At 38.1% G+C, this 288,358-nt stretch overlaps 2 protein-coding genes and 1 long non-coding RNA gene across 12 annotated transcripts; 2 read left to right on the top strand and 1 right to left on the bottom strand.

Moving 5' to 3' along the window:
- The first annotated feature begins 36,555 nt into the window (after positions 1–36,555).
- On the top strand, positions 36,556–44,765 carry LOC142041520 (uncharacterized). The gene is made up of 3 exons (XR_012653490.1): positions 36,556–36,603; positions 37,731–37,783; positions 44,496–44,765. It is a non-coding gene; the product is annotated as an uncharacterized LOC142041520 (long non-coding RNA).
- Positions 44,766–66,946: 22,181 nt separating this feature from the next.
- SGCG (sarcoglycan gamma) lies at positions 66,947–220,269 on the top strand. Of its 4 annotated transcripts, none has more exons than XM_075050731.1 (9): positions 66,947–67,145; positions 113,314–113,401; positions 146,447–146,641; positions 165,091–165,192; positions 170,732–170,819; positions 185,535–185,654; positions 194,767–194,839; positions 217,253–217,376; positions 218,933–220,269. In XM_075050731.1, exons 2-9 carry the CDS (start codon positions 113,378–113,380, stop codon positions 219,104–219,106), a joined length of 900 nt encoding a protein of 299 aa, XP_074906832.1. In that variant the 5' UTR covers positions 66,947–67,145; positions 113,314–113,377; the 3' UTR covers positions 219,107–220,269. The 4 variants fall into 4 exon arrangements, with proteins under 4 accessions (XP_074906832.1, XP_074906831.1, XP_074906833.1 ...); XM_075050730.1 differs by having other exon boundaries at positions 146,444–146,641; XM_075050732.1 differs by lacking the exons at positions 66,947–67,145; positions 113,314–113,401 and adding an exon at positions 115,091–115,304 and having other exon boundaries at positions 146,444–146,641.
- Positions 220,270–225,293: 5,024 nt separating this feature from the next.
- SACS (sacsin molecular chaperone) lies at positions 225,294–288,054 on the bottom strand. Of its 7 annotated transcripts, XM_075050724.1 has the most exons (12): positions 284,780–284,804; positions 282,477–282,594; positions 268,729–269,285; positions 258,706–258,856; positions 256,290–256,377; positions 253,092–253,177; positions 249,305–249,416; positions 247,867–248,013; positions 245,101–246,583; positions 242,456–242,547; positions 239,470–239,496; positions 225,294–238,065 (listed from the first exon to the last, which is right to left on the bottom strand). In XM_075050724.1, the coding sequence occupies exons 3-12, from the start codon at positions 268,749–268,751 to the stop codon at positions 226,505–226,507; spliced, it is 13,770 nt and encodes a 4,589-aa protein (XP_074906825.1). In that variant the 5' UTR covers positions 268,752–269,285; positions 282,477–282,594; positions 284,780–284,804; the 3' UTR covers positions 225,294–226,504. The 7 variants fall into 7 exon arrangements, with proteins under 7 accessions (XP_074906825.1, XP_074906827.1, XP_074906824.1 ...); XM_075050726.1 differs by lacking the exons at positions 282,477–282,594; positions 284,780–284,804 and adding an exon at positions 287,747–288,054; XM_075050723.1 differs by lacking the exons at positions 282,477–282,594; positions 284,780–284,804 and adding an exon at positions 286,124–286,824.
- Positions 288,055–288,358: the final 304 nt, after the last annotated feature.

The following is a 288,358-nucleotide window of genomic DNA, read 5'->3' as shown; positions in this document are numbered from 1 at the left end:
TCTCTTTTTTTTTCTTGGCCCAAAGAATGGGTTTGGAAATATCAGTCAATTCCATTTGGCTGCTTGAGATATAGAAGTGAAAAAAAAAAAAAGTCTCTTTCATGTTTTAAGAACTTTTTTTCAGATGCTACATTTATACTTTGGTAATGGAAAGCTAGCATCTGCATAAGAACATACACAACTCTGTTTCGCCATGGACTTAATCTTCTTACATTTGCTCAGAATTCGTTATTTAAAAGGAAGAAAAAAAGTGCAAATGCCAAAATTCTAAAAGCTTTTGTCTTCATATGTAACAACAGTCTGAATATAAAATTTGTTAAAGGAATCTTATGGGAAACAGGTATTCTGTGTTCTTTAAGCTGTAGGAGAAGTAGCTATTGCCTTCTGGTATTGATATTGCCTAACACAGGTGTTTCGCACCAGGAGGTGCTGGTCCCTTATGATACAAGTAAGAAAGGCGCTCAGACCCCATAAGGTATCATTCACAGTGCTATTTATTAGAGCTAGCGCTATAAGAAGAGAACAACATAGATAATCTTACATCCCTTTGGGTGCCGGGGACCCCAGGTGGTGTAGCATCAAAGAGGACCCCAACCCATGCGCAGCACACCGTGCAGACCCTGTCCGTAGCAGAGATTCTCCCCCCTCTGTCATTCAAGCTATTGTAGGATTTTCTTACAAGTAAACAACTCTATTTATAATTTCTACAGCAAACGATGTTCACGTGAGAACTTCTTGCCGCACTTTCCGATAAAGGCAAGGCCATGCAGGTGGTATAATCGCCGGTAACAGGTGGGAGCTGCCTGCAGGATGCTCTGCCCTGGTAAGCTGGTTGAGTTTATCCCGCAGCCAAGGGATTTGTGCAGCCCAGCACAAGCCTGAAAGCCACACTGTGTGTGCAGCACGGCACAGCACAGACCCGAGTGTTAACTGCTGTGTGGACCACCAACTGCTCCATGTGCAAAGGGCTTCTGCTGGTCAGGGTCACTACAACAGGGCAATATAAAGTCTCATTTTGTCACTTACCTGCAGTTTTCTTGGGTGTTTCTGTATTTCAAAGGACATAGAAATGACAGAGCAAATTCACCCTCTTTTAAGATAATAGGTAACATAGTTGGGCTGAATCCTGCTAAGGAGATATCTCCTGCCAACAGGACCTAGACAACCAGCTTATATTGAGGCTCCAGTGTCTAGACAGCAAGAGATAGGCATGATGACTGTCATGTCACATGTCAAACACTTGAATCAAAATTAGGGTAGAGCTGTAGGAAGTTTGATTTAATACCGGCATGGTAGTGCTGCAATAACAGCGTTTGCTCTTCCCGAAACGTTACAGGTTTTGAGTGACTGTCAAACACTACCAATTGCATACTAACTGTGACTTCATACATCCTTACAGCTTGTTTAAACTTGGGCAGAATGAGTCTCTGTATGTTAAAACAGAGAAAATAAAGGCTAAAAAGAAAGAACCAGAGTGTCCTCTGGGATGAGAGCAGAAAAAAGAGAGAGAGGACAAAGTGCCCAGCTCTTGCTGGGTGGGTAACTCCAGAACCTGGAGGTAGTTCAACCGTAACACAGATAACACCATAGGTGGGAAATGTACCTCTTCTAGACTGCAAAAGAAATAGTTCACACATCCAGGCACACTGTCTGGAAGGTTATAGTTCAGCAGTCTGCAGCCATTAAGAGCTGATTTAGATCTTTTCTTTCTTCTTTTTTTTTTTAAACTTGAAGAGGCTGCAGGAGGGGCAGGGGCTGGCACACAGTGAGGAATCAGTATACAAAGTTTACAATCAAGCCATATTCAGGCATACTCCATATGTACATACAAAAAACCCCTTTCCCGATAAGGCCTAATCCTATCAAACATCCAAAGAACCACTAAACTTTCCAGGCTTTTTGATAAATCGAATGTATCTCTTTCTTCTAAAGGAGCAGCTTCTAATTACCACTATTAAAGGGAAGAAAACACTGGAAACACTGAAATATCTTACTTAAATTACTTTACCATTTTTCAAGGGGTGTGAAGAGAGTCTCTTTCAGCAGACATTTATTGCTTTAGAAAAAAATAAGAAGAAACATCCGTCCAATGCATATTTCTGAAAGCAAATATCTGTTTAAGAAAAAGAAGTGATAATTGATCTTATTAATAGGGACATTTTTTCATTATTAGTAACAATAAAGTACACTCCCAATTAAAAGGAAACTTTTACACTAGGTGTTTTCTTTAATTATTGCAATACCCTGGGAAAGAAAATTATGTCTAGAAGGACTTCAGTTGTATATCATTTCATTATAAAAAGAAAGGAAATAAAAATATAAGATAATGAAGTATTTAACCTTTTTATTTTCACAGTTTGATCAATAGTTTGTACTAGAGGAATAAGACTGTGTAATTTATTCACACTATACATTTATTCCAGACTAACTTTCAAATTTGTTAATAAAGTGGTAAAGATTCTGCTACTTTAGCATGGCTGGATCACATCCCAGTAGAAGTGGGATCACATCCCAGTAGAAGTGAGATCACATGTTTAAGAAACTAAATCTTCTCCAGGACTGAGATTCACTTGGAAATATTAGAGGACATTGCTTTCAAATAAATCAGAAGGACAGCATAAAGAAAGATCTTCTAAAGGATGTCGTAAAACAGCCTTTGACAGTCAGCTGATAAACAGACCTGAAGAAATGTTAAAACTAGGACAAAAGATAAAAATGTCTAAGTGGTTCACAAGAATGCCAATGCAAAATAATATATTGAGAAGTCGTTAATACTAGAGGGAAACAGCATATGATGACAGAAACCATTAGAAAAACCCTTAGGCATAAAAAACATTTTCTGAAAAAGGAAATTAAATTTGTAACTTCTTGGTGCTAAAGCTTAAAATGACTCGGGAACTATCTCTTATTTTACATACAAAACCAACTGTCAAGGGTTATTTACAGTCTCTAATGCAGTATATGCTACTTTTGCAGCTTTTTATGAAGAAAAACTCTATACATAAGCCCTCTAAGAAATGGGAAGAAAATTCTAGAAATAGCAAGCTTGCTAAAGCAATGTGAAACTTTGTCCTGGTTTTGGCTGGGATAGAGTTAATTTCCTTTCTAGTAGCTGGTAGAGTGTTATGTTTTCAATTTAGTATGAGAAGAATGTTGATAACACACTGATGTTTTCAGTTGTCGCTAAGCAGTGTTTAGACTAAGTCAAGGATTTTTCAGCTTCTCATGCCCAGCCAGCAAGAAGGGTGGAGGGGTACAAGAAGTTGGGAGGGGACACAGCCAGGACAGCTGACCCAAACTGGCCAAAGGAATATTCCATGACATGTGACATCATGCCCAGTATATAAACTGGGGGGAGTGGGGCTGACGGGACAGATTGCTGCTCGGGAACTAAATGGGAATTGGTCAGCAAGTGGTGAGCAATTGCATTGTGCATCGCTTGTTTTGTATATTCCATTTCTTTTATTATTATTATTATTATTATTATTCCTTTCTGTCCTATTAAACTGTCTTTGTCTCAATCCATAAGTTTTAACTTTTTTTCTATTCTCTCCCCCATCCCACTGGGTTAGGGGGGAGTGAGCAAGTGGCTGTGTGGTGCTTAGTTGCTGGCTGGGGTTAAACCACAACAAACTTATAAAGGAGTAACAAAAAAGAAGCTCTACTGAGTAAGACTAAAAATTCCTCTAGCCCAGTTTCTTGTCTCTGGCAATGACTAATGGTGAGTGCCTAGGAAAGAGCAAAAAAGAGGACAAGCAAATAGTGATACCTCCTGTCTCTGTTCTTTCCACATCCAAAAATTACGGATTGGAGATTTCCTGAGCCAGAGGTTCAGCATTTTTTTATTGTTGTTTTTATTTAATAATCCTGTGTAACGTTTACTTCTGTGCATTTGTCCTATCTTTTTTTTACTCGGTGTAAACCTCTGCAAGTTGTGTTCCACTCTCTCTTGCACAGAGGAGTTTCACAGTTTTACCGTTGCTGTGTGAACAACCACTTCTTCTATCTATCTTGAAATATTCACCTTCTGATTTCATTTCACTTTTCTTCAGAAAGACAGCACATATTTTTTCTCTACTTATGTCACCTTTGCCACTTATGATTTTATAGAACTGTATTGTATTCTGCCTTGACCCACCTTTTTCCAAGCTGCAGAGTCCTCGTCTGTGTTGTTTTCTCTATAGAAGCTTCTCCATAACTCTGATCATCCTTGTTTCCTCCTCTATGCTTTCATTACCAATAATTATCACCCTACCACTTGCTGTTTTCACTGTTGCTAACCAAGAAAACCTTGAGACAGTATCCAGTACAAAGCCTGGCAGATTTCTAGAAACCCATTTGTTTTCCAAGTGCATTTTAAGGTATTCTGAGTAAAACTTGGTCCTTAAATGGTTTTAATGTTGTTATACTGGGGAAAAAAATGAACAATTTATTGACAGCGCCTACTGTTTCAGGCTCCTCAAACTACTGGGAAAAGCCTGAAAGATATCTTGAAAGGTTATTTAATTAGTCTCTTTGTCCAAAGACAAGGCAACCTATGCTGGGATAGGAGACTTTAGTATGAACAACCTTATATACAGCCATGTCACCTGGCCATGCTATTGTTGGATTGCAAAAGAAAGGGCTTATGCAAAACAATTGGTTAGGCTGGAATTTCTCTAACCTGATTTAAATCACATTCTCAGATTATAGGAACCATGATTGAAACAGATTCATTGAGGATAAGCAAAGATGAGATCATGTTGAAAGATTATTAGAAACTTGCAGACTGATAGAGCAAAAACCAATCATTTTTTATTCAATGAACAAAGAGGCAATAATAAAAAGGAATATTTTATCAAGGACATTTTTTGCACTTACAGTCCCTCCATAATCATTCCAGATAAAGCAGAGGACACCATTGGGCTGCTTGAAATAAGAGAAGACTGACACTGACTGAATAGACAAGGGGAATTAAATATTATCTGACATTATCAAATCAACCATTTCAAAGCAACAGGGAATTGAAGGTGCTTTAATCCACCTCTTAAATTTCCAAGAAAATAAAGGTTATGTAAAACTTGTAATATGAATTTTGTTTTTTAAAAATGGATTCTTCGAATGTATCAACACATTACTAGACAAGGCTATCTTTTCAATGCCAACAAGAAGTAGAGATATCAGTTACTATTGCAAGTGTTTTACCACAAGCTATAATCCCAGTATTTAAAAATGAGAGCAGGCCTTTGAATAGCATGGGTTTGCAAGCAGTTCCAAGAGGAATATTGGGAGCAAAACAATTAATTCAACAGTGCTACAGAAGAGTCATTTTGCTGTTATTAGATGTCCATTGCTATTCCCTGGCCTTGTCTGAGTTTCTGAGGTCCATCTGACTAGTCAAATTCCTCTTGGCATGGCCAAAATAAGAGAAAGAGAAACATCACCTTGTCTTGCTGTGCTGAGAGACAGATGCAGGACACCCTGGCAGGCGTTCCCCTTCTGTCTCACCCTGTGAGACCAGGCATCTACTCAGAAGCTAACATTTTTGTTTGTGTTGTGGTTACAAGGTGTCTTACACGTTGGACTCTCAAGACAGCAAACAAGCTGCACAGAAATGAGTCTTAATTTCATCTTAATTGTGCCACTAATGTGCCTCTACCCAGCCGCTTGCTGAGTCTGTGAGTATCCTGGCCACAACACGCTCTCCTGGAGCCACCGCAGCCTGACGGCACTTGCTAGGGCTGTAGGGAAACTCTGCCTTTTCATTTCACTTCTACTTCTTTTTAGTGTTCCACCATCACCCAGGTTGGGGCTGGGATTCGCCGGTGCCAGGTCTGTACCTGGCTGCTCTTGGTGGGCTGCCCCATACCAAGGTCCCTGTTTCACCCTGCCCACTTGCTCCTTTTGCCAGTCTCTTTTGTGTAACACCACAGCAACCAGTTCAGCAGGAACAGAAACCGTGTGCCACGGTCACAGAAATAATACAAGTGTTTCTCAGTTCATTATTGAAATATTTGGGGGCAGAATAATATGGCCTATTCATGTAATGGAATCACTGTTGTTCTTGAGGTTGGGGTCAATGATTTGCTGGTGCAGGTAAGTGCAACATCAATGTAAACAGATGTACCCACCCCACCTATGTCAGCAAAGAATTTTGCTGACAGTCTTGAGAGAGAAAGCTGGATCCAGCAAATAACTGGTAAGGAATTAAAAGAAAAGGCTTTCTAATACCAGAACAACAAAGAAATTAGTATAGAGGAGTTACATCATTATACTGTACCCTCTGTGTGGCCTGATCCTCTACTGTGTTGAGGGTTCTTAATTACCATTCACTTCAATAGGAATCTTGTAGGACATTCACAACTCTCACAGAATTAGGATTGTGCTATAGTGACTAGTATGCAAATCAGTAATATGCAAGTACATTAAATAGAAATTAAACTGTAAGGGGTTTAATCTCTGTTTTGGAAACGCAATGTGTGGGAACAACTATTAATAGTGCTATAATTCTTACCAGATACATACATGTATGCAAATAACTTTTTTTTTGGCTTGCCTTGAGCAAATATAAGATGAAAAATCTCTATTGACCATTTAATTTTCCCAAAAGAGAGCTGGAGGAACAAGTCTGAAATACAATCCTCTCATCATCAAGTTTCCAAAGTATTTCAATAGGATTATACGCAGGACAATGGGTAATGGTTCTCTTGTAACAGAGCGGTGCCAGTATTCTCCACTTGCATTGTGAGGCTGTAATGTCCAGCTGTTTCAGCCAAGGTTATTGTAACATTTCCAGACAAAAAGAAAACCTGATGAATAATACATTGGAATTAAGCTAGATTTCACAAAGATTTTGTATGGTTCATGTGATGCAGAACACGAAGTGTTCACATAATTAAAATCTATTGCACTTGTGAGCTTTAGTATGCCTGACATTTCAAGGTCCATGGATGAAGAAGAACCTCCTTGCTGGTTTTCACTTTATTGAGCGTTCAGTTTATTGTGCTTTATTCCCTGGTATAGCCATGTTGGTAAAGACTCACAATGGGCTTATAAAATCAAATCCTGAAATGATGGAGATAATATTCACTCAGATTTCAGTGAGATCAGGCTGAAATTGTTACAGCAAATTCAGTCCTGATCCAGCAGAACATCTAAGCATGTTCTTATCCTTAAGGTTTAGGAGCATGGGTGGAGTGATTTTTTTTTTGGTCTTATAAGTGCCCTGGACTTTGGACTCTGAGAAAATCCTGGAGAAGGACTTACCACCAGGTGAAACTGTCTTTCTACTCTTTCTTAGCCACCTGGTCTACTGATGTAAGTAGCAGTGCTGTACTAAGACAAGACCACATCACCTAATCGGGCTTTCATTTTTAACTACAGTCACTCTCAGTTTTACATCTTTCTGCTGCACAAAAGCTGACAATTTTGGCTGGTCATTAATCTTAGTGCAAATGTGAACTTTGTATTATTACAGCTGTGGATATAGAAATATACACATCACCTGGAGCCTGAAATTTTCTAGACCTTCATCTGCTAGCTAGCAAGACTGTTACTGAGATTTACTGTGAAATTACATGGTAATACCAACCTATTCTGCTGAGAAAGGGAAATGCTGGAACAGCTTTTTCTTCAAGTATTCTTAGCTGTGTTAATGGTTCACCATAAATATATTCAGTATTTGATTTTTACTGTATGTTGCCTCTGTATTTACAGTATAAATCAAATCTTTGAGGAATGGTGTTTATATTACCTGTGTAGCCATATGTACAAGGAGAATAATCTTGACTTAAAGCTCCTGCAGCATTCTGACAGGCAAAAGGCAACTCTTGTCTTTGTAGGATCACAGGACAATCCAGGCTGGACCAGGCAGGTTTGAAAAATGCCCCGAAGGCATGGCATGGACTGCACAACTTCTCTGGGCAACCTGTGCCAGGATGTGACTGTCCTCATGGGGAAAAAGTTTTCCCCTATGTCCGTTCTGAACCTCTCCCATGCCAAAGAAGAAAAATAGGTATATAGGCAAAAAGGAATGACTGGACTATCCCATGGGTGCATACCAACCTGCCTTGCTGCCCCCATTCAGGGAGCCTCCCTCAACCCCACAAAATTTAAACAATGCTGTTGTTAGATGCACTCTAGATAATGTAATTTCTCCTCCATGCCTCTTTTGGTGCTCAACCTAAGCCAGTACTTGCTCTGCAAACCTGTCCATGGCAGCAAAATCCGCTCTGGAAGTATTGCAGGGATCTGCCACTGTGATGATAAGTTTGCAGTGCACATAAGCCCCACTGAAAAGAGGTACCAATGGAAACCTGTTACACATTGTAACTTGGAATAGCAATGCCAGTTAATTGTAAAAAGCAGCAAATAGCAGAGTTACAAGGTCCTTTACAAGGTAATGGCCATTTTTTCTGTTGTTTTTTTGAAGTCACTAACAACCAAATACTCCTCACCTCTAGTTGTTGAAAGAATAATAGTAAAGCCTTAGATCAAGGGAATAGGTGGAGCAGCACCTGTACTTCTCTGCTTCTTACTCTCTGTCCTTTGGCTTTCACAGCCAATGTACCAGTATCACCTCTGTTGTTTTTCCAGCATTGCGGGCACGACTCCAACCCAGGTCTGCCTATGGCCCCTGGCATCAGAGCCTAGAATGGTATTTGATCTAGTTTTGTACATGAGCCACTACACTGTACACTCACAGACCTTCGTACCACCTCCCACCAGGCAGTCACGGCATTTCTGAACACCCTCAGAAGTGCAGAAGTGCTCATCTGTGACACTAGAAAAAAATTCACAGAACCGATCTTCATATAGAGAAAAAAATATACCTACTGGCCTGGCAAAATTGCTATGCTGGAATAAGAGATAAAAGGAAGGTATGGAAAATAAAGATAAAATTAATTATTTTAAAAACTCACTAATACTTTCCAATCTAATTTTGTATACTAAGCTTTTTCCTAAACTTCTGTTCTTCTAGAATAAAGAACAGAAAATACTTGAGAGGTAAATTATTGCCCATGGCCCCTTCTAAGTCATGAAAGTATCTGGGAGATTTCTAGCAAGCAAAAGGCAAATGCAAGACAAAAGCAGTTTAATTTACTGCCCCAAACATAGCACCTGTGCCCTCCAAAGTGACATGAAAAAACAGAGATGTTCTCAGAGGAATCAGTTCCATCCACCTGGGAAAGATTTTTCAATGATCAGAAGAGATGGAGAAATAGAAATCAAGAGAGAAAATATGCAGGAGGACTCTGCTGTAAATTATTTTAAAAAACCCCAAACCTCTAGGAATTGGCTTAGCTTTATCTAAAATAAATGTGGAGGCTGTAAATACATTGACTGGAAAAATACCCTGAATAAATCTACTGTTCCGCTCATGCTGGCTTGCTGAGAGTGACAAATCACTTGACATAACCCTTACTCAATTTAATACAGCTTGAAAAACCTAATAAAGTCTTTTAAGCAAGGAAGATGGTATGAAACCTTTGCTGCAATTAGAGGGGAGGATATCCCTGTTATGCTAAGAGATGAGCTGAACAAGTTTAATTCCAGTTTATGATTAAGAAAAAGATGTGGATGGGTTGCTGCATTCAGAGACTTAAAGTCTACTGTATATTAAAATGGCATATTTATGAGCAACAGGATGTGATGCTCTCATTCACTTGCAAAGTGAATGACATACACAAGCTAGCAGCAGTCCCAAATCTCAGGGGAATCACACACTACTTCAGCTTCCAGTTTACTGAAAAGAAATTATTTAATTTGTAACAAGTGCTGCAAAATTTAAATAAGTGAAGAATAAAAACATAGTAATAATAACCTAGGAAAAAATATGCCTTTGCCAATATCCTCAGTTATAATAGAACTTAATGGGGCTTTTAAAATAAAACTATACTAAATACTTACTACCATAAATTTCCTTGAAAAACTAAAAAATAAAAAGGAGTAAAGTCCATAGTTAACAACTTAAAATAAATGGGCCAGATACTGGCTTCTAATCCAGCTCTTTACACAACCCTATCAGGGTACCAGGCTGTATCAGGAGTCCTTTCAACAGCATCGTGTTGATGTATGCAGCATTGTGTTCCCACAGGATTCACTTAATCTGCTCTAGGGGGTTTCCTTAAACATGCCCTTTCCTTAAACACCCACCTCCTTTCCCAGGCTGTACATCCTGTGCTCTTCCTCTTGTGAGAAGCAGCAGAGAGTTTAATTCAATGTTTCTTCGCTCGCTAATGCCTGGTGAGAACAGCATTGACAATACAATCAGGATTTTCCCCACTTTCCACTAATATCAGTAATTCTACAAGTTACACTCTGAATGAAGGTCAGAAGTGACAAAGTTCCCATCCTACAGCCCACCCCAGCAAAGGCTGGATTGCCTGGTGTGGTGACACTTACTGATGTTCAACTCCTTAGTGGCTGCGTTACAGGTATGTTCCTGTCCTCTGACAAGTACGGTCCATATGTTTGGTAGTTATAATATGGTTTCAGCTCACATACCAGTATTGAAATGCCTGTTTATAATCCATGTCATCAACGTAATAGAATTTACAATGTAAATGGCACATACAGACATCAAGAGCTTCCTAACAAAAATGCTTTATTTTCGCTGTGATTACTTGGGAGGACACCAGCAGATACGGGAAATGGAATGTAGTATAACTCCCCAAACAGCTGTGAACTTCTGAAATCTTTTACTTTCTCTTTGAAAGTAAATTTCTTTGGAAAACATGTCAAGGCCACTGCTTTTTAAAACTCATTTTGCACTTCTGTATCCTTGAAACAATTTTAAAATGTTTACTTGATTAAAAACTGACCACTCAACCTTGTCAAATGCTTTTCCTGCATGTAAAGACAAAGGAATGCATTGAGCTAGTAAATTATAATAATCCCATAATCCTAAGAGCATGTTTACAGGATTTTCATATTACTAATTGCCAAGGGAGTCAGCATTTAATTACTTTCTACGATCTCCACACAATATTTCTCTTTTGTCTTAGCTTTTTAGAATACACATTTATTCTTTTTCTCAAATTACCTGGAAGACCATAAATAACAGAAGAATTGTGTTTGTCCAGTGTGATGAAAGATTCCATTTATCTGTCATCTCTGAAATTTAAATACAGTTTTAATTTATTTTTCATGTTGAGATTCCATGTGAGTTTGTTCTTTGACAATCATGTTATTTATTTTGTATTTATTTTGTTTTCTTTCAAAGTTATTCAAGATTAATAAACACATCTCTTACAGCCTTGGCAGCTTTCCAGATCATCTTATTAATTTTCATTCTTACAGTCCATAATAGCAGAAAGTTCACCCTTTCTTTCCTCCTCCTTGGACCCTTGCCCAAATTCATATTGAAGCCAAACTCACATTAAAGCTGAGAAAGAGTTGCTGGAATAAGATTTTAAAGATTAGATCAAAACTCTTCAAGGCATAAATAAACTGCACCAATATTGTTTCTCTGTCTATGCATGTATTTCATAAGTAGTGCTATAAAATATCTTTTCATTTCAAATACGCAAAAGGTGAAAAAAAGTTAAAATGACTGAAAAGGAAAATGAAGTCACAACACTACGTAGAAAAGTGTTTCCTGCATCATTTCGGAACATCGAATTCTGAAAAGCTGGAATTTAAAAGGAAGAAAAGCAGTTTCGCTGATGAAAAAGGGTAGCATTTTATTTTCCAAATTAACACTCTTGACAATTAATGAAAACAAAAAAAGAAAACACCAAACCACCTTTCAGTGCAGAATCATACCAAGGAAACAAATCTATTTTCAAGTATTTCAAAGTTTGCTTCTTTGGATCCAATTCCTTACAATCCTGTGCTCTGTGTAAAGATTTTTGTGATATTACCAAGTGCTTACCAGATCTTTGGAAAACATTTGTTATGAAGTACACAGCCTACAATTAGATGCAAAGTATAACCAAAACTGCTCATGCTACAAATAGTATTTGTTGAATATTTTCAGGTTAAAAAAAAAAGGAAAAATAGATACTTTAAAAATCTTAACTATTTTGTTTTGTATAATGTTTTTAGTTTTGAAATCAACCTGGCTTAGAAATTGTTTTTAAAGACAAGAATTTTAGGTCAAAGAGTTTTACTTTAATTCAGTTCATAAACTCAAAATATTTTTTTGTTTTGTTTTGTTTTGTTTGGTCATATAGCTGCAAATTCTGTTCTTCACACAGCTCAGCTATCTACCTGTTGCCTAAAGCACTAGGGAATGCTTCAAATAAACCCAGCAGTGTCTCCAATTCAGAATACCTTTGGTTTGATCTGTAATGCATGGGGCACATATTTGATTAAAAACCTGCACAGCAGCAGTTAGTCATATTTAGTCACCAGGTTATAAATATAATTCTCTCCAGAATGCATTCAAAAATTGTTTAAGTTAAATTAAGGAGAAAAATAAAACTTTCATTCCAGAAGCTAACCCTCAATTCATTTCAATAATCCTTAGTATATTCAGGATTTTGGCATAAATGTTCATTATAGCCAATATTCTAATTGTGGGCTGTATATGTATAAACAACAGTTAACCCAAAACTATTAATAGACCTTCTAATTAAAATGTATCATGAATTGATCTTTTAAGTATCTTTTCCCAATGACATTGGACAAAATTGGCAATTAAAATAGTATCCCTTCTTGCTATGGAGTTATTTGGGAAAAACATTTGCACAACTGCCTCTTCACTGAATGCTGCAATGAACAATTCTCAGACAAAACTGTATTAAAATTCCTTTCCTTTTGCATTTTTCTCCCCTTTTTTAGGAACTACCTTCTTAGCATTTTGAGTTTCAGCTGGCCAATTCTTCACTACCTTGCACTTTCTATCATCTTTACCTTGAAGCAAAGCAGAAACGTTGAGTATCACAGTAGAACCTATTGCACTGACGTGACGCTCTGTCTCCAGACAGCAGGGATCTGGGCCATCTCTATGAGCTAATAATTCTTGAATGTGACATATTTTCATAAAGAGAGGGTGAGTGCTTGAAGGCTACCTCTCTTGTGCATCTCTGCAGGGACGAGATGCTGCTGGGGTAGCCCCTGTGTTCACTGTATCTCTCTTCACTGCAAGGATGGAAGAGTGAGAGATGATGCCATCATCTTCCAGTATTTCCTTAGAAGTCTGATTTATTGATCAGTAATGATTTTCTGCTTCACAGGAACACAGACCTGACAGCAATAACAGCTGCTGTTGTGCCAGATCACAAGAGATTTACAGAGTTCCTTATTTCCAAGGAGTATTGCTGCACTGTGGAGGTCACGGTCCTGACAAAGAACCACCATACAATGTTATACGACTTTCATTGCTGTAAAACTTCGAATCTAAACAAATAAATGTGTCCAATGCAATATTGTTCTCTTTTATGTCCTGGGCAAGTCTGCGGTTTCCATGGTTACCAAAGGGCAACCTACTAGAGAAACCATCCACATTTTCTTTCAATAGATTTTTTTTTAGGACTATCCTTTTGAAAAGTTAGTACAGAGAATCACTCTGTTGTAACACATATCCATGCCTCTTCATTTTGCTGTTTAATTAGCTATTTATGCAGAAAGCAATTAACCAATTTTAAACAAATAACACAGTGCAACTTTGAATATTCCTCATTCAAAACCAGCATCTCTAGTAATATGTGTAGTCTTTATTCACATGCTTTACTTTAGTGTGTAATTTCTTCTAGAATTGTAAAAAAAACCCCATCACTATGATATATTTCATAGTCTTTCAAAATTACTTTAAACCAATCAAAACTATACATTTAGAAACACTTCTGTCCACCATGATCGATCTTTAGATTTTATTTCCATTGCTTATGGCCAGTAAATGTAATTGTCTGCATTATTTATACCCCTGAAAGTCCAAAGTAGGCAGCATTCTTCCTGAACAATGAGAAAAACCCAGAACTTTAAGCTGAAGTCCTTAAATGAAATGCAACTCCTTCCTCCCAGTTCTGATTTGCAAGTTCATACCTAGGTCTTCTGCAATGATACTTGGTCTTCTAAGTGCCTAGGTCACTTTAAATAACATGACCATAACAACTGTCTGAGGCTGGGCTAAAGATTTCACCTTTTGTCTATTTTGCTCTTTCTGTTACAGGAAAACTGAGATGAATAAATAGTGTCATTTATTTCTGTGGAAAGGTCCCAGTCAAGAAAATGTACTTAAGGTTAGCTACACAAACTACCCACCTGGATTCAGTGGAAACTAATTATGTTTTAATCTTAGTTAATTCAATGGACACTTGTCAAAGGTATTTTTCACAGTGATTTCCTAAGATGGCATTTAATCACATTCAAGAGGTTGCCCCAAAACAGCATTGGCTGTTACCCAGCCCAGTTCTTCTAAACTAGGTTAGAATCATAGAATGGCCCAGGTTGGAAGGGACCTCAAAAGACCATCTGGTCCAACCTTTTGTGGGAAAGGGAGCCTAGATGAAATTATCCAGCACCCTGTCCAAATGTATCTTGAAAACTTCCAGTGATAGGGACTCTACCACATGCCTGGGGAGGTATTTCCAATAAACAATTATTCTCAATGTAGAACATATTGTTCTTAAATCGAGATGAAACCTCCCCCGGTACAACTTGTGCCATTTGCCTCTTGTCTTCTCCATGTGGCTCTTCGTGAAGAGACAGCCTCCATCTTCTGTGTAGCCAACTGAGTCTTCTCTTCTCCAGGGAGAAAAGACCTCATAGGGCAGGTTCTTCAGCCCCTTGATCATCTTTGTGGCCCTTCTTTGGACCCTCTCCAGTCTGTCCACTTCTTTCTTGAATTTTGGGGACCAGAACTGGACACAGTGCTCCAGGTGCAGCCTGGCAAGCACCGAGTAGGGTGGGATGATCATGTCTCTATCTCTGCTAGTCAAGCACCTGCAGATGCAGCCCAGGATCTGACTTGCCTTTGTTGCTGCACTGGTGCACTGCTGACTCACGCCGAGCTTTTTGTTAGAACAAGGTTAGAAAGAGTAATGAGAAAAATAATCTGAATAGCCACTCTAACAGTGGGTGCAATTTTCCGAAGCAGACCTTTTCACTGCTTTTCTGAGGTTTCCTTTCAGCAGCCACATGTCCTGGGCAGATGGGGCTGGCATTTTCTATTCTCGCTCAACATACCAGGGAGGATTGTAAAATTTGTAACCTTGTAGTCTTCCCTCTCCAGTGTACAGAAGACAGGGAGGCTGGAGTACAGAGTTCTCCTCTTACTACAGAGGAAGAAGAATAAAGAGATCCAGACAGCTCATTTGCAGTGTGTCTTTCTATCCTAAAACAGATTAAATTATTACATGAAGTTTTGTAATTATATTTTGACCTACATAAAAGGAACTTTCCTTTCTGTATGCATTCCTCTCTTTCAACAGAACACAGCTGTGTCTCCTGTCTTTTATTCCCAAGACAACCAGATTTTCCAAGTACTCTTTCTTCTGATAAATATCAAGAGATTCTTATGGAACCAGTGCAGTAGAATTAGGGACTGAAACCTAATTTTAGGCATCATTAAGAATTGACTTTGAAATGGTTTGGAATTGTCATTGAACTGTATTAAGGTGTGGTGGGTTGTCCTTGGCTGGACACCTGGTGCCCACCAAGCTGCTCTATCAATCCCCTCCTCAGCAGGTCAAGGGGGGGAGAAAAAAAGATGGAAAAATACTCGTGGGTCAAGATAAAGGCAGTTTAATAAAGCAAAAGCAAAGACCGCGTGCGAAAGCAAAGGAAAGCAAAAGATTTATTCTCTACTTCCCATCAGCAGGTGATGTCCAGCCACTTCTCGAGAAGCAGGGCTTCAGTACGTGTAGCGGTTACTCTGGAAGACAAATGTCGTAATAATGAATTCCGCCAGCCTCCTTTCTCTTAGCTTTTATTGCTGAGCAGACGTCATATGGTATGGAATATCCCTTTGGTCAGTTTGGGTCAGCTGTCTTGGCTATGTCCCCTTCCAAGATCTTGCCCATCCCCCAGCCTACCGGTGAGGGGGGGGATCTCGGAGAGACAGCCTTGACGCTGTGTGAGCACTGCTCAACAGTAGTCAAAACACTAGCGTGTTACCAACACCTTTACAGCTACCAATACAAAGCACAGCACTATGAAGGCTATGGCAAAAAATAACTCCATCTCAGCCAGACTCAATACATAAGGTCCAAAATAGTTGACTATAAAACATGACATTGACTTTAATGGTACATACTTAAGTACTCTTGAGTATAAGGATTGGACTTCGGGCTCACTATCCCATGTGCATTTAACTATCATGTTGAATCAGAATCTTACTATAACAATACCAACAATAATAGTAACAGTGACGATGCAGGATGATCATTTTACAAACACTAGGTATTGACATTAAATGTGGACATCAAAGATTATCAACAGCATTCAAAAATGTCATTTCAAAATGGTTTCATATGGTCCATTTGCATCTTTGCCTCTCCTCTCTTCAGGTGGTTTGGAAATCTCAAACTGTAGTTTTTAGTCACATCTACAGTTTATTAGATCCAGTTTGGGCTTTCCAACATGTATTTTCCATTTCATATTTATTACTTTGTCCTCGGATGTCCATTTGAAAAAACCTTCACCTTCCTTAGAGAGCTCAGAGTGCTTCCCAGCGCTCAGAGTTGTTGAGGGTTTACCAGGGTAGAAAACCTCAGATCCTGCCTCAACCCCAGCTTAGTTTTTATAAATCAGTGCAGGAGCTGTGCCCCCCATCAGATGAAATCTGGTTTCACCAAGTTAAGCAGTCTGTAGCGAGGCCTCCCATACCTCTGGGCAGACCCGTTAAATCTCACACAGTCTTTGACGCCTTCCTTACACTCTCCCACCAGAGGTGCTGGGTCCTACCCTCTTTCCAGTTCGGCAACACCATGTGCCACATCCAGCTATCCAGCTTGGTGAAACTACTAGCTGTGTCAGGCACGTGGAACTGGAAAAGGAATTAATATTGTGCAAGAACCAAAAGGTGTATTTTCCAGCTACAGCCTTCTGTAGCCCTCATAAACCTTTGTGCACAGATACAGATCTTAACAACGATCGTGCGTCGCTTTACTCTGCTGAGCCGTGACCTAACACAGCACTGCAGACCCTTTTTCAGTAATCACCTGGCCAGAACAAGCACAGGGAGGTATTTCAGCAGCTCCTGTTGGAGCAGTCCTTCTTCACAGTTGTTTCTGAACTCCTTTTCATTTTGTTTACTTCATTCATTTAAAGAGAGCCTCTGAAATAAAGGCAATATTTCAGAAACTGCTCTGACAGAGCTGTGTAGCGTGAGACCATCACCAGCTTAATGCAGACTTAATGCAGCCGCACAGGCAGTCTTCATCTATTTTCTTGCTGTATCGTGTTACAAATTAACATATCATTTGATGCCCACTATTTCCTCTGCTTTTCATGTTTCTCTCCTATTGACTATCACAGATGATTTTCAAGCAGATCTGTTAGCTTGCCTGTCTTTAATAGGAATTCTGAATTCTCATTAACTGAACATATCAATACTTCTGTATTCTCATGTCATTTTTCCTTTCTTCCCTAAAATTAAGAAAAGCTCTGAGTTTGGTATCATCTCACATTTAATTAATATGATTTCTATTCCATGAATAATCTTGCCTGGCATGTCTGCAGTTGATGCAAACTATATTCATACTGAGTAGACAGTATAGTTAATGCATTAAGTGACTGTGTACTATTTCTAATACTTACTAAACTGTTTGCTGCCTTTTATAAACCAACGAGTGTGTAGGTGTACAGAAGAATGTATTCAGTGTTCCTAAGTCTTTAATTTTGTCCAAAATAGATCTCCTTCTTTGTTCCTGAGAATTATTAGCTTTGGGTGTCTTACCTTCATTATAATTATCACTTTTAGCTAAACCAAGAGTGCTTTCACTCAAATGCTCTGATAGCTCCTTTTAAAATGTGACTCATATAGACAAATCAGGTACAGAAGTATGAAGTTTGATTTTAAAGAAATTAAACTATTCATTGAGAATTTGTTGGAGGTATCTTAATGTCACTGTTTACTTCAACAAAACATAGATATCAAAATTACAATAGGCAACTAATAATTCAGTTAAAAATAAAAACAACCAATATGCTCACAGATTTAAATGCCAAGATTTCTATTACCTCATTTTGAATATTCAGCTATGTGAAACTGCTCTGACTGTTTTTCAGCCACTTTGAAATATCACTATTGCATTCTTCCTGCCAGCAAAGTAGCTGAATAAACTGCCAGGTAACCTCTTCAACAAAAGGGTATTTCCAGCATGTCTGGCAATGTAACACATACTGCTTAATATTGTTATCAGGATGTTCACTTTTTTTTTTCTTTCTTCTGAAAACAGAGGAAACACAGTATGTATCCAGCACTGAGAGCTCCAGAATATTAATTGCTTTCTGATCACTAAAGAAGGCTAGTATACTTCATTTTTTCCTAGGTTTTTCCATCTGCAAATCAAGACTAATTTCAAGTGACAGTGAATGACTACTTACTAAAAGGACCTTGAATGGGTGTCTTCTGTTGGTGTCCAAGGCACCTCCAAAATTATATAAGGGTTCAGGGGCATTGTGTCACCTTTTTTGGACATGACCCCCCACACAACTTTTTGCAGTAGAGGACTCTTGTCTACATACTTTGTCTTTGAGCGGGGTCAGCTGCAAGGGGAATCCTTGGGATACAGGGTCCTCTGGAGAGGGGCTGGGGCCCCGTGGACACCATTCCCTACGTCAGTTCTCCTGTGAACTATGAGCCGGTTCGGCTCAGGGCTGCACAAGGGAAATGGCCACATGGATCCAAAACATCTACAAGGCTTGAAATTAATTGCACGTATCACTTTGCAAGCACAATTATTTGAGGACGTAAATGTTAGAATTTAGATGTGGTATAACTCCTGATCTGTGATCTACAGAACAAAAGGTAAATTGTGCCTTCATATTATACAGGGAAGCATCCATTTTTTACTTCAATTGACTGATACTAGAATTTTTTTGTGAAAGTATAATTAAAGGCCAAGCTATGGCTCCTCTGCTAAATTAGCTTATAACCTCATTTATTTTTAGCCTTATGTATTTAAATCTGTGTAAGGATTTCAGGGTAGAATATTTCTTCGCCAAGAGACACAGCACTACAAAGAGACACTATTTAGGATCCTCTCTTCAGCAAAGGAAAACAAACTTTTGAAGGTAACTATGCTCACAGCTTTCCATTAGCAACTTATTACAATTAAAGAGCCAAGAGCAGAAAGCATCTCCAAGATTTCCCAAAATGCCCCATAAAATCTGGGATGGAACAAATTCTGGGAACCCCACTTCAATTAAAAGGCTAGAGCAGGGGGCACAATTTCCAAGTATTTTAACTCCAGATTTTTTTGAGATACTTACCTGATGCCCTGCTGAATTACAAGAAGTGTTTTTTTTCTGCCAAGTTTAAAAGGAAACCTGAGGAAGAGGAGGCTGGGGGGGATCTTATCAATGTCTACTGATACCTGTTGGGAGGGAATTAAGATGAGAGCACCAGAATCTCCTCAGTAATGCCCAGTGACAGGACAAGAGCCAAGGGACACAAATTACAACACATTACATTCCATCTGAGTACAAGAAAACACTTTTTTTTTACTATGAGGGTGATTAAACACTGGAACAGGTTGCCCAGAGAGGTTGTGCAGTCTCCAACTGTGGAGATATTCAAAACCCACCAGGACACAGTCCTGGGCAACCTAGTCTAGCTGACTCTGCTTGAGCAGGGGGAATGGACTAGATGCTCTCAAGAGGTGCCTTCCAACCTCTACCACTTCATGATTGTCTGAAACCAGTCTTTGGAATAAGCATCTTCTTCCATGCAACTTCTCCTTATACTGTTCTCAACACTATGCTGGGTTTGAAGTAAACGCCAAAACCCTACAAGGAAAGAGTGAGGGATTTAAGTCATTTAGGGAATTGCTTTATCAGACTTTTAAATCTTTATTTTTGGTGGCTTATGATAACATTATTAAATCTAAAAGATTCTGTATTCTAGTGAACATTTTAATTAGCCCACTACCAATTTCAATATCTGCATCAGACTGTCAAATACGTCTGTGCTTTAATGCTGCTTTGATTCATGGCTTTTAATGATGAGTTTGTTTGATCTGCAAGCTTACATTTCATTATACTTACAATGAAACTGTGAATTATAATTTTTTAGGCTGGCTGATACCACTGTGTTACATGTAGCTGGATTCCACAACTCTTACTCATTTTATGAGTAAGAGCTCCTTATTCAATGAGAATTTTTTTGTTAACTCCTAGTCATTAACATATAGTGAATTTACCCTTTCTCTGAAGTAAGGAGGTTTTTTTAAAAATCTCTAACTTTACAAAATAGAAAATTTCTTTATCTTTAAGACTTAAAAGTAAAATTGCTCATATAACTGTCATTTCCCAGTTGTCCTATTTACTTGTCCAGCTGATGCTGATTGATGTGCTGTCCCAGGTCAGGCTGTTGTCTCTGTTGCAATGATTTCTCTCTCTCTTTTCTACTGGTAGCTGTAAAGTGCTTCCATAGTATAACTTATTATACTGCTAATACAATTACTAATGCGATTTTAATGTTCCAACATTTTGACTTATGTCTTCACATTGCATTACTTCTGCCACTCTTCACATGACTGAAATTTTTTCATCCTAAGATAACAGATGTTCATAGAGAAATAGATTTATTTATTTGATATGTAAGCATCATTTTTTGCCAGCGTAGCTGAAAGTAATAGGATAAGCATGTACCAGAGCTGGCCTTAGCCCGGCTGAAGTGTTATTCATCAGGTCCACATAAAATAACTATTTTGTAAAGACCAGTGATCTGAAGCTGCTTATAGCCTTGAAGCAGTCCCTCAAGCATAAGTTCTTGAGTTGTTGCTCCTTGGGGTCATATATTAGTGACGCTGATTTGATCTTTTTAACTCAGTCCCCAAATGTCATCTATCTGTACAAGAAACTGTTATTTATGGGTTCAGGAATACCTTTAAATGACTTTGATCTTTTCCTCTTGTTGTTGCTTTCAGAACTTGCCAGATTAGCTTAAAATGAATCTAGTAGCTATAATGTCACAAAAATACAGACACCTGGTTTATCTCCTGAAGAGCAATGTTTGGGTTCAGTGGCAGACAGCACTTGTTTTGAAGGGCTTTGCCCTGAGGCTGCTCTGTATTCTGAGTGCTCTGAGGATGTGTCTAAATGAAATCCATCTTTGACACCTGAACTTGGGTCTTGTGCTCCATTATGGCAGGAGTACTCCGCAGCTCTTAGATTTCCTTCTGTTTCTCCCTGACTCTGCAGCACATTATTCATGACACAGCCCTGCAACCCAGTGGGAGAATTCTATTTACCCACAGGAGGAGACTGGGCAGCATATCCCACTGCAGGGCACGCAGGAGGCTGAGTTCCCCAGCGGTGACGCTTTGCCTGCAAAGAGCACTCTGCCCTCATTAGTATGGAGGCTTTCAAGTGTTTCCAAATGCTTCCACGTTTTGAGAAATATTCTGACACTTGATGTTATTTTCCAGATTTGAATGCTACTTGCTGATACCGCATAAGAAAAAAACTGCTCAGTGCTTCTTTTAATAAATCAGGTAGATCAAATTCTCAATGTACTCATCTAATGGGAAATGTTAGTTAAGGGCTTGTTCAAAAGCTGGCTACTGTAGTCAGTTAAAAAACTGGTGATGAACTTGGTACAGTTTGTATTAAGTTCTGAATGAATTCTTTCCCAGGAATGCCTCCAAATAATCCTGCAGTTTGCCAGTAGTTGATTGACTGATAACATCAGCATCAATAATAATATCCCAATATCAGTTGCAGATTGTACTTTTCTATTATTTAGCAATATTTTGTATATATTCATATTTCGTATTTTTAAAAGATAATCAGGTGCAGCAGAAATTTATTGTGGAACAGGAAAGAGGAGTTGAACTGTTAACACTGGAGTATCACTCCCCCTCTCTGAATGGACTTTGCCTGTGATTAGAAGTAAAATTTAGATGCAGTTCTGTGGCACTTGCCCCCTGCATGCACAGAGCCTGCAATGACTTACCTAGAGATATGTCCAGGTAGACAGAGACTAAGACTCAACTGAACTCAACTCAATTTTCAAGGTAATGTGAATATCTGGAGGCAAATGAGTTGTGTTGACTTCAATGGACAGCCACACAGCTAAAGCACTGTACAGTACTTTGGAACCACAGAGTTTCAAATAGCTTTATCTTTCACTGCACAATCATATCATTTTTCATTATATTTCTGTGTATTCCTTTCATGAGAATTATTACATTATCAAGCAGAGCAGAAAAATGAGACATAGGAGTTACAGTTTCCTGCAAAAGAAGTACCAGATATAATAGTTTTCTCTTTATCACATTCACTTTCTTAGGCAGCCTGCCAGCTATTGTCTTTGAACGAACAAAGCTCTGGAAAGATTTCAGAATCTGAAAATGTCTTTTTCAAGCAAGTTGGTTCATTTAAACTCTTTTTGAACATCATCTACTGCATTAACAATAATGCACTTTCAGGCGTACTTATAAGCATCCCATTAGGCTGTACCTAATAACTAGGTGTTTGGTAAATGGTCTAATTGACCCCAGATTTATAAGGCTACTAGTCTTTTAACCATGATGCAAGAGCAGTACCATAGTTCTCCAGTGAAAAAAGTAACTTCAAACGGACTTTCTGCTTCTGGTTGGCAGCTTTTATCTGCTTGTTTTTGAGGGATTATTGCATCCATACACATGACAGGCTACTTTTCTTTTTCTCTACTGAAATATTTTTAGGGGGTGAGGTTCTCCTTAATAGCTCTCTGCATGGACTTATTCCTATTTATTAGCTATATTAATGAATAAATTACCTGTACTTCCTTGACAGGATCAGGTTTTAGTTTGTCTATTTATATGGGAGGAAACAAAGGCTCCAGTAACCACTATAAGAGATCCTGCTATAGCTTTAGGTCCCCCGTTGCAGCGAAGCACACAGCGCACTAGGCAGGCTGGCTTTTGAACTGGTTAGACTGCAGGTGACTAGCACAATATTCCCAGACAGCATCTAAAATTCTTGGCCTCCTCACTTTTGCATTTTCTCGGAGGCATCTGAATCTGCTCTTTGTCCACACAGAACAGTTCTGAATGCAGCAACAGGGCAGACGAGCTGAAACCACCCCAGACCTTCAGCAGCTGGAGCACCCGTGTGAATGACAAAGGCCCGTTGTGGACGCGTGGCCCTTCACACCAGGTGCGAAGATTTCCTGGTAAAGCAGCTTTGTTGATCCCTCTCTGATTTCGGAGCTAGAGGGATCTCTGCAGTTCCTCTACGGCAAGCCCAAGAGGGAGAGGCTTGTGGGAAAATAGAATCTGTTTCTATTTTTTCGTCTTCCTGAGAGGATCGGCTCTCAGATGATTAACTAGTTTTAGCTGAAACTGATAAAACTGCATACATTCGTGGCTGTTTAGGAACACTCCACTGTGGTGTCTGAAAGATCCCTTAGGTGATGGCTAGTCTGAAACCTGTGTAGGCTTTTCGGCACAGCTTGGATTACCATATTCTTTTTAATTTTGGTTGGTCTATAGCGGAATTTCGAAAGTGACAGTGTCATTTACAGAGTGTGTCTTGAATTGTGAAAACTTTTCTATTGCTAGAATTTTCCTTAAGAATATGCATAGCAAACTTCAAGAATGATTGAAAACAAAATGTCAACATAAGATCTAACATTAAATAATCTGTTTCAAAGAGACAATGTAGTATAGTTTTAAATTACAGCAATTGCTAGAGATCATTTGGAGTAACAAGAAAATATTTAGTTCTTGTTCTGGAGCAAGAGAGATGTTAGTCGTCACATACTATGTGACATAATAGTTACTTAAAATGATTTTTCTGAGGAAATATATCTTTGTGATTTGGATTTAAAACAGCAGGACACTCAGAAAAGAGATGCTTAAGATTAATAAGGATTTGCTTATCAGGCAGCTGTTCAAAACCATTCAGGCACAACCTGTCACTTTGTGAATGCTTTTTATATATGTATTGGGTTTGTGTGGCAAGGTTTTGGTAGCAGGGAGGCTACAGGGGTGGCTTCTGTGAGAAGCTGCTAGAAGTTTCCCCTATGTCCAGCAGAGCCAATGCCAGCCGGCTCCAAGATGGACCTGCTCCTGGCCGAGGCCAAGCCCATCAGCGATGGTGGTAGTGCCTCTGGGAGAACAGATTTAAGAAGGGGACAAACCTGCTTCAGAACAGCAGCTGAAGAGAGAGGAGTGAGAAGATGTGAGAGAAACAGCCCTGCAGACCCCCAGGTCAGTGCAGAAGGAGGGGAGGAGGTGCTCCAGGCGCCGGAGCAGAGATTCCCCTGCAGCCCGTGAGGAAGACCATGGTGAGGCAGGCTGTCCCCCTGCAGCCCAGGGAGGTCCATGGTGGAGCAGATCTCCACCTGCAGCCCTGGGAGGACCCCACGCTGGAGCAGGGCAATGCCCGAAGGAGGCTGTGACCCCGTGGGAAGCCCGTGCTGGAGCAGGCTCCTGGCAGGACCTGTGGCTCCGTGGAGAGAGGACCCCAGGCTGGAGCAGGTTTTCTGGCAGGACTTGTGACCCCGTGGGGGACCCACGCTGGAGCAGGCTGTGCCTGAAGGACTGCAGCCCAGGGAGGGGACCCATGCTGGAGCAGTTCGTGAAGAACTCAGCCTGTGGGAAGGACTCACAGTGGAGAATTTCATGGAAGACTGTCTCCCATGAGAAGGACCCCACACTGGAGCAGGGGAAGAGTGTGATGAGTCCCGCCCCTGAGGAGGAAGAAGTGTGTCATGGTTTAACCCCAGCCAGCAACTAAGCACCACACAGCCGCTCACTCACTACCCTCTCCCCCAGTGGGATGGGGGAGAAAATCGGGAAAAGAAGTAAAACTCGTGGGTTGAGATAAGAATGGTTTGATAGAACAGAAAAGAAGAAACTAATAATGATAATGATAACACTAATAAAATGACAACAGCAATAATAAAAGGATTGGAATGTACAAATGGTGTGCAGGGCAATTGCTCACCACCCGCCGACCAACACCCAGCCAGTCCCCGAGCGGCGATTCCCTGCCCCCCCTTCCCAGTTCCTAAACTAGATGGGATGTCCCATGGTATGGAATACACCGTTGGCCACTTTGGGTCAGCTGCCCTGGCTCTGTCCTGTGCCAACTTCTTGTGCCCCTCCAGCCTTCTCGCTGGCTGGGCATGAGAAGCTGAAAAATCCTTGACTTTAGTCTAAACACTACTTAGCAACAACTGAAAACATCAGTGTGTTATCAACATTCTTTGCATACTGAACTCAAAACACAGCACTGTACCAGCTACTGGGAAGACAGTTATCTCTATCCCAGCTGAAACCAGGACAGAGTGGCAGAGACAAGGTGTGATGAACTGACCCCAATCCCCATTCCCTGTCCCCCTGTGTTGCTCAGGGGGTAGAGGTAGAGAAAATCTGGAGTGAAGTTAAGCCCAGGAGCAAGGGAGGGTTGGGGGGAAGGAGTTTGAAGATTTGGTTTTATTTCTCATTATCCTACTCTGATGTGATTGGTAATAAATTAAATTAATTTTTCCCCAAGTCAAGTCTGCTTTTCCAGTGAAATGAATTGCTGAGTGATCTCTCCCTATCCTTACCTCAACCCACGAGCCTTTCATTATATTTTCTCTTCCCTGTCCAGTTGAGGAGGGGAGTGATAGAGCAGCTATGGTGCGCACATGGTGGCACCACACTAACGCTGTTGTTCCAACCCAAAGCCATAATGGCGATGAAGCCACAGGGCTTCAGAAGGAGTTGTTCTGGTGCTGCTGGGCAATTGCCAGATACCTGCATGGATCTAGGAATGTGGCCTCTTTGCACTAAAGAGGGTAGGTTTGGATAAGAGGATATGCCTGGTTACCCTATACCTACAGAAGAGTGACTCGCAGCCCTCTGCCAAAGCTGCATCTCTGCGTGGGTATAAATAGGGTTGGGCCATGGCCATGGCCTTGACTGACATCTGGAAGTTTGGGGAGGGTAAAGAAGAGCACAAAGGCAGGGACCCCCGCCTTTCTCCCAGGAGTGGGGCGAGATCCCTGACTCCAGGCTCGGTGCAGCAGCGGGTTGGTGCCCATCTCTGCCATGTGCTGTGAGATGCAGAGTGACCAAACAACCCTAGCCCAAGCAAACCCAGGCACTGGTAGCAGGAGGCAGAAGGACCTCTGCGAGGGGCAAGGGATGGGTCGTGTCAGACTCACTTCCCCGGGCATGGAGCATGCCAGTGCCACCACACAGGGTATGATGCTGACCGCTCAGGGGAGGGTGTATTAAAAGGAGTCAATGTTGTCATGGCAGAAGGACTACGGGATAGCCAAGACAACCACTCATGCTGTATCTTCACCAAGCAGACTGAGGTGTCAGGAGTACGGACACACACACAGAGCATGTCCCATGGCTTGGGAATGACGGGGCAGCACAGGGCAGCTTTCCCAGATGTCATGGTCACATAATGCCAAATAAAAAAAGATCTGCACATGAAGCTTCTTTTCTCTGCTTGTGCAGAAATACTACTTTTTAATAAAATAACCATCCTGTGTTCGGCTCCAAGACAAGATGGAAGCTGTCAAACTAATCCTCTTCTGTGTCACTCTTACTCTATGCCGATGGATAGAGGCTCAGTCACCCAAACTGTAGTGATTTGCTCCTGCCATAAGGGCAATACTTTAGCATCCATAGCACCTCCATGTGTATCGGTACTGGCAGAATAGTCATCTGTGCTTTCCATCCCAGAACGTGCAGGTTGTGTCTGAAGTATAGAGACAGGAAGTTTTTCCTTTATGTACACAGTCTTGGTGTTTAATTGCTTTGTCTTTACATAACCTTGAGACTATGTCAGATTCTCACTTTCTAATTTCTATAAAGTCATTGTATTTTAGGAAAAAGTCTATTTAGTGTTTATCCAGCTGTCAGAATTGTCATAGTGTATATAGTCAATGAGAAATACCAAGAGACCTCATTTTAAAAAGCATTTTAAATCTCCAGTTTACTGCTGGTGGTTATATATGAAACAGAAGTAAAAAGTATTGCCTGTATTAAAAGTGACAGGACATTTGCAGCTGGTTTCCTAGTAATAATCCAGAATGTAGAATCATGAAACAGTATCTCATTTTAAAAAAATGCCTCAAACTGGTTTGAAGGAACAGTCTTATAATTGTTAGTGCAAACCCTAAAAAGATGTAGTAGGTGGCTTTGATCTTTTCCGTTCTTGATTCTAAAATACAGTAATTTTTACTAATTTGTAATAAACAAATGTTGAAAATTTTTTGACAGAGCAGCAAGTGAAAATGTTACAAGCTGATATGTTGTAATTTTTGTATTAACTCAAAACAAATGTGTGAAATGGTAAATAAAGAACATGTGCAGTGAAATGATACAGATCACAAGTACATATGGAAAGCTTTTTCTGAAAAATTTTAGCCTTTTTATACTTGAAAATACAGAAGGTATAAATGAGTAGTTCTTCATTGTATACAAAATGAGCTAAAGATTCAGATTACATGACTGACACTCTTTACACCCTGGATAAAAATTTCAAAAATATCTAAATGACTTACATGAAAGTCACTGGTAATTAACCTTCTTCATTACTTGCATGCTTTTGAAAATACTTAAGGACTCAGGCTAGAATTTTTATGAGCTTGGAACTCACTCCTGGAGCTAGATTTTCAGAAGAGGTTAGCATTCACCTCCCACTGAAATGCTAGAATAAACAGTCGTATTTCAAGAGTTCAAGAGGATAGCAAGTCAAGCTCTGCAGAGCTTTCAAAGGTTATTTGAAATAGTAGCAAATATTTCTCAACCATTTTAATTAAAATAAAGCAAGGAAAAATAAATTTGTTGAGAAGGTCAAGATTAAAGATAATCTTGAAAGGTCCTCAAAACTAAATGAGCACTTACTTCACTTGTCAATACAGACAATGATGATGAATTTGAGGGCAAAAGCAGGACAGATAATGGAATGGAAATTATCTCAACTTAAGTGGAAGCAAAACCCCAAGACATTAGCGCATTTTGACCAAAGATAGCTATCTTCCAAAGCTTTGGAAAAGCTGCCATATCAACTTGCAGATTCTGCAGCAAGGTTTTTCTAACACTATATTGTCTACCTTGTTTAAAAAATGTCTACCATATTTAACAAAATGGAAAATGCAGGACATTGGTAGTTTCCTCTGATTTGTTTTGTGGCACTTAAAGAATGATGACTTTTTGTCTTTTACTGCAGGTCTTAACTTTGTTATAAGGAATCATTCTGTGGATGATCGGCACAGCCAGCATGGTGGCACACAGAGCAACTGTTCTGCAAGTCCTTCTGAAATAAACACCTCATACACTGTTGCCCAAAATTACAGGATAGTGCTACCCTGGCAGCCTGGTGTTTCACATCCATTGTCTGGAGAGCGATGTCCCAGATGTAGGGAGAGTACTAAAAGTAATACCCATACTTAAGAAGACAGACAAATGTGATCTGGGTCACTGCAGGACAAAAAACTGGAGGACATTAAGGACATTAAGGTTAAGAGGAGGCTGCAGTAGGTACATATTGAAAAGGAGTATGCAAAGAGATTTCTTGCAGACTTTGCTGTGGATTAGATCTCAGCCTTACCATTTTTAATGTTGCCATGAATGCAACTGGCACACCTTGTGCTGACAAATTTGCTGTTGACGTAAAACGAAGAGACAGAGCTGATACCAAGGGGGATCTTCACTGCTTATAGGAAGAGCTTGAAGACCCTAAGGACAAGGATCACAGGGAACGGACCATGTACCACATACTCAGATCTATATCAGTTACCTTTAACTCAGGCACCTCACTTCAGCTACTTAAGAAGTCTGTGCCCAGAAGCCATTAAAAAGAGACAGAAAGAGGCATCTTCAGAGGACAGTTCTGTTCTGAACCCTTGTTGGAAGTGCTTACATCTCTTCATGGCCTACCACAAGGAGCACACAGCCCTAATAAAAGTGGTTGGCTGGGATGAATCCAGGATTTGGAGACAGGTAAGAGGAACTTGTGCTGCAAGTTAGAAGGTAATGAATGGAAATGATCATGATGGGAGATAACAACAAGCTATCAGTATGAAACAACAAAATACAATATTAGGCAGTATTAGCAGTACAGGTAGTGAAGCATCAGTGATATTGTAGAAGGTGCTTGTGACATCTCCTCTTTGGTATGGCACATAACTCATCACCAGTGCTCAAGAAGAGTGACTTCTGACTCAGAAAAAGTGCAGAACAGCACCACTGGGATCAGACAGAGTGTGACAGGCTTTGCTTGTTTGGCCTGGCAAAATGCAGGCTAAGAAAATATATGGCTGCTTATAAATATATGCTGGGTTAAATGCTAAGAGCAAATAAAACTGTTTATGTTAAAGAATAATGCTTGCAGAAGAACAGCTGGGGGTGATAAACCAGACATGAATATCTTTTAACACTGAAGCAACGGAAACAAATCTACCCACAGACCTGTCTGGAGCAACCTTCCAGAAAGAGTAATGGGAACAAAACATTTTCACATGTTTAGAATTGAATTAAATAAGTTTATGAAGGGATTTGTGTGTCCTGTTTGCCTGCAAGGGCAGAGAACTGGCTGCAATGACTAAGGAGATCTTATCTTCAGTGCTAAGCTCTTCTGAATATCTGTCAGTGAACACAGGAATGAGAGTTGCAGATTGCTGAAATATCTAGAAAATCTATTCCAGCTGGGTTGCTGAGCTGATTCAAAAAAAGAAGTCTGTAATTTAAAAATAAAAGTCTGTGTGTATTTGGATATTGAAAAAAGATCAGGCAAAAATGACAGTAAAAAGTATAAAACCTCCTGTGTATGAAGCTCATGATTTCTGGCTGGATTTGCCATTCTGAGGGCTGCCTCTGATTCATACTTGGGAACACAAACAGCTTATCATGCCGTTGCAGTAATCTCACTATCAGATGGCCAGCCTGTGATCTGCTTTTGCAGAAGTGCATACCAGGAGGAAACTTCACATCCTTCGGCCTCTGGGAAATGAATCGTATAACCTGGGGACTATGAACAATCTCCATTGTTACAGACAGCCCCTCTCTACTTCCCATATCTTTTGCCCCAAAACAAAGCCATGTGTTCTTCAAGGCATATGGCTATCACGTGAAGAAAAAAGAATTCCTTTGAATTGTTCGATAAAAAAATATTTTCCACATTCAGAGTCAAGATTGCTGTGGTGGTCTCTCTCTGATGGCATTTTTTTGTTATTTTCTTTTGTTCAAAAGCCAGGACAAGGTAGGGAATATGGATGTTAAGGGAGTTGGAAAGCTGGGGATACATTGTGGAGAATAAGTCTATGTTAGAAGTAGAGAACGAGCTGGTAAATGAGAGATGTGGTCAAAAAATTCAGGACACACAAAAAAATAGGGAAAATGTAATGGCTAGCTAGTTAGGAATCTACAGAAGACACCATCATTAAAGTCATGAACCACAGCCTTAATCACACAGATACCTGTGTGCTTTAATCCTTTTTGCAGTCTTCTGCCTTTTGAACTCTTCAGGGCAGGACTGTGTCCTTCTAGTGCCGCAGACAGATTTTTTTCGATCAGAGTAATTGGATGTTTACAAAATGGGAAAAAAGAGTAGAAAACTTCTTACTTGCCAAATAAATAGCATGGACAACAGTTTTTTGTTATGACTTCATGACTGGTGGAATCTTTCATTACTGTTAAGGGAAACACCTTAATTACATGCTGCTTCTAACATAATGTGTACTATGAATCTGACAACAAATTTTATTTCAAACATTAATTTCATCTAGTAACCAGTTAATATCAGAGAATGGAGAGTTTTTGTTGCATGACTGTACATTCTAAAAAAAGGCAAAAAACTCGCTTGAAATTAATTTGAAATAAAAGGAAAGAAATGTCTGTTATTCATAAATTTGATAACTTTATAGCTAATGTTTCAGCACTGCAGACTTTGTATCTATATTCTGACGCTACTTCATATTAACAGTCAAAACGAAAATTCACATACTTATCCGGCCTTAGGAGAAAACTTTGTGCTATGCATGTTGATGTGTTTCTGTATGAAATCCTGCCTAGGTCCTGTAACTGAAGTGCTACGCTAATCTCCGTTTTTCAGCAGAGATAATAACATGCTAATAGAAACTTCTGACAAGTGACTTGTATTATTTAGCAATTAGCAACTGCCACTGTAATAGAATTGAAACATCAACAAGGATAAAATGTGAAAAATTATTTTCTTCTCCCTGGAACAGTCATTCTATTGGAGTGCTGTGCACCTGAGAAGCAAAACCTTTGCAGAGTTGATTTAATGAAGATATTTTGAAACATACAAATACATTCATTTTATCTTTCCTCATCAGTAGCTTCAGGCAGTCCAGGAACATCAGTAAATTTCTCCAAATTCTGTGTAATTTAAGAAAGATTATAGAGGAGACCATAAATATAAATTTGCAGCATAGGAAGCACTATTTAGCGGAAAATGCAGCTGAAGAATTACCCTCTTCCAAAGACTGTCTTTGTCTTGCTCAGCATGTAAATTCAGTGGCTTTCTCCCTTTTCCATGTATGCTATCTTAAATTAACCAGTACAAATGAAATGAGGTATGAGCGCAGCACAAGAACACAGTTCAAATAACGCATCTCCCTCGCAAGTTCTGTCTGGATTCCCAAGTGCATTTTGTCTGTGCTGAAAGAAACATGACACATCACCAGGGACGTGAGAAGAAGGACAGAGACATCCTGGAGAAAGGTTCTGCTTCACCCAGACCCCACCGCTGCTGGAGAAGAGCGTTGCTGTCTCCCAGAAGCTGTGTGCTGCTGTGCGACCGCCTCGCTAAGAACCAGGGACAGACAGCAGGACTGCTACACCAGAGTGGACCAAGCCCAGAGGAAAATCTAGGTCAGCTCAACATAATGTGATAAATGTTTTTCATCTCTTCTTTCAAGATGTCCAGTTAAATATATACACATTTTCTCAAATAACAATACAAAATTTGGTTTCTATTGTTCAGCAGATGGATCAAAGCAAGTGGGATCTTTCTCCCTATCAGTACTTAAATAATGACAAATCAGTTAAACACCTCCCTTCAAAAAGATTTGGCCTTCCAATCAAGAACAGAAAAATTCCTGTTAAACCCTCAATGTGCTTTTATCCTGAACCACCTGATTTACACACGCTTTTGCAAACTCTGCCACTATTTATGTATCTTTGACCATACTTAAAATATTTCATTGTACAGACTGATATATTTACATCACACCTGTATGAGAAAAGCTCTAGCCATATAATATTCTCAAATGTGAAAACCTGTCTGGTTTGTTTTGAAAGATATTTCATTCTAAATTACCCTTATTACCTGGCATTAAATATTTCAAATCTAAAGCATAAATTCACTGAATAGTTCATTGTTGTTATAATACCAACAGGAATGATATGCTCTAACCTGTCTAAAATATCTATACAATATGCTTTGAATTTCAGGTTCAAATATATGTTATGGAAACTTGCAGACCTTTCAGGTAAGCTTCTGAAAACCTTGTCTTCTTTTTGTACACCTTCACAGGCATGCATGCTAAAAGCCTTAGTATAAAGAGCAACGACCTGACCATTCAAGTAATTTTACAGTTAAAGTATTCAAAAGCAAGTCGAACTGCCTAATCGGTAAATTGCTAAACCAAGACAAAAGAAATCCCATCCACAGGCTAAACTCCCTAGCTCTATCTGTCTAGGAGTTAGATATGTATGGTTGTTAGCTGAGCTCTGTCAAGGGCACCAAGGGCAGGAGGCAGGCACCGCTGCAGAACAAGTGGTACCGCTCACCCATCGCAGACGGCTGATTTGGGAAGGGATACACCTCCTCCAAAGGTTGCCTGCTTCTCTCTCCTGATTATTGATGGAGCCTGAGTGACTAGGATAGACTGCATGTCTATGTGTTAGGGAGGTAGGTGGAAAAAATCCTACCCCTACTGACCCAATGTCAGAGGCAGAATAGCCTTGCGCCAACCAACATGTTTTAAACTGACTGCAGCCTTTTTCAAGTCAAACGACGTCTTGCTTTCTCCTACTCTACCCACCATACTTGGAAGGAGCTCCATGTAAAAAGTCACAGAACAACCTCCTTATTCTCCTTTAAATCCTCCCTTGACTGTGATGTTTATACACTAAAAGTGCCTGGCATGATTTAGGCTGCCAGTGAGCTTAGACCTCTACTAAGGTCTAGGAAGTTGAGCAAGAGAGCCTCAATGTTGCTATACTATTCCTTTGTTTGTACCTATCTGTTGCCCTTCCTTTTATGCTGACATAGGAATTTGGGGGTGGCGGCAGAGATTATTTTTTTTTCAGTCTGTGTTTGTACAGGTCTTGGTGTATGCAGGTGTCTGTTTATGGTTACAGGTCCTAAGTGCTGTGGAAATAAAAATAATATATAGGATTAAAAAGAATACTTGATATCAAGTTATTTTTCATCAATAATGAGCAATTTCCATGCCAAATGGCCAGCTTCAAATGCTGAAAAGGGAGCTCTGCTGGGAGGAAGGTAGATACTCTGTTCTCCCATCACTACATTCTCTAAAATTATTATCTTCAGAGGCACATATTTTCTGATGTTTTCTGCATTGCTCTGGTTGGGAAAAACCACAGAGGTATTTGCTAGAATGAAACAGGGCTTGAGTCACAGGGTCTTAAAGGTGATGGAGCTCAGATAGATATATATAAAGATGCATAACCCTGAGAAGTGGCATTACATCAGGTTTGAGTAACCAGCTCCAGCAAGCCTCTCCAAATAAAGCTTGTAAAAAGGAAAGATGGTGACAAGACCTATGTACACTGAGACATTACTGCTGCTTATGGGAGTACTTATAAAGAAAAATTCCAAACAAATGGACACCAGAGAAAACAAATTAAGAGTCTTCTTTTATTACCTAAGCAGAGATATTAAAAAGGGACCTCTCTGTCCTAAGTCATGAGAAAGATTTTCCTGGTTACCAACTATTATTTAGTGCTGTCAGAGTTAGTTTCAATAATGGAGATAAATAATGTGAAATAAATTGACATAATATTAAAAACGGTGGATGACAAGTAGGCCAAAAACTATAGGACTACAGAGTTTTTAAAACAACTGCTTGCAATAGTTTGTAAAGAAATATAAAAGAGAAGCAAATTGAACAGGTTTATGATGTTGGCTTTTTTATTTTAGAAGTGGTAAAAACTGTTAAAATAATTATAACACATATTGTACACACTCCCTAATAATTTTAATATCAGTAATTGCTCCCTGTGCTTGAGAATGCATGAGGTTAACCAGTAAGGCAGGTACACTAAAAAATTTTCTTTAGTACTAAAGTATAAAAAGATAATTGGAAAGGTGACAAGAAAGCAAAGTATGTTATGCAGAATGGTATATTTTGAATTTAAATTGCTTAGAATTAATTATGCCATAGACTACTCACTCAAAAATAGAAAATATATTTGCTAATGAGTATGAAATTTTTTCTGGCTCATGGATATCCAAGTGGGAAATCTCAGTATTGTCTTGCATTAAAGTTGTATTACCCATCCATGTGTTTTTTATAGTAGTAAACTAGCAAATTTACAATGGGGTTGCATCTAGAGGATTTGTAGAAGAGACCAATGAGGAGACAAAACTATGATGCAGATAAAAGTTCTTAGAGAAAAAATGGAGAATCTGTTAATTAGAAAATGCCTCATCTATCCAGATGGACTTAGGTTGTTTTGATGATTTAAGTTGCTTCAAAGGAGACTGTTAACTCCCAGGTGACAAGTACAAAAGGGAAGGATTTTGAGGGATTTCTCTGTCACAGCAATAGCCATCACCTCAGAAAGGCTGAGATGCCCAAGTTTGTGGCGAGCAGACTGGAAGTTGATATAGGTGGGACAGAATGGGTGAAATTCACATTGCCTAACTTTGGATCACTACAACATACGCACTTATTTCTGAGCTGCTTGCTTTCAGATCATTTAAAGTAATGAGGAAGAACTAAAGACTTTTAGATCACCCCAGATCAGACAGGTCCATGTCTCTTCTCTGACAAAGAAGGACCACCATGACTAGCTCAACTGTAGCCATCTGCATTTTATTACATGAATCCCTCCTGCTCTGTGTCACTCTTACTTTGTTTTAAATCCATTTAAAACTCTGAGTCCTATTCTTTGGCAAGTAAACTTGTTTTTTTGAGAAATCAGCATAGTGCTCCATAGGTCCTGGTAGGAAACCTGTGCAGATGCTGATGTTAAGATTGTTAGGTCTGCAACCAAGAACATGTACACAGTCTTTGTCAGGGAACAGATGCATTTCTGGACTTCTGTGTCACCTAAAAGGGGTCTGCCTGGGGGCTAGAAAGGATCTGGAGAAGGCCACCTCCCTTTAGGAGAAAAGCTCTATTCATCCCTGCAGCAGGAAAAGGAAGCACAGATGTCTCCTGGTGTATAAGTTTCCTTGCTAGCAAAATTTCTGCCTTGCTCCTAGATCTCCAGTTATCAGAGCAGAGCCATTGGGATGAATTAACAGCATAGCTACTGGTAAAGACAGTGACTGTCTAGAGAACTTTTAAGCAGAGATGTGAAAACGAGCAACAAACTGTGACATGGAGTCAGAATTTATTTCCTAGGAAAATACGTACTTACCCAGCATAGACTTCAAGTCTGGTCCCCATGCAATGAGGAATATGTGGTATGCATAGGTTAAAAAAAGCCATTTGTCTCTATATCCCATTTTAATATTTCATTATTATATATACCTGTATTTTCTTTTTTATGATATGCATTAGTGTCTGATGACTAGCATGACACATCTTTTCCTTTTTAAAAATTTTTTATAGATTTCTGTTTGCATTTTCTTAGAGAAATACTAAACAGTCCAGTGAAATTAAACAGCTGATTTGTCACTGATCCAGTCTGCAGGAGTAGGCAGCAGCCTGCTCATAGCTCTTGAAAGCCAGAATGATTATTGAAGCAAATGCATGCAGACATAACTCCACAGACCTTTCCCCCACCCCCAGATTTGTCTATACTGTCCATGGAAAACTAAATAGCAGAAACAAAACACAAAGAAGCATCTTTTAGAAGGGGCATCTTGTTTAGCAGATAGACCACAATACATAAAATGTTATCCTCTGCCACAGAGGAAACAGCAAGTGGGGCAGAATTCCTCTGCTCCTGATGTAGTATAACTGGTGTTCACAGCTGCAGTGGCATTTCCATAGAATGTATGGAAAAATTAATATACTGCCTACGGCTACTCAGGTTTAACACCTGACTGCACTATTTCTCTACTATAAACACAGAATGGAAAACACATGCTGTAGCAGGTCATCATGTGGGCACACTCCCATGGTGTGTCTACATTTATAAACGTTTTAAACTGTAGAAAAATCCTAATTATCTGTTTCAAATTCCAGTCAATGTAACAGAAAGAGCACTGAGTCACAGGGCAGAGGACTCCCACACCAGGTCACTTCCCTGCACTCAAGGAAATTATACTGGCACCAGTTCTTCTTCTCAGTAAGCCCGGAAAGAAACCAAGCACAGAAGCAGTAGGAAAAAATCTCCCCTCGCAGAGGTAGGAATAACGCTGTGCTTGCTTGCCTCTTTTTTTTTTTTTAATCTTTTCCACATCAGCACGATAATATTGTTTGTTTCTTTGACAGAAAGTGATGAGCAATCCAGATTAAATATAACCAGCCCAACTTCCCAGCTGGTTCTTCTGGTTCAGTCAAGTTCTCTGGTTCATTTTAGCCCCTCTTTAGTTATCTTTGATAATTGCACTGATACTTTTTCCTTTCATTTTCTATTTAAAAAAAAAAAAAAATCTTTTTGCTTCAATTTTGGACCTCATTATGAGAACCCAGGAGATGTGGGACACTTTGTGACATGGGAATAAAATAAGATGTTTTAAATTCACTTCAACATCAGAGCCTTGGGAAACAGTATTAATGTCAAAAAAGTACGGTGTGGAATTTTAACTGGGAACAACTGATGACAATTCTGAGTCTTCTTTCCAGAGGAACAAGATTTATATAGAGGCATTGCTACCTTCAAATGAGTTCATTATAAGAAATTTCACTCACAGCAGAATGATTGTGACTGTAGCATAGATAACCTAGCTAACATTAATTTTTGCCATTTAAAAATATATGCAGTTTTTAATTTAATTTCTGATATCTGCAAGTTTCTCTCTAGTTACCGATTTGCCTACTTGTGATGCAAAATATTTTCAGCTGTTCTTAATCTCTACATGAAAGAAGGTGATAATTGAGGTTTTGTGGTGGTTGCTGTTGCCAGTTAACCTGCCTGATAAACTAATTTAGAGACCAACCCTGCAATTAATAATGCGTGAACAGACTGTTGCATCCTTACAGAGCTCCACAGATGTCTGCAGGACTTCTTGATGCTTTATCGTTCTAACAGCATGCTGTTAGATCAAGACCCTAAAAGATTAAACTAGAGCTCAACCCATGCTATTTTGATAATATGGACTATTTTTAAAAGTGTACTGAAAACCTGAAAAATGCTGAGATTGGGTCAGTTGCTGTATTTCATTTGTCATTTTGAAGGGATAGTGTAACAGTTTTGTGGGTTTTTTTTACTTTAAACTTTAGAAGGAAATAAGCATGATGTGAATAATGCCTTAAACATGAAAAAGGCTAAACTAGGAATATGGAATGCTGAATGTTTATATATTCACAGGAATCTTCTAAATATGGAGAAGCTACTACCAGAGTCTCACAGTTTTGCAAGAGGTAAGATTAACGATCTTTGAAAGTTATCAAAACTCCCTGGGTTTTGCAGTGGTGGAAAAAGTTACAGTATATTAAAAAAAGGAACAGATTTTATGGCTTTACTGCAGTTATTAGTCATTATGGGGTTTGAAGCCAGCAGCAAATTAATTTTTGTTAGCAAAACAGATTTAGCTTACTTTAACTTGTGTGTATGCTACAGATCTGAAGAACTTTCTTGATTCGTGTAAGGAATTTTTAGAAATTTGGTTTTTCTTTTGTTTAATTAAGGCAGTAAGTTTGGGCCCATGCCTGTTGCAAAAGTTAGGACAGAAAATGACAGATTTTTTTTTTTATTTTATTTTTTTTTTAGCAAAGGAAGACAAATTAAATTCCATGATTAAAGGTGCAGGGAGAAAAGGGAGATGAGGCTAGCACTTTGTATTGTATGTCTTTTATAATTAATTAGTCCTATTTTGTTTACAAATAGTTTTATATTTCTGGAAATGTTTTCTTTGTCCAGCTGGAAGTCTTCTGTTTATTACTAAACAACCTGCTAGCTTTTAAAAAAAAAAAAAAAATCCAACAACTTATTACATGAAACTGTCATCTGGTAAATGTAATTATAAATTCACATAATATCTGACTATATGTTATGATATTATGAGCTGGCAATACTCTGTGGAGACTATTTTTCCATATTTTGAACTCTAGAATACATTTCCAGTATCTGCAGTCTTACAGAAAGTAGAAATTTGCTGAAGTGGAGCAGAAATATCATTTTGACTTGCTTTGGGGTTTGTTCTTCATAGCTAACCAAAGCCTCAAATACTGGGTACTGACTCAGTTCCATATTCATGTGTTATCAAAGCTGAAGATAATTAACGAGCTTAGAAAGATCTGCTACGATGTTTGGGTGGTTCTCTGTGACTTGAATTTTGGGGATCAAGGCTGGTGATCCTTCTGGAAGGATGTGTTTCCAATGAGAAGTTACCAGTTTGAAGCAGGACTCAAGGTACAGCTGCAGAACTGCGTGATCCGGGTTGGGCAGTGAGTCAGATCAGTGATAAAAATTGTCTCGTTTGCCATTGAAAAATCCAAACTTTATTAACAATTGCAATATTCAGAGCTGTATACTATGTGCTTAGCTCACTAAATCAGACAGTTTAAAATACTTGAAAAGTCTCTACAAAAATACTATTTATTATTTATACATCCCTTAAGATTACACAAGTAGCTCTGCTTTCAGTATGTGGTACTATCAATACCAGAACGTTTCATATGAGTGACAAGTTTAGCCACGTTCTCCTTTGGTCTGCAATTGTACTGAATTAGCATTATTTTCACAACCGGCCATATGAAAGTCAGTAGTGACTCAGGTTACATATTTCATATGATATCAAGCAATCTAAGCCACTACTTTCTGCAAAAAGAATGATCACTTTCTCCTTGAGAACAAGGACATACAGTGTTTCATTTATCCTGTCTGTATCCATGCTCTGTTTCTTAAGGAATAACAATCACTATTTATTCTTCTAACCCCTATGTAAGCAGCATGATGACTAAAGTGTCGCTTCGACTCAACAAAACCAGTGAGGAAGAGAGGTGACAGGCCAGGTTCAGGGAAATGTGCTGTTCTCTTGTACATGAATTCATCTGATCCTTTAGCAGACAAAAATGCCACATCGCTTTGTGTGGACTTGAGGCAGTACAGCTGGTATCAATAGAGGTTTTACCACTAACAGCAAGCAGAACAGGAGACAAATATAAGTGAGAAAATGTGTTTCCTCTGCAGAAGCATAGCCAGAGACCTCCTGGAGATGTTGAAGTGCATGGTATTTCAATTGTGGGGGATTAATGTCTCATGCTAAACCTGCAGTAACTATATGTCCCATCTGAACAAGCTTCCCGGACTCCCTCCAGGTCACTAGGAAGGGACAGGCACTACACGGGGCAATCCTTTCATTTCACCCACGACAGCTGCCTAAAATAGGTGCAATGGCTTCCCACTGCAGCCCTTCTACTCCACAGAGAAAGGCTAAAGAACTATTTTAGGGTAGAATTGAATGTTTAAAGAACCGGCCTCAGAGCTCCACAGTCCTAAACACGGCTACATCTTGGAACATAGGTCTCCAGCAATGATTAATGTAAACCTCACGAATGAGATGATAAAGAATCAGTAAAAACTGCAGCAAGAATAATTTAGCTATTTGAAAGCTTTGAAACAGTTTCACTTCATCTTTGAAGTCTAAGGAAGCAAGACTGTATGAAGTCCTACTTTTTAATTTAATTTTCCTTTTGTTAAATGAGTCATCTTTTCATAAGCCTGTACCATCATTCTGTGACAAAAATAAAGCATCAGACAGCAAAGTATAAGGTCAAAGATGGGCTTTGAAATTTGCAATTTGATGGAAGAAGCAAACAGTTTTTAGTAATTACAGTTTTCAATTGGATTAGTAGTTTATTATTGAATACTTCATATTCCAGAAAAAAGTTACACGTGATAATTAGTTACTTCATTATATCTAGCCACAGTATGTTTCATAGAGGTCTTGGCAAATTTCTCAAGTACATTTGTAGCTTACAAGTCTAAATCCCACAGAAAGTTAACAGCTCTTATGCTACTAAATCACAGATACTTAGTTTGAATTCCTTGTGTTTATCCCAATTGAAATTGCAAAATCTAATTGGTTTTAGCTGACCACAGATTTCACACCTATTGATATATTCGGTGCTAGGATATATTGGTAGTTTACTGATGTGTAAAATACACATTCTAAATGCATGTCTTTTCTTTTTAAGGCCAGCTAACGCCTACACACCACATTAAAATCCTCAAAATAGGAGGATAGAGTTCATCCCTGCAGCATAATCATGCCTTCTCCTTTTTTTGTGTGTACTCACTCCCTTTCTTCTTGAGTGGTTCATCAGTACCTAACTTCTGTTACCAAATAGGTAGGCTTAGTCACAGAACAACGCACAAAGTGGAGTATTGTGCTTAAGAGACAAATTAGTTTTTCAAAAGGGCAGTCATGTTTTAAATAGCACCACCACCTCCTACTACTATTTTTTTTCTTTTGAATACATTCAGAAGAAAGTTATCAACAAAATTCCTTACACAAATCAGAAGGGAGTAGGGTTCAAATAATCCATGTATATGTGGGCAGCCTACCCCTACTCTGGAACTCTAAAAATTGCTTTAAAAATAGCTGCTTCTACCTGAAAGTCCTCTAGTTTGCTGAAAGCAAGTCCAGTTCTTGAGCCTGGATTGTTTGGAAATATCGTGCAACAGTTTACAGCCAGAGTATTGACAACCCACATACTGTAATGTGAATATGGAAAACAAGCTAGTACTTAAGTCCTGAAAAGGAGCATCTGCTGCAATTGGTTTATTCACAGAAAAGCCAGCCCCAGAAGCCATATCTAGGTAAAGATCTTACCATCTCCCACTCGCTTTGCCCAGTCTTTTGAATGCCCCAACTCCCAGTTTAGGCTCTGGCTAGACATGTCCCTGTGGGGCTGCTGCCACCAGTTTAGACTTACTGAACATTATCACTCTGCCCACAGCCACACTGAACTGCCTCTGTCTTACTGTTGTGCAGGAACAAATGTTAGTACAGCCACAGGCAAAACTTAATCACACTGAAAATAAACCTACCAAGAGTACTTAGGCTGGTTCCGTTGCCTAGAGGAGTGTAAGTTCAACCAAACTCAGCTTCCAAAGATATCCTAAAGATAATCTGTTATTTCTCCGCAGTCACATACATTAAGCAATCTACAGACATAGAGCATGGAAGCAAAAGGCTGATTCTGTCAGAAATGTGTTGGTAATTCAATAAATCAGACCATAAATGGGAATAAAAGTAATTGCATTGGAACTATGCTAGAGATTGCTTTGGTGTGGGATGAGCCTCTCATTAGCTAAAATCAACACTGTTAAGTTTCTAAATAGACCTGTCAGGCATGATTGCCTGGAATAACAGTGGCCTGGCCTCGGTTTCAGTTGGTCTCTCCCAGCTCCTAACTCGGCAACGTACTAACAAACAAGGACTTTTCCAGTTTGTCAGTCAGGTCCTCAGAGAATCCCTCCTGGCAACAACCTCCCCCGCTGTCGTTTTATAATGATACTGTAAAACACTGCTGCGTTGCTGCTTGGGACTACAGATCAGGCACTCAAACCATCTTCTCTGACACGCTCAAAGATAAAAGACTATTTTTACAACTGTTTTGTTACATGATAATATCACAATTATTTTTTCTCCGGTTTTAGTCACCTAGACCATTGTAACTAAAGCCTCTGAGCAACAGACCTATTACAATGAATCAGTTTCTTTTTGATGTGTAGATTGCATGCATATATATTCATAACTGTATATCTCTTAAGGTAAAAGTTGCACTTGAAGTTGGGCTCAAAATGGACCCAAAGCTCCACAATGAAGTTAATTTTCTCTTCAGAGAGTATTTTCAGATAAAGGCCTTTTTTTTCCCATTTGAAATTATACAGACTATAGTGAAGACATTACGTACGATTACAGTACCCTGCACCAAGAGAAATAAGTCTTCTGGAAAAAGGAAGAGCCATGACACAATCCTGATCATCCTGAACGCTGCAGGCAAAGCCTTTGAATAAAACTGGTGGTCAGATAATCAGGAAATGATTGAGTAAATTATTGAGAAGACATAAGGATTTACTGGAATATTTTAAAGTCAATTACAGATAAACAGATTTCCAACTGACAAGGAAATCCTGTAAAAATTTGGGGCCTGAAGAAACATGTAGACAAGTTCAGGAAGAAAGAAGCAGGACTTTTTCTTCATTCTGTTCCTTGTACAGACTTGGGAACTGTTCCACTGAGGAAAAGAGAATTGCTTACCAATAATTCTGAAGAGATCTGGATGATGGCCCTACCTGATCTTCTGGCAGCAGAACTATGGCTCTGGTAGGCATCATCAACAAAGTCAGAAATCTTCCCCAGACTCCCAGTACACCTCTGCTCCCATGAGACTCAAACTACAACAGCCTCTATTTTTATGTGTTTCTTTTCCATGGTCAAATTAGCACTTTTTACTCAAATATTAATTGTAATATTAAGATTATACAGAATAATTTCTGAAGAAAACAAGCATTTATTTTTAGTCACCAACTTTTCTGTTCTGGACTCTATCCATGTAAAATCTTCTTATAAATGGAAAAGCTGTGACTGTTTTCTTTGGAATGTTGGCCATTTAATGGCGGTGAAACTATTTTTAAACAAGATCCTCTATCTTAATCTTTTTATCTGTTAGAGTCATATTTAATCCTTTATTACAACTGATAATAAACTAAGCAGTTTGTAATTTCCTGCTACATATCCCTGGGACACTTAATAAATTGCTTGCATTGGACTTCTTCCAAAGTTCAGAAATACCTTTCTCCAAAATGGATGTTCTAGATGTCTTTAAAATGTTCATTTAACTCTTCGCTCTGTTTGCCTCTTCCCAGAACTGTATCTATTGTTCCCTCTCAAAATTGAGATAAAGTATAACCTAGATTCCAAAGAAAGTCTTGCAATTTTTCCAAGGATACAAAGAAAAGAATTCTCAGCAATAAGGTTAAATCTGAATTATCCAAGCAACTTCTGCGTTACAATAACTAAATAACCTATTTAACCCTACTTAGATGCATACTAATAAAATACTTACTTGCAAGTAGTTTTCCTGAAAAAAAATCCAGTAAATATTGTATATATGTGTGTATATACATATATCAGTTATCTAAAAAGACCACGAGTATTTGAAGGTTTTTTGCTGAACTTTCCTGAGTTTTAAATGGAAAGCTGAACACCTTGGAAGCACGTGTTTTGAAGTGTGAGGCACTCTCTTTACTTCCTGTTAAAAAGCATTCAGATATGAGGCAGTAGTTGAAGAAACACAGCAACATAACAGTATTCTGAATAGTCAATGTAGGAATGCAAAGCTGAAGTATACATTACTAAGTTAATTTATATTTTTCTAGACTATGCTGTTTAGAACCTGAATTCTTGCAATGTTTGAACTGTTTTTTTTACTTAAAGGGGGTCTTCCACTTCCAAACTGATCAGAAGGTTGAAAACCCAGCCATCACCGTGCTTTCTAGTGCTATGAGTTCAGACAAAAGAGTACTGCCTACTGGGCCATTAATATCATCCCTATTTGGGAATACAAGTTTTCCATGACAGATACATACATTCCTAGATCGTGTACCCAATCAAGTGTGATTCCACCTGTCAAAATCATAGTTCAAGGCCAAACAGCCACAGATAGCTCATAAACTACACGGAAAACATTGTTATAATTAAAAAAAAAAAATGTTTTTGCCAAGTTCATCTATTCTAGTGGTGATTATCTTTTAATTGTTGTTTTCTTTAGCCAGATGGCAATTAATGAAAAAAAATGTTGCTTTGATGTCTTGGAGACTAAAGCAAAGCAAAATCTAGGCAAAGAAGCTTTCCTATTTTTACTCTTTAATTAACTATACTATTTTAGAAGGCTTGACCCAAAATAAATTATTTCATTAAATACTAACATTTATTAGCTCACAATACCAGATACACTGTAGCCAAATTCATTAGAGGCCTTTATTCTGAATTTCAGATTTGAACAAATTATCTTTCACCTTCTCTTGAACTAAGGCAAAAGAAACAGTGTTATAGTTTATGGTTAAAGAAGAAGAGAAAAAAAAGCAAAATATGAAAATAACTTCCTTTCTCTTCTTTAGCCTGCACCACTGATCTCATCCAGAATTGTGTTTCTCTGCCCTCCTGGGAGGTACCTGCAAGGAGGATGGAAGACAAGTTAGAGTACGCACTCCAGCTCTGATGTGGGCAAAACTGACCATGGATATACCCAAGGAGTATTACATACATTCACAAAACGTCTGCTTTTTGTATTTGCTTCAGATTTATGACTCTTTAGCAGTAGTCAAGCCTCATCACTGGGTTGTAAATTACTTTATTACAATATTAATAAAGTCACTAGCATGTGGCAAATCCAGAGATTTGTTTTCATTGTATATTATAATCAAATGAGAACTGCTTCCATACAATTGAACAAAGCAGAAAAGAAAATTCTGAGACCTTGAACAACTATGTTAGGTGAGTTTTACAATGCGGGTAGCCAACAATTTAAAACTCTCTGACTATAGTAAGGCTTTAGGGATGGTTATTATTTCATTGTCTCAAATTGTAAAGATTTAACATCTTATTCTAGAACAAGATAATGGGGATGAAAGTATTATTGAAAGGCAAAAAACTATTTTTATCAATTACTTGTTCTCCTTTGAGGATGTAATCCTCATTAAGAAAGAAACTCATAAGTGGAAAATAAATCCTTCAAAACAATTTTCATAGCTACTCTCACTAGAATAATTTAGACTAAATACCTCATTATATTAATGCAAATTAGTTTTTATTATACAATGGATACTTTTAAATAAAACCTTGTAATTTAAATAAATTCAGGAACTATCATAACGCTTCAGGAATGTATTAGTACCCTACACACAGGAAAGGAAAGATGGGCTTCATATGTCATTGGAACTGAGCAGAAAGATATACATAAATGTAGTTTACATATTGAATGTAGGGTGCATGTAGGTATCTATGTGTAGCATAGGGAAATGGCTTGGAGGAGATCACTACAGACTTTTCAATATTTTCTTATGTTCATTATTTAATATGGATGTTTAATATTAATCACTACTATTATTTTTAGTTTCTATTTTTCCATTAAAATATTAAAGGTCTCGTATCACCTTAAACATATATACAGTCCTGTTCTGAAAAGTTCACAAAAGAAGAGGTCTTGTTTATCATATGTACTTTGCTCTATTTACCACAAAATGAAATGCATTTTAAATGTTGATTTTTGTACCAAGTAATTCTCATTTGTTTTCTGTTAAGGACTGATATCCATGAGAAGTAAAATAACCTTTTATGTCTTCTTTAAAAGCCTCAGATCTTTCCTTCTTGTACTGCACATGGGGATAATATGAATTATTATAAGATTAAAAGTCATTGCCAACAATAATGTTTAATTCTGACACAGAATCTATTCCCCTAGTTTATTACTATTTTTTTCAGTATTCTTGCTATATGATTTCATCACAAGTCTTCCAAGAATCAGCCAAACTACAATCTAAGTATACTATATTTTCTGTCTTCAAGAATAGACACTTTCTGTTACAGTTAACAGTTATCCAATACTTACAAATAATTACAGGCATAACTGAACTTTAGGACCCGTATAATACAGTTCTTTAAAAACCAACAAACAAAAAGAGGATTTTAAAAAAAAAAAAAAAGAGAGAGAGATAATTCCTCCTGAGAAGAGGAAACAAGGCAAATAACAGGATCACAGTCCTGGACTTCAGAAGAGCAGATTTTAGTCTGTTCACGGATTTGCTTGGGAGCATCCTATGGGAAACCATCCTGGAGAGATGAGGGGTCCTGGAGAGCTGATCGACTTCCAAGGATCACCTCCTTGATGCTCAAGAATGGTCCATCGCCATGCACAAGAAGTCACGCAATGGTGGCAGGAGATCTGTATGGGTGAAGAAGGAACTCCTGACTAAACTCAAACATCAGAAAGACACATACAAGAGGTGGAAGCAGGAACAGATGTCCAGGGATCTCTAGAGACACTGTCCAAGCATACAATGACAGGGTTAGGAAAGTCAAAGCCTATCTGGAGTTGAATCTGGGGAGGGACTTGAAGGGCAAGAAAGGCTTCCACAGGTATATTAGCAGTAAAAGGAAGAGTAGGGGAAATGTAATCCTGCTGTTGAATGGGACAGGTGACCTGATGACAAAGGGCTTGGAAAAGACCAAGGTACTTAGTCCCTTCTTCACTTTGGTGTTTACTGGTAAGATTTTTCTTCAGGAATCCCATGCCACTGAGATCAGAGGGAAAGTTTGAAGCAACAAAGACTTACCCTTGATAGAAGAGAATCAGGTTAGGGAGCATTTGAACAAACTGGACATACATATGGCCCATGGGACCTGAGGAGTAGCAATAGGACAAGGGGTAATGGTTTTAAACTAAAAAAGGGTAGATTCAGACTAGATATAAGGGAGAAATTTTTTAGAATGAAGGTGGTTAAACACTGGAACAGGTTGCCCAGAGAGGTGGTAGATGCCCCATCCCTGGGAACATTCAAGGTCAGGTTGGATGGGGCTCTGAGCAACCTGATCTAGTTGAAGATGTCCCTGCTCATTGCAGGGGGTTGGACTAGATGACCTTTAAAGGTCCCTTCCAACCCAAACCATTCTATGATTGCAAGGCCACTCATCATCTTTGAAAGGCCATGGTGCTTGGAGGAGGCTCCTGAGGACTGGAAGAAAGGAAATGTCACTCCTATCTTTGAGAAAGGCAAGAAGGGCAAGAAATACAGGCCAGCTAGCCCTACCTCAAATCCCTAGAAAAGTGATGGATCAAATACTCCTGGAAGCCATTTCCAAACATACGAATGGCAAGACGGTGACTGGGAATAGTCAGCATAGATTTACAAAGGGAAAACCATACCTAACCAATCTGACAGCATTCTATCATAAAATTATCATCTTGGTGGACAAGGGGAGAGCATTGGGTATTGTTTACCTTGACTTTAGCAAGTGTTTCAATGCTGTATCCTACAACATCCTCATGGACAAATTGATGAAGTACAGGATAGGTAACTAGACAATGAGGTGGACTGAAAAATGGCTAAACTGCCAGTCTGAAAGCCTTGTGATCAGCGACAGGAAGTCCAGCTGGAGGCCAGCCACTAGTGGTGTAACCCAGGGGCTGGTACTGAGTCAATATTGTTCAATAACTTCATTAATGAGCTGGACAATAGGACAGAGTGCACCCTCAGATACAAAATTGGGAGGAAAGGTTGATACACCAGATGGTTGTGCTGCTATTCAGAGGGACCTCAACAAGCAGAAGAAATGGGCCAGTGATGCATCCTTGCATCAAAGAAGACCAGGAGCATCCTGGCTGCCATCAGGGAGAATGCTGCCAGCAAGTTGAGGGAGGTGGTCCTTCCCCTCTGTTTAGCACTGGTGAGGCCACCTCTGGAGTGCTGTGTCCAATGCTGGGCTCTCCAGTACAAGAAAGGTATGGCCATACTGGAGTGAGCCCAGTGAACAGCCACAAAGATGACTGAAGTGATTTAAGGGATTGAAGCATCTGACATACAAGTGACTGAGAGGGGACGTTTAGCCTTGAGAAGAGGATGTTCATGGGGAATCTTGTCCATGTTTGTAAGGACTTGATGGGGCGTAGTAAACAAGACAGAGCCAGACTCTTCTCAGTGGTGTTCAGTGACAGGACAAGAGGCAATAGGCACAAATTAAATTCAAGAAATGCCACTCAAACTTATGAAGAAGCTTTTTTGTTATGAATGTGGTCAAGTTGCCCAGAATGGTTGTGGAGTCTCCATCCTTGGAAACACTCAAAACCTGACTGGAGATGGTCCTGAGCAACCTGCTCTAGCTGACCCCTGTTGTACTAGATGATCTCCAGAGGTCCCTTCCAAACTCAGCTGTTCTGTGACTCAGTGATATTTACAAACACCGGGCCTCCTTTCAAATGCAATCACAAGTTTGAAAGAAAGCTAAGCTATATAGTCTAACTGAGTATTTCATGGGCTAAAACAAAGGGGTTTTTTCTCCTTTGTGAGAAGGAGTAAAGTTCATCAGAAATAAACTTACAGACAAAAGTTCACACAAACAATTTGTTCTATTCTTCTCAGTCTTATTCCATCATTAAAAGGTAACAAGGCTGTCTTTTCAGATTTAAAAGGTGATGTTCTTTTTGAAAGCTATTCAAGAGCAACAGCTGGCAAAGAGAGTTTAGGGTTCACTGAGTTTCAGACATTATATATCACAGCTGTGAACCCTGAAAGACTATTGATCCAATAGCCCCTTCTAATTGTTAGTTGTGGCAAGAATATCCAAACTGACATGACACTAAAACTAATAGTTCCAGGCACCTGTAAAAGTCTCACAGATTTCCACTTTAACCGTAGACTCAAAAATTTTATCACAAGCATGGGAGAAAATAAAATCTGTCATAGAACTATTTAAAAAATGAAAGTGGTACTTGATTAACCAACAGATTATTGTTTGTGGGACTTGCAGGTATCTTTGAGAACCTAGGGAGTGCTCTTCTTCAATAACACTTCACATTCTAAAAGAACGTTTTACAATCACAGACAATGGGGAATATTTATGGATCAAAGAAAAATCAATTAGAAACTCAGACCTCAGTTCTCCAGATTTTCCCCCAAAGGTCTTCATGCTACAATGGTTACAGTGAGGATTAAAGATCAAGATTTCAAATTAATTTGTTATTTATTTTTTTGATGGATGATTGATGAAAAATACTAAAATCTGGAGAGTTAATATACTGAGTCAACATTGTAAAGTACCTAAATTAATCGGAATCTTAAGCCACAATTTTTTCAAAAGTGATTTAAGGCCAGATTTGCAAAGACATTTAGATAGAGACTGAGGTAGCCATAAGCAATTTATATGTGAAATAACAACATAACATTAAATTCTCATTGATCCTATTTTAGGTAATTATACAACTATTAATATATTCTCCTTAGACATTTAGGAATAAAGAGATTTGGATAGGATATCCAGACATGCAAGTGATTCAAGAGTCTTAACTCCAATGGCAGTCTCCAGGCCTTAGATTCTAAATGACTAAGTCACCTTGTGAAAATGGGACAGGCTTCAAAGTTACTTATGTGCTTTTGAAAAGGCCACCCTTTTTGAAGATGAGTTAACATTTACCCAGCCTGGTAACAGTAGCCTGAAGAACATTTGATTTCAAAATCAAAAGGACAGTGATCTCACCTTAAAAATCTGTTTAGATATAAAAATTAATACTTACATGTATGGCTCAGTCTGAACGCTAATTACACAATTTAAAAGCAATGTTAAAAAAACCAAAAACATTAAGGCTGCAAAATTAACCATGCAGAAATTAGAAAATGTTAGAATTAAGGTTTGCCTTTGTAACTTTAAATTTGTTTTCAGGTGCTTAGGCACCTTATTTAACTGTATGGTCATATATTACTTTTCTCTGAGGATCTACCTCAATCAGAGAATGACAGTGCCCACAAAATTAATCAAAGTTCTGTACTTAATGAGCCTATAATATGATTGCATGCAAATTTATATGCAAATGGCCAGTTGTGCATCTAAGTGGCTACTTGTATGTGTCATTATCTGACTTGCATGCATAATCACTGTAATTATGCACAGTTTTAAAATGTGAGACCATAGTGTTCGCAGCTGAAAAATACTACTTAATTCATGTATTAGTCATGCCTATTAATCAATCATTCACTTACAATGTGTTTACATTAATCAACTGCTCTTTGCATAACTTACATTTCCTCCTTTCTTACAAGATTCATCCTGTTCCTTTTACCTAATCATTGTGTCTGTCATTTGGGAGGCAGAGACCTCTGCCAGATAGCAAGCTCCCCATCTTATGGCTGCAATCTGTGATCTATACACTTTGTACTCAGTTACCCCGTATAAATCCAGAACAATTTTAAAAACTAGGACAGATCTGTGCATCAGAATTAGTTAATATCCCCCTTTCCAAGTAATAGGAGGTGCTATTACTCCCACTTACATTTAATGAAAATTGACAAAAACACCATATCAATTGTGAATTTGTTCTCCTAACTGGCCCCTCCACAGTGCAAAACAAGATTCAAAACAAGAGTTTTACAGTTCAGAGGCTGAAAAGTGTGAGAAAAGCATGAAGACATGTTACTCTTCATCAGGCAAGTATGTTGTATTCAATTTGTATGACCCGCTAATCTTATTTTATATTTTTCATTCACTATATACTAAATCCTCAATATAGGCTAATCTATTTTCTCAATTACTTGAAGTATAGATGTGATGACCAGATGACCTCTATATTCTCCTGGGAATAAGCCATTATTATTTTGTGATCCATATGTCAGTCTGTTCTGCTATATTACGCACCATTACCTATATAAATTCCAAATGATAAAGGACAAGATATCAGCAAAATGTACCATGCACATGTTTTTCATTAAGTCTAGGGAAGCAAATAAAGTCTGTTATGAGGAGACCTTTGCCATAAGATAATTATTACACATGCATTAATCACAGAAAAATTTAAATGGAATTAAGATGTCAGGACTGATTGGCATCATTACAACATCTCTGAAGGCACTGTGATACAGAAAAGTGTTCAATGTTTGATTAGGAAACTTGTGATAGGAGAGCTGCACATAAAAAGGGATCTCTGAGGCCATGAAGTTCAGTAATCAGTCAGATACTACTTTTCATAATAAAGTGCACCTTAAAATTAATCTAGTCTCATAACAACAGCCAGGTGGCAGCATTCTTCTGTGATGACCTTTGGTGAGACACATCAATGATACTATCCAACTGAAACTAACACTAAAAGAAAGACAATGTGGTCCGAGAAAACAGGATGCAACTGCACTGCACTGAGCATCAACGCTCCACAGCTCTCAAAGCTGGAGCCAACTCCCAAAAGAGACTGTACAGACAGGAGAGTTACTATGGGACCATTTGACTGTGAGTCTGCATGTTTACTGCATGCATTTAATTAGATTGTTACAATTAATGAGAGGGAACATCTGTCAGGATAATCCTCATGATATACCTTCTTCAGGAGAACTGTATCCAGCTGAAACAGAGTACTCTCCCCATTCTCTTCAGCCATTACGCAGAATGCCCAAATTTCCCAACAAACCATATGTGGAACATTTTACCTGCGCAAGAGCTCTCCTGTTCAATCATGGGAAGATAAAACTAGTGGGGTTGCAACATGTCACTAGAGCTAGTAATGCTGCAGCACTGTTTGTACCATTATATATATAATGCTAGTAATCCTACTGCCCCCAGACTGTCTTGGTGGGAATGGGTGTGATAGAACAGCACAAAATACTGTAATTTGGTTTACTTTTTTGTGATACCTAAGCAGTCCTTATAACATCAGTGCATCACTGTGAGCACCTCTGCAAGTAAACATACTGGAGTCATGTCATGGACATGTTATGGTAATGTGTGCAAACTTTATGCAGCATAAAAAGGCCTTGCTTTTTCAAATATTTTCAGCAGAAATAATTTCTAAAAGAATTTTGATACACTTAGGATTCATGTTTCCTTATTTTATCCCCATTTATTCATCTAGCCTTATTCAAGACCTCTATGTAGTCCAGGCCCTCTCTATAGTCAATGGAGAGAGATATTAACTGCACAAAGGAGCAACTAATTCTGCCAGTTTAAGAAAAATACACCATCTGGTTTAATTCCACAAGCACTTGTCATAGCAAATAGATGTCATAGCAAAATTTCAAACTAACAACACAGTAAAAAACTGTTAAAAATTACATTTCTGAATGATGGCTGTTTGCTACTCACTCTAAAATGACTGACGACATTACACACATTTACAGACTAGCTTGTATTCTGCTTTCACCCCTTTTATTGCTGCTGCATTCTACCCGAGTCATAAAGGAAATACAAATGTTATCTTTCTGCTCAATGCAAATTAATTTTGATTCCCATTACTCTATCTGCAACCTGATAAAAACACCCTTTTAACTTGTGAAAAGATCTATCAAAGCAGTAAGAAATAATAAATGTGTATTGAAATTTAAAGATAAACTGAAATACACACAACGAAACTTCCAGGACTGATTCATAAAAGAGTGACAGGGGGAATACATAGCTCCTAACATCTATTATGTGAGACTAAATCTATTTGCTCTTTTTTACAAATACACTCACAAATCCTGTTAATGCAGAGAAGCACTGTGAACATGTAGGTGTGCTGACAGGCAGGTAGACTGATTAAGAAGAGTTGTGTGTGTGTGACATTGGGCGACTACTGGTGAAAAGAGTCTGAGAAAGCAAGGCGTCTTTGCTTGTCCCAACACTAAAAACAAATGGTGTCTCCCTACCTATTCATTCTAGCTAGAATAATTTATACTTGGTTAAAGGTTTTAACAAGTTTTTGCTAAACATTTATTGAAAATAAGCCTTTCTGAGGCCTTCCTTCCTCTCCCAAAGATCAGAAATTTCCCAAGGAATTTTGAAAACAAAGTTCTAAAATATTACTGAATCGTGCTAACTAGTTGTCTAATATATCTTCAGAAAACAGCCTCCCCAAAAATTGTTGATAGATCTAGCTGTTTAATTTTTCATATTTTATAGATGTTTTTATCTTGTAAGCACCTTAAGTTACCACTTGTATATTTTACTTCTTTACCAAACCAGGCATCCTGGACAGAGCCTTCTTACAAGAAAGTCTACATGTTCTATTTGACTCCTAAAATATTGACCATCAAGCAAAATAAAAGGACCTTTTTCACTCTTTTATAACATCTAGGACAGTCATCCAAAACTACCCACATTCTTGAGACATTTGGTATGGGAATGATACAGAGAATACAGATCTTACAGACTATTATTAGGAAAATTCAGGAAACTTTCCCAACTTATTTGTTGAAAAAATGTTAGTATTTTTAATGTCAGGAGGATTTCTGCACATAATATAAAGCAACAATAGACAAACCTAGTGGTTTTGTGCAATTCAATTTATAAAAAACCAGGCATATAAACAAGACATTACTAATGTTTCCAATAGTTGAAAAAATGTAGATATAATCTATTGACTATATTACCATATTATTTTAAGAACTACTTATTAAAATACAGAAAGTAAATTCTAATTAAATCACTTGCATTTTATTAGGGGGTGATATTTTCATTCTAAAGATTTTATTTGAAGTTTTTTACTTGTCCACCAAACTAACCACCTTGTATTTGGATGAGTAATTTTTATTTATTTATGTCAGTGCATTTGGACTCTTTTTTCCCCCCACCATTATCATCTTCCCCCCCTTATATCAAACACTACTTGCTTACAACTTTGGAACTACCTCTAGCTTTATTGCTTAAGTTGACTACTAACTGACTCTGTCCAATGCTTTCTTCTGTGCTCTGTTCTCTATTTATTTTAAGTATGGGTTGATCTATGAATAACCATGTGGTACTGAAGATGTCATCAGCTGAACATTTTGCACCGGCCATTTTATTATTGCATGGGTGTTTCCCCATGCCAATAAAAGTTGTATTCATAAATCTGCAGACTGAGGCGTAGCAGCTTCCATTCCTTGCTGAAATGAAGAAATAAACCTGTGAGAGTTACCCACAGGCAATCAAGCTACAGTCAATCAACTAACGATCACTTTTCCTGTGAGCCTATTAAGTGCATCCCTGCATGAACGAGTATGAAATAATGTCACTTACTGTATCTGAGGCAGACGACAGTTGAAGCAAGGGGAAAAAGTGAAGGTAATCTCCCAGAAAAGTATTTTCAGCTTCACAGTCTGTGCTTTTAAAATAAACCAAGTGTGGTAGACAAACCTTGGCAAATTAAAATGCAAGGATCTCTACTGTTCCAGAAACCACACAATTATGATGAGAATTTTACTTGGAGGTCTTATGGTGTTTTATGTCAGCTGAAAGTTTTTATTTTAAATGAAGTATCACTGAAGTGCTTGATGGGCATGCATGAAAGGAAAGTTTTTCTTTCTGATTTAACTCTCTATGTCTAAAGTCTATAGCCCAGATCCTCATCAGCACCACATCCAATAAGAGGAAAGGATCCATGCCAGTTTACACCACATGATGATCTACCTCCCACTCCTCCTCCCAAAAAGATATTGGATATTTAGAACCACTTATTCCACTTGGTTCTCCAAATAAAAATATTATACAACAATTTCTATGCAATTGTGATTATTTTCATATCTCAATGTCTATATAAAAAAAAATTTTGTGGAGGCCACACGTGGAATATATTAGATTACTTCCCTTTACCTTATAAAAATACTATAAAATTGTCTATTACTGTAGTCCCTAAAAATTCAGTTTACTTCCCTTGAATAGTTTATATAATTAATTATATCCTAGAACCCTACATTCAGTTTCCTGAAATTAATTTGTTCTGTTGCCATGTTTTGATAAGATTATCACAATGTAATTTTTTATTGTATTTGCAGTTGTTTGTATCACTCTCGGCAGTATGCACTCTCACCTCACATGCATACCCTGATGACGGGTGCTTAAAAGCTCAATGCTCAATTAATAAGTTGTTGCTAGTTGTAAACCACATCCTCAGATTAGTTGCTTATTACTTGGGGAAGGAAGGGGTAGTCAAGAAGAAACGTCTGCTTGCATGACAAGCAAGAGACAAACTAAGTTAGGCAGCACAAACTACAAGTAGGGAAGCGAATCCAAGCTCAGCCTTTCAAAAAGAATTAGATGTCTCTAACTGGGCTGAAGGGAACTGGCTGGGAAACAACTTCAGATCACCTTCCATCTCATTTGAATCAGATGTTTGAACCTCACTCTCCCACTCAGGAAAACACTTCATCTATAGTTATATTATAGGTTAGGATCAAAAGCCATCAGTACCTTGACTAAAAATTTCAGAATTTTTATGCTTTCCTGGCATCTGAGATACAGAACTTCCCAAATGATGCCATGTTAATCACAGCCATGGAAACCAAAAAATTTTAGCTACCCTTGGGGAATGGAAAACAGGAAGGTTGGATCAAAAATGAAATCCCAATAATGGGCCGAATACAGGATCCCAACCTAGGCAATGAGCCCCACACAGACAATACTGGTTTTATTATTATTCCTATTATGCAATTATTCCTACGCAAATTATTACATTATATGTGAAATCATTACATTTTCATTAGTGCAGAAGCTGATACTCAATATTGCCAAACTCTAGGCAGTTCTGTGCATGCTGAAAGCAGGCTGTGTACAGACTTCAGCTAGAGCTTTCACTAGAAACTCAGATAGCCTGCACGATATGGGTGGTAAAGGAAAAAGGATTTTGTTAACACCAGTTTTCCCTGAGTGTTTAAAGAGAGCACTAAGGGCCTCATATATCTAGCTTTCAGCTTTGTGCTTTTTTTAATGGAAATGCAGATTCAGTAGTTGCTGCATTCTCTTGTTCAGAATGGGTGCTGGTTTTCTCAGATCTCTGGAGGTTGGGTATGGAGTGCTCTAAGTGAGCAACCTTAATGTCACTTTTGCCAACATTTTTGAAAATCCTCTATATCATGGCTATTATACATTACATATAAATATGTATTGCTTCAAGCAGGTGGCTAGTTTTCATTGCCTGTTGCTACATTTTTGTTTCTCATAACTGTAAAAATAATGGCTTTATTGCTTTGCAATTGTCTTGCTAATTCATGACACTGCCTAATTGTTATTGTATAACTGAAATAATTATGTAAAAACTTCAAAATTGCATGAAATTTCAATATTATAAAAATCGTATATAAAAGCAAACCCAGCTGTTAATTCAAAACTAAATGTAAATTTCAGATATTTGGCACCTGCATTGTTTTTACTCCCTGAGCATATGGATGAAACTTATTTTAATACACTCTGTTTCTCATACAAATTTTAGAAATCAGAAGGCAGCTATGATTAATAAAAACAATTTTGAGTGAAATTACAAAGCCTGCTGAATGCCTTTTTGGGCATGTAGGCAGTGGCAAATCAATTCCTAGTATGCTTCATGACAGCTGAAAGTAGCTGTGCAATACTTAAGCTGAAGCAGTTTAATTAAACCTTGGCATTTTAACAAAATAAAAGAAAATTAACTATCCTATTTCATTTCCCTATAGTGTAAACAGAGTGCATGACAGGCATCTGTGAGATATATAATTAATCCCACTAGTCAAAAAAAGATTTTCAAGGATAGTTATGAAGACTTCAGCTCATATATACAATAAAGTTTATATCCCAAAGATGCTCATTATATATCCCTCAAATTACTTAATGAGATGATTTATTGTTGTATACACTGTGAAAGAGAAATGTATGGTTATATACATACGTAGATGCATTATACATAGGTATTTGTCACTTCAAAGAAAGACGACTAAAAGGAAGATAGGAAAACAAGAAGCAACTGTACCTAACAAAACTGGAGAAAAAGACTGCAAAGCACATTTCATGTACTACAAAAACTGGGTGTAAGGAAGGAGTTGTACTTTTTATTGCATTTTTATAAAATATTTAATGAAATATTTATTCATTGGTTTGAAATAAGCATCGGTGAAGTATGGAAAAAGCATAGCATCTTTGCTAATAACATTGAATGATATCTAAGTATGTTATTGAACTGCAATTTATGTTTAAATTGATTTTAATAAGGCATGCAATTCATAATCAAGCCAATTTTCAATTAAGTGATAATTGAATGGTGACAGCAGGGTGACATACTACTGCACAGTGAAGTAGAAGCAGCAGAAAGGGGAAAAAGTTCCCACGATATATCCTGAAGTGACGAAAGAAAAAAGCATGTAACAAGTTTTCAGCTAGCCAGGAAAGTTTACTGCAATTTGAGATCCTGTGGGGTGTTTTAACTGGCCTCCAGCTGCTGCCCCAGGACAGTGGCCTCCCACAAATCCTATCTATCTATCTCACATATGTTAGATCCCATGGCTGCCTTGGATATGACAGAGCACACCACGCTTACTTAGTTGTGTAAGCAAATTAAGCAAGTCCCAGATCCCCACTGATAAAATGAAAGCTTAAACCTTGAGTTTACAGTTAGATACATATAGGCACTTGCATGAAGGTTTCTTAATCTCAAACTGAATCCCACCCTCAGAACAGAAGCAAAACAAAAAGTAACGGGTATAAGCATATGCCCACATACAAGTGTCTAATGACATTTGAGATGTCTCAGGTTGCCCAAGAAATCCATACGGGGCTGGAAAAATGACAAAGGCCGTAGAGGGAAGCTGCACACTGCTGGAGTGGCAGCTGAGTGCCAGGTAAGATACCCTTAGGGCATATCAAAGAGCACTGGCCCCTACAGATAGCCAACTGACATGACTCTTAAAAAAAACATTTGCATGGGTATTAGGTGCCTAAGATGAAATTGTGGCTAAAAAATCTTCTCTCTAGTGCACCTCATCTTATGCGGTTCCTGATTTGATGTAAAACTCTCCAGTCACCAACAGTTCTGCACCTACATGTACTCAGAACAACTTGGCTTCCACAGCTCAGTGCCAAGATCCCACCTGAGCCGAAGTGAAATAGATCCAACATCCCAAAGGACCCAACATGGAAGCTCTGCACAGAGCACTCCGACTGCTTCTATTAAAGACATAGAGGAAAAGCGGTGGCTCTGCTTCTCCCAGTATCTTACAGAAATAAATGGACAGTTGGCTCCCTCATCCCTTAGGAATATATCCAATAATGTGTTTATGCAAATAAAGTTGAATTGATCAGCAGATACCGGAAAGATGGAGCCAGACACTTGTTGGAGGCGCGCTGGGGTAGGAGAGGAAACAGACACAGATTGGAACACAGGAAATTCTGATTAGATATTAGGGAAAAAAAATTACCTTGAGGGCTACCCAATCTTGGAACAGGTTGCCCAGAGAGGTTGTCTACAGACTTGGAGGTGTTCATGACTCAGCTAGACACAGCCTGGAGCAACCTGACCTAATTAGACCTGCTTTGAGCAGGGAACAGACTAAGATGACCTCCAGAGCTCCTTTTTGATCTGAACTACTCTATGGTTCTATGAAGGCAATTTTAAGCATACGGCTTCAGATATACATATACTTAATGCCCACTAGAATGCATAGGATTTCAGCTAATCCTCACAGCTAGTGGAGACTCTAGCTCCCAGTACAAAATACAGGAACCTGCATGTCATGGTTTAAGCCCAGGCGGCAACAAAGCACCGTGAGGCCGCTCACTCATTCCTCCACTCCCGTGGGATGGGGAGGAGAAAATACAACGAAAGGCTTGTGGGTTGACACCAGGACAGGGAAAGATCACTCACCAATTATGGTCATGGGCAAAACAGACTCAACTTGGGGAAAAAAATAAAACTAAAATCAATTTAATTTGTTAACAATCAAATCAGAGTAGGATAATGAGAAGTAAAACCAAATCTTAAAACACCTTCCCCCCATCCATCCCTTCTTCCCAGGCTCAACTCTACTCCCAATTTTCTCTCCCTCCTCCCCCCCCAAGCAGTGCAGGGGGACAAGGAGTGGGGGTTGGGGTCAGTGCATCACACCTTGTCTCTGCCGCTCCTTCCTCCTCAGGGAGAGGATTCCTCACACTCTTCCCCTGCTCCAGCGTGGGGTCCCTCCCATAGGAGACAGTTCTCCATGAACTTCTCCAATGCGAGTCCTTCCCACGGGCTGCAGTTCTTCACAAACTGCTCCAGCGTGGGTCCCCTCCATGGGCTGCAGTCCTTCAGGAACAGCCTGCTCCAGCATGGGTCCCTCGCAGGGTCACAAGTCCTGCCAGAAAACCTGCTCCAGCGTGGGCTCCTCATTCCACAGGTCCTGCCAGGAGCCTGCTCCAGCATGGGCTTTCCCATGGAGTCACAGCCTCCTTTGGGTGCATCCTCCTGCTTTGGCGTGGGCTCCTCCCCGGGCTGCAGGTGGGCATCTGCTCCCCCGCTCACCTCCACGGGCTGCAGGGGACAGCCTGCCCTGGCACACCTCCTCCCCCTCCTTCTTCACTGACCTTGCTGTCTGCATAGGTGTTCCTCTCACTTTCCAATCCTCTCCCCTGCTGCAGGTTTCCCTTCTTAAATATCTTATCACAGAGGTGGTACCACCGTCGCTGATGGGCTCAGCCTTGGCCAGAGGTGGGTCTGACTTGGAGCCAGGGGACCTTCTAGCAACTTCTCACAGGAGCCACCCCTGTAGCCCCTCACCCACTACCAAAACCCTGCCACAAAAAGCCAACACAGTGCATTAGGTACCTAAGTTATACACAATGTACAATCAAAGATGGCATTCCCATAATGAAACCCAAAATAACACATTGGTTAAGCAGAGAGCTGAGAAACACTGCCCGCAGAAGACTATCTAACCTGTCTTTCCTTCACCAGTTTTAAAGAATGAAACCAATGTGCTCACAGACTCAGCAGTGGAAATGCAGATCCTAGAAATAACAAGTTAATCAGGAACTACATTTATGCCTTTCATAGTACTGAAGGTTGAAAAATTGAAGCAGAATTGGGAATAGTGGGGCTTTATAGGAGATTCTGAAACATTTTTCCCACTTCATGCCTATATAAGCAACTTTTACCTTTTTTATTACATTCATCCTAAGTGAATTCATATTTTGCAAGGAAATTTTATATTCTGCACTAGTTACACAGAAGCAAAGGCTATTTGGTTGTCCATCTCAATGTCATAACTGTTTTTTGTTTAAGAAAAAAATATTTATGTTTAATATTAAATAAAGGCTGAGATCTTTTTTTTTTTTAACAGAGAAAATATGTTAAAGAATTCTGTGATTTAATAGTGCCTTTCTTCATGACTATTTAATCTCAATTACTGTTACTGAAAATTCTTGTATTTTCCTGGAACTGGGCTTTAATTTTGCAGAGGTAGCTGCAATTCTAAAGTAGGTATTTTATTCTGGCGGCCATTTGCTACAACTCCCTTCTTTTTCAGTGGGAAAATATATCTATTTTTTTTCAGAACAGCAGAAAAACAAGAGCGAGGGCTCTCACAAGCTAGTATATTTTCTTACAAGTCATAAGTGATGTGTCACACAGGAATGTATCTTCAGAATCTTTCTGAACTTCTGTAAGAACATACAGTAGAAATTCTTCTATGAGCACATAAGGGAAAATTTGGAGTGTACTGCATCGCTTCCCTCTCATGGAAGAATACACCTCTAAATATCAGTGTAGCATCTGGATTAAAAGGTGAAAGTTGCTTTAATTAGGTACAAGCAATTCTAAAGATTATATGAGGATTTCATAACAGTCCAAATTTTTCTTGTTTTAGTCAGGATAGAAACAATGGCACAGGACAGATGGCACATCACTATGGCACATGTGAGACTGTAGCACAAGACCTGATGCACTTGTAATGAATCCTATACTGATTCTCGTGAACTATTCTAAATGGTTTTATCTTTAGAGACTACCAAGGAAGTTCTCTGTGCATTACTGTACAGAAAATAATGGTCCACTCTCTAAATATTTAACCCTGTATACAACTGAATGTATTAGTACAACAGCTGAAGTGAGTTGTATATATTCCTGAGAGCCTACAAATAGGGTAGAATTCATGACATGTTTGTGCTAGTACTACGATATATTAATTTGTCTCTGTATTGATTGTTGTAGAGAACAGTATTTGGTTTCTTTATTTTTATTTACTTTCCTTGTGCTCCTTACAGGGACATGTGTTATCTATATTCTTAAAAGTAGAAAGTGAAACAAAGATGCACATAACAATATAAATTAAACTTAAAATTTTATGACAGATATAACACATGATAGCAGAAGTAATTCCAGCACAACTACTGCACAGTAAAAGAATGATGCAAAATAACATTTCAATGTAGTAACATAGCTGAGGCACTAGATTTATTATTACCATTACTTTTACCCATTATGTCGTACATTTAAAAGACATACAGTGGACATACATTCATCTGGATAACACAAGAATTAGTGAGTTAACAAAACAAAATGATTCCTCTTCAGGACTAGATGAAATTCTTGCTAAAGTTTGAATAATGGCACAAAAGAAATTTCAAAAGTACTGATTACCACTATAAAGACCCCAAGGAATTCACATTTCCCTATATAGTGTCCTGGAAGGACATTATTAGGCTAACAGTAAGGACCTGAAAATAAAAGTGTTATGCTACATGCATGTCCATAGCAATTTAGATTGTACAGAGTACAATTTAGATAGGAAAAAAAAAAAACCAAACAAAAAAGCCCCCTTGTTAACAACATTGTAAACCCAGTTTTCAGAAGGACATTAAAGAGCTTGTTTACAACCACTGCTAGAATACCTATAACAGAGATTTATCTTCTTTGTACAACTACAGAAATAAAGATTCTAATAAGTTCAGGGTGTAAATCCATTTTTCAAAAAAAGACAAGTAAGTCTTAGTTGTTGTATTTAACCAGTTTAAATATAATACACTATTTAACAATTGTGAAACAATTACTTTTTCAAGCAATTGCTACCCTTCTACAATTGGTTTACAATAACACTTTCATGCTTCTGAACCACCTTTACCATGACACTACCAAAACACTTATCCAACTATATTGTATAACTCGTTTTGTTTAAGCAGATAGAATTAAAAAAAAACATAAAAAAACCCCAAAACCTTATGGTCAATGTGTGCCCTACTGTAACAGGATGTGTCATAATAAAAGGTTATTTCTAATGAATAATTCCTTATTTAGAACTGCAATATGGCATTTGAAATCCAATTAGTTTACCCCTTTCTCCACAAAGAGAGAGAGAAAAAAAAAAAGACAAAATAGCAACTGAGAAGAAAATAATACAACATAAACTGGTACAGAACTGGAAGGAATGAGAACTGTGTACACTCTGCCAACAGTGCATTCATATTGGTCAGATTCAAAAGGTATAAAAAGACAAGCAAAATATGTAGTCTGAATTAATTACAGTAAAATTCCATTGAAGCAGGAAATCTTTGAAAGTGTACATTCAAAAATAAGAGGGAAAAAAAAGTAAGAGGAATGAAGGAAAAAAGGGAGCAAGGAAGGCATGCAAAGTCTGAAGGGTAATTTGGAAGAACTGTCCTCGACAGAGGGAATGCAATTTGGAATGGTCCTCATCCATAGTGCCTGCCGTGAATGAACACCAAGGTAACTATCCTGTCTGGGCTTCCTCTTAGTTGGACTTAGTAGGTTTGCACTGAAAGGAGCCTAGGACCGAACCAGTACCTCCACACTGGGGCCCCTCAGTATAGAAGGTGCCAGAAAAAGCTGCAACCTCAGCTGTCTGCAAGTGACTCCTCAAATTATTGCCTAAGCTCCTGGAGAATTAATAGGGGTAGACAGGAATGTCCAAGAACATTCTGAGAATGCTCAAGTGATGCACTTAGCTTTTTGTGGGCTACATAAAGAGCTTAAACAACTTTGAGAGACAATCATGGATTCCAGATGCTGCATGAGGAATATAATGGGCAACAGAAAAACTGAAGAAGAGTATGTCTGAATTTTTACATGCCTCAGGAGTTCAGGGTTATAAGAAGTACAGTACTTCTAAAAGTTGCCCAAGGGCTTCACTCTCCTGGAGCTCATACCTAGGCTGGGTCCTTTTCACAGACACTGCATCTGAATGTGAAGAAACACCTTGTCATCCCATCCTCAGATTTCAAGAGGGGAGCTATTACTGATACATAACCATGGAGCTCAGAGAAAGGTCTGTCTTTCTTGAAGGGGATAATATGCTGTCAAGGGCGTGCTAGAAGGCAACTGCTTTATATTTTATATAGGTCCTCACAGAAGCAGCGGGTGATGATACATAGCCTCAGAAGTGTTGTTACATACTTTAGTCCTGAGGTAGAGCACCTTGAATTTTTTGACCTTGAACTTAACACAGTTTGGATAGTGTCCAGGGACATGGCCTCATAAAACCACCTAAGATTTCTTCTCAGAAGGAAGCTGATCATTCAGACATAGTCGCTCAAAACATTAAGAACTCAGCTTTTTTTTTTTTTTTTTTAGCGCTCAGACAACTGTATTGGATACGTAGCATGAGCCAGAAAGATTTCCCAGAAACAACATGGCTATTTCACAGTCCAGTATACATATTTTTGAAGGGTGGGGCTATATTGGCAGCTTAATGGCAGCGTGGCACATGACAGCACAGTGAAAAGTCATATAATAACCCAAAGGCTGCATCTTTGGAGAACGATGAATAAGCTGCTATGAGCCCGCTGAGTCGAGGTGGATCCATGCTGCCAGTATGAGCTATTCCCACCTCCAACCTTGAGCTTCTTTATTGTGAAAGTCATTTAGCTTCTGTTACAGCTAAGTAGGAATCCAAAACCAGACATAAGCAACATGGCCAATGAGAGCTGGATGGGGTATGGGAACAGGTGAGGAAGGAGGTGAACTCAACTGTTTCCATGATGCCACAAAACCTAACTGATCAACTTGTTAGCCAGTGCATTACAAAACCAAATGTCTTTAAATTCATACCTCACCCATTGCTTATTCCATTGTACAAGCAATCTGTCTTCAAAAACAAGTGAATACAGAGTCACTCAAAATAAATGAGTTTTCTTCAGGGATTTTACAGTTGCTATCAATAATATGATATTTAATTTTCTATGGAACAGATTCTTATGCACAAGTTATTACTACCTTTGAGCCTAGGTGATCAACATATCAAATTCTACTGCTGTCTCAGTGATTAAAACATATTGTGAGCATTTTACTTACACCAATAATTTTTAAAATAATACTTTGGATGTACAAATTCATGTATATTATGGTATGTTAGCAAGTACATACTTCAAGAAAATGACTGAACTTTCCACTGATTTTGATTTAATTTGCTACTGTATACAGGAAAATAATTTGCAGTACATTATCTCAAATTCAGACACATAGCAGTTCAAAGGAACAAAAGAGATTTGTTACACACAATACAAACTGGTAGCAAACAGCACCTCTGAGTGGGGCCTTTCACAAAAGATTTCACTATTAGCTACAGATCTTCATAATGACCACCAAAAAACCAGGAACAATGAAGCTCAGAAATAACTTGAAAATGCTGATCTCTCCTTCTTTCATATACACAGAATTTTCACCAGTCCTGAGCAGCAGCTCCACAGGTTAACTCCCAGGGACCTTCCAACTCCTATGACCAAACAGCTAAACATTTATTAACCATTATTTTCACCAATACTACAACAGCACCTGGAAGTCCAGACTGGCACACCATTTTTATGCATGAGATGGCTACTAAAGTATCATCCTCTAGATCTCTGGTAACAACATACAAAACATTTAAATTTATTTTTAGACATTGGTACAGTGGTAGGATTGATGAGCTACAAGAAGAAAAAGATTCTGCACAATAGAGGGCAGGAAGAATAACGAAGACAGAAAACCAAAGGGAAAGGTATGGATTACATAGTCCTACACTAAAGCAGGCTAGCTGTTCTTTTTTTTTTTTTTTTTTTTCTATTTTTTAATCCAATCCATACCCTGGCTAGTCTGTGCTTACAATACTTTGATTATTGTAAATCACTCATACAACACAAGTTTTGTACCAGACACGCTACAGTTCACTACAGTTGTCCCAGAATAGCTGAGATACAAGGGGTTGGAAGAGACTGCAATGAGACACTGACTAAGAAAAAGAAACACTTCAAAGTGTTGTAGGTCATGCCAAAAAGTTGCAGGAAGTCAACAGAGGAAGGGGTTATTCCACACATAAATTATAATCTCAATGAAGAGATGAATTTGATATTCAGCATTTCTTCCTCCCATTGCTGCAGTAAATACTTCGACGACACACTTCAGTGTAAACCCAGTAATTCCTGCTCCAGTTTCAGGTATCCCAATGTGTATTCCATCTCATATGTCAGTCATTTTCCACCTGAGGGACAGTAGCCATTCATGAACTGCCATCAGCAGTTCAGTTCAGCAGCATGAACTCCCCTTCCCATCAGCAAACATTAACAGCAATGAATCTACATGCCCATACATGCGTCAGATTGGGTCTGCTAAAAATTAAAACTCAATTCAGTTCTCCAAGGGCTAGGATGACATCAAGTCTCTAGGCAATACTGCTTTCACTGCTACTCCTGGATGTTTAGGATCTACTTTGCTATGCTAGTTGTAAAGGTGAGTTCAGTTTGGAGAGCTGAAATCCAACTCTCCACTACCCATGTGGGATGGGATGATTTGCTGGAAAATGGCAAGATACACTGCCAAATTCTTACAGAAAAAGTTTATGGACAGTGCAATTTCTATTCTGTATACAACCAATACTCCCACTCCTTTCAACCAAATACTCCCATGTGTTCTGCTCAGATTTGCTAGCTCTTTTAAGCTTTGACTTGTTCTTTTGATCTTCAAGTCCCTTCTTGTCCAACAGTTCCTGCAGTGCCTCCCTTACTTCCTACTTTTCCAATGCTTTCACTCATGCGTATTTCCCCTAATTAAAATCCCCTTTAAATCAAAATCCCTTCCTCAATGGCTCATTTTCTAACCTCCATGAGGTGGCCAAACTTCTCCCCCATACCCATCATCTTCAGTTTCACATGCATTTCCTCCCAAGCCCCGTAAAATTCTGGCTTCCCCAAACCCCTTCTCTTGTTATTCTCTTCACCTTCTAAACCCCTGCCTTGTCCATTTACAGAATATTTTCTCCTTTGTTGCCTGACCACTTTCTCCTACTCCTTTTCAGTTATTCCACTGGTATTCAGTCCTCTCTGCCTTCCTGAACACACTCGTTGTAAAATCTGTCAAAAAAAATTAATTTATCATTTACCTTCCCAACCTGTAAGTCATTCTTCTCCTCTGCCGTGGGCAATTTCCCTCCCTACCTCCCAGATCCCTTTTTCTTCTCCCGACCCCACATTCCCCCAACCTCCTCCACCACCCGCCCCCTGCTCCTTTCGCCCCCTCCTCAACTTCTGCCCTCCCCTGGCTCCTACCGCAGGGCCTTCCAGGAAACCCGCTCCCAAACTCGTCCCTCACGGACCGACCCCGAACGTCCCCTGCCCCGCCACCACCCCAAATTCACGCCCCGCCACAGCCCGACGCGGCGGCGGCGGCGGGTCCAGGCCCGCCGGGCCGTTGCCCCCCGCCCAGGCGCACTCTGGCCCCGCACCAAGCGGGACCGGGGCGCCCTCCAGAGGCGCCGGCTGCTCCCTGCCCTCCCAGGGACCCGCCGCCCGCCGAAGACGGGGAGACGGGGCTGCGATTAGCGATGGGGGCGGTGGCGCAGCGGCGGTGGGAGCGAGCCCCCTCTATCTCCCAGGGCCTGGCCCTGTCAGAACGGCGGCGCTGGGGCCGCGCCGGGCGCCTGTTGCCGCGGGGAAGGCGGGAGGTTGCGGCGGGACGCCCGCGCCCCCTCAGCCGCGCCGCCGTTCCCTCAGGGCGGCCGGCGGCGCGGCAGAGGCAGCTTCTCCCCGGCCGCTGCCTGCCCGCGGGGCGGTGTGAGGAGAAGGGAGGGAAGGAGGCGGACGGGAGGGAGGGCGCAGCCCGTTTCCCGCCCCCTGCTCGGGTTCTTCTCCTCCCTTCCCCGGTTCCTCCCTCCCCGCCGCGCCGGCCAGGCTGCCAGAGCTGCGCCCGCCCAGCGCCCGGGGCTGCCGCCCCGCCGGGTGGAGGGAAGGAGGGCGCTGCCTGCGGGGAGGAACCTGGATGAGGACTCGTGCCTCCGGGCGGGTTCGCCAGCCCCTCGGGCATGAAGGGGACGGCGGGGACTCTGCCCTGCCCCGCAGCCGAGCGGGGACATCAGGTAAGCGCCTTCGCCCCCGTCCCGTCCCGTCCCAAGTGCGAGTGTCATCTGAAAAGTTATCCTCCCGCCGCTCGCCTGAGGGGCGAAGGGCAAGAGGAGGCAGTCCTCGGTGTAGGGTTGCACTTCGGTTCGCTCGGCGAGACCCGAAAGTCGGCGGGATCCCTGAGGCTGTGCTTCTCCCGCCGGGGGTGAGGCGGGGAAGTGTGGCGTTTGGGCTGGTGGTCGTGCCGCTGGGACCCCCCCCCCCCCCCCGGCCCCTCGCCTCAGCGCCGGCGGCCGGCAGAAAGTTTCCAGCGCGGGTGAGGGGCAGAGAGAAGCGGGAGAGGATCGCCGCGGGGGGCGGAATGGGGTAGGGGTGTGTGGGGGGTGTGCTGCCTTTTTGGGGAGGTATAGGACGCTGTTGCCGGTGGGCAGTGGGTGCTGCAGCTTCCCTTCGCGTGGCAGGAGTTCACCGAACTTGTTTCACTCTTGCGTGCTGAGTTTCCATTTGTCACGGAGAGGTAGGATTAAGTATCCGTAGAGGTATAATGTCGGCGTCTTTAATGGCCACATTTTAGTCTTCTGTGAAATTGGCTTACCTACTTGTGTCAGTTTAGATATGTTTAGGAAAAGAAAACAAACAACAAAATCCTACCAGAAAGAAATGCATAGCAGCATACCTGAGGCTTCAGTGTGTTTGTTGTGTTGTATGACATAACTGTAAACTCACTGCTTTTCTTTTTGAGTCAGGCTTTGCTGGGGCTTTTTAACTGAACATTTGTGGATTAAGTATAAACTTCTAATAAGATATGTGGATTATCGTTAACACTATTGGAGATTAAATCCCACTTTAAATGCTTCACGATTATTTTCATCACCCTTTGCTCATAGCTTGTATAAAGGACAGTAAGTCAGATTCCTATTTTTTGCTTATTCTAAAATCATTTAAGAAATAAAAAGTGAACGGGGTGCACCATAGAGGTTCTAAGTACCTTTCCTACAAAGTGAAAACAACATTGAACCACCTTAAAGAAAAACAAAAAACCTCTACCTTCAAAAGCCTCCTTCTTACCAGCCAGAACAAAGAAGTGTACATTGCAAACTGCCTTGAGAGTGAGAAGATTTAAGTAATATCAAATAAGGCGAAGTCCCCCTTATAGGGAATGTTCTGCACTAACTCCCTTTGTCAAATCGGAGATAACCTACCTTGAGAATTACCAGTTGCAGTGCCGTTTTACTTCCAAATTTTCAAGTACCAAGGTAATCCCACAAAATTTGTTGCAAAAGCCAAAGGAAAAACTTAAGTGCAACAAGCTTAATGTCATTAGATCAGAAAAGTATGTATAGCTTTTTGTTTGGGTTTTTTTTTCCTGTTTGGTTGGCTTTGTTTGTTTGTTTGTTTGTTTTAAATATACTAGATTTGGAACCAGATTTAGGGGAGCATTCAAGTGCAGACTAGATTGAGCAACATACATTTGTCACTGCGGGTAGTGCCTATGAATGTTCATTGGACATTGATAAGGCACTGTACTTAAGGTGATTTTTCAGACCGGGACTTTTCTTAATAAACACAGTTATATTCCCTAAGAAGGTCTATCACTGTTAATGACCCAATGAAGCTTTGAGACTGCTTTATGTATGCTCAGTTTTTTATTAATGGACTTTTATATTGCACTAAGCTGAGAGAGGGCCGAGGAAAGAGAAGTATAGGCATGTATAAAACTTGAAATGCTTCCCACTTTTGTGTGTTTTGTTCTTTGGTTGTGGTTTGGTTTGTGGTTTGTTTTTTTTTTTCATTGTCAGCTTCAAGTTTAACATCTCACTGGGCTTTAATGCAAGTGGCAGATTTTATTAAACATATGAAACATTTTTCTATTATAAAATGTTCTGGAGTTCTTACTTCCTTAAAAAGATAGATATGACTAGGGAGTTAAAGTTTTTCTTGACAGCATGACAGTTAAAACTTGGTTTGCATAGGAGCAAGCATGTGTGGTTCATTTAAAGAAGGTGTCATTCTAAACTGTCGTTGACTAACTTTTCAACGTGTTTTTTGTGAAAGTGAATATATTGCTTGCAAGATGACTGCTAGGATGTAACTAAGAGGTAATGAATGTAGTGATGTAGGATCTATTTTAAGATTTTGAGTGCAGGTTTAGTATTTGGATGCCTATGGATTTAGTGCTCAGTTCTGCAAACAGGTATTTCAGTTAATTTTCTTCATATTGGCATCTCAGTTAAACTCACAAAAGTACTGTTGATGGAGCAGCGCTTCAGGTACACAGAGGTAGAGTATGGAATTTTGCCTTTTTATAACATACTGAAGCAAAATGTTTTGTTTGCTAATAAGCTTTCTGCTCTGATAACATGTCCAAATTTTATGTAGCTAAGCTGAGCTGGTGTTAGAAGTCAGGAGCTTAAATGTAACTGTGTGTCAAACAAATGTTCTTTTACAGCATGTGAAATCTTAAGCAATGAAAGTGGCCAGGTGGAGCAATGGAGGCATATAAAATGCCATTAAGGTACGGGAATGTGGGAAATTTGGAAAAGAAAAAAACAAGAGAAGTCATTTAGGAAATAGGGGTTTTTTTGACATGAACTTTTGCTGTAAAAACTAAGTTACCAGCTTTTGAAGATAATGCACACCTCGAAGATTTGGGGTAAAGATATACCTGGAGAAACAGTTGAGGTATTTGCTTTTACCTGAAAGCTATGGTTGCATATACAGCATTTTTCTTGTAGTTCTGTTTGCAAACCTTGTACTGCTATACTTTAAAGCCTTCTCTTGAAGACTTCTCTTGAACCATGACAGAAAATTTCTTACTTCATTGTTAAACGTGTCCGGTGTGGTTGGACTAGGTAAAATCATGGTGAAACTTGTTAACTGAGTGTAATGTTTCTGTAGAAGCAAGAGACTAATACAAAATGGAATGCTGACTAAAGAAAATTCCATCTTAGTTACAAGTTCAACACCCAGGTGCTGAGGAGTACATACTATAAATCTGTAGAAGGTGAGGGCTAGCTTTTGGGAAAGCATTCCTTCTGGTGGCCACAAACAAGTAGTATTCCTGCAGAATGAGCACAGTGAGCTTTCACTTTGCATGCCCATTCTGGCTGTTTTTGCCTGTCTTCTGTTACATCTCCACTCAGTCTCTTGTCAACTGAAAGACTCCTAATTATTTAATTTTACCTTTTATGTCGCCTTTTCTAGACCTCTGGTAGTTCATATTTTCTGCTGAATTCCTTTCAGTTCTTCCGTATTCCTTAGGTAGAGTACCTTCTATAAAAAAAAAAAAATAAAGCTGTAGCCATACCAACAAGTAAAGTGTAAAGATTAGTTTACACTTCAAGGCAGCGTGTTGTCTTTTATGCAAGAATATTCTATTGCTGATCACTTTTAGCTCTTGGTAACTCTAATCACCAAAATACCATTTTGAAGAATAGCTACATAATATTTGTCCTCATCCTGTATTTTCTCAGTTGATTATTCTTAGCTAGACTATTTACCTTCTTGAATTGCATCTTAATTTTCTCCTAGATCATGCCTTCAGTTTAGCATTATTGTTCTGAATTTTAGTCCTGTATACCAGGACTTCCAGCTCTGGCTTCTAGCTTTCCTTGAGCTAATGTCATGCTCAGATTTAACAAGTATACTCTCTCATTTCAGTTATTAATAAAGTGATAAGTATTATCTATCAGGACAGACTGGAGAAGCTCCTCTTAAAGTCTTCCAGTTTTTCAGTGTATTGGTAATAATGATTCTCTGAATATGGTATTGAAACCTGTATTTAAAATAAAACTAATGCAATGGGTTTCAGTCCACAGGTACTATATGAGTGTGTAAATATGGGTATTATTGTCTTTTATCAACTATTATAAAGCCCAAAGCAGGAATAGCATGTATGTCTGTTATGAAGGTTTTGTTATAAAACATCACAGCTTTCAAGGAAAGAAAGTGCTCTTGAGGCTTCTAGTTTAGAAATTCTTTTTAATACAATAGTTTTCACTGAGCAACCAAATACCTTTTTCTGAATGTCAGGTCAAAATACTCCTGGGCAGTGTACCTTGCAATCATAATCATGTATACTATTTGTAATTAAAATGCTGTCCACAAACCTCATGAAAATTACCAAGGTTAAATAAGTGCTAGTTTTACTTTTTAGTTTCTGACTTTAGCCAGCAAATAATGGGGAATAATATGTCAAATTATTGAGCTGTTCGATTAACTACTATGTTTTAGATAATTTCTAAAGGTCATGCAAGGTCAACATTTGTACACATTTATGAAAGCTTTAGAAGAAAAACACTGATTCTCTGTTAGGGGTGTATGTCCCTGAAAATCTTAGTAATCTGCAGTCTCTTAACAAATTGTCATTATGTTAAATTTGATGTTAAATTTACCTGCTTTCTGCTAATATGTGGAGGTTTAGATTTAACAGAGTGATACTGAACTTCTAATTATTTTTTTTCCACTTCGGTGGAGAGACTCACCATGGTGTTCCAAATTAATGTGTTTGTCAGTATTGCTGTTGATTTAAGTCACATAACAGGCATCAGCCTCTGAAATTGAAGAATTAGTTTTGGAAACTGCAACATATGTAAATCATACAAAAATATCCAAATAAATTGATTACTTGTGGTTGTGCATTAAGCATTCACTACTTATGAAGATGAACATTTAAGATAAACAATTCTGAAAACTTCATAATACCATGTCTGTATAAACCTGGTCAGACAGCTGCTGTTTGTTTTCTAAGAGTTGATCTACAGAACTTGGATTTTGTATAGTAAACACCATTGCTCTTTATTATCATAAAAAATTACTGGTAAAAACATATTTCTCTGTGTGGTAGCAAAGTAGGTAGATTTTAGAATAGGAGTTTTGAGGAAAAAGTTTCAAAATTCAAGAATTTGTACAATGTGTACAAAACAAAAACATGCATTAATTAAAAAAAGACAAAATAGCATATATATATATAAGTTTATGCTAGACCCAACAATTTATTTAATTTCAGAAACAAGGCAATTCTTTACATAACTATCTGTCAGTTGTCCCCAAATAAAGTCTTTTTCTTAGTGATGAATTCTAAACTAATTTGCAACATTACTTGTGAAAAATGTAATATGTGAAAAATCATACTGTAAAACAGTTTCCCTGGCTTGATTTCTTTAGACACAACACTTCTTCAGGCTATGAAGTTTTGCATGAAGACTTTTGCTAGGAGACTTGGAGATGCCTGTATTTTGTATATTTATTTTTCAAAGAGGTGCACATGCACATAAATAAAAAGTGCTTGGTGTTTTCCTGGTGTTGATTTCAAAACCTGCAAGTATTTGAATCAAACACCAGGAAAAGAGAATCAAAATGGAAGGATCTGGCTGATTAAATAATTTTTTTCTGGAATCTCCCACTCCACTCTCAAAAACAAACTCCCCAAAATAATTTAAAAAGAAGGTTGTAACCAGTCTTGAAAAGAGTATGGTGGCAGCCATTATGGGAGTCCAGAGATGGCCTGCCACCTTCTCCTTGCTATTTGAGCTGACACTGGATTCTGAAGCCTTCTATTCTTTAGAAAGAAGGTTGTTTTTAGAAAACCATTTACTGTGTCTTGGCACTGGCCAGAGCCGCCTTTTTGTCTGAAGTGCAAGGTCATATTACTACTTCTCTTGGGACATTTATCATTGGATAACCTGTGTTCTTCATGGACCTAGAATGAAGTCAGGAGGTCTTCTCAGGATCTTTTCAGGCATGTGATGAGTTCACTAAGCCTTGCAGACAATGGGATCTCCTTCTTCCCTTAGTTCAATGGCTGACTAATACAAGATCATCCCAGGAAGTTCTTCAATTGCTTTGGTCGGTGCAAGACAAGTCTAACTGAACAACCTTCGTGGTCTTGTCAGCGTGAAGAATGCTCTTCTGTTCCTATCAGTCTATAAAATTCTTTGAGGCAATTGTAGACACCCATATTGTGATTCCACCAGATTCATTGTAGCTGCGTGAAACCAGTGGGCTTTGGTGGGGGAAAAAACATTATGGTTGGGGAATTACTTATCTATGTATGTATGGTATATATGATAGTGTCTGGTATGTGTACTGTATGGTAGCATACATATTCCTGGTGCTTCATATTCTCCAACTAACATTTTATAGTAAATTCACTCAGATGGCAGCTGCTTGAGCATTGAGTGATTATTCCTTCAGACATCAGGGCTTCCCTTTTCTGGCAGGTTAACCAAACTCATGACAGTATGCTTCTTCACTTTTCCCAGTCAGTGAAAATATGGATGCTTACTGCATAGGTTGGACTTTGTCTGAATTAAGATCAATGGCGTTCAGAGAAGCAGTTGCTTCGTTGCAATGTTTTGAGTTTCAGGAAGTCCAAAATGCATCAACTTCAGGAATTGCTGATGAGAACTGACAACTCTTGATAGTACTGTGTACTATGTAAACCAAAAAGCAGGGGGAACTGGGTCTCCTTTGTCAAGAAAACATGATGTTTTGGATATGTTATATCACCAGAGAAATTAACTTTTTATCAGTTAGCTTACCTGGTTTCTCAAACTCTTACAGATGAATTCAACAGGATTTTGAGTTTGTTTGGGGGTTTGTTTGTTTGTTTGTTTGGGGTCTGTTGTTGTGTTTTGTGGGGTTTTTTTGTTTTATAATCATGTCTCCTTTGAAACTACCTTATTTTGGTTAGGGTTTTTTTCCTCACAGGATTTTATTTCCTCCTACTGTTTTTGCCAAAGTGGAAAAATGATATTTTGTCACATATGATCTTAAAGTTCTTTTCCAACCTAAATGATTCTATGATTCTATATATTGGGTACTCCATCCATAGAAGGAATTGGGGATCAGCCAGTCTGGAAATATTTAGAGCTAGATGTCTGCAGTCGGGCTGATTCTTTAAAAAGGAGATTCTAAAATTTTGAAGAAAAACTTTGATTGAAAAGGCTAGAAAAACATGAAACCAATTTTGTTGTTGAGCATACAACAGCTTTTCAAAGGAGCAGATGTTTATATGTTTGCAAGTGGAATGAACTAATGGAAATTATGGAAGTTTTCCTCCATCCCAAGAAGTGTTATAAAGAAAGACCATAGATCATTTGAATTTGTTGTTTTGAAAAAAGTATTAATATGTTCAAAATACACTTGAAGATTTTTCTAAAAGAAAAGATAGGTAGATTTCTTTAGCAGTTTGTCCTGGGCAAAAAATTATTTACTTACTTTGCACGTTTTCACAGTATTGCTTTAGGGAAAGGATAGCCTACAGTAAAGCCTTAGTTTAGAGAAAGAAAGGTGAGAAATAATATAATTTCTGTTCTTACCTGGAAGAATGGTGCAAGCTATATGGATCACTTCATAGTGATATCATAGATATCATTGCAATCGTAAAAATATATATATATATGGTTTTAGCACAGCACTTGATGCTTTGGCTTCAGCACCCAGTTCCCTAAACAGTTGAAGAGCTATGAAGAGCAATTCTGACATTCTGCAGGAGAGGAAGGATTCTTTTCTTTTCTGTCAAGACTGTTTTATGTTTTTAATAAATGATATGTTTTTAAGTGAAAAATACTTGTTGTAAGGGAGGCTCCACTTCTGACAGAGCAGAACTACGTCATACATATTTATGAATCATTTGTTGGTTTTATGAAGCTCACTTTCTGCTTTACATTGTCACCAGCATCAGCAGGAAGGATGATGAGCATCTTTGTTCCAGTTATTCTATAATAGACAGGAAAAAATGGATGTTTAAAATAAAAAAAGCAGGAGACACTCTGAAAACCTCTTGAATCCCAGCAGCTCCTACCTGGTCCTCTATTGACTGTGAAAATTCAGATCTCTTGGTGTTCTGGACTTTGTGCATTTTTTTCTGCGTTGGGGTTTGATCACTTTGGAGGATCAGTTCATTCTAACAAGGCAGTATTTGTAGACACAAATTCCGTACAGTAGCCCTTTGTCATGTTGTCATCTATTGCTTCCACTTTCTCTGTTTAAAGTTCTATTCTACGAAGGGTGTTTTTGATTCTTGCTGTTGTTTTCTTCCTCTTCTATCGCATACCTACAATGAGTGTATGCTTTTAAAGAGCTGCTTTAAAATTAAAAGAGTCTGCTTTCCAAGTTGCTTGTACCAAATCTGATTGAGGTCTCCTTTGCTAGCAATGAAAGGGCAGTTACGTATATTCCTAATCTATTTGTCAAAAGCTTCAGCATACCCACCTATTCATTGACATATATGACATGACATAAACAGTTCTGGAGTAGTGTCATAGGAGATAATTGTTTGGATTTTATCTCCTGACATGAATAAAGAACACATGCAAGAGAACTATCAATGAATTTTCTCAAAGTTTTTAAAATATTTATTACCAAAAACTCTCAAAGAGCCTGAGTTGTAGGAGGGAAGATTCTCTCAAAGGCAAATAGTTACTTAAAAACCTGGGAAGAGAGAGTGGGAATAAATGGTTATTTTTTACCCTAGATGAGACAGAATACCAGTGAGGTGTTGGGATAATAGATACTGGAACATGTGCTGTTCAATGAACTCATAAATTATTTGAAGAATAAAGCTGGTAGGAAGGAGAGCGCTTTAGCTGAATAATAGTGAATTAATCAAGGTAGTTGGTACTGAAACAGCAGCACTATTTCCTGGGCATGTAACTTCCATTCTCAGCTAAGTAACTTCTCAAAGGATCTTTGCTTTAGCCCTTGCCCTCAGTCATTTGTTTTTGAATACTGTTGGATCCTCAAAGAGGAGTAATGGAATTATTGACTATAACTTTCTGAAAATATGAGTTCACAACTCAGTGATGATCAGAAAAGTGAATGGAGTATTATGAATTAGTAGAATAGGAACCAAGGGCAATATAAAAAAAAATATGGAAAAAATTGATATGTTTCTATTAATTTTAAATACCATAGGCAGTTACTCTATCTCAAAGATACAAGGTTCTAAAAAATTCAGGGGAAGGCAGAAAACATGTCAAGGAGATGCTATAGCTTCTTCAACAGATAATCAAACAGGTTACAGCTCTTCAGCTTATAAAAGAGGTGCTAAAAGGTTATGTGACAGAAGTCAGTGACATTGAGTGGCATGAAAAAAGGTGAAGATGGGCTCATTATTCACCGTTTCTCATTGTGTGATAACGGTGAAATTATCAGTCAGCAATAAAATAAAACAAATTATTAAGTAATTAAGCTGTCAAACTCATTGACACAGGATGTTGTAGCAGGTATATATATATGTAAAGGACCTCAAAGCAGAGTACTCAGATTGATGGATTTTGAGTTCACTGGTAGCCATCAGGTGGAGGTGGTCCAGAGCCAGTTTCTGTGCTAGAAGGTCTCTTAGTCTCAAGTGCAGAAAGGTAGAAGAACATGCCAATGATAGAAGTGTCAGTCCTTGACGTGTTTCTTACATTATTTTCGTAAGCATCCTTTTTATCTGAAACAAGATAGTGACTTGATATACAAAATCTGGCCACCGTTATGTTCAGCTGTATGCTATGGATGCTGTCTTCAGCTGCAAATGGACAATGTCTCAAAGGACTGTGTTCAGATAGCCTTCTACCGGAGTCTAATTAAATTATCTTGTCAAATGTAGTGTTTTAATTCAAGAACATTCAATGCTTTCTTCTTGTTCGGTCTGTGTAGAGAAAGTTACAGCACAAAATTTAGATGGTCCTTTGAACGAAAACATCATTAATAGTCATGACATTAAGTTGTGGTACTAGCTGGTTTAAATACCACTAAAAAAGGCCAAAAAAAGCTGTGGTTTGGGGGATAAGTAGACTCCTTCATCATTGCTTTTTCAAGGGTGGAATTACCAGGACATTTCAGTCAAGTTTTGCAAAGAATTTACCCAAGATATCAATAAGAACTTTCCCTGTTCCAAAAGATTATTTCAGGTTAAGCGTTGTAGACGTGCTTCAGTTCTTCATGCAACTGAACATTGCTTTGAAATATATGACAATATTATAGTATTGCGCAGGTCTTTATTGGTTCTAATGCAAGGGCATACATTAAGAAATTGAAAATGCAACTAAAGATACTACATTTGAAGGCATATGGTTGATTTCATGTTAGTATTGAACATAGCATGTTTAGGATTATAGCAAACTTGAGACTGCTGAAATCTTGAATTCTAACTTCTCAAAAGAAAGGCAAGGTCAACTTTACTCAGACCAGCAGTGAAACTTCCCCCTTTCCCCTGCCCCCCAGCTAAACTAACAGGGCTTTGAGGAAAATATATACATTTATGGGAAAAGGTCTTTTTTCTCTTCTTTAATAATACCCTTTTGTTAGCATACACTGTCATCTTAACAGCAAATTTGACTGATGGCTGAGAGCAAAATAGCAGTCTCATCAGGCCTGCCTTTTTAGGGGAAGTCATTATACTTCTTCTGAAGTGTCTGCAGTAACCCATCAACATGGGTTATTGGGTTTTTAATACTGTATAATTATGATATATGTATGATTCTGCTCTTTGTCTAGCTTGCATCTGCCTAATCCCTACTCAGACACCCTTTTCATGAGAATAGAATAGACTGTATTTTTTGAAACGCTAGCCTTTGAGCAATAAAGGAAGTATATATAGATAAGGGAGTTTTCACTGTCATTGCTTTCTTATTCCCATAAGTGAAGATTAATCTTATATCTGAGACAAATGAAATATCTATACTAAAAGAAAACACCCCTCTTTGCCCTTAAGTATAGTGCTGTGTGTCTCTATTATCTTCTAGTTAAACCTAATGATGGCTAAACTGTTCTCAGTTTGGGGATTATCTTTTCTTGAGACACAGGGGGTATCTAACACTTTTTTTGGAATTGTTACTGTCATCAGTGAAGCTCAAGGGCAGCCTTGGCTGCAGTGACTGTGAAGTGGTGGAGTTCAAGACCCTTAGGGCAGTGAGAAGGGTGGGCAGCAAGCTGGCTATCCTGGACTTCAGGAGAGCAGACTTTGGCTCCTTCAGGGATCTCCTCGGGAGAGTACCATGGGATACAGCCCTGGAGGGAAGAGGGGCCCAAGAAAGCTGGTTAATATTCAAGGATCACCTCCTCCAAGCTCAGGAGTGATGCATCCCAACAAAGAGGAAGTCAGGCAAAAACACCAGGAGGCCTGCGTGGATGAACAAGGAGCTCCTGGACAAACTCAAACACAAAAAGGAAGCCTGCAGAGGGTGGAAGCAAGGACAGGTAGCCTGGGAGGAATACAGAGAAATTGTCTGAGCAGCCAGGGATCAGGTTAGGAAAGTTAAAGCCCTGAAAGAATTAAATCTGGCCAGGGATGTCAAGGGCAACAAGAAAAGCTTCTATAGGTAGGTCGGTGATAAAAGGAAGACTAGTGAAAATGTGGGCCCTCTCCAGAAGGAAATGGGAGACCTGGTTACCTGTGACATGGAGAAGGCTGAGGTACTCAACGACTTCTTTGCCTCAGTCTTCACTGCAAGTTCTCCAGCCACACTGCCCAAGATGCAGAAGGCAAAGGCAGGGACTGGGAGAATGAAGAAATGCCCACAGCAGGAGAAGGTCAGGTTCAAGACCATCTAAGGAACGTGAAGGTGCACAAGACCGTGGGACCTGATGAGATGCCTCTGCAGGTCCTGAGGGAACTGGCAGATGAAGTGGCTAAGCCACTACCCATCATTTTTGAATCGCTGTGGCAGTCCAGGGAAGTTATCACTGACTGGAAAAGGGAAGGCGTAACCCTCATTTTTAAAAAGGGAGAAAAAGAAGACCTGGAGGAACTACAGGACAATCAGTGTCACCTCTGTGCCTGGCAAGATCATGGAGCAGATCCTCCTGGACACTATCCCAGGGCACATGGAAAATAAGGAGGTGATTGGTGACAGCCAACATGGCTTCACTAAGGGCAAATTGTGCCTGACAAATTTTGCAGTTTTGGTTGATAAGGGAAAAGCAACAGACATCATCTAGCTGGACTTGTGCAAAGCATTTGACACCGTCTTCCACGACATCCCTGTCTCTAAATTGGACAGGCATGGACTTGACGCATGGACCACTCGGTAGATAAGGAATGGGCTGGATGGTCGCACTCAAAGAATTGAGATCAATGACTTGATGTCTGAGTGGAGAGCAGTGATGAGTGGCGTTCCTCAAGGGTCAGTACTGGGACCGGCACTGTTTAACATCTTTGTTGGCGACATGGTCGGTGTGGTAGAGTGCACCCTCAGCAAGTTTGCTGATGACACCAAGCTGTGTGATGTGGTTGACAGGCCTGAGGGAAGGGATGCCATCCAGATGGATCTTGACAGTCTTGAGAGGTGGGCCCTTGCGAACCTCATGAGGTTCAACAAGGCCAAGTGCACATGGGTCAGGGCAATCCCAAGCATAAATCCCAGGCACAGGCTGGGCGATGAGTGGATTGAGAGCAGCCCTGCGGAGAAGGACTTGGGGGTATTAGTGGATGAAAAACTGAATATGAGCCAGCAACATGTGCTTGCAGCCCAGAAAGCCAATTGCATTCTGGGCTGCATCAAAAGAAGTGTGGCTGGCAGGTCGAGGGAGGTGATTCTTCCCCTCTACTCTGCTCTGGTGAGACTGCACCTGGAGTACTGTGTTCAGCTCTGGGGCCGCCAACATAAGACAGACGTGGACCTGCTTGAGCAGGTCCAGAGGAGGTCCACAAAGGTGATCGGGGGCTGGAGCACCTCCCCTGTGAGGACAGGCTGAGAGAGTTGAGGTTGTTCATCCTGGAGAGGAGGAGGCTCCCGGGAGACCTTACAGCAGCCTTCCAGTACCTAAATGGGGCCTACAGGAAAGGTGGGGAGGGACTCTTTATTAGGGAGTGTAGTGACAGGGTGAGGGTTAACAGTTTTAGACTGAAAGAGAGTAGATTTAGATTAGGTATGAGGAAGCAATTCTTCCCTGTGAGGGTGGTGAGGCACCGGAACAGGTTGCCCAGAGAGGTGGTGGCTGCCCCATCCCTGGTAGTGTTCAAGTCCAGGTTGGATGGGGCTTTGAGCAACCTGGTCTGGTGGAAGGTGTCCCTGCCCATGGCGGGGTGGGGTTGGAACTGGATGATCTTTGAGGTCCCTTCCAACACAAACCATTCTGTGATTCTATGATTACACAATGTCTCTTACACAACACTTAATGAATTCTTTGGAATATTTGAAAATATGTGTAAATTAGGGCAGTTTTTGTCTGGATCTGTATTTAGGTTTGGTTTTGTTTTGTGGGGTTTTTTTTCTGGTATCTGAATGATAGGTTAACTTGTAGCCAGTTCAGTCAATAACCCAAAACCAGCATCTATTGTTATTGTTTGCTCAGCTGAGTCAAAAAATATGCTAATAAATAATCCATTCAGTCCCCCATTCTAACAACAAATGAAAAGTGTCCCTAAGCATGCCAGTAAATTCTTGTCTCAGGTTGCATATATAGTTGGCACCTGCACATATGTCTTTGAGCATGCCAGACTTTAATCTGTGATGAATGCAAAACTGATTGAAGACCTTATGTTGCCAGATAATAATTTTTGGACATGCATGCTGATTCATGTTTTCTTTTGTCCTATCATCAAGCTTGTGAGCAAGTGCAGAAAATTTTTCTCATTTTTTCCAGCCCATGTTTCCAGCAGACATTTGCTGTATCCACTCTTGGCTGGTAGGCTTACTTCAAGGTCCATGCCTATCCGGAAATCAGCTCCTGATGCAAATATCCAAGAGTTGAGGCCATCTGTGAAATCTGCTTCTCATCTATCCATCATTAGGGTTTATTGATTGTACTGTCATTTTCAGGTATAATCTGTGACTCAGGGTCAGTCTCTTTATCATGAGTACTGCAGCTTCCAGCTCACTGTGTAAACGATAAGCATGGACTCTAAGAGTCTTTTTGCACAGTGTGCAGAAAATCCTAATTAACAGCAGAAGTCACTAGACTAAAGTAATTTTTATGGCTGCATACAAAATCTTGTTTTCATTTAAATTGCAGCTCTATGAGGCTTTGGAATACCTAGTGGAGCTATAGGAATACAGCTTTGGATAAGTTCACTACAGGCTTACCTCACAGCTATGTTTATGATTCATTCTTTTTTCCTGGCAACTATGTTTTTATTCATGTGGCAAAAAGTTCTAAAAAGATAATACAGATTTAGTAGTTAGCACAAGACTACTCCTTGGAACCTGAATTTTTCTTGGCAGGTTGAGCTACTCCGTGGTTTTTCTGTCTCTTACTTATGAGTTGTGACAATCAAACTAATATTATTTACAGGGGCTAAGGAAGCTACAAATATTTTTGACATGTCTCCCATATGCTTATTTTTCATAAGGATAAAGATCTTACTTAAACTTCATATCAAATATCAAGGTATCTCTCAACCAGTACAACTGTCTGCAAAACAGGATCCTTCCTGTGAATTGTTAACTTACTCTAAAGGAATTTCAAATCCAATTTCAACCTATTGATACCTGCTAAAACTTTGGAAAGATTCAAAGATTATCACACACACTGTCTTTGGGCTTGATCTGCAATAGTGTTCTTTCTGATAAATAATCTTCCTGTCGGCTTTCTTCTTATTTTCTAGTGGAACAGCATAATTTTCAGTATGCGTGTTTGTTAAATGCTATGCTTGTGTTTGTAGCTGATAAAAACTTTAGGAAGAATTCCAAGGCTACTTTTAAAGTAGACAATTAGGGCACAATTCAGTTGACTGAAGATGGGCATCTGGGCCCTATGGTGTCCTGTCTGGCCAGTAGTAGTTGCTGTAGAAGGACAGGAGTCTCCCATATTTGGTAACTCCATGTAGATGCCTCAGATAGTCTAAGGCACCTAAAATACATTTTTTTTAGGCAACTGAGAACATCCTTCACTGACAGAGTACAGCTTTGCTGACAGGTAGACACATCCATGTAGATTTTCTAATATTTTTTTTTTTTCCCAATCTTGACGTGAATTGCACTCCAATTTCCCACAGCCGAAATCATACTTCTTGAAAATTTTTAACAGTAAAATATGCATGTGTACATTAATTTGATGACTAAGAAATTGTTGTTGCTATAAATAAGAGCCATGATTTTGGGGACTGCATTGTAAAAAGGTATTTATGTGTATAAACACAAATATATTCCATATATTGGCCTCTCTTCCCCTTTTTCCTACCTGTAATCTTGTAAGTTTGGAATCTGAGTTCATCAGGAATTTATTGATAAAGGAAATGGTTCAAAGTGTTTTTACTCTGTAAAGTCATCCAGGTTCTGGAAATGCATAAAATACCTATGCTGCCCCAGTTGACCCCACTGATTCAAAATTGCCAGGTTGTCTTTTTGTGGTATATAAAAATGTGAGTGCTAAAAATGGAAAATATGTATGTATGGCAATAAAAAAAAATGTACATAAGCAATAGGTAACCATTTCTGTCTTAATTCTCTTCCATTCTACAGTATTCTCCAAAGACAATGACTATATGAAAAAAATAAGTTAACTAAAACAATCAGTGAAAATATTTTTATTATTTTATCTGCAGTCATGTGAAAAAGGAAGAAAATGCATATCTGACAGTAAGTGGATTGAGTGAAGCTGATTGTAGTAACAAACTATCTCTGCAGTCAGCTGTAACAGACATCACATAGAAGTTGCCTGATCCTGATAATATTTGGAGAGACTGCCATGACTTTCTCTGAGTAACTCTGGAAAATGAATTAATTCTTCCTGTTCATCCTTTTGAATAGCTTATTAATGCAGACCTTATTCTAAAGGAGATGCTGCCGTGTCTTTTCCTCTTGTTAGTTTTAGACATAAACTCATTTAGCATTAAGTACATGAATTACGCTTTTTCGCAATCTAGGTCTTTAATGAGAAAAAAAATCATGAGATAAAATTGACATGCTCCAGGCTTTTGTCACAAGAAAACAATTGGAACCGCGTGAGAAATAGGGACAACTGGCGATATCTTCAGTAGTCACAGAAGATTAAGAAAACAGGGTGATTTGAATGGAAATAAAATATTATCTCTTTTTCTTGTAAAACAGTCTACACTATATCATTATTCTCTAGAATCAGTTGACAGGAACAAATGAGAATCTTAAACTGAAACTATGTGTTGATAATAGGCAGAACACAATGCTGGTATATAAAAATATCTGAAAGATACTCAAAGCAGTTTCATTTATCTACTCATAATGGGTATTAAAATCATAATAATTTTCTGATAACAGTTCTGGGAAATGGTATACTCTTACGGTAGGTGAAATAAGTCTCTTTTAACATGGAAGGAATGTCCTTATATCTCTGTTAAGTGGACAGTATGTCCCAAAAGAGTTAGGGATCATACAGTAGCCTATATATCACTGGAGATAATCATATAGGGAGTTAGGGATAGCTATCTGCATAGAGGTATGTGCAGATGTATGCAGGTGTTTGAGTTTCAGCAACTATTGTAGTAATTGCTGTGACCATGCTGAAAATATAAATCTGTTAGACACAGCAAGCACAATGCTATGGGAAAATGTGTGCACTTTACTTACTGTTACTGGCATAGTTTTAACGTGCTACACCAGGACACTATTAAACATGACATTATTCAAAGAGGACTCTTAAAACAGTTTATAAAATCACAAAGACTAATTAAATAACTAAAATAAAATTCTGTATTTCTGAACATATGTATTTACCAATATACTTTAAACTTTCATGTTACATAATCTCTATCTGTGCTGATAACTACTTTAAATTCAAGAACTGCCTTGTACTGAGAAATGCTTGGGTTACTATGACAAAGCTTAGGTTACTATGACTTAGAGATTCTAAAACTAAAGTTTGAGTTGGTAGTAGAGCAGCTGAAAATGGAAAAGTTTAAATTTCTTTTTTCTGCATTATGTTTAGGATTTCATTGTAAGTAATGTTTAAGAAAATCTATGAGGATCAAATGTTTACTTGAATGATGATCACTCCCTATGAAAATGACATTTGTGACACGTGTAAATGTTACAAAGTGCTCAAATGCTAATTCAACAGAAAACATTGAAGTGGAAGTAGTTGAAATGCTTTTGTGTCCAGGGAAAAGCAGAGTTCTGTTTCCTGTAGGTAGATACAGGTGAGCTCACCTCTACAAACTGAGCAAAAGAGTAGCTTCATTTTCACAGTAGTTGAGTCTTACAATATTCACTATTCAGTCAAGAACTGAAATTAAGCTATTTTGGTGATACTGCAGGTTAATACTTAGGTGGTAGTTCTGGTGGTCTGTGTTGAATTGTTATCTAAGCAAGACAATTTTTATAGCTTTCCAGTTTTTAAGTAGTGTTGAAATTTCAGTAATTGTCTCTACTCATTATAAAATCATGTAAATGAACAAGCTTCTGTTCCAAATCCCTTCAGTTCTCAAGGAAAGTGGAAACTTCTCTAAGCTTCCAATAATGGGTAGTAGCAAGTACTTTCCATCTACTATGAAATACTCGACATCTGACTCCTTTGTGATGGGATACTCCTGTTACTCTGTTCAGGGATAAGATTTTAATAGCTTTTGCTTATGTCATGCTAAAATGACTGTCATGGCCTTTATGACTTCTCTGTTATTTTTATGTCTTCTTTTCTGGGTAATTTTAAAACTTGATTAATAAAAACAGTAAATGTTGTTATGTTGTCTCCTCATGTGAGTTATCATTAGTCATCATCCGAACCTATGCAGCACAGCCCTGTATCACTTGAGGAAATGGAGATGCTGATGCCATTAGCAGGTTGTCCTCTCAACTAGGTACGTTATTACTAGGCCATTGAAATGTAATTTTCAATGGATTTTCTGGCATTCAGCTATTCTACAAAACACTGAAAGATTTGAGAATTTTGAGTTGAATGACAGATTGTCTATGGGAATGTACCTTTCTACCTGGCTGTTTCATCTTCCTTTTTTTGTATTTCTGCCTATTGCTCCGTGTATTGTCCTATTTCATTATCTGCAGTTGTTCCTCACCAGTGTGCTTTACTGCTGCAGTTTCCATCTTCTCTACCATTTCTCAGTCCCTTCCTTTGGTTTGCTTCTCTCATCCTATTTCTTGGTTTCTCTTTCACACGTTGTTCCCCTGTCCTTGTGTCTCTTACCTCTTATAAAGCAATCTTATAAATTCTCTTTAGTATAGATAACTTTCTTTATATTCATTGCCTAGGCATAAGCCAATTGAATTTTGAAAGCCCAGTGAAAAGCTGTCTGGCCTCATTTTGTAGTAAAATTCCTTAGTGAGCTCAAATAACTGGAAGGAGAAACTGCAGAGGAAGTTTTGCTTTGCCTAGAGGAAGATTTCTCATTAAGCAGTTTCAGGAGGTCATCACAGATTAGTTTTAAGTAAGATACAGCTAAAACATTTTGTTATGAGTTTTCTTGAGCTTTGACTTACCGAAGTGTCTATAGTGTAGTTAGTGTACTGTAGGAAATTAGTACATACTTTTTTATCACAGCTGTTTATAAGAAACCATGAAGTTTGTTTTAATGAGTTTGATAGCTGTAAATTTTATGTAAGTCTTCTCCATCATCATTATTGAATGATGGTTTGTACCACTAAGAGATCTTTGGACTTTTTCCATTACAGAAGTGTCTATTTACAGGCAAGAGAGCATTCTACTCACTAGTGTTTCTTCCCAGAATTAAACCAGTATAATTAAAGCTGTGATTCTGATGACTTACTCTTCTTGAATAGTTCACTTCTGTCTATAGAAGTAAATGCTTAAGTAAGACATGACACCATTTCATGCCATTAGGAGTGCCTTGTGTCTCTCAGAATATTGGCCCTATGTTTTAATAGCAAATCTAACATACATTTGATGTAAGTACAGAGAATACCTAGTGATACATTACTGAGAAGTTGTACTCTGGTTATGTGTCTAATTTTATAATAAAATCATAATGTTCTAACTTCTGTAAATAACAGACTAAATAGGGCCCAGCTTTCCAAGTGGATAAATCTCATAGCTTATTTAGTGACAGGAGACTCTTCCCATGCCATGTAGCCTTTCGTTCGCTGGCGGAAGGTATAGTGTTACTTGGAAGTGTCAGGCTATGTTGCAATCACTTAAATATCCAATTATCTTTTTTTAACTTTTCCTACCCTTTTTTTTTATGATCAGCCATGCTGAAAGTGTAATGAGAATTCACAGGCTTACTTCATCAGATAGATGGCAGAATGAACATTTCTATAACTGGAATAAAAGCTGTTGTGTTTTATCAGAAGTCCTTCCTATTATCTTGTTTACTTTTAGCCAGGTATGGCAGAATGGAATCCTGTAATATAGTAAACATTACCTCAGAAGAAGCTTCAAGGGACAACCCCCTTTTTGTTATGTGTTTGTATAAAAAAAAAAATTAATATATATATAAAAACACATACATACACTTTTTTGTATTTTGTTTACATATTTAATTCTCAGCTAGACTTGCTGATAGATTTTGGTATGTAATGCTTCCTGGCTACACAAATCACTTTTTCACATTTACGTCAAACTTGAATTGATAGTAACATTAAGGTCACAGTGGTTTTGTAGCTTAACCATGGAAGCACCTTATCAAAACTGCGTGGTGTCAAAGCAGCTTGACCTTGCATGTAATTACTAATCAAAAACAATCCTAGCAGGTGGTTCCAATATTTCAACTGAACAAAAATACCTTATCTTTGTTTTCTGTTGTAAGTAACAAACAAGGTCACAGTAACTGGCCAAGGGGACAGCATTTACCAAACTTCTCAGGCTTAAACTTTTCCTTTATATTGCCGCAAAGCTGAAGATAAGAAGTTAGTCATTTAAAAATTTTTTTTTTTCCCACTCCAGAAATATTAGGCTTATTCCATATTCACTGTAGACTTCCATGTGTGCTACTCCAAGTAGTTTGGAGTGAGCTGCTGCCATCAAAAACAATTGATCAACCCTACTCCTGAACTCTTCCCAAAAACCTCTGTGGGACAATGCAGGGAAAAGTTTGTGGATCATTGTGTGATGGCTGCGTAGTTCCGGCCACTATCTGTTTCTGAAGACTTACAGCCTCTCCTTTAGCATGAGATTGCATTTGCCACTGTGGCAGGAAGTGGGCTTGTTCCTTGGTTTTTGTCCCAAGGATCCTGAGAAAAGAAAGCACCAGAAGTGGATTGTCCTGCACTTGCTGATACAGTTACTTCATCCTATAGCCTGACACTGAAAGTTCTCTGGTAAAGAGGGTAGCTGAGAGAAGGCCAAGTATCAAGTGAGTTATACTCATGCACTGCTAATGAGCAAGCACCATTTACAAGAAATTTTAAAAGCAGGTATCTCACATATGTTGCATAGGTAAAAGGACAAATTCTGTTGTTGAGTTCACTGGAAGTCACGGTCTTATAACAAATCTTATATACTTGTAAAGAGCAGATGTTTAGAATATTGATAAAATATATCACACGTTTATTATGAGAAATATTTGATACAGGATACACACATAGGTAATAATGGACATAATAAACATTAGAAGATGTCAAGGACAGGTTAAATGCTATGGAATTTGTCCTTCTGAGAGGGGATTGAGTGCGCCCTCAGCAAGTTTGCCAACAACACCAAGCTGTGTGGTACAGTCAACACGCCTGAGGGAGGGGATGCCATCCAGGCGGAACCTTGACAGTCTTGAGAGGTGGGCCCTTGCGAACCTCATGAGGTTCAACAAGGCCAAGTGCAAGGTCTTGCACATGGGTCAGGGCAATCCCAAGCACAAATGCAGGCTGGGCGATGAGTGGATTGAGAGCAGCCCTGCGGAGAAGGACTTGGGGGTATTAGTGGATGAAAAACTGAATATGAGCCAGCAACATGTGCTTGCAGCCCAGAAAGCCAATTGCATTCTGGGCTGCATCAAAAGAAGTGTGGCCGGCAGGTCGAGGGAGGTGATTCTTCCCCTCTACTCTGCTCTGGTGAGACTGCACCTGGAGTACTGTGTTCAGCTCTGGGGCCGCCAACATAAGACAGACGTGGACCTGCTTGAGCAGGTCCAGAGGAGGTCCACAAAGGTGATCGGGGGCTGGAGCACCTCCCCTGTGAGGACAGGCTGAGAGAGTTGAGGTTGTTCATCCTGGAGAGGAGGAGGCTCCCGGGAGACCTTACAGCAGCCTTCCAGCACCTAAATGGGGCCTACAGGAAAGGTGGGGAGGGACTCTTTATTAGGGAGTGTAGTGACAGGGTGAGGGTTAACAGTTTTAGACTGAAAGAGAGTAGATTTAGATTAGGTATGAGGAAGCAATTCTTCCCTGTGAGGGTGGTGAGGCACCGGAACAGGTTGCCCAGAGAGGTGGTGGCTGCCCCATCCCTGGTAGTGTTCAAGTCCAGGTTGGATGGGGCTTTGAGCAACCTGGTCTGGTGGAAGGTGTCCCTGCCCATGGCAGGGTGGAGTTGGAACTGGATGATCTTTGAGGTCCCTTCCAATGCAAACCATTCTGTGATGATATGTGGTCTATGAACATGTGATCTTTGCAAATATATCACATGCCCAAGCTGTCATCCTGAAAAATTATGGGTCACAACCAAATGAATGTAAATTTCTTCATATTGATATGTTTTGGCAGACTGTCTTCAGGATTTTATGTTAAGAATTTAAGTTGTATGTATGGGCTATTTTTCTTAAAGTTCTTGAAAGCTTTAAGTGTGAATACCATAAAGAATTGCAATTTACCTGCTGCAAGCTAAGTAAAAACAAGCTAAATATAATCTATTTATTAGATTATAAGAAAGGAAATACTGTGTGTAATGTTGAACCTTTTGTATACAAACTTAGAAAATATACAAAACTAAATACAGTCTCATAATGAGGGCTTACCTTTTCACAACAACTAGCAAGGTATCCCTTTTCTCAAGGGTACTTCTTATTGGGAATATTTTGGGAGGCATTTGTCTCTGCTAAATATGACCTACTGTGCATAGTTCAAAAGGTCTTTAAAATAATTTGTGCCTTGGTGTATAATGCACATACGGTTAATGTAAAATAGACATATATAATACAGCAGCTATAAATTTTAGAAGTCCAAAATTCTTTCTCCAGAACAGAAGCAAAGGAGTTATTTTCCACTGGAGAGTACTGAATTTTATTTAATATAACTTGGAAAAAGGTATAGTTGATGAGCTATCCACCTTTTTTATCATAGGCTACAGAAAGGGACAGGGAAGTGGGAAACCAAATTCAGAAAGTTACTAGCTGTTGGAGCATACTACTTCATCTTTCAAGAGAATGCCCTAACAGCCAGACTGTAGATTAATATTGGATAGGTTCACTCTAAAGCCGATCTGTTCATGCTGGATCATTGTGCAGCAAAGAATGAAAGATTTAGATGTAACAGAGTAACAGGGAATATAACATTGTAGTATAATCAGAAAAGGACTTCAGAGAGAAATATGTCCACTGACTACACCTGTTCCTTGAGACGATCAGTGGGGACTGGCTCATGTCCGTTCTTCTCAAGCTTGAGACTCTTTGGAGAGATAAGTTGCATCCCTGCTTCATATAAGCAGGAGTGTACCATGGTGTAGCAGCTACTTCAGAACACTTTGGCCTTTAACAACATAGGCTTCTTTGTTCTTGAACTGCTTACCTAGTGAATATCTCGTGATGGCATGAGTGTGTTTATACAAGCCATTGGTTTGCAGTAATTGCCTAGACATGATGTTGCTGTAACTGTCACCGTTGGTGAAGGTGTGATCCCAGTGTTTATTTAGGGTTATTCTGTTTTATGGGATGCAGCAGCATGAGCTAGCATGAAATGTTGTAATTTGGCATCTGTGATCATGTTGTACTGCAGAGTTTGGAGGAAATGACTGTCTTGTCAAGGGTGATTCTCTTTGCCTGATTGCTTTCATCAAGTGTCAGCCCTCGCCACACAGATTGTAGGTTGAGAAAATTGAACTAGATTGTCCTATTGAGGTGAGATCAGGATTGGGTCTAGAATTTTTCTGTGTAGAAGCCTAGGATATCTGACACCTGCTTTTCCATTTTCTGGGCACCTGTCCCTATTGAATAGAAGAATGATACTTTTCTTTGGAGTGTGCCAACCCCCAGCTCATACCTGAGGAATGACTTCAGCCTGAGTCAAATATGAGTTTTTTCATAATCAATTGTGTATATATTTTCTACAAATCATCTGTATTGAAAACAACCAAGCTTACAGGTGATATGTTCAAGGGGAGTTCCTGTCTGTCTTGGGGTAATAGATGGTGTCTGTTTATATGGCTTTCTTTACATAATGTTTATAACTGGCAATTGCAGTGCATAGCTCTCTACAGAGATTTGTGGACTGCCAGGGAAGACTTGTGGATTCCCTGACTGGTTCTATCAGCTGAACGTACATTGTATATGTAGGACTTTTAATGACTTGGATACCTTCCAGCATAGACAGGATGGCATTCTTTGCCATTCCTAAGACGTTATCTTTATCAGTCTCAGAATGCTAGTCTGTGTTTTGATGGGTGCCAGTCATGCCCTGTTCCCTGCTAGAGGTGACAGCTATTCCTTGATAACTGAAACTAGTACAGGGACAACAGCTCTGTCTTGAACTGTTGCAGGTAGAAATTAATTATGCCTTTGCTCACCTTAACATAAAACAGGACTCAGGGAGGTGTGTGGGATGCCAGTATCTCCAGTCTTGTATTTATGATAAAATTTTGGAAGTACCACAGCTCCATCTTGCCCAGTAGTCTGTCTTTGACAGTGGCTCGTAACAAGTGAGGAACAGCTAGGAAAGAATATAAGGACAGAACACATCAAGCTTTTAGTGATATTCCCCAGGATATTCTCCTGCACTCTAGCAATACATATTTCAAGAAATATCAGAGATGGATGCCATGCCTTTGTATGTGAGTTTTAGATGGTTTTCTCTTCCAGGAATTTGTCCACCTTCTTTTTTCAATCTGGCTAAATTCTTAGTATATGTACTGTCTGCAAGCATCATTGCATTTGATGTGCCTACTCTTTGCTCTGAAATAATACCGTACTGTGGCATGTTTTCACTAGTTCCATATTCCAGGAAGTCCCTAGGAAAACACTGAAGGAAGTCAGGCCCAGTCCTTTTCTTCCTCCTTGCCCTGGGCCTGGAGTTTGGTCAAAGAATCCTCCTGTAGTCAGTAAATTTTTTACCATCCCCTGGAAGTTGAACTGTAATTCTGTCTAAAGTCATTTGCCAAGTATCCTCCTGTTAGGTAGACTAGCAGACAGAGATTGGATATTGCTGAGCCGTGGTCTGAAATGTCAGAGTCAGTGGAGGCAATGATATCAAACACTTCAGTCCTGAGTAGCTGGACTCTGTTTCCCAGGCTTGACGTCTTGAAGCACATACAGTGAAAGAACAAATCCTGCAGTTTTCTATGTGGTTATCTAGGCTGGAGTCATTCCATTGCAAATCACATATATAAATAAGATAACTTGGACATTGCTTTGACTAGGACTGCGTGCCAGCTGATGGTAAATGACCATCTATGATCCTGAGAGTGATGGCAGAAGTCAGTTTTAGGTGTTTTTTTTCCTGAAACTCTGCAGGCAAAGGAGGAAAAGAGAAGGAAAGAATTGGTTTGTGTCTGCTGCCTGGGAGGCACTGATCTAACAGCCATTTGTATTTTGGTAGTTTACCTTGAGTAAATCAAAAAGTTGTGCTGTTTTAGATGTCTTCTGGAAAACAAATTAGGCCCTTGAGATCAGCAGTAGAGTGCCATTCCTCTTTGCTTAACAGGAAAGTCCTTCACCCTGTCCTAAAATGCCAGTTGTGCCGATGGCGTGAACTTGTCAGTCCCTGGACTAGATCATGCCTGGAGAGGAGGCTGACTCTGGGAAAGTTACCGGAGCGTAGGAATGTGAGTAGATGTTTCGTGTCTGGCTTTCAGCCAGCTTACATGCCTTTTCCTCTTCGTCTTCATTCTTTTCACTTGAATACTCTCGTATTGTGAAGTTCTGGGCATTGCTGCCTTTTTATGTGTTTTCACATCTGTAGATATAAAATACTGTCTCATTTGCTTGACAATTCAGAATTAACAGCTGTAGTATAGTAGACAATTAGTGACATAAAGATAAGTAATGTATTCTTGCAATCCGAAGATCAGACAAATAATTACAATATTTAGAAAGATATATGAGTATTATTTTGTATTTCTACAGAGTTTAAACAGCTGGAGGAAGCCACATGATCACGCAACCTGTTGCTCATAGGGGGCTTAACTACGCCAGTATCTACTGGAAGAGCAGTGCTGCTAGCTGCAAGGCAGAGCATGTACAGGACAGAGGGGTTCTGTTGTGGTTTCTAAAAAGAAAACCATGTCTCCTTAAACAGTCCAGAGTGGCTATCACTATTCAGGAGTTACTGTTTTTTCCACCATTGTGGGTTAGCCCTGGTAAGCAGCTAAGCATCGCACAGCTGCTCACTCCCTCTCCCTAGTGGGATGAGGATCAGAAGGGTGAAAGTGGGAAAACTGGTGAGTTGAGATAAAGACAGTTTAATAGGCAAAGCAAAAGCTGTGTGTGCAAGCGAAGCAAAATAAGAAATTCATTCACTACTTCTCACTGGCAGGTGAATGCTTAGTCATTTCTAGAAGAGCAGGGCTTCATCATGTGTTATGGTTGCTTGGGATGACAAAAGCCCTCTCCTTTCCTGCTTTTTTCCCCAAGCTGTTATTCCTGAGCACAACATCGTACGGTATGGAATATCCCTTTGGTCAGTTGGAGTCAGCTGTCCTGGCCGTGTCCTCTCCCAGTTTTTGTGCACCCCCAGCCTGCTCACTGGTGAGGCAGTGTGAAAAACAGAAGGCCATGACACTGTTCAGCAATAGCTGAAACAGAGACCAAACCACTGGTTTGGTCTCAAATCCAAAGCATAGCACCATATGAATTGCTATGAAGAAAATTAACTCCATCCTGGGCAAAACCAGTGCATCCACTTATCATCAACCCACCTTGACCTTTGTGTATGAACATTTTATCAGTGTAGGTCTTTGGCTATTCTATGATGGTAGCTTAATCTCTTTCCACCTGTGAAGTTCTTCTATAGACTACCACAGTCTGTGACAAAAAGATAGGCTGTTGGCCTCCTTTCTGTGTTGCTTCATTTTCTCTCTGTTCTTTCTCCATCATTTTTTGAAGAAGATGTCAGTTTTTGCAAAACCTGAGCTTTATTTGCTGTGAATTACATGGCTTCTGGAATTGTGGTGAATGGCACATCTAGTTTGATGTTCTTCTGTAACCCCTTCGTCTACAACACCAAGCATTCAGGACCTCCCTCATGAGCTCTGGCAGCCTTTTAAAGCAGAAAATGAGTGAACAGAGTGATACTATAGATACAGTTGTGTAAGCAATTGCTTAAATTTTTCCAGCTATCAGGAATCCCATGTCGAACTGAAACTTGATTAAGAATACTTCAGGTTCTTACTTACTAATTCCACCACTCTGAGAATATGTCATCCTTATTGTTGTAGCTGAATGGGTGTATGTGTATAATCATGCATAAACATACATGTGTGTGTGTATTTGTAGATATATGTATGTACATGCATATATAAAATCAGGGAATTGCCGATTGCTGTAATGCAAGGGAGTGTTTAGAAGACTGACACATCAGCCCAATTTTAAATTTTAAAGCAAAACTTTGCCAAATTCATTCGTTAACAACACAGTTTGTGCTAATTGTTAGTACTACATCATTATCACTACATATATGAAAATATGAGTCTTTAATAATCATATTCCAGGTTAACTGTGAATACATAAAACCACAGGAATGGTGCCATACAATTAGCACTGATGACTATGGTCTTTCATTTCAGTCATTGAGATCAAGGTGATCAGATACGAGAGGCCTTTGATGAGAGAAGCCAGAACTGAAGCAGGCTTATTTTTAATTCTGTATTTCCTCTTCATGTTTTTATCCTCTCTGACTCTCTCCCCCCAAAAAAGACCAAAGGGGTGTCTTACCATCTCCTGATATTGCTTAACTTATTTTCTTCTGTCTTTCCAGTTGTCCTGCTTGTGTTTTTGACAGGATATTCTGCCTACTTGCAATCTTCTATCGTGTTAATATCTTGTGCTTATTTTGTTCTTTGGCAATTTGTTGTTACTTGAAGGCCTACTGCATCTACACATATCTTCATTTGTCCCTTTGATGGTCATGTTGCTCAAATATTTACATAAAAAATTTACGCATTGTATCTGACTGTCATCACAGAATTACAAAATACCTGCATACTGGTTTTGATTACATTGTCTTAGTACACTTTTTGCAGTACACTTACTTTACACTTTTGTTTACAGTAGTTTTAGTCCACATTTGGGTTTAAGGCAAACTAATAACAATTATACCCTGATTAGAACACTTGAAGTTTCTAGGTGTCAGAGGCTTCTGTTTTAGCTGCAGTTATCATCTGCGTCAGGATGAGTTTAGAGGTATGTAAGCTCTCTTATGCCTCATCCTTTGTATTTTTCCTGGACCAGGATTTTCTGAGGATCCGTTCAAAGTTCTAAAGCTGCATTGGAATTCCAGGATGGAATTGGAATCAGGATGTTAATACTCTGTTTTCTCACTCAACCTTCATGGGTTTGGGGGTTTTGTGGGTTGGTTTGGTTGCGGTTTTTTGAGGGGGTGAGGTGGGAAAACAGTTTCTTGTGCAGTATTTGTCTGTTCCCAAGTGGTTCTGTCAGTTTGAGTCTATGCTGTGTTCAGACCACATCAGCAGAACTGTTAAAAAAGTTACTAAACCTAAGTATTTGTAGAATGGCTATTGTTAATTCCATTCACATTTTTAGTAACCAGTTTGTTATTGCAAAGGCATGCAGGGCTGATGCTGCATTTGTTTGGCGGAGCAGATTTCCTCAGAGGGTTTTAAAATCAACTTCCACTTACTTACTGGGTATGGCAGAGCTTTGTGAGCTTGCTTACATTGTGAATGTACATCTGGATGGCACCTAAAAGAAAGAAATGGAGAAAGTTCCTCTATAGGTATGTGTTGCTTAAATGCACATTCACTAGCCTTCCTTTATCTCTCTTTCAGAATTCCTCCTCCTACTAAGAGACATGGGGTTAGAAAGAATTGAGAATACAATGACGATCACTGCTTGCTTTGTTTTTGTTTTGTTTTGTTTTTTTTAATTTCATGACATAAGGTAAGGTGATGCATATTTCTGCTGATGCAAAAGGCATCCAGATGAAATGCTACCTTACCTGCATCTGTATGCAGACACCAACACACAGAAAGTGTGCATACAGTGTGAATGTAATACATCCCATTTCAAAGAAATATACGTGAGTAATATTTCTTTCATCATCTGTTCAAGAAAATTCTGAACAGTAGGTAAAAAAGCTTCATAAGAAAAAAAATATACTCTGAAAGACAGGAAGGAAAGATTTGTTAAAAGGTATAGCCAACAAATTAAGAGGCTGCAGTTTTAACTGCCTGATATATTTCCATGATAAAAACATACAGTGTCTCTTTGCAGGAATGTTTAGAGACTGTTTTACATCTTGAAATACATCTTTAAGTTTCATTCCATTTTTCTGTATCAGGATTTCTAAATAATTCTGAGATTACTTTCATTTTCAGTAGAACTACCCAAAACCCTCACGAAGTTGTGTTTTTCTTTCTCTTTTGTCTGTCCTTTGTTTTCCCTTGAAACCAAGTTGTATTACATAATCTAGATGTTTGGATAGTTGTAGTCTTTTATCTCCAGAGTCTAAAGCCATGCAGGTTATCCACAAGGTTGTTTGCTAAAAGAATGATGAGTGCTTAAATAACTATACATAGGTTGCCAAAGTTGATTTCAGAATTCCTTGCACTGACTCCTGAAATAGGTAAATTAATTCTACCTGAATAAAGTAGCATGATCCTTTACATTAATAATTCTAATTACAACAAAAGCTATTTCAGTTCTATGGAATTTTGTTTGGTATGGTAGCCTCTTCTGTCTTTCTGTAAACTGTAAGCTGCCTCTTTTTAAAGACTCTTCTCTTTGTATTTTAGTGTGTACCTATCCCATGTAAACCTGAACATTTAAGCTGTTAATTTGCTCTCATTTGACTTAGGAATGTCTGACTAGTTTCTAACACTTTAAAAATAATCTTCCTATCAGAAGTTGACAGTTTTCAACCTTCATTTTAATACTGCTACCAGTTTGATACTTGTTCTTTAATTCTTGGAAAATTGGATGCTAAAATAAAAGCTTTTTTTCTTTCTGTCCGTCTTTAGCATTGTCGTGTAATTTCTGTTCTTTGATGCATCAGCAAGTTTTAGATGCAGCTTTTTGACTTTGATTTTGTTGTTGTACCCTGAGAAGTAAAAAAATGAGATAAATTCTTGAGTTTCTGAAGTATGTGTCATGAAGGCAAAGCAGCCATGAAAAGAACCAGATAAAGCAACTTATTGTATACTCTTGACTTGGAATCTAGCTAGATATTTTTGTTTCAAAGTTTATATTAGCCTTTTGAGCAATTCTATTTTAAGTTTCATTCTAGATGTGGGACATCATGTGTCCCTGCAGATGGAAAATTACATCAGTAAAAATGATCTTGTTGATGACAGGTTCCTCAGATCTCCAGAAAGCTTTCAAGAGATTCCCTAACCAGAAGTTTAAGAAACTAAGCAGCCATTGCACAAGTAGAAGGGTACTGAAAGGATGAACAGATTGCTAAAACTTAAAAAACAGAGAGTAGGAATATATGCTAAATTTTTGCAGTGGAGGACCATTGTCTTTGGAGATCTGAACCTGTTCACATAACACGGGTCTTGCATGACATACATGACTTGTACTATCATAGAAAAGGCCTGAAAAAAGGGCTGTGCAGGGGTTTGGAGGTCTGGTATTCCAAAAGAAGTAAGAATTAGGATCAATTGAATAATTTCAGAAGGACCTTCTGATGCTGAGTGATGTGACAGTAGAGTGGCAAATGAAATCCAGGTTACAGAAATGTAAGGTATGTTAGCATAGAGTAGAACAGAATAATTCAGTTGGAAGGGACCTTCAATGATCATCTAGTCCAACTGCCTTCTTGTCCTTCTGAAAGACAGAAGGTCCCTCAGTATGTTTCCTTGATGCTTTCTTTGTTGCATCAAAATGCCATTAAATTAATCTAGGAGATTCACCTCCTGGTGTTCTTTGGCCTTATGCTTCTCGAGCTAGCTCTGTATTGTTAAATACTCAACATCAGAAAGGTGTTCTTATTTTACCTTTGCATGTGTAAGCCTTACAGAAAGTTTCCCAAACTCTTCGTTTCTACTGGGGGAAGTGTGTTCTGTTGTTTCAGTGCAGCAGTTTGTCGTAACATATGTGGTGTTGTGTTCGGACCTGTTACAATACTAGCATTTTACCTGTACTTGAGTGACCTCAGTAGCTGTGTTCTTTAACATCTCGCTTCAGACATCTTGCCATAAAGTCACATATCGAGCACTGTGCCATTCCCAAAGTCTGCAGTCACTTTTATAATGGAACTTTTCAAACCACCACTGTTTAAATGATAGTTGGATAGTGCATGCCATCAAATGTTGTTAGAATACTTACGTGAGCCTCTTGAAGAAAGTGGTTTCTAGTCTATACATACATTAGATAGAAAAGGCAAGTCTTCTGTACATATGTCTTTGCATCTGAAAAGAACTGATCGAAGGTGGCAGTGGTACAAAAATGGCAGTGGGTGTGTTCTGTCTTATGCAGTGTTAGTGGGGCAGGGATTAGAGCATTTCTTCTGCGGACCCTGCAAGGATAGACTTCAGTCTTTTGTGATTAGGATAAATACACCCTTTGTTAAAATGCACTTGTGAATTATCCAAGGAAGGAACACCATTACTGGTAAGGAGAGTTTTCCCCCTTGGTTTTGAAAACTACAATTATAAGAGCGAGCTTAAAAAATGCAACTAAGCAAGAATATCAGGGTAAAGAAGGGACTGGAGATAAAACAGCCCTTTCAGTTGAGAAGCTATGGAAGATGTTGGATGAGGGTAAAAAAACATTGGAGATAAGCTTTGTTTCCTTGCCTAGCTACAATGTGCTGTGTTTATGAACGCTGATAGGAGAATTCCCATATGTAATGCTGAATTAGAGTTTCACAGACAGGAGCTTGATGAAAAGAGAATTTATTTTTGTGTCTTGAGTTAAGTCCTATGGTAAAAAGCTGTAAAATCATCTAGTTTAGCAACACATGCATGGTAGATAGTGAATATTTTAGTTTTATGCTACATTTTTTACATATTTTGTAAATTAGTTGAAGCAGTTGAAAAGTAAGTATGACACGAGCAAATTTTATCTCAAATGGAGTTCAATAACTACTCATCAAATCAGATTTTAATATGGAAAGCAAAATTTAGTTTATAGGCAGTGGAAGATAATACACTATTTACAATTTGGGAAACTTTAATGAACTCACTTTTTCAAAAAGCTTTTTTAAGAACTTAAATACCTTTCTAAGGAGACTGCTTGTTTTCTGGTTGTTTAAAAAAAAAAAAAGTTTGATGTCATATTGTAGCTATGTAGGATCCTGGTGTTTCTTTAATTGTTCCTATATTGGGACCTAGATTCTCACCACATGCTGAGTAGCTACGAAGTGCAGTGTCGTGGTTTAACCCCAGCCGGCAACTAGGCACCATGCAGCTGCTCATGCACCTCCCTCACAGTGGGATGGGGGAGAGGATCAGAAGGGTAAAAGTGAGAAAACTCGTGGACTGAGATAAAGACAGTTTAATAGGTAAAGCAAAAGCCGTGCACACAAGCAAAGCAAAACAAGGAATTCCTTCACCGCTTCCCATGGGCAGGCAGGTGTTCAGCCATCTCCAGGAAAGCAGGGCTCCATCACGCCTAACGGGGACTTGGGAAGACAAATGCCATCACTCTGGACATCCCCCCTTCCTCCTTCTTCTCCCCAGCTTTCTATGCTGAGTGTGGCGTCCTGTGGTCTGGAATATCCCTTGGATCAGTCGGGGTCAGCTGTCCTGGCTGTGTCCCCTCCCAACTCCTTGTGCCTTGTGCCCCCCCAGCCTCCTCGCTGGTGGGGTGAGAAGCAGAAGAGGTCTTGGCTGTCTGTGAGCACTGCCCAGCAATAACCAAAACATCTCCAGCATTATCAACCCTGTTTTCAGTACACATCCAAAACATAGCCCCATACCAGCTACTATGAAGAAAATTAACTCTATCCCAGCCAAAACCAGCACAGGCAGTGAAAGAACTCTGGCAGGAGGATTGGTGTGGTACACCAGGACTTCATTTTTTTTGCCCTAAACTTGTCTGGGATTTCTGTAGTTACTGCTTCTACTTTATATGTTGATTGCAGTTCCTCTTTCCAGGCAGAACACCTGGCACATCCACAGTTTTCTCTGTTTGCGCCCTTTCTGTTTCTTTAGGGCTGTTGGTGTGAGATTCTGTGACTGCCTCACAGTCATAAAATCCTTTTCTCCTTTCAGCTTGATTTCCTAAGTGCTATAAAGAAAATGGAAAACATGTGGCAAATGGTCTATAGCAGCCAAATTCTCTGCATTACTATAGTTTGAGTAATTTATGAAAATTTTTAGCTTTAACTGCTTTGAAGTCTGTAAATTTTTCAAAGCATGCTAATTTGCAAAACGTTCTTTTTGAGATTTTTCAGTGTAAATTTTCAGTGGGTTCATAAGCTTCCTTCCTTATAAAATCAATATCCTCCTCCTTTTAATTATTATTTAATTTATTAAGTGAAACAGTGAGATTTTTACATAGTTTATACAAAAGGCTATTGTTTCTGATTATTTGCCCAGACTAAAACAAATGCACTAGGCAGACTTTTGGTAATTTCACTCAAAAAATTATACTTTACATTTTTATTATTGGAGTTATTTGTGATAAAAATTATCTTAGCAGTTCCATAGAAGCTAGGATTTTCTAATGACTGTGAATATTCTGCCTTAAATTCAATCTCTGTCTTTTCTCTTAAGTTTGAGCATTAGTTTCACAGTGGCTAAAAAGAAGCAAGATGACTAAGGCATCCACCTATAATAAAAGTTACAGGTATCTCCAAAGGCAGATCACCAGGTCTGCAATAACTGAGATGGACCCAACTCCCTGAAAAACACTATTCACATTCAGGAAAGCATTAATTTGGGGAATTGTATGTTTTCTCACAAGGATGGTATTTATGGACCCTTACTAAAGCAGGTAAAATGAAGAAATGTAATTAATTGCATGGGATTGGCTTAGGAATGAGGTGTGAGGTTTGTTATTACTTGACATTGTTACAGATGCTGCATTGCAATCTACTGAATACAGGGAGACATCCTTCAGAGGTAGCCAGTTATCAGTAGTGCTTCTTTTGCACCAAACACATTAAATATATATCTCAAAGTTTGAAATCATTATTGGTTCTGAAGGAGTGACACAGAACGTTCACTGCGTTGATAATTGAAAATTACTGTTTCAATAAGACAAAAAAAAAGTACTCACAGCTCATTTATGCTTAGTTATCTTTTGGGAATGCAAAATAAGCATAATTTGTTTGGGGTTTTTTAACTTTAGTTCATAAGAAATCGACACACTGTTAGCTGCCATGTGTGTCCATCTGTTTGTCTTGTTATTTTTTTAGCTCATCTTACTAATTGGGTCCTTTGCCCTCTTGGATCTATTCCCTGGGCCTACACAGAGCAAGCAGTTGATTTTATGTGGCATTTTCAGTAAAAGCATTTGAAAAAATTATTTTAAGGTAGTTATATTTTTCATAGAGGAGTATAAGTAAGCATGTTAATTTTACTGTTTACTAAGCATGGAAATGAGATTATGAATCTGTCTTTGTCATATTTATTTTCTTAATATACCATTTAAAAATCTATATAGCACAAAATATTTTCTGTTAATTATGTTGATTTTTTTTTAATTATAAATGGGTGTATAACACTCATGCTGTAAGTCAATATCAATTACGTTGACATATTTCCTCCATATTTTTGGTAAACCATAAAATAATTAATAAATGCAAATTACCTGCTTATTTTTACTAGTATAAGAAGATGATTTAAAGTGGAGCTATTTGAGAATGTATAGACCGTATGCAAATCATTGTTGAAAATGTTGATGATTGCTTGAGGAGAAGGCAATCTATCTAAGGTATAGGCTTACTTTAAGAATATGCCACAGGTAGAAATAATAGTACACAACAAACAAAACCCACTGACGTAATCGATGAAACCATACTAATATATTTGGTATATCTTTTTGAAAATTGTATTGCCAGATATGGACCAAAAAGATAATTAAATGGACTGCAGTTATGTGAAAATTTAAATTTACGCTTACACTTATGTTTGCCAGTGATCTCACTGCAGTCTAGAAGTACAAAAAATAGTCTAATTCATGTGCATATCTCTGCAAGACTGTGGCTTAAGAAACCAATTTTGTCACTGTGAGTAATTTGCAGTAACACAGTGTAACAACTAAAGCTTTCTAATTAGTTTTAAAATAATTTAATGCATCTGTGAATATTAAAACTGTTTAAAATTTAAGGCATGTGATCTATGGTCTTTTGTGTGGCCTAGAGCGTAAAGTACCAACATGCAGTATGGATAGACAGACAGACTTGTGTTATTTAGAAAAATCTAACAGAAAACTTCAAATTTTTGAGGTCATTCCTATAAATTAGATTTTTTTTTATTTCATTCTTTTTATTGAAGCAAAGGTAATATAGCCTAGCTAGTCAGAAATTGATTGCATATTTCTTTAAAGTCCATATCAATATCTACATATAATGCTTAGTACAGACCATTTCATATATATCTCTGTATCCTGATCCATGTCTGTTTGATTAAAATATATAGAAGTTACATATAGATCCTTATATGATTTGTCCATTCTAAGCCATGGTTTGAGGATTAACCAAGTATCTGTCCAAGGCTGCCCACATAGTTATCTCGGATTATTTGAACATGAGTGAAGAAACACCATCACCACCACCAATTTCATTAAGAGAAGGCAGCTGGTACTTGCCAGGGAACCAGACTTGCAATGAGAGGTATGTTAAATCTATTCTCTTGCAGTGAAAGACAAGGGAAGGGTACCAAATCCTTGCAATATATGAGGGTAGAAAATGCTACTTTAGCAAAGAGATACTGTTAAATGCAGAAGAATCTCTTTTTAACTATTGGCCTCTCCTGTGAAGGTTACATTGTATGATTAAATGGGTGTACTAATTTCCTGTATTATCTTCGGGAGCGTGTTACTGGAAAATGCTCAGTGTGTACAGATCTGTTGCTCACAGAGGTAGTCTTCTGAATCTTAAACGCCGTTCTCCTTAACCTGTAACTTCCATGTTAAGCATCAAGAGCAGAAGTGGTTGGTATCTGCCCATAGCAGATTGGCTACTAAAATAGCAGCCTCAGAATGCTCCTTCTTTGTTCAGGGTCTGTCGCTTGTGGCAGTGAGATTACCTCCATTAGTTGATCTTAGAATAAGTTCAAATTTTCCTACAGTACTTTACCACCTGCTCTTGTCCTGGTCTCTCAATGTACAGCCTTCACATGAAGCATCATTACAGTCTGCCCCAAGGATTCAACAACTTCCCCAGCAGCAGTCCAAACACATTTTCATTCAAATCCTTCCAGTTTCTGAATACGTAACCTGAAGGCGAGTCATTGTCTTCACTTTTTCACAGTCACTTGGCCATCCATGTTGCTACAGGAAGAATATTCCTATGTGCTGCTGGATGCAGAATATCACAAATGCAACACGCAGTTTCTGTCTTCCCTGACTTCCCAGTCTTCAGCTAACGACATATTCATGGATGCCGTCATGAAAATTAGTATGGCTGGAGACAACTTCTCTTCTAGCCCTGGATGTCAAAGTGCCAATCACTCCTTGATTCAGTCTTAAAAATTTAGGGAGAACACAAGGATCCAAAAATAATCCTTTTCTTCCTGCACCATTTTCTGGAGAAAATCTGAATATAGTATTGGCCAGAACTTTTCTTCCTGAACTATTTCAGTAGCCTAAAAAAACACCATCCTTTTTGTTTGCTCTGTCCTGTGGCAACCAGTAGAGACTTGTGGAGAAATTTTGAGAGATACATATAAATATTGTCACATGCATACAGGTATGTATCAGGCTATATCTCTGTTTTTAAAATGCAGCTTCATTCTTTATTTTCTTCTTTTGTGGCTCTTACATAGAAGGCAGCCAAGGAGTATTAAATTGTATAAGAAATAAGAACTACTAGCAATTGATAGTAATCCAGTATGTCCTTGACTTTAGAAAAAGCTTAAAATCCAAACACATCAAGCATAGTTAATCAGGAAGGAGAAGTATATTAAGTATCTACTAGAGCTTGTTTGAGAATACAAAAATTGAGTGGTCTGGTATTGATGTTTTTGCCAAGCCCAGAATCAAATTTTAAGGATCCTATGAGGCAGGTAAAATCAGTTAATTATAAAGTCTAACAACCACATTTAAAGAAAAAGAGCCCCAAAGATGTGTACATTCTGAAAATCTGAGAGGCTTGGCACTGACTACTTGTGCGTTACTGGTCATCCTTTAAGGCCTCTTCCTATCAATATTCCAGGAAACATCAAGGATACTTCCTAAGAAAATGCTATGAACAGTACAGATAGCTGTATGTCATGGTTAAACTGGGAATGCAGGTAGTTATACTGTGAATAAAAGGGTCCATTCTGTTTTGTACAGTAGCTGACCAAGATGAAACACAGTTTTACACTGATTTTGGTGCTTTTCTGCTCTGAGGGATTAAAAAAACATAACAGAGTAGGTCAGGGGCTGTCAGACACCTTTATCTTAGGAAATGGTCAGTGAATTTCTGGAAGTTGTTTCCTGCTGGAGGGGCTGATCTGTGACTTGGTTTTGTTTGGTACTGCAACTGTTTTCTGACAGCTGATGGACTGGGTGTTTGATGGCACAGCTAAAATGAAGCAGCCTGCCTAGGTAGTATTGTTATCCAGACAGTAATGAGATGTTCATACAAAGTAGGATGCAGCTGTTCTCACTTTAGCTGATGCAAAGCCAACTAAGTATGAGGAGTAAAGTTGTAAAGTATTTTGACTAAATAACAGGGAAGAGGACTCTTAACCATAACTTCTGTTACTTTGACTAGTAATTCTGAAAATATTACGAATCACAAGTTCACTGAAGGAGAAACTTAGGCATTGATGATATTTATTACTAAAATCAAACCCATTGTCTCCTGTTTTGCATAATGAGAGCAGCTGAGTAGAGCCTACTTCATTTTGTTGCCTGTTTCTGTACTTGGCTTTTGTTTATTTGTTTTCAAAATAGCCTATCAGAATGAGATACCCCATTATAATAAACATTCCTTCAGCTAGCACTCCAGAAAAAATATTAGGCATGCTTTTATTTCTTGTTTAAACTAATTCAGCTATTTATTTTCCAAGTGTATTCTAACTTTGCTTAATAAGGTCAGATGCTTAAAGGCTGCCAGAATTACCGATTTATATCTGTCAATTTTAAGTCAATGGTTTTACTATGGTTACTCTGCTTGTGTGGTTGCCCACAGCTCAGCTTTGTTGATAACCCTTCAAAATACTAGGTAGTTACACTATTCCCATACCTAATTTACGCATTTCAGTCAAACAAGAAATAGCTTATGGTCTATTCCCATGTTGGTTATAGCTTCTTCTCTATTAAAAGGCTACACTTATAATTTACTTGGCAAGTTCCTAATTAGGCATTTCTCATGCCTAATTTTTCTGCTTGCATTTTGGCAACGCTACTGTCTCAGTAGGGCCAACAGATTGTTTGGGTATATTATTAACATTAATAATTATTTTTACAGTCTTTATAGTGAATGGTATCTCAAAAAAGATGTGGTGATCAAGGGCTGTGACTTAACCTTTGGTACTAAGGTTCTACTTCTATACAAGTTCAGAACTTCAAACCAGATTCTTAAAAATGATTTGCAGTACACTTCTACTCTTGCTCTTTAAAGGCTGTTTGAGTTTCTTCCACGAAGGTCAGAGCACAAATTGCTATTTTATTATGGTGATTGGTCAGAAAAGTTGTTTGTCCTTTTCTGCTTCCTTTCCATTGGCCTTCTTTTTGTCTTCCTAGAACATCAGAAGGGGTAAAAACTACTGATGATCTGTATTGGCTTTGTGTGGCAAGGTTTTGGTAGTGGAAGGGGTTACAGGGGTGGCTTCTGTAACAAGCTGCTGGAAGCTTCCCCTGTGTCTGACAGAGCCAATACCAGTCGGCTCTAAAACGGACCTGCCACCAGCCAAGGTCAAGCCAATCGGTGATAGTGGTAATGCCTCTGTGATAACATTTTTAAGAAGGAAAAGAAAGTTGAGACAGACAGAAATGGCAGCTGGAGAGAGGAGTGAGAACATGTAAGAGAAACAACCCTGCAGACCCCCAGGTCAGTGAAGAAGGAGGAGGAGGAGATGCTCCCGGTGCCGGAACAGAGATTCCCCTGCAGCCTGTGGGGAAGACCCTGGTGAAGCAGGTTGTCCCCCTGCAGCACAGGGAGGTCCACAGTGGAGCAGATCTCCACCTGCAGCCTGGGGAGGACCCCACGCCGGAGCAGGGGGATGCCCGAAGGAGGCTGTGACCCCGTGGGAAGCCCACGCTGGAGCAGGCTCCTGGCAGGACCTGCGGATCTGCGGAGAGAGGAGCCCACGGAGCAGGTTTTCTGGCAGGACTTGTGACCCCGTGGGGGACCCACGCTGGAGCAGTGTGCTCCTGAAGGACTGCACACCGTGGAAAGGACCCATGCTGGAGCAGTTCGTGAAGAACTGCAGCCCGTGGGAAGGACCCACGCTGGAGAAGTTCATGGAGGACTGTCTCCCGTGGGAGGGACACCACGCTGGAGCAGGGGAAGAGTATGATGAGTCCTCCCCCTGAGGATGATGAAGCAGCAGAGAATAACGTGTGATGAACTGACCGTAAACCCCATTCCCCATCCCCCTACGCCGCTGGGGTGGGGGTTTGGTAGAGAATCCGGGAGTGAAGTTGTGCCCAGGAAGGAAGGGAGGGGTGGAGGTAAGGTGTTCTGAGATTTGGTTTTATTTCTCATTACCTTACTCTGGTTGATTTGTAAAAAATTGAGTTAATTTTCCCCAAGCTGAGTCTGTTTTGCCTGTGATGGTAATTGATGAGTGATCTCTCCTGTCCTTATCTTGACCCACAAGCCCTTTGTTATATTTTCTCTCCCCTGTCCAGCTGAGGAGGGGAGTGATAGAACGGCTTTGGTGGGCACCTGGCGTCCAGCCAGGGTCAACCCACCACGTGATCTCAGCTAAATGCTGAGCTTCCATTGTCTGCCTGATGAGGACAATCATCTTGATCCGGAAAAGTGACTCTGGATTAAGTGCATACATCTGGCATTCTTAAACATAGTTCAGTACAGAGTCTCCATGGAGTGATCTCAGGAAATCATCAATTAAATTGTATTTTTAAATGTAGCTGCATTTTGTTAACCAAAAATTGCCCAGGCCTTCAAGGTGAGGAATTCTTTCTGTGAACTGTTTTGCTGGGTTGACTCTGTACCTGTATGGTATAGGTCTAAACTGACCTTAGCAGTTGAGAAGTGAGGGACTCGAACTCAGTTCCAGAGTGAAAAATGGAAACGCTGCAAAATACTGTATACTTCTAGTTTCCAAAATAATAGCTAGTGCATATGTGTTTTAAGCTGCTTTTCATTGGGCCTTTTCTCACCCTCCCTCCCATTTTTGGTATTTTAAAATGTTAAGGCTTTTTTCCCTGACATTCCTTTAGTGAGTCATAGGGTGTAGTATGATTTTTGAGTGCAAAATTGAGAGTAATCTATTTCAGAACAATTTTACAATGGCAACTTGTAAAATGGAAAATCATTAATCATTCAGTGTTTTATAGCATATTTTTAAAGAAAAAGTGAAATGCTTTGGGAACGTGGCTTTTTCTTGGCTACCAAAAAAACCATAGGAGATAATCAGTATTGGATAAAAGCTTTTCCTACACTGTCTGCAAGAAATTATTTCATTCAGTAACAGTGGAAGTATGTCTGATTTCAGAGAACACATAATTTTATTATAATGTGGTGTATACTGTGCAAACTGTTGAAGAAAAGTGTATCCTTTTGTCCATTAGCTAATTAAATCCTACTGCATATGATGCTAATGTAAACATAGGTGGGTATGGCAGATTGCCTAACTTGGGGGCTTTTCATTCTTCTTACTTGCTGTGTTCCATTAATAAGAGTGACTGCATCAGGTAAGATCTCATGGAAGCAGAGCAGGTTGTTCATTGCTTGAGGACATTGAAAACTACTCCAGAAGAGGCGATTTCAGAAAACACATGTTTACCAAGGAGTAAAAAGGCAGAGACAAACACAAGCAAGGGTCTAGGAGCCTGCAGCTCCACAGGAACAGTCAAGAGCAGAAATTGCTGCAAAGGCTACAGAGCTGCAAGTCAGATTTCACAGGTGATAAAACAGAAACCTCCTTGATTCTGGAGGAAACTTCAGAGTTTTCTCCAATGCATAAAATTACTGAGGATACAGACATCAGGTCTGAAAGCAAGGATTCTCTTTGAGCAAGGATTCTCTTTGAACAAAGAGAAGTTGGCAGGAAATTACTTGTTTATAAGCTGTCTTTATATTCTGCCTTACCTGGCTGCCTCTAGGTTCTCTATTAAGACAAAAAAAAAAAAAAAAAAAAATTTTGTAGTGGAATTGAGATTAAAAAAATTCTGGTTTACTTTGAGGAGCTCACTGTAAGGGAAATTTTTAAGCAGATCCACTTCAAAATTCTGATTTATATGTGTAAATATAAAGACAAATTGTTTAGAAATAGATCATGTAAACTTATGCAACTTTCTTATACAGCTGAAGCCTTCATTATTCCTGTTTGTCTTTTACACTGAATATTCATCAGAACATGTGAACACAATCATGTAAGATGAAAATATTGAAAACTTCTTTTTGTCTAGATTATTGCTAAATAAAATTTAGGATATAGATTCTGTATATGCTTGTTTTGCTTACTCATTGATTTATACTAACATCCTTATTTCTCTTGGAGCAAGATTTAGTTAGGTTAATGACCACAATTTACATATTAGCTAAAACATACATTTGTGTTACCTTCTCCTTAAATTTTATTTGTTTTCTTCTGTTAGCTTTTAAATTTTAGTTCATTTTTTTGAAGTACTTCTAAGATTTTGCAAGCTGAACCTGTGCAACAAAAGAAATTAAGAAAGTTCTCTTTAGGACTCATAACAAATTATTAAGAATGTGTTCATTTAATTTATAATAGCTTAACAGCCAGTCTCACTCATTCTCTCTCTCTCAGCATACATGCTGGTCTGTAGTATGACCATCCCACAACAACTTTTTCCAGTTGTTTAACAGGGAAGAAGCACTATATTAACACTATATCTTTTCTCTTAGATATTTAACTAGTGTTCCATCTTTTTATCACTGTTATTGATGACTGCAATTTTAAGAAAATTAAACTAATGCAGGTTCTTCCTATGAAAATAATTCAATAGTCAGTTGCTCCAAATATAAAATTGCAATCCACTAGAACTTTCTGGGCATTGAGTCTGTCAGGGACTGAGCTCTGGGACTGTGGTTCCTGTTACAGTGTCCTGGCCAGAGCACTGTAATTTTCATATTTCCACTTCTCCTCTTCTAAATCTTTTGGAACAGGAAACATTTTTCTAGTGTGCCTTAATATTTTTTTTTAAATTATTTTTAATTGCTCTCATGCTTCCTTTCTTTCTGGCAAGATGCATGCTGGTACTGAATGAAAAAAACTATTCTAATGAAGTAGACACTGAATTACAGGATTTAAATAGAGTTTTTGATGCTTTTATTTCAAATGCAGATTAGATGCACTGCTTTATTATGTCAGAATTAAATATATATTATGTTACTGAAAAATAACATTCAATGATAAAAGAAAATGGGAGGGCTTTTCTATCTCTCATTCAGCTACACTTCTGATATATCTGTGAGTAGAGGAGGAAACAGGAAAAATGAAAGGAGATGAATAGCAAGAAAGCAAAAGACAGTGGTAAACTCATCATATTCTTTAGGGTTTGTATCTGTACAAACCTGTATGCAATATGAGAATATGGGTACAGATGCAGAGCTTCCAAGAACTATTAAACCTATTCTGCCATGTTGGGACAGTAATTCAATTTTCTGTTTTATACAGCCACCTACACTGGGTGACAGCCATGTGTTTCACTTGAATTCTTCAGAGTTCAGATATCCCAAAAGCAGAAGACTGGACTATTCTGCTTTGAATGTTTAGTGGGTTAGGGGGTTTTGCTTTAGTTTTTAGTAAAGGGCAAGTGATGTAAAAGGAAATGTTATGACCAAAGAACACAAAACGTGGTTCTCTGTTGATTGTCAGTGCTGTTGACATCTGTTGTAGGAGTCATTTGACATACTGTACAGAGCACAACTGTAAATATACTATTCTGCCTGTCACAGAGTGCTTGCAGGTGGAGCTGTGAGTAGGTGCACAGTGAATCATATCCTAAAATAAAAATCCCAATGCACAAAATAATGAACCTATTAAAAAGTGCTTTACTCCACTTTCCTGTCCAGTGTAGAGTTTCATATAAACCAAAGTACACATTTCTGGTTTTCTTCCTGAGAAAAAGCTAACAATTAATTTCCCCAAGTGAACAGTAGTTGGATTTCATACTTAGGAGAATGCTTGAATTGTACCAACCATGCAGTAGGACAAAATAATTCCAAATCTTGTTGGACATTTAACATTTGGTATTTTTTTTCCTCCAAGTATTAAGTTACGCAACATTTTCTACCTTTAAGGTACTACTATAACAAGGTCTTTCCATTGTGTCTTCCAATCTGCACACAAGCTGCAGGCTCCAAATTGGTGTTTTCCTCATCAGCTTGACTCTTTGAAAGGGTCTATAAACCTGAGCTTGCTTGTTTGCTCTTAGAAAAAACAATTTGTCCCATCTTACATCTATTGCAGTTCACCTGTCAGGCTCATCTTCACATGGGGTACAGCATTGAGCACAAACTACACATGCAGCTTTTCAGTTGCTGTCTTGCTACTTAACCTCTTTAAAGGATCATACAGAATTAAACTCACAGAAATTAAATATTTTTAATCAAACTTTGTGAAGGTGCAATCCAAGCAGATGATACCATTTAACACCCCCCAAAAAAACCCTCCAACTAGCCCTTTATGACAGTTTGAATCTGTTTTATATTAAATCATTTTGTGCCCACATTAATTTCAAAAAAGAGTGAGTAGAGTGGGTGAACAGGAGGTGAAAAACGTTCCTGTTCTGGAGCCACTGAACAGACTGGGGAGGAGAGGCTAGGTGACAGCATGTGGCAAAAAAAGGGATGCAGGAGTGTGGCAGCAAGGAGCTGGGAGAGAACAGCTGAAACAGAGATTGAAATATTACTAGGATGATCAGGCAATAGACTGACAGCCAGCTGTTCATGCTCACAGATGGAAAAAATTCTTAGAAACCAGACACAAGGACCTGCTGTGCACTGACATGATGGGCAGTAGCATACTTGTAAATAAGTCCTTTTACTTTTATCTTGTCATGCATAGTTATTTTCAGATTTCTCTTAGTTTATTCTTGTTCATACTCTAATAAAACTTAAATATTCTGAGCTTCAAAGCTGTTTTGAACCTCCTTGTAGATATCATATAATTAAATGGTCTAGGCAGATCTCCTTTAAAGCCTTGTATGATTGGAGGTCTTGTGTTTATATTCCAAAAGGTTCCTATTGGATTATTTTCCACCTTGTTTAAGTAACTATTTAAAACAATTATGTTTTTATAGCTTTAATAGGTACAACAGTAACTTTCAAATGTTTCTTTCTATTTATATGTGAAAGATTAAGTCCTCCTTTGGCTCACTGTTTTACTCAGGTTTAGAAGATGACATCCCTTTCTAGATATTCACCATAGCCCTATTCTTAGGAAGGGGCAAGGTCTCAATCTATCAGTAAATGGCCTGCTGCCCTATCCCTTACAAATTTAAAAAGCACATCAAATGTAGCCAACTCAAAATGCTTTGGAGGGAAACACTAAAAAAATTGTTTCCAACAGTTCTTGTTTCATATCATATGAGAGCCTCTAACAACAGTGGGAGTTCAGGAGAACTGGAAAAACTTTTTTAAAAAGGTGATTTTTCTATTGTGTCATTATTCAAGCTCACAAGTGAATAACATGCACAAGAACAAGAATTGAGAAGACTTGGACATTTCCACTCAGTTCTTGGAAGTCCAGAGGTGTCTAGTAACTAATTACTTTTTATATTTTCTGACCATTAATAAAATTACCCCCTACTTTAATGTCTTGAGAATTTGGTTAGTTTTGGTGTTTGCATCCAGTGATTCTACAGATAAATATTTGTATGTGTTGGGTTTTGGGTTTCCTTTTTTTTGCATTTGGTAATTCTAATAAGTATATATTTTCATGTCAATTTTATTTTTTTCCAAAGTATGTGCCATTTTATCATTAATGCAAATTGCTTTTGCTGTACTAGTTGACCTTTCTGAACCTTTATCAAGGTATCTTTTACTATTTCATATGGCAAAACTTCTGTTTTATCTGGAGTTACACATCCATACAACCTAATTTTAGCTGTATTTACTGTTTGCCACATAATTACAGTTGTTCAGCAATAGAGGACTTCTATTCTTAGTTAACTTTGTTATTAACTATCTCTTGCAATGCAATTTTGGGGACACAAGAGGCTTGGGGTATTTTGGGTTTTTTCTGAGGAGGGAGCGTGACTGACTGACTGACTAATTTTAGGCCACAAAGAGAAAGATGCTGCAAATGAAGAGCATGATTCCAGTACTATCCCAATACTCTTTTGACTGCACAGATGATCTAAGAATGTATTTTCTGACCACAGTGTATAAACCTCTATGGACACATACTGCCTTTTGACAAATAGAGAAAATTAAATTTTTAATTTAAAAATTGCTGATCTCCCTGATATCCAGTGACAGGACACGTGGGAACAGTTCAAAGCTGCACCAAGAGAGGTTTAGACTAGACATTAGGAAGCATTTCTTTACCAAGAGGGTGGTCAAACACTGGAATAGACTTCCTGGAGAGGTGGTCAATGCCGCAAGCCTGTCAGCGTTGAATAGGCATTTGGACAATGCCCTTAATAAAAAGCTTTAACTTTTGGTCAGCCCTGAATTGGTCAGGCAGTTGGACTAGATGATCCCTTTTTGTATGCAGGTCCCTTCCAACTGAAATATTCTATTCTATTCTACTCTAAAATAAAATAAAGCTAAAATGTCTTATTGTTATTAACTGTAGAATTCTTCTGTAGTACTTTATTCCCAGGATAAACTCTGTTTTCCATAGAGACTAGAATATTCTTTTTTTGCCCTAAATGCCCTTTGCTTAACAAATCCTTATTGCACTCTTTAAACATGTTACAGACTTGAAAAATATCTGAATAAGTTGGAGAAGTTGATATAGATAGGACCAAATGGCTTCTATGTCTGTTTCAGTTAGATGAATTAAACTGATACGTGATAGTCATTGTCTTCTCCATCATTATGTTGTCTTGTATGTTGAGGGATAAGCAGATGTTCTTGAAATCGTGTAGCTATACACAGAACTCTTGTCAAAATTCTCTTTTTTTTCCTCTGCCTTTTAAAGGCAGAATGTTCAAACCACAGTTTACATATCTTTTTCCATTGTTTTTTCATGGCATAAGTTTGCAAGTACTTCTGGTTAGTCAAGTGCTGGTATGAGTGGACTCTGACAATGTGGAAAGTAAATTTGTTTGCTTAGTTACCTTTCCAGGACTAAGTTGTCATTCATTGACTTTCAAAATCCAATTGAAAAGGGGGTTGGCAGTTTTTGGTGAGGAACAGGACGTCAGCATTCTTGAACTGTGAACGTTATTACTTGACTGAGAGAAAGAGGTTTTGTACAAATGCAATGAAACCCCATAATTGAAATCATTGTTCGTTATACTAATGCATTCTAATGCTAGATGGAATTTTAATGTTGCAACAGAAATCTTTTTTATTATTTGTCCCATAGATTTTTTTTTTACTAATATTTATTTCTCATTTACTGTAAACTGTGCTGTCATGAACATTTGCAGTCCAAGCAGGCATTGGGTGTCTAGTGTTTCATTTGTGTTCCACAATTTTAATCTCAGTGGATTTTGGTCCATCACTTGTAAAATGTTGTCACTTCAGTAATCAGGAGGGCAGTTCAGGAATGTATCTTGTTCTTTCCCCATACTCATGAAATTTTTTCCTTTCTCTTTCATTCTTTGCACTTAAATAGGAAGACAGCTGCCCTCAGATGATACAGAACTCACTGACAGTTGCTCTTGCTTCCGTCCTACTTCATGAGAACATCAGAAGATACTGAGGTATTTATTTGTTCTTTTCATTTTTAGAATTTCTACTTTCCAGATACTATGTAGGTAGAAGAGAAGACAAAAGACACCATGAATCTAGACCAAGAAGAGTAATCATACATGGAAAATAACACAAAAGTGATGTCCATAAGGACAGCTACTGGGCGATACAATCTAATCTCTTTCTATAGCTGGGCACTGACTTAGTCAATCTTTTTTTATAAATTGAGAAATCAAATAATTACAAATATGCCAAAAGGAAACATACTAAAATGTAGTTAAAATGTTGCTTTTGGGGGGTCTTCTATCCAGTTTTATTGGATCCTCTGCTTTTCTCCAAGAATAGACAAAAGATTTTGCACGAAAGCCCTGGACATGAATACCCAATCACCTAAATAATGACTAAATAATGAACCCTTCAAAACTATCTGGCATTTATAGGTTTCTTCCTCTCATACCTACAGGGAATTTCAATTAAAGAAAAGCTTTGGTGTAAACACAACATACCAATGCCTTTGTCCCAGTTTATCTTTCAGAAATCCATGAGATTAAATATAAAAGCTGTTTTAAAGATACTGATAAATATTTTATTATGAAAAATACTTGTCATTTTTGTCAGATACCAGTGAATTAATTCCTTTGTGTAGAAAGTAACCTCTCCATTTGTATATGTAAACAGAGTCTGATAAACGATTAATGACCATAGAATTCATAAAGGGAAAAAAGTATCTTGTAAGCCTATGATCAGTTGGATTTGTGTCAGTCCTAAATTTGTGATCTGCAGCTGTTAGATGTCTGCTAGGAGCTTCATCTTCTAAAGCATGATAAAAGTGTGAGTGTATGGCTAGAAAAAAGGAAACATTGTGCTTTGAGAAATAAAATTGTCCAAACATATGGATGATGATTACAATGCTTCACATAGCACAAAACTTTTATTCTGTAAATCTTATAAATGTGTGTTTTAATGCTTTTTAAACTGCAGGCAGTTACCAGCACAGATTCTAAAATATTGTAGATTGAACAGAAAGTCTGTTGGTTAGTGTTTGTATAGTCAGTCTAATGTAAGCAGTGCCAGGCTGGAATTCTTGTTTCTGCATTTGAGAACTCAAAGCTTAAATGGCACTGAAAAAAGATGTTTCATAATTTCTATAATACCATCTTAAAATATGTAATATATACAACTTTTCTTTTTTAATAGCTCTTGGTATTTATATGCATCTTTCTTAAATACCAAGAATGGCTTAACTTTTTGGAAAGGTTGGTAATTGTTAGTGTTGTTACATAAAATTCATATATGCTATTATAGGTATATTATATGTATTTCCTTTTTTTAAAGAGACTTTATATACCAGCCAGTATAGATTACAGTTAGAATAATGTTAGCATTAAAATTAAAAGTTTTCAGAAAAACGACTATTAAAAGTCAGTTGGATGTTATATGGATTCAGGAAAGAAAGAAAGAAGTCTTTTTTGTTTCTAATTTTGCATTGTGTGTTGTTAGCAGCTAACTATGTTAATAGTTTTTACGTGCAGATTCTGTGAAGTGCTGCATATTCTCAGATTTTAATAAAGCAGTTGGCATTATGTGACAGGTTGGGCCATTTTAGTATGCGTTATGGATTGGTTATGTCTTACAGCAGGGCAGTTCATTTCTGGAGTCAGTACACAACCATTTTAGCAGTAGAATTAGCCGCTTATGTCACGGATTATAATTAGCTGCGTCTGTATGCCGGAGCAACAGGATGGAATGCAAAACACAGCCAAACATGTGAACGAATTTTCTTCCAGTGATATTTGGGCAGGCCTAAAATATCTTCCACTCCAGATTTGAAAGTAGTGGAAAAGTTAGACAATTCTCTCTTGGGAAGAGAGATTGTAATTTATTCAGAAGTCCACATTGTTTCAGTTCTCTAGGGTAAGTAACAGTTTTTTAGATTTCTTTTTATATCTGTATTAAAATAGTAGTATATTAATAATTGAGTTGGTTTTTGTTTGTTCTTTACATATTACATTGATGTATTGAGCTTCTCGCCCATCTGCTTTTCTGTGCAACATTTCATGCTGATTCTGACCTCATTTAAGGATCATGTTGATGCTTATGTGATTTATTTTAGGACCTAAATTTAAGTGTTCATTTTTATATACAATTATTATTTTAGATTCTGGTTGTTTAATTGTACTTGTTTTTACAATTAAATGCAGTATTAAGTTGCATAGTTTAAACTTGCACTTGTGTAACATAAGCTAAAGTTTAGTACTTTTAAAATCTTTTACAATATCGTATTACTTACTGTACTTATATAAATATCTAATTTGCAGTAGTAAACCTCTGGTGTTTGTAGCTCTAAATTTTTCTCAGTTTATCTATCACATACTGAAAGTTAAATTTAGTCAAGAATGGATCCATGCTTCTGCTGAACACTTCATTTTGGCTTGACAGTGTGATAACCTTCCATCTGAGGAACTGTTACCAAAATCAGTTGTAACATCTGTGAAGCATACTTGAATTAATATGGAGCAACCAACTATGTGTATACAGAACTCCTCTTACAAGTTTGTAATCTCCTTGAATTCAAATACGTTTTCTCTTGAGTAATTTCACTGACTGAAAGAAAATGACTAACTAGGTATCAGTGGGTTACTGACTCATTATCAAATGATTTATTGGATGATACTTGGTGTCTCCTCACCAACAGGTGCTCGCACTGCATATTTAATCATGCATCAGAATAAGCACATAAGTTCCTAAACCAGGATATTGCCAAAGTGTAGGAATGTGATTTGACTGCATCAACACCAGTCAGCTAGGCTCCTTTTATAGAGATGTGGGTGGTTTCACCCTATCTATCTTATATCTCCTACTTCAAGAGGAGATGAATTGTGTCCTAGAAGTGTCTGCCTCTCTCCATTGTCTATGGAGGGGGCCTAGGTAAGTATGGCTGAAGTTATCTGTGTTTGGTGAGATGAATTCTGGCCTGCATAGCCACATCCATATGAGTAATCCACACGAGTGAACTGTAGTAACTTTGTGCCATAGAGTTCTGAAAGTTTGCAGTCAGTTAAGATGTTGGAAGTTTTGGTTGTGATGGATAGTTACAACTGATGCCACTTTGGCTGAAATGAATGTCCGCTTATCTTCTAAACAAATGTGATATTCACATATCAGATACAGACCTCCTTTCCATTACGTAATGAAGAACAAATGGTCCTAGAATACCACCAAAGGGTAAGAACCACTGTGTGGAGTTAAATTAAAAATAAAAGGATCTAAATTAAGCCCAGTGTTACAGGAAACCTTTTAAAATCTCTTTTCTAAACCTTTACACTTTTGCTAATAACATGCAACTTTTTCCTGTTTGAAAACTCAGTGGTGAAAAGCAGGTTATATTTTAGTTTTTATTCATAATCTTAAGGCTTTAATAACAATATGAAGATACAATATTCATCCTTACTACAATAGGTTTGTAATTATACGGATATGTGTGACTATGCTTAGTGTTGAGAATACTCAGGCAAGAATGTATGTTTTAAGGTAAGGGAAAAGAGTTTTGGAGGAACAGCTGAAAGAAAGAAATGGATATAGTGTATCACACAAACTGAAACCTCCCTCAAAAGGCACAGAAAAGTTGGGTGTACAGAGGTCCTCTTGCTTGAATGGCCTTGTGAGATTTATTCCTTCCTGTGAAAAGTAATGCCTTTTACATGAGAGAAATCCCAGGTCCTGACCTCTTACAGTTTTTAATTATTTTCATGACTTGGAATTAAGTAAGCTGGATTTCCTGTGGACTTATTTCTCAAAGTTGATTGTCTTAGATGTTTAATGAGCAGTGACTGAAGGTTTTCTGTAACAGACACTTACAAGGTCTTTCTCTCATACAGGTTTTCTGATATCTAATAGTCTTCTTGCCCATTGCAGTCTCTCAGTGGAGACATAAATGGGGTTTCTTCTTCTCTCTTCTGTCTTACTTTCAGAAAGTTTGTAGGAATGTAGTATTTCTGAGACCTCTACTTGTCTGTTGAATTTTGTTGAAATTGACCAAGAAACTCAAAAGCTATTGTAGGAGGGAGGGAAATGAATGGGATGCAGATGGTTTAGACAGTGACAGAGAGTGTGGTTGCTTTTTTATTTATTAAACCAGCCTAAAAGCATCATGGCAGTTACCGGTTAATTCATTATCCTGGTCAAATTTTCAGCTTGGGTGACAATATCTCACTATTTAATTCATCTGAAACTTTGGCTACCTGGGCCAGTCTTCTCATTAAACCTTTCTGTATATCTGCCAAAAGCTGTTAAACAGCTGCTGCATTTCATGCCATGGTTGGTTATGTTTCTGTGGGAGATGAAGTACTACTGTATAAGAATGTGAAGAGGAATACAAACTAAAGTAATCAATATTTTTAAAAATGGAGTATGGTATGTGCTAAGTGTTGGATATTGCTGGTATAAGCCATAAAACACATGGTTTTCACTAACACATATAATATGTTTGTTTATTTGTGTGTGTGCATATGTATATCCTGAAGGTTGTCTGTAAGAATCACGTATATATGTATTTTCAATAATGGGATTTAGAGGTGGAATCATCTTATAGTAATGCCTGTTAAAACTCTTCAGTTCCTTCTTGTTTATTTGCTGTGTGGTCAGTGCTCTGAGGAACAAAAGAAGTCTAGTACCTTTTCTTCACCTTAGCTTTTTCCAGTAGTGCGAGTGGCAGGTACTAAATTTTACACAGGCTTTTGGCATCACTGGTTTATTAGTTCTGCATATTAATGGCTTTCAGGAAAGGCTGGCTGTGTAGTGTACATCAGCTTCTGTTTCAAGTTAAAGTTTCCCGGAGGTCCCCCTTTGAATTTCAAAGCTCTTAGACCTGGCTATGAGAAGCATGCAGCAGCCTCTGTCAGTGATGGCTGCTGATGGAAGGAGACATGTCTGCAAAGTTCCACTGCACCATTTCTTCAGTTTTGAGGAAAAGGAGATTGAAGTGAGGGGCAGTAATAAGTAAATAAAACCCATGTTCTGGTGACTCTGGACTGCTGAAAGCAGAATAAAATGGAAGCAGTTCTTAAAAGATAAATGGAATGAAGCTGAGTCAGCAGAACGCAGCTATGGCAATGGACCGTAACTGCAGACCAGGCTGCATTACCGAGGCTGTAAAAGGCAAGCTGCATCCAAAGGTCTGTTCCAGTCCATCTTTGAACTGGAAGATGTGATCTGCAGAGGTGCATTGCAGCCTAATTTTTTCTGGGATTCTCAGAGTTTGTTCAGAAAGATTTTCCTGAATATTCCCATCATCATCATCATTATTATTATTACTATTATTATTATTATTATTATTATTATTATTATTATTACTTACCTACTGGTCTTCATTACTCCCTTGGTTGTCTTACTAGCTGATCCAGTCTGCAATGTTTCAGATTTCATGTCTACTTTCAGTATGCAGAGGGCATCACAGTTTACCAAATAAGATATGTCATGGGAGATGAGTAGTTAGCAGTATTCTCAAGTCCCTGTTGGACCCACATAAAGTTCCTATAAATCAGTAAGAACTGACTGTAATATTTGACTTGAATTTTACTTGGAAATACAAGGAAGGAAATGGACTAATTCAGAGTTTAAATCCAAAAAAGTAATAGTGAGTGTTATTTTAATTGCAGCGTTCCCTATGAGCTGGAAAGTCGTAGGAGGATATTTGGGTGACTGGCAGAAAAGGCTGTAGTTATTGTTTGCCTGAGTGAGATTTTTCATAGTAGGGATAAAATGATAAGATAGATTTCAGTATATGGAGGAGGAAGAGGTTGATTGGAGTTTGGCCTGAGTGCCAAACAAGAGAGACAGACCATGGTGAACTTTCCCAAAAGTCAGCATGGATGAGGCAGACAAGGCTGCATTAGGTTTGGTTCCCTCCACGTTCTTGTGATAGTATCCTGATAAGCTTTGTACCTTCATATTATACCCCAAGGCTTCTAGCATATATTCTGGTTCTACAAAAAGACAGTCATATTTGAGGGCTGAAGAGATGAAAGTTTGCCCAGAGGGTACCCAGAGCCAAGTTTTATGTAGTATGGATGGATGTAGTATCGAGTTTTATGGAGATGCAGCCAAACTTTCTGTAGAATGGGCAGCAAGACCAGGATAGGAGATGGTAGTCCTGTGTTGCCCATGCTACTTCTCAGACTATTTTTCTAGTCTCCAGTGCTCAAACAGACCTGATGAAGGGCCTATGTGTGCCAAAAAACTTGTCTACTTTTTCAGTCCTACTGTTTGGTATAATAAAAGATACTTATTTTACCCACAAAACTTTTCTTCCCTGTAACATTCTACTTCTAGTTTTGTTGTGTTACGGTAGGTATTTTCCATTTAATGAAAGTACTGAAGAAGGCTTCTGAAAACTGTTATCTTGCTTAAACACAGAACTGCATTATGAACTAGTATATTTCATTCTGCATGATTTCATGAGTCATTTAATAATTATGTTCAATGCATGTGTGAAGATAATGCTTTCAAACAGAAATGCAGTTCTTATATTCATGAAGTTGTATAAGACTTTATTAATGTATTGTCATAACAGAGAAGAAATGGTTTGTAAACTGTATTTGATAAAACCACTGTTTGTGTTTATCTGAGTACCCCACATTCTTTTTGAATTGTATATTTCATTGAAATTCTGTTAGTAACAATTTTTATTATCTGTGAAAAGTACTTGCTTTTTACATTTAGATTCATATATTTTAGTAATTTTGCTTTTAGTTAAACATCTCTTGAACTGATAGTGTTGTGATTCACACTTGGTGATTTGTTTTAACTGATTTTAGTCATGTTTATGGAAGACAAAGCTGTATCCCCTTAGCCAAATTGAAAACATCTAAAATGCTATTTAAATTAAGAACATAAAAATGACTATCTTCCTGTATCAGAAATCCTCAAGTACCTAGTAATGTATGACTTTAACTCAGAAAAAAATTCAAAACTAGCATTCAAAAAATTATCTACAAATAAGCCTTGATTTAGGGTTGTTTAGTAAGTGAAGCATATAAATGGCTAGAATGTAAAATAACAAAACCAAAGACAGCAGAAAGCAAAATTATTCTCTCTTCCTTTGCTTTATCAGAAGATTCCATCTTTTGCTACCTCTTCCTTCTCTTTGTGACTTTCTTCAGCATTCCCTGGGCACTTTCTCCCCATATTTTACAATCTCTACTTATGTCTCTCATGTTCATTTCCTGAGTGTACCCACTACTTAACCTTTTTCTCTGATCCCCAAGAGTCTACTCACAGTATTTAATTTACTGTACTTAAATTATGCTGTGGAGACTTATTCTTTGTTACATGTCTGATTTCATATTTTAATTCACATATATTAATTCACAGCTAAAAAGAAATGAGAACACTTACAAGACAATTTTCCTATCCTGAAATAGATTTCAATGTTGTGGTAGATGATTTTAAATTTCAGCTGAATTTTATCCAGCTTTTTCTTTTAGATTGAAGTAGTAGATTATAAAGCCATGAGGATACTCTTTACTTTTGTACACTAGAGGCTAACAAAAATTGCTCAGTTGTCCTTATATTGAACTAAAAACTTTCTGATGCGTGTTTACCTTCCAGAAATGTGTGTAAGGTTGTTCTTCAACTGCCAATTAACAAATCAAAATCTATCCTCAGCAGAGTTTAGTTGCCCAGATGGTCGAGAACAGTCCAAACCACCTGCAAACCTGGACTAGGTGAACCTGCAGGAACTAAGATCTAGCATCATTTATCTTTATTTTGCCATTAGAAACTTGCATAGACTTTCCCAGAATTTGAGTTTAGGAAAGCCTAATTTGCAGCTCTTTCTTTTACTGGAGACATGCTTCTTACATGAGGGCTTTAATCGAAATATAAACACTTTGCTGCCTGCCTCTGACTCACAGTGGAGCTTATCGGTGAAACATATCAGATGAGGATGTTTTTAAACATATGTGGGACCTCTTATTTATGCTGTTGTGGAACTTGCCTTTCCAAGTAAAGGCTTTGCTAGACTGTAAAGTGGGTTTCAGGATTAATGATCCCTACACAGTGAAGTAAGTTGTTCTCTTGAAATAGGGGTCTAATCCAGCCTACAGTGCAGGTAGTAAGCGATCTGAGCATGCACAAAAGTCAGAAAGAATTTTTCTTAACTGCATATCAGAACCAGTACTTCAGCATGAGCTGCACTTTTCTTTGGACCTACAAGGAGTAGGTTAGGGAATTGGTCTTAATGCCTTTTATTCTGTTTTCACAGACTATGGTTAAAACTTTTGAAGCTCTGGAGCTAGTCTGTTGCTCATTGTTTATGGTCAAACCTGCAAATCATACTGCAGTGGATGCATAGGTGGCAAATAGCATACTGATATTGTTATTAGACTTTCCTGTTACAATATTCCTCTTTTTTTATGTTCTGAGTTGGCTCTCGGAGCTCAACCTACAAAAACTGATTGACATGTCAGGCACTATTGTCTGTATTTGATGAGCAAACAATGTCTAATTAGAGTTAAAGGCAAATTATACTTGTGCTCTATGAATGTCTTTTCCTGTGTATGCCCAAAGAATAACTTTAGACATAAATACATACATAAAAACTACAGACATACTTGAAGAATGTAATGTGTTTGTTATTTGATCTAAATAGGAATTGTTTTCCAGTTTCCCAAATTAGGATTACTTTTCAGATTACAGTACATGATTTACATCAGTAAATCAACTTTAATTGAAAGTTAAGAATCTTAATAATAATTTCAGATTAAATACTTCTTATGAAAAATTCTTCTCTGAGATACAAGGAGTATGTATGTTAAGTCAAATGAGAGATTTTGCTCTTAGTTTACTTTGGAATGTGTACATACGTAACACGTACTTCTGGGTTTTGTTTATGCTTCATTTGTTTTTACAGCTAATTGAAAGATCAGCTATGTCTTTCCTATTAGTTTTAATCCAAGAAGTGGCATAGTGATCAAAACCACTATTTATACATTTTGCGATGTTCTTCATCTTCTGTGTTTCTTGCATTGCATTATTGCTTTGTCACGGTTGCTAAAGAAACTTAGAGTTGGTTGCTGCCTAAACAGTTGAAGTCAACATCACCAAAAAAGGCTTCTCTAGTATGTGTCTTGATGATTTCCTTATGTGTCTAATACACATTTAAATTAATCTGGTTTTCCCCTGTGTAAGTAAAAGTGAGTAATAAAGTTGTTAGGACCAGGACTGCAATGCAACAGAAGCACATCAGTTTGTGTTCATTGACATTTAAAATGCATCAGAAAAGGGCAGAGATTTAAGATATACAATGAGACACAGAAAACATGGCAAAACATTTTGCTTCCCTTGCTACTGAAAAGGAAAGTGAATTTTGAATTTTTAGTTCAGTTTCTTGTGACTTTTCAAAAAAGGTACAATTGTGACTTTCTGGATGCATGGTTAAATTATTTTTTCATATTTTTTAAAGCCTATCTGTGATCAATCAGTTGAATTAGGGAGGGAAGACATGAGGATTAATTTTCACCTCTAGCCTCAGCATCTAGTTCCATTCCTTGTTTCTTTGGTGAATTTTCACTATTCAAAAAAAAGCTTCACAGAACAGCAGTATAACTCCATTTACTATGTGAAAACATTTAGCAAGGCTAAATAAACAGCTTTTCAAGGTGCTCAACCATCTTAGGAAAGCACCAGAGAAAGGAGTTACCTGTTTTGTAATTATGCTGAAGTTTACTGTATGAACTGGAGGTATGTCTAAAGAGGTAACAGCATGCTACCTGGAAGTAGCACTTGCATAAAAGCAGCAGCAAGAACAGGAAAAAGAGAAAAGGTTATGCCAATGCATATATGTCTTTATGTACTTAGATAGAGCTGTTTCTTTTTGCTTTCACAGAGAGTAACTCTTCCAAGCACTGAGGGCATGAAATACTTTTCCGGAGAACAACATTGAGAATAATGTTAAAAGGACTTTTGCTAAAAGCTCTGTCCAAGCAGGACTTGCATTAGGAACAGTATTTCTACAAGATACATTTTGGCCTTGCTGGTAATCATTGTTGTATGATAGAAAAGATACACTATCACATACCTAGGAAATAAAAAGATATCTTTTTTTAAAAAATTATTTTTAAATAGAAAAAGATGTAATTGCTTTTTATAAAGTGTTTTTTAAAAAGGTATCTAAAATTATTCTTTGGTAGACATCCACACAAGATCATGATAGCAGAGATTCTTTCATGATTTGTCTCCATCAGAGGGATTGCTTTCATTTCCTTCACATTTATAAAGAACTGCAAGCCTTTCGGTATGTTCAGCAACCCCAGTGAAGATAATTTCCCCATTCCTCCCCCTGAGTTAGCTTTGCAATTCTTGCACATCTATCACACTTCCCCTAAGTAAGCATGACAAAAAAGTTTTTAAAAAGTTTATGCCTACCAGTGTTTTGAGATTCCTGGTGTTGTCTCCAGTGAAGGAAAATTGAAGGCCACAAAAACAATTCTTATTTGCATTTAACGGTCCTTAAGAAATGAAATTTCGTACACAAAAACCTAATCTTCACTGCAACTGAAAGCAACAAACTACCAGATCTGGTCTGTAAAGTTTAACTTTACTGTGTGTCTCTTTTCTTAAGATACTGTACATTGATGATAAAGGAGGAATTGAAAGTAATTAAGAGCATCCAAGCAATACAGTGAAAAAAAACCAAACAAAACCAAACCAAAACAAAGTAATTGAGAGCAGCAATTTAAATGGCAATACAGACAGCATGGGATGTATCCATTTTGTCAAATACTCAAATAAACTTCTCTTAATGTCCATGATACCCAGAGACATACAAACCACTCTAAAGTAGCCAGAATTCTATTTAATCACCTAGGTTAGGAGTATCACTGCTGACCTGATACAATACAAGTTTGAATGTGATGACTTACAGGGAGTTCTTAGATATTCTTTCTAAATAAACAGTATGCTAAATAAATACTCTTGAAAAAAAATTAAAAACTGTATACCTTGTAGCAAAAGAAGCGTATTAAGATTATTCTTTGAACTATTCATTCAGATTTCCTATTCCTTAAAATTGTGATGTTGTTTTTATTAAGGAATATTATTTCAATTCAAATTAGTATGACTTTACTATGTTTATCCAGAGAAGACAGGGATTTTTGGCTACTATCAGAAATACTTGGTACAATGGTGCATATTAGAAACAGGTTAGCTCCTTTGAAACACTTTAAATTGCAGTCAAAAACATACAGGAAATTCTATTTGTCTTTTGGATAAATAAGTAAACTCTGAAGTTTATAGGCAAAATAATTTTTATGAAATTACACATAATACAGATTACCTATTCTTCATGGAAACATGTTATTGCAATACAAAATTACCAATATTGTATATTGGCAAAACTTAATCTGAGATGTAACTTAGGTTCACCCTCTTCCCAACACAGAATAAGATATTTCATTTATGCATGTCAAATATGTAAAATGTACTCAGTGTGTACATTTCACATAAAAAATCCACACCCCACTTGTGCTCAACTTCAAAAATAACTGCATAAGGATGAAGGTGCTTGCCAAAAAGTAAGCTGAAAGCATCCCAGAAAAATATTTAAGAGCATTATATTGGAAGGACAGATTGGATATATGCTCTCTATCAAAAAAAGTTTGCTAGAGGGCACAAGTAACTCAGCATGGCAAATCAGCAGATTAAGGGAAATAATAAGAAGCAAGAAGTCATATTTCCCAAATCTGAAGTTGTGTGCAAATGAACAAAATAGAAAAGATCATGAACTCTAGCAGGTTAAATCTAAAACCCATACAGCTGGGCAAAAATGTTTAAGGAACAATGAACATCATAAGTGACGATAAATCTTTCTTCAAACATGAGAACCACTGAAACCTGCCAGGTAGTTTGTATGGTAAATGGATGATCAGACTCTAAAAAAAAGTGATCAGACAAGTGAACAGTATAAGAAGTATGCAAAACGAATTATTTGTGTTTCTGTTAATTGCAGAAGAAACTGGAACACTTTCTGTGCTGGAACCCCACTTTATGGGTACTCATCAAAGGATCTATTTCAGAATAAAAGGACTATAGAAAAAGCTTATCTACAGGGGACATGTAGATAAAATATATAGTAATATTCAAAATCAGAAGATATTCACCAAAGCCTCACTTTGAAAGAACTCAGGAATAAAATAAGTGAACTACTAATGGTGATAAAAGACCAGCTCTAAGGACTGCAGAATCCTAGATTAATTTAGATTGGAAGGGACCTCTGGAAATCATCTAGTCCATCCTCCTGCTGTACTTGATCAGAGAGTCTGTAGCAGACTCTTAGCAGAACATTACTTGTCCTTTGATCTTTCTCATAACATCCTGAATGTCACCTTTTGTTTCAGAGCAAAACTATGCATTTCACTCAGCCCTTTGCAGACAGTGCAACCCTCTTCCTCCTTGCCTTCCCAGCCTTTCTTTCCTGAGTGCTTGTATCCATCAATTGCAGCATTCCAGTCATGCGGGCTATCCAATGTATTTCTGTTAATTCCAGTGTGATCAGTGCTCTCCAGCTGTGCATGAACTTCTGATTGCTCTCGTTTGTTTCCCATGTTGTGTTCATTCATGTACAGGCACTGGAGGTGGGTCCTGGTCATCCCGATTTTGTAAGGAAAGGGAAACAGCCTTCTCCATCATGCTCTCCACTGGATGCTTCTTTGCTCCTCCCGTGCATTCTCTTCTCTTGAGGCTATAGCAACTCTCTCCTGATGTACCTAGTTTAAAGCTTTTCTCACTGAGTTAGCAGCAATGCTCTTGCCCAACTTGGTCATATGGATCCCATCTCTTCTCAATAGTTCTCACTCCTTAAAGAGGCTCCTGTGGTCATAAAAGCCAAAGCTCTGCCTCTGACACCAACTAAGTAGTAAGGTGTTAACATGCAGGATATGTCCACTCCTATATGAACCTTTCTCTTTCACTGGAAGGATTGAGGAGAAAACCAGCTAGCCCTTAATAACCTTTACCCCTTCCCCAGAGCTCCATAGTCACTCTTCATGTGCTCACCCTTAGGAGTATCATTGCTGCTCATGTGATGAGCAGCAAGGGCTGGATAAGCCTCAGAAGTCTCTGCAATATCCTCTATCTGATCACTCAGCAAACAGCAGAACTCCCAAGACATCAAAGTCGGGTCAGCAGATGGGTGCCTCTGTCTCCTGCTAAAGGAAGTCTCCAATGACTTGTCACCTACCCGTTGCCTATGCAGGTTGCCACTCTCCATCTTTTTTCACTTGGCTGAAGGGCATTTCAAGACTGAATGATCGGAAACGAAAATGGCAGATAAAATTCAGTCTAGGTAGATGCGAAGTTTTGCACGTGGGGGCGGGGAAGGCCTTCAAATGCAAAATGATGGTTTCTGAACTATTATAACTGCGTAGTGAGATCCTGGGGTTATGATGGATGATTCATTGAAAACACCAGTTCAGTGCCCACTACTTGTCAGAAAACTAAACATTTGGAATTCATGGCGAAACTGTAGAGATCAAAAGAGAGTACATTGTACAACTCCATAATCTACCTGCCTTTTGAATCTTGTGTTCTGTTTTTGTTTCCCCTCTGTCTCTGAACTAAGTTATAGAGGAAGATAATAAGTACAACCAAAAGAATGGCACTGCTTTCATGCAAGGAGGACAACACAAGCTAGAAAAGGAATTACCCTGGTCAGAGAGAACAATATGATGGAGATCTGTAAGAAGGCTTCCATTCTTTAATCAGTATCATCTTTTATTCACCATCAGAGAGAGGCTATTGAGCTGAATGGATTTTGTTCTTCTGCAATATAGTCCCTTTTATGGTTTTAACCTCATATGTAAGATAATAAACATAAAAAATGTTCTTTGAGTTTTTTGTGTAGGTCAGTTTGTTGTTATCAAATGGGATCTACTGACTGAATAGGATATAGTAACAAAGCAACTGAAACAAAACTGAAAAATATTTCTGAAAATTTATTTTAATTACATCAGTCATTAGGTTGTAATATTTTTTTAATATTTGATTTTGCTTTATTATTTATCACATGTTCTGTTCTTGTAGGAAAAGTATGTGTCCTAAAATAAAACCTGTTTGTAAAAGCTGTGTAAAATATTACTCTGTTAAATGTTTCTGTCTATCAGTATATCATTAAGTTTTAATTTTATTTTTTTTAGAAATTAAACTGATGGAATTCTACTTACTGTTTCTTCACCTCAAATGTTTCTACACCTCTATCATTTTTGACTTTGCAGCTGAATTTGAGTGTGATAAAAAAAAGGCATAGAGGTTTTCAGAGTAATGAAGTTTTTTAAAGTTTCGTGGAAGTTTCTTGTGAGGTAACCCCCTCATTAAAGGAAAACTCTGTCCTGGTACATCCTGTTGGCATGTGAATACTATCTACTGCGTTAGAACACACAATTTAAGCTAGCTAGTACTGGTATGTGTTGTATTTTGCCCAGGAAATTTTTATAAAGGACTTGGAGAGAGCAAAAGTAACAAGGTTACTGCATTGATGTGGATAATTGAAGAACAAAAGTTACAAATCTGTATACAACTAAGCCTCATTACTTCTTGTTTATAGTACAAATCATTAATTAAGCTTTCATTGTTTCTTTGTTGTTTGTAAAGGATTTTTAGGCACAACTGAAAGCAATAGCAAACATACCTAGGTCCTCTACCGTACTCTATTTTTATTCCCTTCGTATACCGGCACTAATCTCAGTTTCATCTTTGCTGCTGATATAAGTGGTAGACGTAAACGGGGCTTTGAGTTTGCTGTTTCCCAGCACTCCTTCTAGTTGAAACACTTACCTGCCAACACAAATTCCAAGTTTGTTTAAGAATATTATTGATGTGATCCTAAAAGATGTACTGTCTGTTGAAATACCATGTCTGAACTGCTTCATGGTCAGAGGTAGTGAGGACCAGTCCTTCGTGTCTTGTGGCTGTTTGTAACATCTAAGAAGTCCTGTGTTGGATCACTCTGGGGTATCATGAGGCAGCTTCAGTAGGTGCTAAATTAATATTGGTTGATCAGGGGACCATAGAGAGAGAAGCTGTGCTTTGCGGTACTTCGTAAATGACTTTATATGTACCTAGCCATACCTGAATCACTATCTTGGCAGTGATTTATTTTTTTTTCTTCCCCACGCATTTTAGCAAAATGGCCAGTGAAGGTAGACCTGAATAGCTTCTTCAGCAGCAGATGTGCAGGGTTAGATACCTTCGAACAATCAGTTATCATTGAAGTTAAAAAATTGTCAAATACTGGGGATAATATTTTTGACGATTGATGCTGCAAGTAGCTAACCTGATACTTTATAGGAGCATTTTGAGGTGTGTTCATGCAGTCCACAGTATTCGTTCAGTTCCTTTGTAGGTTTTTTTCTATTGACTTGTATTTATTTGTGCATATTAATAATATACATTTAGGTACTTGATATACACTGAAGATTTATATTTTATGTGCCTGAACAGAGATAATAAAAAAGAAAACCTTAAAGGAGTTAACATCAATGTTCCCCACTAAGGGGGTCTTGGAAATTTCTGTATGTGCCCCTTCTTTCTGGAGGATGACTCTGAAGGAAGGTCCCAAATGAAAAAATCAGTAGAAGATCTTTTGGGACAAATCAATAAAATTAATAATTATTCTGTCACCAGGACCAGATGGTATTCACTCATGTTCAGAAGGAAAAAAGTTCTTTGTGTGCCTTTCTGGTAAAAGGAGCAAGATAGTATTCAAACATGGCTTCATATTAATTTTCTGCCCCAAGAGCTTCCATTATGTTTAGGTATTGCTAACTGTATGATTCTAGCTTTAGTTCAACAATATATTCTCACTGTCCATTCTTCCAAGAGCTGGAGTACAGAGTAGGACAGTGATGAGTAACACACATAAATCTTCAAATATTATGCAATTCCTATTAATTTTTATACGCGCAGACAATTTCAGCATTGTCAGAGTGGGTAGAATACCCCCAAGCAGATTATCCCTATCTTGATATTTTGAGTAAATAAAAGAACAATAATGTCAGTTCTTCATGTGACCTTCATTCTGTTTGTAAATGGTTATAAAGGGATTTTAAAAGAAGAGTCTCTTATGAATAAGTAAAATGTAAAGTAGACAACAGAGACCATCGGATGTTTGCAAGCAATTGGGGAAGAATGTTTTAAGTTACAACCCTTGAATAGGAGGATAATGTCCCATAAACTCAGACTTCTGAAGGTATTGTGGACATCTTCCTAGTTCATTGTAATGCAATATGAAACAGTTTTACTTAAAGAACAAAGAGAGTGTCTTTAAAATACATATTTTCTGTATTTGTGTCAAAAGTGCTGTAGTTTTCTGGACTTGCCAATGATATTGTAAATCCAAGTGAAAGATTTTCTCTGGAGGACAATAGAGATTTTAATGTATATGTGAGAATACAGGAATAGTTCTGCAGAGCAGTCTGGAAATGACTGGCAGACACACACATCCTTATTTTTTACCTGGCACTTTCTTCCAGGTCTAAATGTATTGCTTTTGCAGGTACAACAGGTTGTGGTGTAAAAATATGGTATCAAGAGTAAGAATTTGAATTTCATTAAATGTCTGAAATGTCAAATTGTTTGCCAGGATTCCAATTTCTAACACAAACCAGAAATATATCTTTGAAGGGCACAAGTATGTTCTACCTTTGGTAGATTTTTCAAGTAATTTACAATTTGGAGTAGTTATTGAAAAGGCTGTAGCAGGGAAGAAAGGAAAATGAACCTATAAATATCAGAGCATATTCCAGAATTTTTGTCTGTTAGAATGACATCTTTTGTGCCCACATGCACGTTTAAGCAAAAACATAAATTATAGTTATATTATATAGCTCGATGGAGCTACCACATGATGCAAAACAGTTTGCTTCCTCTGGACTGTCACAAGTTGATAAAATGTTTTCTATTTCAAGTGAAGAATTACTCCCTTTTATAAAAGCAAGAACGTTTTTCTGAGAAGAAAGTTTGAAACTGTGTAACAGATGGCATTCTTGTTTGCCACACAGGGATTTTATAATCTTGGTAATCTCCTCAGAAGAAAGGTTGTGAAATGTCCATTAAATTAAATCTATATAGGAAAATGGTTGTTGCTTATTGGTTTAGAACTCGTTACTATTCTGTCCGATATACTTAACTAAGGTCACTTAAGTGGTATCACAAACTCTTGTTAACACAAATCAATGGAGGAGAAATAGTTTTCTTAAGTGGAAAATGAGGGTAATATTAATTTGAACAGAGTTTTTTATTCAGGGCGGGGTGTGGGGGGGTAAGTCGCGTATGTGCTAACAAAGCCTAGTCCTCAGCAAATGGCATGACACAGCTTGCATCTGTATAACTAATTCTCATCCCCAGCAAAACAGAGTGCCCTTTTGGGATCCCTTCTCTATGCTATCCCCAGACCATAAAGTGGCTGTCTCTGATTTGTCTGGTAGAGTGCCAGGTTGTATAGGCCAAGCTATTCCAGGATGCATGCTGTCAGTGAAATGGCATGGATGTTCACAGCACATGCCTTGACCCTGCTTAGTTTACTATTCTAGATGTAAGGTAGGAAAATTTGTAGTGTAAAAAATGGCCTGGGTTAGCAAATCAAGGATGTTATGTACTGGTATGACCCTGTAAAAATCTGTCCAAACATAAGTGTTTAACCCTAAAAATCACAGTTTGGCATCCCTGAGTGAAATGTTTCAGCCAGTCTTCTAAGTTTCTGCTTATACTTTAGTTTCTTGCAGCTTTTCTCCGGACCAGATTAATGTGCCATCACGCAGAATGACTAGTTATAATTCTGTCAGGACTATAGAGATGAAGCACAATTTTCCCTGCAATAGGTTTGGGTCTGAAAATGGGAAACAAGAGCTGAGATCTTGTCTCCCGTAAGAATCTATACTCTCAGTGAGATGTTTTCCTACACCTCTGCTGGTCTGTGTAACGGAGATGGATTTTAAAGCAGAGGGAACAAAAGCCAAACAAGGAGAGGAAAGACGTAGATAGAGACAGGGGGTCAGTCCTCAAGAGAAACAAGAACTGAGCCTGGTCAGCCAAGAGCGTTGTATCTGGAAGAAAGACTAGGGGCAGATGTGACAAAGAGATTGGAATTACCGATATATGTGAAGATTAAAGGAACAGAAGGAGAGGAGGCATTTTAAGATATAAATGAAAATGTGATGTAGCTGGACGAGTATGTTGAGAAAAGGAGTCAGAAAATTGTGGTGGAGGCAAAGAGGCAGAGGAGAGGAGAAGGAAGACTGAGATTGTATAAGGGGTGAAAGAAAGATGTTAAGACTGTAAGGTAGTAGGGAAGGAGAAAGATTTAACAAAACCTGGGAGAAATGCAGCTGACAAGAAAGGAGACTAGGTCTGGCTAAAATAAGTAAGAAATTGAGACTTTACTGCATGGAGAAGGGGAAAACAAAGAACAGAGATAAAGATAGTTTTATGTGGGAAGAGCTGATCCAGTTTCTGGGACAGATGGAGAGAAATAAGACACTTCCACTCGATGCTCAGAAGGGAATCTGCACTTCCTTAGTATTATCACTGTCCAGCTGTAGAAAAAAAAAAACCAAGTAGGAAATGCGCTGCCACAATATCTCCTTCTCTCATAGTGCTGGTCCATAGAGAAGACTAACATCTACTACTGCAACCAGTTTTACCAAGATCTGTATGCTGCTTCTAAAGATGAAGACTCTGCAGATGAGTCAGTTAAATGTGATAGTATGTCATATTTTCTTTTTTTGTTGTTCTTTTGTGTTTGTTTTTCATCTGGGAAGTTACATAAAACAGAAATAGAAAGACTTCAGAGCATTCTAACAGTAGCAAAGTCAAGTACTTAAAAATAAAATCCAAAATAAGTGCTAGATCTGTACTGCTAATTTACACATGCCTATGGAAGAGTCCAACAGGAATAGAGTGGCTGGCATCCATACTATTAAACTCCCTTATTCTCTAAAACAGACAAGCCACAACCATACTATCACTTATTAATTATAATAAAGCAATGACAATGTTAAATGTCTGATTTGAATATTTATGAAAACCCAGCGTTCCAGCCCATGTACATTCTGTGTTGGTTGGCATCAAGCAGGGATCAGCAGACTGGCAAAGAAAAGAACAGTTCCTGTCTCTTTTTCTCCATAGATTTGTAATTACATCATGTATGTACCCCACCTGGAGTACTGTGTTCAGCTCTGGGGCCCCCAACATAAGAAAGACGTGGACCTACTTGAGCAGGTCCAGAGGAGGTCCACAAAGGTGATCGGGGGCTGGAGCACCTCCCCTGTGAGGACAGGCTGAGAGAGTTGAGGTTGTTCATCCTGGAGAGGAGGAGGCTCCCGGGAGACCTTACAGCAGCCTTCCAGTACCTAAATGGGGCCTACAGGAAAGGTGGGGAGGGACTCTTTATTAGGGAGTGTAGTGACAGGGTGAGGGTTAACAGTTTTAGACTGAAAGAGAGTAGATTTAGATTAGGTATGAGGAAGCAATTCTTCCCTGTGAGGGTGGTGAGGCACCGGAACAGGTTGCCCAGAGAGGTGGTGGCTGCCCCATCCCTGGTAGTGTTCAAGTCCAGGTTGGATGGGGCTTTGAGCAACCTGGTCTGGTGGAAGGTGTCCCTGACCATGGCGGGGTGGGGTTGGAACTGGATGATCTTTGAGGTCCCTTCCAACGCAAACCATTCTGTGATTGTGGATGTTAGTTTTCTTAGAAGAGAGGAGGATTGAGTTCTGAGCTAATTTGTGTTCTTTGCATAGAGTGTCTAATTAAGTGTAGTTCAGAAACTACTACCTGTTAGACTACAACGTTCCCATTTGCTTCAGTGCTAGTTTTCTGGGGGTTAGTGTGTTCTCTTACAGTAAAAATACTGAAACTGTTTTTTCTATACTTACATGCTTGAAGAGCTGACTTGTAAGAAATTGCATTCACTCATTTAGTAAACAATTCACTATCAAGTACTGTGGAACTACTAAAGTAATAGATCAGAAGAGAACAGTTTGAACACCAGTATTAGAAACATTGTTAATGTATGGTGAAGCAGATCAATAAATAAAAAGGATTGCCAATTTTGATATGATACTTTAACAATTTACAAGACTTTACAATGATACAGCTGTATCCTAAGAACTATCTTTAGATACATTAGAAGTATGTTCTAGTTCTTAGTTCACACTGAATTATTTCCTTTTTTTTCCTTTTTTGCCATGAATGTTAACCAGTTAAAAATTTATTTTCCTTGAATTTTAATCCCTATAATTATTAAAAATTCAGAATACTTTCAAAGATGTTGGTAAGTACTGAAATTAATCAACTTTTTATATTAAGTTGTGTTGACAGCTGCTGGTACTGTTATTTATTTGCATTATAGACTGACTTGCGTAGATAGATATACAGAAAGATGTTGCTAAAGCTTGGTCTGACTAAATATGTGTTTTTAATTGTCATTTAACTTCTGATTTGAACTGATTCTTGTGTTGCCTGATTTAATTCTTTTTTTAAATAATAATTTTAAATTGGATGTCTGGGATAGATCACATATCATAAGAACATAATTTATATACTGTAGATGGTAACTATCACAGCCTTGTCTGGTAACTAAAACAATTGTTGGATTTTACATGTCTGAAATTATACAAAATTCTATAATTTGATATTTTATTCAGAATTTTCTTCATCAAGTTACTTGCAAACAACCTTAAGAATTCAATGCCAGACTTTTTCGGTAAATTACTATAATAACTGAATAGAAAGGCCTTATCTGCATCCAATGTAATGTACACATCTGTTCTGAATAAGGAAATCATTTAGCTGTCACTGAATAAAAGAACTAAAATCCTAGTGAAAAAAACCTACCTCTGGTAGCTTATAGTAAAAGTTCTGTAAATTTGTCAGCCATCTTCTCTGCATTTCTCTTTTTGGAGTGTCAGATAATACCTGGATTGCATTCTAAAGCTATATTACTTGCAAAGAATGACAACCCTAAGGGAAACCTTCCACTTTTGCCTGAAGAAATGCCCTTTGATACTTGGAAGGATCAAATGATCAAAATAAGAGAGGATACAGTGTTCAGCTCTCAGTGTAATTTATAATCCTGTAAAGACTATCATTTTATATTTTATAGATTGAAAACTTACTAGAACCTCAAGTCATCCCTATGTGTTTAATTTTGGTTTGTCCCTTTTAGTGAGAAAGCGCTTTACACAGTGGACTAAATGTGCACCGTTCTTATTTTCCATAAAGACAGGATTGTTATTAAATTTTAAGGAGAGGAAAAAGGGCGATTCTGCTAGCCTTTTGTAAAGCCAAGATAGTTCTCGGCATTCCTTGCATAAAATTGTTCCTTTCTTCTGCAAATCTCAAGACAGGTGCTGCAGAACTCAAGCTAATCATTTGAAGACTTGTCTGTATAAATGCAGGCAGTTAAAGAGTTCCTTTTAACATTAGGATTGGATTTAACTATGGTGTTACTCACTTATTCTTCCAGCCCATTTAGTTTTCTTTCATTGTTTTTATTTTGTAACTTCCATGTCAAAATATGTTGTTTATTGATTAAGAAGGGTATTTATTATTGTGGGTTTTTTTAAGAGCCTATGATGTATTATTTATCGTTCAGGAATACATTTGAGGTTTTAATTACAGAAAACAGGGTTATTAGCACTACCAAGAAAGATTTTTTAAACAGTAGCATTTTCTGCATTCATATTTTGTTCTTATTTCCTGTCATTGTTATTTCTGCTCATATATGAGAAAAAGGAATGAAAAGGGAATGGGTAATCATCCCCCTATGATTCATTCTAGTATTTGGAAGGCACTGCTAAGGTTCAGACTGTACAATTCTTATCAGCTAAAATAATACATGTATGTGAATTGCTGTGTTTAACTTTCAGGCTTCCATTTGTGGAGCAGGTATTCCTGAGGTAATGACTGAGGGAATGTCTTCACTGTGCTTCAGGCATCCCTTCCCAGCATGAGCAATGAGAGTTGCTTTTTCTTCTTACCCTGCAAGCTGTGTTGCACCATCCTTGCACTGTCCTTCCTTCTTCTTCAGCAGAAATCTTAATTCTTTCCTTCTTGACTTGTTCATCATTATGAGTAGGGGAGGGGAGAAAATGCACCTGGTCAGGGAGTGAAGGATGAAAGTTACGGCAGTGGAATTGACAGTCTTTTTGTGCTCACCACCATCAGCATTTACCTGACCTCTGTACCCACTGTATATAACTACCCTAGACTAGAAAAACTGATAGCAATTTCAAGCTTGGTAGTTCACTGGAATTCACACTTTCAGTTGAGTTATTGCTGGATCTTGAGCTAAGGAGCTTTTTAGGATCTGGGCTTGACTATTATCCTGAATTTCACTCCTGTTGTCTCAGTGACAACTATGTAAGACATAGCCAGCTGTGTATGAGGCAGAGTTTAAAAAGTGGTTCTGTTGCAGTCATAGAGGGATATTTTATTCGCGTTCACTTGACTAAGATTCTATGTTTAATGAGAAGTTCTGCTTCCAGTGTAAAAACATTACATTTCCTGGACCTGCAGAATGTTTCATTTTGCTTAAATGTTACAAACATATATACAGATGAAAAAATGGTAATTTCCAGGTTCGTATACCAATTTAAATTTTCTTCAACATGACCTTCACTCTCATGAAATTTTCTAGTTACACTAGGGTCCCTTGGGTTTCTCTCACCCTGAGCAAATACTTTTAAGACAAGAATTCTTAATTTCAGTTTTCTAAAATTTGCTCCACTGATGACATTTAGCTTGACCTTCTTTCAAGTGGGTGAACTATAAGCAGTGTTTCCCTAAAATATTATTAAAAGGAATCATGGAGTAGCAGACAACTTGCAAAAGAGCATAAATCTCAGGAATCTGCACAGGTAGAGAATTCCAGACTGGGAGGTAGTCCCAGTGTATAGCGTGTTCTGTAGTTGGGAAGTGAACAAGTGCAGATCCCTGGTTTCCTCCTTCTCCATTTAAGAGGAAGTGAAAGTTATACTAAGGAGTCCTGCAAGGCTTAACACATATTACTGATACCAGAGTCCCTGCTGTAATGTTTCTGCATGCTTAGATGTTACTGAGAGGTGGAATGATTTAATCTCATCCCAGCTCAATTTACAAGACAACAGAAGCACCTGAAATTAAAATAGTCCCTTATTAGGAGGGAAGAAATAGGAGAATGTCAGAGAAGTTCTGCATGTGTTATCTTGGCTGATTCATTCATTTTTCTAACCTCCTAATTTCCTAGACAGGCAGCTGCTAGGGTCAATGTTAAAAGAAACAAGTTGCATCCCTGCAAAAAAGGCAACTTTGGTAAGAATATCATCAAATATGGTAGTTAAACAAAGGAGTGGCTGGGGATAGAGAACAAACTTCATTAGTACAGTCCTGAAGTTGGGCGGGATGGGGGAAGGGGGGAAGGGGGGAAAGAAAGAAAATTTCAGGAGAGTGAAGGTCATGTTGAAGAAAATTCAAGTTGGTATACTAAACTGGAAATTACCATTTTCTCATCTGTATATATGTTAGTAACACTTAAGCAGAATGGAACTTTCTGCAGGTCCAGGAAATGTAGTATATTTTTATGCTGGAAGCGGAACTTCTCATTAAGCACAGAATCTTAGTCAAGAGAATGGAAATAAAATATCCCTCTATGACTGCAACAGAATGACTTTTTAAACTCTGCTCCATACATAGCTGGCTAATTTATCTTTTTTCCTTCCTCTCTTACCAAATCTGGCTACTGCAGCTGGATTTCAGATCTGCAGGAGCCATATATCTAGAATTTTAACAAAGAAGGAAGAAAGCAGCATGTTTCTTGACTCTGAATGCAGTTAAAGCACCAGTAATTCCAGCACTGTATGCAAGGCAGGGGAAGCTGTATCAGAAGTAGTTATACCTGTTGTTCAGCAAGTAACTTGGATTTAAGTTGACTAACATTGGTGATAATTTATACCTAGTATCAGTATTTAGGAACCTTTATCTACTTGGCTGATGGGTAAAGGACAGCAGCAGCATTTTGTGGAAAATTGCTGATTCAGTCAACTAGACCCAGGAAAGGGTGCAAGTCTGCAACCTTGAAATTGAGGGAACCACTAAAGCTACTGAGAGTCTAGAAAACTAGCAAAGAGGTTGTGAAGGCGAGGATTAGACTGAGATATGGGTAACTGAAGACCAGGACCTCCACGGTAGCAATCTTTGAAATATTTTTACTACCACATGCAAGACCACGTGGAAAGAACATGAGTAACAAAAGGGGCTCAAATTCATTAGGAGCTGGGAATATTTTTGAACTAGAGGGAACCAGTAATAGGAATGATATCTTCATTTTAACAGAAATGGAACCAGGCACCTGACACTTTAAAAAGGTTAGAACTTTTTAAACTTAAGGTTGAGGGAAAGCAGAATAGTGCAGAGGAGTACATTTGGAACAATGTGAAGAGGGAAGTTATAAAAAACGTACATCCCCAGCTACAGGATAAAAAAGAACCTGGCAGCAGGATATGATGAACAAAGTCTCACTTAAATTGGAGGGAGAAGACTGGGAATTAAAGGGAAGTTACACATGTTTCTATAGCCTCAGAATAAGACAGGAAAATTAAAATGATTAGCTTTAAGGAGACTAAGAAACTAAATGAACCTGAATAGTCATGTTGAAAACAGAAGGAAAACAGTCAGTGGGTAACACCAAGTTAAAAACATACGGGCAAGACAGAATAGGACATGCAAGTGGTGCCATGTGTTAACAGAAGTTTACTCTAAAGACAGATTGATAAAGCAGTTGTATCAACAACTCAGCAGTTACATCAACATGCTCATGGACTGAAATGTGCAATCTAAACATAATAATAATAATAATATCAACAGTATAAATATGATTGATAATATTAAAGACTATATTGCCAATGACCTGACCAGAGTGATTACAATGACTGTGACTTGCTGTAGTGGATCAGAAACACTATGAGAGGAAACTGGTTTTTTTATTTTACCTTTGTAGTATAAATGTTATAATTAGGTCCAACATTCAGACCACATTTTTAGATCCTGTAAGTGACTGGTCTGGGGAGCAGTTTTTCAGGAAGCAGAGTCATTTCCTGACTTAATTCTGAGCAGTGCACAAGGTCTCTTTCATGTTGTTGTCAAGGAATGTATTGTAACATTGGCCATGTTGACGTTAGAGTAAATATCTTTGATGGAGTAAGGAGAGCTGAAGAATCTTAGTCATTGTGGGCACTGTGTAAAAAGGAAACAGCCTGTGAAAAGGAAACAGATTTTTGCATGTGACTATTTCAGAATATCATATCAGATGCTCAGGGTAAATATGTATTTAAAAGACATGGCTAAGCCAGTATAGCTAAGAAGCAGGGTGAGGAGTTGTTAGAAGCAGGAAGGTATTCATAATAACATGTTGGTTGTATCAAATGGGGTAAAAAGGATCAGAACTCCAATAGGCTAAATGTAACAATACAGTAGAGGAGTCCAAGCAGTATTTAAGAACTGGAAAAAAACATAAGTATTTTCTCAAATTGCATGTAAGGCTGCCACAGAGACTCTAGACAATCAAAGTTTAGCAGGACTATTTAGACACTAAGTCTATTGAAGAAAATAAATTCCTGATAATGTATAGTTGCACCTTTTTTTCCAGCAAGTAACCAATTCTGATGTCAAGATTAACCCTGCTTTGAGCAGGGAATAGCACTAGATGATCTCCAGAGGTTCCTTCCAACTTTCATGATTTGTGATTCTATGATTCTGTTCTGGGGAAACTGTTACATGATAGATCAAAGACTACCTCTCATCACCTCATGAACAATTGAACGCAGTAACACAGGTACACCGTCATTCCACAGCAAACTCCTGTCTTCTGTCATACTGTAGAGGACAAGAAAGCAGATTAAGCAGTCTCCTTCTACTTTGTTTGTATTAGCTGAAAGCCTTAACTAAGAATTTAAATGACTCATAATTCAAGTCATTTAGTTCATACCTAGCTTAATTATAAACATTTTGTTAAATGCATGATTAAAGAAAAAGGGATCTAGTGGAATTAATCTATTCTGGCTTCTGCTTCACATGTAAAATATATTTAAATCCAGGGAGGGGAGAGAGAGAGAGAAACCTCACAGCCAGAAGAGCTTGCAATCATTTCTGTTCTGATATTGACTGCAATACATTATGTATCTTCCGTTCTGGTGGACTTGCAGTCCTTTGTGCAAACACTTAAGTGGTCTTGACACATTATTGGATCTCAGTCTTTCATTGTTAGGTGAAAACAATGGCTGTACAGACTGCTCTTTTCTCTCTTCTGAAAGACTGATTTTAGAAATCTGTAATAGTAAGGAGAGCTCCCTGAGGTCTAGCCAGTAGCCCTGTGGATGAGACAGTCATCTAGATGTGGGTATCATCTCACCCACATCATCATCCAATCACTTCTACATCAGTTATTCTAAGTTGTGTTCTTGAAAAGATTTTTGTTGTCTACCAAGACAGTAACATATGTTGGAAATCTCGGGAAAGTAAATAATAGTGAGATTTTAATATTTTTTTTTCCACATTACAGTACTCAAGGTCACTCAAGGAAACTTAGCTGTAATGGTGACTGAATTTCAGAGAGAAGGTTCACTTTTTTTTTTTTTAAATTAAAGCATTTTAAGGCATTTTACATGAAAGACATGGGATTTCTCACACCAGAAACTAGCTACTTCTTAAAATGTTAGTAAGGCATGCAAAAATTTAAAATACTTTACAAAGAAATCTGTCTAGTATTTTTGCTTGGCTTTTTGATTCTGAAGGAAGTATCATGAAAATTGACTTTTTTCTGATGCAATTAATGTTTGGGGAGTTTGTTAAAGGAGGAAAAATAAATCAAGTTGAAACCAAAGTTTTAAACACATTTTTACTGTAAATTACATTCAAAAATACACAGATATTAGACGAATAATTTTTAATATAGCACTTCATCCTATGCTGTCAGTGACTACCTTTCAACTATTGCAGTGGTACTTAAAATGTGCAAAGCTGTTAATTGTGACCATGTCATAGTTATTATGTAAATTTGCACTGCGGGGTATGCAAACAGTTAACTAGGCGATATGAAATTCTTTGCCAGTTTCCACAAATTGCACTGCGGGGATCTGGCTCTTTCTAGCTGATGACACTAGTTTACAATTCAAACTGTAATATACCATATAATACACAAATCTCAGCAAAGCAAGGTTGAGCAAGATTAAATACAGTATGTTGGAATGGGGGAGGGTTGAAAGGAACTAGAAAATTTTCGTCTAGTCATGAGAGTTTGAGTTTTCCCTGCCTTTCTGATTTTGTGTTGAAAGCTTTTCCGTATGGATTCCAAAAGTTTCGCTTCTTTTCTTTGAACAACAGGTTTGCCTCAACTGTTTTTCCTCTGTCAGGAAAATACTCCAGCTGCACCTATTTCCTCTTGGTTAATCAGTGGACTGCTTCTGTCCTCCGCAAAGACAAAAGTGTGCATGCCTGAATGCCACCAAAGTGTGAAGTCTTAATGTACTTCAGATGTTCATACTGTATAATAATACCCATCTAGCCCAATGCATTATATAAAAACAACATTAATGAACATAATGTTCCATGAAGATACTGTATGCAGATCGTAAAAGTAGTTCTCACTTGCCTGAATTGACAGGTCACTTTAGTTTAGTTTACAGTTTGTTTATAATGACACAAGAATTTAGTTTAAATAGTTAAAATAGTCTTTCTACTGAACTGTTTTTAGTTTAGCACTATGACCTATTTCATACCCACACATACTGTGAATTTTCCTGCATGTGAATGAATATACTTCATGTAAAGAGAGAAGAGTAGAAGCACTGATGACTGAAGATCCCTTTCAAAAGAATGTGTGTAGTATGAGCATTAGTGGTGCAAATGTCTTCATGAAACCTCACTAGTTCTTAACTCTGATTTGAAAAGGTTCTCTGGAGTGCTAAGCAATTTGTCTCTGCTGAAAGTCCCGACATAGTTGGAAATAGCCCAAAAATATAAAATGCTAATAATTATATAATTATTAATGGAATTATAGTTGGTTATTAGTATTAACAAACTAAGTAGTTTTATATTTAAATTATGCTTTCTAATAGTTTATTATTATTAGTTGCTTTATGACAACATGACAAGTACTCGAGTAGTACAGTTCTGAACTGTGCATTAAGGAGAATTTTATTTATGTTCAAGAAAATAACACAGCCTTTTATGAACAAAAACAGTGAAAACATGATTTTACAATTGAAATAAACTGAGATTGCTTATTTTAATTGAAATAGTGTTCTGTCTTCAGTAATTCCTACAGATAAAAAAATCCTGAAAATAATAAGCTTAACAAGCTTCTACTCAGGCTTGCTTTCCCAAGCAGGGTTACTGATAAGTTTGCAAATTCCTTCTTCAAAACACAGTTGTCTTAATTGAATATTCCAGAGCTATCAGAATAGCTTTTTCAACTTGATGCCCAACTAACCTAAATCCAACAATAACATTATTGATGGACAGTTTTTCAATATGTAGGTGTTAATATAAAAACCTCCTGGACCTCTGAATCATGCAAATCACAGAGGCCAGTCTCCAAGTGTTGCATGGAAAAAGGTGGAATAGATCCAAGGAAATATTCTGTCACAGCTATGTATTTTTAGAGGGCAGCTTTAGTAACACAATCTAAAGAACATACAGCTCGTTCTCCGGCAGCTCATCTATGTATTGCTATAGGCATGAATTTCATGCATTACTTGCAACACTTACAAGTAATGCCTGAACACATGAGAAAATCTCACATGGTCAAAATATCTGCAGTGTACAAGTAATTCACAAGTTCTATCTAATTTAAAATTATGACAAATCTTTTGGCAGCTAATTAGCATTCAGTATCTGTTTTAACTCAGCAAAAGGGCAAGAAGTAATTGGATAAAAATGGATCCCAGTAAAACAGATAATGACAATTGGAAAATACTTTCAAATAGCAAACTACCATGATAGAGCTCGATCCCGTGAATTATGGCCACACATACAAAAATCTGTAAGGAATATGCAAGTAGTTGACCTTAATCTTATTTGACTTCTGATTGCATGGTCCCTTGAGTAGAAACACCAAGAAATTCTACATTCAATTAAGTAGAAGATTTTTTTATTATGGTACTGCTGACATGATCCAAATAATACATGTTTTCCTGGCCCATTTGAACGATGTCAGAATTTAGTCTGCACTATAGGTTGCCCAGACTGTTCTTACACTCTGTAGTTTGTCACTGCATGCTGCCTCCTTGTAAAAGAATATAAAGATAACAGTTACCAAAGTCATTGTGCAAACTTCTTGCTTCTCCAACTAACCTGTGTATACCCAGGTGTCTAAGTAACCACTTCCTTCAGGTGTCTGTTTAGTATGCTCCTACACAACCAACTTACAGTTTCATGGTTATTCCATTTACAAATCACATTCTTCATCATAGTACTAAATATCTGTTGTTTTCCTTCTAAGAGTCTCTCTTGAATCCTGGCAGACTTCACCAGCCAACTGAGGTCTGCCTGTCTAAGGCTTTCCTTTCAGCCCAGCTTCTTAAAACAGCCCAAGCCTATAAAAGCATTTCTCTCTGACTTCTCCAGACAGGTCTGAGATTATTCTCCTGTGTGATTCAGCTTGTGAACGTCTAAGTCAGTAATATGGAAGGTTGATTGCTCCAGGAGAAACAGTCCGACAGTATAAATTCTTAAAGGATTTCCCCTGAAATTACTTGGTTTTGGACCACTAATTCTCTTAAAAATCATTAAATATTATATTAAGTAGAGAAGTTTAATCCTTTTCAAAGCAGTTAGTTGTCTAGGCGAGCATTACCCATTTGCTAGGACCAAAGCAATTTTTGGCAGTATTAATAATGCTCAGGAACAACAAAACTGTTTTCTGTTAGACAAAATAATTTGTGCAGGGAACAATGCTGTGCTGGGAGATGTCCCCTGTGGAATTTCTGAAGGGCTGAAAACAATCACAAAATTCATAGGCTTTTTGGTGAAATGCATAATGGATTTTGACCTCGCTTCATTAAACAGCACTACATAATACATTATGTATAAAACCCTCAACTCACACAATAAACATTTTACAACAGGGTAAAAATGGAATGGAGAACAGGAATCAAAAGAATCCTATCTTCTTGTTAAATTACATGCTTCTAGAAATCATTCTGGTTGGAATTAATTTGACCAAATGCTTATGCCTAAAAAATGTAGGTATGTACATATGAAAAAGTCATCCCAGGCTCTCTTTATTTCTCATTTTATGGAGAGAAGTTAAATACATCTAAGGTGCAGTTCATTGGATGTCTAAAATACACATCTAAAGTCAGATAAATAATTCCCAGCAGGAGTAGGTTTCTCTCCATTGACCATAAAGGGAATCCAGGTTGACTGTCTCAGATATTGAAGGCTAAATTGTTGGTGTCTGACATTGTGAGATGAATCGCAACCTCAGAGACCACTGTGATGAGACTGACATAAAAACATGATGATATGAGAATTAATTTACTCTTTATCAATTGATGTTTCTACTGTGAAATTTACCTTGAAGATGTAGCAAACAGCAACAAAAAGAACAGGCAAAGCTTAGATGCCACAGGTTACAAATTTGTTGTTGAAGGTTCAGCTAACTTCATGAGACTGTGCAGTTTCTGAAGAATGGTCCATTTTCCCACAGCCCTATTGAAATGACTTTTTAAGTGTTCTTAGAAATGGTTTTTATTTATCTCCAAAAAAAACCCACAGTCTGTCTCGTGAAGGGGGCTTCTGTTACCATGGAAATTTCTGTAGCTGTCATCTGTCTTGTTCCTTGTTATACTGACACTTAACAAGTATGTGTAAAGAAGGAAACAGTAAGAAATTCAGAGGGTATGCTATGTTAGGGTATTAGATAGTTGTACTATACCTGAGCAAGAACTGTATGGGTTATTTCTCAAAGTATATCTGTTGGTGTCACCAGATAACAGTTACTGCATCCTATCCTGTAAGTTACAGCGTTAAAGAGAAGTGTGTGGAAGTAAGTGTAAAGATTTTTCTAAGCATTTTATGAAACCCATTGTATGTATAAATGTCCCAATTTGTCTTACTTGGCAGAACATGGTAAAGTAGGTTTAAGATAAAGGGCAACTTCTGTGTGAGTGATATGGTTTGATATGGTTTTGTTATACAATGATAAGCAGGAAAACAGAAAAAAAATAGTTGCAAATCATATATAAACAGTATCCTATAATCAGTACTAGGTTCTTGAGTAATACACGGAACTGAAAAATATAATGATAGTTTTAAACAAATGTAGTTTATGTGGTGAATATCAAGTAGCATCTTGTAAATCTACAATGTTTTGCAGTAATGTTAAGCCAAGTGATTTCAAAATCTATGATTCTCCACTAATACATCATTATACTATTTTCAGCAGATGAAAAGATTTGTATACATAGTATCCTGAGCAACTGAGACTGATAGCAGCAAAAAATTAATTAAAATATTGTCCCATAATGGCTGTAGCATAGTTACACTATGAACTGCTGATGAGCAAGTCTCATTTTTTAATATAAACAAACAATAAATTAAAAGATTTTTGAATGGAAGTGCAGAAATAAGATGAATGCTGCATATATCCAAACAAATAATGCATGAACTTCTGTTCAGTTGTAAACTTATATTGCATTCTCTGTCTTGCAGTTTGATAGGAAGCTACAGGAACAAAAGATGACATCTTTCTAAACATTAGGGTTAGAACTGAGAGCCACAAGCTTGTTACAGACACAGGATGGCTCTGCAGGAGACTTGAAAAGAGCTTCTTTAACGACTTAGAGTAATTCAGCAGCTGGGCAAGGATGTAATTTAATCATGTTTTGAAAGTTGTGTGAGCAGAGCACAGTGATCTCATTCCCAGGAGTAAATTCAGAATTGAGAGGAGACCTTGTGTGAAACCTGTCTGAGGGCACTTTCATTTGGGAACATTATGTTGCAGAAAAGTTGACCAGTTGTTGGATGTAAGATGCCTGTGGATATACCTGGCTCGTGGGAAGTGCTTGCACTTACTATACCTATTTTTGAACATCCGTGGTTGGGGGTTTTTTTTGTTTTATATCAGTGGAAATGAGACAGATGTTGCCCATTGTTGTTCTAGATAAGCAGCTTTAGCTGCTGAGATTTTATTGTCTTGGCTGAAATTGTAAGCTTTAATGAATGGTTTGAATTGTTGGTAATCTCTGTGCTGTAAAAGTAGAAGTTAGTGAATATCCTCATGTTTTAAGGAAGTGCAGTCTGGTAAGATTTCTTTAAATTCAAAGAATGCTTCTTTAAGAACTTTAATATAAAGTGAAAGAAGTTGTTTAAACCCAGTAAGTAATGTTTTTATTGCTAATATATCTTTAAATATGAATATCTGATAAACTGAGAAATCATTATTTCTTTTACATTAGTAAGAACCATTTCATTTCTTTATATACAGATTCTGAAGCTTAACATATTTTGGCATTCCAGTGATACACAGTTAAGTTTCGTAACACAAAGAATGCATTTTATTACTGAATTGAGGAAAGAATATGTGGAAGTGCTTTTAAACCTGTGCTTACAAATTACCATTACCACTTGTAACTATTTTTACAGTAAAATAATATTGTTCTGTGAGCCACTGATTATCCACTTCGATATCGATATGATCCATCCATTTTGTGATGGGAGAATTAGAATATTATAAAAAATGGGAAGAAGTGTTGCCATTCTATATAGGATAAAATAAATTTAAGCCTCCTGAAAATGGCAACTGATGCAGTTCATATGTTAAAACATCACATTGTGTGTTCCAAAAAGTAAGGTGTAATTTGAATGGGACATGCTGAAAATGCTTTCCAGGTAAAACTTGATAAGAGTTTCTAGTTTCTAGTAACTTGATATTACAATTATATCTGCATATTTTCCTTGAGGTTTTATATAAATATTTTTAATTTAACTCAAAAACTAAGCAGTCCCTTTTTTTCTTTACATAGCAGATGGTACGTGAACAATACACTACAACAACACCAGGCACTAGCCTAGAGAGGCCGAAGAATGAATATGTCTACAAAATTGGAATTTATGGCTGGAGAAAGCGTTGCCTCTACCTGTTTGTTCTCCTTCTGCTTATCATCCTCGTTGTGAATTTTTCTTTGACAATTTGGATTCTTAAAGTGATGTGGTTTTCCCCAGTAAGTGTCCTCTTTAAATTCCTTTCTTACTCTCTTCTCTTCCCTACCTTACCGCTTCACTTATTTTGTATGTACATCAGCTTCTCTGCATGTAATAGATGGTTCTTTTTTCTTCCTTCTCAACTGTAATTTGTACTTTGGTTGAAAGCATATAAGAAATATCTGTCTTTGAATGTACTTCCTGATCTGTAATTTCTGTATTGGTAATAATCTTCAAAATACTGAGGTTGTTGATACCTTATATTGAAGTGAATCTAACCATTCTAGGAGAATGTATTTTACTGCTGTCTCATAGGCTCTGTTTGTATTTTATAGATGTGTTTGCTGTAATTTTATCTCATACAGAATTCCTTAGTGTTAAAATATTGCTGACAGTTGCTGGTTTTTCTTAGCTTCCTTCTCCTATTTATCAGCATCTAAATTTTTAACAATTTATTTGCCCAGTTAATTACAGCTCAGAGGTAATTATTACTACCTCGTGCTTGAGACTAAGCAGCTATATTATTCAGGAATAAAGTTAATAACTTTCCATTGTTGTATATATTTTAATATTTATAATATAATTTTGTGTGGTAGATTAAAGGGTAACTTTCATAAGTCTGTAAGATGTAGCTTTAGTCAGAATGCAATAAAATGCATCAGTGAATATTGAAGCTAAGCTAATTTGTTCCTAACATGCAGTCATGATACAGAGATGATTTGAATAGACTTCTTACTAGAAAAACAATAATAGTAAATTCCTACAGCTCTGCCCCCGCTACTGAAGAAAGTGTTATATTAAAGTTCCCATTATCTATCATTATTACGCCTCTGTCACTAACTGAAGGCCATTTTATCTTCATAGAAGCGTTTCTATACTCTCTCTTACTAAAAAGTAGGTTAATTTTAAGTCCTGCTTACTAATATAGTTGCTAGTCCTTGAATTCCTGTCGTTTCTTCACCCACATAAATTCTTTTCAGCACAGTTACTGTCATAGAGATTACAATGCAGAACATCTTAGATCACATATAATTCTTCTGTTATGCAGTTCACATGGAAGATGCGCACTTAGAAGATGCACATCATGTATCACAGAGAACATGAATAAATTAAAACTGTTTTCTGTGTGGCTCAGGTTTATATTTTTAAGAAGTTTTAAAAATTATTTTCTGTTGGTTTGGTTTCTTTGTATGAAACTGGGTATTTCTTCTCTAATATCGGTCAGGACTACAAAAATAGCATCAGAAACTCCACTTCTAGGAACTCCTATCTCCTACTAGTTATCTGTTAGGAAGACACCAAATGCCTTGATCTGCTGAGGGACAGTGGCCTTCTGCCTTGGCAACAAGAGCAGTGGAATAACAGCTCAAGTAGTGCAGGCTTACGTTCTTTCACAAGGTGGGCTGTGATTGCCATGGTTATAGGGGTTTTCCTAATTCTCAGTTAAAGAATCTATGTTCCTGACATACCCGGTTAAATAGTGACTTAACTGTAATGCCTTCCTTCATTTGGGGTAATTTTAGGGAAATATCTATATTTCAGCTAAATATCAGCTATAAGAACATTTGTGCAAAGTACACATGTATGTCACAATCCTCAGCAAAAGTATGTGTGAGGTCATTAAGAAGGGAGAACTTTTTTTGCTGGCTATTGTTTTAATAGAGTATTTCTGTCAAGACAAGAAGTAACTCTGAAGATACCAGAAATGTCATCCAGAGAAGTGCTGCTAGCCTCAAAGAAAAGTCTAAGAAAGAGTATAGGCGTTAAGTGCATGTTCAAAGTCTGGAAGTATACTTGAAGCATCACAGTCCTTTCCTCTGTCCAAGGAAATGCCAAGTGTAAAGAATGAGTGTAACAGTCGTAGAAATTATCAACACTATCATCAAGCCCTGTTCCTAGTGGAATTAAGTATTTCTGTTTCCAAGTTTGGGGGTATTGTTTGAAAGAGAGAGGTAACAATATATTCTCAGATTTTTATGGTTCTTGAGTTCTAAGCTTGACAAGTATTTGCTATTTAGGAAATGAGTTGATTCATATACATCCTACTTATCCAATTAAACATTCCCATTATTGGGAAGAGTTTAAAAGTAATTGTGAAATATTATCCTATGTAGCCATCAGTTATTTGGCAAATATTAGTCTGTCAGCTGTAATAACACTTTTTATATCTATTAATTATGTGTCCTTGGTATATTAGGTAGAGATTACACTACTTGTTATGTTTAATATTAGTAATAGATATTTTATTTTTAGGTAATACTTCAAAAGTATTCAGTCCTAGTTTTAAAAAAATACATGAAAATCTCATCCCTGTTAATATTAGAATATTAATAGCTAATAAAATATTAACAACTGTTTCTCTGTAAAATAATACAAGAAAAGTGCTATTCTTACTAAGGTTGATATATTTAGAAAAAACATGATAAACATTTAAAAAGATATTTTTATAGTACAGTTCTGAAGAGAGTTTATGCTCAAAGAAAACCTTAAACATAACATGATTGTAGTATCTAGTTTTATTAGGAAAATAGTTTTGCAGTGTAGTGCATAGGGGTGTTGGTGCTTTAGTGATGGATTGGCATAGTTCTATAGCACAGCCCTTTCATGAGCCCACTCAAAGTTGACAAAATTGTTATTTAGACATCAAAGTTTCTTTTGTAGTATAAAAATTGTTTTCTTTTTCTGTAAAACATCCTTAAATCTTTCATTAAATAATAACTTGAAGGATACAAAAATCTCGTGCTATGTCTATTCGTAGATCCAGATTAAAATGATAATGAACTTATGAACAAAGCTTCAACAAACTCTGGCATAGAATTAATCCACGCACACATCTCCTATCTCAACCCAAAAAAACAGACAGCATGATAAATACTAGCAAACAAGCTAAGCTGATAAAGTAGAACGTGAACCAGACATAGATATGCTGCAAGATTAATAGCTTTTAATCTTCCTGTAGAAATTTGGAAGGATGTGGAAAGATAGAGACTTTTCTAAACTCCATTGTTTGAGAGGCCTTTGGCATTAAGTGAATACAACTAAATAGAACAGAATTTCATTTCATTTCATTTCATCTCATTTCATTTCATTTCATTTCATTTCATAAAATCTAGACTGAAAGGAGACAACCCAAATAGAGAATAGATTCCTTTTTTCATACTGCCCCAATTACATAACATATGAGCAGCCCTAAGTTGTGCAGATTGATACACAGGTATAAGATATGTTTCATTCTTTTTTTTCTTTTTCTCTCCTGGAGTTCAGGGGGACAGGGTCTCAAGTTTTTTTGAGGGGTGAGAGAAGAAAGCTGTGGATTCATTATATGCAGCTGTTTTAGAGAAGATAGAATCAAATAGTTATGCCTTGAGCATCCTGAATAAGGTGAAATAGAGTAATTTAAAAACTAGAATTAGTTTTGCATGAAAATTAGAAAGTTTGGAAAAAAATGGAGTTTGAGGTTTTTTTCCCCTGGACATAACATATCAAAGTTTTGCATGAAATAGAAATTCCAGGTTTTGTTTTTAACATATTGAGGCTTTCTGAGAACTAAAGGGGACTGCTAGTCCTAAGAGTTTAGAAACTAAGAATCTTAAGGGATTTAGGGCTGCAACAGGGTGAGGATGTCAGAAGTCCTGTGAACAATTCTGAAGGGTCCGATAGGTCTGAAAGAGGGGAACTTTAATGTCTCTGACATCTGCTGAAAGGACAAACATGGCAGGATGGCAGCAGTGAAGATTTCTAGAGGGTGTCAGGGATAACTTCTGGGTAGGACAGCTAAGAATGGCACACAGTTGGATCTGCTGCTCAGGGTATCCCATGGGAGCCAGATCTGAAGGGTAAAATTACTTTGGAAAGCTTGTTGGTGTTTAAGAACAGTATCCTCCAAATGCAGGAATGATCTATCCTGATACTCAGGAAGATAAGTAGACTGGCTTAGCTAGGCAGGTTACTTGTGATGGAGCTCCAATGCAAAAAGCAGTATAGAAGAGTTGGAAGCAAGGACAGGCTACAAGGAAGAAATTTAGCAATGTTGTCTGGGCCAGGAAATGTGTGAGGCTTCCTGTGCCAGGAAAGCCAAAGCTCAGCTTTAGTTAAGACTTAGAAGGGACAAAGGGCCACAAGATGGGCTGCATCCATAGGTGCAGAGAGAACTGTCTGATTCTCTTGCAGTCGCCCTCTGCCACATTTGAGAGGTTATGGAGACTGGGGAGATCCTCAATGACTGGGGGAAAGCAAGTGTTGCACTTGTCTTCAAAAAAAGAGGCCAAAGGGATAGTCTGGTGAATTATGGGCTGCTCAGCCTTACTTCGGTCCCTGGGCAAATGATGGAGCAAGTCCTCTGGGAAGACATTTCAAGGCCATGAAAGAGAATAAGATAATGGGGAACAGTCAGCATGGATCTACCAAGGGTGAATGATGCCTGACTAACGCGATTACCTTCTATGATAAAATGATTGGAATTATAGACAATGGGAGGGCACAAGATGTCATTTACCTTAACTTCAGCAAGGCTTTTGATGCTCTCCCACAGTATTCTTGTACCCTAGTTAGGACATTACAGCCATGAAGGGTGGACAACCAGATAAGTAAAAAAAATTAAACTGGTTGGATGGTCAGGCTCGGAAGGTAGTTACTAATGTGTTGTACTCTACATGGAGGCCAGTAATAAGTGTTGCAGGGGTCTATCCTGGGACTGGTCCTTTTTAACAACTTTATCAATGACTTAGAAGAGGTAGCAGAATGCTTGCTCACTAAGATTGCAGATTATACCAATTTGGGGGTACCATTCAATACTTTCAAGGCTCACATTCAGAGGAGCTTAGACAGGCTGAAGGTATGGTCCAACCTTATGAAATTCAAGGAGGTCAAATGCAAAGTCCTGCTCCTGGAAGGGAAGAGCCCCTGGCACCAGCACAGGCTGATTCTGCCTGGCTGGGGGCAGCTTTATGGAGGAGGCCCTGGGGGTTGGTGGGCAGCAAGCTGAGCAGGAGCCAGCAGTGACCCTGGCAGCAACGAAGGCCAGCAGCACATTGGGCTGAGTGAACAGGGGCAGAGCCAGAGACCACGGGAAGTAATTATCTCCGTTTACACAGCAGTCATTAGACACACATGTAATACAGCCTCCAGTTTTGAGCTTCCCAACAGAAGAGACATATTAACAAACTTCATTATTGTTTTTGGTTTTAAGAAGTTTTCTCTTGTGGTTGTCCGTCTGATGTTGCCAAGACAGAATATCTTTCTTTCTATAAATAATAATACACTAGTGATTTCCTCTGAAAAACTCATTATTAATCTTCCTTATGCTTCTGACAAAGAGAAGATAAATGCTTCACAGGAAAAAATATATTCCTCTTTTACCTTGTTGTCTTAATTGACTAAAATGACTGTGTAATTTTAAAATGCTCCACTGACTCTTAGCTTATAACATTTTCATTTCAAGGCCATCAGTTATACTAGACTAGATGCTATCAGATGAAAATTCATCCTTTTAGACACTATCAGATCCTAAAATATTTAACTAGAAAAATACTGAATATATTGAACGCAAGAATACTCCTTACTCTCATTACTCTTTTCCAAATCCTTATTGTGGTATAGACTATAGAACTGGGCATTTCTCAGTCTATCTAATTGAAACTGCTTTGATTTATAATGAAAAACTGATTTTTTTATTGGACTAGAGATAACACATGCTTTAGCTGTCAGATGATTATGGCACTCACCTTGGAGGCAGAAGCTTCTGTTGTAGCTTCTGCTCCAGTTAATATTTAATGAATTTATATGAAGTAGAGCAAATTAATAAAAGAGAGAGTAAAAGATTACCAACATCAGATGTACTATAATCTGTTGGTTAGAGCATGGATCTCTGGGAGAAGATATAAGATCAGATTTTTCCAGGGAAAGGAGGAATTTTAATCTGGGAGTGCAACCCAGCTGAGTCCTGCAACCACTTGTTCTTAAGTAAAAGGACATCAGTACCTCTTCACATGGCCCCTCTTTATCCTTGTAGACTTTATTCATAAGATAGTCACTTCTGAGATTTTGATTTTGTTCATGTCCAATGGTGATCAGATAATTTAATTGCAAGAATATTAGTATGCCTAGATCTGTTGCATGAATGAGCAGGACTTTTGAGGATCTATATTTTGGGATTTGATTCTTAAATTATTAAGTATCTCCCATACTAATTGCCCAACATATAAATTCCATATTGACATGAGTCATGTCAATGACTGGCAAACAATTTGGAAAAGTTGGACAGTGTTGAGCTAATCTGTATAATAATGTTTTATACAACACTGAGCATCTGAAAGCTTTATAGAGATTAGCTGCTCTGTAGGAGGCTTTAACGAGAGGTATTTGGCTTTTTAGTTTGTTACATAATTGATATGACTTCACAACTATTATCTTTTGCTTGCATTGCTGCCTCAGTGATTTCTGAGGGGTTTTTTTCTTTTTGCATTTTTACTTTTCCATTATCTTTATATTCCTTACAGAAAACTAAGTTCATGAGACTGATTTCACATTTTCTCCTGAACATAACAATCTTTAGCTGTCCTACCCTGCTATCACATAGAGAATTAGTAGTCACGTCCTCAGAACTTCACCTCTAATGATCCATTATGTCAACACTGTAATCAGTGAAGACTTGGACCAAAATTTTTAAGTCACTATTGAATTTCATAGATTGTCATGCTAGTACTCTAAAACTCAGGTGTGAAAAATGCATCTGAACAGATGATGACCATTTCTGAGGCACTAGCAAATCTTATTCAGAAACCCCACATTAATTCAGTTATGATATCATTTGGTTATGCTACGTTATCGTAACGCCAGAAACAGTCATGCGCCAACGATTATTCCTAACTTTTTTTAGCTTCTGATAGACAAACCCATGTTTCCATGGGTTTTAGTAGATGCCACAGTTATCATGGTCTCCTGGAATAAGAAAGGTCAAGGCAATTGTGCTGTATTTCATGTTGATAAGGACAGGTAGTCATGAAACAAGAGTGTTACCCAGGATAACCAGTTGCCTTTCTCCAGTGTGGAGTTTGGCATGTAGCACAGGTTTTTCTCTGACAAAAATTTTAAGCACTCTGTGAGTAAGAGAGGCAGACAGGTCTTTATGGTTTTAGATGCACTGCCAGTCAAACATGATTTGAATCTGCACTCAATCCCATGTTCTCCTGCCATCTACGTTAAATCTTACTTGGGTTTGAGTCACTAACAAGAGGAAAGTCAAGCCCTAATACTAAGCCTTAAAACATCCTGTGGATCACCTTATCATGACAGGAATTAACTTGGTGTATGGAGGGCCAAGCACACAATGTCCAGTCCATCAGTGCATATTATAAGCATGGTTCTTCCTAAGAACAGGACAAATATTTAGCCTGCTGTTGGGCCCGCACTAAAGCTGGACATAAAGACATAAGCAATGAGAATTGGGAAGGTCTCTGCACATTTAGGCTAGAGTGTGATCTTTACTTCCAGTTTCTTGTTTATGCACACGTATTTCTGGCACTGCAATACATAGGACAATTGCTACAGCAAAACAAACAAATACAGGGTTTTCCATGTATTATTCACAGGTATTTTCTTCTTTTGGCTTACTTGTAATTAGTGAGTGCTCTACCCATATACCTGTTCCCAGCAACTTTTATCACAGCCATACCACTCTGCTAATCTTCTTGGGTTCTCATGGCCAATTAATAATGAATGTAGACAACGTATTAAAAATATTTTAAAATTATTTATCAATAATAAAATAAATTTACCAAATTTAAAATTTATCCATTTTTAAAAAATATTTTTCAATGTTTCTATAAGGCAATATCTATTTATTTATATTTAATTGTATAAGAAAATGTTGAAAAGCCAACTATATATAATCTTACTATATATACACATTAGTTGGCTGATAATGATACAGGTCTAGTTCTATAAATATTGTATGTATTTTAAAAGAAATTAAATTATTATATAATCAAATACTTGTGTAATCAACTACTTAAGCACTTCACAAGTTTTGGCACTGAAGATAGAGGGAATTACTTAAGGAAATATGAAAAATATGAAACTAGGAATGTGATGAATTAAGAAAGCAGAATTTTAACGGAAAATCAAGTAATACTTTGTGACAGTGAGATTTACTAGACTGTGTAACAGCATGCCTTATTAAATTGGAGATGCCCAATCATTTGGAACATTTAAAACCAGACTAGACAGCAATAAAAATGTACGGTAAAGAATACTCATTCACAGCAAGAGTTCTCCTTCACTGCAAAGACATACACTAATGAACTTGTACAGCCTTTCCATGCTGTTTTATGATTAACAGTGTATGCTCTGTGGAATTAGTTGCCATTTTGAGAATATTACATTTTTTTAATACTCAAATGAAATAAAATATTTATTTAATTAGTCACAAATTCTCATCCTAATTTTCACTAAAATATTTTCATGTCAGAACACCAATATTCCATAGTTTCTACTCTGAATAATCCTGAACAGATGTATTTTGCTATTTTTCCATTAAGTTAAATATTATTTGCCTCCAACCAGGCTACAGTCATTCCCATTGTCTCTATCAGGCAGTGAATATTTAAATGTTTTATGGAAAGAGTAATAGCTGAAAAGGAAGATATTGAGACACTTACTGCAAATAAGCTGTTATCAAAGAAAGTAGGATTTCTCGGTAGTGTGATATATACTTAAATATATATAGTGTATTTTCTTAAAGCATTGGATTAATCTGAATTATATTATGAATCAAATCATGTGTATGTAAAAAAGTGTGCAAGAACACTTGTTCAAATGAAAAAAAAAATCTAAGTTTACTGTTGGAATAATTTGTAATATTGATAAAGAGTTTTAAAACATCTGAGTACAGTGACATTGTAGTATACATGCAGGTTTAAGAACTGTGGACAGATGAGCTCGTAAGGGCTTCGCTGCAGCTCCTGATTCTCCTTTGCTGATTTTAAGTTGTATAGGGAAACTTAAATAAAGCTGCTCTTGGCAAACAGTCTGCCAAAGGAAAACTAGATGTTCTAATCTCATGGTCTGATGTACCACCTCTGAGCCCAGACAGAATCAGTAACATTCAACTGCACATTTTCCTGGGGTTTTGGCTTGTATTTTTGCTCCCAGGAGCAAGCAGAGCTGTTCTAACGTAGGAAATAGGAATGATAAATGATAAAGCTGGTGAAATTTACAATTTGTGTAGCTCAAGTGTGACCTGAAAAAGGTCTCTGTCTGTGAAATTTCATCTGTTTTTCCTAGTGCTATCAGCTGACTTCATAGAAGAGGTTAAAAGTCCCAAAAGACTTTATATGTTTAGATCATCATTTACTCAATGATACTATTACAGAGATTCACATACTCAGTGAAAATTTACTGTAACATTTCTTGGAATAACATAAGTTGACACAGAATGGTTGAGGTTGAGGACACTGATGACAACAAATAACATTTCCAAAATGTGGGACCCAGGGACTTCCCAGCGCCTGGATCCAGGTGCACACCCTGATTGCACCTTGCCTATGTGTGAGCTCCAGCCTTGATCTCAGGCGCCCAAGTGCTTACAGGAGTGATTCCTGCAGGCCTTTTCCTGCTCAAAATCCACTTTCTCAAACAGGTGCTGACAGGGGTGATGTGGGATACACGGTGGCGTGCACCTACTCTGCAATTTAGTACCCAGCGTCAAGCCCAGTGTACTGAAATAACCACGAGATGGAGAAAATGAACAACTTGAGTTTAATTCCCATTTCTGTGCTCCATATACAAATAATTGCATATGCATTCATGTGTGAAATCTCATCATCTGATCAGAAACATTCACTGTGCAGAGTCCCTGCACTCCTATTTTTCCATGTGAGACTATTAGGACATGTCAGTTTTGAGACTGACACTAAAATGACCTAAGCCTGCCAAGCTCCAGCAGAAATCAGTGAGACAGAAAAGTAACCATTGATCTCAGATGATGGGTACCCAAGACATACGTTTGTTTAAATTGTTTGTATGTCATGTTCCAGTTCATGTATTGTGTGTCATGTTAGTACTTGCAGCTAATAAATACCTTCTGTGTGTTTCTGCAATGTCTAGCACAACAGGGCCTCCATCCAGCTTGGGACTTGTGAGCACAACAAGACTAGGAAAGGACAGTAAATATTGTGTAACAAGCACTTACCCATTAAACAGGTACATTCTACTAAAATGTAGAGATCTGGCTGCCAGACAATTTTGGGAGTATTAATATTGGATTATACCTTTGGAGTTCTGCTGTTTTATTGATTCTCTCTCTTAACACAAAGAGGCTGTTTCTGTACAGGTTTTTGATAGAGGACCAGAATGTAGAAGACAGAGTCAGAATTGGATGTATCATTCTTCAAAAGAATCATACAATAGCCTATGGCTAAGCTGTACACCAATTGTATTTCCCTTGGTGTGAACTAACAAGAAATCCAATGGTTTATGTCATTCTCTGCAGGTCTTTGAAGACTTTCAGATATGTAATAAAAATCTTACTAGTGGCCTTACTACTGTTTTTACAGATCCCTGAGCTTGTAAGTTCTAGAAGCACATGACCACTCCTACAATTTCTTCCGTTCCTTTTTTTCTAGTATACGTTTTCCCATTGTTAGTCCTTTAGTTTAAGAAACCCACTTGCCCTGTCCACAGAAGTAAACGTAAAGTCCTTATATTCTCGGTTCCTCAAAGGCCTTCTACAGTTCTGTATCAGATCTTCATGCCTTTACTTACTTAATGATCCAAAACCTCCAACTCTTTTGTCTATTCATTTTTTGCTCTAATAGTTGTCCTTCTTCCTTTTTAATGAACGTCCAGGTGACATCTCCATATATATTCTGTGTACATTGTACAATGGTCTCATATATTTTAAAGTATTTCTTCTTTGGCTTTTAAAATGTGTTCAAGTTAAAAGCCTTGTCTGTGCTTTCATGGCTGCTCAGACAAAACGATTCTGAGAATTTGTGTTTCTCCATACCTAAATTGCCTAATACATAGCTGTACTGACTGCTTACTAAACTTTTCCAAATGTATATTTCAGTATACATAAAGTTGTGGGGGAAATGTAATTGAACGAAGTGTAATAATAATTAAATAATATAGAATGAAAGTGTAATTGGATTAAAAACTCCTCATTACCTGTGCTGGGAAATTCATGAATTGCCCTAAAACTTTCTCCTTACTTTTTATGTTGAAAATTTTATTTCATGAGCGCAAAACAGTTTTGTTTTGTTTTTTTAAAAATTTTCTTGTTTCATCTTTAACCAAATAAAATATTTGAAAATATATGATCAGGTCCTAGCTATGGAGTAGGGCATGGACTGGAAATTGTCAGAAAAACTCTAATTGTAATCCAACAGGAACTTCAAAAAGCTCTCACCCTTTCCAACTTTATATTTCATTTCTTTGTCATTGCTGTTATTTTTAGGTATATTGTGTAATTAATTTATACAAATACATGTTAAGATACCATTTTATTGATGCATAGCATATATTTATGCCATTATTTTAAAGATTATATTATTGTCAGTGCTAGAGTAGAGCTTGCTGTGATGTACTATATGGAAAATTGAAAAGATTTGGTTTTCATTTTGCTCGATAAGGGTTACAAAAGTGCACTTATCAATAATGTCATTAGAGAAGCATCATAGTAGGTGATTATAGTTTTATGTGTAAAATCTCTGTGGTCACTATAAATTTTTGTACCATGAATAAAAAAGTGGTCATGATGGCATTTAGCAAAGGTAACCAAAACTCTGCTCATATACTTTATGCAATCAGTAATACTAAAATGAGGGGAAGGCTGGGTAGTTCAAAATGAGGTTAGGTTGTTACTGGAGATGATCTGGTTTTAATTGCAATATACTGCAGTGGTTGCTATTTAATATGACAATACAATTTTAAAATAAATCTGCATGATAGCTGCAAGACAAAACATAAGGTAAAATATTTAATTCATTACTTTCACATGGAGCTGGAGACATCTTCAACAGTGCTTGTGAGGGATGCAACATCTCTTTGTCCTTTTTTCATCTCACATTTTTGTCATCTTGACTATTTAGACAGCAGATTCTGTCAGGGTAGAGATGCTTGTCACTGTGTGCTTACACAAGGCATAGAGCACTGAGACCATAAGATGAAACGTCCCCTAGTACAAATGATAGGATTTACAATATTGAATCAATACATAGTCTGTGTAATCACATACACCATGCAAATATCCCTGATTCCTCAGAGGAATTCAAGAAATAAACATCATGCAGTGTTCTGAAGAAAATCCTTTTGACAACCTTTACAAATCAAAGGAAAAGATTTAATTCCATTTCTTTAGCTAAGTTGCATAATTACAAATGTTAATATAATAAAATGAATTAGCCAACTTACAAAAACTCAGTTCCTGAAGAAAGATATGTAGCAGTGGGAGTAGCAGTCTATTTTTATAATGTTGAGTAAATCGGTCACAGGAGATGTAATGCCAGATGTAATGGCATTTTTATTAGCCGAGTATTATCCAGCTTTGAAATGTCTGTGCAGCACAGAACCAGCAACAGAATTTGGTCCTTGCCAAACAAGGAAACGAAGCTGAAACTGAATCTGTTTTCAGAAGCTTTTTTTTCCTCCTGAGTAATACCTGTTGTATTTAATACCTTTCTTTACTTAAGAAAAGTCTGTTATTCTATGTATCAGGACAAAGAGGACCTGAAAATATCTTGAAAGTATGCATCTTAAATATTATCCTCTTTTATGAAAGAAATCTCATCAAAACTAAGCACATGTCAATGGTATGATGAATTTGCATCTTTCATAGCCATGTCCTTACAAAACTGTTGGGTTCAAAGTGGCCATCTGCTTTTCTACGTCAGGGATTGTTACTACCCACTTTCTAGCCATATCTGCAAAGGGTGTTTTAGTTTGTATCCAGCCCTAAGCCAGATGAGACTAACTTCTATACCAGGAGTGCTTGCTGTTGCTAAGGGCTCTGATTTGACCAATGTCTTTGACAGAAAAGGCTCCACTGTCACCTAAGAAGAAGAGTCGGATAACCTTCTCTGTCTGAGCCCAGGAAATAGAGTCCTTGCAACAGAAAATGAGATGAGGCATCAGTAATGTTATTATACCAAGCACGTACTTAGCTCCAAAATAGATATTGTAAGTCAAACAGAGAGTTTCATCAGATTCATTACCAATCCTGTTTTGCTGATTGCTGTTTAACAATCTCTACCCACAGTCCTATTATCTCAATGAAACAGTACGCTCTTGTTTGCAAAGCAAGTTCTCTAAATAGTAATTGCTGCAAGAAGTACTGCAGTGAAAGCTGGATCTATAAAGCCATTAATTGAACTAGCTTTGGGGCACAACAAATGATGTCTCGGCCTGAACTTGCCCAGGTCTTTCCCCGGGCTGGCCTAGAAGTAGTATGTAAGTATCCTCTGAGTAAGAAAAGGTGTTACCTGAATGGAAATGCTGCATCCTCTCTACTCTGAAGTTAATACCATTATAGGTTCCAATCAGCAACTACAGCATGTGTGGAGTTTTAATATTTGGAAAATTTGAATATTCAGGGAGCAGATATTACAAATCAAACATACTATTAACTCCTGAGACAGGAGCTACTTGAATTGAATTGAGTGTTAAAGCTAATTTTCGAATCAACTTAGAGATTTTATTGTTGTACCCATCCTACCATGTGGGTATGCCTGTCTTTCCGGTATTTGATCTCTCCCCAAAAGAGGAAAATACACATCTTTCTGTGCAGCTATTAGCTGATACATAGACCATAAGTTTAATTTCTGTTGTCTAGAGGAGTCTGAGGACTGCAATTGAGTCTAATGCTGAGAAGGTGCAGAGACAGTGACATGACATGTCATGAAGAGTGGTTGAGTGGTTGACCCAATATAGTGAGCACCCATGTGTGTGTCAGTTTCTATTTTGGTAGGAAAATGCAAGTTACAGTTATTGATTGTATTCCGGTGATTAGAAGTACTCATCGTAAACTGAATGAATGTTCCTCATGCCTCACCCTCATTTCCAAGGGCCATGTGCCTACAGCAGCAGACCTCTACATCATTATTATATAGGCTTGGGAGGTAAATCCCAAGTATGTCATCTGATGCTCTTTTGGCTCCATAAGCCATATACAGCATGAGGCTCAGCTACCTGAGAGCAAGTCACCGCATGCAGGAGCCCTAGAGTTACATCTGCTTGTTTCCACTTCTCGTAGTCCCACAGCAATGTGCAACGTGCATCTCTTTCCATGTGGCTTTCTTGGTCATGAGCCAGAGCAACAGGTCCCACTCTAACAACAGATGAAAGAGGGAGAGTTCTTGCATCCTGATCTAACAGGACAGGCCTTTAGCGCTAGCCATACCAATGCTGTCAAACTTGCTTTATCCAAGTCATTTCTCCATTTTCCTCAACGCAGATATTCATAGCCAGAAGAAGGTGGCCATACCACCAGAGCCTTCAGTATGGCTTTTGGAACTTTTTAGTCCTGATGAAGGACTCAGTCCATCTACAGTCCTCTGAAAGAAACTTAAGGGCCTTTCCATGGCTTGTGGACATAATGCACTTTTCTACTGGCTTTGTGGAGAATGGAACTGCTTCCCCTTATTTCGGAGGGAAAGTACTTTACATTTGTTGTGTCTAGAGTCTAAGAGAATGATAACCCATCCAAGATGGTCCTCCCATCCAGATGCTCCACGGCACAATGAGTCTTACCTAGGATTCTAGTGGTGGCTACTCATTTCAAGTTGTTTGGAGTATCCCTATGTAGGCAATTCACTGAATAGCTGTCAAATATCCTTTAGACCATGATTTCTGAATCAAAGAGCCTTTTGTTGAGCTTTGATGAGGCTTGAACCCACACAGAGCTTGAATTTTTTGTAGAAGGCCTTGTCTCTGTTTCTACAAGCACTTACCTCCTTGGGAGCATTTTCAAATGATGAAAAATGTTTCTACTGCAGTTGAAGACATCTTGTTCCTCCAATTAGAATATGCCTAGCAGTTTTGAAATGAAAACTGGTCACACCTTTGTGAACACTAATGCTAAATTGCATCTTTGGTGCATAAGGGTTTGGCAGCTGCCAGCAGTTTCCATGCCAGACAGCTCGTTGCAGCAATAGCAAAATTTGCTTAGTGTCTACAGAGATACCATTTCATCCTCCTCTTCTATACAGCTCAGTCCTTGCCTCACTGAGGGCTTTGAATAATTAGAAAACATGAGGCTTGGGGCTCTATGCACAACGTGTTACAGCTCAGGGCCAGCACACTCCAGCAGTGACAGTCACTAACATCAGGATAACAAGAATCCAGACTTGCCATACATCTGCTATGTTTAATGAAGCACTCTTTTTTTCCTAATCGATAGCTTATTGTGTAACTGCATCAAAGTCTGCATCTAACTGGTATTTGGACCCTTTTCTCAAGTCAAGAGAAATACTTTTATTCAATCATTTGAATAGGAACAGAATCAAATCCTTAAAACTGAAAGCATCAAGTTTGTTCATCACTGAGGAAGTCACAATACTCAGTAAATAATAATTGGCTTCTCCTAAATGGTAATGTAAGAAGCAGAGTGGTTGTTGAGAGAACATTATGTGTAACTATTATACTCTTCCTTTTTATGAACTTATTGTTGGATCTCAGTGCATTAGGGTGGTTGTTTATCCTAAATCCCTCTCTTTTATATTCCTTGTAACTTCAATTTGCCAATTATGAAAGGGGGATAATAGAATTTCCCCATCTCACAGTACTGCATAACTCAGTACTTTTACAGACTTGAGATGCTCAAATATCATGGTACTAAGGAAATAATAATTGTTTACAGTCACAAATGTAGTAGAAGTGAGGATGATTATATGAAATCCACATTTTTATTGTTCTCATGCATGTTACAGAGTTTATCTGTTAGTCATCACAGATAGTCATTTATGCAGGTAACCCAAGTGTAAATTTCCGTATGGTTTTGCACTTCTCAAGTGGCCAATGAGAATGAATAATGAGGCTCTTATTCAGATATGTGAGAATGTGAGCTCTGTGAGCTTTGTGTCAATGCTTAAATGAAATACCTGATGAAGAAAATAGGACATACTTGAGGACATATTTATACAAAGTAATCCTGAGTGATATGGCTGGATTTACTCAAAAATAAGAACTTACAGATAAGTTAAAGTACTCAATTTTGTCACATGGCATATTATTCTTGATGTCAGACATTCCTTTGTCTAGATAGCATTTTTAGAATAATCATTGCTGAAAAATCTGAGTCCATTAGAAAGAGTGTGCTGAGTAAATTGCATAATCTTCTTTTTCAACATCAGTTGTAGGTTTTTTGTCTCTACTAAAAATTTCTTCCTGGCAAAGCCAAAGGCAGGATAGAGATTGCCGCCCAGGAGTTTGTTATTTTTCCCCAATCTGCTTCAGAGCGAGAATTAATTGCTGCTTCTTCATCTGCCACCTTAAATACCAGATTTGTCTATGTAGTTTTTTATACTTACTCTATAATATACTGTTTATCTAGTTCTTTATATTCCAGAAAAATATGCAAACTGTGTTTAAACCTGATGGTTAATATAATCTACTTGCACCTGATGGAAGAGGCATGAGAGCAGAGCAAATAATGAGACCCTAAATTTAGTTAATTAAATGAGAGCCATTTGTTAGTGGTATTTCTTTAGAGTATCCTGATGTTTCATATCATATTTTCAAAAGTGTTTGCCTTAAAACCTATGTGTTTTCATGGTGTTGAAGTGATCTCTGTTTTGTGTTACAAGTTAGAAAAAACTGTCCATAGTCCTCACTAGAAAAACATATTTCTAAATCATTCAGTGCTTGCTAGGAGTTGTGATAATGAAAGCCATAAGGACCTCATCACAGGTATTATTTTTTGCCTCATTAGATGTATCAGTATATAGTAGGTACTTTTTAAAAGCTTTACAATGAGCTAGAATTTAGAAATTGTATCTACGTCCACTGAGAAAAATCAGTACATTATGTATTTCAAAGCAGTAAAATATTTGACCCTGAATAACAGATTCCATAAATAGCTATTCTAAAAGCCTCTTTCCTGAAATAAATCCTTACTGAGGAGGAATTGCAGTTGTACTGTCTAGTGGAGTGAACTGCTGACATGAATATTTGTTACCCTACGGAATTTAAGCAAACATTGTTTTTCTCTTTGTCTCTCTTCAAGCCTGTTAAAAGAAGACAGCTACAGTTTTTCATTCAAGGCTGGTTAGACATGTTATTTAGCATTATAGATGTATAAAGTATATAATCTCATTGGTCAGAACCTACCATATTTGAAAACAATTACAGTCTCTTAAAGTTACAACTTTCATCAGTGGTAGGCATAATTCATTAGATGAACAGGTTATTGATGTATCATCAGTGGCCTGTCTTGTATCTCTTCTTCTCTGCTTACATGGAGAACAACCTGAAAAATATTTGGAGTGGAAATACTTTCTGGATTTACTGGTTTTTATTTAGCCTTCCCACCTACTCCCTGTAGTTTGAGGCAGTTGACTTGAAATATTTTCACATGTGGCCAAGCTGTAAGGCTGCAAATTGTTTTGCCAAGTTCTCTCTCACTTTTTATGTCAGGGGAGGGGTGAATCCTTTACAAATTAGCTAAATACCTGTGAAATACCTTGCATTTGAAGCCTGCAAGTCCTCAGATGTACTTACTGAAGTAATTCCTCAGTCATTTTTCACATTATCAGTTCTACGATAATGATGAATGAAAGTAAAAAGAATGAAATAAGATATGGGCTGGAAAGCACAAGTGGACTAAAATCGGGAGGGAGCGACTAAGAGAGAATGAAGAAGGTACAAAAACTGACAAGCAGGTGATAGAGAGGAAGATGATAGTGTGAGAGATGTAGTCTTGACCTACAATTAGAGGAGGAAAAAAAATAAACCAAGGAATGAAAAATGAATTAAAAAGAAAGAAGTAATTACTGAAAATGGAAGCAAATAAAAATCCCTCTTTGTCTCTTCAATAGGCTTAGAAGTATTACATTCCTTGTAAAATACGTTTTTGATAGAATAAACCTTGAGATGTTAACATAAGGTTTGTTTTATGTGAGTACTCGTGTAAAAGTTTATTGTTCATGACATTTTTAGAAGGCAAATACAAAGGCCATTTCAGCACAGCCAATACAAATGCACTTCTTTGTAAGTTAATGACTGTAATATTTTATTTTTTCCTCAAAAAAAAAAAATCCCAACTTTAATAACTTTTTTCTTGAAAGCTACAGTTTCTTAAAGAAAATTACTTCTGGAAGAAATGAGGAATTCTGAAAATTTTAAATGCATTAGTATGGGCATCTTTATCAATAGACTGGAGGCAGGCAGCTCTGGAAACTTTCGGTTTATAAAAAGAACAAAAAATAAATACAGCAACAATAATAAAATGTGCATAATTCTTGCATCTTCTCCTCAGACTGGAATGGGACACCTGCGTGTCACGAAAGAAGGCCTTCGTCTGGAAGGGGAATCGGAATTCTTATTCCCTCTTTATGCCAAAGAAATCCATTCTCGAGTGGTAAGCAGATAGTCTTTCAATAATGCTAAAATAAAATGAATGCACTTATGAACAGTTGAATTTAGACAAAGTCCAGGTATCTGTCATGGAAATATGTGTATATGTGTGTGTATATGTGTGTATCCACACATATTTTTGCATACTTCGCAAGCATGATCATTAGGTCTTTAATTAATATTTTTCTCTTAGGCATGTGATAAGTAGCTCAAAAAGGAATTATAAAGGTCATTGTATATAAGTAAAGGTAAAATTATAAGAGCGTGTAGAAAGCTTTTCATTATTTTTACCAAGATTATTTTTTAATGCAGGCTTCCCTGTGAAACTGCTTGTTTTGTTTATTCGTCCCTGTGGTGGGTTGACCCTGGCTGGGTGCCAGGTGCCCACCAAAGCCGCTCCATCACTCCCTCTTCTCAACTGGACAGGGGGAGAAAATACAACAAAAGGCGCATGGGTCAAGATAAGGACAGTTTAATAAAGTGAAAGCAAAGGTCGCGTGCGACAGCAAAGAAAAACAAATGATGTTATTCTCTACTTCCCATCAGCAGGCAATGTCTGGGCACTTCCTGGGAAGCAGGGCTTCAGTATGCGTAGTGGTTGCTCCAGAAGGCAAAAAAATGCCCCCTTCCGTCTCCCTTTACTTAGCTTTTATAGCTGAGCTGACGTCATATGGTATGGAGTATCTGTTTGGTTAGTTTAGGTCAGCTGTCCTGGTTATGTCCCCTCACAAGATCTTGCCCTGCCCCAGTCTGCCATGGGGAGGGGGACCAAAAATGTTGGAGAGACAGCCTCGATGCTGTGCCAGCGCTGCTCAGCAGTAGCCAAAACACTGGTGTGCTATCAACACCTTTCTAGCTACTGATGCAGAGCATAGCGCTACGAGGGCTGCTATGGGGAGTATTAACTCCATCTCAGCCAGACCCAGTACAATCCCTTACAGAATAGTTTCAATATCTCTAAAATTAGTGGATCCTATTGGAAAAGTTACAATTTCTCTAATAAGTTCAGTTATTGTCACTTCTAGAACAACGATATTAAATGTATGATATCTTTAGGTATATAAAATCTACAAGACTAAATGGAAAAATTTAGGATTTAATTTTGTTTACATAGACAGAATATTTTGTTATTATTGAGGTAAAAAGGAATAACATACTTGGTCAAAGAAAATATTTATCAAGCAGATAAACTTTAAAATTGCACTGAGAATGGGTATGCTATGAAAGATTTTTATTGAAATACTGGGTTTAGAGGAGGGAAGAGAGAATCTGAATTGTTTTTTAATTATCCAGGTGAACTCTGAATCTTATTCCAGTGAATTTTTGTAGAGCGATATCTGTTTCTGGCCAACAAAGTGAACATTCTTCAGATCTGTTGTCTGTAATCCAAACTCTCGCAAAATAAAGCCATGTTTTATGAATATTGTCATCAACCAGTGGCACATTTCATTGAATAAATTACTATTCAATGAGAGTAAAAGCTGAATATGGCTCTTTCATTACTTCAAACATATAATGGTCCTCACCAAGAAGAAATAGCCAGCTATGAGACTTTTATGAACCTAGGAAAAAAGTTAGTGTTTGTATTGCTATAGCAAGAGAAAATGTAAATAAAATTATCAAAATGAGGTTGTTAAAATGCTTGATTACTGAAATTTAAGCAATGCCAATGTATTTTACATCTATTAAGCCTTTTTTTTTTTTTTCCTCTTTCTGCAACAAGTATTTCCAGTAGCAGGAACAGCTTATACTTAGTGAAATTCCATTACTAAATCTATGTTTCCATTTTGTTTCTTATGCTGTATTCTTTTCTGCCTCATAGGCAGTGGGAAAACTATTCATGTGCTTAAATGAATTTCCCTTGAGGTTGTTTATCCAGTAAGACATGTAAATTTTTAAGACCAGCATAGCTAATACTTAAGAAGTCCCTCTGCCTCCAAAAATTGTTATGCAATGTTAAGCTAACATTCATGCTCTTTTAATATTCCTTCCAGCTCTTAATACATTTAGTACAACATAGGAAGAAAGAGGTGTGGCAACATCTAATATAAGCTTAGCTGTCTAATGACCCATCGTGATCATTAGTAGCATGCATTCATTAGAGCCTTCAGACTACTGCATGTCTATGCCCTCTGTGAACTGATAATTCATCAGAGGTTTTTGTTTGTTTGCTGGCTTTTTAAAATGTTTGAACTTTCTGGAGGCTTAATTGCCTGTAGCTTGATCTCGTGAATGCCATCTATATATTTATTCTCATAAAGTTGCTTATTTGTTAAGATTTCTTTTTCTAAGTTCATCTGTTAGAGGATTGGGCCGCTCACAGCTATCATAGGAGCTTTCTCTCTTGCCTTAAGAGTTTTCTCCTTGCAGCCTCCTAACAGCTTTTCTCACCTAATGAGGTCTCCAAAGTGCCAAGAAAATATGTAGCAGAAAATGTACTTGCTGTGCATCATCTCTGGAGCCTATTACAAGTTTATGCCTTCATTATGAGTCCAACACAGAGTTGTGGGCAACACCATTGCAGCTTAGCTAATACATATTTATGGAAACATAAAAGTTGAACAATTATAAATATGTTACTAGATTTTAATGAGTCAACAACACACGTGTGGAAGCTGCAGGTCTAGAATACAGTTTATTTGCACTTACATTTGATATTACAAATTACTAACTTATTTTTTAAATCAACCAGCAGCAGTCAAATAAGTGTAATAAAGATGCCCATATTTGTGGATCATTTAGTGGATGTACTTAAATGTAATATATTTACTGGATCTTTGTTGACCTTCCTTTTCCACTTCATACTAACTTGCTACCATTAATGCTCATTCTAACAGACTGCTTTCTTTTTTCCTAAGGCTTTTCATTATTTGTGTTACTTCTGTTAGCTTTCACCTTTTCCTGATATAATTTAGAAAATGAGATTCATTTATTTTGCTCACTTAGTGGCTTCTTTTGAGATAACCTGTCTTCCTACTTGTAAGACACCCTTTTGGTTTTTTTAAAAAGTATAAGTTGGACTCCAAACTGTGTATTGCTTCTACCATTGTTATTAGGTAAGTGTTAGCAGTAAAATTCTTCATGTAAAATGTGTTCAAAATTCTCAGGTTATCTTAAACTCTAAGCATTAAATTATGATGGGAACATGGCTTGGGAGTGATTTTCAGGGGTTACCCCTTCAAGGTTCTGCATAGTCTCTCCTGACTCTGGAAAAAGTACCAGAAGCCATGTATGTGAAAGAGACTGATCTTTAACAATATTCTGGTAGTTAGAAACTTACCTAGCAATGAGTATCCCCTCTGAGGTTCACAGGCAGGCAGCTTGCTAATACCCTCTTCATATCATGTACTCCCTGATACTGTGGCAACTGAGATCTGCTTAGGCACTCTCATCGCTTACTAGGTTCTGGTCCTTTGGATACAAAGTATGCTTTAGTATGAAAGAACCTGTACTGCAAAAAACTTCTCCCTTCTTTTGAAGTCTACCAGTGTGGCTACAATTTGCTGGTCCAAATGAGCGTGATCAGACTCCTTGTCCCCAGATAATTTTCTGATACATAAAATCAAGTAAAGACAGTGGCCAGTATGATCTTCCTGAAAATCAGCTGCATTTAAAGACAATTCAGGTGGTAAGTTGAAGAAAAACATAAGGAGAACCTACCAGTGTCCTCCTCACAAAGTTTTAGTACGCTTCCAAATGACCCTGCCAGATCTCTTGCCATGAACCAGTTTCATTACTGTCTGTATGTCTAGACTGATGGGGCACAGTGGGCAGCTAGGTCTTTCAAAACAGTTACTCATCTGCTCTTCAAGACAAGGAGAAGCTTGAGGAGGCTCCAGCAGGCCTGAAGTACAGAGAGTTTGACTGGGAATAAGTAATGGAAATGGTACATCACCTGGGAGGAGTTCAACAAGCACAACAGCAAGCCGTGAGTTAACACAAGGACATGTTTTGGTGAAGTAGTTCCACGCTGGCTGCAGTCTTAAGAATGACATGAAATTTTGAATTGCCTACTGTAGCTAGTCTGGATTGTGGTGAGGTGTGGTGGGGATGAATGAAAATACCAATCACACCTGCTTGGCATGCCCTGGCTTCCATAGGTAGCACAGAATGATGGGTAGGCATGAGGCTCTGATTGCTCTGCAGATGTCCCAGCTGTGATGCAACCTGTGAGGAGAGTTAAGTCAAATATGAGTGCCATCGCTTTGTGACCCTCAGTTGTGATTTTCTGTACTGGGACACCAGACGTGGAACAGCACAGGGTGTATTAGGCTCAAATCATGGTGCAGGGATGTGATGCTGTTCAGTCTGCTGATACACTTTTGTCATCCTTCTGAGTGGCAGACAGGGAAACAATTTAATTTAGACTGACACTCTTACCTGTACTGTCATCTGTTGAAGTCAGCTCTGAGCTAGTCAACCACCCACCTTCTCCATCACCCACTGTCTGAGTTTTCTTGCCAGGAGAGTCAGTGCCAGGTGCCAAAATCAAGCCAAAGCATACAGGCTGCATGGACCATTGAGGAAGCAGAAGGCACATTGTCCTTGTTTCAGCTGGGATAGAGTTAACTGTCTTCCTAGTAGCTGGTACAGTGCTATGATTTGAGTTCAGTATGCAAAGAATGTTGATAACGTTGACGTTTCAGTTGTTGCTAAGCAGTGTTTAGTTTAAAGTCAAGGATTTTTCAGCTTCTCATGCCCAGCCAGCGAGAAAGCTGGAGGGGAACAAGAAGTTGGCACAGGACACAGCCAGGGCAGCTGACCCAAACTGGCCAACGGGGTATTCCAGACCATGGGACGTCATGCCCAGTATATAAACTGGAGGGAGTGGGGGGTGGGCGGATCGCTGCTCGGGGACTAACTGGGTGTCGATCAGCAGGTGGTCAGCAATTGCACTGCACATCATTTGTACATTCCAATCCTTTTATTATTGCTGTTGTCATTTTATTAGTGTTATCATTATCATTATTAGTTTCTTCTTTTCTGTTCTATTAAACCGTTCTTATCTCAACCCATGAGTTTTACTTCTTTTTCCCGATTTTCTCCCCCATCCCACTGGATGGGGGGGGAAGTGAGTGAGCGGCTGCGTGGTGCTTAGTTGCTGGCTGGGGTTAAACCACAACACACATGCATGTTTCTCACCAAGTTAATATGACAGTATAAATTGGCAAAGTGGGGTACTCACACTTCAATTAAATGGCTGTCTTCTAGGAGTCTCAATTATGTATTGACATGTAGTCAACCTAGTACTTTAGCATTTTTTTCTGAAAGACAAAAAGTTAGCAACCTCATTCATTGGGCCAGTAACACAGAGTTTGTTCACCTGAAGTATTCTCCATAACATTTTTCTTATTTTAAATCTGATATAGTTAAAGTAATCAAAAATACCTGCCCAGATTATTTGATGACATCTGTGGATGGTTTTGTAGCTGCAAAAGTCTTTCAGTGACTGAATTAATATAAACACTAGACTAAATTTGGAAAACTGTTAACAATTCTAATTATTCTGCTTAATCTACTTTTTTTTTTTTTCCATACTTCAGGACTCATCACTGCTTCTCCAGTCTACTCACAATGTGACTGTGAATGCTCGCAATTCAAATGGGGAAGTCACAGGCAGATTAAATGTGGGTAAGTCTAAGTGATTTTTCCTTGTTCACTGTTTTGGAAACATTGTAATGAATATTTGCAAGGATCCTCGAGGATATAAAGCACTAATCACCTGATTATTTTTTACTGTTATGGCCATATTTGAATAGTCCAGCTGCCACTCAATATGTACCAACAGTATATTTTCAATTTCTCAGTTAAGCGTTAATTCTGTAAATATTTGAAGCACTTCTTTATTGCAGAGTTATGCAAGAAAGGTCACTGCAGAAGTTACTCTTTTTCTTGTGTAAATATCTGTTCATAGTTGCAAATCATTTTCTAAGAAGGTGCAACAGGAGAACATGGCTAGAGAGGTCTGTATGTCTCTCTTAATTTCCTAGTAGTCCAGAGACTAATACATTTAAGCAGATGTCCTAAAAAAAGTGCCAGTTCACAACTAAGAAATGTACACGTTTTACTATATTTGGTAGCAGTAAGATACATTGGTTTGCTGAGTGAAATCAATAGATCTAGACACATGTAGGTGATAGATCTTGGCAGCAAGAATAAGCAGACCTTACTCTTTAAATCATACTTTTAAGGCAAGAATGGTAACGATATGTGTCAGGTACAACAGAATTTTTCTTAGTTTTGTTAATATTTTTCAACCTTTATTTGACTTTGGAGAAAAATATAGCAATTTATTAACTTGTTTCTTCTAAGATCCTCATGCACCAATGCATAAATTCCTATTTATTTAACTGTAAGACTAACCTGATATGCTTAAGTAGTTTACTAGATTGGGACCCAGATGAGCACTGATGAGCAACTTTTCCATGCTGATGAGACTGTGTAACTTCTGTGAAAATTCTTGTTTGAAGAACTACCATATCAATGCAAGCTTCACTGTTTTCAAACACACTTCAAATAAAAAATATAATTTAAAATTTATAAAGGAGCCTGCTCTTCCCCTTAAAAATGTATAATTATACAATTAATCACAATTTGGCCTTTAAATGTGTTCAAATCTCTTTTTTTTAATTCAAGCTATTCATAAAGAACTGAATTATTCCTTTTAAGAAAATGTCCCTAAATATTTATCAAAACATAATAGTAGCATTCATATTTCATTTTGATAATAATTAAGGGTAGGAAATATATAGTTTTGTGTTATTAGTAATGTTATTAAACTAGCTTGCAGTAATTAACTATACAGTGACCACATGACCAAACCCAAACACATCACATGGTCAAAACTTCTGTGACGTGGCACATATGCTGTTGATTCTGTCTGCTCTGTACTGTTTGTGGATGCCCATCATGGGACCAGATGTGTATCTGCACTGTGGTCATGTCCCCATCCTGCCTGATGAGAAGAAGTTGTCAGGAGGTCCTTTGGGAAGGGCAGACCGCAGAGCAGATCACTGACCACCACACTAATTTGTCCAGCCTGATCTCTGCCAAAGTCTGAGAAACTTACAGGTAAAATCATGTCAGGCAGTAGCTCAAAGGCCTGATGAATTGTTTGACAGGCTATGTCCAGCCTGCATGACCTAGAACTGCTAATAGGAAAGGTGTGCTATAAAGATGTTAATGAATATTTGGTTCTGTATTGAGTTTAGAGCCTTGTCAGGTGAGTGATCCCATCATTAATAGGTGCTTTTGCATGAAAGTGAAAAAAGCTGCTCTGATTTCTGCTGAACTCAATTCTTTCATCATATTTTAATATACTCATGATGCACTTAGGGGACTGTGTCCCTATGGAAATAAGGCGCCTCCATTTTTCAAGCTGGAAACATCCCATACCTTTGGCAGGTGGAAGGTGCATTGCTTCTCAGACAATGTTTCTGCATGAACAATTAAGAAACTTTGTTGGGGAAAAAATGTCACCACTGACGAGTGATATAAGTGAATTGCTCATTTGGACTTTGGCACCTGTAATGTAACTGAGGTCCATAAATGAGCAGTCTGAGGTATTCACCCATAGTGTATCTTTCCTGTTAATAAAGAGAGCTTCAGTGCTGGAAGCAGTGTAAAGGGTATATTTTACTGAAAGGAAAGGTATTTCAGTTGTTGTGCCAGCCAATGGGTATAGATCTTACCTTAGGAAAAGGAAGTCTGACAAAAATAACAACACTTCTCGGACTATCTTTTCTTTTCTTTTTTCCCCCTTCCCAGTCACCACTTAGTCTTCTTCTGAGAGAGTTAACAAAGAGCATTACAGAAAGTGAGATGGAATCTGCTGCCTTAAATAAACAGAAAGTTAAAAATACCTTCTTAGTAGGGCTAGAGACATCTAGACTGAAGAAAACTTGTAAACTGAAGACCCGATAGACAGAGAAGGGTCAATACAAACCCATGTTGTAGAATATGGACTGTGGTGTTTAGGGGGGAGAGTTCTGCTGGATGAGAACTGTCTCATCAGTAGTGACTCATTTGTAGCAAGTACCACCTCTATTTAGTATTTTCCCTTTTTATTAGTAGTTTCTCTGCTTTTCATCACTTGGCTTTTCTGGCTTTACTCCCTTAATGTGCAGTTTAGTGGTTTTGTACCTTATGATCTCAAGCCTCTTAAACCTTTTCCTAAGGGAAAGCCAAATAAATACTTAGTGCTGTCCAGACGAAAAGTTCTCTGGCTGTGCAGAGAGGCTGTATCTGGCTTATGCAGTATATGAGGAAACCAGTAGGAAGGAGCAGAGTGTAGACTAGAAGACCTGCATCTCAATTCTTTTACAAGAGTTCAGTGTATAAAGGCAATTCAAATTCAACACTGAAGTAGGGAAGTTCTGACAGCACTCTGGCTTGCTCTACAAGAAACACTTAGGTGAGAAGATGAAATAATGATTTGAGCCTGGGAAAATCAAAACTACACCAAAAGGAAGTGCTGAAGTGCATTTGCATATTATTTGAAACGTTATATGTTTAAGTAATCTCTTTTTGACTGGCAATTCTATTTATTGAATTCATTAATAATTGGTCTTATGTTCTGTCTGGTGTAGTTGGTACCATTGTAAATGCTAACATGAAATATTACTAATATTAAATCATACTAATTTTAGACTGATAGAAAAGTGTTGAAAGAGAAATAAAAAGTTAATACCGTAAAGAATTCTGTTCATACCTAAAGATACCGTCAAACAACAGTGACTGGGGTAAGTGACAGTCTGTTAAAGTAAATGATCATCTTTACATGGCTTGCTATTTTTAGCCATTGTCCGTAGCCAGTCATAAAAAGCATGCATATAAAATGATGTTCCCTTATAAGAAGTGTGAAAAATAGGTGTGTGGCTGATTTACTTCATATGCCTTTGCTACAGAATTAATGCCTTCCACGGTTGCCAGCATGCTGGAATTATGTCTTAATATACTATTAATAAATATGAGTAGTGGCCATTGTGAAGGAGCTGTATAGATAAAGTTTCAGATTGTTCCAAAGATGACAATATAATATAGTATCATTCATAAGATCATAACAAAAATACCTTTTAACTTGTAGAAGATTGGATTCAAATGAGCTGTTAAAATATTTTAATAAGTTACTGAGTGATTTAAATACCCAGTCTTCCACAGAAGTAATTCACAAGAGAGATATGAAACATATCTTTACTTGAGGATTTTCTGTGAAGTTCCTCACATGAGGATAACAGGCACATATTATGCACGAATGAAAAAGGTTTCCCTCATGAATTACAGATATACTAAAATGACATAAAATGTGAGCAAATTCCACCATGAACACTCTTGGTTTAAAGTTTCTACATGCTCTTCAGTTCACCTGCATGACATTCCTCTTGCAGGAGTTATCTGGACATTGTAGCTGTTTAAAAAAAAAATGCTATAGATCTTCTTGTGTTTTGGACCGTGTTCTGTAATTACACTGCTTTCAGAAGCCTCACTGAATGCAAATACCTTTAACTGCTTGCCAGGAAAAGAATACTTTCAAAATAATAGGGATCATAACTAAAAAAACCAAATAAATTCTGTGCTTTACTCTTTTTTTACTTCAGTATTCCTCTGGATGACAAAGATACCCATTTTGTTTGAGTTACTCTTTAAAATCATTTAAAACTCATATATAACCAAAGAAACTCATATTAAAACCAAGTAAATAATTTTAACAAATTAAAGCAAAAAAAGAAATGGTACATTTAGTTAAGGGATTATGGGGATGTGATTGCTTTGGGAATATTTCTGGAGAAATGGGACTTTAAAAAAGGATGTGAGCCAATGGACAGCAAGGAAGGAATCTAAGCAAGGCACAGATGTGGGAAGGTACAGGATTGAAAGTCAGAGGGAATTAATAAAGCCGTGGGGAGAGGTGCTTATAGGCAAGGCAAGGATGTCTACAGAACAGATGGTAACTATTTTCATTAGAATAGCTCCTGTCTTAAAATCATGTGTAAGATTCAGATGTCATTATCTCAGCTTGCTCATCAACCTTCAAAACTGAAATATCTAGAACTTTCTTTGATAATCCAAGAAAGCCATTGAAGAAAGCTGCTATCCATCATCTCCAAGATTCCTTTTCTTCCAATTCAAAGCCTTATTCATTCCTACAATAAAAAAGAAATGTAGCACCTTTGATTTTTATTGAGCCTTAATAAAGCAACTTAGTGTAAAAAATTCTCGAACTTTTTCAATAATGAATGATAACAAATATATAATATATATAAAAGAAACATACAGACTATATAGTTAATTATCAAATACTTAAAAGCAACATTGGTATCAAACAGTAAATGATGCTTCACCTAAGTAAACATACGTTTACATATACAGCCTACTAGCACATGAACGCAATACAATCATATTTTGCAGTGGTGTTCCACTGCCAGATATTATAGAAAGTAGATGAAGAGCAGTATGTTTCCAACTATCTCTTCAGTAAAGTAGGGCCAGTTTTTTAAAAGATCTGTTTTTCAAGGATCATTTAAGGAGGCTTCAACCTACAGAAGACCCTAAGTTCTGCTCGTAGTATGTCTTTTTCAGGAGAAAAAGAACACAAAGGAAAGAGGCTTCCAGAGTCATGCAAGGTCTGTGAGAACAGGTTCCAGTACAGTTGACTGCTGGTCCCCCTCCTGGTTCAATCATTTACACCACGGAGCAGTAACATCAGTAGCTTCAGGTCAGGGGTTCATTCTAAAGTACTTAAAGCTAGAGGGAATTTGTTTAGATAGCTGTATTATGAAGCTGTTCTGCACTTCAAAACATGAAATCAGCACCACTCAGAAAGCATGGGAATATGGTAAAAGTCAAAATGGTTTATGCAGTCTGAAAACAGAATGACAGTCAAAATTCTGCCTGGAGACTATTTTTGTGTCCATCACATTAATCTGAACAGCTGTTACAATGTTTCAAATCATTTCTGGTTTTCTTATCAGCATTTTGATATTTCATTTTCAAGTGATCTTATATTTTCATCAGAGACATAATAGGAAGAAAACAGTGTTAATGAAGCATGATGTATGTAAGAAGAGTTTGATGATGTTTTTACAGGGAAAACCCTGAAGCCAGTTTCATAAACTTGACTTAATTAATGACATTCTAAAATCATTTAGCTTTTCCTTCTTTATTTTTCCCAGAAGGCTTTCATTAAAAACTCCATTTTTGTCCAAATAAGTTCTTTCTTATCTGTAAGATAAAAGCCAGAACATGTTTCTTGAAGATCTTTGTACTGCAGGAGGAGGATTATTTGCACAACTCTAATTGCTGTCCAGCTGGGTTATAAGAAGGAAAGATACAACATAGGAGTAATTAATAGAAGGATAAATTGGAAACTTCACTGAAGTATTTTTGAGGTGATTAAGTCTTCCTATGATCAAGAACTTACCATATTTGTTCCAAGGGGATTAAAGTAGTGATTTTTATTTCCAGAGTATAAAAATTTCAGCTACCAATGAATCTGACCGTATCAAGACATACACGCTAGTTTTATTTAAAAGTAAAATTTAGTTGACTCAGGTCAGGCAAAATTTAGAGAGTAACAGGTGGCTGCTAAAACATCCTACAGACTTTTTAAACCATTCTTCTTTTCTAGTTTCCTGTTTTAATCCACGGCAGATGTGTTTCTGTTCTATATTAAATGCATATGCTATTAGTCTTTTGTGAGACCATTGTGTATTTAAATGGATATAATGTTGAAAAGAATTAAAACAAATAGCAGAAAAAAGGTAAGCAGTAATCGATACACATTTAAATTAAAGCTAGCTAAGCAAATCGCCATGAAAACTTATTTATGAAAAAAGTTAGTCATTAGAGCTACAGTTTTATATTGAGACTAAAATTAAAAGTATCCTCTCCTGAAAAAAAATACCATTGATGTCTATGTACTATGTATAGTAGCATGCTTACTATAGCAAGATTTACACACCCTGTCTGCAGATATGATAATCTTTATGAAGAAAGAAATAGGTGATAAAGTTCAGGGTCAGCAATGCTGAATTAAGCCAGACTTTAAACATCCTCCAGAAGTTAATCAGGTAGTTATGTGCATTGCCAACTTGCTTAAATATGCCAGCATCATAGTTAAGGGGAAATTTAACCTGGCCAAGAGGATTTGAATCCTATGTTGTCACTTCTCTTCTAACTGTGTCTAGAAGAAGAGAAAAGCAATATGCATATAAGTTTACAGAGCTTAGCTCTGAAAAAAAGGCTAATGTTTGGGAAATCATTTTTTATTTGGAAAAAGAACCAGGTAGTAGATACCTGTCTCTCATCAGAGAGCAATTACTCATCTGAGTAGCCCCATTCTCTCTTTATTTCAATGGGAGGAAGGAATTCAAAATAAGTGAAAAAGAGAGGAATTATTAAATATTTTGTAACCTTCTTGGCTTTCACAGTCTTCAGTAAATTTGCAATCCCAAACATATTTTGGTTCATATGGTATAGTAATCATTAACATAAGTCATTGGATGATAATTTGAAGATAATAGTTATTGCTAAAGGTGAGGACAGTCCCTGCGCTTCCTTCCTTTAAAGTAATAAGATTGAATTATCGGCATTGGTTAATGCTAGATGAATTTGTAAAGGTTAGCTTAAAATAGCTGAAATTTATTGTGACTATATAATCTATTATAGAATTTGGACAGTTAACGTACGTTTAAAATCCTAGTCATTTCAAGTGTAGCAGTACTTTCATCTTAAAGCTAACAAGACTCCCCATGGCAGTTAGTGGCCAAAAAAGGAGCTAGATCCCTATCTCTGCAGCAGGTCTGCAGAAGAAGACGCACACCCACACCCCCCCCAATCGTGGTAGACTACTTGAAGCTGTTTCTGCAGCGTACCTTTCTGGCAATGAGGTCTAATAGGACACTGGGCTGCATCATTCTGCTCCTGGGAGGCTGCACCTGGAATACTGCATTAAACCCTCTCCAGTGGGACAGACCTGTGAGCAAACTGAGGACACTCACACAGGGAGCCAGTAAGATGGTCAGGGAGTGGAAGCACATATAAGAGGCTGAAGAAGTTGTGTTTGCTTAACCTGCAGAAAAGAAGGCTTAAAGGGCGGCTGCTAACTTCTGCCTGCTACGAGGAGGGCTAGAGACAAGATGAAGCCAGGCTCTACTCAGAGGTGCACAGCAAAAGGGCAAGAGGCAACGGCCATAGGTTGCAGTGAGGCAAAATGCAATTGGATAGAAGAGGGGGAAAAATATCACCGTTAGAATGGTTAACCATGGGAACAGGTTGCCCAGGGAGGCTATTGAATCCCCTTCCTCAGAGGTATTAAATTTCCACCTTCATCTAACCTCTGACCAAGCTGACCCTGCTGTGAGTAGGAGGCAGGACTAGGTGACCTCCAGAGGTGACCTCCGACTTGCATTCTTCTGTCATTCTGTCCTACCCAGTCTTCAGCTGGCACTCTGGAAGGGCTCAGGTTGCTTACAGACCCCATGTCAGACTTTCTAGTCCAATGTAGAAGTCTTAGGTACTGTAGGACATCTAAAATAAGCTGAAGGCTAGGCGGAGAACACCAAAGTACATATAATGGCACTAGACACCTATGTTGGCAACAGTGTCATGCCCCATCTGTTTAACTGGTCCTCTCACATTGTCGTCGGCCCAGATCCAGTAGGCATGCATAAAATACTCCTGGAACACAGTGCTGGAGTTGACCTCATGAAAATACACTCATGGCTTTCTTTTTGAAAAAAAAAAAATAATTGGAGGAAGAAGAATTATCCATTATACAGAAAATAGAATCGTTAAAGTATTCGCTTAGGGATGAGAAACTCAGATCAGCTGTCTTCTCTGCATACGGGGTTTCGAATTATCATACCTCATCTCCTTTAGTACTTTTCACCTTACCTGTCTGAGGACTGTGTGTTTCACCTTTTCCTGCTGAATTTATGCATTATGCAACAAATTCTGGATTCATTAGGCCTGAGAGAAAAGGTGACACCATAGCCTTTTTGTCAAGTCACTGTGTGAGAAACATGATCTCCTATTCCTGCCATGATTTCTACATGCAATAATCCATTTTACAGTGAAATATTTCATGGGTTTATTTTTTTATATTTAAATAGAGTGTTTTATAAAAGATGGATAAAGACTTTTAGTTAGCTAAATCACTCTGAGAGGGGAAAGTACTACCACCTAAATACCTAACCCTAGGTTGGGTTGCCAGAGTCTGCATGATCAGTGTCTGCATCTGATCATGTCTGATCATTCAGAACCAATTTTTTAAAGATCCCTAGACTTGTGTTCAACCATAGAGAACAACAAAGTATAAGAAGTGCTGACAGTAAGGCATCCTTACTCTGATGTGAGAGGGCATAATTGTTGCATCTATTGCATAAAAGGAGAACTGAGAGAAAAAGAGGAAACAGGAGCAGCAAGTGTTCCATTAATGTATTAGAGATGTTTTTAAAGGTGATGAGAGATGTGTGATATGGACATAAAATGTATATATGCAATGTGCTGCATATTCTCTGTAATAATACACTTGTTCTAATAAAAGACCAGCAAGTACTCCCATACCATTCCATATGAAAATCTGACTAATTTTATGCTTCTGAAAATAATGGCTTTACATTTATTAGTATTGTATTACTCATGGAACTAGTACTGAATCTGTAGGAGTATTACATTTTTAATACACTTTTAATGAGATCTTATTTTAAGTAAGGTGCTTTAATTTAATAAAAATTAACTAAAAAATGAAATTGCATAGCAATACCCCAAAGCACTCAGGATTTTGGCTTGTATTCAACAGTTCAGTGATTCTAGGTGGTAGGAGAAGAGTGAAGCACACAGAGTAGGCGACAGCCATAGGTTATCAGAAATGATGGACAGCAGAGTAAGAAAAGAAAAGATCTGAAATTAAATAAATAACTTTAGTGTTGGAAAGCCTTTTCTTCTGAAAGATCTAAAGACATACTAAAAGTGCTTAGTACTTGGCAGAACTAACTGGATTTGAAGAGTCTGCCTATGTGTTACCAATTGACATGTTACCAATTCATTGATGTTAAGCATTTGTGGATATGTATTTTATGGCAGGTCCTGTTTTTGATAGAAGATTCTTTGCTGTCTTGTCCTTCTACATTTGTATTGGCCTGGAATTCAAAGGTTGGGTAGCAGTAGAAGGGAATTTATTTAAATGCTTTTTGACTGAAATGGACTTCCTTCCCTGGAAAACCCCAAGTGGAGCCATGAGTGAAAAGAAACAAAAAGGAAGACTGTTTAGCAGTGTGCTCCTTTGCAGGCAATAGGTCAATTGTTTTTGGAATAATCTTTCATCATTTAAAGTGGCATCCTCAGTGTCAAGTGGTATGTGATGTGATGTGATGTGATGTGATGATCACATATGAGGTCTATAGCAGAACTGCACATGTTAAAGGAGGAAGTGTAAAGAAACAATGGACAATTATTGGTCAGCCTGATTAGCAAGGATAACCAACTGACCTGGGAATTCCTGTGGCACCTCTGGGAGCAATGGGAAAACAGTTCAAATGCTCTCTGTAACCTGCATTCAGTCATGTTACATGTTTAATTGTAGGATTTTATCAACAAGTATGATTACACAGTATTAGTTGACTTACACGTAGTTAATATACTAGGGTTGTAAACAAAATGCATTTAGGAATTAGGAGATTAAAGTTTCAGATATTGAATTTGGCTGCTGTATGTGAGCTGAAAATTAATCTTACTGGGATCACAATACAATTAGTGTTATTGCAATATAGCTAGTGCATGTGTATTGTGAAATACAACTAAGAGAAATTAATGGCTACTTTTGGTTATATAAATTTATTCCTATTTCTTTAAAAGCCTATTATTGCTTTTTGGAATTTGTTCCACATACACTGAGATGTCTCATCTCTAGCGTAAATACATCATATGCTTGAATTTGGTTTACCCTAGCATTCCCTTTAAAGATTTAAAATACATTAGTTATTGTCCATACCATTCTTTGATAATGAGGATTATCTATAGGACAATCCTTGTGCCACTTTACCGGGGCATTTGTGTTGAGAAACCTATGGACCTAAAAGTTCTTGTTAAAGATATATTCAAGTGTGCAAGGACCAGGATCAAACAGGAGAGAAACCTGCATGCAAACCCAGCATGGGCAAGGCCATGCGTTGTGGTTTCAAAGAGCCACCAGTTAAGACTCCTTTGGGAGGTACATAATGTGCAGTGAGTGCTTTCAGTGCTTGCAGCTTTTTCTTAGTTAAGTCTAGCTTTAAAATATAATGCGCGTAGTTCACAACGCACCCGTCTTAGATCTGCCTAACTGCCCTCTACATGCTTAAATGCAATGTTTAAATTCTCCTAGCTTTTGCTCAGAAAAAAAGTTAACAGCAATAGGCACCAAACTTTTCTTAAGCAATAAAAATCACTGAACACCTTAATGAGTCACTCAGTGTGACCAGAAACATCCAAAGTAGGAAAGTGTTCAGCAAGTAGGGATAGACTACGTCTACATTAGTAACCCAACCAGGGCAGGACCCGCAGTCTGCCCCAGGGGCACGTGTCATGGCACAACTCTCAGCTAAACACACTTCCCTCCAGAACTGGAGACCTTCATCCATCCCATCTGCGAGGAACAGCCCCTGGTCAGGGGCGTTGTCTGGGAGGTGCATGTGTGGCACAGGCCGAGATGGTGGCAAGGAGCGTGCTATTAGCAGAAGTGATTCAGATTAGCAGAAATTGGCAGTGCTTGTGTCTCCTCTGCCTTGGCTTTCTCTAATTTATTGGTATAGGTGTATTCATTAGCTTGTTAAAACTTACTGCTCAGCCAGGATGAGCACTTTCCTACAAATCCTGTTATGCCTCTTGTTCCTCGTCTACCTAAGGAGATTTTTCTCTCGTTTTCCCCTATCTCATTATTTTTTTAGGGTAGGACTCCCTCAATTTCTCATGTTAAACGTGTTCTGCCTTGCCTGGAATAATCAGATATTAATTGAGTGGAAGAAAAGAGGAGAGCCCAGGAATGTGCCTATGTGGTCTAATGTTAAAAACAATTAGCTGGGAGTGGAAAGGCTGAATTCCAGCTCTGTTCCAGTCACTGTTGGAATGGGGTCAGTGCATACATGGACCAGTTTAATTAAACTGGTATGTATTGCATCTCCGGTTGTATCGGTATGAAGTTCTGTATGGACATCATGCCTGAAATTTGCATTAGATAGGACAGATGAGAAAGTCAGTCTGCACAACATGCATTTGTTATCTATGCCTGTTTACTTTGGTTAGGTGAGAGAAAACAGAATTTGGTCCAAGGTATGTAAATGCTATTTCGTGTGTATATATTCATCCTAAATTCAAACAGTTAAGGCAGCTCATATATCTTATAACTCTTTTCTTTTGTCATGCCACATCTCCCTGTGAATTAGTCTACATTCCATAACAATCCAATTAATAAAAAACTGTCTATTTTCTGGCAATATGCAGATGTACAAATTACATTAATCAATCCATGCTATTTGAGGTAGGTCGTTCCTGTTCTTACTATGAGAAACATGAAAAATCTTTCTTTGACAAGATTGCTTGTAAAATAGCTTCAGCAAATCAGCAAATCGAGAAGATAAATGTAGTCCTGGAAGAGATCAAGTTAGGCCTGGTGCAAATCACACTCCTCCAGTTCTTTCGAATCCATTTTTTCTTCCAATGCTTTATAATCAATGAAAACTTCTGTGTCTGCCAAGGTGCTGAGAAGGAAAGAGCAGAATTGCCACTATTGAGGCACGGCAATTTATTTTCAAAGATGACTTCCTTTGTACCAAGGAAATTAGTAGATAGCATTCCTTCTAAACATACAGTATCTTCATCACATTAAAGTATTTTTCTGTGATCGTGTGTAAATAATTAACAATTATATATAAATTAACAGTATGTATTTCTGAGTCCTAGAGATATTGCTGCATATTGTTTACAGGCTTGCACCATAGTTCAAATACCCTTAGCACTTTCTAATTAGTATTTTAAAGATTACCCACACTATAAAAACTCACAGCTTAGAATTGAATCTGTGGAAGGTCTTGGGCCACCTACTTTAAAGTACATGTTCGTAAAATGTAAGTCTTCAGGATCTTCACTCAGATATTAATTCTTTTAATCAATAAATATTCTGTAGCTATATAAAAATATTTGCTTCCAGCATGCCAGACCTACTAAAATATTGACAGCACTGAAAAGAAAAATACGTAACCTTGTCAGAGCCTACAGAGTAAGCATTCCCATTTTTATCTCATTTACTGGGTCTAAACCAGCAGATACTTTAATTGCATGCTTTTTAGAATGAGGTCCAACAATAAGAAAGATCAGGAGAAGAAAATGTGGTAGTACAACTTTTCTCCAGCAGTCCTACAGCCAGCATGTTGCAGCTGGAAGCTGGAAGCTTGGGTTCCCTTCCTGCGGAGGAAACAAAGGCTCCAAATAGTACCTTCATTTTCTATACCGTGTAAAACGTCTTCAACAAAAGAGACCAAGAATCACTCCTAAATCCCTTCCAGCAAAAACGTGGTACCCTCAGTGTGCCTGAACCACCCAACCTGTATCATGTCAGACAGCAGAGGCTTTGATTTGTGCTTCCCACACTCATGCTCCGCACTGTAATCGTGGTGTTGGATGGATCAGAAGGATGAGTAAGTGGCCCCTGCAGCACCAATAAAGTTGATAACAGTCAGTTTACTTAGGCCTTTGATTTGTTTGAATAAACAAGAATCTACCTATGCTACATAAATGGGCAGTTTCATTACTGCTGCTGGGCAGAAACAATAAAACACCTTAATCAAGATTTTCTAGGAATGTATTGATAGGGATCCATCCTTGCCTCACTTAGCCAGAACTGCTTCTTTAGTTGTAAAAAAAAAATGAGTGTTTAACACCTTTTCACTGACTGAAGATATTTTCTGAGCTCACTCTTTGCAATACACTTCTCAGAAGTGAAATCACGTGCTCCAAAGGAGCTTTAGAGAAGAGCCAAACTGAGATCCGTAAGGCTGTGCCTCGGTGCACATATCCAACAGAGTATAATGTACTGCAGAGCTCAGCCCTCTATCCTGACCATTTTCAAGTAGAATCAATATAAGGTTTTATGCCTTAAAATTGTTGCCCTAGTTTAGGACATTATGGCTTCTATAACCCCTTCCACGCTTGATGGGCAATTAAAAGCAATACTTCGCATCTGCTGAGTAAAGCAATAAGCAATTTGTATAGAACCTTATGGTATGCATCTCTTGCATCACCTACCATGCAGATTTTAGGAAATACCTGAATGTATTTCTTAGCAGTATCAATCATCCATCATCTAATGCCATTTTAACATAAGATCTAACAAAAAAAAAATCCTATTTCTTTTGAGAATTACTTCCTGGAATATATTTAACATTTACGAGAGTAGGCATGGTAAGACAGGTTCTTACTGGGAAGCAAGCAGCTCAATGCCTCTTGGTCCCATGGATAGTCTGTGAATTACCTTTATTAAAAATTGCTGAAAAGGAGTCTTAACTGCTTTTACCATTCTCTGTAATTTTAATTCTGAACATAGATTTAAATGATGACTCTATCAAATAGACATTCAAACTTATGTGATGTGAATTTTTAATTGATCAAGTGTTAGAAAGGGGAATATTAAGGGTTTGATTTATATCCACTTACCAAGCCAATACTGTAGAACAGGATGTTTTACTGATTTTAGGATCTGGTAATATGTAAAAACTCTCTTGCACACAATTAATTAAATTTTTGGAGTGCCAGATCCAATTGCAAATACTCTCATAGCTTTTTGTAACTCTTCTAAGGTAACATTTATTAGATATGTGGAGCTAAACTGGCATTTGTTATGAAGAGCTGAGGCTCCTGCTCTTATCTTGCATGGGTTTTTTGTAATTTTAAAGCATTTGAGCCTCCCTAATCAAAAGGGATGATGCTGCAAAGTCTTTGATAATTAGTTTCTGTGTTTTAAAAAAAAAATAAAAAATTATAGACTCACACTGATCAAAGAATCTTAGCAGTTTCAACACCAAGAACATGAATGTTTGTCTTGATCAATTTGTGAGGGATTTCTTGAATTCCCTGGAAACCCAACTTGAAAGCATGACTCCAGGCACAGTTTTGAACAACAAATTAGATCATGTAAACAGCCAATTTCAGTACTTGCAGGGTCACTATCCTCAGAATGTCTGGGTGCTTCGTGATCCTTAATGTACTTAAATGAGTTACTAAATTATTAAGACCACAATTCAAATTGTTAGCAATTTATATAGAATGTTGAAGAAAGCTGATGTAATTATTCCCTTATTCTACTGTGCTTTGCAGGTCCTAAAATGGTAGAATTCCACGGTCAGCAATTTCAGATCAACTCAAAGGACGGCAAGCCACTTTTTACAGTGGATGAAAATGAGGTTGTAATTGGCACAGATAAACTTCGAGTCACAGGTTTGTAACAGTTTAAGAAATGCCCAAATCATAGCCACAAAAAAGGCATGATAAAAATGGCATTTTTAAATACATCATTGTGTGTGAACACAAGTTCTGGTTTTACCTCATTAGGAAATAGAAATCTGAAGATATTCTGACCTTTTCCAATAAATAAGCAGTAAGAACTTTTAACAGCAAAATAATATGTATATATAAATATGTATATATGTCTGTATGTGTGTATTTTATTTTAAAGCCATTGGTGATTGGAACTGTAATGGTGCATTTTTTTTCTGAATTACTTAATGTTTCCAGTGCACACTGTTGACTGAGGCTGAAAAAAGTCTAGATATTCCAGTTTGAGTTGTATTGAGTTTTATTTGTGAAAACTTTTTAGACTCTCTCTGATGTTTTTATATGGTTTTATCTTTCAAAGTGAAAGCCACTGTATTTCTGCTCTGTGTGTAGCACTTATGTCACATGATGGTATTTGTAGTATATTTCAAATGTCACCTGTCAAAAGACAAGTTTGTCTTAGGCTATTTCTGCAAATCACCAAAGTACTCATTTACAAAATAAGATGTCAAAAGTTATCACGTGAAAAACTATTTCCTTTCATATGACCTGATAAAGTCAACCTTCATTTTCCAGGTGTAAGGGTGCATTAAAAGAGAGGCATCAAGGTGTGATCTCTCTTTAAGTGGAAGAGTCCATCAAAGAAAATACTGAAATTATCTTGTAACTTGTTTTCAATTACATTTTTAATATTTTTAACCTGATTGTAACTATCATGTTTAAATTTTGGTAATTATTGGTCCTCTGAAATCTTGAGGTCTTAATTTTAATGAATATATTCATATTATTTCACTGTGCAAGACTACAAATGTGGTAGTAACTATACAATTAGTGTTTCAAAGCCAAAGTTAAGTTATAATAAATGTGCTAATAAATTTTGTTTATGCCTGAGGGTCTTATCTTAAGTTTTTTACTTTTTAACCTAATTGAAATTACAACTTTGTTTAACCAGGAAACCATATCAAATAATTATTGTTTGCCCAAGGGATGCTAAACTTTAATAGAAAAGCATGTTTAACAAAGATATGAAAAACTGCATAATTGTTAACTGATTTGGAAAAGGTCTATCTCTGCTCAAAGTAAGTAAAAATCATTCATATACGAGTTGAAATTGTTATGCTAAAACATGTATTCTGACTCGTCCAATATTAATCTTTACACTGCAAGGATAATTGTTTACTTTAGCAGATATTGTAGAAAGACACATTGCCTGTTTCTTTTTTACACCGTAGTACAATTCAAAAGCAAATTCATTAAAGTCAGTGAGGTTATTTCAGTGTAAAATTAATATAAGTGAGCGGAGATTCATGCCTACTTTACTTGAAATTAATTTGTTAAAATTGTGATTTAAATGATACTATTAGCATGAAGGATAAATTAGTAATACTTTGCATACTGAGATAATTTTTTAAACATTTTAGAGAACAAGATCAATGTGAAATAAATTTTCAAAATTTCATACCATAAGAAACAGACTACCTCTTAAAATACACAAAGAACATTTTGCAGTTTTTTATGTACAATATAGTGAACTATTTGATTTTGCTTCTCCTTATTTATGTGAATTATGAAAAGCTCAGTAACGATTTGTAAGAAAACCTGATGGATTTCAACTAAAATATACTACAGCAGAGAGCAAATGTCTGTGATTTATGGTATTTCAGGAAAAGTCTAAGAATAAGCTAATCCAACCCAACACCTCAGGAACTGTCATTTTCCAACAATTTGATGTGTTTAACCTCATACTATTTCAGTCAGACATTTTGTGGCCTATGTGGTAGAATGAAATAGCAGCAGACTCTCTGTTCTAAGAAGAGCAAAAGCCTGGGGAAGGCCATGATCAGCAAAGTGTCTCAGATACCCCACAGCATCACAGCCAGGTCTAGGTGCCCATGTTGAGACAACTGAATTGAACCTCCAGTCAACACAGTCAATGCAGCCCAGAGCGTGAAGGAGGCACCTAGACCTGGCATGTGGGGAGATCTTCTGCCGACCAAGTGCAGTTGTCTACTTTAGGATGAGCTCGATGGCTTGCTCATCTTCTTGAATGTAGTGGCTGAGTTCAGATGCTAAAACATAAGCATCCAGCAGTGTTTGAAGCACCTTAGGGTATGTGAGACACCACATGGTATCGCTTTATCTACAGGAGACACTTCCTTTGATCGTGGCAGCTGGAGGCCAAGCAGGATGTACGAGGGTATTTTAGATGACAGTAGGTACTAGGCATAGTAGGTCAGGCAACTAAATTCTACCTCTAGCTCATCTGTGACACCTACGTCACAGACGCTTAAATTTAAGTGTATGAAACTGAAGCTCAGCTTAACCCTTCATGACAATTAATGCTACCTGAAAGAGCATGTACTCCAGTTACGTCCTCTTTAATACTATTTCAGTAATAACCTGCATCTTCTGCAAACACTTATTATGCTGCTGCGGAGGTATCAAACATCAGCATTTTGTTCTGGTAGGGTTGTCATTGGTGACAGTGAAACCCACCTTGTAACAGCGCGTTGGCTGGCAAAGTGCCAATTGCTTTATAACTAACAATATTGTCATGACAGGGGTGAAGTCACAGCACTGGCTGCAAACAGAATCCTCCTGCACAAATGGCTGGAGTCAGTGGCCATAGGAGTCCTGTGTTTCACTCCCTTGCCTGCCCTGCAAACTTGGCAACTAGAAGGCTGTCCACAGAAGGGAGAAAATAGGCTCAAGTAAATAAAATTATATACAATAGAAAAATAATTAGCATTCAGCAGATACAAAATGGTCTCAACTACTGCACAGAAAAACTTTTTAACAAGTACAAATTACAATTTATACATCATAACTGTTGTACCGGGTAATATTTTGGTGATGAGCAGATAAGAAACTAATAGAATGCAGTTGCTTTACCCTCCACTCTTCTTGAAAAAAAGCTGGTAGGGCAGAGGGGATCGGTATCTTTATGTACAAGCACATTGTATCAACCTTTCTCCAGTTTACTACTTGTCCTTCTGCTTGCTTGTCTTTCATAATCTCTTGAAGTATTTGCTGAGTATTGTTGGTGATTTTCTAGTGCTCTGTTCTGTGGAAAGGTTTTCAGTTTGAGTAGCTAACGCTGAAGTGCAATGTGAAGATGTGTGTTTAATTTAAACGCTTCTGCTCAGAAAGGTAAGTTAAGTAGGAGACGATATGAGGGTATGAATAAACATTCTGTTAGACTTTGAAGAGGCAGATAGTCCTTGCTTGATAGGGTTGGGGGAGTGTTAATGAACCTTGCTGACTTCAGTCCTCTCAGTAAGAAAATTAACATCTTGATCTTGTGTATTCTAGGATTAAATTACATTATATTCATAAACAATGATGTATAAAATAGTAAATATAGTAATATTCATATCATAATTAATGTTATTTCTTTACAGTTTAAAAGATAAAGTACGTAATGAAGACAAGAAATCAGTTTAGGGCCATTTAAAAAAATAAATTTGCCCTGAGGGTATTTTCTTTTAGTGTCATACTGTTCAAACTTAATGCTGTTTGATGAAGAAATTTTTCTCCCAGGAAGGCAAGCTTTTACTCTTGCTTTGAGGTGACAGCTCTAGAATATGCAAATGAGCCTTTTTATTCCCTCTTACACCACCACCAACCCCCCTCTTGCTAGAGCGTTAACCCTGACGTTTCCTGTTGGCTTTCTTCCATTAGCCCCTATTTCCATGCAAGTGATACTATCTCTGTTACCACTTACCTGTCTTTATAGAATCATAGAATCATTTAGGTTGGAAAAGACCTTTAAGATCATCAAATCCAACCATAAACCTAACACTGCCAAGTCCACCACTAAACCATGTCCCTAAGCACCACATCTACACATCTTTTAAATATCTCCAGGGACAGTGACTCAACCACTTCCCTGGGCAGCCGGTTCCAACGTTTGACAACCCATTTGGTGAAGAAATATTTCCTAATATCCAATCTAAACCTCCCCTGGCACAACTTGAGGCTGTTTCCTGTTGTCCTATCGCTTGTTACTTGGGAAAAGAGACTGACTCTGACTTCGCTTTCAGAGCAGGGTGTCCGTTTTAGGAAGTGGGAGACCTGGGCTGAATTCCCTCCTTGGCCCAGGAGACTTCAGTCCTGCAGTCCCACCTCCCAGGACAGTGCTCTCTAATGCCATACAAAATGTGAAGTGCCCAGCGTGAGGGGACGGCTGGGAACAAGCACTTTTGATGTCTGCCAGCAAAGTGAAGCTCTGCCCCTGGCTACATGCTGTCTCATTTCATCCTCTTTCATGGTTCACCTTCAAAAAGAGAAGGAGAGGGTGAGATCCCCAGAGTTGTTCACTGCTAAGCGTGGGCTTCAGTCTCCTCCAGTGAGGAGGGAGTGCTCCAATGGCAATGCTGTTTTATAAAGGCATTCAGAAAGATTTTTTTAAATTAAAATTATGTAATCGCTGGGGTTTAGTGCTGACTCCAGTGCTCTTGGTTTGCACGGGCTGAGAACTAGCAATACAACTGGGCTTCTGGGGAGTTTGGTCTCTCTGCACTCTGCCTTGTTTTTGAGCCACAGTGGTGCTTGGACCAATAGACTTGCCATCCTGGACCAAGAGACAGGAGTAGATCCCTAAAACAAGGATCTGCTTTATTTCAAACAAGGCTTCGGCAACCATGACTGCACTCAGGCCTCACAAATCTCTCTTTGTATATATAGATGTTCTCCCTCCTCCTCTAATGAATTTTGCCAGGCTCCTCTTTCTGACATCTCTCTGTGCATATATGGTCATGATTTATCAGCTCACATCCCTTTCATAGACAGACAAGTAGGTCATATCATTTCTTTTATAACCTTATCAAGCTATATCTCAAATGCAAACAAGCACTATTCATTTTTATATCACCAAACATGAACTTCTCTGTAAAAGGTGCTGTCGTGATTGTATGGATTTCTACAGATGACAGAGGAATTATATGAAAATCAGGCAGAGCACAGAGTAGAGCTCTTCAGAGACTGCCCATGCTGGTGATGTCTAATGTGGAGACAAAACTCACCAGTTGAGTTTTAGAGACACATCTTCTGAAGTCATTATTTATTATTTTGTATATATGGTATATATATTATTTTGTATATCAGCGGTAGCAGATAATAAACTGTGTTCATGTAGTTAAAGTACAAGGCTCCACTTACCTTTCATTACTCTGATTATTACTCTGATGGCTAGATATGCCATTTCATTAGTCTGTAAGGAGCCATTAATGTTACTTTTGCAAAATATTAATGAAAGTGATTATTTCCTTCCCTCATCTTTCTAATAATTGAAACTATATGGTTTATAGCAAGTGGACTAAATAAACAATGGGGTATTTACACAGGGACATAGAAGGAAAATTTATAAAAATGGAAACATAGGACTAGATTTTTAATAGCAGTAAACCAGTGTCATACCATTAGGTTCCATGGAGCTGCTCCAGTAGGCACTGGCCATTTCAGTGCTTTCAGTCTGAGGACTGTATCTACAGTAACGACACACTATAACATGCAAGGAGTTAAGGTGCTTTACAAATGTGCCACTCAAAATACTTCACTGGAATAGAGGCTCTTCAAGAAGGACAGGCTGGAAAGGTGAGGGGGGAATTGCCCTTTATGTGCAAGAGCAGCAGGAATGCAGGGTGCTCAGCCTTGGGATGGATGAGGAGCCAGCTGAGAGCTTATGGGTCAGGATTAGAGGTGCAGGTCAACGTGGGCAACGTTGTGGTGGTTGTATGCTGCAGACCACCTGATTGGGAATAAGCAGATGAGGCCTTCTTCGCGCAACTGGAAGAAGCCAGGTGATAATTGGTAAGTCTTTCTCTGCAGAATAGGAGTGTTATCGAATGCTCAGCTTTTCCTATAGACGTTAAAACAAGATGGAAATGAATCTTGTATCCAGAAACTGCACCAAGATCCTCACTATGTGACACTATTATTTAGATCAAGAAATTGGCACAAGGTCAAATTCTGCCACCATGGCCATCATATATAAGGATATGTAGCAGTGTGGCAAGGCATGAAATTTCAAACTATGCCGTTTCATACAATTGGTATTACAAGAAACTATGCAGCTTATGTTAAGAATGGGAGTTCACTCGTATCGTATCTTCATTGTACCTCATCCTACGACACTGCAGCTAAGCTGGTACTGAAAATGGCTGAAAATTAGCTGTCTAACAAAAGGAATTGGATTCCAAACCACACTCAAGTGGAAGAGCATACCATAGAAGGTATGTTGGTATAGGAGATGCATGGATGAGTAAGAAAAAGGAAGGGGAAAATAAAGGAAATTAAAAAATGCCTTCCACAGTCATGAAGCCAAAATGTGCATCTATAACAGCATTTTGTTCAGTCAGGACTGCACTTTTGCTGCAGGTCTGATGGTTCTGACAGTTCTCACGTCCCACTGGTTTATACCATGGAGGAATGAGGGAGCAAATACAGTGGATTCCTTTTGGATGAAACCGAACTGAGAAGTGGGCTCCAAAAATGCATTTACTTCATCAAAATTGCAAATTCGTTTTAAGTCCACAGGATGAGACTCGAGTTGGTCCAAAGTAAAATCCCCTAAATCTTTATACTATGAGCAGCAGATCTTTAGCACCAAGTATATCACTCTATAAATCCACACCTTTCAGGTCACATTACCTCCTAATGTAGACATACCTAAAGACTTCCCAGAACTACAGTTGGGAGACATTAAGATGAAGCTATCTCCCCTGATAAATCATGTGTTTGGAGATCATTCGAAGTTACTGACAAGAAAAGTCTTTTGTTAGCACAGGTAGTATTGTGACAGTATATATTTCACTGAAATTACAACCCATTCACTATAATCCAAGAGTGAAGAAAACAGTGAAATGCTTGCTTTGCTAAGAATTGTCAGGTAGGACATAGCGGAATAGAGGACAGTGAGGAATCATGATATATTCTCAAAGGACCACAGTATCAGAAGAATCACATTTGAGGCAGTCCCTCAAGGAAAACTTGAATGCATTGCCACCTCTAGCTGGCAAGCAAACTAAGAAGTTTTGACAGATCAGCATATCCCTGCAAAACATCTTAGTTGTACCAAATCAGCATTTTCTGACAGACTTATTTAATTCCTTAAGTTTTTTTTTTCATCATCTCCAACATGTAAGGTTGCCACCTTGTAACACCCACCAGCAAAAATACAAGAACAGGAGAATAATTAAGTATGTCCAGCCAGACACTAGGCTTTATCTTGCAAAATAATCTTAATGCTAATGCAGAAGGGTTAAAGTCCTGCCTGAATTAATGAATTTTATATTTTCCAGTGTTATATTCATTCCAGTTAGCAGATCCCAGAAAGAATCATTTACTTAAATTGATGATGAGGATATCAACAATAAAATTTAAATAGAAGCTTAGAAATCCATGCTTCCTTGAAGTGGTGAAGTGATTTAGTATGGTAATTCTTATATTTTGTGCACTTCTCTTCCATCCAAGCTAAGGAGATTTCATTCTAAGGAATCATGATTTCAGCTAGAGCTCTTCTCAAAAAGCAGCACATTCCATGCATTCTTAGGACATCCTGAGACCTTGCCCCTAGCCCTCATGAAGTGACGGTCTTCCTATCAGCTGGCTCTGCAATGTTTTCATTTTTAATGGTATCTCTTGATTTCACTTTTTTTTTTCCTTTTACCAAGTTCTCTGTGGTTGCCCCCACTGATTTTTATTATCTTTTTCCCTTTATACCATATCTAATACTAATGCATCTATACCATCTACACCATACTTTCTAATCATCCATTTCCCTTTGTCTTTCCTTCCCTCTGCCTTTTTCCACGTGTACTTTCTCTTTTTCATCCCAATCTCATCAAGTCTTCCAGGCAGAGGACAAAACCCCCAGTTTTCTTTTGTTTACATGTATATTTGCATTTAATGTGTTAACTATGATAATATTTAAATAAGCATGCACATGCATGCATACATATTCACCAACCTGCAGCTCAAAAGGGGTCCTAAGAGTTTGTTTCTCTAGATGGATTCCAAAGCCCTGACTTAGGGCTTTCTACAGCCCAGAATTCTTTCCTGAGTGTAACTGCATTCTGTTTTAATTCAAAGAGCAGCCAGAAAAGCCACATTGAGTAATATCCTAACTATTAAAATAGATTGTCTTGCTACATATTCACATGAAAAGTGCTTAGATATGTGAATTCTCTAAGCTGGAGAAGATACTCCACCTAGGGCCTCCCCAGTTTTGGGTGAGTGCCTTCACAAAGCCAATGAACAGGTGAGAGACTCCACCCTTGCTGCAGCTGATGGTGTTTAGCTGCTTTTTTGAGCCATCTCTGTTGCTGAGGGGCTTTTGCACTACTTCAGCTAATTCCCTGATCCCAGTGAAGGTTAGGTGGGAGATGGTCCATGAGCTGGTGATACCGCAGTGATGCTAGCCCTCAGGAGGGCAGAAATGGAGGTGCTTGGAGAACTTTCAGGTCCAACAGGGAGGCTTCTGTTGGGGTTGGGTGCCCGCTGTTTCCTTCTCGTTGGGCTGAAACTACTCATTTCAAGAGGTAAACTATCTGATTCTGTACTCATTACCATTTTATGTGTATAAATACCATTTTATATTCAGCAAGTCTGTGCAAAAATAGGGGAAAATCTTTGATGAAGCTATGCACCAGAACTTGTGCTATGTATAGAATAGTCTAAAATAAATATGGTTATTTTGGTCTGTAATATTTAAAAAGGTTTTGTGGGATTTTAATTATCTCAACTCTAATGGAAGTTACATTATAAAAATCTTATTTACTTATTTTGTTGTCCCATATAGTGTAAAATTTCTCTGTCTTCAAACTTTTTAGATTTCATTTTAAGAACTTACACCTGTACTTTTACATTACCTGTGTATCATGTTGTTTCAGTCAATACTGTAATAGTAAGACAATCAGTATATTTTAATTGTCTTCTTAATTGTTAATATATGTTTTCTTACCTTAATTTCTGATATCAAAGTGGCCGTATAAATCCCTGTTGCTATTTTCTTACTTTTGAACTTCTACAGTATAGTATTATTTTTTTTTTGCAGGGCCTGAAGGAGCACTTTTTGAACACTCTGTAGAAACACCACTTGTGAAGGCAGAAGCTTTTAAGCAGCTCAGGTAAGAATTTATGCATAAAAACATATATCTAATAAGTAAACGTTGTTTGCTGTAGATGCGTATTTCTGAACATGGGATTTTCAACAGCATTTACAGAACTAGTAACTTTTTTTTTGTTTTACATGACAAATTACTGTTTAGAAGGAAAATTATACATTGCTCTGCAATTTTGAAATATATTACAGATTTTTTATTGCTGCTGGTGAGTGTATAAAGCCACATAATGTGGAGAGTTTTTCTGTTAACTTCTATTTTTTTAGTTTTGAAACACTTAAATATGACTTTTTCTGCTATGTTACAATAGAAATTGCTTGTCTGCAGCATGTCATTGACCTATAATTAGTCAAGAATTTTAGAAACTAGTATCAATCTGAGGAAACAGACTAATAAGAAAAATCTGGAAATGTGTAAAGCTCTGTATGACTAAAGAGCAGGTTGGGGTGAGAAAATCATTATGAAGTACTTTGTAAGTTTCAGAGTTCCTTAATTCTCGGATAGCATTTCTTTGTGTGTTGTTCTATGTAATTTTGAGTGTCCCAAATGAGTTTATAATATGTTGGTTACGATGAGGTAATAAGCTCAAATTACCTTCTGTTCCTGAACATGTTACGTTTCATTTTATAAGCCAGTTCAAAGAAAGATTTGAAATGGAAGAGGATCTCTTTAACAATGATACTTCTGTCCTTTCTTACATTGACAATTTGCTACTTCTGTCATAATTTCTCCTCTTAGTGTTTTTCTCCAATAGGGATAACTATTAGAGAGTAGTGGAAGATGATTAAAAGCTGTCAAGAACACTGTCTGTATCTTGGTGACTGAATTTTCAAATTGAGAATGGCAAATTGAGAGGGAGACTATAAAGATACTTCTTTTAATTTTCTCCTTGATATTTAAGATTTACTTACAGCAAGATACCTTTTGCTTGCATTTGAAGACACAATGAGCTCAAGACAGTAGTTTTTTACATGTTGATGTCCCCTTTCAAAAATGTGTGTCTTCTACTATGGTAGAATTTGGATGTGACAGACTTTGACCAATGTGTAGGATTCTGCATTGTAGTGAACACTGTCTGGTCTTGTAGGGAGAGTATTCATTATGTGGTAAATTTTGTCATTTCCTGAGATCGTCTCAATTTCTATAAAGTAGGACACTGAATTTTGTAATTACAAAGTCAAGAAGCTCACTGCAAATTTTAATTGGATACATATCAATTATTTTCTGTGGTTGTTACTTCAAATGTATCATCAGTTAATATTTTAATGGGCTTAAAGCTAAGAGTTTTATCCTATATCCATTATGCTATATTACATTTTAAGTTTGTATCTGCACTTCATTTAAAAACAATTACACTGTTTCAGACTACATACAACTATTGTTATTATAAATTTTTCACCTGTTTTTGGATTAGGATATCATTTGAATGAGAATACTGCGATTAGTTCAAAGCGTTTGTAAAGTTCTTCTGCATGGATGAGTTTACCTCGTGGCTTATCTCTCTGGCAATTTTTACTGTGTCAACTATAAACACATGTTTTAATCTAGAATGTTGCTATGTGTTAGCAGATCTCAAGTATAATAGTTAAAATTCTATTCAGTTCTATCTTCAATTAACTTAAAATAGTAGGAAGTACAGATTCTTCCAGAATAAACAGAAGTTTGCTAATAATTATAATAATGTCAAGGAAGTACCTACATGCCCACATCAACACTGATAGTTGTGACTGACATTAGTATTTGATACAAATCCAAAGCTGCTGAGCACCTGGACTGGAAACCAAGTTAGCTTAATCCTGAGAAAAATACTGAATATCAGGGCATGAAGCTGTGCAATGTATACAACACTCACTGATGTCCTGTCAGGCCTTTAGCCACAACAGTTGAAAATGCCTCATTCCTTGAATTTTATTTTTTTTTTTCCCTTCTGTCTTTACCACCCATAATCAGTGTCAAGTCTGAAAGCAGGGATGGCAACGATTCCATCGAGGGCTTCTGGGGAGGGTCAAGAAGCAAATATATTTGTCTGCAGTGCAGATGCTAAGATGTAGGCAGAGATGACCAATTTACAAAGCTCTTCCTGGAAAAAGGTTGCTTTCAAGGGTAATCTTAAATGTCAGTGTAAACAAAATTCATGCATTCCTTTGTGAAGGAGCTCAGACAACTTTACCAATGAATGGCTATTTTGTAATGTTTTATAAATATTCTGTTTCATTCCACACTGTTAAATACAGGAATCTACCCATGGAAAAGCACTTCAATATTAGAATTTAAAATGCAATTTTAAGTATTACTTTTCTATTTTAAATTTAAATATCCTTCCTTTCCAGATTAAGGTAGTGAGTACCAAGTTATAGGTAATATAACCTATTTGCTCACCTCAAGCCTTAACTCCACGCACGCTTTCACCATCTATTAATCTTCTGCTATTTTTCCTCTATTTTTCCTTCAGTGGTTGTGCTGTGCCATGTGAATGTGATATGCTGGATGAATGTGATATAAAGTGCCATGGTATGCAGCATTAAATACAGGGAATACTGCTTCAAGAAAACCCATCTGTTTCAAATGTAGTTGCATGTTTCAAGGAGCTGACTGGAAAGCTGTTAATGCTCATAACTTTTCAGCTTGTGTCATATGAACGGAGGCCACATTCACTCTCTGTCTTTCAGATTTAGGGCAGGATTGCAAACAAAGCTGACACAAATGGCCTTCTGAATTATGCATTCTGCTGGCTTTCCTGTCCAAATGCTGAATTTCAAGGTAGACTGCTTTTCTGGAAACAAAGAGATAAGTGTGTTAGAACATATCTTTTTATAGCTTAAGTAATGGAGACAGAGCAATGCAATTGTACTGTGGTCAGTAACTGTCTTCTCATTCCGTAATTTGAAGGGAACATACAGAGTCCTTTTCAGTCTAATAGATTGAATTCATGACTCGCCCATAAAGAAAAGGAGATGTGCTTGCACTTCCAACTGGTAGGAAGAATTATAACAACAAAATCTACGTTTCAAAATTGAAGCTTTCCTAGGTTTAAAATAACATTGTCTACTCTTTAATTCCTTTCCTGGAGATCTTGTATCTAAATAAGATACCTAGTTTCCATTTACAGAATTTGTTAAGACTTTAGGACCTAGTGACGACCTAAAAACAGGGTCTTGCATGTAATAAGTGTCCAACAAACATCTCAATAGCATGTTTATAGTTAGTGGGAAGATTTGGGTATATCCAGGAAATATCCTCCGCAAACACCACTGAGGAAGTACCTGGTTAAAATGAGCCAACTGTAGTTAGTGAGAACAGAAATATGTCTGGACTCCTGCTTCTCTGGAATTTATTTGCCTGATATAGACAAGTGCCTACACAGCTTCCAGGTGCAGGAGTGCTCCTTTGACGTAAGCGCCTATCTGCTAGGTCACCTCTCCTCTCCTTTGGCTGAACCTGCTCTTCTGTATGGTCATGGGAAGCAAGAGGAAGCACAAGTCATTCTTGTGTTTAGGGCATTCAGCCACGAGTAGGAGGAGACATGGGGTCTTCAATTATGATTTGAAAAGTAATCTTGGAAGAAGAACCAGATGAATGTCCTGGCCACTAGGTTATCTCCTCTTCGTTTGTTCTGTTTCTTGCCAGGTTACTTGGTTGTGCAAGACTGATATTCAACACAGGGATTGCCACAATCCAGCTCTTTACTCCCGCCAAACTATTTTGTAGTCTGGTAAATGCAGGTAACGGATACAGGTTTCATTCCCCTCAAGCTGAGGAGGGAATTGAACTGATGCTTCATAATTCCTTGCTGAATAGAAAAATCAATAGGATGGTATTATATATAATATAGCATTATACATATTGTAATATCTATTATAATATATATTTTCTATATTATTTAGAATATTATAAAAAGAGAGAAAGTGTTACCTCTTCCATGGCTCTTCATGAAAGTGGCCACAGCCCTTGAACTTCAGTGTGTATTTGGCATGTTAAGAACCTGCCTCAATCAGGTCTACTGGGGCTTCTGCAGAATTTAGCTGCCACCTCTAACTGGATCACAGCAAAGTTTTAATGGAAAACAGATACCTTGCTTTCCAAATGAAGGAAATTAAGCAGAATTATAGAAGCTCACGTTCAAACATGTATCTTGTGACCCAAAATGTAGGTGGGAAATCTACAACAGCAACTAATGGAACTAGCTGCTATAGACAGAGACATTTCTAGCAATTCCCTAAAAGCCAGCTTCTCCCCAGGTTCCATGTTAGGTACTGTAATAGCCTTTTTGATATTATGCAGAGTTTCATGCCAGCACGCCTACCCTTTTATATCCCCAGTTATCAAATAACAATCTCTATGTGAAAACTAGTGTCTCAGTTTAGACATTTTTCCAATCCGATGCTAACATATTTTTCTGGTAATTTGTAGCACTTTAGAATATTATTTAGGATATTATTCTACTCCTTCTATATTTTACATCCTTGAATAACACATAACTCATACATAGTTTTGTCATTTTGATACTGTTCACTTCTTGTGGTCTACCTGGCTTGTGGCTTTCTAAGGGAAAACAATGGATGAGCAAAACTCTTTAAATCTCAAAACAATGTTTCTGAACTGAGCATTTGCATTTCCCAAACTTATGGAAATGTGCTTACAAAAGTGACATCTTTCCATTCATTAATTAACTGTATACTATGCATAATTAATATAATGGTCATGAAGGAGTACTAGCTTTGTTTTCATATTTGCCATACATGGACGTCTGACAGTCAGCAACTGTGCCTTCTGAGCACAAGTCCTGTGGGAAATCACTTTCAGTACAGTCAGTTCATCACTTTCAGTACAGTCAGTTTGTGGTATTTTGCCAGTTCTTCAACTGAGGGGTTACATCCAAGTTCAAAAGTGACCCACACAATTCCACCCTTCTTGGATTTGAAAACCACTATAGCAGGAATGATGTCACTGTTCCAGAGAGTCAACTTTTGTCAGAGTATGATTATAAATATATATATATATAAAAAAATGCTATCTGAATATGGGTATCTTTAACAGCTTATGGGTATATTCTGAAAAGATTTCAATGTTTCCCAGGGAAACAGAAATATTTTAAACAAATGTATAATATTGGCATTCACTAAAACTTTAAATATATAATTTGAGAAGCATTGCTTCATATTTTAATGAAATACTGACATCCAATGCTTAAAAGCATGAAAATATACATTTACTAGCTTGTGACTTACATGTTACAGAATATTGGTAATTTGAGGGCATAATTATACATCATCTAGGTATTTGGTTAAGGTAAATTACTGATGGATTGCTGGTAGACCTCTCTATATATTCAGAATAAATATGGCCCCTTTAATTTTTACTTCTGTTCTGTGGCATCCAGTAACTCCACTTTCCTTCTGGCTTCTCCTTCTCTCTGATCCTTTATGAAGGCTTATTTTTATCCTTTCCATTCCCCATTGATGATATGATTTGATCATGGGGAGGTTTACATGGCACTGGGCTTGCTAGTGACAGATGGTATCCAGTTATCTCAACGGGGTAAAAGAATCCTCGCTCATGAGATGGCGGGGCTCATAGAGAGGGCTTTAAACTAGGTTTGAAGGGGGTAAGGGATAAAACTAGGTGCACCAGAGATGAGCCTGGGGGCAGTGTGCCGATGTTAGGGGTGGGTTCGATAGGCCAGCTCAAGTGCATCTATGCCAATGCACACAGCACGGGCGATAAACAGGAGGAGCTGGAAGCCATCGTGCAGCAGGATAGATATGACTTAGCTGCCCGGTGGAAAAGGACCTGGGGGTGCTGGTCGACAGTTGGCTGAATATGAGCCAGCAGTGTGCCCAGGTGGCCAAGAAGGCCAACGGCATCCTGGCCTGCATCAGAAATAGTGTGGCCAGCAGGAGCAGGGAGGTGATCGTCCCCCGGTACTGGGCACTGGTGAGGCTGCACCTCGAGTCCTGTGTTCAGTTTTGGGCCCCTCACTGCAGGAAAGACATGGAGGTGCTGGAGCGTGTCCAGAGAAGGGCAACCAAGCTGGTGAGGGGCCTGGAGCACAAGTCTTATGAGGAACAGCTGAGGGAACTGGGGCTGTTTAGTCTGGAGAAGAGGAGGCTGAGGGGAGACCTTATCACTCTCTACAACTACCTGAAAGGAGGGTGTAGCGAGGTGGTCTCTTCTGCCAGGTGGCTGGAGACAGGACAAGAGGGAATGGCCTCAAGTTGCAGCAAGGGAGGTTTAGGTTGGATGTTAGGAACAGTTTCTTTACTGAGAGGGTTGTCAGATGTTGGAGTAGGCTGCCCAGGGAGGAGGTTGAGTCGCCATCCCTGGAGGTATTCAAAAAGCACATAGACAAGGCACTCCAGAACATGGTTTAGTGGTCATGGATGATGGTTGGACTTGATGATCTTGAAGGTCTTTTCAAACATAAATGATTCTATGATGCTATGATTTCCTTTTGCACTTGAAGTATTTGCTAGGGTTAAACTGTGTAATAAGACAGAAGGGATGGAAACTGAAGTTGTGGGGTTTTATGGTCATATGAGTAAGAATTATGAAGGAAATCTAGAAAGAGATGTATAGAAGCCAACCAGGGTAAAAACATTTGCTAAATCATTGCTTAATCATATTAGTAATACTAATGCTTACATGCTAATTGCTTAAAAATACTATCTGACTAATTGAAGTACAGTGATTTTTATTTGCATTCATTATGCAAATCAAAAGCCCAGTCAGTCCAAAGAGAATGAATTACACAACGGAAAAGTAAATCTACAGTTATGATTCAGTATTTGTAAAGCATCTCTGCTCCCTGACTAGTGAGATGTTTCTTCTGCAATGTAATTTTATGAGCCCTGGCATTAATTTGCTAGAGATAAATTTGCATTCATATACTTTACTGCATTCAGGTTAACTAAGAACACCATCAAATACTTCTTTTGGAAGCTTAAAGGATTTCTTTCCGTTCATCTGATGGACTCATATCTGTGAAAAGGCATAGTTTAGAAGGATCAGATGATACAGGACATCATGTTTGTCACCTGTTCAGAAGCTTTTCTGACTCAGATATATTTAAACACATCTTATTAGCAAAGGCTTGGGTACCACTTCACATCTGGTCTTCTTTTAAGCAGTGATTTTACTTGAAAATATTAATCCTGAAGTGAAAAGACACTTCCAAGCACAATCTGTTTCCTCTGTCTTGGGTTACTAGCTGTTTGTGTGCACCCATATTCTTGCAAAATCTGGTTCATTGCAATTCAGTCTGCAAACTATAGTGCTTCACCTGCAGGGCATATATATCATTTTGTGTATGGACCATAGGACCTTAGGAGATAGACTTACCTCTGCTGATTAGATCATCCTGCCTTCTGTAATTCTGAGTCTGCAGAGGGACTCAGTCCTGTTCTCATGGAAGATGTGTCCCTCCTGCCTCAGGAGGAAAACATTTGGTGACTGCTGGGAGCAGGGACTCAGCTCTCCTAGTGAGCCCGTTTCCGCTCGGATGTGTTGGTGGTCGGAGCTGCTCTCCTGAGCACCTACAACACCTTTCCTGTTTCGGAGGATTGCTGGCCTCTGGAACCAGTGAGGGACAGAGAGATAGATGATAGATAGATACCTCAGTAACAGGGGGAGAGGAAATCCATGCACTGATCTTAGTGGCCTTTTTGCCAGGTAAGATCTCCCTGAGAACACATGCTGTGTTTCTGCCCACTGCCATAACTGACTTTGACTCAAGCCAGTCAGGTGGCCAATACTCTTCCTAAAGCCTCAGTTTTTCAGAGATGTCACTTAACAGATTAAAATCAATAGGAGTTGTTTCTGCTGCTTGTATGGGACAGTCATTTACATATTTTCCGTGGCTGCTTACGTCAGTAGTGCAAAGACCAAAGCTCTAATGATTTCTATACCTATACTGTTGAACTGGGTACTTGACAACGTCAGACCGCTCGGTGAGATTGCTAAAATGAACTTGTCATCAGTGATTACAGCATATTCCACCAGAGCGCAAGCTACCGTGAAAACTTCATTAATGATTGTCGCAGTTAGAGACACCTTGCAGATGACCACCTGGAGCTCTATTTGTAAGACTATGATTGTGCTGTCACTGGTCTAAGACGTAACGCTGAGCTGGGTAGAGCATCCTTTACATTCTTTCACCTACATACCTGTCTGCGCATATATCAAGGGCGCTGGGGGGGAGGCATGAAATGGGAGTCACCCACCATAAAAGTGCGCATGTGGCAAACACTGGAAGAAGAAAGGGAAGCGTTTCCTGATAACAGTAATTCTTTCAGCTATCACTGCTCACACCATCACTACTCACGTTCTTTCCCTTCTCCCTCAGCCTGTGTGTGCAGTTGTGATACTTCAGCTGTGAGGAATCTGATGAGAGTGTGGCACATTCAGCCCCTGTACTAATGAATCGCAAGAGGGGAAGGATATGACCTGCTTGTCAGCAAAGCCATCTTCACTTGAGTGTTTCTTTTTAGGCAGAGCAAGTGGACACTGTGAACAGCATGTGCCGAAGAATTCCAGTTACTTGAAATCTTTCTACGCTTCTGCATATTAAAGAAAAATTTGCTTGATATATATAAAAGAAAGGCATAGCAAATTTCAACCTGGAAGATAATTTTATGAAAATATTCATAATGAAAATGCTAACCAGATTTTTTACAAGTGATGCAAATAGTGTTATTATATGAGAGTAAAATCTTACAATACAGTAAGTTATTTTATAATATCATTAAAGTCATTTGAAAAAGATAGCCATGCTGGAAACATCTGTGATGTGCCAGATTCAATCACATTCAGTGGGGCCTTGGCTGTTTTTAATTACCTGGAGAGTCAGCACATCATAAAATTGAGGTCATCACAGAGACCTCTTCTGAATTAGCTCTGCTTACCACTCTTTATCACAACTGTCAGTCTTGAGAGAAGCTTCTATTTTAATCATATCTCAGTTCTGATCTTTAGTCTTCATTCCTTCAACAACTCTGCATTGAGTGACAGTGGACAAACACGCAAAAACACCTTAATATTTAAGATTGATGGAGAACTAGTAAACAAATAATTACACTATAATAATCACATCCACTATGTTTTTGAATAGGTTATAAATGTTGTTTTAAGTTGCTTTTATAGTCTTTTCAAAGTACCATTAAAACTGGGCACTGTTTTGTTCTCTTTTTGAGAACATGCAAGTGCATTTGAACATTTCTTTTTATACTGCTTACATAAAATAAGTTCTGTTAACCAAAACATTGGGAACTGGAAACATCTGTTATTCAGATCTGGCTTTGTAATTGTGCTTGTACACAGAGATCAACCCCTAAGCCATAAGCAGTGTTAGTGCCTGCTGTGTTTATGCTGAACAATTCCCGTGAATCCAGAATCTCATAATTGAGCTTTACTGGAATCATCTGTTGTCACTCATTTCAGATTTAGAACATAAATTTGGAACAAATTTGGAACACAGACTATTTCAAGAAATAAAACTATGATGGGAAATTTTTTATTTAAATTAAAGGAAAGGAAAATATGCTGAAGAACATACCAGCTGATATCTTCAAGAGCAGCAAATAGTCCCAACATTTAAGAATGCCACCCAAAAGGAATGGAGTGCCTCAGGGATCTGCCCTTTATCGTTGATAATTTTTAGCATAAGACAAGATAAGCTAAAAAAAAAAAACCAATAGACATATTTATTTAAAAATCAACCACACTTCCTGTACATATGGAGTAGGGTTAAAAAACAAAAACAAACCAAAACCCCTCATCTGTATTTGCCTAACGCTTTGACTGGTCCTAAATGATTTCTTCATTGTTTGTGCATGTGATTCGGCCGGTAATTCAGCACACACTTCTGGTTACCACTCAGCTCTTACATATTCAGGCTTCATTCATACAACAGAGTCCAAACCTAGAGGACCTGTGTGTGCCCAGAATAAGCAGATGCATCTCAGATGCTCATCCAGATTTAGAATTCCCCTCTCTCTGCAAGCAGAAACATTCATTCATTCATTCACTGAAGTGGGAAGGGATCTTCCCACAAACCACCCACACAGACATGTTTTCAGAGAGACCAATATACCTGGAGCATGGCCCCAGGGGTTTACAACTGCTGAGCAGATAGTTCAGGTGGAATTGATTCAACTCATTTAGACATTTAGAGTGTAGCTGTCTACATTGGATCTCATCACCTCTTGGTGGAAGGCAACAGTTACTGTTAGGGCATGTTAAATTTTATCCTAAGACAGACATCTAAAATAGGTCAGATTAATTATGCCCTAGCAGTGCCTATTTCTCTCTATTCATTTTGCAGGGTGCACAGGGGATCACCTATACTCCTTGCTATAGGCAACTACTTTTGGTTTTTGGGTTTTTTTTAGAGGAATTGCACACTTATTGACTATGCCATATTTGGTTAAGCTCCAAAGAAATGAAAATTCATTGCAAGAAACAAGGCCACGCACTGTGCTGGGAAATGTTCAAATCCCAGAGTAAAGCTTTTCCACTTCTAACCCTATATTCCAGAAATTCATCTAAATTGTTAATCATAGTTTATAGAACCTTGTAACTAGGATTGGCAAATGCTGCCAGTTACTGGCTCTTGTTTGATATCAGGCAAGAGGTAGAGTCCTTCCAAGCTAATAATTAGCTTGGAGGCCCTGGCCATGCTAGAACTTTATCTTTTCAGGAAAGTCGTGACACCATCATATTTACCTAAAAGAAGTGTCTTTTCTTTCTAAGTTGGTAAAAATCCGTAGCTGTCTTACACTTACTAAAGACTTTGAGAATTTCAGAATACAGTCTTAATGTTTTCATTGCTATCAATTTGCTGAATCTCTTCTTTCTTCAAAACCTTCTGCATATGTTCTGCATGAAATTAAATTCTTTTTTATACTAATCTTAATAATTGTGCGTCAGCCTCCCATGTTTGTATTTACATGTGTATTTATTGTCTTCTACGGTTGTTCCATTGACTCCAGCAATTCTTGCTCCTGTACTGCTCTGTACCACTCCAATGTCTTCCTGTAATTTACTTCTTTCTTAAAGCTTATAAATCTGCAAATTTGTATCAGGGACCAGCATAATCTCTCTTTTCTTTTAATCTTGGATCATCAGATTGCCCATAGCCTGAAGCACAAGAGAGGATGAAAACCTTATATTGTTTGTGCTTTCCTTTCATGGACTTCTTAACAACGAATTCATTAGAGGAACACAATTCAGTTTGGTTTCTTGGGTCCTTCAGCTCTGCTGTTGCAATACTTAAAAATTAGGCACCCTGATTCAGTAGTAGAGCAAATAGCAGACTTGACTGCATATCCAAGCTGTTTGAGTTACAAGATTGTAATAAATCCATGGATAAAATCATTTAAATATAGGATTAAGCATGGATAAATGGATGAATTTATCTATGGAAAACTTAATTTATCCATAGAATCTGATTAATTATCATTTTATTACTATCCAGTGATTGTCTAATGTAAAACACACACAGTGTCTAAGAATCCGTTGCTGCAGCAGCTCAAGATTCTATAAGGTCATTATAAGATTGTTTTAGCTTTTGAAAATGCATGCCCTATAGGTAAGCTATGCTTAGTTGAGCCTAGTGAGTATTCGTGATCTGACTTCTTGGTTTCTCCATTCCACCACCAAGTGGCTCTTCATTAAATATTGACTCCATTGGCATCAATGGGATTTTATCATTTCACTGTGGCTCCCCTTCATTCCAGCCAAGCACAATAAGCCCGGCTGTCTCATGTATGATGACAGCTCCTTCCAAAGAGCTGGCAGAAAGGGAAATATGAAAGTGGTTCACTGGTCTTTTTTTTCCCCTCCAGAGTAATGGTCGAGTAATGAAGTGATCCTCATCCTTACCAACACAGACATCTGGGAGGGGAATCTAAGAAACTTTGTGCTGTCCGGAAAATCTAGCTATAAAAGTAACATTATCTTTTTAAAAGTTATTTCCTTGATCATACAGAATCCATTACAGATTTGAGAGTTTATTTTTAAGCTCAGTAATCATGCATTATTAACGCTTTACACCTTGTTGATATCAAACAAAAATAATTGACTTAATCTTATTTTTATTTTCCAAAAGGAATTATTTTTTAAAAGAAAGAATCCTTCAGCAAAATTATACATACCATACAAAAGTCCTGTACTGCTATTAGTAGCCTTCAGTATATGTATGTATGTAAATGTCAGGAACGTTATTGTCCCAAGAAAGAAGGTTACCAGGAAAGCAGAGCCTACTACATTCTTGCGTAATTATTTCAGAGTAGCTCTACTGTTATTGAAGTATTTGGGATGTTTTGGTGCATTATGATGTGCATTTGTGTCTATTTTTTAGAGGTCAGAGATGTTACAAACTGCCAGCAAAGCCCAGCACATTTTGAGACTTTCCCAAGTGATTGGAGACAAAATGATAGACCTTCCAAAATGACATTTTCATTAATGCGTTTAAGCAATAAGTAGAAGAAAGTCAAAAAAAAAGTGACTTTTTAAACCAAATTACAACAAATTGCTCCATTATTTTTTAGTCTCTAAATTGCAACATAGTGCCACTGAAGATTAAAAAAAAAGCTTCAAAATTACTAGAAAAATGACGTGCTTTATGTACAGCTGCTTCATTCCAGCCAAATCCTTTTTCTTTAATGCAGTTCCTAAGTATGTATACTTGCCTCTGAACAGACACCCTCATAGTCTGTTTCTCTGAATTCAGTTGTACCCTATTTATTTTCTTGTGATATTATCAGACAACTTTTCTGTATTTTCACAAGATGCTGGTGATCATCTTCTTCTATTACTGGCACAAAACCTTTTTTTTGGAGAGGTATTAGCCTTGGTGTACTTAAGTTGAAAGTACAGTTCAAATACTAAGCTGTATCTTGTGCTACTATAAGTTTTCCTGTAAATTTGTCTGCAATGAAATAGCCAGATGCACTTGGAAGAAACTGCAAAAAAGTTTTCATTTTAAAAAATTGTTATTTAATTTTGATTCATTAAAAACATAGTGGTTTGCATATGACATTTTATTGTGGCATAAATAATAGATTAACTTGGGATTCAGTGAAAGGGAGCTGTAGACATTGACATTAGTCTTACTGAAACAGAATATGTGTCCTAATGAAGGCAACTCCCAGGAGCAATGACCCTTGGAAAATGGCTTCTTTGAACTAAGCTACAAAAATTGGGATGATGTAATATAACCATTGACCAACTAATGGACTTGACAGGGGAAATGGATGCTGTATATCAGTCAAATTTTTTTCATTATAGTTCATTTAGTTTAACTCAGTGAAACTCAGACTTAGAGTAGCAAAGTGAATGGAACAAATATGGAAGACAGCATCATCCAGGTAGGGAGCAGTTATTCTGCCTTTAACTGAAGAAATTCAATATGTGTGATGCAAAATGGGGCATTTTAGAAAGAAAAATCAGTCGGCATTTGAAAGATTTACAGTAGTTAAGTCAAATCAGAATTTTATGCCAAGGCTTGACTAAGTAACTGCTGTTTCCATTACTGTGCAGAAACTGATCAGGGAAGAAGATTTAATGAGTCATTAGTATTTTGTATTTTTTGACATTCAGTAAGAGCTATCAGAGTTTACTGTTGAATACTAATACTTCCATGTCCTTAAGATATACTCAGTTGTTGGAACATGCTGTGAAACTCATCTTTCCTGTTTGCAAGAAAATGTAATTTTAGGAGCTCTTCCAAAGAAAATAATTTTACAAAACAGAAATGAGGCATATACCGAGACTGAGATCTCAGTCCTGTTGTTTTGTCCTCCTTTGCCTTTGGACCTACTGGCAAACAACCAAAAGCCACAAGGCAGAACACCAAGATCCATAGCTTTGGGTAATCATATTCTTCTTGCTGCATCCTGATCACCCTCCCCACTTGCCTGACCTCAAAACAGCAAGCTGCTGGGAGAGAAATGAATGTGGGTGGGAATTGGCAGCCAGCATTACTGCGTGCCTGCTGCTCGCTATCCACCTCTACAACTCCAGCTTAGTTTTGCTCAGCTCATGTCAACAGGAATCCAGCTTCTGCATAAAGAGAGAATGTGGTTTGGAATTCTGTATATTGGATCATAAATAAATGCTGACTATCTTTTTCCTGTGTAACTAGTGCATGCTCTGTCTATGGTTTACTCTCTTACAATGTCTAGCTGCATTGCCAGTGAATTAGACTGCTTTCAGACTAATCAAAAAGCCAATATACTCCTATTGCCTTTTAAAGGTTAACATGAATTCAAAAAGCAGGGCTGAAAGCGGACACCTACAGAGAACCAAGGCCAATTAAGCCCACAAAATCCTCTAGGTTGCTTTTTTGACTTACAAAACATCAGTTCCTTGACAGGTTAAAGATTCTCCTTTTCTCCCTTTTTTCCTCACTTTATTTTCCTTCATTTCTTACCTTTTCTATTCTTCCTCTGCTCCATGACCTCTAGTCACTGCTTAATTCAATTTCTGTTCACCTTTCACCTTTCCAAAGTCAGACGTGAACTCAAAGGCAGGCATTCATGGCAAGATTCCTTTCTACATGCCAGAGGCATCTGAGGGTTTCTTCCTTATTTAACAGTGTGAAAAAGCAGTTTTGTTTATGTGCCAATAGCATCTGATGCTCTATGCCCTGTTTTCACAGCCTGTCCACAGCCTGTCCGCTATGCAACCTCAGTGCTTCTGCATCTTTATAGACTTTATAAGACCTGTAGCCATTGCTCTAGCTCTTCTTGTTTCTCTCAAGAAAAGAACCCTGAACATACATAAGTTTATGGGACCTGATGAGATGCATGCCAGAGTCCTGAAGGAAATGGCTGATGGAGTTGCCAAGCCACTCTCCATGATATTTGAAAAGTCATGGCAGTCAGGTGAAGTCCCCGGTGACTGGAAAAGGGGAAACATTGCACCCGATTTTAGAAAGGGTAGAAAGGGGAACCCTGGGAACCACCAACCTGTCAGCCTCACCTCTGGTGCCTGGCAAGATCATGGAACAGATCCTCCTAGGAGTTATCTCTGCTAAGGCACATGGAGGACAGGGAGGTGATTCAAGACAGCCAGCATGGCTTCACTAAGAGCAAGTCCTGCCTGATCAACCTGGTGGCTTTCTATGATGGAGTGACTACATCAGTAGACAAGGGAAGAGCTATGGATGTCGTTAATCTGAACTTCTGTAAGGCCTTTAACATGGTCCCCCACAACATCCTTCTCTCTAAATTGGAGAGATATGGATTTGATGGGTGGGCTGTTTAGTGGATGAGGAATTGGTTGGATGGTCGCATCCAGAGGGTAGTGGTCAACAGCTCGATGTCCAAATGGAGATCAGTGACAAGTGGTGTCCCTCAGGGGTCCATACTGGGACCAGTGCTGTTTAGTATCTTCATCAGTGACATAGTGGGATCAAGTGCACCCTCAGCAAGTTTGCAGATGACACCAAGCTGAGTAATGCGGCTGACATGCCTGAGGGACAGGACGCCATCCAGAGGGACCTGGACAAGCTTGAGAAGTGGGCCCATGTGAACCTCATGAGGTTCAACAAGGCCAAGTGCAAGGTCCTGCACCTGGGTCAGGGCAACCCCTGGTATCAATACTGGCTGGGGGATGAAGGGATTGAGAACAGCCCTGCCGAGAAGGACTTGGGGTGCTGGTGGATGAAAAGCTGCACATGAGCCAGCAATGTGCACTCGGAGCCCAGAAAACCAACTGTTCCCTGGGCTGCATCAAAAGCAGCATGGACAGCAGGTCGAGGGAGGGGATTCTGCCCCTTTACTCTGCTCTGGTGAGACCCCACCTGCAGTACTGCGTCCAGCTCTGGGGTCCTCAGCACAGGTAAGACATGGACCTGGTGGATCGAGTCCAGATGGAGGGCCACAAAAATGATCAGAGGGGTGGAACACCTCTCCTGTGAGGAAAGGCTGAGAGAATTGGGGGTTGTTCAGCCTGGAGAAGAGAAGGCTCCAGGGAGACCTTATAGCAGCCTTCCAGTACTTAAAGGGGGCTTATAATAAGGAAGATGGCAACAAACTTTTTAGCAGGGCCTGTTGTGATAGAACAAGGAGTAGTGGTTTTAAACTGAAAGAGGGTAGACTTAGACTAGACATAAGGGAGAAATCTGTTTAGGATGAGGGTGGTGAAACACTGGAACAGGTTGCCCAGAGAGGTGGTAGATGCTCCATCCCTGGCAACATTCAAGGTCAGGTTGGTCGGGGCTCTGAGCAACCTGATCTAGTTGAAGATGTCCCTGCTTATTGCAGGGAGGTTGGACTAGATGATCTTTAAAGGTCCCTTCCCACCCAAACCATTCTGTGATTCTATGAAAGTAAAGTAGGAATGAAAAGTTATATATTCATAATCTCAGAAAAAGATGAGCTTAGCCTTGGAAGTACACATGCACAGGCAGAGTTGCACAGTGCTTTCACAGGAACGCAGGCTTGCAGGATCAGATCTTCAGTGCTATAACTGGCAACCTTATTGTACTCAATCTAATGGCTTTATTTGGCCTTGGAACAGTTTAGTCAAAGCACTTCACTTTTTTGAAAATGTTTTCTAACTCTGAGAAGTCATGAAGATTGCTTGCTTACTGAGAGGTGGGTCTAACAGCTCTGTACTCAGAGAAGAAAAGACATCCTTATGAGGTCATCAGGTTTGATTTTAGCATCTTCATGGAAGTTCAAGGGAAACAACAATATGCAAATACACACCAGTGGAGCAAGTATCATTATTCTAGCTCTTCTGAGTTACATTTTTTATAACTCCTCTTTTTTCTTCATATTCTTCAGTCTTTTCTCTAATACTGTATTTCCCATGCATGCTCCTGTATCAATGCCTAGGAACAAGTGTGAAAGAGCATCTTCAGTCCTACAAAGACTAAATGGCAGAAAGAAAGAGGCATGGGATCTTTCACTGTCTTCTGCCCCCTCGTATGACTTTCTTCGTAAATCAAACCTTAATATATATATATATATTTATTTATTTGGGCCTTTTGCATGGATCCTTTTATTTTAATTGTACTAAAGCACTATGAGAGGAAGACTGAGCATATTAGAGAAGTGGAAGTGATGGATTAGTATATTTTATGAACTCTCATGAAAATCAATATCAGAAAGCTTTGTGAAAAACTCCTCATGAAAAGGCATTATGAACTCGCCAGCATTCAGGTTCTGCCTGGACCCACCTCAGTCCTTTCAGTGTTTAAAAGGGCTTCACAAAAAAAACCCACCATACAGCTGAACACCAGACCAATATCTCATCAATGATCTAAACAAACATACTACTGTGAAATAATCTGATATAAAATAAATCAAGTCCAGTATATTTGACATTTTATTTTCTCTTGTGTAAAGAGGCCCTTTTTTTTTAATTAAAGCTGAGTCAGGGCTAAAATACATAGGTGTTTCCCTTTTACTGATACAAGAACATATTTAACTCAAATATTGAATACACTATACACCACCAAATTCTTTACCATACCTTTAACACTTTAGTGCCAGGTTTACATTTCATAAAATCTTCTCTGTATGGTAAAATTGATTAGGCTATTTTGACCAAAAAGCAGGGGAGGGGGGCGGAGGTTAGCTGTATGTATGTATGGGCGTGCCAGTTGTTGGGTGCACCTCAGTTTTAGAGGCAGTGTCCACTTAACTGTCCAGTCCACTTACAGTAACCCTGGTCTTCCTCAGGTAGGTGCTGGGAGGAATGCCTACATGTGGGGAACTTTTATCTGAAGTCATACAGGGGAATTCTGTCCTCATTGAATTCAGGAGAGATGCTGACTCATAAGATGGAAAGGACAAAAAGTGGCCAGAAGGAAGGAATAAACTATTACCCAAATTCACAGGAGCAAGCTGGTTCCTCTGTCCTGCTCTAAGAGTCAAGCAACCGCACATTGCGGTAGGAAACTTGGGCTCCAGAAGACTGTGGTACTCTTTCTGCAGTACTAAAACCAGCTTTCTAATGCATTGTGGTACTTTGTAAAATCAGCAAGGTATCCTTCCGTCTCCTGCCAGAACAGGTTGAAAGAAGAGATCGATATTCCTGCAGCATGCACAGGCAATATCAGCTGCTTGTTTACCACAACTGCAGCAAGCTGTCACTCCCTTCACATCCTCCCTGAACAGCCAGCTGAGCAATTTCTGGTGATTGACTTAGCAACATGCTTATAGGAAAAGGTGGGAATCTCCAAGCCTGCAGGTTGTTGGGATGGTTTCAGATCCAGAGTTTGGATGCTGTCCAGGTTCCCTCAGAAGACATTCACACAGTCCTTCATGAATTATTCTGCACACCTCAGCACCAAATTTCCTTGGCAGCCAGCCAAGACAGTATAGTCAGCTTCTGGAACTATCTTACCAACAAGTAAGAAGACAGCAATAAAAATATTATCCTCCTTGTAATCGGTTGCTTTAGTTGCAATGGGCCACTGGAGGACCAATAACCAGCAGTTAACAGAGCTGTGAAATACTAGCAGGGACCGCCCTTTCCTGCCTTTCAGTAGCTGACATGGTGCAGTATTCCCTGTGCTTTGCCAACAAAATTCCAGGTGGCTGGAGGGATAGTGGTGCCTCACATTCCGTGGATATGTCTATGTGAGTGTCTTAATTCAAATTAGGAACGTGCTTTTGAGGGAAATCTCCCGACTGCCTGAGCTCCCCACATCTTGGTTCTCATTGTGGAACTCTTTGGGGTACATGAACAGGATGACATTTGTATTAAATTAACCTGAAAGCTGTGCTTTCCTGGAGAACACCTAATGTGCTCCAGCCTTTCTAGGCATCCAGTCTTCAGGGTCAAGCAACAGCTAGTCCAGAGTACTCCTCAGGACACATGTAATGGGGGTGTCATGTCCTTGGCATCAAATGTTGTGCCATCCCAGTCAATTCCTCTTGCGCCACACCACTTGCTAATAGACCTCTGGCAGCTACTACCACGGTACCTAGAAGCTACTCGTAAGTACAGAATTCATCTTCCCAAATGGGATACAGGCTGTGACAGATGTCTCATTTAGGACAGCACATTACATAGATTAATTCCTCTTGATGATAAAGATCCTCACTCCATTCTGTTAAATGTAATTTATATGCCTGTAATTTTAAAAAAAAAAAAAGATAAAGTGACTGGTAACAATATATTCCTTCATCATTCTACTACCTGAATTCAAACAAACACTGTAAAATGACCAAAAACTCTAAGACAATCCATTTCTGTCCTCTCAGTCTCCAAGCACCCTCCAGCATTTGCAAGCAAACCAAATTCTTGTTTTGCCAAGACTTTTGAGGGATGCACATCAGTGTTTTGCTTGGCTCAGCCTACTCTCTTCCTCCTTTTATTGCCTGGGGAATAGATATTGAAACTTTCTTATCAGCCGCTATCTGCACACAGTCATCTATCTTCTGACTGACCCAAAGCGTTTGCAGTGCAGAGCAACTTCATCCCATCATCTGTTTTAAGTAGATCCACTGGTCACTGATTTAAAGAAAAGCTCATTTTGCTTTGTAAATGTCTATTTAAAACACCACCAGGGTTGATAATTGCAGTGCTCCATTCATATCTTTCTGAGACACCCTGAGTTCATGCAAGTATCTCCATCACTCAGGTCTTCTGCTAGGGCAGTTCTGTGGTCCCCAGACCCTTAAGCATACAGGAGAAGTCCAAACCTGCCCACCAGTGACAAACTAGAAATGCCTCAGGGCCGGGACCACTGAAGAATTTTAGGTGACTTTAAGGTCAATGTCTACGGGGCTGAGGAAGTCACGTGTCTTCAAGACCAAGTGGGGACTGAGAAGGGACATTCAAAGTCAAGGTTCAACTCTGTCCCATCATTTCTACACTAGGTGCCTGATTCCCTTTTAGTACATCTGGATTTGAGACATTGAACCTTTGAATGCTGTATGAAGAAATACATCATTAGTGTTACAGAATGTTGTCTTTGCTAAAATCTCACACATAATAGTTCCAGAAGGCTTTAGAATGACTGCAGTTTCCATTGCCAGGAAGCTCCCATGACTTAATTATGTAAATCCACCCTTAGTTCATCTAGAAATAGGACCTGTATAAACAACAGAAATTTAGGATTGTGATTAATATAGCAAATGTAATTCTGCCATGTAATTTAAATTATATGTAAGTCATATCACAAATCTGTAAATGCTTCCGAAGTCTGTAGGCTTCTCACCAGCATTAATTTTGGTAGAAAGTAAGAAATATTTCTCGTGTTAGATTGCTTTTCAAACTCCAGGTCTGATATGCTCTTCAAAAATCTGTCCCAGTCTGCCTTGTAATATTCAGTAGAGCTTAAAAATAAAAATTTATGCCTACATATAGATTACTTAGGTGAAATACTTTACAAAAAAAGCATGAGCTATTTCAATGTTTATAGCTTTTTGCCAAAACAAACTATGGCAACAGTTATATTCAACTACCTTGACACTAACTTATGAAAATATATTAAGTTTTAAATATTGGAAATACAAACTTTGATTAATTTTTCATTATATAATGCATACAAATGTGCATCGAAAAATATTCCCATGAAGCAGACCTCCCATGTAAATCACTCAGGGAAAAACTGATTTCCCATTTCATAAAAGTGTAAATCTAAGGATCTAAAGCAAAAAGTCATATAAAAGTTGTTAAATCACAAACACCGCTTAATAAAGATGACTAACGCTATATTAGATGTCTGATGCAGAACAGACTCATACTTGTGTCCTTGTACTCAGCATGATCATGACAGTAGTTCGTGCCATCTCAGAGTTGTGGGATAAGGCATCAAACTGTTTTATGGATATGGTCCCAATATGGAACCACGATGCAGTTATCCATAGTTAGGAATTTAAATTATCAATCTGGAGTTTAAACTAATTGAAGGTGACTAACCCAGGAGATGTCAGGGAGAGGCAGATCATAGAAACATAGAGTCATAGAATGGATTGGGTTGGAAGGGACCTTTGAAGATCAAAGATAGAATCTTCTGCTACCTCTGGCCAGCAGCGATAAGCCAATAATGCCTGAGTTATTTTCACATTTGGAGATAAAAAATGAAGTTTCAGTGACTGTGCTTGACTGTGCTCAGATATCATGGGTTTAGGTTTTAAGATAGCAGCTAGATTTAGCTTCTTCAGAATTCTAAGATACAACTGAAGTTTCTCACAAGCACAAACTGACTTCTTTTAAATTCTAGTTTTAATGAAGTAACTGCAAAAGAAGGAAGAACTGAAGCAGTCTGAGTAAATGAAACCCATCAGGCAGCTACATCAGGACTGTGTGTAAACTAATTTCATTCCTTTAGCATGTGATTGGGAGTCAGCATTTAGAGTCACTACCTGACACATACCTAGTAAAGGACCTGCTGGGGCACAGCATCTGCAGGGACACATGTCTGAGTTCTGCATTCTGGATGAAGCCCGTATTGTTTTATATGTGTCAGGGAACATGCAGAATAGAAAAGGTAACACGGATGTAAAGTAAACTGGGACCACCGTTTGATTCATTTTCTCTAGCCTTAATATTCATCTGTTTAATGTTGGCTGATAGTGTAAAATTCAGGCTGGTGTCATCGGGAAGGGTGAGCCAATATTCAGGAACAAAACCCAGTAGGTATCAACTCTGATCCTGTGGTGTTTCCAGTGCCTGCAAATGAAGCAGTTCTAGGTAATGGTCAAAAGAAGCAATATAATCACTAGCTTGTTGCTGAGCTTGGGCTTTTTCTTTCCTTCTCATGATTTTTAATTAGTACTTCTATCCCTGCTACTTACCGTGGAAATTATACCAAAATTATGAAGAAACAAAGCCTTATCTCTTTGGAAACTAAAAATCATTAATCCTGCATAGCTGACCCGATGAGGTGATTACTCAGCTAATACAGTACCTTCCTGCCACCTTGTGGCATTGTAGGGTTTGCAACTTTCTGTTATATTGCATAATCTTTATTTCAAACGAAGTTACTGTTTCTCTAAATTTAAACAACACACACACACACACTCTGAGTGAAATCTTGGTCCAACTAATGGCAGTGTCAAAACTCTTGTTGATTAAAAAACTTTCAGACTGCACTAATTGTGTTAATTTCAGTATCTTATGTCAAAAATGAAAATAAATTCAAACAAAAGAATGTGAAAATGGGATTCAGTTTTAAAATATAGATTACCCTTATACTGAAATAATCTGAAGTTACCTCTGAAATAATACCTTGTGTTTGTATTATGAATTCATCTATATTTTTCATTTGGGATACTTTGGTGTTTTTAAATAGCTACCTCCTTTTTCAAGTCTGCCTGAAGAAAAAAGAAGCTACATCTTTTATATGACTCAGGCGAGATCCTTCAAGTGCTTGCTCAAAGTTTACTTATTTTTCAAAAACAAAGGAACATATGAGAATGTGCTACTTCTTAGATTTCCTGCTCCTGCTTTTAGGCTGGAATCACCAACTCGATCTTTGAGCATGGATGCACCACGAGGAATTAATATCAAAGCGCAAGCTGGCAATATTGAAGCTCTTTCCCAGATGGATATCAAACTACACAGCAGTGACGGTGTGGTGAGTACAAGCTCTTCTGTTTCCATAACTATGGTTGATCTTGCCATCTGAATATAACTGATAACTTAAAATCTTTTTTCAAGTTCTGTTAATTTAATTCCTCAGATTTTAGGAGACAGGATATCAAAATTAATGGTGGCAATAACAAGACTTTTATTTATGGGTCAGATTAGATAATACTACCAATTGACATAATGTTGTATTAGCTTAGAGAAATGCTTTCTAATAAAACTCCAATAGTGCTCAGCTCCCCACTAGCACAGTGATCCCCAGGCACCCCAGTGAGGTCCTTGGCCCAGAGGTAGACACTCAGGCCCAGAGTTGCTAAATTAAGGACCGAAGCTCTGCAGACATCATTAAGAGCTGCCCCGTCAGCATCAGCACGCAACATGGAGCAGCCTATTTATCCCCTCTGTGAGGCTGTACAGTGCCAGTTCATCCACAGAGGAACTCCAGGCCAACCAGTGTGTCCATCCTTAACCCGCTGGCACACATGCGAGGCTTCAGGACTCGGGCCAGGACAGACCTGGGTCCAGCGGTAGCAGCAGCACCCATGCTCCGATATTCAGGGTATGGGCAGGGGCCCTGTGACTTACGGTAGAATCACAGAATCATCAAATGGTTTGGGTTGGAAGGGACCAACCCCCCTGCCACTAGACGAGGTTTCTCAAAGCCCCATCCAACCTGGCCTTGAACGCTGCCAGGGATGGGGCATCCACAACCTCTCCGGGCAACCTGTTCCAGTGCCTCACCACCCTCATCATAAAAAAATATCTTCCTTATGTCCAATCTAAATCTACCCTCTTTCAGTTTCAAGCCATTACCCCTTGTCCTATCACTACATGCCCCTGTAAAAAGTCCCTCTCAGGCCTCCTTGTAGGCCCCCGTTAGGTACCAGAAGGCTGCTGTAAGGTCTCCCTGGAGCCTTCTCTTCTCCAGGCTGAACAACCCCAACTCTCTCAGCCTTTCGTCACAGGAGAGGTGTTCCTTCCTTCTGATCATTTTCAGGGCTCTCCTCTGGACCCGCTCCACCAGGTCCATGTCTTTCCTGTGCTGAGGACCCCAGAGCTGGACGCAGAACTGCAGGTGGGGTCTCATGAGAGCAGAGTAGAGGAGGAGAATCCCCTCCCTCGACCTGCTGGCCACGCTGCTTTTGATGCAGCCCGGAATGCAATTGCCTTTCTGGGCTGTGAGCGCACATTGCTGGCTCATATGCAGTTTTTCACCGACAAATACCCCCAAGTCCTTCTCTGCAGGGCTGCTCTCAATCCACTCATCGCCCAGCCTGTATCCATGTTTGGGATTGCAGGACCCTGCACTTGCCCTTGTTGAACCCCACAAGTTCTCTGCTGAGGAACAGCATGGGCACCAGCTTTTCTCTCTCCCGTGTTCCAGTGTCTGCCAAGAACCTAGGTCTCAGAGCAGCTTGTATATAACAAGCCTGTGTAGAAGGCTATTCTTAAACCACTGCCTAGACAGAGTCAAGTTGTTTTATGGCACACAATATTGCAATATTGTCTCTAATAAGCCCATTTGTCCTGCTTTCTCCCGTGCAGCTTTTGCTCGACGCTGAAACTGTGCGACTGCCCAAACTGCCTGAGGGTACAAGAGGTGGATCCGGTATTTCTCAGGGGCTCTATGAAATCTGCGTGTGTCCAGACGGAAAGCTCTACTTGTCAGTGGCCGGCGTAGGCTCCACTTGCCAAGAATACAGCCGTGTCTGCCAGTGAGGCACCAGAAAAGGCTGCACACCCCCTTGCTAGTCTGAGTTTTATATTATTGCTAAAGAGCATCACCGAAAGCAGAATTTTCAGAATTTTAAAAACAAAGTACTTCAGTTTAGAAAACAAATCTGTATCTACAACTCTGGACTACAGGGTGAAAGGGGAAGAAGAGCACAAATGACATTTCAACTTCAGAAGAATAACTTGAATAAAATTTTATGTTCTGTCAGTAACACTTGGAAAACAGCCTTACATAGAGCATAAAAAAAAAAAATAAAAGGAGTGTTTCCTTGCTGAACTATTATTCAGTCAGATGATTATGTCATTGTTAATATTTTTGAGCTCCGTGGGTTTTTTCTCTCACTACATGTAAACACTGCATTAGTGGGTGAAATTAAATTGAGGGAACTACTTGAACTATTTGCTAAAACAAAGCATTATTTGGGGAATTCAGAAAGTGCCAGCAAATGGTCTATGCAATTTTGTTCTTGCAATAACACAAGATATGAAAAATGTAGTATTTGTATAAGTTCTGTGTAAAAGTTGTTAATTTGCTAATAGCTTTCTATTTTAATTTGGCAACATATATGCTGATTCGCTTATTACTGAGATTCATATAAAAATAACTAATGCAAAAAGCTCCAGGAGTCATTTATACCTCCCTGTGTCTCAAATCTGTTCACTATACAACAGAGAAATATGTTAGTATATTTTATAATAGTCATAGTTTGTTGTACTGCCTGTACCGTCATACTTGTTTAAACCCTTTTATATTTTAGGACATGCTAATTCAACAAGGCAATTTGCTCTGCCAGCTGGACTAGTAAAAAGAAAAAAATATGTGGCTCCAGATTGTCTGACACAAGGAACTGTTTGGGCGGTGAGGAAAAAAAATCCTTTTTTGCAGCCCACAGGATTCAATTAAGAGGACTATTTCATTTCCATCTGCAGCTGTTGACTGATATTTCTGATCCTGTCAGAGTGGGACTCCATCACAAACAGAGAGAGTAAAACTACTCTTTATTATTTTTTACATTAGGACTTTGGATACAAAATAAATGCTCACCAGAGTTGACAAACCATTTATTGACCTTGTAGAGAAATACAACTGCAGACCCATTCCCCTGTACAGTGTTGCACTGAACACAAATAAATTGTTTGCACACCTCTGGGTAGCAGGATTTGTATTTAATAGACTGTTGTTTAAACCTCATGGGTTTTTAACTCCTTTAATGCTGTTTTGTATATACGTGATGATATTACTACCCAGGTAAGAGCTGTTATCACATAGTGCCTTGGTGTCTATTTACAGGAAGATTTTAACCCATAATTGTTATTAAACCACAGACTATCCATCCTTTACAGAAAAGAATCGTCATCCTTAAAGCAGGAGAATCAGAACAAAAGCATTACTAAGACTGTGCTGGTTTTTTAAACTTGCTACTTCAGCTCTGGTGGACAAGCGAAGAAACCCAATGCTCGGTTAGGATCCCAGATACCTGAGTTGAGAAGCAGCCCCCAGTTAACAGTATCCACTATTATTGTGGTAAAGCCCTGGGTAGTCCCTGCCTCAAGGGCTGTCTTTGTAATTTATCCGAGTCTAATATACTATACTGAAATTGTCCTTCATTAGCAGGGTGGAGCCCTCAGCAATTAATGCAAACTAGAAGAACTTCAATAGGAAAAGTAGGAGACATGCTTAAGCTGAGTTTTTGGGTCCCTGCAGGCAAAGGAGGCAAGTGAATCAAGGTCTCCCATGTTATTTGGAGAGTGGTCCGACTGCTAACGTATTCCTTTAGGGAGAAGTAGGAGGCCACGTATCTTCTGCTTCTGAAATTCCCTTTTCCTGGGCTATAGACATCTACCTTCAGGAGTGAGTCCAGGGCTGTTGGCCCTGAAGAGACGAATATATATCTCTACTCTACAACTGTATCTCTCAGCTATCTCTCTCTCTACAACTAAGCGCTCAGCTGAGGAAGACTTCAACAGAAACCTGTCTTCAGCATGCCTTTAAAGTCAGTTTAGGTGGTTCCAGCTCCATGTGCAAGCTTTTGCAAACCAAATTATGAACAGACTTAGCTTATTCATCAGATAGATAGAAAGTACGAGTATTAAAATAAAGGACAGGAAATTCCATTGTATGTGCCAGAAAACTAAAAACTGCTGCTGTAAGTAACTTGGAGGGCTGTAATGTCTACAGTCTTTTAAAGATATAGTATAACAGCAAAACCAGGACTTCAGTACTTGGAGAATTCAGCCACTATCTAGTTTCAAAGGCATTTGAATTGTCATCATATCAATGTTTCTGACATCGAGGAACATATGCCCACTTCCATGTGGTACCAAACTACCCATTCACCTAATCTAATCCCTACATGTTAGCCAGATACTGTAAGTGTATTATTAGTTACAATCTGCCTATTCTGCTGGCAATGGAAACATAGCATTTTAAGTTATGCATTATAAGCTTTTGTTTTGGAGGCACATTTTCAAATGTGATTTGCCAGTTAATACAGAGCAAGGGGTTGAATGCAGGCTTTCCACGTATCACAGAAGTAACCTAACCCCTACAACTACTGGGTATCTGGAAGCCATTGCTCCTCTAACTTCCTACATTGAAGTTGCTCTGGTTTAGTTAACATTTTTACAAAGCTGTAGTGCACAGCTAGGAAAATCAGGGTGCAGTTCCCTGGCTAGTAACACTACTAAGCATTATGGCACCTCAGTTAGACATTCCATGCAATAACTGCTGCCTTTCTTGGGGAGATGATGAACCTTTTGGACTTGCCTCAGGTCACAGGTGAATTCTGAGCAGCACAGAAAACTAAACAGGTCTGCTGTATCCTCAGCTCTGCCATCATCCAAATCACCAAGTCGCCCCTCTTCATTGTTTAAATTTCATTCTTCTTTTCATTATGCTACAAAAATGACATTAAACTATAGTTGCATTATATAAAAGTTGTGCAGGATTTTTACAGCATGGATGGCAACTTCTTGTCACTGAAGAACATTTGGGGGATTTTTTTTTTTTTTCTTTTACTTGTGGTTAGTGGAAAAACAAAGTTTATGCTAAAACTACCACACTGTTATCAGCTGATGCTATAATCTGAATTGTTGTTAATCTCCATATAGATTATACATCACTAAATTATCATTTCTGATATCTCCATGTGGATATCTTTCCATCTGTTATTAATACATCAAAATTATTGTTTCTTCTGAAATCAAACTTCAGTAAATAGTTACAGATTAACAGAAAATTATGGCACAGGAAAGTGAGAGTACGCATTTGTCTAGTTTAGTTTCAAAAGTGTTATCCAAATGGAGAAGAACAAAAAAACACTACCCAGCATAGTGAACTGTATTCTTTGCGTATTTTTTTTCCCTCAAAAAAATTATTTACAGCAGTTCCTGTAACCAGTTGGGATTGTTACACAGTGGAAAAGCAAAAATACCAAAATGGTAGAAAAACTTTATTGGCGATTGCCCAAACACAACCTCTTTTTGTTTCCATTTCACAGTCCTTTAGTATTGACATTTGTCTATCTTTTTATAGCTTTATGCAAAAGGAAATTGCAAGAATTAACTGAAAACTGAGTTATTGAATAAACTTTATACAATTTGAAAAGACTGCTTCTCCTTTTGTGTTCAAATGAAACATAGCTTAAATAAATGTTTTCATTTTTAAAATGAAATTATCTTTCAAAGACTCTAAGAATGTGAAAAATACATTATTTAAAAATACAAACAAAAATCTTGGCCCCCAACTAAAGATATATTTTCCAGAATTTAGAAAATGCTTTACAATTAGGTTTCATTGGACATCTAGAATTCCTCTGTCTTCATCTGTAGTAGGTGAAAGTAAGCAAAAAATTATGCCAGTGTGCAAACCAAAGAAAAGATAAAAGAATTTTGATGAAACGCTCATTGACAAACACCTCCATGTGACAAAAATGTGTGTCTTCTTCAAATGAAAACATCTACTTTGGCTGTCAAGTTTAATTATTTTTGAACTAGTAGTTCTGCCTGTGTTCCACAATACCAATCCAGCCATCCTCAAACCAGCAATAGGAAATCTCAAAGTTGATACTACCTTCAATTAAAGCAATTACAATAGATTTTATTAAAGCCCTGTTTAAAACAACCCAAGTACCAAGTGAATGCAATCCTTATACTAATAGCTCTTAAATCCTAGTTTTCACATCACCATAGTAACTTTATTTTGATAATTTGAGTACAAATATTACAAAACTGCATTTCTTTATACAACAACCCATTTTTTTTTCTTTTGGTAGTTAGCTACACAAAAATCTGTTGTGGTTTTTTTTTTTTTTTAAAAAAAGGCCTTTTTCTTGTCACTAATTGCTAAGGCAAGTGACCAATGCTTTCTAGAATAGGTGCTAATACCATTGTTTGAGAGGAAAACTTTTAAAGCTTCCACAAAAAGATTAGTTACAAACCTGCCAAGGCTTGTTATAACCACAGTTCCTTATATTTAAGCTACTAAATGTACAGTTAAATTATTTTCATGGACCACTCATCTTTGCTATACCTCACATCCTGGGAGACAAGACTACTGAAGCTGCTTTTCCTAGACACATTACTGGTACCTGTGGAAGATAACTAGGACATATACCTGGCTGAAAAGACATTTTCTCTCATGCAAACTTGTGTGATGTGCAGAATTACTTGTAAAATGTATTTTTGTGGAACCTAACATGCTAACATTTACTGCTATTATTACATACTAACTGTTCAGAGCTTCCATGCCTGACTTGGGAACAAATATGTTATTCTGCATTTCCCAAGGCTCCAGCTGAGCCAAAAGGAAGCATTAATTAAGCATTTTTTATTTATTTATTTAACCAGGGATTAAATGGCACTTACAAAATCAGTTTCTCCCACAGTATGCTAGGCTAGCTGTTACAGTGAGTTAAGCAAATAATACAAAAAAAAACTAAGAGACTTCCAACTGAGATGCCACTCTTGCCTGTCTCTCTGCATCCATATGTAAATTTTACTGCAACTGATTGATGGTATCAACCCGGGAATAATAGAATAAATTATTTTTTCTCTGTCACACAGGTTTTCTTGCTCATCTTCATTCAATACTTAAAATTGCTTCAGACCATTAGCTTCCTAAGAACTAGGACCATTTTCTTTCTCACAGTGTCAGCACTCAACAACATATACAAAAATAAAAATATAACAAAATAATTTAGTAGTTCCGCACAGTAATATTGGTAAGGCAACATAAGTTGCTTACAAAACACAGTTATGCGCTTAAAAGATTTCCTTCCTCAAGATCTCACCTAAAAAGGGGAAAGTGTTCGTGTTGCTCCTGTTACTCATTTGCATGCTAACATGCTACCTTATGTTTTAGCTCCATTTAAACTGAAAAACAGGAGAACTGTTTCCTTTTGTTTGTATTTTGCTTACCGTGAATACTATTCATCTGACTTAATGCACAAAGTTATGTAAGAGCCACAAAGGAATCTGTTTAAAAAACATAGGGAATTAACTAAACCTATTTATTTCATGGCACACCAGGATTTGTGTTTTACTTACATGCTATTTATTGCAAAAAATTAGCAAAATGTACAATTTCTTTGAGAAAACTGCAAACATTTGTCACTGCAAGAAAAAAGCATTTTTCCTTTTTAATAGTATTTTAATATTTGTACAATTACTTAAGAGTGAATTGAAAAGAGATTGTGTATTTACCTATATAAAAGAAAGCTTGAAATAATAGGTAAATTTAGTCTTTGTAAAACCAAAACACATCAGACTGAAATTTATGTTTGCATTTTTCTTTATTAAAATTATGGCACTTAATATTTAATAGCAGAAATAATAATAGGGCTTCACAATCAGAAGCAGTATCATTTTCCAAACATCACATTTCTTCCCACTACAATTTGCAAGATTTTTCAGAAGAGAACAAGCCCTTTATAATTTGCACAAAACTGAAGAAGCCTTCATCATGATTTTTTATTTTTGGATTACAACACTATCGCAGCTGTATCAGCCCGGCAAGCTCACTGTTGTTTATTTTCCTTTGTATTCTGTAAGTTAAATTACAGTTTCACTGCGCTGTCAAGTAAAGAATTGTAATAGGGTGTCACTGGAAAAAAAATTAACATTTATGTTAAATGTGGCTAATCCAGCAAAGGAAAAATCTTTCCATTTAGCATTATCCTTCCATATTTTTTTATTTTTTTTTTTATTTTTTTACAAAGAGCTAACGTTGAACATATTGCATGACATTACCAAAAGTATTACAAGAGTGTGAACTAAAAATCAGACTTCTCTACTAGGGCTGTAGTGAACAACAAAATAAAAAGAGCATTACGTTGCAGCACCTTTAAACATGTAACAAAAAACAGTGCTCAGTTTACACCAAAAATGGGTTACTGTATTGTACTATTATCAATGTTTGTTTGTGGAAAAATATATATATATATATGTACACACACAAAGGCACACACACAGGGGAAAAAAAAGAAACTCAAGCATTTAGACATCTGAAAACTGAGGTTTGGTGTTCAAACAAAATAATGATAAAACACCATATAATAATGTTCACCAATTTTATATCATCCACATGCATTTTTCATTGAACAAAGATGACAGGCTCTAGGAAAAAAGGTAAATTAAATACTTAATTATTTTATAATAAAGTAAATGCAATCAATGCATGACATGAAGTTGCATGTTAAATCAAGTATCATTATTCAGCATTAAAATAACTGTACCAGTTCACAGGTACTAAACAATCCTTTAAATGTTCACAATGTGATGCTGCAGCAAATTTATGATCAGATCCAGCTGATAAGAGTATTACTATGAGTGACACAAATGTCCACAGAACACAAAAGAATACAGAAATGCTTTGGAGCAGTATCTCCAAAGTTATTTTCATTTCCATCCCATCTCCCATTTCATTTATGTCCAGTCTTAAGATTAGTACATTGAAAACTAACATTATTGGTTTTGAAACATTATATTAAACGAAATAAAATCTAATAAAGAGTTACAACTACAGGCTTCATCTAACAGAAAGCTAAGCTTTGGTTATATAAAGTGCAGGTCGATAATATGCCAATTAATCACAATATTGTACACACAGCTAATTTTTGCAGCTCAGTTTCCTTGCAAATTTTAAAAAATACTCATGTTTTTACAGTTTGCTTATACAGCAGGCTCAGTTAAAAAAAAATCCTCTTTAAATAAATTTCAATTCTAAGTACTTCAGTACCATCCACCTTTGTGCACTACGCTTCTAAACTGCTTGGCAATGTGTAACCTCTTGGATGTTCAGTAATCTGCACAACCACATTTGTATCCCATCATATGAAATACCTAAGCTCTTGACAAAACACTTCCCTAACCTCTTCAAATCACTTACACTTTCTGTTGTATAAAGTTTTCAAGTTTTATTATGATACAAGCAGTACATTCCATCACTCTCATAGCAACTTCTGAAGTAAACCTATCATTGGGAATCTGTGGAAAAGGAAGTAAGTCAGGATACCTAGTTTTTAAGCTATCTACTCCATAAGCTTCCAATGTCTGAACATCATTTGTAAGCCCTTCAAGTTGCTGACTATATTCCTCTATTTTTTGTGCAAGGGCTGCTGGTTTTACGTCTTTGTCCGATTTGCCCTTCACAGCATAGTCGGCTGCAATCAAGGCTAGTTTAGTAGAAAGGTAGCATTTAAAGCATACCCATTCATTGGCATTTTTATGGAGGTCATTTCTTGCAGCTGAAAAGTTAGCTCGGGCCTGCCTAAGCCATCGACGTGCCTCTACAGGATTGCCAACAGACCTGAATGTAGGTGGGACGAAAAAGCGTTGCGAGTAAGATGGCGCCGTGGAAGATGGACACTTTTCTTTATACTGTTGCCTTTCAGATTTGTGACTTGTTGCTTCCTGATTCCATGAAGTATAAAATCTCTGAAATGAAAATTTATCTGACTGAAATCGAGAAGCAGAGGATGAAAATGGTCTTCTTGAGGCTCTGTCCATATTTTGATCCATAAAGGCCTGCTTCTCTAGCCTGTTAATCTCATTCTGTAAATGTTTGAAAACTTCATTAGCTATATCAAGATTCTCTGCATTTTTATCTGGATGCCATTTAAGATACAGCCTCCTAATAATCTTTTTTCTTTCAGATTCTGGGAGCTTCCAAGCCTGTTCAATCACTGATGTCACTTCTCTTAGTATTTCTGGCAACGAGTTTGACTTTATCTTTTTTGGAGAGTGATGTTTTGAGGACATTGTTTTGTGGCTCTCTCTACCAGTGAAGAGAGGTGGAATTGTCCTCGGTCCATGTGCTGGAAATTCTGTAGGACTGGTTGGGGTAGAAGGTGTGCTATCCCTGCTTTGAGAACTTTCCTCCGGTCTTGAAAATTTGTACAAGTCAAGAGAGCTCACTATTTTATATTCACTATATCCAATATCAATCTGGTAAATCTTCCCCAGAAAACTGGGACTTTCATCATCTTCTCTTTCTACTTCTTGTACAATGATTGCATAGGTATAAGTTGGTTGATATGATCCATATATATCACCACCTTCAGCATCAACAAGGTAACCAACATATTCACCAGGATAAAATACATTCATTGGATCCATAAGAAGTGTATAGTGAATTTCAGCTGGTATAGGAGTGCCAGGTGTTGGTAGTTCAAGTTTTGATGGCTCAGAAGAGTCATACTTCACTCCTAAACTGTCAAGCTTCTCACCGATCCGGTAAATATCATTACAACCCAGCATAGCAATTAAATACGAGGTATCAGAAATCAGGTTGTCAGTTGCGGATTTTAAGGTCATTGCTAATGCCAACAGGAAATTTATGTCTTTGCTGTCAGAATGCTGTATGTAAAGCAATATTACTGCATTTCCATATCTCTTCAGGAAAGCAAATGTTTCACTTTTGCTGTGGGGAATAGGAGCAAAACCTTTAACTCTTAATGTTGTTTGCAACTTCTCAAAACAGGAAACTTTCAAACCTTCTCGCAAAGCTTTGCAAAGTCTTACTGCTTTTTCTTCATTAGCTAAAAAAGCATTGTCATTTTCATGCTTCATAATCCTAATGAGTCCTGTGATGAATTGTTCTGACGACAACAGTAACTGTAACCTTCCCTGCAAAGAACATAACGCTCCAAACTGACAAATTTTGGGAGACTCTTCATCCAACTGTTCCTCAAGAATACTGCTAAGTAAGCGAGGCCTCAATTTCTGAGGGAATAACATTATCAATTTAGTGTGAAAACCATGGTCCTTGCCTAAGTAACACTGGCTAAGATCAACAAGCATTTGCACACCAATGTTACCTTGGATTCTGCTTTTGTAGTGGGGTGCATCATCAAAAACTAAGATACTAGACTTTACCAACCTACCATCCTGACTTGGCAGGTAAAGGGCAAAATCCCTCATATTCTCAAGGTCATTCCTAACCTTGACAGAATCATTCTGAAGACTTTTGAACAGGCCAGAAACTACTCTTTTAACCGTGCGCATTTCATTAGGATCCAATTGCTTTCCTTCCGAGTTCTTGAATATGCGACCTAGAACTTCAACATACTGCTTTGTTGAAATAATATCTTCAGTACCCAAATGTTTAAATAACTGATGGAAAGTACCGAGTTCTAAAGGAAGTTTGTAAAGATAAGGTTTAAAATCAGATTCATACTCAAGGTTTATTACTACCTCTTCAGGCTTAAGGAGCTTCCAACCTTCTTCCACCATTACAAAAGAAACTCCTCGAAGCTGAAAGCGGAATTCCCTTTTCTCTGTACTAAGAAATTCATAAATGCTTCTTAGGACCTTGGCCCTAGTTTTCACCATGTCCTCATCCAAAGTTGTTATATTACATATGTTCCTGCAGTTATTGATGACTTTGTCCAGAGGAGGGTCCAAATTAACATTCAGCATAGTTAAAACTTGCTCAAGTTGTTCTTGTGCACCGAGACTACTTCCCTCTTGCTCTTTGATACTTAAAGGTGTTGCTTTCTCAGGAAGAATGGGACACGAAGTCCACAGCAACTGCAACACATCGGTCTGTTTGAATTTAGGATTCACCTGTGCCCCATTGAATCGTATAAGAGGAAGCGTCCCATTAACTTCTTGATACTGAGGATGAAATCTAACAAATTCTGCTGGAGCTCGTTCAGGGCACAGGAAAGGAATTAATGACAATTCTTTCAGAAAATTTCCTGTCAGAAGGTCAGTTCTCTCTTGAAATATGTGATGAAGGAGGACATCAACAGTATTTTGCAGTGTTTCTTTAGACCAGTTTTCTGTATTTGCTCTCATGCTGATCTCCTTAGCAAACTGTAGTAATTGTTGCTGTGAAATGATGAACTTCAATCCGATATGTCGTAGAAAAGTTACCCATGATGGCAGAAATGCAGCTTGATTTTTCGGTTTTGTAAGCTGCTCTAGTTTCTTAAAAAAATCTTGAGGTATAAAAAATTTTTCAGGAAGCATAACTTCAAAGACTTTTACAGTCCTGTCATAAAAATATTTTGCAGGTTTTAATCTATTGCTTGCATCATGAATGATCAAAATGCTTTCAAGCTTTTCAAACAGCTGTTCCTTCATTTCTGAAGTTTCTTCAATGCTAGTTAGCCTATTCTTTAAGTAGATCAAGTGTTCTAATTTTGCATCGTAAGACAGACTTTCAATTTTTGGCAAAAGATGTTTCAAGTACACTTCAAGATCATCCACAGAGACACAGCCAAGCACAGTATACAAATCTTTCAAATGAACCTTCTCTTCAAGAAAAGCTGATGAAGTCGACTGTGTCCATCTGTCTACTTCTACTGATGGGATGCTTTTTGTGAGGACATAACACGTCCCATATTTTGAAATGCTGATGTATCGGCCACTAATGGATTTATAACATGGAAGAGATTTTAAAATTTTAATGTCATCCTGAGATGTCAAATGACATAAATTGCAATTAAAGTACATTAAGAGAGCCTCAAAGTCACTTTCTGCTAACTTTTCAGTCCTAAAAGTTGATGTCTGTACCATATATTGTATGGCTTTCAGAATGCTTGAAGGATTATCTATATTTGCTGTACGTCCTGACAAGAAAGGCACCAAAGCACTGTCTTTGGAACAAATTTTGTTCAATGCCAGCTGAATACAGCCTGTTTTCATTAAAGCATGAAAGACTTTATCACTCTGAGCATTTGGAAAAACAGCTATATGCATAATGCTGAGGGGCAGCAAAACATCGCACTCTGGCACAACAAGATGATTAGCTGAGACAGTAAACCTTACACCAGGGAGCAAAGTCCAGTCCTTCAAAGTTTCAACAACATCATCGAATTTTGCTTGTGTATCTTCTTGCTCTTCCTTTATATTTATAGACTCACTAATAAAATGCCAGGCATTTTTAAGCCAAGATTCACTTGCAAAGTTTTCCTTCCATTTCATACAATTTCTAGTTTTATATTCTCTAGGCAACACAGATGATAACAATTCAGCAAAACTTCTGATATCAAAGACTTTCGCTACTTCACTGCTAAGTAAAATATTGTTGTATCTCAAATACAATGTGTTCATAAAGAGATCCTTGCGAGATGGAATCAGTTCGTGGTATGTTGTCAAGAACTTTGGTCGCTTTGAATCAAAAATTTGCAAAACATTGTCAAGAGTAATAAGGAGTGGCAAGCCCTCAATCTGGATTTCATTTTCTTCTGCATCTTTAAAACAGTAGTCAACCAGAAGTTTGAGACTATGGAAGAGTTTCAAATTTGTCTGCTGAAGACGGCAGGGTAACTTTCCAATGTGACAATTAGAGTCTGGAAAAGAAAATGTCATCAAAAATAATCGGACATCAGCAGGTGTCACATAGGTGACAGGAATATCTGCATCTACCAAACAGTGGTAAAGATTTGCAGTTTCATCACAGTTATATACCAAATTAAATCCAATTTCTAAGAGTAAATGCTTGAGTCTGTAAACATTTTCAGCCACTGTCTTCCGCGTTGTGATGTTATATTCTGTATTTTTGAGATGCTGCAATTCATCTTGTAGTAAGTTGTCAAAGAATGGCCTGCCTTTGTTCACAGTAGACATGTTAACCCATGTGATGATAACAGCAGAATGCAAATCAGAACCATCAATATTTGGAGCTCGCATAACAGGTAAAAGACGCTTCAAATCTTCATAAATGCAACTGTAAACTGCTTTCACTAAACAATACCAATCTGGCTGAATATCAAGTCTATTAACTGGAAAAAATGATAAAAATTTTTTTAAAGTGTCTTTCACAACATGAATAGGTGTGTTTTGCAGCACTGATACTGTAGGATCAGTGCCTGGAAAATACCGTTTCTTCAGCTGAATCAGCAGTTCAACATAGGCTGGTGCTATCAGCGCTGTCATTAGGCTACTATTCCAGTCACTTCTTACTCCAACACCATTATCATCACGCCACAGATTTCTTCTTGCAGAATCCAGAGCAAAGTGTCCATTCACATGAAAAGGTAATCCAGTTTCTAATGATAATGGTAAGAAACAGAATGCTCTGTGAGGTTTTTTGTAATTATGAGTAATGCAAGCTGCGACCCCACCACGTGGAAAAAGAGTAATGTCCTCATTCTTGTGGGCTGAAACCACACTTTTGGATACCTTTTCCATGGCAGAAAAGCCTGACCTGTTACAAATTAACCAAGTTGTAAGATTTCCTTCAGAGTCTTCAGTATCCATTGTGTAAGTAATCTGTTGCACAGGTATTTCACTTAGCTGCTTTTTTTTAGTTACACTGTCAATTACAGATGCATGGAATTGCTTTCGTTTCAGTCTGTCTCCATCAGTGATTTTGCCTTGTACAGAATACAACACATTTAGTGCTCCTGTTGTTTTTTCTATCTCACAAATAGAAATTTTTTCCATATGGTTCAAAAACATTAAGAGTTCTGCTCCGTCTGTACGCAGCTTATCTAAAAGATTTTGGACCATTCTATCTGAGCAAGGAACTGAGGAAATTTCTGATACTTTTGCCATTTCTCCATTTCGAAGAGGAAACCTAAACATCGTGCAATTATCCAGTTTAAAGTGATTTCCTAAGTAGAGGTCCAGTACATCTGAGAACTGTGTTCTGAAATCTGCATCTAAATCTCTAAACATGCGACCAGGACTTGTTGATGTTGAACCTGGTGCATATCTAGCATGAGGATCAAAAATACAAAGTATGTCATTGCCAGATATGAAAGAAGGACAATCAGTAATATGATAAACAGAATTGAAACCTATACCATATTGTCCAGTTTTACAGGGATTTCCTACTTTTGTACCTTTTCCAAGGTTCTGAATTCCTCGAATATCATCTTCTGTAAAAGGCTGATTGTTGTAAACACACAGTGCTGGTCCTTGAAGTGGTGCCCATTTCTCATCAAATATTCTGTCGGCTGGATGCTGTCTAGGATCAAACACAAAACAGATCTCTGTAGCTTTTGCATCATCTGCATTCTGAAGGAGCTCTTTCAGCATTTCTTTTTCTGAAGGGTAGGCATTAAGAATGCTTTTAATTCTACTTGTCAATTTTTCTTTCTGCCCAAATTCTGTTCCAAGGGTAGTAAAACAGATATTGGATGCATATCTTTCCAAAGCTTTATGGCGTTTTGGTACTGCTCCAAGCTTTACTGCAACTTCTCTCGGAATATCACCATGACAATATTTTACAGTTGTGTCTTTAACTTTAATCCATGGACAGTCATTGTAACACAAAGATTTTGCAGGCAGAAGTGCAAGACGAGTATCAGGTAACAGAATATCACCATACTTTTTCTCACAAAATTCCTGCTTCTTCTCTCTAATGAGGCTCCATATTCCTTCACTAATTACTCTCCTACAAAGCTGAAAGTTGTCTTCTGTTAGTTGTTTGGTCCCTCTTTCCTGATTTATTAATTCCAGAACCACAGCAAAATCTTCAACTGTAAAAGCCTGTCTTACACCCACACTTTCAAATAGCTCACGGAAACTATTTTTATATTTATTAGGCAACTGATAGAGATAGGGTGCTGCTTCAAAATTCAAATGAAAAGACACTTTTGTTGGATCAACATACACATTCTCAACCAGAATAAAACTACAGTTTGTCAGTTGTTCAATTATCATAGCTTTTGTCGATTCATTCTGTAACATTGCTTCGTGGAGGTATTTGTAACAAGCATTAGTGATATTTTCCTGATATAATGTGATTCCATCAAATGACTTTGCAACTTCTTCTAATTGATTTATGACCAAATTAACAGCTGGTTTCTTCAGTAAACCCAAAAATTCTTTGACAGCTAATGACAAAGCACCACAACCTTTAAAGGAGTGGGAATTTTCATTAAGAATTGGTTGTATTAGGCAAACTATATCTTGATGATCAGCAGTAAAAAGATCGGTTGCTGGAAACATCGCTTCAGGCTGAAAATCACTGCCTTTCCAGTGCAGTGAGAAGCCTGCTGGCTTGCTAAGGAAAGGAAGGAAAGGGATGGTTTGACATTTTGCAGCAAATTCTTTAGCTCTAGGGTCCCTAGATTTTAGTTTTTCATCAATAAGACTCAATATAATACTGCTTCTGAGACAAGCTGCAGCATGATCAATCTTGTTAATTTCAGCTACTGACTCTGCACGTTCTATCAGATCCTCCCATAAAATATCATCTTTAGCCATTCCCAACTGAACAAGCTTAACCAAAATAACTGGGTTAAGATAATCCTGAGCAGTGCCATAAGGAAATCGTCCATCTTCAGCATCATATAACTTTGCAACTCTTCCTTCAGGATGGATCAGTCTTGATGGTGTAACTAATGGATGTTCATCCAATGAACAGGGAATACACGGAGTAACACGAAGAATTCCCGAGAACTCCTCAACTTTTTCATTGAGAACATAACGCATCAAAGGATCACGCAGCTCTGCATCTATCTCCTGAACATTAGGGAAAAATACCTCAGAAAAGAACTGTTTCTCAGAGAAAGTGTTCTCCAACAATATGTATTTGCATCCTGCTTCTTCAAATCCTGTCTTTACCCAGGACGGGAGATCTACAGCACACAGATTTTTGGAACCAGTTTTTTTAAGGTACTTCAGAAAGATCTTAAAGGCCGATGGTCCAACATCTGGTCGCTTTAGTATAGAGTCATCTAAAAACCTTACATTCTTCATGGAAACCCAAGAGAAACCATCAGAAAACACTTTGATCCCTTCTTTGCTTTTCATATGAGCTATATCTTCATAAAATCCTTGACAAATAACAGAAAAATCATCGTGAACCGAATCAGGATCTGGCCACACTGCACAGTAACTGTAGTCAACTAGCTCGCCGTTGATTGCCATGTCACGTAGAACACAAAGTGCTTCTATGTAGGCTTTTACAATAACATGCCTCATGAATACTGTATTCCATCTTCCTTTCGTGTCTGTTTTCCAGATCTCTTTCCGATTTGAAGTAACTGCAAAGCAGCCATTTATATGAAGAGGTAAGCCTGTTTTTATTCGTAGAGGTAAATAGCAGAATACTTCACCTATGGTGTTGCAATTAGGTTTCACAATCCACTTTTGATCCTGGGTTTCAGACAGCAACACTCCTACTCCACCACAGGGAACAAGACCTAGTCTTCGTCCACTTTCATGTAATGAAAATTTTAAAGCATCTCCAATGTCCATGCAAGAACATATAAGCCATGTTGTTGAATCTACTGTTTTCTGTGGCAATTCATCAGCTGATCTTTTTATCTGTCCTGATTTAGCCATTTCAAAGAAAGAAGCTGGATCATCCTCTGTACCTCTGAAAAGTGGAGACTGTAAATCAGCAATCCTTCTAAATACATGGTGAAATTCTTCTACTACTATCTGTAAGATACAGGAGGACTTTGGTGTTTCAGTGGGAAGCTTTTTATTACTACTGCTGCAGACCTTCATGAGTTTAGCCGCTTCCTTTAAAACACTTACATTTGGTGCAGTCAAGGCTTTGGAAGAACACAATTTTTTTTTGATAGTGACAACATCTTGTGCCACCCCAGGATCATCTGCCTCAATTTTCAAGTATTTCAAAACCATTGAATTTACACTCTGAGCAAATATTATCAGTCTATGACCACAAATGCTAAATTCATCCACAAGAGAGTAAATATCTGCTGTATTGTAACAGGCACTGCTGACTTCACTCACTTTAGCTTCCTGCTGAGTTCTAAAGGACAGCCTGAAAAGCGTTCCTTTGAAGCTGTAAGGAGATTCTACAGTCAGTGGTAGCTGGCAACCAAAAACTCCTATAAATGGCTTAAATTGATTAGGAAATTTTCGTAGCCTCTTCTGTTGTTTACTCCAGTTGATTTTGATCCCAGGGTTAGATTTATCTCTAATATGCTTACTGATATGGTTAACATTTGGATCAAACATAATCATGAATTCACGGCTCAAAATAATAGGAACATCAGTGATATGATAAACAGAATTGAATCCCAGTCCAAACTTTCCTACTTTGTCAACTTCACTCCTTTTTAAAGACTCTCCTAATCGAGTTATATTTAGGAAGTCAGAGTCAGAAAATTCAGAATTATTGAATGACCACAAAGCTGGACCATGACATGCTGCCATTCCTGGATCCAGGAGATTCTCTCTTATATCCATATTTCTTCTCATGTCAATCAGGAAATTACATTCTGTTGCATTAGCATCATCAGCATTTTGAAGAAGCTCTTTAAAGATATCTGAAATGGAAGGGTATTCTTCCAAAATGTTTTTAATTCTTACAGTCAGAGGCTCTCTTTGCCCAGATTGCTCAAATCCCATATTTTCCGGATTAATCAATCTTGTGCTAAGGCATGGGACATTTAACCACTCAGCAGTTTTCATTGGTATGTCTTCATGCACCAAAATTATTGGTTCAACAGAATCTTCAAGCAAATCGTTTAAGTCATCAACTTTGATATCACAATAACAGCACTCATGAATTGGCCTCATTGCAAGTTTATAAGGAAGTTTGCCACTGTATAGTGGCATGGGCGTATGCAGACTTGCAGGAATCTGATTGCTGTACAGCCATCTTATGATGCTCAACATAATGTGAAGATTTTGTTTACTCTCTTGTTCCGAGAGAGACTGCTCACTTTTTAGATATATTTTCTGAATGACCATAGAAACGTGGTCTGGTGTTAACTGCTCAATTGAACCACAACATTTAAACAACTGGTGAAACTTCGCCATTGTTTTTGGCACATAATGTAGATAAGGCTGAAGATCAAGATCAGGTACTGACTTTATTACTGCTTGTGTGAGGGAACAAAATGTTTTACCTGTCCAAACCCAGGGAAACTTCAGGGCTTTAAAAGCTTCTTTGCCTTCTTCTAGATGATCATGCATAAATCCATAAATCTCAAGCAAGATATGCTGAAATTGATAATAGTCCTCATCACTGAAGGTTTTAGAACTGTGCCAATCAACCACCACTTTGAAATGTTTTAAGACTGCTTTTATGCTGGGCTTGGTTGGGATGCCAAGTGCTTTTTCTATATCCAACAGCACATTTTCCACAAGAGGAACTGAGGAACCAACTAAAATTGCGTGAGATATATCACACATTTCTGGTGGCGAACACAGATTACAATGATCTCCTTTCCAAACTAAGGATCCTGGATAATTTGGAGGTCTTTCCTTACATGCGGGAATCCATTTTATTTTTTTCAGCGCAGCTTTTGTTTCAGATGAGTGAAGCAGTGTATGGTTTTTGTTCAAAATCATCAAAAGAGTTCTAGCTTTTCTTAACAGTAAATCATGATTGGTGCTAGAGTCAGCATGCAAACTTTCAATTTTATTTGCCACTCTCATAATATCACTTTCCTCAAGATTGGCCTCATTTTTTAAGCCTATTTGTCTCAGAGAATGAAGAATATCTGAAGATGTAAAAATAACAGGGGGAAAGCAAATTTCCTCCTCAGCATAAAACAAATTTTGCAGAAGTTCTACCTCAGGATCAAAGAGTTCATTTGCTGACAGTATCTTTTCCTGTGAAACCTTAATAAACTTTAGTGATGTCAGCCAATCTATCACATCTGTATTCTCATTTTTCAGAAAAGTCAGATTTTCAAGAACCCATTGCATTATCTGTGTTGTTTCATCGTATGAATAAAAATCACTTCTTATGTCTTCTATAACAAACTTCAAGCAATCTGTGCTCTTTAGCTGTTCTATTTTCAGCAGGTTAGCTAAACGAATAGTAGCTTCATCACTGCTGTCAATTATTGGAACAGAAAATCTTAGACCAGGAGGAATTTTGGCAGTGTGGTGTAATACCTTACTGCCTTTTAGCCCAGTAAAAACAGGGGCACTTTCATCAGATGATTTTTCGATTTTTTTAAATATTAGCAATTCCTGAATAATTCTTCTCTCTTTTTCATTTGCATCAGTTAAACTAGCTAAGAATGCCCTAAGAGCATCTTTATGTGTTGATGGGAATGATGCAACCTGATTGCATAGTTTCTGTAAGGACATTTTTTCCATTATTTGTAAAACAGCACTTGGCAATGGTGGATGCACATATTTTTTTATAAGTGGATGTTGGATAGAAGTATCCAGCTTCTTAAGTACAACTCCACCAACTTTCTGAATAATATCAGCTAAATATTCCGGGAGCTGAGTCTCAGATTCGTCTTCCAGAATGATAGGTGATGGATTCCTAAATCTAATCAGTTCCACTGATGTTTGGTTTTCCTCCAGCAGTGTCTTGGGGATAAGCGGCATGTCATCAAACACACTCAAGTCATCAGAAAAATGTATATATAGGTTCTTCCAGACCATCTTAAGCCAGGAAACTGATGGGTGATTTTTGTCTTCCAAACCTGGATACCACTGTACCACCATGTCTCTGCCAGGCCACACGCTATTCATAACTTCTTTAATGAGCCGGGCAAATCTTTCTGGGTTCAGAAGCTGCAGCTGAGTGCATGGCCTTCCTGAAATTATAGCAAAAGGGCAAAGCCATGAAAATGACAGAGCAAAGTTACATAACAAAGTGCTTTTGGTTGTTGTGGGGGGAAGAAAGAAAAAGGAGTGGGGGGATGAATCTAACTTGTACCCTGCCTTTTCTTTTTGTGGAAAAAACTGTTTGTTAAATAGAACTGCAGATACCAGCTCCCCTTGCTTTTAGGAGTTAATGAAAAGCAAATACATTCCATATTAGTGTAAAAAATAAAAACAAATTGAAAATTATCTATATGTTATTGCATTTGTTAGTTTGACACAAGAGTTCTCAGGCATACATAGCAACTACAGTTTTACAATCAAAGTAGAAACTTCAAACGTATTTTTTTGTTTGGCTGATTCTTTACACTACTTCTTTGCCTAGCGGTAAATAAGAATCTAATCCATTATTTGTTTGTCTATAATTGCAAAGATTCAAATAGATTTGAAAGATTATTTATTAGATATAACAGAGAGCAGCTCAGGTGCAGATGATCTTACACTAAAACTGACAAGCAACAAAATTCAGTTGTGCAAGGAGTGCTGAAACTAAGTTTAGATGTAAATGCTTTTATTCTTATTATCAAAGCCCTCACTAAAAGAAACATGTTAACACTCATGTCTCAATTATCATTAAGACAGTTTATACTTAAAAACTACAGAATGTCTGGGGTTAAGAAAATAGTACAGAATATAAAAATACCACTACCTCCCAACGACATCAAAAACAATGACAGAAATGGAAGCAAGACATCTATTTGAACTTCAGATCTTTCTTGCATCTAGATAGCACTGCCATTTCCTTAAAAGCAACCATCCAATTAAAGATATTACCTACTGTCCCTGCTCTGCTGGAAACCAGTAGCAAGACATCCTTCAGAAAAAAATTTTTTTACTTTCACTTCATGCCTACAGAGCTATGCATTCTGTTATTTCTATTGAACAGAAAACACAGGTAAACACAGTAGCCTTATGAAAGTGAGAAATACTTGCAGCAGTGGACCAGCAACATAAGAATCTACTTAAAAGCTAAGCTTAAATCCCATTATTTGCACACAGAACTTTAGAAATACTGTTTTAAAAATCTATACATATGATCTTAAAATACTGGACATCTTCCTGCATGGGAATTTATTTAAAAATATATAAATAAACCAATTTAAATATTGATCATTTCCATGTAATGTAACTACAAGGTTTTCTTCATCAATATGCACTTTCCCCTCAAGTGTATTTAGAACTCTTTTCATAATTATCTTTGGTAGCTACCTTTTGGCAGCTCTATTTGGCAAGTTTTGTTTATAAGAAAGCTGGGGTAATAAGAATAGCTAATCATCAAATTCACACAAATATCAAGCTTCAATCCAAACCAGTACATCTTCAATTAATAACCATACCTGAAAATCCCCAGAGAAGCTGTTGGGCTAGAATATAATCAAATCCATTTTTAGAAAACATCCCATGAGTTACACATTAACACACTAAATACAGAAACAGTTATTAACTAGAAAAATACAGTACACATTTTAGGAGAGAAAAAAATAAGATCTGGTTGTCTTTGTACAACACAACAAAAAAGATTGCATCCCATTTTCTCAAAGAAATAATACAAGAAAGTTTCTATTTCTGCAACTCTATCAGGAATCTCTCTGATATAATGACAAGGGGTAACAGTTTTAAACTGAAAGAGGGTAGATTTAGATGAGATATTAGGAAGCAATTCTTCACTATGAGGGTGGTGAGGCACTAGAAGAGGTTGCCCAGAGAAGTTGTCCCATCCCTGGAAGTGTTCAAGTCCAGGTTGGATGGGGCTTTGAGCAACCTGGTCTGGTGGAAGGTGTCCCTGCCCATGGCGGGGTGGAGTTGGAACTAGATGATCTTTGAGGTCCCTTCCAATGCAAACCATTCTATGATTCTATTAATTTCTACAGCTATGTAAGTAAAATTCTTGACAGCTAAGGTTTCAATACCTGCCAAAACCCTCTCTAATACATACTATTTATAACAACATACAACTTTTATGGTAGTGCAGTTGTACTTTACAATAATGCAAAATCTTAGAATGAAGAATAATTTAGGAGGAGGTAGAATGAAAAGTAGGCAACTACAATCTTGCAAAGGATTATCTAAAAGTCCTTAAGCATTTCTAGAAGATGTAGAAGAATTATACTTGCCATCTTCATTTACAAAATTACGTTCTTCTAATCAATGAGAGGCATACTACCAACCAAGAACAAGTCCCTAGAAAAATGTCATTCAAAGAAACTGCCAGAGGAAGAGAGACAGAAGCAGGACCTTAAATGTGATCAAAAATCTTCCCAGGATCAAAAAAGACTAGATAGACTTTGTTGCAACTCAGAGACCAAGCCCGGAAGTGAATGAATGACCTAGAAGAACTCAGAAAGTGATTGCTTTAGGAATATATAGGGTTTTTTCATTTTAGTCACCTCTGCTTTTTCCGTTTAAGATGTATTCAAGCATATAGTCTGTCAGACCTATATTTTGTTTTGGTTGTTTTGCTCTGGTTTTTAATTTAAGCATTGTTTTGGACTGCTTTGTGACTTTGACTTGAAGGACATTGTCTAGGACAATACATCTCAAAAGTCAATTTAAAGTATCATCATGGGAACTGGCATTTTTCAAAGCTAACATTCCTGTCTTCCATACAATCTTCCATCCATCTAATCTCACTGTGGCTATCCTGATCCATATATATTTCTGTCTTTTTTAACTCCCAGCAATTACTACTAGAGGAAACACTAGTTCTTTATGGTTCTATCCCAGATTAAGTATATTAAATTGTGTATCCAAACAGTGAAAGTAGTCACTACTTTCAACAGTTTTTAGTCTGTATTAAAAGAAAATAAATTAAAAACAGTACTGGAGGAAATTAACAGTAAAAAAAAAGTATTAAAATAAGCATATTCTACTGCAACAATAGACACAACACCCATCATATAATATGCCCATAAGGCTTTGACAATTCTGCTTTTTAGAACAAAGTTTTTCTTTATAGTAGTTTCAGCTTCAGGCTTGCTATTCTTCATATTCAATGAAAGTCCTAGCACTGATTTCATATCTTCTACACAATTTATATTATTTCAAATATTTACACTGTTTACTCTGTGTAGTAAGTCACTCCCAATTCTTTCAATCTTTTCACAGATGCTTTGCCATACTTTAAAAGTTTATCATCTTCCCTCAGAATTACCTTATTTTTCTATTATTTTGGATAATGAAGCAATGATCAAACCCTGGAGAAACGAGTAGGTTTCCGAATGAACAGGAAAAATAAACAGAGAACATATAAAGGATTGAAGGGGAAAAAAGGTCAGAACACAGTCTGAAGAAAGAAAGAGTACGACTGAATGAATGAAGACCATGATAAAGGGTATCACAAAAAGCAAATCAAGACAGTGATTTATAGTATTCTATGTCTAGTTCTAATGTCTTCAGTCTAAAAAATAATTCTGATGAATTGAGCAATTTAAAAAAAGAATCTTTTTCTGAAAAGCACATTTTCTAAACATTGAAGAACAGCTCACGATATACTCATACTATTTAAAAAGAAGCTGAAGAGTGACTTATTTGCACATTGTGTTTACATGAAAAGACTTATGAAATTCAGACTTCAAATTTACCAATCAAATGCATAATGAAACGCAAGGGTGGAAAGGTAAATATAGACAAACTCTGAGTAGAAAAGAGGCAAAAAAAATTAATTGTGAAGGCAGTTAAACATAGAAGCATCTTATCTACAGATGCAGCAAACTTCTTCGAATCTTGATCAAAAGAAGTATTCGCAGTATACTGCGAAGTATTTCAGCAGGTCCACATTGATACAACCATAAGCTACAAATTAAGACTCAGGAAACACTTGATGAAATTATACGATCTACAGTATGCTTGAGGCTAGATGCTTAGGCTGGTTTCACCTCGTTTTAAAAAAAATACACTGATATGATCACTTGCGATTGTGAGATAAGAGATAACCCATAATACCAATACCGTGACATAGCTATTGCATATGCAAATACTACAAATGCAAACTAGAATTCAGACTTGTCTTAAGTAGAAGAATACTATTTGAACAAAATTACTGAACCTTGAATAAGTGTTTTACTATGCGAATATCTATTCTGTATTGTAAATTTTCATCCTTCTACCCTTGTCTTTGCCCTTTTGTTCATTTATAATTTTCATTTGTGTCATTTCCAATTTAAACAATATAGTCTATCATATCTTAAATATTTTGGGGGATGACCAACTTATTTACATGAACCCAATTTCAAAAGAGACATTACTTTAAACTTTGGTTTAGAACTACTCTGTTCAACCATTAGAAATCTGTTTCACTAGATGAGAATACAAAAGACATATTACCTCGGCTTTTGGCAGCTTCTTTCAAAGCAGCTAGAACCTCAGGCTTCAGGTCATCAGAAAGTAACCTTCCTTCCAGGCCAGGAAAGAGAGATCTAGCACACCATTAAAAAAAAACAACAAAAACAAACAAACAAAAAACAACAACAAAAACAACCAAAACACATTTTAGCAAAGCATCTAATTTATGTTGCTCCACAGACATTACCAGCATGGTAATCATCATGGTAAAACAGTCACATACAAAGCAATTGCTTACATAGGCAGAATAGGGCTTTCAGTGGGCATTTTCTTATATATGAGAAAATTATACATTTAGAAGCAGAGAGTAGTAAGAAACTAATTTTTCCAACTATTCTTCCTTTCAAAGCAGGTCTAAGCAAGTTTTTTTGATAGGAAAACTGGGATTAGAAAATTATTTTCACCTATTTGTATTCTAACACAAAAAAAAAGAAAGGTTAACTAGCACCTACTATTCTATGTCTCTTAAAGATTTTATTTGAAAGCATAGAAAACACACAACATGTAATTCTAGAACTTCACACAGATCTGTGGATTTCAAGATATCTGCAGACAGTGGTTAAGATTATTGTAGCCAAGAGTCAGTCTCATCCTGCCCTTTCCTTCCCTTCGTGTTAGCACTTAAAACTATTTAGTTTTGTAGAGCTTTGGTCTTCCTGAAATCAAAAATAACTATCCAGTTTAATTCTGTCAGCAGGTATGTTAATTATACATAAACCAACACAGAATCTTGTTCTTCCACAGGTGTTAACAGAAAGAAATTCATAAGAGCTTACTTCAGCTTTTTAAGCAGGCTCCAAATTTGAATACATGACAAGCCAAACTTAAGTTGAAAGTGTTTTAAAACATCTAGCATAAGTCATTTATCATATTTATAAGATTAGAATTAAAAATATTTACTGTAGGCAAGAATAGAGGCAAATAAAGCATTACTATTTCAAACTTGTGTATTATCATAGCTATCAAGTAGATTTATGCCTGGTATAACATACTTTTCTATCAGTTTTGCAAGACTAACCAAACTAAGTCCATTACCATCAGAACATGAACTGAGTAAGACATAGTGGTATCATTAAGTTTCAAAAAAATATCTTATGACTAGCCTGAAGCAGGGCTGTAATTTGTTAGTCTTATCATGGGAATGTTTTCTGTATTAGTATACTGGCTTAACTTCTGGAAGGTGAAACAAAGTGAAAGAATAGCAAATGATAAATCATCTCACAACAGATGCTAGAGAAATTTTTTTTATTATAATTTTTTTAAGAAGACACTAGAATCACAGGCTCTGAGTAGTGTTAATCCACTGATAAATAACCTGAATTGCCTAGACCAAGAAAGATTATGGGTTTAGAATCTAACAAAAAAAGAACAGCAGCAGACTTGAAAAAAGCAAACTCCTCTCAAGCAACATGGGAAGACCAGTTACCTGCATCCAACTGCTTTTCTTGAAGATGTGTTGTCTACACATATATTCAAACCTTCTTGAAGATGTGCTGTCTATACATATATTCAAACCACATTTTACATAAGGACCTTACTTGGAGGACTTTTTACCTTAATAATATCTATATTGGCACACTCCAACCCACCTCTACTTCCCTTATAAACAGTCCATAGGGCAGTAAAAGCAGCAAAGCACATGCCAAGTGCCATATTCTCTCAAGTTGAGGATCTGAAAATTAGTGGAACTCTGAAGGAAAGGAGAAGGAGGGGTGGTTGTGAACATATGTATGGGTAACACTTTGTAAGAACTAACAGCTAGAGGTAAGACATCTGGCGTGTTTGAGTGACTTCAAGCAGTACATCTTAAGAGAATACTTGGAGAAGGGTCCAGATTTAACATATCTTTTATACATGCATAATCCAGTACAGGCATAAAAAGCAGTAGTCATGTTTTCTCCCCACTGACCCCAAGGTCACTTATTCCAACTATCCTGCTCTTTGCTCTCCCCTCCCCAGTGTCAGTGCAAGGTTTTTTGGCTGATTAGATGTGACCCAAATTGGAACACTGACACAGCTGAGAAATGAGCAAGAAAAAAAAAAAAATTGGAGAGGGACTGGAAAGAACAAAGTGAGAGCAGATGTAAAAGACAAGCCCACCTTTTCCACAGTAGTATCTGTTTTATTCCTGAAACCAGCAAGTGTTTAGTACTAAGCCCTCCACTGAAAGTGTTGTGTTAAAAAAAAAAAACCACCAACACCAAACCAAAAACAACAAAAAAAAACCCTGAAGTAATCTCAAGCTTTAAGTTTAATAAAAGCTCTTAACATTAGGTAATTTAATGTACTTCCTAGTATGCATATTTCTAACCTCCTATTTATAATTTTCAGAAGAAAGCTAACTTGAAATGTATCCTGAGGTATTCCCTTAAAGCCTAGATCACACGATTCTTTATAAAGTTATAATGGCAAGTAGCTGTCAAACTTTTCAAATGAGACATATGCACACAAACATGTACATATATACAGAAAACTGAGCTCTATCTATGCATTATTTCTTTACATCACAGGCTGCTGCATATCATGTTGTTTGCAGATAACCAAATAACAGTCTGAAGCTCTGTTTTAACATTTAAACTAAAACAAACAAACAAACAAAAAAAACGTATTTAAAATATTAAGTATACCTGGGATATTCTTCTGAGGTTATGTAAACTACATCCTGTTCTGACACAGATGAGGAAAAAGGAATAAAATTTCCATTCTGTAATGGCAAAAGCTCCAATCCAATCAGGTCACTGTAGACTCCATCAGAAAGCACAAATTCTAAAAGATGAAGCTTTTCTTCAGCAGGTCCACTGTGTCCAGATTTCCTTAGTACTTGCCGTACTACAGCAGGAGTCACTTTTTTCACAGCTTTAGCAGTAGAAATAGTAAGATGCACTGCACTAGCAATATTTGCTGGTACCTTGGCAATCTGCTTCCCTGAATTCTGGAGGTAGTTGAGAACAGACTGTGTGTACTCCAAACTCTCATCCATTTCAGAAAAGTGCACCTGTTCCACCTTTATCCACTGATTACTCACTGAGTAAATAACTGTATGCTGGAGCAGCTCTTTAAAGAGAGGTACTACAATTGGTTTCCAGGGTACCCTGATTTTGTTCTCATCAGGCCATAACCTATAAATTCTTTCAGCTGACAATGGAAAATCCGAATTCTTCTCAGTCTCCATTCGTTTGATAGCTTCCAAAATAAGGGTGGTATATGCCTTTGGCACTATATTTAGCACCAGAAGATCATTCCACAAAGCTGCTGGATCTCTCCATTGATCCAGCTCTCGCCATTTGATACTCCTCCTATTGTCTGTGAGACCAAAGAAACCACTAACATGAACTGGGAGCCCAGTTTTGCTTTCTTCACCTGGAGGCAAAGGCAGAAAACAAAATGCTCTTCCTGAAAAGTCTGCTACAGCTCCTTTTTCCTCCCCATTAGTTGATAAAGACATGGCTATTCCAATAGTAGGAACAAATTTCAAGTCATCAGCTAAACAATCCAGTTCAGTACACATTCCTCGACCACCTACACAATTACATACTAACCAAGATGTTTTCTGTGCGTCCTTAACACTCTCATCTTCTACAACTATATTTACATGGTATGTCACACATGTTATGCTATTGCTTGGGACTCCCTTACAATACTGATTTATTGCAGCTCCTAAGATTTTGATAGAATTGGGTCTTTCATGCTTCAATGCCTTGTTCTCACTAGCAGTTACTCTGAAAATCAGCCTCTCAGTTCCATTAGCTTCCCTAACATGCAATGAAACATCCTGAACACTCTTCAAAAAGAGCAATACTGTGTCTGCATCTGCTCTGAAGGATTCAAACAGCTCTAAAACCTTCGGTTTGTCATAAACATTGCTGCTCAGTTGGGAAGGCTGCAGACGAAGTGGGAAACGAAAAAAGGTACCAGGAAAGTTTCCATTCTTAAAGGTTTCCTTAGTGCTGCCAAATACACCAATGAATGGTGCAAACTGGTCTGTAAGTTCATTGATTTCCTTGCTATCTTCTTTTAGATTCCAACACTGGCCTGATTCATGAGGTCCAAAAAGGGTTTGATGGGGATCAAGCATTCCAATCTGGTCACCACTGAAAATACTAGGGACATCTGTATACATAAAAAACAACAACTATTAATAATACTAAACCAACATATTTTTCAAATACAGCCTTAAGGAACAAATTTTAAAAGGGCAAGAAAAACAAACATTATAAAACTGCAATGAACCGAGTATAATGCCCAGGGAAGTGGCTGAGTCACCATCCCTAAAGGTATTTAAAAGACATGTAGATGTGGTGCTTAGGGACATGGTTTAATGGTGGACTTGCCAGTGCTAGGTTTACAGTTGGACTCAATGATCTGAAAGGTCTTTTCCAACCTACATGATTCTGATTCTGATAACATATAATTCAGTGCTTACTGACAGGAAGAAACAAGCACACCCCTATTCTGCAATTAAATATATAAATAGTCATTCAACTATTTGAATTCTAGCAAACAGTGAGCAAGTGTATTTTTTTTCAACTATATGCTTTTATCTTTCCAATATTTTCAGGAAAAAAAAATTAATTTACTAAAGATTTATTCTATTACATTCATACTCTGCAGATCTTGAAGGCTTGCAAACAGTAATCTTGTACATTTAAAAGCATACATTCCCAGAATTATCAAACCACTGAATGTATTACCTAAGCTTTTATTCATGCTCTACTAGGTAAAATTTGTGGAAAAACACCCTCTGTCTTTACAAACTCACTTCACAACTTAAAAATGTTATTTCAGCAAAAATTTGCCTCTTACCGTGTACTATTATAACTATGTAGACTGTAAGCACTATTTACGCGATATGCTTCTTCTGTACAGCAGTAAAACATTCTGCCAGAATAATAGGTTTCAAGACTGAGTATTACCAGCTTGTGAAAGAGTATGTACTATCTCTCTGAAATGTAAATGTGCATATACCTCTGTTGGGGAATATCCTTTCTAGCATGAAATAAAAATCACTGCTTATTATGCAAAGAACCTGCATAAAAGTTTCAGTATAGGCTAAACCTTCACTCTTCTACTTACATATCTACCCTATATTATGGGCCTCTAGAATATGAACAGCAGTGCATAACTGAAATAACAGTGTAAAGGAATGTTCATTTCAATATAAGGGACTAAGTACATAATGATGTTAATAGAAGAAACAAATCTCCTCCAAAAACCTTCAAAATCCAAATGATACTTTATGGGGTTTTAGAAAAACATGAACGCTTCTTAAGGAAACTTAGCCAGGGATCCAATGTAAAAATGCACTATAAAGAAAATATGAAATGTTTAATTATTTTAGATATTCATCAAACAAAACTTCAACACTTTCATTTTAAAATATCTACAGAGAGTACCTGTTATATGATAAACTGAATTAAAGCCAATTCCAAATCTTCCAACTTTCAGGGGATCATCTTTCTTCCTGCTTCTTGCTATTTCCTGTATACCATGCCAGTCCTCAGGGGTGAAAATTGCATCATTGTATGCATAAAATGCTGGCCCTACAATAAATAGGCAAGTGTTAAAAAGATGACAGAAGAAAACTATTTACTGTTAAAAATTTCTAGGAAATAAACTTACAGAACTCAGAAAGTATTTCTTTAAAGTATGCATATGCAACTTTAATGGGGAAGCTATGACTCAAGCTGACATCAAATTATGCTTGGTGATGAAAGGGAGGTATAGAGTAGCAGCAAAAGCAGAAGCAAGGAGATGGATTTACCTCTGTATATGGTACTTAAGAGATTTATATTCTGATGTGGTATCTAGTTCTGGTGTCCACATTTTAAAAGAATGAGTCTGAAAAACTGAACAGAAAGCAGAAAACAACAAAACTTCTGAAAGAAGTGTCCTGTGGCGCAAGGCTTAAACTCAATCTGTTCAGTCTATCAAAAAGATGTTTGAAAGATGTACTAATCACAGTCTATTAATACCTCCACCAGAAGGGAATACACGGCAAGATATAACAATAACCTGTGTCTAGAAAGTAAGACAGACAAATTCAAATTAGAAGACATAATGAGGCTGATTAACAACTGAAAAAAAGCTAGGAACAAGAAGTAGTGGATGATCCATCACTGAAATCTTCAAATCATGGCTGAATGCCTTTTGGGATGATTATGCAAACTAATTTGTTTGATAAATACATAAGTGACCTCTATCACACAAGGCCGTATTAGACGATATAAAAACCTTAAAGTTACAAATAACTACATTTGCAGTATACAGGCAGCATGGAGCAAAGTTGATATAAGGGTGAGAGTAAGAGATGGGGAAGAAAAACAGAACTGCCTGGAGAATGCTGGAATGTAAAGGGTCATCTTTACATTTAAGAACTGGAGATAGCTCTCAAAAGGTAGAGGTTAATATGTAGAAAATATGAAAACTACTGCCTAGTACCCCAAGCATTCTATTACCCTAGGTCTTATTAAATCTTGTTTACTTGCTCTACTAAAAATCCTCTCTCGTATTTTGGGATACTGAGTCAACCCAGGGAAATAAGCCAGAGGACACACAGTCACCCTGGGAGAAGTAACTTAGAATAAAGCAGAACATGAAGGCTTTCTCAAACAGCATTAACTGGAAGCAGTTGGAAAGCTGCTACTGACAACCTGCAAGAAGATAGTGTGAGGCCTTCAATAGCAAACATTGGCTTTGGAAAAGAATTATCAACATTAGAACATAGACAAAATATGCACCTAGTAAGGTGGTCATCTCCATACAGCAAGGAGAAAAACAGAACCACATGCATATTGAAGAGTAATGGCCAAAATTAAGAAAAATTGTATTTACCCTGATATTGTGCCATGTCCTTTGACCATAGAGTTTCTGTTCCATACTGAGTTTCATCATATAAAAACCTAACCTCTGTGGCACCAGCATCTTCTGCATTCTGTATCAGTTCCTGAGGCAGCAAAAAACCCAAACAAAACCAAAGTATAACGCAGTAATGTTGTACATATTCTAGCAATGGCTTTCCAACTTAAACAGTAGAAATAACAAGCAATTGTCTCAAGTGTAATTGTTTTCATACTTTTCAATCAAAATAATTTTATCCAGTTTACCTGAATGAAAATAGGTATCATTATAAAAGCAATATTCAGACAAATACTATAATGTGATTTGGAGCTCAAATACCACATACAAGCATTTATAAAGTTGTGAAATAAGCTACTAAACTGTTACTACTATATTTATATTATCCCAAAACAGAGTTGTACAGGTCTCAGAACAATGCAAGATTGTAGAAGAAAAAAAAATGAAAAATAAAAAAACCCCAAAGTTTACTGTTAAGCCCACACAACAGCTGTAAGATAACTGAGGCAACAAGTCATAAAAGAGCAATACACACCACTCTTCTTTACATCAACTGAATTCCAATTAAGTTAACGTTTCACAGTATGAACGAACTGTTCAAGAGCCATGGTGCTCACTTCTAACACCCCTTCAGCAAGGGGCTGCATAACAGTTCTGACCAGTAACTCTGTAAATCATGAACAAACAGAGCTCAACTGTTGAATGAAGCCCATAGACTAGAAAGAGGCTTGTGTTAAGACTGAGTATTTGTTAAATATTATTAGTAGTGGTGAGAGCTATGGAAAACTCTATTAATTAAAACATCAATAAACTAGTTCTGTAAACACTACCATTAATAAAATATGCCTATCCAGTCCCATTTACATCAAGAGCATTATAGATTGCAGACATGTAAGCATGATTATAAATACCTACAGGATTAGAGCTTCACACAATGCTCTATTTACACTGAATCATCAAAGCATATCAGGGCTCCAAGGATACACACTCATACATACATATATATACACACAGTAAGTTTGGCATAAGGAAGTATCTCAAGCTGAATTGAAAAGCTATGTAGGTACATCACATCACATCCAATGTATTCATACAACAAATTTCATTCAGTTATGGATAAAAATAAAAGACTTGCTAGCAAGATGAATCTTTACTTTAAAAATGCATCAACTAGCAGCAGATATTTCAGATTAGGTTGCAGTCTAATATACTGTTGACAGTAAATTAAGCTCATTGTTATCTAATATCTGGTTTCAAAATTAGAACCCCTCGATTTTTTACTTTGTGACAGTATGTTCAGTCTATAAGGCATATCACACAAGTAACCAAAATACATTGTTTATATAGTCACTTCCATGTAATTTTGAAGCACTATGAGATAGAAAGAAATATACCCACAGTTCAGCATAAATAATAAGTTTTTAAAGAATCTCGACGAGGTATTTAATTACAAAAACCATGCAATTTTTCTCCTAAAAGAATAATCACGGCAATCATTCAAAAAGATACAAAAAGATAGTCAAAGCCTCTAGAAATATTAAATAATAAGTATGGAAACCACCATGTAGTCAGAGACTTGCATTCATGCTGTGGCACACAGAGCATCTGCTACATTCAGCTGTTAACAGCATTGTATTTGAAGAATCCAAACAGTGAAATCAATGTTAACAGATCAGCAAAATTCCTAGTAGTAATCCCTCCCTAACAGTCTGTTAACTCTAAGTTGTAAGCCAGGAAAAGAAGAACATTTCTACTTTTAGATTTACCCATCTGATTGCTGAGAACATTACCTTATTTCTTCATGTTGGAATGAATTTGAGTTTAAATCGTTAAGGTGGTCTGAACCCTTCATGATTCAAATGCATCATACAGATTCAACTAGTACTGGGAAACAATAAAAATGTAAGCACCCATCCTATGAACAGACACTGCTCAGAACATATCCAAGATGCATTTTGCCAAAACAATTGAAGATATGCTTATCTTAAGCATTCACACTAAGAATAGCCACATTCTCATTCCACAGTTGCAAAGAAAAGCTTCCAAGAGACAGCAAAAACTGTCATCATCTGTCACCATTTGTATTTGTGTGGTTTATATATATGGATGGATATATACATGTATCTCTACCAAATGCTGTTAGTTAGAACCAAGTATTCCCATACAATAAGGAAATTAATCTCCTAATGTCCATGTGATGAAGCATTCTGGATGAGAAGTTTAACATCCAACCATGAACTAATCACCCCAGATGCTATTCAAAGAAATATCACCTGTCACTTCCAGACATTAGCATAGAAAGCTACAGTAAATCAGACAAACCATCTTCTACAGGCACCTGTCAACCCCCCTGCAGGATGTGATGAATTTAGAATGATCTGTATTTTTTCAGATCATAGAATCATAGAATGCTTTGGGTTGGAAGGGACCTTTAAAGATCATCTAGATCAACCCCCCCACAGGCAGGGATATCTTTCCCTAGATCAGCTCTCTCTAAGCTCCATCCAACCTCACTCTGAACACTTCCAATGATGGGGCATCCACAACTTCTCTAGGCAACCTGTCCCAGTGTCTCACCACCCTCATCCTAAAAAATTTCTTCGTTATGTCCTATCTAAATCCACCTTCTTTCAGTTTAAAACCATTGCCCCTTGTCCTGTCACTATAGACCTTGGTATAAAGTCTCTCTCCATCTTTCTTACAAGACCCCTTTGTATGTTGAAAGGCCACAATAAGGTCTCACCAGAGCCTTCTCTTCTCCAGGCTGAACAACCCCAACTCTCTCAGCCCTTCTTCACAGGAGAGGTGTTCCAGCCATGTCTAAAGTAAGGTGAGGTAAACTCCACTCTACCAGTTCACCATCCTATTTACTGAAAAATTTTTTAGTGCTTAAATCAATGTTATCATTTCCGCTGTTAGGCTTGTACACATAACATTCAACATTCAAATGTGGAGCACCACAACATAACAACCCCTACTGTTGCATACTTTGAAGGCTCCTGGACCAATGATAGAACACCATGAAGAACACTAACTTCAGTTCAGAAAATCCTGTGACATTCTTTTATTATGAGAACTAATGTCTAGACTAAAAATTATTTTCAGCCCATACAAAAGTGATATGGGTTCATTATTCTTACCACTCTAGAGCAAGTCTCCCAAAAGCCACTCACAGATTCCCATCTTGAAAGCATTCTTAATCTAATGATGAAACTTTGTCATACTGTCATAGTTCACTGAGAAAAATACATTTAGCTACCAAGAAATTCCACAGCAAAATCTTGCATTAAAGTCTCCAGCTTATCCCAATCTTATACTAAGATAATCTCTTCCAAAAATTTTATATACTATTATGTGGTTTTACCATAACTATAGCAGAGGTGAACAATGAAGAAATAAGCAAAATAAGCATTTTAGATAGCTTACTCACATAAAGTACACCATGAAGTCTCTGATTTAATTATAACATCTGCATTTTATCTCTATTTTTATTATAAATTACAATAGCATCTGTGACAAGCAAACTTAGAGACATTAAACACACACACAAAGAAAAACAACAAAAAAAAACTACAAAAAAAACATACCACACAAACCCATAACTCACTTTGTCTTGTCCACAGAAATTGAAAACACATATCTCCTGTACTAGAATGAATATCTAATGAGGTACAACAACTGCAAGGTTTGCTGGAAAGTGTCAAACTAATGGTATTATGTCATGCATACTAAATGACTGCTAAAAATACCATTTGTTGTATACCTTAAGAATCTGTCCTCCTTCTGGGTATCTTCTTAAAATATCCTTAAGAAAATCAACAAGTGGTGGAGTTGTTTGTCCAAAACGACCTAAAAACAAAGAAAAAATAATCTGTGTATTATGCTACTAGGCACTTAATTTCAGATTAAAAAAAAAAAAAAAATACTCACTAAACAATTAATGGGAATTTAGAAAATGTTTTTAAATTAACTCAAGGCCTGATTCTGTAAAATCTTGTATTTCCAAAATCAACTGTAAAAATGCTACATTATAAATCTTTTTATTAAAAAAATTAAAATAGCGGGAAATAAATTTGGGGGCTAAGTCTTTGCATCAGTTATACCTCAGCTCCAGCTACCAGATGTTCAAATGTAGCAACTTCTGAAGGACTACTACATTTTAAGTAGCAGGACCTTATTCTAGGGCAGCAGGGGTTCTAACTTTTTTATAGCCAGTGATGATCCCTACTGACAGCTACACACAGGCACAGTACACTTTGGCTCTAGTGTACACTTCTGTTCTGGCATATCATGTGCTGGGCCTGGTGCTAGCTTTGGTGTTACCTGGGCTTAGCACTGGAAGGAAGAGAGTCTCAGAAAAGTACTACCAAGCGTTATGAACTTCTGCGCTAAGAGAAAGAGTCTATCACAAAATGAAAGGTTCAGTACTCTTCAATTCAAACTCCAGCCTGAGACTAAAGAGCAGCTCCCTAAATCCAAACCTCTAAAACATGTGCTTCTAACAAATATTAATGATGTAAACCCCACAATAAAAACACACTCCAGACTCTACCGATGCCCCATCCATCAATTCCTTTTAAAGTTATTAATGAAGTAATTATATTCTCTCTCTCCCCTTCTTCTGCATATATGTGTGTTTATGAAGTACACAGATTCAAAACACACACACATTATATATATTACGGAATAAAACATTATACAAAAAAAAAAAAACCACAGAATCCTCAGCAGTGTGGAAAAAAGGGCATAGATAGGAGATCCATTTCCTAAGAAAACATCCAAGTAAAAATATCAAACAATTTGTTGCTTTTATGAAACTTCCGTATTGCTCTTTATTTAAGGTAACTTAATAACATCAGTGAAAAAAAAAAAAACAACAAGAAACAGCAACTGACAACTGAAAGTGTGGAAAGTATTTTATAACTTTTGTTATTATTTTTACAGTATACAGAAGTATATGAAAGTCAACATGCAATATGCAAACTTCAAAAATAAGGTGAACTGATGAATATTAGGAAAGTGAGGGTGTTTCTTTTCTTAGGAGAAATTATCTAAAATCAGTAAAATGATGTTCTCTAAGTCTAACTTGGGCAGGCAGGCTGAAGTGTTTAAACAACACATTTCACTATGGGAACCACAAAAACAGACAAGTAACTTAAGTGATAGGACTGAAGATAAGCATTATTCTAACTCTTTACATCTAAGAGCAGAGCTGCTCTGGGTACATCAAAAAATTACTCTGCCTAGAGACCATGACTTACTGCATCCTATCAAAGGTTGAACTGATATTTCTTGAGTATTAGAGCTGGTCATATTTAACACAAAACTGGTTCCACAAATCTGAAGGAGAAACTTTTTCCACAATAAGGGCAGTCAAGCATTGGAACAGGAGCCCAGAGAGCCTGTGCAGTCACCATCCTTGGAGGCTTTCCAAACTCGACCAAATCAGCCCTTGAGCAACCTGGTCTAACCTCAGAGGTCACTGCTTTGAGAAGAAGTTTGGAGTAGAGACCTCCTGATGTCCCTTCCAGCATGAATTATTCTGTGATCGTATGAAAAGATTATGCATTATTTGACAGACACCACTGATGAATGAACACAAAGGTGACACAGGTGATCAGAGTACTTCAGCAAGCAATGTGCTCGGCCCTACTGACCATGCATCTCCTGAAGTTAGAAATTCAGGGCCTTCCTTGATTCATCTGCTGTAAGGAAAAATCTCAGAACTGAAAGATGCCAGAATGAACACAAAAGGCTGATACTAAAGCCTTCAGATCTTTTAGATTGACTTACATCAGAGTTGTGGGACAGAAAAAAAGTTAAATGCTCTATCTAGACATGGACTGCTTAGAGTGGTATCTATAAGAAAACCTCACAACCAAATATTCCATTCCTAGGCACAAAAAACAGCAACAGTTTTTCCTTCCCTTGAAAGATTTTTTAGGGCTACTACACTATCTTCTCCATACACTTCCATGGCAAAAAAACAGCTCAGAGAAGAAAAAACAACTCTTTTTATTTAGTCTATCACAGCGTACATACAGCAAAAAATTGTCAGAGCAAACAGTCCAAGAATGAGAGAAAGAAAAACATTTGATGCCATAGAACCACAGGGTCCATTTTCATAGGGGTTTTCTAACCATTGCAGGTTCTAGAGAATGTGAACATGAACTTCTAGCTAATATACAAACGCTTCACTTCCCTCTGTGTCTAGAAAACCATAATCCAGTATACTCATGGCTTACATAGGCTATGAAATACAACATTTTGTGACACCACATAAAATATCCGCATGAAAAGAAGAGTTTCCTTCTTCATCCTACCACTCCATTAGCATTTATTTCATTCCCTTACAATAAAGTTATTTTTAAAAGAACATTAACACTAACAACCAAATAACATAATCATCACAGATTTTAATTAGAGCATTTCTGAAGATATTCAGGTATCATAATCTAATTCAAGATACCATACAAAAAGATATACCTGCAATTTTTGTAACAAAAATGTAACTAAACATAATTAAAATAAAAACAAACAAATAAAAAAAATCAGAAGAAATCAAAAGCTTTTTACCAGTGTTAAAGTTTTCTACACAGTTGTTACTGAAAAGATACCCTTTCAGCATCTGAATTGCTTACAAGCGTTCAGCTTATTTTATATGAGACAAGGCAGCTATTAACGCTACTGCAAGGCAAGTTTTATTGATTCCAATGGACAGCAATATTGTAATTTCTGCACATGAAATTACAAAGTAACAATTAAACACTACAGAACTTACAGACAGAAGTTTAATTTTCCAGGAGCAGAATGAAAAGAACAAGTGAAGGGATACCTAGGACTTGAAAGAAAAATAATTGCTTCTCATTTAAAGAAAAGAATCATTTCAGTTAACTCCAGATTGCATTAGAAAATGCTTTGACCTTCCAGTTTATAAAGAGAGACAAGTATTTTTTCATACCTCCTCCTTTCAACCCTTTTGACTGGAGCTTCAGAAAAACCTGATTTTGAGACTTCTGAAGATCCACAATCTTGGTACCATCAGATAACTGAAACAAAAATTAAGACAGATCTTGATCAGAACATTCTGCAGCATAAATAATTTACTGTAGCTTCATTTCCTACGTATTAATTCCATGAAGTCTGTTTTTATCTAAAAGTATGCAAATAGTCTGAAACATCCAGTATTCAGTTTGAGCAGCACTTTCAGTTCCCGAGGTCTAGGACGGTCTCCTTTGCCTAATGATACTCCTCAGATGAAGTACCAGTTTGTTAGTAACAGGACCAAAAAGATGGCCGCAAACAAATCAGTTGGAAAAAATGCCTTATACTAAGAGCAAGCCATGGCCTCCCGTTTTTACATTTGAAAATTTCCATGTTCTGGGAACTTCCGGAAGCAAACAACTAAAGCAGTTACTGTTCTAAGGTGCATGCCTGTAAAGAAAATAAACATATACAGAAAGTACATGGTCTACATACTCCAAAAAGTACATATGGAGTTTTAAACTAAGCAGTATCAGCTCAAACCAGCTAGTAATACAGAATGTGCAGAAACAAAAGTGTGTCACAGAAATACCCCTTAAGAATCTGACAGCCTTATCTCCCCATTACCTCTACATGCAGACCTATGGACTTGCTGGGAACATCACAGAGAAACTGGGACAAACTAAGCAACAAATTCCTTAGCAGCCATTGGGAAAACTGTTAAGTAACCATAGCACATAATGGTTTTGTTGCAATTCTAGTTTCATATTATATGTGTCCCAGTCATATACAATGTGATGCTAAAATAGTCATATATGACATGATGTCATCCTGCATATCACAGTAACAAATGTAGAATTAGAAGTTGCGCTGTGCTAATTGGAACCTCAGCCAATTCAAAAAAAAAAATTTACTGAAGAATATTCTAGTACCTCAGTAAATTAAAAATTAATTTGATCCCAATAAACAGGAGTTCAAAAGTTTATAAAGGATTTTCAAAATCGCTACAGTACAGAATAAATATTCCCATATGTATTCTAGTTTAATATTTAAAAAAAAAAAAAAATCAGAATAGCTATTACAGTCACTGACTGTTCCCTGCCAAAAGATAGTTTTCTGTGCCAGACAGAGTGAGGCTCGGATCTTCTACTTCCAGATGAATTTCAGAAAGTGATATACAGATCTCCTTCTTCCCAAAACAGGAAGGCCTGGAGAGAACAAAATCAAGGACACACAAAACCAGGCAAGAAAATAAAAGATAAACCATACTGGTAGTTTGTTTCAAACCTGAGCCCTCAAAGACTACTTGTGTTCCCCATGTACGTTTTTAGAAGCTTCTTGAGCAATACAACTACTAACATCTAGTTCTTTCCCAGCATCGTAGAACAGTTTGGGTTGGAAGGGACCTTTAAAGATCATCTAGTCCTACACACCCCCCTGCCATGGGCAGGGATATCTTTCACCAGATCAACTTGCTCTAAGCTCCATCAAACCTGACCTTGAACACTTCCAATGATGGGGCATCCACAACTTCTCTAGGCAACCTCTTCCAAAGTCTTACCACCCTTACCATAAAAAGAAAATCTTTCTTTACGTCCAATCTAAATCTACCCTCTTTCAGTTTAAAACCATTGCCCCTTGTCCTGTATAAAGTCTCTCTCCATTTTTCTTATAAGCCCCCTTTATATATTGAAAGGCCACAATCAGGTCTCGCTGGAGCCTTCTCTTCTCCCTTGTGCCTCTGCAAGTCCCCTTGCCCTGTTTCACCCCAATGTCCGACCTCCTCTCTCTCCCCTTCTTGCCGCTACTCCTGCATCCCACCAATATCTCCAGGTTCCCGCTTCCCAAGAGCGTGGCTAGCAGCGTGCCAAGTGGTACTGAAACGGTGACCCCAGGCTGATGCCTTCAACAGGACAAGGTCATTCATTCGTTCGACTCTCTCTCCTGTACCCAGACCTCACTTTTTAACTTGCAAGAGCTTCCTGTCACGGTGATGCCAGCTCTGCCGTTGAAGCTGGCCAGCAGGTAGAAAATCAATTAAAGATGGAAAGGAAGCCAGAACAAGCACGTCGGCACTCTCAGGTGAATCTTCTGCCTTCCCCCCCCCCCCCCCCCCAAAGAAATAAGGATAAAGCACGTGGCTTACACCAGAAAAAGACACAAAAACTCCAACGATAACAGCTGGCAGCATCAGGAGGGCGAGCTGCCTGTCCAAACGACCTCCTTGCTTCCCACGGGAGCCCCACACCGAAGGGCCGCCGCCCACGCACCAGAAGACCCTGCCAAGGCGCAAATCGCGGCCGGGTGGGGACGGCCATCACCGCAGCGGTGCGAGAGCCCACCGGAGAAGCGGAGCCGCTCCCCCCGCCGCCCGCCCTGCCGCGCCCCCTCACCTCTCTGCCGCCCTGCCACAGCCGCTGCTCGGCGGCGGGGAAGCCGGCTTCCTCCTCGATCCGCGCCTTCACGTCCCCCACAGCCGCGGAAGGCGGCAGCTCGAAGGTCCTGCAGCCCAGGCAGTCATGGAGGACGCTCACCCGGGCCAGCCTGCGACGACACGACAGACACCAGCTGAGAAACAGACGGGCAAGCGCCTTCCCCCCTCAGGCACCCCGCAGGCCCGAGACGGGCGCCGGAGTCCCGCACGGGCGGGCGGGCTCTCCGCGGAGGCGGGAAGGAGCCGCCGGGCCTGTCAGCGGAGCCGCTCCCGCCGTTTCCCTTCCGTCCCCTCCCGCCCCGCCGCCACTCACATGCCCGCCGCGGCACACAAAGGACCGTTAGCCGCCGCCGCCGCGGCTCCCCACACGGGGAAGGGGTGGGGCTGCCCACGGCGGCGAAAAGGAGGAGCCCGCCCTGAGGTCTGCGTCGCGGAGGAAGAGGGAGGAGGGAGCGTGTGGAGAAGCCGCCCTAAAAGCAGCAGCTGCGGGGGTGAGGCGGGCCCGGGCCGGCCTCCGCGCAGGGAGGGCCCGCAGACGGGGGGGGTTCCCGGCGCCGCGGAGCTGAGGGAGGCTGTACCGCGGCCCCACGGCCCGATTCGCGGGGGCTCGTCGTTCCCGAGACTAACGCCGAGATGCGGAGATGTTGTAAATTCCTCCTTCGGCGGGGCAGGCCGGCAGGGAAGCACACGCTAGTCCTGCAATGCCCAGCATTCAGGCTCCGCCGTATGGAGCACGCAGAGGTACAGCGGACAAACCTCGTGTTTCTCAAGGGTGCGGAAGGAAACACCGTTTTTCTGCTCTTCTGTCAGTCCCTTGATTGATCATGAATATCTATGGATGTTCGTCTTCTACTTTATCTCACAGGGTGTATGGTAAGTCCTGACGCCATTCAAGACTTACGGAAAGCACGCTCTCACCTGAAAACAGAGCTTTCATCTACCTGTGATCCCAGTGAGCTGAGGGGACCTTGAGAACCTTGTGGAGGGGGCCAACAGAAACCTCCGAGGTTCATTGCCTGCAAAGTTCTTGCACCTGGGACCGTGGGCTGTCCGTCAGTGATGGGCTGAACAGCAGCCCTGCTTCAGAGGAGCTGGGGGAGACCAGGCTGAACAGGAGGCAACAGCCTGCTCTCTCTAGAGGGAGGATGACCAGCAGATAAAGGGAAGCGAGACTCTGCTCAGTGCCAACAAGGCTGGATCTAGGACATTGTGACCAGAATGGGATGTTCCGGGCTTCCTCAGTTCCAGATCCCAGCAGAGGACTACTGACACGGTCAGGGGCCCAAAGTACATGATGTGCAATGAGAAGATGGGGGAGTTGGGCTTGTTTAGTTTGGTGAGGGGGAGACTAAGATGCAATATAGTAGCAACCTGTGACTACCTGCACGACAGTTACAAAGGTGATGGAACTGACCTCTTCTTAGTAGTGCAAGACTAACCAGGGGCAATGGCAACAAACTGCAGCTTGGGAGGTTCATACTGGGCGGTAGGAAAAAACCTGTCACTGGGAGACTAGCGCAGTACTGGCACGGGTTGTCTAGAGGCACGCTTCATACTGGGGTATTTTCAAGGCTTAGCCGTGACTGACCTGATCCAGTATTAGCAATCCTCCTGCTTTGAGCAGGAAGAGGGACTACAGACCTCCAGCCAACAATTCCATTTCATTCCAGCAGGTCTTAAATTCCAGTCCCCGACTAAACTGAAACATCTATGACTTCACTTAGTGACAGGGAGTTGAAACTGCCACTTGGCAGCAACAGATAGCAATAGAGTTTCTGTGGAAGGGGGAAAAGACACAATTAACCTGTCAGCAGAAAGCGTATCAAGCTAAGAAAAGATGAGCCCACTTAAAATGGAAGGAAGCTTAAGAACCACAGAGGTCAGGTGGATCAAGATCCAACACCGTATCTAGGTAGACAGAGTTTTGCCAGTGCTGCAACATCTTACTTCATTCATTGGCAATATTTGTGTATTGAATACTACAGGAATAGGAGAAAATGTTAGAAATTTTGTGGGTCTGATCCTGCTTTCACCAGAAATAATAAAAAAGACTATTTTAACTTAAGATGGATCTAACTCATTGCTTTAGTTTAGGACTTTGTTCATTTTTCTATCGTTTGATCTTTCTAACTTGCCATTTTGTTACATCCCCTTCAGAGTTTGTCATCACAGAATTTTTCATACTATGTCCAAAGGAATGAGAAGGCTGCCTTCCAATCTCCTATGTTTATCTTTTTATGTCTTGATACCAAGGGAATATACTACCTGCAGAAGGGTGTGGCATGAGGGGCACAAATGTGGATGACTGGCCAAGATGAAAGGAGTTGAAACCTGATGCAGTCCTATCCATACCAACTACTAAAATAGTCTCCAGACCAGTTGAACCACCAAACCACACTGGCAGAATCTAATTCTTCTGCTCCAGCTGGGATCACAGGAGTGATTTAGCATTTTATGAAGCATGCACAATTGTTTGAATGGAACCCTGGAGAGAACAAGAGCAATTTATCTCAACTAACAGCCACCTCTCTATGCCGAACACCTCAAATGGTGGGACACGTTCAGGGACACAGACCATCCTGCTGTCAGTGATTGGCTGAAATTCCCCAAACCATGTCACATCACATGACAAGGCAATACTCCCAAATTCTGTCCTGTGATGATTTAACATTAATATTGGAGGAAAAAAACCTCTGTGTACCACAGATTTTGTCTAATATGTGACCTCCGTAGTAGAGGGCGAGGAGTTGAGAAGAAGCAGGAATACAGAACTGGAACCGTGCAAGGTTCTGGACAAAGGAGTTGGACTCCTGAGCTCCTGGAAATTAGCCATACCTGTTCCCCTCATAAATCTGATCCTCTTGTTACAAGGGAGACTGTTTTTTCATGCTGGCAGGAATGCATGTCCCATTTCTATTTGCTATGGAACCCCTTTCACTTGCTTCTCCTTTATCATGTGTTTTCTGCTCTGTTTTCGTCTTTTATAATTTCTGCCTTTGGATTGTTTTTTTTTCTGTCCAGATAGAAGCAAGATGTTCATCCTCTTAGTATCTCTGTATTAAAAGAGTAAGCGTGACTAGGGCAATGCAGCCCTTTGATCAGCCACACTGTTTAATTGTTGTCATGCTTCTTGGCACAGTTTTGACCTGTAACCACCATCAGTCTTCACGACAATGATCAGGCATGGTTCATAAACCAGGGACAACTCTCCACAGGCAGAATGGACAAGGACATTTTTGTTGAGGGCCAAAGACTGTTAAGTTTTTTAGATATGAGCTGTGTTATGCCACTTCTGGCCTGAAGGGAAGAATGGAAGCCTGGGGCCCCATCCCATTTTATTTATTGGCTAGATGTTGCTATTGATGATAATAAGTAAGACTCCCACTAATTTCAGTGATGCCAAAATTTCAAATTACCAATTTCATGGCATAGCCTCCTAACAGGAGAAGGCACTGATTTCAGTAACAAAGATAAGGAAAATGAACACCGATACTATTGTCAGATGCAAAGAATGGGTAAAAACAAGCTCTTCTCAAACTCTACAAAAAAAAGGAAAAGAGTAGAAGTATTCCAAGTGCAGTTTCAGTAGAAACCTATTTGGAGAAAATTAACTGGAATTTAAAGCCACTCCTACAGCGTTAATTGCAATGCTGATTTCTATCAGCAACATCTGGGCCATTCATCTGGCAAGGAATGTAGAATATAAATCTCCTTTTTATTACAAAGTGATTTATACATATCCTGTTATCCCTAATTAAAGTCTGTCTTTTTTACAGCTTATGACAGTGATCTTTGTAAACCTTTTTTTTTTTGTGCTATCTAAATAAAAATATCCTAGACAAGTAACTATATAGAAATTACACTGACTGAAAAGGAGTTTGCAGATTTTCACAACAAAAAAAACCAACCTTTTTTATTTTTAATCTTGCTTATCCCTTTGGAAAACAGAACTATGGAAGCTGTGTAATCCTAGTGAAGTTAAAGACATCACATACGTATTTGTTATGCAGAACTACTATTAATGATTGTACGTGGCAATGTAAAAAAAAAAAAAAAAAAAAAAAAAAATTGACCTGACCAGGTGGGAATTTTGTAGCCATGGCAGTTAGTCTTTTAAATCTAAAATGATTGGGAAATTCCTATGATAATATTTTTATAACCGCTTTTCCAAGCAGAACAGCATTTAGATTTAAAAATATATATGGAAAATTCTCCTGTGGCTATAAACAAGAGTTCTGTTTGGTTCAGAATGAGGTCATGTAACCCTTACAAGAAGGGACATGCAATAAAAAAAGTAGAAAGAGTCTCTGGAACATTGAAGTATATTTATAAAATGAAATGAAAGCCATTTTCATAGTGACATTTCCTTGAAAAGAGAAAGTTCTGTGTTGCAGAATTACCTCATATTTCCAATAACTTAAAATAATTGTGCAGTAGCAGAAAGAGAGGGATGCAAGTCCCTTCCTTCCTTATCAGTGTGCTTAGAAAGATGGAATGGAGCCTGCAAAAGGAGTGCGTGGTGTGATAAGAAACAAACATGATTAGGTCACAAATGCAAGAGGAAACCCGCTGCAATACAATAGCTTCCAGTGCAGCAAATAACATTCTGCAGTGCTGGCAGGCAAGTACCAGTGACTCAACAACTACATCTAGGTTTGAGGCAGTGCACGCCAAACATAAAATCAAAACTTTCTATGACACAGTGAGCACTTACCTTCATTCTTAAATCAATCCCTTAGGTGTTTCTAACAAATGTTTTAAACATTACATTGTATATATTTCACGTTAGCCGGAGATTACAGATTGCATTGGTCTGTAGTCACTTCCAGGAGCTTGCTTTATCCTTGCTTACTAATGCCTTTTCAAGAAGTTTGAGAATACCATTTGCTGATGACACATGTGCTAGTCATTAGAAAGCCACCCCTTACTGGAAATTTTGTATTTTATTTGAATAGCTCCATTAACAGAAAACAAGTAATTTTTTTTTTTTTTCTTAAAAGAAATCACTGAAATGGTTATAGTCCTGTCTAATACAAATGACAAAAAAACCCCTCTGGCCTGTGAAGCATTTGATTCAAAAAAAAAATCTAGTTTTGCCCTAAAATCCATTACACAATTTAAGTAATTTGCTGAAACTACTTTATTATAGATTGGTGCAGTGAGTTTAAATCAATACTTCTACTCTGCATTCCGCCTGTGAAACCACTATAGGCAGCTTCTAAGCAAAGTATCTGTATGATCATGGCTTAGTCAAATATTAAAGAACAGGAGGAAAGTATTATCTTATTCCTTTTGCATGCTGATGTGGTTTTAAATGTCAATATCAAAAGAACAGGATACTTCTGAAATACTACTAAAAACAAACAAAATATTTAAGGGCACAGAGGCCAGGAACAGCCATTTATTTCCATCTAATGATTTTGATCTTGCAGTTATTTGCTTTAATGTTCAAGCCAGTTCCTTGATGGCACTCAGCAAATGCTAATGGAAAGTACTTAAAAGACCTATAAAACTTGTTTCAGTTTATTCTTTGCAAATAAAGAGCAGAGCAAGATGGCACAAATAAATGGTAAAATTTCAAAATCTTCTCAAATGCCAAAGTAAAATGTCCTGTTAGATCTACCTCTAGGAAAAGACCATTTTAAATTAAGTCCCCGAAGAGAGGACCTAAACTTACTCTTAACTATAGTACAGTAACCATTACTCCACAAATTTAAATTGCTAAGAATCACAGGGTTTTCTATTCCAGATGGTACAAATAACAAAATACCAGTACATAATGCTTGGCATTTCAAATTATGCAAAAGATTAAACCAAAATAGTGACAAAAATAAACTCCTCAATTGCTCTTTAGAGAATTGCATTAGGAAGGAGTACAGTGTTGCAAGAACTGCTGTCAGCATACATTTTTTAATAAGCAATATGTTAAATTACTGGTGTTTTTTTCTTACAGCCTTTAGTGCCAATAAAGAGGCCAGATTTAGAACACCCACTTTAACCTTCAAAGATCAAAAAAGCAGAGCCTAAATTTGCAAATTGATTTCAGTGCCTAATGTAGGTTCCTCAACACCATAATGAATCCAGGCCTAGGTTTTTTGCCTCCATTTAGGACACACGGTAATCAGCTTATCAAAGGCATTTTTTTTCATACTACCTTAAGACATTTTTCTTATTTTTGTTCCAGAGTATTTAATGTAGCTATTATCTTTCTACGTAAGTGAGGAAAATCTGCTCAATAACTAAAATGAGATCAGTGGCCCGAGATTATACATGCGTTAAACATTTTAAGAAGTATTTCTCCATCCCTATTGCTTCTGAATACTGCATCTAATCATGCTGCAAAGTTTCATAATATTTTCTAGGCATCAGTGAACAGAGCCCTATGTATATGGAGGAAATTAGGATATCAAACAGAAGGAACTACAAGACGTAATTTTCTTAAATTATGAAAAGCCACAACTTCAAGCACCTCTGCAACTATCTGTACATCAGATAGTGGATGATACCCAGTAATACCCTCTCAGATAATGCTAGCTCTTTACCAGCACTGTCTCCTTCATAACACGGTATCATACAGAAATACAAGCAACAATTTATCCTTCAGACAACAGAAGGATGGGTGGCACAGAGGAAGAAACATGAGCCATATGTAAGGCCTAGTGAGAGGAAGGGAGGAAAAGGGGAAGAAATGACACGGGGCATCCATCCTCTTCTGGGAAAACACAGAGAAGAAGTGAAAGGGATTCCTGGGTTACGTGACAAGTCCAGTCACACAACTGTAATAGCTGCAAGTAGCTGCTGCTCCAAACACTAGCTCATACACAAAAGTTGCAGAATTGTTCACTGGGAATCAGAGAATCATGTGTTTCTATGTCCTGTCCTACATAAAGTAGTGTGGGGTAAGACATCAAGTACTTCCAGCCTCCTACACCCACAGCATCTTTCACTCTTCTTTCCAATTTACTGGTGGAACTTCTTACATAATTGCCCCTTAGCCTGGTTCAGATGGTATTACCCAATTTAACAAATTCTTACTGTCTGAATTGTTTGAGCTAATTGAGCTCATTTTGATGGAGCTGAGACACCAAGCACAAGGCAGCTGTGGTATCTTCAGCATGGAGGGTGTGCTAGCCTCTAGCTTCAGCAAGGGTAAGACATAAAGACATCCTAACTGCTTCCACTGAAGTGGATGGTAAAACTTTCACTAGTTGCGGGCAGGGTGCTTTTGAAAATGCCGTCATTGTTGTTTACATCTCTGTCAGTGTGACAGAACAGATACAGTATGCCCCTTGGCGTACCTCTGTATATTTGGACACAAGAGAAGCAGGAAATGTAGAAGTCAAGGGAGTTTTCTACAAAGGTTAAGGAAAGTGAGATGGGGAACAGGGTACCTGTAGAGGCTCCAGAGCAGATTTTTAAATGTACAACAGACTGTATACTTATTTATTACGCATATGTATTCATATTTACATATACTTATGGAAAGAGTTGATTAGATACAATGTCAATTATTATAATCTATGTAAAATCTCTATTGAAATATGGGTATGACTTAAGTGCAAAGTTAACTAAGCCTGTGTTAACTTCTCTTCAATTAGCCTGCTTGTGCCTATCTTGAACAGAAGTAGCCACACTGAAGAAAAAAAAAATTGCAGTAGTAAAGGGTTTCACAGCCAGTGAAGACTGGATTAGCAGCTGATGGGTTGTGGTAACTAAAGCTGTACTGTGACTGTATCCCATCTGAGCATCAGCACTGCAAGAGCTGCAGTGCACTCACTCCTTCCCTCTGGTCATGGAACAGTTTAAAGCATTTCAGTACCCAAAGATTTTTGTGGATGCATAGCAACCAGATTAATGGCAGCATGTGCTTGACGCAAAGTAGCATTGCAGCAAAACCCATGTACAGCATAATCAATGAAGCCTTTCTGGAAAAGAAGTTATTTTTAATTAGCTAGAAAAGCTTTTTTTTTTAATATTTGTATTGCATCTGTGTGTTAATAGAGGAATTAAGATGGGAAGTTAAGGGAATTGCACCCCTATTATCATTAATTAACATACTAGTAGCAAATATATATAATGAAAAGTTCTAAAACTTCAAAGTCAAAACCTGGACTGGAAGTCTGTGCTTTAGCTACTGTCTTTATATATATTGCACAAACTCCACGAAGCTCCAGCTGGGACTGCAGTCTTGTTATTATAGACACTGTACAAAAAAATAAAAAGCATAAAAGCTTGGCTCTGCCCCAAAAAGCATCTATTTGCAGTGAACTAAAGACATGCCGGAGGAAGCCAACTAATTTGGTGCGACATCACAAGGGCACAACGGTCTGCTAAAGCTAAGCTTCAAGTTAGGCATCTAAAGCCGTAATTTTGCACACATGCCAATTTGAAAATTGACACTTGACTACCATTAAAAATAGCTAGGTACGATATCAATATTAAAGTTGAAGCTCAGGTAAAATACTGTACCAAAATCTTTGAGATCTGTAATTGTTTTATAATTGCCTGATACTGAAATAAAAAAAAATTCCAATGGGGATTCAGAAATATCACTACATAGTCTAATGGAAAGCAAATTTAACTGAGACTTGCATAAAAAACATAAACTGCATGGAACCAAATGAGCAAAAATCACTACATAACTGACATGACAGGATATTTGTCATTTATGATCTTCGTGGAACCAAGCCCATCTTTTAATAATATCCAGAAATGTCAATACTGAAATATAGAACTTTAAATTGTTGGCAGCATGAGTAACGCTCACTGCAAGAAATCTGCTTTTAGCAGAACAGATTGAGTCTTTCACATGTAAAAGTCAAGTATGTGTCAAGTCAAGTCTGCTTGCCTCTCCCTGGCTACAACTTTGAAGCCTGATTTATTCAGTCCCACCTCTGTCCAATGCACAGTCTCCAGCTTGGACGTTGGCCCTGCAGCTCAACCTAGGACAATCCATACTTTCCAGCTCTTGTCCCTGGCAGTTCTGTAGTTTCATCTCTGGTCCCATTTCAGTCCTTGGTGGCAACCAAGTTGACCATCAGTCTAGGTCTTTACAGGAGACCTTCATGTCTTTTACTGTGTTATAGAAGAGCTTGCTGCATGGATCTTTTGTGCAATGTCTAAACCTCAGAGATTTCCAGATGTACAAAATTTGCATTAGAAGGGCCTAGTTAACTAATCTAGAAGAAAAAGAGAGATTCAAACCCCCAAGTTTTCTATCCCAGTCACCTTGCAATAGAAATACGTAACTTTACTGAATTTTCACAAAATTACCCAGGAAGCCAGTGGAACAAACCCTGAAACAACAGTCAGCTGTTGCTAACAACTTTCTAACGCAATGCAAAGCCCACCTTCTTAACAGACAGGAAAAAGCAGAGGCTGCACGTTATAGAGTTGCACATCAGTGGGGATTCTGCAGATTGCAAGGCTGAGGGTGGAGGCTGTCATCTTCCTGCAGGCCCATTGACAGCAAATAAGAACACTTCTAATTACAACTTAACATCTAAAAAAGCATTAGTCTCATAAGATTTGTTTAGACACTTCACCCAAGGAACTTGCTTTGCTTTTTAGCTGTTAGTGAGATTATACACTCTTCCCAGTAAAACAGTATGTTGAATTCAAAGTTGGGCAAGTGCAGGAAGAAAACTTTCTCTTTCACTTGTTTTCAGAAAATGCTATAGTGAATGTAGACTGTACATGTAAATTTAAAGTTAGACTATGAATCCATTACTCACAGGAGTGATTAATTTTTTCAAGCAGTTCTCCTTAATTTCATAGAGAATACACATAAGTAAATGCAGCAGAACCTGGCACCTATGTATGATTTTGTAACTTAAGAAATTATTTTCACCTTTAAAAGTGGCAATTTTGTACAAACACTAGGCAAGTTTCAGACTCAGTCTTTAACTTACTGACCATGAGGGTTTGAGCAAGAACATGTTAGCCTAACAAGAAAGTTCTTTCAGGAGTTAATTTTTTTTACCTGTTCTTATCCTCGATCTCCATTGTCTCTTTTTCTTTGATATCTTCCTGATAGGAACATGAAGCAGATATCGGATTTATAAATTAGCAAATTATTTTTTTAATCTTGTTTGCTTGGTGGCTTATCATCTCTTCAGCGGACACTAGAAAGCCCAAGCACGTGAAACTCAACTCAGTGTTCACTCCATCCCTGAACTACCAAAGATGTCTGTGTGTCTCACCAGCTGCTACTTCTCCAGTTTTCTTTTAAAGCCACTTGCTTAATTGTTCACAGAAGTTCATTCTCTCATAATCAGGAACAGACTTAACAGGATAGGTCTCAGAAAGCAAGGAGGTCTTGTTTAGTTTCTTTAACTGAATTCAGGCTATGATCTTGTCCAATTTATTTATATTTAACTTCTGGAGACGCAGTAGAATTCTGGAAGCTGCTGTTTCTGCTTTGTCTTCCTTTTTTCTGGAAGCAGGCACACTTGGAAGAGTACTTGTGAGGGCCAAAGTCTGACTTGTTTTCTCCCTCACACCTGCTAGAAGACACTTCTTAATATCAGCTCAGTAGTTCTGGAAGAAGAGACACAAGAGAAAAGGGGTGGGCCATTAATACAAAAAGAATTGGACTGAAGGGTATGGAAAAGTCATTTCCCCTGAGGGCATAGTTGCAGTGACTAGTATTAAGTGAGTCATGATACTAATTATAAACTGCCTTGTGCATTACAGTACTTGTAAGCCCATGGAGAACTGAAAAAGAGCAGTGAGGTTTCCTGCTTCTCCTCCAGTATGATATCATAGAATCAGTACAATAACACATGTAGCTGTAAGTATGCTCAATAAATGGGCAGGTTTTCCATTTCTTCCTTTGCATCAGTATCTGCTTAAAAAAAAAAGGTTCTAGGATATATATTTCAGCCTTGATGTAAAATTATGCCATCAGAGAAAACAACAGTCTGGGCAGAACATTTATGGAGAAGCATTTTACCCTTCTGTTCAAATGGTTTGCAGCTTGGGGAAGAGATTAACTAGCTTGCAATGACTTTCCACAGGGAGGATTCAAAGTCTTCCCAACTAATCCCCACTCCCAGCTATATAGGTCAACATCTACCCTATGCTGCACATACCTTCAGGAACTATTTCCTTCAAGCTGACACATAGAATTTTTGTAGCACCAGAACAGTGTGTAAGTAAGTGAGGCAAGGCATGTGCTGTCAAGCAGCAGAGAACATTTCATTCAATATACATGTTATTACCCAAGGAAGATATGTTTGAGAGAGCTGGGAGGACAACAGTGGTATTCCATAATTGTTCTGCATCTGTGCAAATGTAACAGAGGCTTCTCTGAGCCTCTGATGGTGTTGGCAAGTCTTTTCATAATATGCAGTTGCATATGTCCCTCTTCAAACAGTGATGCAGAGACATTCTTTCTTGACCCAGAAAGGGAAACAACTGTGGCTAAACTGCAAAAGGCGAATTAGTTTATTATGTAAGTAAGATATTGAAATACCAATGGTATGAAAGAAAGGATGGTAGAATTCGTGGCTTGAATATATATATTTATTTTTTTTTAATACTTAGGAATTTACCTACTCAGTTAGTAAATGAAATATCAAAGTATATAGACTGAAGATGAATTCTGAATGCATGTTTACCATGAAAAGCATCACGGAGAATTTAACTTAGCATAATGTGTTACTAAATGGCTTCAATATAAAATTTTGTTTCCACAGATGCTGAGATGTATATCTAGCATGTGATCCAAAGAAAAGTTCCATAGTTAAGTCATACAGACTTAAGCAAACAGCCATGCAAATCCAGCCTCATTTGCCCAGGTATGAATGATTCCATTGAGAGTAAAACCGTTGCAGCCCTGCTGCATAATGGGTTGCAGTTGGGAGGGGAGCACCAAGGAAAGGCATTTTGGCTGCCATGGAAAGCCAGGCTCAAGTGGGTCCTGGCACTGCGTGGTGCAGCCATAGTTGGAAGACCAGGCCAGCTTATACTGTTTCCCCTAAAACATCATTAGTAAAATCACACATGAAAAATGTTTAAAGTTATTTGAGCAGCTTCAATTGTCTTGGGGAAGGAAAAAGAAAAAATGGGTTTATGATAGAAAGCTAATTATGACTTTAAGAGACAGCGTATCCATAATTAGTGAGTGACACACTTTCTCAGACTGCATTCTATTTCTGGGCTTGGCCTTTCAAAGATTGTCCTTTATTATGTTGCTGTGGGGAAGCTTTTTAATTCATTGCAATTTTGTGCATGATTTCGCACATAGGACTGTGCATGACTTGCATGCTGACAAGACTCTAGCTAAATCCATTATCTTAGTAAGTCAGTAATTGCTGTATTTCTCCCAGGACACTGAAAAGCCCCTTGTTTCAAAAGAATTTATATATTACTTGCTCTTGGTACTGATGCACCCTACGAAAATGAAAAAACCTTCTAGGGTTTTTGACAGTGACACCTTGTCCAGGAAATGGATAGGTCCAAAGTACCTGAAAGCAGGCTAAAAATTATTAATTCAATAAATAGTTTGCTTAGCAGAAGAGCAAGTTATATCACAGCATGAAGTGACATCTCTACACTGGCAAATCATTCTGAAACTCCTCGAAGGAGCTTGGTTTTGCCAGCATGGATGTGACCAAATGGTGCTGTCAGTTTGCTACCAGGTCACATTACAATCCTAGAAAGATTTTGACACAGTCATCTCTATGTTGTCTGCCATGGTAAGAAAGAGAGCCAACTTGGCTGTCAGATACCAGATACAGACTGACCCTGGCACACTAACTTCTTGACCTTACACTTCTTCAGTCCCTGAGATGGTCATACAGTTACCTTATAGCCTTATATGATATTGAGCTGCAGTGTCCGAGAACATTCTGTCATTTAATTTATTAGTATAGACATAACCATAAATTTCTCCTGGGGAAAAAAAAGTTACAACCATTGCCTGTGCCAATTTTCTACTGTGGGATTCATTAGTTTTTAAAAGGAAACACCTTTGCTGGAGGATTTTATGTCTGTCTTTAATTGAATTTTGGTGGAGGAAGTTTAGTAGTCAACCTGTAAAAACAGTCTTCAGTTTTGTGAATGCCTGTGATTAGTTGTAGGTATGAAGCCACAGACATAGCTATGCAAATACTTGATTTTGCCTGCAAATCAGGTAGATACATATATATTAATACTGTTTCAGAAATTTCTAGTGTGAAAACCATTAGTGGTTATCTGATTATCTACCTGTTCACTTTTCATCCATCCTTTTAATCCTGGGATCTGTCTAAACTTCACATTCTACTACATACAGTCTAAACTATACATACACTGAGTTTCTTTCCTCAACAATAACAACTAAAACAAAACTGTTAATACTCCATCCGGCAGCACGGGAAGCATGCAAGAACCATCAGAATTACTGAACACAATCCGAAGTTTAGAGGAGAAAATTTGTGAACAAAGCACAGCAGTAGCTAATCCTCAATTTATGTTTTATACAGTTTAAAAGCACAATTTGATCACAAAACCATTATTGCTTATGCTGACTTCTGTTGGAATAAACAAGACCACAACAACAGGAGGTATATATCCTCAAGCAGGAGAGCAGTTGTGAGCAGCATAGCATGAAAGCAAGCTGAGCTGACCAGAGCCGCAGCGTGGCCAGGTCACTAGTGGGATGTACACAGCCAAAGGTACCCCGTCCATCTGTTTCATTTGTGGGTAACCTTGGCTGTCCCTAGCATTTGTCTTCAAGATTCAAGGATACGCCGTGGCACAATCACCTCACGCTAAATCATGGCTTCTTTCAGTATCACAGATACAAACAGTCCATGTGTAAACAGGATGGGGGGAAAGCCCTCTTTTGTTTTAGGGCATTTCACTCTCGCCCCAAAATGCTTTCTTAGTAAACTGTAAATTGAATGAAAATGTACAACTTGTATCTCATGCATATGGCATCATTTTGGTTTTACCAATAGTGGCTTTACCAGCAAATACAGGGAGATGCGCCTTGTGACCCAAACTAAACACCTTCATTCTTCTAAATCTGTTAGCGTGAGAGAAACATCCTTTTAAAAGGGAAAAAGCAAAGATACCTGGCAAAACTGAAGGCTGACAAATCAAGAGAGGCAGAACAAGCTGGAAACCAGATATGCTCGAGGTCTAATATCTGATCTCAAGTAGTAGGGGTGATCTCAGGTCTAATTTGTAATCTCCTATATACCATTATAAATACAGAATGGCTCCACTGTTTCACTAAATTCTGCTTTCTCCTGGATTTATTAGGCAGGAGAATATGACAGGTTTAATTCTCATAATTAAAATCCCACTCCATGCAATAGCAGCAGTAGCTCTGAATGAGACTAGACCACACTCGCTACAAATACAACAAGGACTAGTGCACAGTCCAGAGGAAGCAGCTAAACCTTGAAAAAAGACCACCCAGGTATCAAAATTTTGAGAAGACAAATTGTTCCTGACAATGCACAAGTATACTAGCTAGGTTCAAAATGCATTTCTATCAAAGGTTAAATTAAATTCAAGGCTATCACGCAGCTGCAGGTACCACACAAATGTACAGAGTTGCTTCTCAGAGATAGCTGTTGTGCAGAAATTTGAGATGGACCTGATACAGTGTAAAATAATAATGTGCCAGCAAGCTAAAAATGCTGGAAGTAGGTATGTCCTTAATATGTTTATTGTCTAGACAGTTTTGGTGTAGCAAATTCAACTGAAATGAGTAGTCCAGGCCATCAGCAGATATAAATCAGTGCCATTGGTGAAGTGTATGGCTCTGCATTTATACTGTTATGCACTACATGAGCTTTCATGCTTTATCACGTACAATTTTAAGATCAGAAGTAAACTAAAAGCTTTCAAAAATACTGACATTTTAATACTATTTATACTATTGATAGTATTAATACTATGAATACTATATTGTTAATGCTGTTAATATTATCATGAATAAAAATGCTGCACTCTTGTAGATTTTTATATAAAGGACAGATTGATAGTAGCTGTACAAAACTGATTCTTTTTCTAGAGTGTGATGATTTTGATGCATTTGGCACATTAGGCATTGTTCCTTTTTGATGAAATATGACATATATGTACAAGGATAAAAATATTTAACAGATGAAAAATGGGGCAAATTTTGTAGTCATTGGTTTTTTTGGACCAAATACATCAGCTGACCGCTACCCTAAGCCATGGAGTAGAGGAAATTTGTCTCAGGGGCCAAAAAAAGTACAATACTTATTCTCAAGAATAATAAGTTAATTGAAACCAAAAAATAGGTCCTGTGTCAACTTCATCTGTTTCTTTCTCAAATGAAAAAGGAAGCGCAATTCTCAACAAGTAAATGTGCTTAACACAAGATTTGCAATACTTCACTTATAGAAAAGGTGACTCAGGAAGTATGACTGCATGCAACAATATGAAAGCTCTAAAAATGATTTGTAATAATATGACTAATTAACAGTTTGATTCTGTGGTATTCAGATAATCTTACAGTAACCATCTGGGGCTGCGCAGTTGAATCATCCATAAAGAATCCTTTCATCAAATTCCGATGAAGTAAACTTAGATCCCCAGTGAAAATGTCTCAGAGTGATTCCTCAACAATACATAGCAGCTGGAGAAAAAGGCTTAAGAAAAACAAAACTGAGGAAAAGAGCCATGTGGTTAAAACCTCACTGCTGCTCTCCAGGCACTTGGAGATTTTAAGACCTCTCCTCTGAAACTGAAAGCAGTGAGTGCCACACAAAAGGACAAGCAGAAGGAGAACCATTTGTGCTTAGAGTTAGCTCTGAACCATTTAATGGGTTTTCCAGTGAAACAGGAAACTGAGGCTGATGACGAACCATAATACAGAAACCTAAAGAGCTCTGCAGTCACAAACATATGAACAATGGGGCTATTAAGCAGAGAAAAAAATAGCAGGAATATGGGTTATGACTTGACTGCACAATACAATGCCATTTAGAGATACCCAGCTTAATTGATAAGCTCTGCTTGCTCTAAAGCAGGGTACACTAAGTCTGAGCTGAACGCTAATGCAGCTATATAATTTCTAGTATCTGAGCTCGCCTGGACCATCCAGCATAGCAACACACTGTTCTGTGCAGACTTGCCAGTACAAGAGTTTATGAATTATCTAGCAGTGGGACGTCAGTCTTATGAGTCCCTGATGAGAAACCAGATGAAGGACAGGATAGGAACTGAGCCCTTGTACAGAAAATACTAAAATTTCAGAATAATTGTGCCAGCAGTAGTTTTTGCTGAAGTCAGTCTCTGTAAGTGATACAAGGCTAGAGGGAAAAGTAGTTGGTCAAGTGGTCTGAAAATATGATTACCCGGGGGGGAGTGAGTACTTTTACAGATTTCCTTCTCTTTGTTTTTGTTTTAATTAGATTTTGTTAGGATTGCTGAGATGATTCTTGTAGCTACAAAAATATCTTCCTCGAGCAGTTTTCTTCAAGAGTAACGTGGAAAACTCACACCTTGATTATTGTTTTGCAACGTTACTAGTGGCTGAATTACAAGGAAAATCAAATATCCTTCATGGTTACATAAAGGCACTTTCCAGTGCTGTATACAGAAGACCATTATAACAGACACATGAAGTCTCAGACTGCACCTGAAGTGCACTTTGCAGAAATGCACTTAAGATGAAACAGTAAATGAACTTATTTTAAAGATGAACTTAGGAAGAATATTTATTTAACCATAAAGTCAATTATGCCCTAAATTCTGAATACCTAACTTTGGTATCTGAATTCTTTATCTGTTTTTCCTCCTACCTTGTGAACTACTAACAGGCAGTTCGGGCTTAAGTATACTGACTCAGAATACAACTTGTGTCATTTGTTTTAGATGATCACAAATAATTAAGTCTTTATCTATGTTTAAATGTCTAAAGCAGAAAAAAATATACTTAGGAAAATTTCTTACCTATTAAGTAAATCAAGCCCCAAATAATTATCATAAGTAATACATATATATATGGAAAGTTATCCTTTCACACAATGTTTTTAAAATAATTGTTATTTTACCTTCAAGTGAAGGGTTTAGCTATATTCAAATCTTCCTACTGATCTTACTTCAACATTGAAGTTCAGAGCAGATGGGTTCAGATGTTTAAAAAAAAAATGTCTTCAATCAGTAAAATGAATTGATGTTTGGTTTAGACTTTACCTGAACACTGTGTAACCTCAGCTATCAATATGATATGGCCTCACTACCTTCTCTGGCCTAGCATCTTCGTCTTTGATCACCTTGCAGCACAGATGGCCAGGAAGGAAGGATGTTAGCCTGCTGTTAGGAGCAGTTGTGTTCTTAGTTGGACTTTCTGTCTTCTAAGGACAGTTCAGGGTCTTTTTCATTATTATTCTTATAATTGAAATGAAAATTGGAAAGAATTGCTTATCACAGTAATTTGAAAGTCCTGAGAAGCAAAGCTGTTTCAAGTGCTGAATTAATTTTTTTTCTCTCATTAAATAAGTATTCATTATTATATGGAGGTTAGCCCTTTTGTTTACAGATACTTGGATTCAGGCAAGATTGATAGCCACAAAACACTAACCTGTATCAGATATACATAAACGTGATTTATTTATTTATTGCATGAATGTGTTTTGCAGTATCTCCTTCTTTAAGGTTTGAGGTGGATTGAAATTATCAGACCTACAACTCAGAAATCTGCATTTGACTGACAAAAGCCTGACAAGGAAATTTCAAGTCTACAGTTACATAATATTCCCAGTACTTTCATGGAGGGGGAGATGTTAGCAGCTCTCAAAGGAAGATTCATGAAGCCAAGCCTTCTCCTAATACCCTGTTGTCAATTACTATTGCAAAGAAGCTTTTTTCACGTTGAATTACTGGAAAGCTTATGATGAGCTCATGATAACATCATGAGCCTGCCAAGTCATTCTCTCCTTCGGGAGATACGAGATAGGCAGACAGCCCGGGTTTGAGGGATCTCCAGGTGAGACGAGTGTGTGTTGCTGACGTAACTGCATCTGATGGAACTGAGCTCTGATTCATCATGTCAGGGACCTTCACAGCAGTTTTGGACTGCAGGTTGTGTGCAGCGTACCACCTCACTGAATGATGCACCTCCTACTCTGCAACAGCTTCCAAATGATTTCTGGGCACAATCTGAGATATGGCCTTTTAACTTAGAAAGCCTCATACACAACTTGTAACAGAGGTAATGTAACAGAGGCAAGTAGCATTCCCTATTTTTTTAACATTCAATATGGGGACCAAGATGACATGTCTAGTGGAAAAAAAGTGCCGAAACTGGAATTCCACAACTGAGGTAGGGGTTAAAGTTAACTCACTCTAGTTGGAAGAAACTAGATTCTCTCTGTCCAAGAACACTGGAACACAAAACTGCAGTTTTAAGAGGAAATATTATCAATAAATCAAACAGAGGTTAGTACTATATGACTGGGAAACAGTGATCTGGGCAACTAGAGATCCTTTGTGCAACATCAATAGTGTGCAAGGCTTTAGAAAGAAAAGACTAATTAAAGACATGAAGGCAAATGCAAAATGAGTTAAAATACAACAAAATATGAAGTCAACCTAATATCTTCTGTTGAAAAATTATCTTCCAGAGAAAGGAAATGGCATAAATCTCACCTTCTGAAGTTTAGAAACACTGACCATGTTGAAACTATCAGTTAAGCAGGAAAAGATGGAAATTATTACAATAATGGTAGATACAGAACCAGCTCTATGGCAGATGATAATAAGAAGCTAATGAGAGTTCCCAAAGACATGACTTGAAACCACAGGAACAGCCAAGGGAATCAACAGCCTGTCCTCTAAGCAGAGACTAAGAAAAACTGGCCTTTATAACCAAGGGGAATGAAAGAAAAGATAGCAAAGAAAAGGTGAGATTATTCTTTGTAAATCTATTAGATGAATGAGCACAGGAAAAGAAGAAGTCCTATTTAACCTATTAGATCCTGTGGGCACAAAAAAATATAGGGTTAAATTATCCCAGAAGAAATTGAGCCCAGAGTGGGGAAAAACGAATCATAAAGCAATGAGGTTCTCAGGCAGCTCTCCAAAAGAAGATGCAAACACTGAAAAGTGTTCAGCTTTGGAGACTGATTGGCTTTCTTCCAAAAAAGGCTCTCACAGCCTATGACATCAGAGCACTGCTTTCTTCCAGGAGATCCCTTCCAATCCCACAGAGCTCCTCTGTGCACAGCCAAGCCCTGGCAATCACTTGGGACATCTAAGCTGATAGGGTCTAAATTTGTGTTATCTGGAAGATGGCAGCTGGGGAGGGGTGGGGAGAAGCTTTCAGCTCTGAAATTCACATCTACCCTCTTATCTGAGAGCAACTGTGTTCACTGGCCTGTGGGGCATGTTACCAGCTCACTGTATCCACTCCTAATTTCTCCAACAGAACTGGATAAAATGATCTTGTATTTATGGTTTGGGAATACTTTTGTGTTGTCAACATAGTGTCAACAAAGCTTTATTTTAAAGAAAGCTTACTCATGCCTCTCAGATTTGCTAAATGTATGGGTCTAAACTAAAAATGAATCAATACATTAAGTAAAAAATTGTTTTAGTGTAGTCTAAAACAGAAGCTCAGTCTGTTGTTCAGTCAGCTGGCAGGGAATATCAATGCTGATGATTTTGTCCTGTTTACTTGCACTGAGGCCTGCCCAATTTAAGGCAGAAAAGTGAAACACATCCATTTTGCTTTGCACCCACATACCACAGAACTGCCTGATTTAGAGCAGGAAGCAAAATATTTTGTAATAGCTGTTTGGTTGGTATAGTTGCATAATAGTATCAAATCTAGAATAAAAGTACTCAATCTGCAACTATATAGAAGGAATCACATAATCGGCAACCAGCCTGCAAATACGTAACAGCACCTGAATGAACAGACCAGACCTGTGAGGAGAGGAGTCATTACTTTCGACCAGACTGGTCCTGACCTACGGAAAAGTGTATATAAACTCCAGCAATACCCAGTGGCACTTGGAGAAGACATAAGAAGCCCTCTTCAGTTCCGGCTGTCCTCTTTGAAGAGCTCTCAAGTCTGGCCATCTCAGCCTCAGAGACTAAGCCATCAAAGCTTGTGGCCATCAGGGCCAACCAGGCAGCATTAGATGGACAGTATCTTGTACCTAGGGCTTGACTGGCATGTGTGATGAAGACTTGGTATTTAGTTATTACAGTACCTGAGTAAAAAATGGCTTGCTTGAAGTGTGGAGACTTGCCTGGTGTCTCAGAAAGTTTCCTTCACGGCAGTTCCCAATCCCCTAATAATGACAGTCGCAACACCCCAGTACCGACCCCAGAATCACAGTCCTAGGAACAGAGCCTGCAGGACCTGAAGCAGGACATGGTGATGCCGTAACACTGGCGTAGCTGAAAGATTGTCCCTTTTTAATACTTCATTACCAAACCGGAGTTCTCTAACATATTTTTCAAAGAGGACAGTAATGAGGAAAGGCAGGGAGGAGATAGAGGCAACTACAGTTTCCGTCCTCCCCATTAGCACCAGCTGATAGGGACATATGGCCACGTCATGCGATGTCTTTTCAGACACAAGCTGCACAGTGCCTCCTCATCATCCCCACTTGATTCAGATCAACATGTAGCAACTTCTGAACACACCGAGAGGTTCAATTGAAAAAATGACATGGGAACATTAGAACATTATTACCCAAGCAAAAAGGGAGCTCAGCTTCACAGTACTGGAGAAGAGCATGCATGATGGTTGCAAAGACTTTGAAAGTAAGGACAGGCAGCTCATGCTTGATGCTTAGGAAAGGAGAGGAATCAAGAAAAGCATAGAGCAGGGCAGCCTTGCTCTAGCGGCACGTCAGGAAAATCATTTGCGCAACAGCAGCTGGGTCAGTATCAGCAGGTCAAGACTGTAACTACAAAAGCACAGAAGAGGAGACTGTAATATTTAAGATCCAACACAGACAGAAAATCTACTTTCCGCAACAAGATAAAGACAGAGGCAACCATATGGCAGAGCGGAAGGGTTGAGATGAGTTCCCATCCTGCCCATAAAAGACCATTTACATTTACAGAAATGTATATAGCCTTTAGACCAGTGGGACCCTCTCTTTCCGTCTTGGAAACATATACAGCGCTTAGACTGTCTACGCTACTACAGCCCTCTGCCCCAAAAGCAGGACCCGGTCCCCGGTCTAAATGGAGCACACTGACTCACGTGTGCTCCAGGTCAGAACCAGGCTAGATCTGGGCTACGCAGCCAGCGCATACCTCTGCTCCTGGGTCTCTGTGTCCTACATGACATCCCTGTGGCCTTGGCAGATGTGGGGGAGTTTTGAAGGAACAGCAGGGTTCTTTTTAGGTCAAAAGGCCTGAAATAACGATGGTTAGGTTGTGTAAAAACAGTACCTTTATAGCATAAATTCACTGTCACAGACTTAATTCTGTGTGCCTCCATAACTCATGTCAAGGAGACCGGTCCATAAGCAAGAATTGGGGAATATCTTGTAGGCTGTCTTCTTTCTCCAGAACAATTCCACACAGCAGCCAGACAAATCTTGCTGCAAAGTACAGGGAGCTGTTTTGGAAACAGACTTGAAAGCCAGATGAGCTCTGATGAGCACTGTTTCTCTACCTGGCAAGGGGTGTTGTTCAGACCAACAGATAAATACTTCTGAAGTGTTTGTTGCAAGGCCAAATTTTATTTTCGGTTACTGATCTTAGTAAAAAATAAATACATTTGCTTTCTTCTCTTCTGTTCGTCCAAGCCTGTTCCTTTATAAAAGCAGCAGGAAAAGGCTCTTAAGTTCACTGCATACTTGTACAAGTATGGATAGAGTTTGACAGACATGACCAGAAGTATTTTCATCTCTATGCCGCTTGTCAGCCCAAATTAATGACAAATGGTATGGTATTTTCTGTCTATGACTAGTATGCTTTTAAGCAGCAAATTTATCTATATTAATTTCTTCTCTATAAGTAGGAGGGCTTGTCTCTAAATTGGGACACACTATGCTGAAAATTTTCATCTAAGAATGCCAAATATTGCAGAAGAAAAAAGATCAACACAGAGATTTGGGTCAATACAGCAAGCCAAGACAGTGGGGAGAAAATCTTTTAAAAGCTGAGAATACTTAACTCCTTTGCTGATGCTGCAAACCTGTGTGAAAGCACTGAAATGTAGCATGTTTGCTTAGCAGGTGCCATTCATGACAACAACTGTTGAAAAATATTCTTAGAGGAACTCCACCAAGATGTGGTGTGCCCATGATTTAACATCTTTTCTTCTGTTGCTTCACAACATATCTGACTCTATGTATTACTTTCTAAACAGGTATTTCAATGCTCTTTTTTCCTAATTAAAGAGGCTAAAAAGGTGGCCTAACACTGAAAGACCAAGGAACTGAATATGGACTTTTCAGCATATGAAACAAATAACATTATTCACCAGCAGCTATATTAAGCAATAGGGGTATCGTAAAGCTGCATTCATGAGTGTTTGCAGAGTGTTTTGAACTACTTGATTAAACAGCACCTTATTAGTGAAAATTATCATTAATGAGGAGCTTATAACAACAAAGTGCTCTCTGCAAGCATTGCAATAGAAAGAAAGAAATGAGAAGCACATTTCAGATTGAAGTTGCTAAATTAATAATTAATAAACGAAGCTCCACTGAAAGGGTATTTGGAAGGTTTATAGGGTTTAAGGAGACCAACAAGAACATGCACTTTGTTCTATTATTTCTAATTTTTTATAAAACTTCAAAAGCTTATTGTTATTCCTTTTAATCAAAGCAGTATTTTACAACATGATGAGAAATGCCAGATGAAGGGGCAAGCAGGAGCCCCTGGGATCAATACACTCAACTGAGTCTGAGCAATTTTATTACTCCATTATGTTCCATAAAGCAATCTGGTGCCTTTTCCATCCAGCTGTAACGCTGATCCATTAGAGAAAGAGGAGACATGGTCCTTCTCATCTATTATTTATAAGACAGGGCATGCACAACTTGTCTGACATCATCCTTGTCACAGCTAACGAGAAACTGGAATAAATCAGTTTTTGTGGCATCACAGAAGAGGTGAAAAAGCTCTTTCAGGTCTAATGATCCATTTTTCTGCAGTAAGGGAGTGCTCTCTAACATATGTAACCAAATATTTATTGTATATAATTGTACGTGTCCCAAAGTGAGGAGCTTTCCACCCCACTACTGCTGTTTTGGGGAAGTCCCCATGTACATATACATACATTGTATAAACATGAAATGACCAATATGATTTAAAGAGATGTGTTTAGCATTGACAGAAGTAACCAAAGCAAACCAGAAAACATTTAAAGTTCTTCAACTCTTAAATCTAATTTGCTGTGGTCGATCAACACTGTCAGGCTGAGATACTGCATGGTGGACTGCTGGGGTAACACAAGCCTATGCCAAGAGTCAGGGAAGTGTTTCCAATGCCAGTCCAATACAAACATAAAGGTAATGAGGTGAAAATTACTTGTTAGCACCTGGAAAGAGACTCCGCATCACTCTACAGTGCAAAAATCACGCTCCAGTGCACAGTCTGCTCTCATCCATGGACTGCTCTAGACAGGGAGCATGGCTCACCACGTGCTCGTCCTGGTCCCGTGCAGGCATGAGCTTGGCTGCACCTCTGAGCACAAAGGAGAGCACTAAGGACCTGAGCAGATTTTTGTTCCCTAGCTGTCTTATTTAGCAGCACAGATATGGCCAGGGCCTCCAAATTCACCTTTGAGGAGGAGGAGAAACGTGAGATGCTGCTGGAGGACTGGGGCAGGCAGGGGACACTGCTGTTACAAAAACCTCATGACAGTTGATCAGAAGTGGTAATTCACGTAGGAATTGGCCTGGGACAGAGAAAAAGAACAATACAGAAGGAGAAATTTGAGAAGGAAGGGGAAGGTTTACAGGGGACAGTTTATGGGGAAAGTGCAGGTAGCATAAGCAAGGATTGAGAGCACAGTACTGCAATTCCCCTTCTCTCCCAACAGGTTTCCAGATATCACCTGACATCAGCAATTTCTTTCATAGTGCGAATGATTTTATGGAACAGGACTCGGCGACAGCTGGTGCCTGCTTGTAAAGCACATCAGACCACTCTGAAGCTACTATCATGTTCTCCAGGATCTCAGCTTACATTAGTTAAAACCCGACAATAATTTTGCTGTTAATGCTGTAAAGCTCCACCATGTACCATATATAACTAACGAAGAGACAGCCAGGTAAATTAGCGTGTCCTAAAGCAAGGTGCAAGCTGCTCCTTTTGCTTCACTGAAGCTTTAACTAAGACTGGTAATTTAAACACTAACATTATTATTTCCTTCTTCCTGGGAGACCAGAGCTCTGACCTTTACTATTTTCCACCAGCTGTCTTATCTCAAATAGGTGGTGACTGGGATATGCAACCAGCTGTGTCATTCTCCTGTAAGAAAAAAGAAGCTAAACCTTACTGCTGAGCCTGGGGCACATTCATACCCTCCTGAGACGTCAGCAGAGGAGCTCAAAACACCCGCCCCATCATGTCCTCAGCCTAATCATCGCCTACCAGAAATGCTGCCTTATTTTGGTTTCACTTGGGTGGAGAAAATTTCTACAGGTAAGTTTAGGGAAGACAACTAAGCCACATTTATCTCTAGTCTGACCTTCATGGCTACACACTTCTTTGTGCATAAATACATGTAGGTCTTCATAGGAAGCGTGAAACCTTCCTTCTTCACACAGCTCTGGTGTACCTCCATCACAACCAACAACATACTTGCTAAAAATTCCAAGCAATGACTGTCTTCTATAGAGCTGGTCAAAAAGAAGAAGAAAAATGCTACTAAACTAGACCACCCCTTTTAAAGATTTAGTTCAAGACTGCTAAAATGAAAATATATCCAGTAAATACACTGAGAAAACTTACTGCACCAAATTAATGTGCGACTTGTTATATTTCTTAACTGAGGCAGAAATAATTGCTGAATAATTGTGTATAACAAAAAATATCACTGAACTAATTAAAACTTATCTCTAAAAAGATTAAATCTTCCAAAAGTTCAAATACTTCAACATCTGACATGCATTTTTTTCAATTCTGTGTGTTATTCCAAGGGTTCAAACAAACTGGGCAGCTAATCACTGTTTAAACTCTTCAAGAAAATGCTCTTTTGGATTATAAAAAAAAATGTATTATTATACACTTTTGTATATTTTTTAACATAAAAAACTCATCCAGTATTTTAGAAACCATGCTTTTGAGAGCAGAGTCCAAGCAGCCCCCAAACATTGTGAAGCACAATGACCACTGGCTAATTTTAGGTATGGGGTATATCAATTTTCCTGGAAGTGCTCCTGTGTTTCCATTGACTTTACAGGGAGCCTCAGGCAAGCACGGTCCTAACTTGGGCATCTTAGATCCTTTGTATTATTTTTCTATGAATCTGGGCCTGTTGCCCTGGAGGCCATAAAAAAAATCATGTCTGGGAAACAGGAAAACAATTAAGCAAGGGGGACGGAGAAAGAAAAGGTTTTCCAGTTGGCCCCAAAAATGCCAAATTCACCCCGGTGTAATTCTGCTGAAAACAATGGAAGTACACAGGAGCTGAACTTTTCCCACTGTCTTCACACGACAGTAGGCAGCCTTTAAAACAATTTTATCTAATTAAATTATGTCATGGTCCTGCACATTTTCAGTATGGGAACAGAAATTCTCTATGTGGGATTGGGGTTTTGTATTCTTTTTGTATTCTTACAACCCTTACATGACAATGCAAATGATTACTCTCCTAATCTTTGGAAATCCTGTTTCCAGGCAGAGATGCTGCTTGGTGTTGGGAGGGTGAAAATCCTGACACAGGAGAGGAAGGGACAAGAATGAACACTGACAATACCACAGCCTCAGCATTCACATTCACGGCTGGAGTACTCCCTAGGTAACAGTATTTTGTTATAAGCTCATTAAGGGCTAAATTGGGCCTCTTATAATTCAGTTTCTGATAGCAAGCAATAAGAAGTTGTTTTGCAAATAAACAGCTGATGGGGCAGTAATACCTCTGAGAATACGAGGGGAGGGCAACTCCAAAAGCAATGATGAGAAAACTTCCCTGTGGGTTCCTCAGCGTAAGGGAGGCTCTGCCTTACGTCGCCACTGAGGTGACCGGCCTCATGGGGCAGAAGTGTGTAGTTACTTGCAGCCATCAGCATCAGGAGCTGCAGTTCCGCCAGGTCCCAAGAGAGATGCACACAAAAAATTACTCCTTGCATCAATTACTCATCCTCCTTAACATGTGAGTCTGCTCATCACAACTACCCTGCTGTTACCTCCCCTGCTACTGGACCAAGATCTCCCAGTGGTTTCTGGACCAGCTGGGGTAAGTACCAAGGCACAACCGCAGAGGCCATCAATTAGATGATATTCTTTGGTTTAGAGCAAATGACCATGGACTTACACAGTACTTAGACACATGAAAGCAAAATTGATATTCTCGTAAAATAACAAGGAAAATACTCATTACTTAGGTTTTTTTGCTCTGCTGACATGCATAGTTTTAGCTACAATAAAAAATTTTGCCTGATTACCAAAAAAAATTGCTGAGAAACACAGTGCAGTAAATTTGCTCTAGCTCTGCTTTTTTGCTTGTTTTAAAAGCTGTACTAGATCATTAGGGCATATGCAGAATAAAAAGCATCAAATCATTTGCCAAAGAATAAGACACTGGTTTTCCATAAGAACAAATGTTTACATTTAAAAATACATACATCTACTTCAGCTAGAAACAGACCAAAGATAGGAAAATGTTCATTCCTTTGAGTAATAAATCATACTTGGCACTCTTTTGGGGAGAGCTATGTTAAGAACCAGTCCCAATGGTAACACACAAAGCTATTGGAATTTCATAAGCTTTCTACAACTGCATACATAAGAAAAAATTAAGACTAGAGCACTTGGCATGAAGTAAGTTTGTGTAACAAGTAATTCTAGGATTTTTTTAAAATTAAGTCAGCCATTGTAGCATGAAAAAATGTATTGTGTATCCCAGTGCTTGAAGGCAGCGCTGAAATTCAGAGAGAGGCCTTTGCCCAGGGAGGGTGGTACTGCAGCAATCTGCTAGCACATCTACAGAGCGGAGCCCAGACAAGCCATCAGGGAAGGAGAACAAGCTCCCGTGCAAAGTCCTATGCTTCACCCACCCTGCCAGCGCACTGCAGCTCCTGAGTCACCCCCAAATCCTGTAGAGACACAGACAATACAGTTATTTGCCTAAATACACTACTAAACGTGTCACAGTCAACGCTTTCTCCACCCGTGAGTGCCAAAAGCATCGGGATGCCCATAAAACACCTCCCACAAACAACTGCAGTGACCACGGGATCTGCTATTGAGCTCGTACTTACAGCATTGGCCGGAACAAAGCTCAGGATTTAACTATTTCTTCATAAACTGCTTCCACATGCTTGTCTGCTCATTGTGCCATTTCTTCCATTGGTTGCTTGTGTTCGACAGCATCTGGACCGCAAAACGATCCTTTTCCCCCTCGTTTGCAAAATCAGCAGGCTGCAGAGGGATGCGTGACCGCTGCTGCAGCTGCGATGTATCCGAGCAGCCCAATGCAGCAGAGGCTTTAGCTCCCCCTTCCCCGTGGGTTTTTCCTTTCTTTGTGTGTGGGGTTGTTGTGTTTTTTTTTTAAAGAGATACGGTCCTGACTAACCTCAGCTTTCAGGAGCGCAATACAAGCTGCAGGCACGGGGTAGTCATCGGATGGAGAAGGGTACCGAGGCAGAAGGGCAAATTAACATATTTTGAAAAGATACTACTCAAGGCATAAGATGTATTGGAAGTATTTCCTGTAACAGATCCAATTTTGTGGTTTGTTCTATTTAATTCAAATTTACTTCCTGACGTTTTGCTGCATTATTTCTTCACTTTTTGCATTTCTTTCAGCTTATACAACAGAAACAACAGATCTTCTACCAATTTATTTCATGCTTGAACTATCCTGCTGTGTCAAAGAATGTTTACATTTAAAATGTTCACTATTTGAAGAAGTCGCCTCTGAAAACTTCTGTCTATGTAGCAGCTTTCATAAATACCTTTATTGCTCTGCTTCTGCCTCTTTCCTTTAGCAACAGTGTGCTATGCTCATGCTTTTTAGGACTGCCTTAAATTAATTTCATTGGTGCTGATTACATCAAAACTCAGAAGTCCATGTGCTACCAGTAGCATCCTGAGTTTGGTTTCTGTTTTCCAAGTTGGCACAGGTTGCTGTTAGCACTCAAACATTTTAAAATTTAGCTCCTTACGTACTTCACATTCATATTCCTATTCATGTGATCAACTCTGCATAAAGCAGACCTCAGAACAATCAGGGATCTCAGATACAACCTTTAACAGAAACAAAGATTGACCCATTTAAGGCATTTCTAACCTGTTAACCTGGCAGGTTGTCCTCCAAGTGTCATGGTTTAACCCAGCAGGCAGCTAAACACCACGCAACTGCTCGCTCACTCCCCTCCCTCAGTGGGATGGGGGAGAGAATTGGGGAAAAAAAAAAAGTAAAATTCGTGGGTTGAGATAAAGACAGTTTAATAGGACAGGAAAGGAAGGGAAAATATTAATGGTGATAGAAGAATTAAAATATACAAAACAAGTGATGCTCAATGCAATTGTTCACCACCCGCCGGCTGGTTCCCAAGCAGCGATTCCCCAGCAAGCTTACCCCTAGTTTATATACTGAGCATGATGTCCTATGGTATGGAATATTCCTTTGGCCAGTTTGGGTCAGCCGTCCCAGCTGTGTCCCCTCCCAACTCCTTGTGCCCCCCCAGCCTGCTCGCTGGTGGGGAGGGGTGAGAAGCTGGTAAGTCCTTGACTTAGTGTAAACACTGCTTAGCAACAACTAAAACATCAGTGTGTTATCAACATTATTCTCAGCCTAAATCCAAAACACAGCACTGTACCAGCTACTAGGAAGAAAATTAACTCTATCCCAGCCAAAACACCAAGGAAAACGAAGAAACCTTTCCTTTGAGAGCTCTTCTAATCTTGCCGGTCCTCCTGCTTTGAATTCCTCATGTCAGCGCAGAGTGCTGTCCCTCGCCGTGGTCCAGCAACCCACAGCCAGAAACACATCCTTCCAACCCCTGTCAGTCTTCATTTAAAACGCTATACCAACATAGCACTTCACAAGAGCTTCAGGGCTGGCTGAAAGTGTGAGATTAGGGATTTCTAGGGAGTCTGGACCTCTTCTTTCCCTCTGCAGTCCTTGGCTGCACAGAAGATGCGCTAGAAATAGTTTGTCTACAGGGTAACGCCTGCAGAGGCAGAGAAAACAAATACTGACGAGAAGAAAACACAGTGCTATTGCAGCTTTGTGCAGACAGAGGACTCATCCTCAGAGAACTCCTGGACTTTACTGTGACTCTGCTGCTTTTGGTTAAAAAAACGGTTTTCCTGCCAAGGAGCTGAGGCTGACATCTCTCATGTTGAAGGTTAAAGTAACACTGCAAACACTAAGAGACATCAGCAGCATTGTATAAAAGGATACATTACTCTTCCACGGAGAAGAAGCCCGTTTCATGCTAAAGTACATCTGATAGTAAGTGAAATTATTTGTGTTATCACAAACAATT

Source organism: Buteo buteo, chromosome 18 (genome assembly GCF_964188355.1).
Source record: "Buteo buteo chromosome 18, bButBut1.hap1.1, whole genome shotgun sequence".
In the NCBI taxonomy this organism is placed as follows: Eukaryota; Metazoa; Chordata; class Aves; order Accipitriformes; family Accipitridae; genus Buteo; species Buteo buteo.
This window is presented reverse-complemented; position numbering and strand designations above follow the sequence as displayed.

Coding starts and splice junctions, on each gene's coding strand:
- SGCG (XM_075050730.1), top strand. CDS start 113,378: ATGAGAACATCAGAAGATACTGAG. Junction 113,402..146,443: donor GAACATCAGAAGATACTGAG/GTATTTATTTGT, acceptor TTCTTTACATAG/CAGATGGTACGTGAACAATA. Junction 185,655..194,766: donor AGATAAACTTCGAGTCACAG/GTTTGTAACAGT, acceptor TTTTTTTTGCAG/GGCCTGAAGGAGCACTTTTT.
- SACS (XM_075050726.1), bottom strand. CDS start 268,751: ATGGAGATCGAGGATAAGAACAG. Junction 256,378..258,705: donor TGTGGCAGGGCGGCAGAGAG/GTGAGGGGGCGC, acceptor TTTTTGTTTCAG/TTATCTGATGGTACCAAGAT. Junction 238,066..239,469: donor GCTTCTCTGGGGATTTTCAG/GTATGGTTATTA, acceptor CTATAATTTCAG/GAAGGCCATGCACTCAGCTG.